A 235832-nucleotide genomic window follows, 5' to 3' on the forward strand; every position below is an offset into this window, starting at 1 on the left:
TTTCTGGACACATCTAGAGTTAATTAACTTCCTTATTTATTCAATGGTCACTTATTATTGAGTACTCACTATGAGCCAGGTATTGTTCTAGGCACTGGAGATAGAACAAAAAGAAACAAAAACCTCTGAATTCAGGGAGTTTACATTCTCGTGAAGGGAGAAGGATAATAAGCCAATATATAAGACAGACATATAATATGTGAGGTGTTATGGAGAAAAATAACTCAGGGAAGGGAAGGGGGCTGGGATTTTAAACGGGGTGGTCAGGGAAGGCGTAGTGGACAAGGTAAGGGTTAAACAGAAAGTCCAAAAGTGGGAAAAGTGGGAGCCAGGGGGCAACCTAGAAGGGAAGTATTCTAGATGAAGGACTCAGCAAGGGCAGAGGAGGGCGTGTTCCCAGCGTGTTTCAGGCACAGGAAGGAAGCCACTGTGACCATAGCAGAAAGTGTGTAGGAGGGGGAAAGGGGATCGACCTCAGAAGGCTGAAAGCGGCAGGGTTGAGGCCTGTAGGTTTTCTAAGGTTTTTTCTCTGATTAAGATTGGAAGCCAGTGGAGGTTTTGAGCACAGGAGGGACTGGAGCTTTAGGATCCCCGGGGCCGCTGTGTGGAAGACCACAGGAACAAGGGCAGAGTCAGAGAGACGGTTTAGGCAGCTGTCCTGCCTGTTACGAGATGCCAAGGCCTGGACTAGGAAGAGAGGTGGCGTCAAACCCAAAGGTACCAAGAGGGTACCAGCCCTCCTGATGGGGTCTCTCCTACCCTTCCAAGCTTACCTTGGTCCTTCCTGTGTCCCCGGCCCCAGGGACCACTGCTAGTCACATACAGGCGTCTAGTGAGTATCTGTTGACAATGAACAGATGAACGAACGACCCATCCCTTGATCATCATCGCCTGTTTTAACGATAGCCGTCTAGTCAGAGCTCAGTAAATGTTTACAGACAGAATACTGAACAATTCTGCAAAGCCCAGCTGGTTAGTCCTCTTCACAACTGAGGAAAATTGAGGCCAGGCTGGGAAAGTGTCCCCCCGGGTCCCTCTGCACAGCCTAGGCTAGAAGCTTCCTTCTGTTTCAGGAGGGTGAAGTCCTGGACACTGGGCGGAGAGACCCGGCCTTCAGGGTGACTCACAGAGATCTCTCAGAAGCTTCCCCCAAAACCTCCCCGCCCTGCGGTGGGGAAACCCCAGAAGATCACAAGTCCCAAGACCCAGGCTGGACGCGAGTCCTCAAAACGCCAGAGGGTCCTCCCACGCGCCTCCTCCCACCCTCGGACCATAGAGACGAAGGGACAGAGGGGTCACTCTCGCGAGGCCGAGGCCCCGCCCCCCTGCTTGCCCGCCGCCCGCCTGCGCCTCCAGCGGAAGCCGGAAGCAAAAGCGGGGCCTGCTAGCCTCAAGCTCCGAACTCGGTGGTCTCGAAGGCTCCGCAGGATTGGGGAGAAGATGGCGGAAGAGGAGTGAGTGGGATTTTCCGGGGCGGAGGAGGCGGCAGGGCTAGGCCCGGCGGGTGACAGCGAGCGCCTCAGGCCGCCCTCCGGCCCCGGAAGGCGGAGCTCCTTGTGCCGGTTGGCCAGGACTGGCCATGCCGGCACTGCGAGGAGGGCGGGAGGGACGGGCCTGGGCCCAGCGGGGCCCTCAGCCTCCCCGAGGTCGTCCCCTCGGGCTGGGGATCAGCGCAGGCTTCGAAAGCCGTCTTGTGGAAACCGCAACCCAGATTTCACTTTCCTAGTTTTCGGTCGTCTGATGATTACGGAGCGCTCCGCCGCCTCCTCCAGAAAGTCCGTGCACCCCGCACCCAATTTAGCCAGTCGCCTCCTCCGCTATGACGATCAGTTTTCGCGTCTGTCTCCTGCAGGGAGTTTCATTCATTCCTTAACTGTTGGCCATCCACTCTAGTTCAGGGCCTGGGCACATAGTCGTGCAGCCGACCAGGAGCCGCCCTCAGGGAGCTTCCGTTCTAGTGGGGAAAGAGGACCATAAATAGGCAAGATGAAGGAATGGAATAGTGTTAGGGTGGGGGAGTCTGCTCAGGAAGAAGTGACTGCCAGCTGAGACTTCAGTGACCAGAAGGAGGGATAGGAGAGGGAACAGCAAGCGCAGAAGGCCAGAAGCAAGAAAGGGCTTAGTGCCTTTGAAGGACAGGAAGAAAGGCAGGATGGCTGGATTGTAGACGGCCATCTCCATACCTGCAGGGCACAGACTATTGGCTATTATAGATGCCTTGTCTGTGTTTGTGGGATGACTGTGCAAAAGTTAACAACGAACCCCATGGTTGAAATTTGACTCCTTCAGCTGAAAATTTTACAGTTGTGTCTCTTGGCCAGGTGTTCATTTCATTTAGTCCTCTTATTTATTGAGCATCTGCTCTGTCCCAGACACTGAACGGGCAGTCCCAGCACAAAGCAAAAGAGGTGGTGTGGCCCAGTGATTTCAAGTTTGGTCTCAAAGTTTGATTCTGCCACTGACTGAGATATTGGCCAAGTCATGCAGCCTCTCTGAGCCTCAGTTATTCATGGCTAGGAAAGGGAAAGTCATAGTACCCACTTAGGGCATGTTGTGCCTATTCAATGAAAGGGTGTATGTTACCTAGTATCTGGAATGAAGCAGTAGCCAATAAACATTAGCTGTTAGAATTGCAATGATTATTGTATTAATATTGCACCAGTTTGCAGCCCTGATAGGATGTGAGGAGACAGCTGTGAGGAACATAAATGATGAGGTGGAGGGGGGTGTTACAGAAGAGGTTACATTTGAGCCTTTTGAAATCTGAGAAGGATTTTGTAAGGTAGGGTGGAGCCTTCCAATCAGATCAAGAATTGGGCCAATTCAGGTGTCTTCTTCAACTTACAGATAATAATCTCAGGAAAAGAGTGTAACCTGGGGAAATAAAGGCACCAAGTAAATAACCTTGGACCTTGGAATGTGATGAGACTCCAGTTCACCTCCCTTTAAATCCCCCGTTAAGTGCCAAGGAGCAGGCAGCGTTTTGCTTCCACACCAGCGCTGACTCTGCCTTGTTCCTGTCCTCTAGGGGCCTGTGTTGAGAAGCACCTGAGGCCACCGGCACCCTCCTGTTGCAGCAGGCAGGAATTTTCTTAATCAGTTTCAAAAGCCTGCCTGTTGGTTGCGAGACTTGGGACTCTCGTAAACCTCTGTGCCAGGTTCTCTTGCTCATTTGTGTGTGTGTGTTGATAGGTCAGGGCCCTTTTCCCTTGATCTAATTCTGCTTTTTGTGTCCTCCAACAGGTTCCCCAATACAACTCATGAAGGTTTCAATGTCACCCTCCACACTACCCTGGTTGTCACTACGAGACTGGTGCTACCGACCCCTGCCAAGCCCATCCTCCCCGTGCAGACGGGGGAGCAGGCTCAGCAGGAGGAGCAGTCAAACGGCATGACCATCTTCTTCAGCCTCCTTGTCCTAGGTGAATGTGGAGACCCCGTAGTCGGCCATCCTGGGAGTCTGAGTCTGGGTGCACTGTCTGTGTGGTTAACCCCATTTAAACCACTCTTTGTCAGGTCTTCCTCCCATTTGGTTCTCACGTCAAACACTGAGGGACAACCATCAGTTCGTAACATCATAACAGTGTACTCCTTTTGCTTTATAAAATCATAGAGCTTAGCAATTCTGAAGTTCCCTTTATGTAATGTTTTAGACATCCGTTGGAAGAAAGAATTAAATAATTTTGACCTAGAAAGAAACGTAAATATCTTCTAGCGTAGTGAATTTCAAACTCTGCCCATGAGAGTCTGTGTGTGACTGTGTGTCTGCGTGTAGGTGGTGGCAGCAGTAGGTAGGGGGAGTCAATGGGAGGGCACCCAGCTTTCTGATCAGAGCAGCATTTTGCCTCATATCTATTAGATTTTCATGTAAACTTTTATGTAAAAGTTTTGCTGCTGAGTAAAAGATCAGATACCCTTGCCCTGGCATGCTCTTTTCCTTAACCTCTGTCCTTCCCACTAACCATAGTCATGACTTTTGCCACATCTGTGCACCACCTGTGCTGTTATTTATTTATGCAATATTTTTCTTTAAATGGATTCACTTGTCTCAAACTTAAAATCTCATTTTGTTCAACCTCCTCCTTTAACAGGTGAGGAAACTTAGGCCCAGAGAGGGTAAGCAATTGACATACCTGGTTTTGGGGACGCTAGAGGCTGATATTCAGGTTGCCAGACATTGGTCAAGAAATTTAGGTAAAAAGCAATAACTTAGATGCCTCCCAGAGACTACAGACAGTTGACAACTGTTTTAGACAAAGAAAACCCAGTTGAAACTGCAAGCCACTTTGGGTTAGCTAAGGAAGCAATAGCTTAGCATTTGACCCAAGTCCACAGTCTTAGTTGAAAGGTGAAGTTGGCACGTTTACATTTTCTGCTCTTTAATGATACGTGACATATTTCCAATTAGATCTTTTCAGAGGAGTGAAAGGTGCAGAGAGCGGGAGCTGAGGGAGGGGGAAAAAAAGGTGCGGAGTATTTCTCTGATGTCTGTTAGGACTGGTTTTTTTTTTTTGAGGAAGAGTATAACTTCTTTCATATTTATATTCAGACTTTGTTAATGGTCAAATAATTTTAATAATAGAGTAATTTTATTTAAAATTCCTGGACTCATCCTTGTCTCTTATAGATTTTTAAAAACTGTAATACTGAAAAAGTACACAAACTACAAGTGTACGATTTCCCATATAGATTTCATATGCCCAGGTAATTTTTACACTGTAAATGTAGTTGAATTCTGTTTCTAAGAGATTACTTCAACAGTCAGGGACTCCTGTTTTGTTTTCATTTTCTTTTGTTAGAGTAGTTGAATACAAAGAAGAAAAGAAATTCTTTTCTTGATCAAGAAGTCTTTAGTACCTGGATTCTTAATCCTGAAAGGGTGTTATTAGTCTGTTTACATGTTGTCAGCTTGATATATTAGAGAATATAAAAGACAGGCCTGGACAAAACTTGTGTAATCACTTTTTTCACTGGAGGGTAAAAAGAATAAGTAAGACTTTCAAAGTAATTTTCAGGGTGTGGAATATTTAAGATTAGCCTATGCCAGAGACTACAAAACAGGTTTTTATAATCTAGGCAAAATCCTGCCCAGTGTTAATATGTCTTTGGGGCCAGAAAGGGCTGAACTGTAATTAATAGTGCTGTATATTTCTCTTGGATTGTCTTCTCTTCAAACAGATCATAAAGCTAGACTCTGGAGTCACACGAATGTCAGGTGGATTCCGTTTTCACCAAATCAGATCATTGGCGGTTTATGAGTCAGCATCTCCACTTTTTAAGTGTGGGTCAGCATACGTTAGCAGAATGGAATGCTTTCTTTTTAAGTAAATTTGAAGGCATTTTTTCTCTCCTGTATATTATCAACAAGATATTATGTATATTGTATATTTATTCTTGATTAAGTGTCCAAACAATGTAAATCTGATAAAGTAAAAAAAAAAAGTGTTACTACGTAACTTGGTAACTCACTAAATGCATGAAGTCTAGAGAATTGAGGGGAATTAGTCTGTAGTTTATTCCAGACTGCAGGAACTCCTAACCTGGAATGCATTTACCACTTTTGTTTCCTGGTTTAGTCAAGTCAAATGAAATTGTAAGTTCTGTGTCCTATAAGCGTGTCAAAGGATTACAGTGTGTTCCCCTTTGTTGAGAAGGGATGCTAGATTCTGTAGTTACTTTTGACTTTTAAAAGCTTGAAATTAGTTGACTTACACTTAACCCTTGCTGAACTTTGACTCTGCAGAAACAATGGTGAGTCCTTGTTAACTGACATCCACTAGAGTTAACAATTAGCATCATTTGATGCATACATTTTGTGGGCCATTAAATTTAATGGCGTTATTAAAATTGACATGTCTATGTTTTAATATAGTTTCCATAATTAATACTTCAGTCATGAAAAATTGGAAGCAAATTAACTTGTGGCATACACACCCTCTATACCATACAGAAGTTTTTGTCCCTTCTTGCTGTTTTTTCCCAAGTGTACTTAAAAACATGTACTTGTGTGTATCTATACATAGGTACGTTCATAAGCACGTGCACACGCACGGGCACGTATAGCTTGAAGTTTCTTTCAATATAAATGGGGTCCTATAGCTTGCTTTTTCATCCAGCAGAATGTCTTTGAGATCTTTCCATGTTACTGTTTTTTGTATCTGCCTCATCTTTTTTTTTTTTTAAAGGATATGTATGTGGTTAAATAAATATAGCATAAAACTTATCATTTTAACCATTTTAAAGTGTACAATTCGGTGGCATTTAGTACATTCACAGTGTTGTGCAGCCATCACCACTATCTAGTCCCAGAACATTTTCATCACCCCAAAAGGAAACCTAGACTCATGAAAAGCAGTCACTCTGCCTTCTCCCCTGCCCCCAGTCTCTGGTAAGCACTATTCTGCTTTCTGTCCCTGGGTATTTGCCTATTCAGAATATTTCATACCAGCGGAGTCATACAGTATGTGCCCGTTTATGTCTGGCTTCTTTCACTTAGCATAATGTCTTCAGGGTTCGTCCATGTTGTAACGTGTTAGAATTGCATTCGTTTTCATAGCTGAATGATATTCCATTGTATGGATACACCACATTATGTTTATCTGTTATTCAGTTGATGGTCATTTGGGTGATTTCCATCTTTTGGCTATTGTGAGTAGTACTGCTGTGAACACTTGTGTACAGGTTAAAAAGAACAAGGTCTGAAAAGACAGCCCACCGAATGGGAGAAAATATTTGTAAACCATGTATCTGATAAGGGTCTAGTATCCAGAATATATAAAGAACACTTACAACTCAACAACAAAAAGACTAACAACACAGTTTGAGAATGGGCAAAGGACCTAAATAGACATTTCTCCAAAGATATACAAATGGCCAATAAGCACATGAAAAGATGAAAACTTTATGTGGACATACATTTTTATTTCTCTTGGACACATACTTGGAGGTGGAATTGCTGGGTTAAATGGTTACTCTCTGGATAGCTTTCTCAGGAACTGCCAAACTTTCCCACAGAGTCTGCACCATTTTACATTCCCACCAGCAATGCACAAGGGTTCCAGTTTCTCTACATCCTTGCCGATACTGGTTATTTTCCCCTTTGTCTTGTTTTGTTTCTTAGTTATAGCCATCTTAGTGGATGTGAAGTTGTACCTCATTGTGGTTTTGATTTGCATTTTTCTAATGAGTAAAGATTTTGAGCATCTTTTCATGTGCTTATTGGTCATTTGTATATCTTTGGAGAAATGTCTGTTTAGGTCCTTTGCCCATTCTCAAACTGTGTTGTTAGTCTTTTTGTTGTTGAGTTCTAAGTGTTCTTTATATATTCTGGATAGTAGACCCTTATCAGATACATGGTTTACAAATATTTTCTCCCATTCGGTGGGCTGTCTTTTCAGACCTCATTCTTTTTAATGGTGAAGACTCTTCCCTGGTGTTGAGCCTTATGTTTAGCTCTCTCTGTTGATAGACAGTTTTCCCCTCTGCTCTTAAAGGTGCACATAGTTGTTTGACTTATGAGAATAAACTTTTTAAATTAATTTTTTCATCCAGCTTGGTGCTAAGAAAGTGCAGACATGCCTCAACGCCCTAGATCTATTTCTGTCTGCTTGTGTGCTCGTCCCCTGCCCTTTTAGACAGTAGGCATGCCCGTTGGTCGCATGTTGTGCTTATGCACTGGAACTTTCTTCTTGCTGTTAGTATTTAATATAGGATTTTTCTAACTAGGTTAAATATTTATAATAAAATAACACCACAGATTGATAGTTTAGAGCGCAGAATGAAAGGAGGACAAAATTTCTATATTTACAACTGTTTCCTGTCTCTGGCCACCTGGTGCTTTTTGGTAGGACTAAAGATAGCTAATTTGTCAAGGCAGGCTCTGAAGGTGGCCAGTTAGCAGCCATGCCGATTGTTTAAACATTTCCTTTTACAGAAAAAAAGTAACAAAATTATTTTTGGTATTATGAAGATAATACTGTGGTTGATGAGGTGCTGTGCCACCTAGGTGCCTAATAAAAGAAAGACGTGCAGACTAGCATTTGGACCATGAAATTACATGTGGGAATTATTTATGTGAAAGTAGGCTTTTTTCTTTTCTTTTTTTGGTCCAGAAATACTCATTCCTTTGAAATAGTTTTACATGTTTTTGTTTCCTTTCTTTTCTTTCATGACACTCCCCTTGTGAAGAAAGTCAGACATCCTTCCTGCTTTGGAGATGGGCGAATGAGGGTAGCCGAGAGGGAGATGGTGGGTGCTCAGGATTAAGGACACAGGGTTGGAATCAGGCTCAACCCTGCAGCACCTGCCAGTGATGTGACCTCTTTAAGCCTCAGTTTTCTGTCTATAGTCAAAGTAGATAATAGTGATAACACCTAGTTCCAGGGGGTAGGAGGTGGTGGGGGTTAGGTGAGACGGCGCTTGGGAAGTGCTCAGTGAAGTGTCTGGCTCGGAGGGAGCCCTCAGCCAGTGGGAGCCCCAGGACCCAGCTGAGGAGCAGGAGCCCCATCTTTAGGTCTTTGATGTTCTTATCACCAAACCAAAGTATTTACTTTGTCCTGTTTATAAAACACCCTCACTTTATGTTAAAAGAGAACCAGTCACATGGTGGCGAAATACTTCATGTCAGCATATTCTGTTGTGGTTATATTGGCATAAAAGTGATTGATTTCATTGACCCCCTCCTCTCCATTTAGAGTTTTCCAGTTGATGATTGCTTCAAAAAAGTTGAAGACCATTTCTTAGAATCAGGGAAATTTGGGTAGTTTTAAATGGTCATGTAAGGTTTAGCAGCTTAGGGAAAAATTAGATGTCTATTGCTCTTTCAGTAACCACTGGAAAATAAACTCGTTCAGGCATGCACAGAAGTGTGGAGAAAATGTTACAAACACTGTGAGTCTCCCTCCAGGTTGAGAAATAAGAGATTGAAAATACAGTTGAAGTCTACTGTGTCACTGTCAGTTCTCCATTTCACTGGCGGCCCCCTAGAAATAACGTTGCCTCAAACTTGGTGTTTATCATTTAAAATTGTGCTGTTTTAACAATGTCTTATTTTTTCCCACAGCTATCTGCATCATACTGGTGCATTTACTGATCCGATACAGATTACATTTCTTGCCAGAGAGCGTTGCTGTGGTTTCTTTAGGTAAGTGCTTATTGGTGATCCTAAAATAAAAGCAGTAACGATAATTACCGTTTTTGGAGTGTCTCCCTAGTGCTAGGAATCACGAGATGCAGTACGTACCTGATCTCATTGCATCCTCACTGCAGCCCGCCCTGAGGGTGTTATGATCCCCTTTAACAGATGAGGACACTGTGGCTCAGAGCAGGGTGATGACCTCCTAAAGGTCACGTAGAAGCCCCTCTGTGCAACTCGAAGTCCTTTTCTGTTTCTCCCAGAACCGCCCTCGGGGTGCGTTGACCTCTGCTACTAGTCTCGGCCTGCACCAGCTCAACTGAGGCGAGTATTGACCCTTAATTCTTAGAGCCACTGAACTTTACAGCCAGAAGGGGTTCTCACTTTACAGTTTAAGAAGGAGAAATGGCTCACCTTAATGTCAGAGTCAGATCTGAAGTCTTCAGAGAGCATTCTGTTCTCTCACATTTCTCTTGTTTCCTATGGCAATTAACCGTTAAGGTAATTAGCCTGTATTTAGAGAGAGTGAATTGCTGTAGTAACAGGTGTGAGTTCACATGCAGGTTCACTGAAGTGGTTCGTGAAGGAAGAAGCAGGAACCTTACTTTTCGGTAATTATTAAAATCAAGACTCAAGTGTGGGTGGGGGTGCTTAAGGCATAGTAAATACAGTTTTACTAAGGTCAGCTAAAGCCTTCATCAGTTTCTTATATTGTAATTAGTTTTACTAGTTTCCACTTGCCTACTGATGATATTTAATTTTTTCTCATCACCACTGATACTTTGTAAGTTAATTTTCTTTACCTTATAGATCTTGTTTAATATGCTTACAAGTTCTTTCACAGTATGGTGGTGGTTGAGGTTAGCTTTGGAAATGAGCATTCTTCCCTAGCCCCGACTGCATTCCTGCTGCCCTGCTTCCGTCCCCCCTCTATTCTACCTGCACTTCACAGCACTGCTCAGCTCCAGCTTCCTGCCTCTGAGCGTTCACGTTGCCATCTCATTTGAGCCTCATAAGCCCCGGGTGATGCCATGTTTTAAGGAAGAGGCAACACTGGATAGTATTGATCTTCAATCAAGAGTTGGAAACCAGTTTTACTCAAAGCGTTCCTGTTTTCTATTTAGCGGGCTCTTCATCAGCACATCCTGGTGGATAGATTCTAACAACCTCAGCTAATGAGATAGCCTTGGAGCTCTAAGACTGGGAGAATCATTCATTAACATTCCTTTTCTGCTATTAGGCATGTTGAAAATAACATAATATCTGATACCTATTATTCTGGGGCATTCAGTAAAGACTTAAAAAAACCACTCCAAGGAATTTACAGTTTTGCGGTCAGTTTTCTTAATTTCTTAAGAATAAGAACTATAACTGGTGTGTATTTAAGTATTGCACACATGGGCCAGCCTGGTGGCACAGTGGTTATGTGCACACGTTCTGCTTTGGCGGCCCAGGGTTGGCCAGTTTGGATCCTGGGTGCAGACGTGGCACCGCTCGTCAAGCCATGCTGTGGTAGACGTCCCACGTATAAAGTAGAGGAAGATGGGCACGGATGTTAGCTCAGGGCCAGTCTTCCTCAGGAAAAAAAAAAAGAGGAGGACTGGCAGATGTTAGCTCAGGGCTAATCTTCCTTGGGGGAAAAAAGTATTGCACACAGAAATTGAAATGATTGTTCTCATAACTTGGTCTTCACTGTCTCTTGAATGTTTGAGTAACTGCAGGTCAGTGAGCAATAGGCTTGTATTAGGACTTGTAGCAGACATTGTTGATTGCCTACCAAGGGCCATTTCCCCCTTCTTCCTTGAAAATAGAACCCTAATTTTGATCAGTTGTCTTGCCACAGTGTTCTCAAGAAAGATGGGACCTTCCGAGTCAAGACTGGTCTTTGTCGTCATGATAGTTCCACTCTTCTTTGCCAATGGTTGGTTGAGAGAGGTGGGGCAGCAAGGCAGAGTGAAGCCAGTTCTGGCCAGTGAGGCCAAGGGGAGGTGTCCTGGGGTGGTGAGTTTTGGAAAATATTTTCCTCTATGATAAGAAGAGAAATTTCCCCTTCCTTCATGCTGTTAGTTGAGGATGTGATGCCTGGAGCACTGGTAGCTATCTTGCAATCACTGTGGCTCCAAGACAAAAGCCAGAATGCTAAGGATCGCCGCAGGGACCTGTGCGAAGCCTGGATTCTTGACTGCGTGGTTGTTTTGTCGATTGACAGTACTGGAGCTCCCTGTCTCAGAGCTGCCTGCTGTATGAGATCATAAACATCTACTGTTTAAGCCGTTTTTAGTCAGGGGTTCTTTTACGTGTAACTAAAGACATCTTAACTGATACAGGACTCTTCATTCAAGGGACAAAATCAGTTCGAATTGATTCAAAGAAAACAGATTGGTGGGGGTGGAGTTGCACACCCGTTGGCTCATGGAACTGAAGAAGCTCCAGCTGGTGCTTGCTTCAGACTGAAGCGAGTCTCCCGACTCAGTTTTGCTCCATTTCTCAACAGTGCTTCCCTTTGTTTTGGCTTCCCGCAGGCAGGCTCTCTCCACGTGGCAAGCCTTTACAGCTTCAGGCTCACTGTCCTTACAGTAGCAAGCACAGTGGGAAAGGTGGCCTCCTCTTCTCCCTGGTTCCGCCAGAAGTTGTGGGATGAACTCTGACCACGTGGCCACCCCAGAACTGGGCATGGGGTGGAGTGATGCTGAGGGTCAGCTAAGGTTCTCCATCCGTGAGGTTCAGTTCTTCATTGATGTTGCAGAAAAACTGTAGCCTGTACAGCTGGGTCTTGGGAGGGGTGATGGAAGGTCTTGCTTTCCACACTTACTTGCTAACTCAGGTGATTGCAATGCTAAGAGCACTTCCAGAGAGAGTGCTGGGCCCCCGAAAGTATTAGATTAGAAGACATTTGGTTAGAATTTAGAAATGCTGACAAAGCTATCAAAATAGTTCTATATTTCATAAAGCTATGTAAATTAAGGAAAAATTTTTCTCCTATTGGAGCAAAGTGTAACAAAATACTGAGATATCTACCATTTCAAGAATTTCCAACTTTTGTGCCAAAAAAGAATCTAAATGAAGCTGCCCGAGAAAATGGAGTTTTCATTCTTTTAGGGATAAATTTTCCTAGCCTTCCTCTTCTAGCCAGAAGTTATTTTTTAGTCTTCAGTCATTTAGAGACATTGTTAGCATTTTGAGTTGTAGTGAAGCATTCAGAGTTCTTAAGAAATTGTTGATATAGGAAAGGACCATCTGCCCTCAAAAAGCACATTTCCCTTCTATTTTATTGTATTGTCAAATGAATCTCAAGACTTTTTTCATTCTTTTTTTTGAGGAAGATTAGCCCTGATCTAACATCGACTGCCAATCCTCCTCTTTTTTTTTTGCTGAGGAAAATTGGCCCTGAGCTAACATCCGTGCCCATCTTCCTCTACTTTATATGCGGGATGCCTGCCACAGCATGGCTTGACAAGAGGTGCATAGGTCCGCACCTGGCATCTGAATTGGCAAACCCTGGGCCACCAAAGTGGAACATGCAGACTTAACCACTGTGCCAGCAAGCCGGCCCTTTTTCGTTCTTTATAAGGGTGTAGTATCAACATGAAGCTCTAAAGATAGTTCCTTGGCCCTTGCTCATAGCTTTCAGATACTTTCTATGCTTATGGAATTCTGTAGTTTGTAGCCTTTTTTAAAAAAATAATTTTTTTGCACAGATATATGGAAAAAGAAAAATCCTTTTCATTGACATCTTCAGCTATTTTTAACATGGTTCATTCTCTTCCAAACCATGTGTAGACATACACATATCAATTAAATGACTTTACTTGGTTTGAGTTTATATCATTTTTTGTGTTCTTTCCTTTTTACTCTTCTTTCTCTGCATAGTTAAGTTCACATATTTGTTTTTATTAGCCTTATAGTGCTGATTCACTCTTTATAGATTTTGGGCTGAAATTTGTAAGGAATGAAAATGAAGTAATTGTACTGCCCACTCTCCTCTGTTGTATATAGCAAAAACAAGAGGTTTTTTCCACAGTTGTACTTTATCTTAGAGCGAGGAAAGGCCAGAATGGGGTTTTAAGTAAGGGCTGGAAATTTGATTTTCAAATGCCAAGGTTTAGCCTGAATATTGCTGATGGTTAGAAAAATGATGTTTTGACTTTTAACTAGATTCGATTGAATCATTGAATAAATAGGACACACAAAAGTGCTCCCGTGTCGTAGCCTTCCTAACTATGTTTGTGCTTTTAGCTGTTAATTCCTTCTTGTATTGACTAAAGGATTTTAATTTTTTTAAGATTAGTGCTCTTTTTGTCGATGGGAGTTTTGAGTGGAAGATGAAAAATCACTCAGTTCCTGAGTTGTTGACTAAAGATAATTCTAGAAGAAGCAGATCCAGCAATTATATTCTAATTGTACTTAAGTTCTAAAAAAATTTTTTAAAGAAAACTTAAAGGGAGAATCCTAACTGTGACTGTGATCGTTTTCATTGCTTTGTAGACTATTAGCATCCACTGCCGACACAGCTTAAGATGTCCCATGGCTAACCCTCGCCCTGGATCTTAGGTGCTTTGATTTCTGTTAGAGAAGAAATAGGTGTTCATCTGTTGGTATTAGAGTAGCTGTCTTAGAGGCAGAGGCCAAAATGGGTTATCAGATTGACAAAATGATCACCTCAGACTCTACGGATTTTCCAGGCTGTCGCGTTCCAAGGAAGAGTGCCCGCACAGACTCTTAGCCTCCGTGTGTCTGGAAACAGATCAGAGGTGACAGTTTATTCCAGGAACGTCTTGTTACTGTTTCGCTGCTATTAACTAAATATGTGCTCTGTGTGTGACAGTTTCCTGCTCTGCCCGGGGGCTTGCTTTGGCTTTTCTGGTATTGTGATCATCTTCTCTCGGCTTAGCATTTTATCATCTTTAGTTTGTATTTTATACTTTAATCTTCCAGCTATGCCAGAATAGTCAGGTAGTCAATTTTAAAAGAATGGTTGTTAAAAAATTACATTCTGAAACTTCCTGTATTTGGGCCGATTTCTATAAATTTCCTCTTCCACCACATAAATATTCTCCTCTGCGGATTAGAAAGCAGTAACATTCCTCTGAAAAAGTAGCTGCTTTAGAAACAAAACACATAAACAGCCTTTCCCCAGAAAACCGACAGCCAGCCAACCCTGAGCTGCTGGTCCCCATCTTACTGGGCAGGTTTGCTGTCTTTGAGAGTATCTGCTTTAGGTAGCAGAATGAAGGACCGAGTTTTCAATTCAATTACCTTATTAGGTAGTGTAACTTGATTCTATAATTACAGCTAACAAAATGTGCCAACGGTATTTTCAAAAAAATCATTTGTGATTAAAAAAGTATTACATAAGTAATTATATTCCTTTTTGCCCCATTCTAAGGTAGCAAACCTGTCTCCTCATGATGATCAGGGTCAGTCATCCCTGTCAGTATGGTAGCCTGTTTCTAGGCCTGCTGGTCTGTTGGCATAAAGAGCGCAAAGTGACTGGGCGGCAGCCATTGTAACTCTTATTATGTGAACCCTGGGGGAAATGTCCCCTTCTGGGAGCAAGGACCTTTCAAGCCACTGAGCCTGCAGTTTCAGGCTAAAGAAGCCGAAATTCCCCAAGTAAGAATCCCCACTCCCAGATGAGTCCCCGAGAGTGATGTTGAGTGGGGCCACTGCTGATTCTACCCATTGTGTGCTGTACCCGTGCTCACTGGTTGGGGACATACCACCTTCTAATGGCCATTAGTTTAAGGAGTGTACTGTATCCTAGTGGAGAGCTCCACTCCTCACAGGATGTCATCTCCAACCTGGTGCCTCAGCTCCATCTTTAAGAGGCCATCTTACCACTCTGGCTGGCTGGCAGCTTCTGGATCGTGTGGTTTATGGTGTAGGACCATGTGGAGTCCACGGTCACATGCCCACTGCTGCACCTCCTTTGCCATAACATAAGTCTCTTTTGGTTTGACACATTGTTATGCAGCATCCCACTTTGGTGGGTTAGACACTCATGGGCCCTTGCACGGTGGTGCTAGCCGAAAGACATAGGGCCAGTGTACATGTCAGTTTCAGTCAGAATGAATTCCCTCCCTTTCCAGGATGAAAGGAGTCTCTGTAATCAAGTTGCCATCATGTAGCTGGCTGGGCTTCTCGAGAGATGGTACCATATCAGGTGATGAGTGTTGGTCTCTGTGGTTGCCTAGTCATACAGTCAACAGTGACAGTAGCTAGAGCAGCTTGGGTGAGAGGCCATTCATGCTGTTGGGCCGTTGTGTAGCAGCCATCATGACTACTGTGTTCATGAGCCCATTGCACAAATACTGAAGTGGCCATGAATCATCCATGAACCAAGCTTGGGTTTTTTTCTCTTCTGGCAGCTGTTTATAAAGAACTTCCAGTGAGGCCATAGGTAGGAGCTGAGGGGCGGGTGTTGATGTGACAGCTATAGATGACGTGGAGGTCTGGGCCACCCACTCTTGCAGCACACTTGTGCCCTCTAGAGCCGCGCAAGCCTGATTTCTGATGTAACACTTGATCTTAAAACCGATTACTGCGGGGCCCCCCTGGCCTTATAACTTGGTGGGTATGGCAACCCAGCTTATGAAGGACAACTCTGGCCACGTGGGCACTTGATGTCCCATGCTCAGATGCTCTGTCTCTCTCAGGGCCCAGCAGCATGCCAGGAGCTGTTTGCATTTTTTACTTAGGAGTTTTTTGAATGGTGTATGGTTCTCTGCTGCAAATATCATGATCTTGCTCCAACTGAGCTGTGCTGAGCAACCCTCCTGTTGGGGCTTGCCGGAGACGTCACACAGCATCCCTTTCTACCACAGGTACTTCCAGTACCATGGGGGCTGCCAGATCCCGTAGCAAAAGCAGCAGAGCTGCTTAACTACAGTTGGATGTGCTGCAGGGCCCTTTCTTCTGGGCCTCGTTCAAAACTATCAGCCTCCCACAAACTAAGTAAACAAGTGGAAGTAGTTTTCTCAAGTGTAGAATATATTGCCTCCAAAACCCGGAGGAGGCCTACCACGCAGTGTTTCTTTCTTAGTGGTAGGAGGTGGAAGGTGCAGATCTCATCCTTTACTTGGAGGGAGTGTCCTGGCGTGCTCTAGACCACTTGACCCCTAAAAACTTCATGGATGAGCAGGCCTCTGAGACTTTCTCTCCTCTGAAGCATGTGTGTCTTACCAAGACATCTACTTGCCACTTCATGTCATGTCAGATGGGCATGATGTCAGCAGTGTAGTGGACCAGTGTATTATCCTGTGGAATGTCCATATGATCTAGGTCCTTCGGGACTATATTATGACAGAAAGGAGTAGTTAACACAAGCACTCGCCTCATTTGAGGCTTCTGTGTAATCTTGAAACAGCCTAGGAGCTCTGTGTTCCAGCAGGATGGTGAAGGCCACTTCTGCAGGCCCAGGGGGTGCAGAATCTGAAAGTTGAAGGTACTCGTGTGCGTCTCCCTGAGATAACCCCATCCCGTGTCTCAGAGTCCCGCTTCTTCCTTATCAGGGCCCTGATAGCAGAAGGCAGAGATTTCCCTTCTTGAGTTCAGCTTTCTCTGAAGATCTGCCACTCCTGCGGTTGAGTCCTGTGCCTGATCTTCAGCTCTGGGAGCCCTCCAGCTGCAGGAGATGAGGGTCTGTTTAAATGCTACCAAGGAGGCCCTCTGACTCTCACCCTTTGCTTTAAGTTGGTGATTGGCTGAGCCTGTCATTTTCTCTTTTCAAAGCATCAATGGCGTTAAGCAACAACCACACAATTCCCCTGTTCTTATAGTTATTATTTCCCCCATACCTCTGACGTCAGAGGTATTGCCCTACCGGCGTCCCCACCCAATCCCCCACAAGTGAAAGCCGTAGCAATGGCACTGGTACCCCAGGTGAGGGACTGTCACTACCTGCGCCCAGGGCTGGGGTCCTCACTGTGGGCCAGCTGCTGAGTCATCCAACTCCAGAACACCATCTTTCCAGTTTGCTTCTTGTGACCACTCCACTCCCGGAACCAGCTGTCGTAGGTCGGCTCCCTAAAAGCAGAGTCTGAGACAGGGGTTTAGGGACATGCAATTTATGGAGAGGTGCTCTTTGAGAATAAATCTAAAGGAAGTAAACCAGACTAGGGAAGGCGAGAGAGGCAAACATCGGGTGTGATCTCAGGGTAAGCCTAGCCTGAGCCGCAGGAGGAGGGCTCTGGGGTAAGAACTCACAACATGGTTGTCTCTCCTTAAAGCGAGGGGGCTGGACTTCTGTACTCCCTGTCAGCTAGTCATTGGCTCCTAGCTGGTGAGGGTGGGCACAACTTCGGTGATGAGGTGCCTCTTAGCAGCTAAGGGCGGATTTCTGGAGAAGGGGACAGGTGCGAGCACTTGGCCGCCAACACGTGCAGCAGCTCACACAGATGGACCTAGTGAAGGGACGGGGCAGCCTCGCAGCATCTACCACAGAAGGCAGCCGGTAAGCTCTTTACAAAATTTAAAATGCCTGTACCGTTGACCCAGCAATCCCCTGTTCAAGAATTTTTCCTAGGCGTACCCTCACATATGTAGAATGACGTATTTACTAAGATGGGAATGGCAGTGATAGCAAACCTGGAAAACACCTGAGTGCTATGCTAGAGGACATACTGATGGATGGCACCTTACTACAGTGGAATACACTGCAGCCATTGACAAAACAAAAGGTGTGGGGGAGCTCTAGATGCTTTGACACGGAATGGTTTCCAAGATAGAGTGGTAAGTTAAAAAAATCAGAAGAATGCATGCTTAATACCATTTGTCTTAAAAATCATTTTATATGTACATATATGATGGTAAACGCACAGATACTCTCAGAAGAAACATATGTGTAACCAAGAAACTGGTAACACTGGTGGCCTCTGGGAAGAAAAGGAAACAAGGATGGGAGAGAGACTTAAGTTTTCACTGAATACTCTTTTGTACTTTTTTTTTTATTGTGGTAACATTGGTTTATAGCATTATATAAATTTCAGGTGTACATCATTATAGGTTGATTTCTGTGTAGATTCCATCATGTTCACCACCCAAAGACTAATTACAATCCGTCGCAACACATGTGTGCCTTATCACCCCTTTCACCCTTCTTCCTCCCCGCTTCCCCTCTGGTGACCACCAATCCAGTCTCTGTCTCTCTGTGTTTGTCGTTGTTGTATCTTCTATTTACGAGAGAGAGCATACAGTATTTGACTTTCTCCCTCTGACTTATTTTGCTTAGCATAATACTCTCAAGGTTCATCCATATTGTGGCAAATGGCAAGATTTCATCTTTTTTTTTTTTTAAAGATTTTTTTATTTTTTACTTTTCCTCCCCAAAGCCCCCCAGTACATAGTTGTATATTCCTCGTTGTGGGTCCCTCCAGCTGTGGCATGTGGGATGCTGCCTCAGCGTGGTCTAATGAGCAGTGCCATGTCCGCACCCAGGATTCGAACCAACGAAACACTGGGCCGCCTGCAGCAGAGCGCACGAACTTAACCACTCGGCCATGGGGCCAGCCCCAAGATTTCATCTTTTTTATGGCTGAGTAGTATTCCTCTTTGGTACCTTTTTAGTTTTGTACTATATGCATCTATTAGATAATCAAATAAAAATAATTCATTGTTAGAATTATTCTGGGTCTGCTGTTTACTACATAAGTGATGTTGGGCCTTAGGCTTGTTTCCTTACTGTAAAATGCAGGTGACGATGCCTTCACTTCATAGGACTACAGGTATTAAACTGGGTAAGCCATAGAAATCACTTAGAATAATGCCTCCCTGCTAAGTAACCTATAACTGTTAGTTGCTGCTATTAATATTATCATCACTTGCTACTTTGTACGGTAATTGTACTAAATTAATGTAAAATTGCTAATTTGCGCTAATTAAAATAATGCTAAGTTGAGCTAAAATAATGTATATTTTGTACATTAGCACAGTGCCTGGTGAGTGTATGTGTGTTTAACACAGTGCAAATAAATAAATAAATATATGTGTGCATATATATAAATATTTTTAAAGACATTAGGATCATGTTCTACATACTGTTTTGTAACCTGTTCTTCTTATTACATCTTAAGTGTTTGTCCTGTAACATAAATTATTGGGAACGCTCATATTTCACAGTGATAATGGTGGACCAGCAGTGCGCTCTGGGAGAGAGATGAGCATTAGCAGTTGGTCGCAGTGGTGCAGGTGGAGTGTGGCAGTGCAGTCTCCTGTGTCTTTAGCATCATTAGGTGGTAGAATGCACCCAAGAACGAGCAGTCCAGTGTCACTTGCTGGCCCTGAGCTGTGGGACAGGCTACTTAAATTCGCTGAGCCTTCCTACCGGCAACATTCTCTTGAGGATTAGAAATAATTTAAAGTGACAAATCCTGGAAGAAGGAGCTGAACAAATGATTAATTGCTCACAATGTTTTGAATGAGTCCAGTGGTGTCCATAATGAGGTGTGCGCGCAAAGATCCATTGGGGTCAAAAGAAAATGTTAGAACTTGCATTTCTATTTATTTTTAATCTCTTTTATAACCTGTATTTTTTGTTTATATTTTAAAATATATTAATACAGTAGCACCTTTTTATAATGATAAATAAAAATTTGCAATGCTCAGTTTCTTTTAACTGATAGGAGTATACAGGTTATTTTCATCTGCTGGCCAGTTGTGTGGTATAAATTAATTTCTCCTGTAGAGTAGATTGCTTTGACCTAACTTTGAACCTTTATCTCAGAAGGTAAGGGAGTAGTTTGCCAATTTAGTGCTGCACCATAGTTCTGGGACATCTCAAAAGGACTGCTCAAGGAATGATAATAATAGTAGAAGTAGTAGTAATCATCTCACGTATTTTTCAAAGCTTTCTAGTAACTCATAAATCATAACATGGACAAACTTAGGCAATAGAATAATTACTGATTTTCAAACGTTACTGCTTCGTATGTAATGACAAAAGCGTTAATCTTGGTAAAGTTTGGTGTACATTTACAAGGGAAACAGAAAGTTGAGGTTTTAGTAGAGCAGAAAAACACTAGCTTTAAAAGTGAAATCTGAAACCATGAAGAGAGGCTCACCTTCCCTAGTGATCAGGAATGGTTACTGAATGCAGACTGCCCATGCAAAGTAGAACCTTAACAGTGCCATTTCTTGCCCCTGACATTGGCGGAAATGTTGAGGTCTGGTGACTCCCCAGGGTTGGTGAGGCTGTGGGGACGCCCCGGTGCGGCGCGGGTGTGAATTGGCACAGCCGGTTTGGAGGACAGTTTGGCAATGTTTTCAGAGATAAAAATGCTCATGCCATTCACTGTCCCTTGATCTGCCCTAGGGACACACTCTTTCACAAAGAGGCACGTACAGGCGTGTTCATTGCAGCACTGCTGTTAGCAGCCACCAGTTGGAGACAGCCATCACTGGGGGAATGGTTAAAAAAACTGTGACTTTTAAAAAGTTTTAAATGTAATTCACATACCATAGACTTCACAGTTTTAAAGTGTACAATTTAGTGCGTTTTAGTGTATTCACAGGGTTGTGCAGCCATCACCACCAATTCTAGAACATTTTCATCACCCCAAAAAGAAGCCTCATCCCCTTAACTATCACCCCCAAACCCCTCCTTTCCAGCCCCAGGCAACCATTTCTGTCTCTATAGATTTGCCTTTTCTAGATCTTTCCTACAAATGGGTCATAAAATATGTGTCTTTTGTGTCTGGCTTCTTTCACTTAGTATGCTTTCAAGATTCATCCACATTGCAGCATGTGTCAGTGCTTCAGTCCTTTTTATTGCTGGGTAATAGTCCATCGTGTGGATAGACCACATTCTGTTTATCCATTTCTCAGTTGATGGGCATTTGGGTTGTTTCTGCCTTTGGGCTATCATGAATGATGCTGTTAGTGAACATCGGTGGCTAAGGTTCTGTATGAACATACGTTTTCAGTTCTCTCGGGTGGAATTGCTCGGTCACGTGGTAACTCTATTTTATTTTTTGAGGAATTGCCAAACTGTTTTCCCACAGCGACTACACTGTTTTACATTCCTACTAGCAATGTATGAGGATTCCAGTTTCTCTATATCCTTGCCAACACTTGGTTTCCATGTTTTATTATTATAGCCATTCTAGTGGGTGTGAAGAGGTATCTCATTGTGGTTTTGATTTGCATTTCTGTAATGACTAATGATGTTGAGCATCTTTTCATGTGCTTGTTGGCCATTTGTATATCCTCTTTGGAGAAATATCTATTCAGGCTGTGGCATTTTTATGCCATGCTGTAGAACTATTTAAAGGATCGAGGCAGCTCTATGTGTGATAATCCCTGACTCGATCTCCAAGACATAACAGTGAGCAAAATAGCAAGTAGTAGAATGACACATTACAGTTCCATAAATTTTGTATAGATACACACAGGTGTGTGCTGTGTGTATCTACACACCCCCACACCCAGTACTGTGTGGTTACATATAAATATGTGAGAGGATAGAGAAGGGTGTGATAGAATTTTCCCCAAACTTTTCAAGAAGGCTGGTTACCTTGGGGCGGGGAGAGAGAGTGAGGATGGGAATGGGAGTGGCATCTCACCAAAAGGGACTGTTGTCTTATTTATAACATTTTACAAAGTATTCATGAACAATTTGGTTAATAAAAAGTTGCGTAAAAACTCCTTAAACTGTATACACAATTTGAAGGGAGAAGGAAAGAGAAGCCTTTGGGAACTGGAGCTGGAGAGGGGTCAGAGTCAGTGCTTTCGTGCCGCCTGGCGAGTGGGTATGCAGCTTCTGTTCTGAAAACCTGGTCATTGACTCCCCTCGTGGCTCAGCTCTGTTTTCTCTTGTTCTCTTTTTCAAAGTAATTTTACTATTGTTTAATAGTATATGATAATTCAAATAGTATAGAGGTTTATAAAATTAGAATTAACTTGTCTCCTCTCTTTGCCTCAACCCTCCTCCTACAACAGTTAGCTTTAGTGCAGCTGCTTTTCCTAATACTGAAGTTCTGTGTTCCAGTATAATCTCCTCACTCCCACCCCAAGGTGTGTTTCCTCCGCTTCCTGTTGTTGATGGGGAAAGCGCCTTCCTCTGTAGGGAGAAGGGAGTCTCTGCGTTGAAGTGTCTGCGACAGTGGTCTTCAGGCTGGCTTTGTATCGCCCCTGCCAGAGGTCCTGACTTAGCGGGGGCTGCAGTTCTGCTTAGGTGTCAAGCTCCCGTGGTGATTCTGAAGAGCCAGCAGGGTTAAGAATCATTTCCCTAGAAAGTAAGAGAGCAGTCATAAATTGTACCCGTGATGCTGCTTCGAGAATTATTTTTGGTGGGCACTTTGAGAGAGTGATGAACCTGTCAGCTTTGTGGAAACATGCCTGAACTTAGATGGTCTGTTATGTTCCAGGAATTTCACACAATTTTTGCTTTAGGTTATTTTCGGCATTGGGGTTTTATCTCTAACTAAATACATAGAGCTGCCATCGAGGCTGAGAAAGTGATCTTGGACTGTGTTTTGAAAATGGTAGGAATAAGCGGTACAGGGCAATCTTAGCTTGTAAGCTTTCTTACAAAATGGGGGGACATAGCTCAAATGACAGGCATTAGTCCTCTGTGCCAAGCAGACTGTCCTTTGGTCTTGCTTTCTGAAGCTTCTCCCCTCTGGATTTTTGTAGACTTCATTACAGTATGTTTGCCTGCGATGCAGGTGAGAAGTTCCTGTGACTCATCAAACTTCACACTAATTTTTTCTTGTGTTTTCAGACAAAAAACTTGCAGAAATCCATAAAAGGCATTTAGAGACATAATAATATTCAATTTCTCTAGAATAATAAACCTGAGTGATCTTTCTCATGTCTTAAACTTATGTTAAGCTTTACGTTTTCTCTTCTAGGTATTCTCATGGGAGCCGTTATAAAAATTATAGAGTTTAAAAAACTGGCAAATTGGAAGGTAGGTTTGCCAACTGTTCATTTTTTAACATAATTACAATTTTTATCGGTTGTTCTTAATTTTAGTAACACTGATAGTTATGGTGGCTTTCTTATCATTACTGTCAGTGAAGTTTATGTTGTCCCATTAATTTTTTAATATTCTATTAGATTGGTGTTGATATCTTTACATGTAAGTTTTTTGAAAAAGCATAAATCTCATACTGTTTCAAGTTAACATGGGAGCACTCTGTGTCATGTTTTGCTATTTATTTGCATCTTTATAATCTTAGCTAATCTGCTGCATAGGGAGGAAAGGCTCTAATTAGCATTAAACATTAAACAATGTTTATTGCTCCCAATTCCGTTCTGACAGCTGAGGATAATAAAATGTGTTTGTCCAGTGCTGTGGAGCTTACAGAATGCCGTGTAAATGGTGTCGCATGTTGTCCTTATGACAGCTGCGCAATGTACACTGGGTCTCATCGTCACCTCGCTTTGACGGATGAAGAAAGTGAGGCTCAGAGAAGTTGGGACATGTCCAACGCCACAGAAGTAGAAAATGGCTGAGCTGAGTCATGTGTCCAGACCCTCTGGCCTGACGTATTCTGTATTTTCTTTGCCGTGCCCTGCTGTCCTCAGTTTGTGGATGTCCATACCCTTGTGTTTACACAATGGTCCTTAGAGCCTGAGCGTCTTCTTGTGGTATGAGGACTAATGTGACATTTGTAAACTTGAACATCCGTATTGAGCAGAGAGATTGTGTGTACAAAATTGACTTTGTGGAGGGAAATAAGGTCCATTTCAAAGTATTAAAGAATTGTATGATTAAAATTTTTCGTATTTGGGCCTCTCCTACTTTGCTGCAGCTCCTCGGTGCTAGGATTAATTTACCTGGTAAACTGTACAGTGTAAAATTTTCAAAAAAATCCACGTAGTTTGACCTAAATCACACTTTGAAACTGTTATAAATAATCTTCAGGAAATGTTGCATGTCTTAAATGAATTCTCAAGATGTCTGTTGAGCTCCTAATCTAGAACTCCCCTCGGCTGGGGCCAGGCATCCCCCTGCAGCACATTGTGAATGACGTCTCCACCTTCCTGCAGCTTGTTAAATTCAGCTCCCGTCCAGTGGCTCATCCTGGGTCGGGGGCTGCAGACTGGAACCCTCGCTCTACTCCCGGATATAGCCTGATGTGTAGATATCACCCGCTAACACATTTTGTTTGATTTGATTTAAAATCAATTGATCAAAATTGGAATTGATTCAAAAACAATAAAAAATATTTAGTTTGATTTAAAATTTTTATTAATCTATATAAAATTCTGGAAATTTCACATAAAAATCTGAACTTCTACCTTCTCTTGAAAAAAACAGAAGCTCTCGTAACAGCAGGCCCACATTCTGCCTGGCAGAGATGGGAGGCACTGAGCCGCAGCTGCTCCCCTGGCGACGCTGGTGACCCCTGCTCTCAGTACAGGAGGGGAGCTTATCTTTTACTTTAGTTTTATATGCTTCAGTGTTACTGAATTTATTTTTCAACAGATGTTACTTTTCAAGTTAAAATATAGTAATGTATTTAATAGTATAGACAAGCGACTCAAAGTTGGGTGATGAATGTAATTAAGTGCTTAAAGAGCCGTCCAGGCAACCAGTGCTTGACGCTGAAAGGGCGAGGTTTCTAGGCTGGGGTAGTCAGGGGAGGCTTCCTGGAGGAACAGGTGTTTGTGGGAAGCAGGACACCTGTATGGAAACTGGGTGCTGCAGGGAGCAGGGGGATAGGAAAAACAGTGAAGGAGCCTGGTGTTTTCTTTCCATGAGTTCTATTTTCAAACTGTCTCCCCAGGCCTGCCTTCTACCTGCCTTCATATACTTAGCATATTTCTTTAAATGAACTTGCTTTTTTGTTTATGTACATTTTTTTTTTTTTTTTTTTAAAGATTTTATTTTTTCCTTTTTCTCCCCAAAGCCCCCCCGGTACATAGTTGTATATTCTTCGTTGTGGGTCCTTCTAGTTGTGGTATGTGGGACGCTGCCTCAGCGTGGTTGATGAGCAGTGTCATGTCCGCGCCCAGGATTCGAACCAACGAAACACTGGGCCGCCTGCAGCAGAGCGCGCGAACTTAACCACTCGGCCACGGGGCCAGCCCCTGTTTATGTACATTTTTTGTAGCCATTTTTTAAAAGTCTTTTGTGCTACAAATACATAACATAAAATTTATCATTTTAGCCACTTTTAAGCGTACAATTCAGTGGCATTAAATACATTCAGTGTTGTCTAATCATTAGCACTGTCTCTTTCCAGAACTTTTTCATCATCCCTAACGGAAACTTCCCGTTAAACAAACCTCCCCATCCTCCCCTCCTCACTTTCCAGTCTACTTTCTATCTTTTTTAGTATTTTCTATCTTTTTTCAGTAGCCCCTCTTCTACTTTCTGTCTCTATGACTTTACCTGTTCTAAGCACTTCATATAAGTGAACTCATACAATATTTGTCCTTTTGTGTCTGGCTTATTTTACTTAGTGTGGTGTTTTCAAGGTTCATCCTCATTGTAGCATGTGTCAGAATTTCCTTCCTTTCCATGGCTGAAGAATACTCCATTGTAGGTATATACTACACTTTGTTTATCCACTCCTCTGTTGATGGACCCTGGGGTTGTTTCCACCTTTTGGCTATTGTGAATAATGCTGCTGTGAACATTGGTATACCGTATACATTTATTTTAAAGGAAACGTCGTAATACTGTTTCAGGTGGGAAACCAATATTGTTTTTTGGGGTTTTTTTTGAGGAAGATTAGCCCTGAGCTAACTGCTGCCAATCCTCCTCTTTTTTTGCTGAGGAAGACTGGCCCTGAGCTAACATCCCTGCCCATCTTCCTCTACTTTATATGTGGGATGCCTGCCACAGCATGGCTTTTGCCAAGCAGTGCCATGTCCGTACCCAGGATCCAAACCAGCGAACCCCAGGCCGCTGAGAAGCGGAACATGCGAACTTAACTGCTGCACCATTGGACCGGCCCCTCAATATTGTTTCTATAAATAAATATGATAAAAACAAAGTGGTACAGATGCCTGCTGAAACCTCTCGGGTCAGGCCTGTTCTGTCAGAAAGGGAGGTCAGCACAGTGGAGAGACGCTTTACACATGTGGCACCAGACTGAGGTGTCTTTGACTTAATTGGGATTGAAAAAGAGTCAGAAGGGGCTGACTCTCCCAGTCTGTGGGTCAGCAGTATTTGACACACCCTGCTCAAGTACCACCTAGAATGGTACTTGAGAGATGTTGCTGAACGGAACCTGGGACCTTTCTGTAATGCTAGTCACAGTAAGGTAATGTATGCATTTCCTGTGGCTTCTGTAACAAATGACCATGAACTGGGTGGCTGAAAACAACAGAGATCGATTCTGTCATCGTTCTAGAGGCCAGAAATCTGAAATCAAGGTGTTGGCTGGGCGTGCTCCCTCCAGGGAGCGAATCCAGGCTGTCGGGGAGAATCCTCATTGCTTCTTCCAGCTTGGGTGGTCCCAGGCGTCCCGTGGCTGTGGCAGCATCACTGCTATCTCTGCCTCAGTCTGTCTTCACATGGACTTCTTCTCTGTGTCTCTGTGTCCTTTTCTGTCTCTTAAAAGGACACTCTCATTGAGTTTAGTGCCCGCCCTAATCCAGTATATGATCTCATCTGGTTTCTTCCCTTAATTACATCTGCGAAGACCCTGTTTACAAATAAGGTCACATTTTGAGGTTCTAGGTGGACCTGAATTGGAGCTGCAGGACATTGCAACCTACTGCAGGTGGGTTCTTCTTTCTCCCAGAGGAGTTTAGTCTCTGAAACTCCAAAAGGATGTACAGTGCCCCCACTGCACAGATCCTGAGAATAGATGGCCCCACAAAACGCAGAGATTGGCCCTTTTCTTTTCACATGGTCCCAGTCTGAGTCATGAGTTTGTTGTACAGATAGTTATTTTAAGACTGCATAAGGCATTTTCAGACCGCATCATTTGCTTCTATTTTGAGCCTTTTTTGAATGTTATTTTGGTCTGTATGGTAACAGCTGTACATTTGTAAGAATACATTTAGTCATTTCTTTGAACAGGGATTTTGACAAAAAATCAAACTGTCAAGATTGTGGCCTAGAAATTTTCATGTGGAAAAGGGCCTCATTTTGTGGTATTTAGTAGACTGTGTATTACATGTAGTCATTTTGGGTTTGACGACCAATATATATTTTCCTTAAATCCACCAATAATTAGATATATTAATATAGAAAATTAAATTCTTATTTCAGCTCCCCAAAGATGGCCATATTCTGGAAATACCTTTCATAATGGTACTTAATGTTTGAAAGTACCAGAAGCATGGCAGGGGGCTCACTTTGTTTATAGCTATGTCCCAAGTCGCATGGACAGTGAGGTGGGGACTGTTTCATTACAGTCAGATTTGGGAAAATGGCGAGTTGTCTGTGACGGGCAGGGAAGAGGGAGGGCCACGTGCAACATGTGTGGGTTTGCCCTTCCTGTCAGTGGGTTGTTTGAGGGCTCCCCGTTATCTCCTTCCCAGAGGACTCCAATTCAAGGACTTGTTTTTGAAAGTGTTTTATTTGAAGTGAAATGTTTTCTATATTAATGTTAATTTTCTTTCCTTAGTAAAGAATAAAAGCGTACTACTGTCTGTCTGGAAGCAGTTCATTCTATTTCTTTTGCTGATCACCCTCTAAAATCACTTGTCCCGCATTTTTAAATACAGGGGGATTTTTTTGGTTTGTTTTTCTTTTTAAATACAGGGGGATTTTTTGGTTTGTTTTTCTTTTTCGGTCTCTCCTCCTGCTTGGTTTAATTATCAGGTCATCATTTAAACGTATGTTTCCACTGGGCCAGGCCCTGAGAGAATTATTACTTTGGCTCTTGAATGATGGATTTATTTCTTAATTACACAAATTCCATGTCTCTGAAAATACCCACTTTACATTTACAGGAAGAAGAAATGTTTCGTCCAAATATGTTTTTCCTCCTGTTGCTTCCGCCTATTATATTTGAGTCAGGATATTCATTACACAAGGTGAGACTCAGACACACATTAGTGTTCTTGGTCTGGATGGCTTCCCATGTTTGTAAGGCATGTTCCTTCAAAGCGGGGCTGTTAATTTGGCAGCGGAGGCTCTGTGTGAACATCTTGGGGGGTGTGGTAGAAGCTGCCCTGTGCTGCCTGAGGGGAGCAAACGTGGTTTCAAGCAGTGCGGCTTATTAAGCTCGTGTTTTTCGTAGAGGAGTACTTTGCTTAGGAAGTTGGCCAAAGTGATGTTAAGTGGTGCACGGACAACACTTTGACTCCTCTTACTGAACACAGACTGACACATGTTAAGAAAACAGACTATGTCCTGGGGCAACGGGGACATGTGCCCCAGACGTATGAATTCTCTCGGCTCACCACATGGGGCCTTTCTCCCTTCTTAGGCCTGTCCGTCCTTCAGTGTCTCCCCTCTCAGTGCCCTTCCCTCGGCCTCAGCTCCCAGCTGATGTTCCCCTGATCCCCAAGCCTCAATCTCTTCCCTCCCTCTCCCTGGCCCAGCTTCTCCTTCCCAGGCTGGGGTCCTATCCTTTCCTCTAGTCTTCCAGCTCCTTCTGGCCCATTCTTGGCCCCCCAGCTCGGCCTTGGAGAGCAGCGTCTCTGGCCCCTGCCGAGTTCCCTTCTTTGCCCTGGCATTCCTGGTCTCTGTCCTCCCACTTCCACTGGGACTCTGTCTGCTTGGGCAGGAGCTTCTTACTTTTAAGCCAGTTTATGTGCGTGCATGGGTTTTTTCCTTGTCTATGAGTTTTCTTTAAATATAAATACATTTGTTTTAAAATAAAAAGGTGACTCAACTTAAAATACAAGTAATACAACGGTATTTAATACTGTTGTGTTAATAGTAATTTAATAATACATTATTTTGTGAATGTGATAAAAATGTTGAAGGTTGGAAGGAGTAAGATTAGGCCTGCCCTTGGAGAGAGGAAAGAGCGTGAACTTTGGAGCCCGAGAGCCCTGGGTCTAATCATGCGCTGCCTCCTGTGGGTTCCTTTTGAGTAGGTAGAAATTAAAAACAAAAGGCAAAACCCCAAAAACCCTACCTCCCAGCTTGTTTTGACGTTTACACTAGATGAAAGAATGTATGCAAAGTACCGCCCACCACATTAAATAAATGGTAGCACTTCTTGTTATTAATATTATTGTATTATTATTAATAGCAACTTATTAAACTTGAGAATTAAATTTGTCAAGAGAATTTTCATAAAAAACATACATATTAAATTTTTAATTTTCCACCTGGGTACTAAAGCAAAAATATCCTAAGATGTTCAGTCTAGAGTTTTTAAAAAGTTATTATTTTATTGTACTATCCCCCAAAAAAGGTGAAAAGGAAGTTTAATGTAAAAAAAACTTCCCAAATCTTATAAACCATTACTGACATCAGATAGTTGTTAAAAAGAAAACAAGCGAGAAGGAATGGAAAGTCAATGTCTTTTACTCCTTCATTTTGTAAGCAAATCTTAAAAGAGCTTTGAGCAGATTATGAACATATTTCAAAACAAAGCTAAGGGTATTGATTTGATTTGGACTTTAAAACATGACACTTTGATTGTTATATTAAAGCATGTAAAGTTTTTATTTTCTAATTTTTTGGAGGGAGGGGAAATAAACTTGTTCAAAATTTGAGGAAAATAATAATTTCTTAGAAATACATTTCTTTAAAGATGGCCTTCCCGCAGAAAATGTGACAATTTATGTGAAAGGGACCAATAAGAGGTGGAAATTTGAATTCAGAGACTTCTGTCCACTTCCTACCCTCCCCCAAAGAAGACAGGCGGTCGACTTTGAATGTTTTATTTTAATAGTGATGTGCTGCATAAGAATGTTGTGGTCAACAATGGACCGCATATACAATGGTGGTCCCATAAGATCAGTACCATGTAGCCTACCTGTGTAGTAGGCTGCACCATCTAGGTTTTGTAAGTGATGTTTGCACGACGACAAAATCACCTAAGAACACATTTTTCAAAATATATCCCCATTGTTAAGTGATGCATGACTATGTTGTTGTATTTGCTGATGTAAATTTGGAGTTGGGATAAAAATTTCAATAAGATTATCATCAGTTGATATACATTAGGTGGGCATCTATTTTCCTTAAATTGTTAATATCGTATAGAGAATAGAACATTAATTATGTCAGAAAAACAGGTAAATTTGCTTTATGTGCAAAAGGAAGTTCTTGTAGTGTGGTAACTTGAATTTGGGTAAATTTTCAATATCCAGATTAATATTAACCAACTACATAGATTAGATCAGAATTAGATTCTTATAAACAGACGAAGGCTTAATCTGTTTTTAAATAGCAAAATAAAGTAGCTCTCTGCAAAGAGAGACTCATAGATGAAAGCCTTTTATTTAGAAAAAACAATTCAGTGTATTTGCCTTGAGTTATTTTAAAGTTCTTTGTGTGCTAAAGATTAATATGCCAAACAAAGTAATTGACTGTCAGATTTGGGGCAGCCAAATCAAAATTGCAACAAATGAAGCAGAGAAGCTTCCTGAAGGAGATAGGCTTAGTGGAGCTGTCACTGCTGAGCTGAGGACGCTCTTTTGAAGTGAGCTTTAAAGCATCAGTTCCTGTTGTCTCTGGCTTGACCATTTCTGAGCAAAAAGATGAGATTCCTTGTCCACACCCACAATCAGACATCATTAAGGTTGCTGGGTGTTGTTTCTAAGTGGAGTCCACAGGAGCCTAATAAATAACATAATTTTCTTAATTTTATGGAAATTCAAAAGATAATACCATGCTACTTGGATTCAAATATTTTCCTTTAAATGCTGTGAAGTATGGATGAAAATATATTTTATCTGTCATTTGATGATGATACTGATAGAGTGAAATAAAATTGTTTAAAAGACCTGGATAGCAAGAGGGAGTTTCTGATAGTATTACCTATTATCTTGACATTCTTTGTAATGATATGCCTTTTCTTAATTAAAGGAAAAATGATATTGTGTAAACTTTGGCCTTTGATCAGACATGAAGCAGAGTTAATTTCTTCAGTACCTATTCATTAGGCATCTTCCGGCCGACAGGCATTGTCAGTGACTGTTGTACAAAAACAGATGTGGCCATTTCCCTGTTGAGCCTGCAGCCTAGTGGGAAAGACAGACGTCAGTCAGATAGTTACCTAAATAAATGTAAAACTTCAGCCATGTCAAGTGCTACCAGGAGAGGGTCGTTGTGCTTTGAGAGCATAAAGTAGGATCTGACCTGGCTCAGGGATCAGAGAAGGCGTCCCTCAGGAAAAGTCAAAATGTCCTGAGATCTTAGGGTGATTAGAGTTCACCAGGCAAAGAGGAGGGAAGAGTGGTCCAAGCCCAGGAGCACAAAGTGTGCACAGAACAAAAAGCCATCTGTGTGACTGGACCAGAGGACATGGCGAGTTAGAGGCCGTCACAGGCTAAACCATCCAGGTTCTGGTTGGGTTTTAGCTGCATTTCGAGTGCAGGTTGGGGTCAGAGTGAAGGCAGCACAGTCAGATTTGTCTTTTGCAAAGATCATTCTGGAAGCCCTTGGAGAGTGGGGGGCAAGGGGTCAGGAATGGTTGAGACTGGTTAGAAGCTATTGCAGTGGTACAGGGTAGAGATGATGGCAGCTTGGACAAGGGCAGTGGAGAGGGGGATGGAGAGAAGCTGGGAGATGTGAGTGACGTGGGGGGGTGAAAGCCAGAGGACGTGGGTCTGCCGTCAGATGTGGAGGTGAGGGAAGACTCCCAGGCTTCCAGCTTGCCAAACGGGGTGGGTGACGGTCCTCTTTGCATAAAATCAAGCGTGTGAGGAGGGCAGGTGTCAGGGTCTGCCCCTCCACTGCCTGAACCAGCCTTTCTAATCATTTCTCTCATTTCTGTTCTTTCAAACAGGGTAACTTCTTTCAAAATATTGGTTCCATCACCCTATTTGCTGTTTTTGGTACAGCAATTTCTGCTTTTGTAGTAGGTGGAGGAATTTATTTTCTGGGTCAGGTAAGAAAAACATCTTTGAAAAACTTTGAAAATCTTACATTCTTAGAGCTAGTGCAGGGAGGTGGGGTGGGGACTCCTCATGGGGCCTGGGTTTTACGCTCAAGATAGAAGCTCTGCGGGAAGGAAATCCAGATACGAGGCACGGTAAAGGCATGCTGACGTTGTTTCTAAGTGTCTCAGAGAGCTTTGGTGTCTGGAACTGAGTGAATCTTTTTCATAATCCCCAAAAGCATTTCATCTTATTTGCAAACCAATATTGTCTTAAGTTGGAATACCTAAAAGTAAAGCGGTAAAAAACAAAAAAAAAAACAAAAGAAAAAAAGAAAAACAAAAAAAAAGTAAAGCAGTAAAGCTCTTCAACTTGTAACAGTATCAGTTGTGTTGTCAGATAGACTGAATCAGAGTTAAATGCTGCTTTTTTAATAAAAATTTGCATTTTAAAAGTCAGAAATGATCCTGAATGTGTTCACTCAATTCTAAGCCGTCCACCTGTAGAGTCATATACTCTGAATTTTCTACCATTGCTAAACTAATTTCCAGTGTGATCAATTGGGTGTTTTATAGTTTGAGTTCAAATTAATTTGAGTTTATTTAAGCCAAACCTACCTAGGAAGGTAATACCTGTAGTTGTGCGTTATGCACGTCTATGCATGTGGCAGTTCTTTTCCTTTGGTGTTAGCTGCAGAAGGTTTTCCTGCCCCGATTCTGTAAACTAAGACTGAGTTTCGGGCAGATTCCTCCTTTGTATGTCAGAAGTCTTTTCTTCTTCGGATAGCTGTAGAGCAAAGCCCATTCCATCTGATGTCACCTTTAGCTGCCTCAGGAGCACCAGAATAAATCTGCCTGTCATGCACCCTTCCTTGCTTAGCTTCTAGTGTCAAATGGGAAAACTTTAGAGAAGGAAACTGTAGTTAATTTGGCTTGAAAAATGTGGCATTCTTTTCCATACTTTTGTTGTATGATGATCAAGTGCACGCTTAAACTAAAACTTAGGAGTTTCCCCTATTTTTCGAGTGGTTTGGGGATTGAAGATTAATGTCCTTGTTTGTTTGTAATAAAGCAGTAGTGGACATTTTAATCTTCTTGGCTGTTCTCCAGGGGTTTTTTTTGTGTCTGTGTGTTTGTGTGTTTTATTTTACAGGCTGATGTAATCTCTAAACTCAACATGACAGACAGGTAAAGCTTTCCTACCATAACACCCGTGTGACCGCTTTTCTCGGGGAAGTTCTCTCCTCATTGATTCCTGGGCGTGATTCTTCTTTGTCCTGTCTCTCTTTTTGTTTTGCTGATGATTTCTGTTGTAGAATCTGTTCTGAATTAATTTGTGCCTCTAAAGTGAATGAAAATTATGTTAAGGAATTTTGAAGATCTCTAATCAGAGCACTGCCAATTGAAAGGACTGGTTTAGTTAAGCTTTAGAGGGAATAACTCTGGTCACTTAACTAGCCCCGCCTACACCACAGGCTGCACCAGTGTCCTTTTATTATTGAGTTGTCTCCAGCTAATTTCTGAGTCTTTTCAGTGGCCATAATGATGAGTTAATTTCTCGCTAGATTAGGGACGGAGGGAGGAGTGAGGTATGAATCTTTCCTCTAAGCTTCCCATCAAGCCTGAGGTGGGGCTGGCTGGGTGGAGGAAGCAGGCAGGGCCTAGGGCTCTATCGTGGATGTTCTCCGTCTGAAGCTACTCCAGTGAGTCCTCAGAGCTGCCATCTAGGAGCCAGTCCAGGAGTTTCCATAATCGGCTTAGCGAGAATAACCTAGGCAGCTGTCTCTGGGAAGGTACCAGATCTAGAGCTGAAAAAGTGCACAGGCAGACGTGGCCTGGTTTCCCTCTGTGAGGAGTGCAGCAAGTCTGCCGTCTTGCTCTGTTTCTACATCCACCATCAGTGCTTGCTTCTGTCCTGTGGTGTGGCTGGGGAGCTGGCCTCCCATTGGGCCAGCCAGAGCTTTCAGCCTTTAGCAGCAACTTGGGGACCAGAAACTTGGAGCCCTTTTCATGGGAAATGTGCCTCTGATAACCTCTGGACTGCTTTGAGGACAATCTCATTCCCCTCTTCCCTGAGGACATAAATTTCAGAGCTTTTGTTGCAAGATAGCCTTGATGTATAAACAAGTAGCAAAAGTCACATTCCTATTCCATGAGGAGCTGGAAATTAAGTAGAACTGATGCCCTGCGTTTTGTAGGTAGTCACATGCTGCATAGCATTTCAGTTAACGACGGACTGTGCACACGACAGTGGTCCCCTAAGGTTAGTACCGTATAGCCTAGGTGTGTAGTAGGCTATACCATCTAGGTTTGTGTAAGTGCACTATGATGTTGAAATCGCTTAATGACACGTTTCTCAGAATGTATCCCATCATTAAGCGGCACATGACTGTATTTTGCAAGTGAAAAAAAATGCCCAAAACACAGCCTTCATTGTAAAGGAATGTCAGCCTTCAAGCCTTCAGCCTATTTGGGGGCAGCTGGTTAGAGATACAGAAAATGCTTGATAAATTTCTTGTGAAATTGAATTGAACCTGTGGTTGGGATGTTCACAGGGAGAGGAGTCAAAGAATTTCCCCTTGGACGAGCAGACGAAGAACCGAGTAGAGTTTTCTCTCTCTACCTGCAGACATTTCCCTTCCTGTTAGAAAGTGCCTGTCCCACAGAAGGGGACCCACAGTGGGGGACTGCTCTGGAGAAAATTAGCCAGCAGTTGCAAACCCACACAACTGCAGGGCCTGGCAGAGCGCTTAACAAAGGGAAGCTGGCCAGATGTGTGTCCAGAGGTGGGGACAGTGGGGAGCCAGAGAGCACACCCTGTCTGAAGGGACAGCTACTTGTCAGCTCCACCTAGTAATTACCATTATGGGCCCAGAGTTACTAGGTGTTTAAGAAATTCTTTTCAAAAGAGGCCAAGTTTCTAGATTTTAATAGGGAATTTTCTAGTTTTCAGATAGTGACAATTTATTCAACTTTTCAAAACACCATGCAGATCAAACATGAGACACATAGGCCTCTGCGCTTATAGGAAACATAAAAATAACTTTGTTGCACAGGTTTTATTTTGGTGATATTTTTGCTGGAGAGAGATTTACTCATAGACACGCCCTGAATTGTTTCACTGTCCCAGTCTATTTCCTTTTTGTTTTCTTGGTGTTGCTATCTTTTGAGATAATGGAATAAAGAAAAGACATTTTTAAGTTAAACTTCTAGTGTCTGGCCTTTTAAAGAATTGGGTCATGAAGGTGCAAAGTGGAGCAACTGATGGCATGGTGGAATGACCCCTTGGATTCAGAGCTCTCGATGATTCAGTCAGTGCATGTCTCAGACTTTTCATATTCACTGTCAGAAATACTCTGCCCCAACTTAGATTCCCAGCCAAAGCTAAATGTGTTACATGATTTATGCAAAGCATTTCCCTCCAACTTTTTATTGTGACAGTTTCAAACATACAGAAAAGGTGAGGCATCGTACAGTGGACGCCCCTGTGACCACCACCTCCTTTCTACAATTACCTTTTCACTGTATTTGCTTTAACACAGCTCTTTCCATCTCTCCCTCCCTCTATCTGTTCATCATCTTCTGGTTCCTGTTCTCTGATTTCCAGTTCAGGATGCCACGGGGACTTTGACAAAGAACATTAGGCAGACCTCTTTCAGTGCAACTGAAACCTAACACAAACTAGTTTTAGCAAGAAAGAAGTTTGTTAGTTCATCGAACTGAAGTGTCCCCGGGGTGATGGCTTCTGGTATGACAGCCTCCAGGGGCCCACAATGGCAGGATTCTCTCCTCTCACTGTCGCAGCTCAGGTCTTCCCTGATTCGTTTCCTCCTCGGGCATGCTCACTTCGTGTGGCAGCACTGATGGCTCTTAGTTCACCTCACCCTCGCTTCAGCCATCCCTGACAAAAGGGCCACCTCACTCCTGATGACCTGGTAAATGCCTGTTGATGGCCCTCATTGACCGAGCTTGGGTCCTCTGCTCACTTCTAGAGCCCCACGCAACCCCATGGATGGAGAGAGGGGGAGGTGCGGCTCCCCAAAGGAAAATTGGGGTGCCGTTACCAAAACCAGGGGAGTGAGTGTGGAGCAGAGAGAACTGTGGCTGTCCATTCTGCTGCACTGGACGTGAGAATGGAGGGAGGGGCCAGCTGAGCCACACACAGTCAGCACACAACACACCAAAGGCTCCCAGCTTCGCCTCCCTTGCCTCTCCCTCCCTTTCAGGACACACTTTTTAGGTGTTCTTCCTTCGAGGCCCCCTTGATGTTGCCATGGGTGATGAGAGTGGGAATAAAAGAAGAGGAGAGAGAAGAAGCTCTGTGTCTGGGTTGTAGCACAAGAGCCTCAAGGCCAGCTGCCAACAGGACAGGGCCTTCCAGGTCGACAGCCATTTAGTGCCGTTACCTTTCCTTCCCTCCCCCGTCCCTCCCTCCTGCCTGTCTTCCACAGATATCTCTGGGCCATCCCAGTCCAGATCCTGGGAATACACCCATGGCTAAAACAGTGCCCACCCCCTTGGCACTCACAGTGAGGGCAAGAGGCAGGTAACGTCACAGCTCATAGGGCATGTGACAACCTCTATGAGGATGGGGAAAGTCTGGGAACTGGTCTAAGCTAAGACCATCCTTTGGGGTCTGATCCTCAGCTTCGGGTTTGGAGGCTGCCCCTGAGGTGAGCAGGCTCTCTGCATGAATTTACATTAAGCAAACTCACAGGGAGCTGCCATGGAAACCAGTGTGCCAGATTACTGATTTACGGAGAGAACTGTTGACTGGCAAGGTAGCCAGGTATGTGCTCTGCCGGCACGCCTCTCCCTGAGCCTGGGGTCAAATGAGCATCGAGGGCTGCAGGTGATGACAGAGGGGACCAAGCATGCTCCCGTCGCCAGGCCAAGTGGCACCCTCTCCCCTCCCAGACTGCAGGCTTGATACGGGCCAGAAACAGAGGCGGATAGTCTCTGGCTTATGTCCCCACGCAGACCTGTCCCCTTGGGGCTCCGTGTTCTGTCATGTGTTGTGGAAGAGGGCAGACCTAACCATTCTGCTGAAGTAGAAAGAAAGTGCCAGGCATAGCAGTTGGAAGGAATAGAAGGCTTGCAAGAATGCTGAGGGGGAAAGAAGACAAATGGGATGAGAGACAAATCACCCAGACTCCTTAGGTGGCCCACAGGCCCACAGGGGATGAGGCCCTGCCTCCCCACCAGCCTCTAATGTCTCCCATTTGCCCTCACCGCACTACTGCCACACTCACCTTTTTGTTTCTCAGGCAACCAAGCTTGCTCCCACCTCAGAGGTAGCTTGCTGTTGCCACTGCCCCCGGATCTTGGCCTGGCCGCCGGCTTCTTGTCATGTAGGTCCTTGTTCAGGTGTGTCCTCTCTTCCTGACCACCCACTCTAAGTGGCCCCTACCCCGCCCACAAGGTTACTCTTTCTCTTGTCACCCTAATTTCCTGGGTAATGCTTGCCATTTTCAAAATTGGTCTTAGTCTCTGGATATTGCTATATCAAGTGTAGTTGTTAGGAGCACCGACTCTGAGCCAAATGGCCTGCGGTTGAATCCTGGCTCTGCTACTTGTTAGCTGTCTGACCTTGGACAAGTTACTTAACCTCATTGTCCCTCAGTTTTGCCTGTGTAATCGGGGCACTAGTAGTACCATCTCATACGGTTGCTGTGTGGATTGTCGGGTACTCTCTAAAGTGCTTAGCAGAGTGCCTGGGACATGGTAAGTGGTAAGTGCCACATTAATGTTTGCTATTATTGTTTGCCGCAGTGCCTGAAACATGTTAGGCAATTACTACCTGTTTGTTGGAGGTAATGAGACCTCCGTGGGTGTTGTCAGTGAGAGCCGTGGCCTGGGGAGGCAGCGCTGGCGCTGGTCTCTGCCACCCAAGCCGCCCATGCCTTGAACCACACTGGAGTTGCTTCTGGCTTTGGTACTTTCTTACACGTTGCAAATCTGGAATGGAGGCTGAGCTCAGTCACAGATAGTGGCTAGGGGCAAAGCAGAGGTCAGACCCAGGAGCTCATGGGCCATGTGGGGAAGGCCCCTGGGCCATCATGGTTCCAGCTGCTCTGACTAAAAACCTTGGGAAGTGTGTAATGTATTTAAGCAAAAGTCTTCCATCCATCATTGGTCAAAAGAAAGTCTCGGTACTTACAGTGGAAAACCGGGCCATTGCTAACAACTCCTTTTAGAGTGGGCCTTTCACTGCTCTACCCACAGAGTCAATTAGCAGATATTGTAAGTAGAAAAAGATACACCATCTTCTGTAGTTGCTTCAGCTACCGTGTGTCCTATTATGTTATATCAAATACAGTCCTTGGCTTTAATGTTTTCCTGTGGGGACCAAGCGATAAGCATTACAGAACACCCCTTCCTTTTGTCGTCTTTACAGTTTTGCGTTTGGCTCCCTAATTTCTGCTGTTGATCCCGTAGCTACTATTGCTATTTTCAATGCACTTCATGTGGACCCAGTGCTCAACATGCTGGTTTTTGGAGAGAGTATTCTCAACGATGCAGTCTCCATTGTCCTGACCAAGTAAGTGTGCTTTCTTCAAGTGGTGGAACTAAAGGTCCCTGTGACAAAGGGACAAATATTTCCATGCAGCTGCCTTTACGGTTGCTTGTCCTCTGGGTAATTGGGTCACCTGCTTCTCCATCTCTCCGTTTTGACAAGGCTTGACATGCCCCAAGAATATCATCAAGGCCCGGGGGTGATTAGGAGAGGAGAGTCCACCTTTTATGAGCTGCCTTTAAGCAGTGGTTTTGAGCCCAGCTTCTCATCAGTGTCACTGGGGATGCTAATGAAATGTCGTATTCCCAGGCCCACCCTCAGAGCTTCTGATTCAGTTGGTCTGGGGTGAGTCCCAAGAACTTAGGTTTTTACTAAGTTCCCCAGATGATGATGGAGCAGCCACTCGAGGGATCAGTGTCGGGGCAGCATTGTTGCAGATGAAAGCACTAGACAGAGGTCCCGCTCTCCCACTCAGGAGCTGTTGCATGTCACCTTTGTTTTCACAGCTGTAAAATAAGGTAGTGATACTAACAGGCCTCCCACCTTGAGATGCCATTGTGTGAAAGCTACTTGGAAACTGCTCATCTTTTCCAAATGTGCATTGGTATTACTGCCTAGTTGAGAGGATCTGAAAAATTAAAGATGACTCATAAAATATCAAGAGGTCATTGGGAGGGGCCGGCCCCGTGGCCGAGTGGGTAAGTTCACGTGCTCCACTTCGGCAGCCCAGGCTTTCACTGGTTGGGATCCCGGGCGTGGGCCTAGTACCACTCATCGAGCCATGCTGAGGTGGCATCCCACATGGAACCAGAAGGACCTACAACTAGAATATACAGCTATGTACTGGGGGGCTTTGGAAAGAAGAAGGAAGAAAAAAGAAGATTGGCAACAGATGTTAGCTCAGGTGCCAGTCCTTTAAAAACAGTCATTGGGAAAATGGAATGAATTTAAGATAATCTCAAATGCATTTATCTGCTGCAGGCGTGTTCCCTCAAACTCTGCGTTTTGTGCTGTTCATTAGCTTATGTGGGCAGGAGACCCAAACAGTTTTGCCAAAGAACAGAGAAGGCATAGACAGTCAAAGCAGTTGGAGAAAAGATCCTGGATAGTGTATCCGAGATGAGCTAAGAGAATTTTAGGGGCCAATCTGTGTTCTGTTAGAGAACAGAATTTCCGCTATCTGAATACTGACTTGTTTCCTTTTTGTGGAGTTTCTTGCTAAGCATAACCACTCCATGGTAGGTAGCATTTTCTTAACAGACTTCATTCAGAATTCTTGTGTTGGCCTAAAACAACAGTTTATGGTGGAAAGAGCCCAGGGTTTGGAGTCAGGCAGACTTGGCTTCAAGTCCTGCTGATGCCACTCATAGCTGTGTGATCCTGTGCCAGCTCCTTCACGGCTCTGAGCCACAGGCTTCTCAGCAGTAAAGTGAGGGTGAGAATACATCTGCCTCGGATTGGATTTGAGGGTTGAAGAGTTACATGTGATGCTGTGTGGAAAGCATCTGACATCAGTTAACACGACAGCCTTTCCTCTTCTGCTTCCGCCCCTGGTTATTGTTTCACTCTGTTTGCCATTTTTATCCTAATTTTACAGAAAGAATTTACCAAATGCTGCTTAATTGCAAGAGATGCTCAGCAGACAAACAAAACAAAACAAACTGTAAAATTTTTATTACTCAAAAAGTAATACGTATATTCTTCATATAAAATTTAGAAAACACAAGCAAAAAAGAAAGAAAAATTACATGGACTGGTACTACTCAGAGATAATTATGGTTAACAATTTGGTAGAAGTATACGTATATTTTATTTAGATGGGCTTGTATGCCATATACTGTATTGTGACTTTTCCATTGGACAGAGTTTGTAAACTAATCTTCTATAACGTCATTTTACTGGTTACAGAGTGTTCCTTTCTATGGATTTACTGTGACCTATTTAACCAGCTCCCTATTTTTGACTTTTTCATGTTTCTCTTGGCAAAAGTTTCTATAACTCTATTAGGAAATTATCAGACACCATGCTGTAAGACCTTTAAGAAATCTGATGGCAATATTTTTTCTTATTTGAGATCTACTCTGAAAGCTTCTTAGCTTTCTGGTTTTGACTTTTGTCTCATGTCCTGGCTGCACGTATTGAACATTTGTGATAAAGAATTTTACTGAAATTGGAGATGACATCATGTGTTATTTTTCTACATTAGGATCTAAACTCAACTTCTTTGTCTCTAATTTATTTGTTTATTTTTTAATCTGTTAGAAGTAGGATCTTTTCTGAGCTTTTCCAGGTCTCTTTGCCACAAAAAGGCCAAAGATTATATAAGATTTTCTTTTTAAGATGAGAAGTGATGGCATCATTATAAGTAGCCAAAAGTTCTTCCTGGAAAAGTGCTTTTGAAGGCCAAGATCACCTATGATGACAGTTCCTCAAATTGGATCTGTGGACCACAGGCATCTGTAGTGTCCGGCCTCCGCCTCCGACAGGCTAGGGTGGCAGTCACTGACCTGAGCCACATCCAGCCTCACTGACTCTCTAGACGTGCTAAAGGCTGGTCGCCCGCCATCAGCATTTGGTGAGGGGCCTCTGTGTGCCAGATGCTACTCGGAGACCAGTTGTACTTGAGCTCAGTCCAAGGTGGGAGAAAGATGCTCAGAGAGAAGTGAACACAGTGCCTTGGGTATGAAGGCAAAACAACCACTGTGAAGGGTTTGAGGAAGCTTTCTCAGACAAGGTGTCATTTTCAGAGAGAAGAGGGAGAGAGGGGGCATGGTAAGCCTGCCTTTTTTTTTTTTGGCGGTACAGGAGGGGGCTATTATCAGCTTTTTTTGGTTATAAGGTAGAATCATGTCTTGTTTTTAAGGGGTATACTTCATAAATGACCATTTTTTAATGTTTCCACTTTCATAAATGCCAGAAAGCTAAGTATCTTCTGTTTCTTCATTAACTTTAAGTTATTTTTATCTTTGATTTGTTACTATGACAGTTTATTCTCATAATTGCTGTAGAGGAAATCTTTTATTCTCTCCAGCTATAGCTTAAGCTCGTGAAATGGATCCTAAAGAAGCACTGTCATTTATTCTTTAAGGTATAAGAACCATGACTTGAAAAAATAAAACGTGGACAGTTACCAGACCTGAAAGAGTCTGAATTCTACTTTCATTTATCCCGAGTTCAGAAACCGTTGGCCTCACCCTGGGTCTGCTATTAATCTGTGGTGTGACCTCCCCCAGGTAGTCACTCTCTTTGGGCCTCAGCCTCCCCTGTGTAAAAAGAAAGCAGTGACACCAATGTTGTACCAGCTGTGGCAGTGGGGTGGGGGCAGGACACCATGCACGTGGCCCACAGATCCATTTGGGAACTGTAGGTGATCTTAGTCTTCAGACGCACTTTCCCAATAAGAACCTTGTTGGCTCCGGCGCTCCCCAAGGTGAGCTGTTAACCTGTGACCTGCTGGGAAGGAAAGGGCATGGGGGAGATTGCACATTCAGGTGAGTCTGGAAAACTTTTGCGTGAAAAGCGCTTTCTTTTTTGCAGGACATCTCAGAACCTTTATTATGTTGTATTGTGCTGTGAATGGCCATGAAAGGTTTCCTAAGGTTATTTGATCAAGCTATCCTTTTATCGGAGATTATCCTGCCTTAAAATCATACCAGTTTGTGAAACGCTGATTAAAAATGAAACTGAGGGGCCAGCCCAGTGGCACAGTGGTTAAGTTTGCATGCTCTGCTTCAGCAGCCGGGAGTTCAGATCTCAGGAGCAGACCTACCCACTGTTTATCAAGCCATGCTGTGGCAGGTGTCCCACATATAAAACAGATGTTAGCTCAGGGCCAATCTTCCTCAGCAAAAAGAGGAGGATTGGCAGCAGATGTTAGCTTAGGGGTAAATCTTCCTCAAAAAAAAAAAAATAAAGCTGAATATTACTCTTAAGTATTCTTTGTTTCGTTTACTGATTCAGCAAAAATTGATTGTGACCTTTGTGTGCTGGGCTCTGCCTCAGGCCCTGGACATATGGCAGTGAACAAGGTGGACACAGGCCTGGGCCTCATGGAAGGAGGCGTTAGTTTTCACGTGCTGTGGTGGAGAAAGCAGGCACAGGAGAGCCTGTAAATGAGCTGACCTGTGGAAAGGGTCAGGGCAGGTGTCCCTGAGGAAATAACACTGAGCTTGGGTTCTGAGGAACAAACCAGGGAGCTAGCTGGAGCCAGGGAAGAATGAAAGATGACCTACAGGGAGGTGCCAGGGACAATGAGGCCTGCTCTGAATGAGGAGGAGATGGGACGGAGAGGTATGGCGCGGGGGGGGGGGGGGGGGCCAGGTCTGCTGAGGAGACTGGGTTTCCTCCTTAAAAAGCAGCAGGGAGCTGTTGGGTTTTGAACAGGCCAGTAACCTGATCAGATGTGTATTTGAAAGGTCATTCAGGCCCCTGAGGAGAGAGTGGGTTGGTCCTTAGGAAGACAAGGACACAGCTATAGAGATCTGTGAGGCATTAGCCCTAGGACAGAGGATAGTACAGGAGGGAGGGAGGGATTGAGAGAGAGCCCAAAGGGAGAATCAGCAGGGGGAGGATATTTAATGAGAATGACTCCATCTTAATGTATAATGGTTTTCTTTTCCATTTGGGGGTAAAACCGACAATTTAATTTAATGGCTTCTGACATTTTACTTTGTTGTGTTATAGTAAAAGGAAAGTTCTTTCAGTTCTTGCCCCTAATGCCTCCTAAATCCACCCTCTTGGCCTGTATCCAATGGCATTTCTTCTCTAGCCAATTCCATTCTCATCTGACTTCCTGCCATAGCCTCAATTTCAGGTTTTATCACAGGAATCCCGCCCTGTCCTGAAAACACCCCCATGACTCCCCAGGGCCGTCAGGACTCCCTAGCTTGGTTCATCAAAAGCCTTTCCCAGGCCCTGCACTGCCTGCTGCGCCTGCCTTATCTCTTGCCGCTGTCTTCCCCAGCCGCCCCTCCCCCCATTCACGTGTTTTGTCTGTACTGACTTATGTAGTTGAATGCTCCATAATCTGCCACCTATTCTTGGGTCCCTGCCTCTGCACATGCTGTTCCGTCTGCTGGGGTGCTTTCCCTCATTTCTTCACCTGGTTAACTCTTCTTTATCCTAAATCTGAACCCAGCCCACTTGTTATCATGAACCTTCCTTGACCCCCAGCAGTCTGTTAGACGCCCACCCTGTGTTTCTGCAGCCCCTCGCCCTTACCTGCGATGGCCATGAGCTCCCATCTTGTTTTTCTCCCTCATTAGACTGTAGAGCTCCTCGAGGGCGGGACTTTGAACCCCCAGAAACTAACATGGTGCCTGGAGCAAAGTAGGTGAACAAATAAATGTTTGACTAACTGATTGAACGATGGATGGGTGAATGAGGGAATAAACAAGAAATAAGTTTTTAAGTTCCAACTTAGTTTCTAATAACTTTGTCTATAACATTTTAACTTCTTTCCGTTTTTCTTTTATTTCCTAGCACAGCTGAAGGTTTAACAAGAAAAAATGTGTCAGATGTCAGTGGGTGGCAAACATTTTTACAAGCCCTTGGCTACTTCCTCAAAATGTTCTTTGGCTCAGCAGCACTCGGCACCCTCACTGGCTTAATCTCTGCATTAATATCCTTTTAATATGATGAACACGCGTGGCTGAGAAGATTATTCTTAATTACATCCATCTCTAGCCATTTTCTCCAGTTCCTTAATAAGAGGCCAATTTTAGTCTAAGGTGGTGTTTGAAGAAGGATTTTTATGCTTAGTTTTGGTTTGAGGAGCACTTTAATTTAAACTCAAGGATTTTTTAATTTAGCATATGAAATTTAGGATGTCACTTTTCAAAGCTTAAAAAACACGTACAACTCTTGGATATCAGATGTGATTTTGGAGGCTTCTCAGTTCCCAGAGTATGATAACCACATTCAGATGAATTTCATTTTCCTCTGTCTCACTTTTCACTTTCAGAAAATTGGAAGTTAATTTCCTTTGAAAATGTCAAATTGAGAAAATCTCTACCCCCCTGCAATGTGTTTATCTGGAAGGATCAGAAAAGAGACTTTCAAAGTGAGCTCCGTGGAAGTTATTTGCGCTGATTTTGTTACTTAACAACCCATAAGCCTTTCCAGCCAGAGAAGGAAACAGACATGTTCAGGCCAATGACACCTTTATTGCTATAGAAAATACGTCCTGTTTAAAATAGGAACAGGCACCAGACCATTTGTGTGCCTAAGCCTGCATCGCAGGGCGATGGCCACCTGGCCTCCTCCACGAGCAGTCTATCTCCCAGATGGCTGGAAAGCCTCTTTCCCTGTGACACGCACGTTTGTCTACCATCCTGTTGAATTTTCCCATCAGCTCCTTTGTCCAGAAGTCTGAAGGCTCTACTGAGTCGGCTGACAGCTTCTCATATTGTACCAATAAACAGAATGGAAAAGAAGACTCTTTCCTCTTCAGTATTTTCCTCTATATTTATCTTTTTCTTTAAAAAAAGGGGGAAAAACCATTTATTGTAATGTAGCTGAGTAAATGGGTGCTGTGAGCTCCAGCATAGGCATGTGAACAATATTTGAATACATAGAAGACTCTCCTTTCACAGGAGCATCAGTTTAGACATCTCCAGGAATAGGAAAGAAGGTCCTTCAGTGGGACATTGAACCTCAGAGTTCTGGAAACCCCGTTAGTGATCTCATCTCATGTCCTCGGAGGAGTGACGCGGCCCTGGAAGGGCCTGGTGTGTGCGCTGTCCCCATCTGTCTGCAGCCCAGCTGTGCCCCAGCTCTCAGCCGTCCAAGTCAGCATTTTCAAATGTCGACTTAGGTTGATTTTAATTTTCCACTACCATTTGTCTCAGGGATTTACATTTCTTAGTGATTTGTCAGATTCTGTTTCTTGAAACAAGAGTCTCCATGCAAAAAAATCCGTAATGACAAATGTTCCCCGTTACCTTGGGATGTTCAGAACCTTTTGTGTCCGTTGTCTAGTATGTTTGGAAGGCGGCAGTTTGTGACTTCTCTAGATGCCCCCTCAGCTGTCCCTTGGTTCTTTTTCCTTGACAACTGTGATTTACGTGCTGAAGCATATTGACTTGAGGAAAACGCCCTCCTTGGAGTTTGGCATGATGATCATTTTTGCTTATCTTCCGTATGGGCTCGCGGAAGGAATCTCACTCTCGGGTAAGTGACGGAGAGCAGTGAAATGCTGGGGTCGATGGCACGTTGTCCTGCCTGGTGAAAGAGGTTGTGTGAGTTAGGTCACTTTCAATCACAAGAGTCGGTCACAACTTAGAAGAACTTAAGTAATAAAGGAGATTTACCAGCTCTCTAGGGATGCGCTGGGATTTCGACCTGGCTGGGTCCAGGGCCTCAGTATTGTCACAGTCACATTTGCTCTGTACCCAGCATCCCGTAGCAGAGATCAAAATCTCTCTTCCAGTGTTCCCTCTTTCCCAAAGAAAGAAGGCCTTCACTCAAAGGCGGGGAGACAGCCCAGGGCCGGCAGTCGCTCGGCCCATCCCTGGGCCCTGGCATTCTTTCACTATAGTTTTGCCTTTTCCAGAATATAAATGTCATATGAATGAAATCATGTAGTAGGTAGTCTTTTGTGTTTCATTTCTTTCAGTTATCATAACGTTCTTGAGAGATGGCACGTTTTTGCTGTATCAGTAGTTTATACGTTCTTACTCAGCCACGTTTATCCATTCACCGTTTGAAGGATGTTTGGGTTTTTCCAGATTTTGGCTGTGAATATTTACATATGTTTTCATTTATCCTGGATAAACACCTGGGAGTAAGGTTGCTGGGTCATATAGGAAGTTGTGTGCTTTACTGTATTAGAAACTGCCAAGTGTTTTGCAAAGTGATTGGATCGTGCACATTCCCACCAGAATGTGTGAGAGAGTTCCAGCGACTTCGCATCTTCACCGACATCTATTTTAATTTTAAGAAGTTTGGCCGTTTTGATAGGTGTGTGGCAATTGGATTTTGATGTGGCGTGGTCTGGTTCTCTTTGGATTCTGCTTGGGGGGCGTTGAGCTTCTTGGGTTTATGGTTGATGTAAGTTTATAGCTTTCCTGCAGACATTTTTACCCATTTCTTGAAATACATTTTTCTGTCCTCCCCTGTCCTTTCTTGTTGGGACTCCAGTTATAATAGCTTTGCCCTTTTTTTAATCTTTTTTCCCCTATGCCTTTTCTTTTGCCATGCTCAATCTCCTGTTAATCCCGACCAGTGTATTTTTCATTTCAGATATTGTATTATTCATCTACAGAAGTTCCCTTTGGGTCTTTTTTTTTTTTTTAAGATTTTATTTTTCCTTTTTCTCCCCAAAGCCCCCTGGTACATAGTTGTATATTTTTAGTTGTGGGTCCTTCTAGTTATGGCATGTGGGATGCCGCCTCAGCATGGCCTGAGGAGCGGTGCCATGTCCGCGCCCAGGATCCGAACCAGCGAAACCCGGGGCCACTGAAGCAGAGCGCGAGAACTTAACCACTCGGCCACGGGGCCGGCCCCTGGGTCATTTTTATGTCTTCCATTTCTCCTCCTCTTCGTGTTCATGATTATCTCTGCATTCTTGAGCATATGGAACATATTTGTAGTAGCTATTTTAATGTCTTTGTTTGCTAATTCCATCATCTGTCAGTCCTAGGTCTGCTTCTGTCAATTAATTTTTCTTCCTTTCGTAAGTCCTATTTTCCTGCTCTTTGCTTGCCTATTAATTTTTGATTGGATGCCAGTCATTGTGAACTGCATTGTGTTGTTGAATACTAAATTTTATTGTATTCCTTCATAGGGTTCTGGACTTTCTTCTGGCATGTATCTAAATTCCTTGGAATCAGTTTAATCCTTTGAGATCTGCTTTAAACTTTGTCAGGGCAGGTCCAGAGCAGCACTCAGCACCGAGGCAGCACCCTTCTGAGGACCCCGCCTCATGTCTCATCTGGTATGAGGCCCTTCCACTCTGGCTGATGGGAACACAAACTATTCCCAGCCCTGTGTCCACCTTGGGAATTGTTCAGCCTTCTCCTTTTTTTTTTTTTTTAATTTCCTCGGCATCACTGGCTTTTAAACATTTTGTTTTTTTTTTTTTTTAAAGATTTTATTTTTTTCCTTTTTATCCCCAAAGCCCCCCGGTACATAGTTGTATATTCTTCGTTATGGGTCCTTCTAGTTGTGGCATGTGGGACGCTGCCTCAGCGTGGTTTGATGAGCGGTGCCATGTCCACACCCAGGATTCGAACCAATGAAACACTGGGCCGCCTGCAGCGGAGCGCGTGAACTTAACCACTCGGCCACGGGGCCAGCCCCCAGCCTTCTCCTTTTTAGCTTCTTTCCCCAGCCTCTTGGAATCTCACCCCACTCAAGTACAGATCAGTGTTGGCCCAAGCTTCCAGGGGACTCTGCTGCAGCTCTCCAGAGGCCCTTCTGTGCGGCTCCTCCTCCCAGGTGCTCTAGCTGCTTTGGCCTCGCCCATCTCTCATCTTCTGCTCTTCTCACCAAGACTGAGACTGCTGGGCTCAGTTTGGGGTTCCCCTCCCTGAGCCTCAGCGTGGAAACTACGTCCAGGCAGTAAGCTGGGCCAGGGCCTGGGGCAGGAGTGGCCATCTTGTTTGTTTCCCTTCTGCCAAGAGTCACAGTCCTACCGTGCCTGGTGCCCAACGTCAGGAAACAGTTTTGTCTCGTATCTGTTATCAGATTTCTAGTTGTTTGTGGCAGGACAGCAGTTTGTGAGGCTGTTATTTCTTCATGGGCAGAGTGGAAGTCCCCGGTGGGTTTTAATGATTCCATTGAACAGAATTCTCCCCACAGATCACTATCCGGAATCAAAGGAGGGTACTCTGTGAGCAGATCTTGCCCGGAGGAAGCAGAGAGGACTCTGGCCATTTTCACTGGAGAACTCTTTGTAAACCTCAGGGTTTTGTTTGTTTTTAATCCTAAACCAATTCTCTTGGATAATGTCATCCCATTATCTGCCATCAGGTTTCCTCTCTTATCTTTCCTGAATTTGGGCACTTATATAAACATTACCTGTGAGTCATTTGGCTCTGGCCTTCCATCATTTTGGAATTTGTGATTAAAACAAGGGAGTGTTTTTCTTGTCTTTTCTTCAGAGACGCAGTGTTTTCTGTTTCTAGGAGTTTCGTTTCCTTAGGGACCTCTGCTGCACATGTTACTGGGCCAAAGAGAGCGTATGCAGCCCTAGGACACCCCCCGCCTCTGGTGATGGGCTCGGCTCTGCCCACGCTCTGCCTTTGGGATATTTGTCACACAGGGTTTTCAGAGAAGGGTAGGATAGCACTGGTGTGTTGTGAGGACCCTCCAAATCCCCCTGTAAGAGGACACACGGGAAAGGTGCTGTTTGTGCCGTCATCTCCATCCTTTCTGTGCTCTGCTCTTCCTGACCGTCACAAAGGACTGAATGAGTGGTTACCAGGACCACTGAGCAGGACATTCTCTCCTTACGAATCATTTACCTAAATCACGCGTTTAGAACAGCTGTTAAGAACTGGACAGACCTGGGTTTGAATTCCAGCTCCACCTCTCAGCAGCTGTGTAACCTCAGACAACAGACTTAACCACACTGAGCATCCACTTCCTCGTCGTGAACTAAACATAATAAAAGTGTGTGGCTGTGGTGAGGATTAAAGGGAACCGGTGCAAGGAAGAGCCCTGACGGGCATCAATGTATGTTAGTGCTAAGGTTGCCACATGTCCTGGTTGGCCCTGATACCCCCAGTTTTCCCCTTTTGTCCCAACATGACAAATTAATAACACCCCCTTTCACTCCCAAAAGTGTCCTGGTTTCAACAGCAAATTAAATAGTCTCCCTAATTATTACTAGGTAAGCATTAGCTATTCTCAGAATCTTTGTTGTAATTCTATCAGTGTTAACTTTTTCTCTTGTTCATTCAAGCCAGTTTTGAGGGTCACTTTGCCCTCTGGCTCTGAAGATAAAGACTCAAAGACAATAGACCCCATCCTTGCCAGTTGAGCCAACTCTGGGCTGAGGGAGGGGGAGTGGGGCAGAGCACCGCTGTCGAGGTGAGTCAGAGGATGGCACTTTTAGCTTTGAAGGAGGAGTTTGCAAAATTGATCAGAACACAATACTTTCTGTAAAATCTTGGGAAAATGTTGGCCAAAGATGGAATGTATCGTCCAGCACTCCTGCGCACAGGCTTCCATCCAGGGAATTCCTTTGCAGCACTGCCTGTGAGAGAAAAACTGGACGTGACTAACGTTCGTCAGTAACAGGAAAGATCTCATATGTTTGGTCCATTCTCACCTGAAATACTGTGCAGCCACTAGAAAACAAATTTGACCTGTTTGTACTGCCATGAAGAGAACTCCAAGATACATTGTTCAATTTTAAGAATGAAAGTTGAAAAACCCTTCATTCCTCCACTCAGTAAATATTTATTAAATGCCTACCCTGTGTGAGAACCATCCTTAGGATAGGCTACAGTAGTAAACAAGACGAGATCAGGTCCTGCCTGCCTGTGGCAGAAAGACAAGGAGCAAGTAAGCAGACATGTACAGTCCTTTCAGGTAATGAGAAGTGATATGAAGGAAGAAATCAGAGTGATGGGCTAGAGGGCGGCCCAGCGGCAGAAGTGCCGGGCTTGGGAAGAGCTCCCTGAAGGGGTGGTGCTGGAGCTGAGACCTGTGAGCTGAAAAGGAGCCAGCCCTGAGGGTCTGGGGGAGGTGTGTTCCACAGCGAGAGCAGCAGGTGCTGAAAGTCAGGGGTAGGCCTGGGGGAGTTTGGAACTCCCGGGGAAGAGCAGGAAGACCAGTGTGGCTGGGGCAGAGGGCAAGACCTGGCCCACAGGGCTCTGTGGGCCTGGGACGGAGTTGGAGTTCTGTTATACCTGCAAAGGCAAGTGTCAGAGGCCTTTTTAAAAAATCACCGTGCTGGTAATGCATGCCCTATCTGTAATATGATCCTGTTTGTTACTTTTGAAGATAGGTAAACTTTATAATGGCCTAGTAAAAGAATTGGTGATCTGCACATTGAACTGTTAATAGTGGTTACCTCCGGGCAGGCAGTGTGATGGAGGTTCTCTTGTTTGACTCAATACCTCTGAGTCTGGATGTTTTATAGCCAAATATGTTGATTATTGGGTAATTAACAAAACTGGCTGTGGTTTGACTCAGTCTTCAAGAAGTATATCATATTTTACCCACAGTAAGATACAATACAGTGGAAAGTATACCTTGTTACCCTTTGAGCTTCTGCCTTTTGGACTTGGATCCCTTTACTCTATTCCTTTATTACATTTAAAACAATGGATTTAACTGAGACTAGGAATGGATCTCCTCCCTCCTCCCTCCCCTCTTTTCTTTCTTCCTTCCAAGAGGCTAAGTTTGCTGCACTATTACCTACTTCCTTAAATGATTTGCCTTGTTTTTTTGCTCAGGAAGATTGGCCCTGAGCTAACATCTGTGCCAATCTTCCTCTATTTTACGTGGGATGCCACCACAGCATGGCTTGATGAGTGGTGCATAGGTTTGTGCCCAGGATCCAAACCCTCGAACCCTGGGCCACTGAAGCAGAGCACATGAACCCAACCACTACGCTACAGGGTCGGCCCCATGATTTGCCTTCTGAAAGAAGGAAATGTCTCAGGAATTCTTCCTTGCAGGGCATGTTTTTAAATACCCATGCCTTCTATCTCTAGGATGTTACCCTGTTAGTGTTGTCTCAGCCTGTGCCAGTGGCAGCTGCAGAGGATGAGGTGGTCTGGGTGGTGGTGAAGTCTCTGTTGCTTAGAGGGGGCACATAGGGCAGACACTTGAGCTGTCCCTTGGGCTTTTGCACCCGCTGCTATCACTGACTCTTTCTTTTAGCCCCCAGAACTTGAGAGATGCCCTGACTCCAGACGAACCCAGGGTAAAAGTGGTGGCTAGCTGTTCACTCGTGCATTGGCCAGAGGGCCCATTTTCATATGGTCCAAATTTTGCCCCCAGATGGGGTTTATTTATACACAAAATTTTTAAACATTTGAATTAGTTGCTGTCGTTTAGTTGGGAGATTTCTCGTAAGACACAGATTTCTGGCGTCTCTCAAAAAATCAGAAGGAAGCCTGGTCAGCGCTAGGCCCCCGTCCGGAGCTGCCGTCAGCCCTCTGTAGATGGTCTTGTGCCTTCTTTGCCCACGTGACGCTCACCCACTTATTTTTATTGTCTGGCCCCCGAGGAGCTTGAGTTTCCAACCACTGGCCTAGTGCGCCAGACTCAACTGGCAGCCAAGCCCCTTCTGCGCTGGGCCTGTCCCCTTGTTGAAGAGCCTGAGGCGCACGGCCCGGGGACAGGCGAGCCCCCTGGGGCTCTGGCCGTGGGCTCTCCTGATGTTCAGCCCCAGGGGACTTCCCCTTTCCACTCTCAGATGTGACTTCCCAGAGCGTTTGGCTCTCCGCAGCGGTTATTTGATGTCAGACCGTGGGCTGTGACAGCATCTCTCTGTGGGTGGAAGGCGTTCGTGTCACAGCTTAAACAGGGATCAAGCTCCTCAGGGGTTGACTTTCGCTTCAAGGTTAGAACTGCAAAGTCTCAGCTGTGCCAGTGAATTGATAACCCTCCTCAAAGCAGACTGGTGAACAAAGCCTTTGAACTCCCAGAAGCCAGAACCCTAGCGCTGGACTGCAAGTAAAGGGGAGAGCCTTTCGATCTGTTCTCTGAACACTGGCCTGGGTCCCTGCCCTCCGCCCCAGCCTCAATGGCCGAGGTTGAGCTCCAGCCCCGGGGACTAGCCTCTCCCCTTCGGTTTCACCTCGTGTGGCCTTTTCGGCCTCAGCGCCCTGTGTTTCGGTGCAGGGTCAGGAAGGGCAGGCTCTTTGAGTGGTCGGTGCAGGAACAGCCTGAGAAAAGCCAGTGAATGGAGGGAACCCCGGCGGTTTGTCTCGTGTGTGTTTTTCCTAGCAGAGCAGTGGTTCAGAGCAACTCTCGAGCTCGAGTCTTCTCAGCACTGTAAAGTAGCCAGTGGAGGAGTTTCCTGACCCCTCCTTTCCCTTCTCCAGTCTTGTCAGGTGTGGCTGGGGCAGCATTGCTGGAATTTCCGTCTAGCCGCCTTCGTGGGGAAAATGAAAGAGCACAGGCGTTTGCTCTTTCCTAAGAGAGAAAATGTTGCGCTGTTGCTGTCTCTCAGCAGATGCCTATTGGGCACCACAAGTAGTAGGGTTTGCCTGTATTTTGTAGGATATTGTTTATAGAGCAAGCTAACCAGGTGAAATGTTTCCGATACAATTCTACGATTTTCATCCTTTTATAAATGGAACCTTAGCCAGTGATCCCTGTTTCTACACAATGGCCGAAGCAAGTTAAATGTTTGCTTATGAAGTTTGACTTGCAATTCATTTATCTTGGCAGCGTATTTCATGACTCTGTAAAAATCTCAGCTTCCTCACGTGAAATAGAGACCCCTTTTCTGCTGTCCAGGCAGGGAGACACTGAGAGGAAGCCCATGCAGAGGGCTTCGGGAATGATGCAGGGCAGGGGACGAAAGTTGAGACTTGAATCCTGAGTAAACAACAGAAGTTGTAGACTCTCTCATGGAGAACCTTAAAGAAGAGATACGTGACTTTTTAAATAACACATGTCTCTTTTTGTAAGGGTAATTTATGGTGATTATGGGAAAATTCAAAATCGAGGAAAAGTGTAAAAGAGTAAGTCAAAATCCACCTGTTCTCCACACCCACATTCTTATGTTTCCTTTCCCCACGAGTGGTTCGCCTGCCCCCCTTATATCCGTGGATGGCGGTGACAGATCACGCCTGTTTCGTCCTGGCCCTGGGATGGGGACTTTATGTGGCTTATCTTCATTACCCTCCTGACAGTTCCATGAGTGGGTACTTTTAGTCCCACTGTACGGATGAGAAAACTGACGCTTAAAGAGGGGGAGAAACTTGGCCCAAGGTCACCCAGCCAGTAATGAAGCTGCCAGAGAGAAGGGGCCCTGAGCATTTCTCTGCAGCCTCTGGGAGGCCTCAGGTATTATTTTCCTCTCCTTTTTCTTTTCCTTTTTCTTAAACACCTAATACTCCAGGGTCTTATACTCTAGAGCACCTAATGCTCCAGGGACTTGGAGGAAGTGCAGGATAACTGTTTGTGTATCACGTAGCAGGTGCTTTCTGCTCTGTTCATGTCTGTGCCCTTTGCCCCTTTGTCTCTCTAGGCATCATGGCCATCCTGTTCTCGGGCATCGTGATGTCTCACTACACACACCATAACCTGTCCCCGGTCACCCAGATCCTCATGCAGCAGACCCTGCGGACCGTGGCCTTCTTGTGTGGTGAGTTCCCCTCCGTGCAGCTCCTCGCAGGCCACCCAGAGCAAGTGCTTCTCCCTCGCCCTGCTGTGGGCATCGGTTGAGATTTTCTGGCAGAAGAGGCGGCAGAGTTCCTCAGAGCCGAAACTGCGCTCCCTTAGACTTTGTTTGTTACTTTGGCTTTCAAATTCCATCAAGTAAACCTAACAAATGGAACATTTGATGCCTACAATTTTAAGACCAAAAGTAAGAGAACTACTAATTCTGAACATTTTGGAGACTCATGCATTTTTTATGTATTAAAGTGAGATTTCCAAAAATGTATTCGTTGGAACTGATATTGATGAGAGTTAGATGAAAAAAAGACTCCAGAGTCAAAAAAGAGTTTGGAAAATCCTGGGGTAAATGGTTTTACAAGCCTGTGAATTACAGCCTTCAGCTCACGTGCGTCCTGAGTTTCTAAGAGGGGTGTGGCCACAGCATCTCTCACGCCTGCCCGCAGAACAAGGGCATCTTGAAGGACAGCACTTGGGGAGATTCTGCATTGGAGGTGTCATTGTTGGGCTGGGGTCCACCATGGTGACTGCTTCTTTTAAGCAGTTTCAGTTTGAACTCTTGCTCCCCCACCTGCCTCCCCCCTATTTTATACCTGGGAGTGAAGGAACCACTCTCATACTGTCCCTTTACGCTGGCCAGGTGGCAGTGCCCTAGCTGTCATCATCGGCATCTCTCATGGCTTGTCAGTGGGGCTTGTCTCCTTTTGAAGCACTAGTTCCCCACTCTCACGTGCTAGGAGGCAGGGGCAGGTCATGCAGACTTCATTCCGCAGATGAGGAGGCTCAGGTGCCAAGAGGTCAAATGACTTGCCCACAGTCTCATGGCTGAGAAGTGAGTCTGGAAGCCAGGTCTGTCTCTGCCTGGTCCAGTGGGTATTTTTTCCACAGCTCCCCTCTCAGAAAGTCATAGCTAAAGGCTCTGACCCTCACTCTCACAGTTAAAGGAGTGTAAAGCAAAACGTCTGTCAAATTCTGTTTTGTACCCATCAGACTGGCAAATCTTAAGTTTGCTAATGCCCACTTCTGGCACGGCTGTATGGAAACGGGCCCTGTTGATGGGTGTCCATCGATGCTGTCTTTTTGGAGAGTCATTCCAGCATCAGTCTGAGTTTAAAAGGCATATGCTCTCTGACCCAGCGATTCCAACATCAGAGTGTAGCCTGTGTACAGGCTGAATTGTTTGTCGTAGCTTGTGATAGCAGAAATAGAAACAGTCTAAATATCCATCCACATTAACCATGACATGTCCATATAATAGAATTTTTCTGCCAGGGAAAAGTATAACATAGATCTGAATATGTTCTAAATGAGCCCATTTGGAAAGATCACAAAAATATTTACTAGGTAAGAAAAAAATTGAAGGAGGAGAAGGGTGACTGTCCTGTCCAGCTCGTGGACGGGTTTTAAAACGATACATGTTTGAAGGAAAAACATTGCTGAAATACTTGAGAACAGCCTCGCTGTCTTATGATGTTCAACTATTTTAAACTGCAGTCTTTGTCTCCCTGGTTACTAGCTGGGCTGGGGACGCCACAGGGTAAGCATGGGGCCTAGCGCTGGAAATTTATAAGGTGCTGTTTCTCAGGATACACAAGCGACTGCTTGTGCAGCGAGAGTAAACATCAGACTCTGACTTGTGGAGCGGAGCCAAGAGCTGGAAATGTCTCTCTTCCTGCCAGTCCTGCAGGGTGTAAGCCATCTTCCAAACCTTGTGGCGGCATTAAATATGTGAAGTCAATCATTTGGCTTTGTCCGCTCTGGTGAGGAAGTTAACAAAGGGCCCCTTCACACCAGTGATGTGGGTCTGCAGCCATTTGCTCTGAATTTTTGCCACGTTGCCACAGTTGGGATCCTTGCTAATCACAGTCTTCAGCAAATGGACAGATTCATATATTTATCATCTTCCTGGGTGGGAGAGCATTTATGTGCATGAGTATTTGACTGTTGACTCATTAAATTGGGAGATTCTGAACAGCAAGCACGTGTTGCTGTGTGATAGAAAAGAAGGAGAGAGTGAAAATGATGTAATCTACGCAGAATTCGAAATATATTACGATGTACACCTGAAACTTACATAATGTTATAATCCAGTGTTACTGCAATAAAAAAAATTAAAGAAAAGAATGAGAGAGTCGAAGTACAAGTTTCACCAAGGTATTGGTTGCAGGATTTTCCAGAAAAATAAGCAAAATGTATATTGGATTCTGACTGACTTCTGAATGTTTGCTTGCTTAACAATTTAGCACTATATTAGAAGAAAATAGTTGGGGCTGAATAATCCATTCTTTGGTTTGTTTCAGAAACATGTGTGTTTGCATTTCTTGGCCTGTCCATTTTTAGTTTCCCTCACAAGTTTGAAATTTCCTTTGTCATCTGGTGCATAGTAAGTATTTTCCTTGTTTTTTATTTAATTACTTATTTGTGGATCAATAACCATGTGTTGTGGATTCATTTATGTAACTGTTAACTGTTGAAAGTCAACAGCTACATAGACACTCTTCTGTTTAAAGTTTCTTTTGTCAAAAGATCACAAACATACAATAAAGGAAAAAGGGATGGAATTAAGTGAATGAATATCCCTGGAAAAGGATTCTGGCTTCTTTTAAAGTTTTCAATGGCCTTGAATGTTACGGTCTTTTTCACAATGCACACGTCTATGTGTTTTGTGTTAGGTGGTAAAAGCAGATTTCAGAATTGAGTGTGTAATTGGTCACAATCATGTCAAAGCTTTATGCGTAGAAAAAAGAAAATACAGCCAAGTGTTCACAGTGGTTGCAGAACTGGGGATGATTTCTTTCTTTCTTTTTCTTTTTCTTTTGGATAATTTATAATACATATACTTACTTCTTACTGTGGTTTTCTGCAAATGTGTCCATTTTTAAGCGTGACCTTGGACACTTGATTAAAGTAAAGATACCAGGCCCTTTCCCACCCTGGAGGTTCCTCCAGAGGTGTCATCCCAGGTGACTTTCACCATCAACGTTTGGAAAACTGTTATAATTGGACTGGGGATGGCAGTAGGGGATAAATGAAAATACGCCTTTTAAAAAGGAAAATAGAAATTTAGTCGTTTGCTGTAGAATCAAATCCTTTTGGGGAATCTGGGGGGTGGGGTGGAATAAACATTTAAAAGAAGGGTTCAGCTCCCTCAGGCATCTGACCAAAGTGAAATGAATGGCTTCTAACTTTGGGCATTTAGCCTAGTGTCCCGCGATCCCTTGTCTATGTTCCTCCTTGTGTCTCTATTCCCTCAGCGTGAGCTCCTCTCCTGTAGGCCCTCCTGCTGATTCATACTCTGAGCCCTAATTTGATCTTTGTTGTCTTTTTAGATCCTCTATTAATTTAAGGCACTTAAGAAGCGCACCTTATTGTTGTTGAATTACCGTAATTCATGTTCAGTTAACTTTTATTACCCACTTCACTTAATAAAACACAGCTATTGAGAGGCAGCCTTCTTTTTTTTTTAGCACAGTCACCCACCATGTACAAACCAGTGAGGTCCACCTGTTTGGCATATGGGGAAACTGAGAGAGAAGATAAGGAAGCCTAAGGGAAAAGATGTTTCTCCTTGCAGTCTAGGTGCTTCCACCTCTCAGTGAGCAAGAGCACGTTGCTTTTGTCACTGTTATCTATCCTCCAGACTTAGGTTTTAGGACAAGAGAACAGCAGTGAGTCTTTTCAGAAAGTGTAGTAGTCTGTAGTGTGGTCACTGGCTGACGGGGGCCACGTTTGGTCAAACCTGAAATACAAGTGCAGGAAGGGAGGATTGGATTTCAGGGGGTAAGACAGGGAGGCGACCGTCTCAGCTGTGGGTTGGGAGGAAAAGGGAAGTGAGAAGATGCCCTGGGGTGGTAACTCAGTTTCCCCTGAGCAGCTAGTCAGGCTAGCCCGGTGCTCCTGGAGGCGGCCTGTGCTCTGCAGGTGGGTTACCTTCGAGTCACTCAGTGGTCAAGGGCTTGGGCTGTGGGGGCTTGGCCCCACCACTCCCTGCCTGGGTCAGCTTGCACCAGTTATGTGGCCCCTCTTTGTGTCCATTCCCCGGTCTCTAAAGTAGAGACAGTAATACCTCCATAAGACTGTGGCAGGGACCTGAATTGAACAAGGTAATGCATATAAAGTGCCTCACGCATTGTCTGGCATATAAATGTTGGTGATTGGGAGCCATCCTTGTTAACTTAACCATCCAAGGCACACAGTCCAAAGCCCACTCATTTCATGCTTGTTAAAGGAAGAAACTCGGAGCCTACAGAATGCATGTGTGTCTATTAATCCTTTCAAGTTGATTATGGTGAGAAGCAAGATGAAAAGAATGAAAGTAAATTAATAAGTCGTTCTACGTATCCACTTAGATGAGATTTGAACTTTACATAAAGCAGTGTTTTGTTAAGACCGCAGTGCCTTTGGAGATGGTTAAGAACCAAAAGCCGTGGCAAGCACCGCCTTTTAGAACCTACCTACACATTCCTTTTGCTCAGAGAGCAGCATTTATGAGCACGGGAGGCCCTGCTCAGTCTTCCCTCCTTTCCCTGAGCAGTGGGCCCCCCCGGAGAGGCAGGAACGCCTTGTCTGTCCCTCTAGAGCGGGCCCAGTGAGAATGATTAGTGCAGGCCTGTCGCACGGTGGCGCACCATCAGAGCAGTTAGTGCCCTTAAATTAGCCTCTGGGTACTTCTGCACAGCCTCTTGGCATTCGGTTTGGTTCTCCTGTCATTACTAAAGCCGTCGTTGATACTTGCTAGTCCTGTTTCGGACTGCAGAACCGTAACATACACGGCTTTGTCCTCCCAGACACGCAGAAACTGGCCACCATGGCAGCACACCCGCTGGGCCTCTGACTGGCATTGTGTTATTCACATCTTTTATGACCGAGGGGAACACTGCACTTACGATGGGTGTGTTTCAAGGTCTAGGTTAGCTTTGACAAGCTTCAACTTGAAAAGCCAGAGGTTTCTGTCTAAAACTTAGTGTGTTGGGGCCGGCCCCGTGGCCGAGTGGTTAAGTTCGCGTGCTCCGCTGCGGCAGCCCAGGGTTTCGACGGTTCGAATCCTGGCTGCGGACGTGGCACCACTCATCAGGCCATGCTGAGACTGCATCTCACATGCCACAACTAGAAGGAGCCACAACCAAAAATATGCAACTATGTACCAGGGGGCTTTGAGGAGAAAAAGGAAAAATGAAATCTTTAAAACTTAGTCTGTTGCTATTAACAGGTGCTTGTACTGTTTGGCAGAGCGGTGAACATTTTCCCTCTTTCCTACCTCCTGAATTTCTTCCGTGATCATAAAATCACACCGAAGATGATGTTCATCATGTGGTTTAGTGGTAAGTCCAGCCTTGGATGGACAGCGGAGGGAAGCTACCGCTTATAAAGGCACACGCCACGCAGACGACATGTGGCTCTCTGCTGGAGCCCTCTGAGCAGTGTGCCTCACGAGCCGGAAATCATGCAAGCTCACATTTAACAGGCGCCCGCTGTACTCCAGGCCCCACACAGACAGTACCCACACGCCTGTGGAACGGGGGCTCCATGACCGCTTTGCTGCTGGGGGAGCACAGGCGGCAGGCCAGAGGGCTTGCTTTTGATCTGCACCCCTACCCCCGGTCTTTCCTCGCCCAGGGCAAGGTGCACAGGGGCACCTCTCACCTGTCTGCTTTCTAGGCTGAAGTCATAAGGGCTCAAAATCAGAAAGATTAAAGTTTACACTTTTGTGTACTACAGGCTCGAATTGGATATTTTTTTCATTCAGTCACACTAAGTTCTGATAGTTTATTTGAACATTTCGTTTGATGTTCAATCATATTCCTCTACTTTTTAAAGGATGGAAGTAATTTTATAAATCTTTGGCTCCTAAAGAACTGGGTCTTTAGGCATCTTTAAATTTATTTTTGAGCAATACATCCAGTTCTTTGTGCTTTCTTATTTAAATATTACAATTAAAATACTTCTGTGTGGGTCAGGGTAGAGCAACATGCTTTATAAGCTGTTTCCTGTCCGGTAGCATGCCTGTACATTTCTCAGATTTCTTTTCTCTTTCAAAGGCTTTGTTTAAAGTATATTTGTATATGTGTGAGATACATACATATGTATGTTCATATAGTGAGAGTAACCTTTTTTCTCAATCTTTTTTGCCAATGAGGAAGAAAATTTTTGTCAAGTAGTTGATCCAAAGTCTTGAAAATCTAAGAAATGTATCAGGTATTTTATAAAGTCATGTGAGGGGCCGGCCCCGTGGCCAAGTGGTTAAGTTTGCACACTCTGCTTCAGCGGCCCAGGGTTTCGCTGGTTCTAATCCTGGGTGCGGACATGGCATCGCTCATCAAGCCATGCTGAGGTGGCGTCCTACATGCCACAACTAGAAGGACCCACAACTAAAAATACACAACTATGTACTGGGGGGCTGTGGGGAGAAAAAGAAAAAATTAAAATCTTTAAAGTTATGTGAGCTGTTTGGGAGGGGGGCGTGACGAGAGACCTCCATGGGGAAGCGGGCGGGGCGTTTTCGACTGTGAAGGCTGTGGTCCGGGTGCTCTCTCCCAGGCCGTCCCTCGCCCTCCCCCGTCCATCCCCTCCTGCACCCTCCCTCCGTGGATTCCTGCCTCTCCTTCCTGGATCAGCAGCCTCTGTCTCTACTGGCTCCTCCCCTCATCATTTAAACAGTCGAAGATTCTCCTCTTTCCCAGCAAAAAACCAAAACTTCAGCCAAAATCCCTACCCCACATCCCCTCCAGCTGCTTCCCCCTCTCCTCTCCTCATGGCCAGACCTCTTTGAAGTGGGTTGTCCTCACCCATTTTCTCTACGTCTTCACCTCCTGTCCACAGGCTGGACTGGACCTTGCTCAGGTCCCCAGCCACCTCCTGCAGCCAGAGCTGGTGGGCAGTGGTCAGCCCTTGTTCCGCCCATCTGCTCAGCTGGGCTCCTTCCTCCTGCCCACCTGCCTTCTCACTGGAGACTCTCTCCCCCTCTTCCCTGGGCCTCTGAGGCATGCTCCTGGTTCCCCTCCTTTCCCATCAGGGTCTTCTCGGCTCCTGTCCGGTTCCCCCTCCTCCTCTGCTGACCCTTCAAGTCCTGGCTTCCTCGGGACTTGACCCCAGACCCACTTCTGCTGTTGTGTTGTCACAAGCCCAGCTGTCCTGTGGCCTCGACTCCACCTAGTTCCCACCTTCCCAAAGCTGTTCCCTTTCCTCTAAGATCCAGACTCCCATGTCTGAATCCTCTTCGCATGTCGTGGAGGCGTCGCACTCTCGTTGTCTTGGACTGCACTTGCCCTCCTGCCTGACCTGCTCCCTCCGCAGAAGGCAGCAGTGTGCGCTGTTACAGAGGTGTGGCTGGCTCTTAGTGTTCGCCGTGTGCACATGCTGTTCTGGGCCCAGGCATTTCGTCCTTGCGTCACTGAATGGCAGGTCCTGTTTCTAGTCCCTCCTGACAGGTTGAGCGGTTGATTTGAGTCACTTGCCCCAGCCTGGGAGGCCAGGGGAAATTAGGGGGCCAGGAGATGAACCCAGGTCCAGACTCGAGACACCGGGCCCAGACCACTGCATGGCACAGCCTCCTAGGACTGCCTGCCCACTGAAGACTTGGGCATCCTCTGTGCCCTTTCCTTCCTTGGTCATCCCCCCTTCCGCTCACCCCTGTGACCTGTCGCCCTGCCCCGCCTCCTTCTCCTGGCACGCACCATATCACAAGTCCTCTTGGTGTCTCTCCTCCCTGTCACTCTGAGAACCCCCCCGAGGGCGGGGCAGGACTGCCTGATCCCCTCTATATGGCACTAGGCGAGCCAGGAAGTTTCTTAGAGAGAAAGTGCTTTTCCCCAGCTCAGTCCAGCAGCAGCCTCACAGGGGACCAAGATAGGAAGTAAGGAAGAGGCCATGATGCGGTTCCCAGCAGCCTCTGGCCACCCCCAGAGCAGCCCCCAGCCTGTGAGTGCTGCCCAGAGCTACTCAGGGGCAGCATCTTCAGATCCACGGGGCTCTGGACAGCCCGCATTCTGTGCCGTTGCCTGTGTGCTGCTGTGGGGCCCTGGAGGACGCTTCCTTCCCTCAGTCTCGGTTCCGCCTCTGTATATTGTGGAGACTAATAGGACCTGCTCCACGGGTTTCCTGTGAAGAGCCAGGGGCTGCGTGCGCACACAGGGAGGGCTTGGTCTGCACTAGCCGTCACATTTCTCAAATGTGAGCATTGGGCTTGATAGGTCCTCCCACGCACACCCCCAGTGCTCCGTACCTGCACAGGACACCTCATTTGATGTGTTCAACCATCCTGTGAGGTGGGGACGGGGGTGAGCTTCTGCCTGGGCCCCACTTCTCTGCAGCCTGCTGTTCTCACAGCCCAGAGCCTCATAGGATGTTTGCACTCTCCAGGGGCTCTGTTACAATGGGCAACTGCCCGTGCTGCTGGCCTCGCCCAGATCCCCAGAGGACCGGGCCTGCGGTGCCACTGCCTCCTCCCTCCACCTCCACTCTCACTTTCTTCACTGTCCCCCAGGCCTGCGGGGAGCCATCCCCTACGCCCTGAGCCTGCACCTGGACCTGGAGCCCATGGAGAAGCGGCAGCTCATTGGCACCACCACAATCATCATCGTGCTCTTCACCATCCTGCTGCTGGGTGGCAGCACCATGCCCCTCATCCGCCTCATGGACATCGAGGATGCCAAGGCGCGCCGCAAGAACAAGAAGGATGTCAACCTCAGCAAGACGGAGAAGATGGTGAGTGCCAGGTGGCCCTGGGTGGGAGCAGAGGGTTCGTTCCCACCTACTGCCGGGAAATGGGGAAATGAGACTCGATTTGAGGATACTTAGGACCTGCGCGCGCACACATGCGTGCACACATGCACATGCCAGTTGCACAACTTGAGAAAGAGGTTGAACTCGAGTGCCAAAGCATAGCTCTTTGGGGTCAGTTGTCTGCCAGCCTCATGGCCTGGTGAAGCCGTGGAGGGCATGTGGACCCGTGTCAGCCTCGCCCAGCAGCACTTCTCTGCTGCCAGTAGCCGCACCACCCCATCAGGGCCCGGGCCTGGAAGGTTTCAGAATCCCATCATTCCCCACCATGTCCTGAAAGCCGCCGGTTAGGGCCTGGGGAGAGGATGCTGCTGACGGTGGCTTTGAGGCCATGAGAGAGGACAGATGAAGGCATGATTTGGGGCTGGAGGCGCCCAGGCCCAGCTGCAGTGAGCCTCAGGCCCCAAAACCCCTGCCCACCTGTGCCTCCTCCAAGCCACCCTCCTGCCCCGGCAGCTGCGCCTGCCAGCGGCCCCGTCTGAGGCAGCTGTGGTCGTGCCTGCCTTGCCCTGTGTTCACCTCAGGCCCCTGTGCTGAGCCAGGCTCTCTGACAGAGCAGAGGCTGCCATGGTCTCTTGTCCCACCCTCCTGCACCCCCCACACACACTTCTAGAAACGCGTCTTTTTCTAGTTCCCTTATCCTAGGCCGCCGGTAACTTTAATCAGTCATGGAAGGCACAGAAATCCTCAACCAGGAGACGGAAGGGGCCGGGCCCACTTCTCACACCGCACAGTCCCGGGCTGCTGAGCGTGGCCTCCAGGTGGCGCCGGCCTCTCGGGCAGGGCCATGCGCTGGGAGGAGCCCTTCAGGGCCTTGGCTGGGCTGCTCAGCAGAGCTTCCGTCCCTCCCAGCAGCCCCTCTCCCCACACCTGCCAACTTTCTTGTCTGTCTGTCATGAAAGCTCTAGCATAGGTCTCAAACCTCTTACTTTTTTTAAGATTTTATTTTTCCTTTTTATCCTCAAAGCCCCCTGGTACATAGTTGTATACTTTAGTTGTGGGTCCTTCTAGTTGTGGCATGTGGGATGCCGCCTCAGCGTGGCCTGATGAGTGGTGCCATGTCGGTGCCCAGGATGCAAACCGGTGAAACCCTGGGCCACCAAAGCGGAGCGTGGGAACTTAACCACTCGGCCACGGGGCCGGCCCCTCAAACCTTAAAAGAGGGTGTCAGAATCAGAGGACGGCTCCGGGGGCTTACAGGTATGGGCAGGGCCGGAAAGAATTTGCGTTGCTTACAAGCTGCTGGTCCCGCAGCCACACTTGGCAGGCAGAGCTCTGGGGAGCCAGGATGTTAGCTCAGAGAAGAACAGCTGTTCTTGGGGAACGTTTTCCATGTGCAGGCACCCTCAGGTCGCCCTGATAAGCTGCCAGAAGCCTCCTGCCCATGAGAGTACTGAGGCACAGAGAGGCCAGTCACATTGCTGCGGGCGCACAGATCCCAGAGCCCATACCCTTCACCACCACACTCTCCATCAGCGCTCCACAAGGTGGGGTCCCCGGACCGGCAGCATCCCTGGGAACTTGTTAGAAATGCAAGTTCTTGGGCCCCACCCCAGACCTGCTGAATCAGGAACTCCGGGTGGGCCTTGTGGGCCAGTATTTTGTGGATCACAAGCCCTCCAGGTGATTCTGATGCAGGCCAGTGTGTGAGAACCACTGCTCCATGGCACCCAAATGCCTTCGTCCGCTCAGTCTCTCTCCTCCTCCACCTACACCGCGCGCGGGCGGGCGGAGGCCAAGTGACTCTGGATTCAGAGCCACTCCGCTGGCGGAGCCGCAAAGGCTGCATTCAACTCCTGTTTGGTGGTCCCTGCAGAGGGGAGGGCTGTTCTGGGCCTGGGGCCTGGAGCGGGGCTGGTGGCGATCTGATGAACCTGAGACCCACTGGCCCTCCTGACCAGCTACCCCAGCTGGTCGGCTGCTGGTTCTCTTCATCCCTCTCTGGTTCCGGCCTGGATGGTCCCCCTCCCCCCCTGCACTGACTTGACTGCCCAGAACCGAACCATAGTGAGGGCCGCCGCAGGCACAGACGGCCAAAGGGGCCTCCTGTCCTGTTCGCTCGTGAGGCACCAGCCGGAACAGCACGTCCCGGTCCTGGTGCGCAGGGGAATCACCTGAAGAGTTCAAACACCCAGCCGCAGGCCCGGCCCAGCCCTGAACTTCTCATTTATTCACAATTCAGGTCTATTCCTGGGTATCTGCCATGTTTTTACAAACCTTCCTGCCTCCCTCCCGGGAGGCCCTGTGCTGCCTGCAGACCCCCTGCACTGATTTGAAGGCGCACTTAGGACTGGGGACACCAGTGGCCAGGGCAGTGGGCAGCAGCTAGGTAGGCTGGGTGGTGTGGGGGCTTCCGGGAAGCTGCCAGCTGCCCACCCACTGCCCGCCTCCCCTCCCCCTGCAGGGCAACACCGTGGAGTCGGAGCACCTGTCTGAGCTCACCGAGGAGGAGTACGAGGCCCACTACGTCAGGCGGCAGGACCTGAAAGGCTTCCTGTGGCTGGACGCCAAGTACCTGAACCCCTTCTTCACGCGCCGGCTGACGCAGGAGGTGGGGCCTGGCCAGCACCACACAGCCAGGGGTCTCTCGCCTTCCTCCCTCGGACGTGCAGTGGCCCAGAGCGGGGTGGGCAGGGCAGGGCAGGGAAGGCCCACGTGCTCCGTCTGGGGGAGGGGCAGCCAAGCCACTGCGTCTGCTTAGCTTTCTCTCCGGCAGGGGCGCGGCTGCATGTGCTGTGGCGTCAGCACCTGCTCTTTGTCCTTTTCTGCCATCTTTAGTGCAAGTTTAATAATAGACTTGTGAGCACAGTTTGCTTTTCCTGGATGATAGACCCGGGGCACTGATCAGCTCCCCAATCTGAGTGAGGAATTTCAGACATGCTGGGCCTCAGGCAGTGGTCCAAGGCTCAGGGCTCTCTTTCCATCCCTCCAGGCACGGCTGGCCTCCGGGTTACAGTGAGTGACACAGTCTCACAGAGACCAGCTTGGACCTGCTTTGCTAAAACTGTCATCCTGCCCCATGCAGGCTTTCAGGGTAGAGGTGGCGTTCTTCTGGCTGCTGCCTCCCCTTGTTTCTGAGCCCCGTTTTCTCTCCTTTGGGGATTGCTGTCAGCATGTGAGCTCTTTCTGTGAGCCAGGCGTGACAACAAACATTTTTCATGATTGCTTCATTTCATTCTCCCAAGAACCCATGCAGTAGATGCAGCTGTTATCTCACTTGACAGCTGGAGACTGAGGCCCAGAGAGGTGAAGTCACCCCTGAGGTCACACAGCCTTGGCAAATACATGGCAAAGCCGGGAGCAGAGCCTGACTATGTCTGATTCCAGAGGCCACATTTGTTAACGTCACACCATCCTGCCTCTTCCTCCTGTTTCTGAGTGACGCCTCCTGTTAGCTCCACCCCACCAAGAAAAATCCCAGCTTGAGTTTTAGTTAGTTTACACTTTGAAGTCGTCTGTGGCCATGCACCCTGCCTCCCATCTCCCCCACAAGTTAACAGAGCAGCTCCCCATCCCTTCCTCGGCTCTGACCCACACCCACACCCACACCCACACCCACTGACGAGGGCTTGGTTGTGTCTCCTGCCCCAGGACCTCCACCACGGGCGCATCCAGATGAAAACCCTCACCAACAAGTGGTACGAGGAGGTGCGCCAGGGCCCCTCTGGCTCCGAGGACGACGAGCAGGAGCTGCTGTGACTGAGCAGGTGCTGTGGCTTCTGGACAGGCAGGGCCTCCCAGCGGCTCCCAGGACGGACACCCAGCCAGGGCCCCGGAGGCGCATGCTTTTGGCCTCTGGGGTCGATGAGGCGAGGTGAGGCCGAGGCTGCTGTCTTCTTGCCGCGGAACTCCGGGGCCTTTGGAGCCGGCGGCTGCTGCTGAGACGCGATGCATCGCCTCCCGGTCCTCTGCTCTCGGTTGCTCCTCCGCCCAAGATTGGAAGGACCTCTGTCCAGGTAGCCGTTTCCTTCCGCCCCTCCAGCCAGGGCCAACAGGCACCCGCCATCATCATTGTGAGAGGAGAAGGCCTGCTGTGACCCGTGTGCTCGGGAGCACTGCTGTGCGCTTCCTGCCGTTTGCAGCTGCCGCCTTCACCACGGCCCAGTGTCTGCAGAGCAGGCGAGGGGCTGGCCGCCTGTCCCTTTGCATCATCAGGGTGCCTCCGGCCTCAGCAGCAACAGCTCTGACCTAAGTGGCTGGCTCAGAAATCTTGAGAACTGCACACTCCTCTTTGTGATGTTGCTTGCACTCCGAGAAGGAAATACCGAGTGATCTTTTCTTCTTGACCTCCGCCGGGCACCTCGCAGGCGGTCTCCCGGGCCAGAATACTGTGAGTGTTTACACTGGTCTGGAGCCCAGGGCGCAGGCCCTGCTCTGGAGCACCTTGGAAGCTGCATCCCTGCGCTTGGGGGATGAAGGAGCCTATCCTGTGGGGTCAGAGTGCCCTCTAAAGGGAAAAACTAGAGGTGCAGCGTTTACACGGGCCTGCAGCCACTGTCTGAGCCCAGCGTAAATTCGTGGACTTTTACAAAGGGGGAGGGTGAAGCAGGTGCCTCCCTCACCTCGATCCCCTGCTCGGTGGTCCTTGTTTGTCCGGGGGCCCCTTTTCCTGGGCTTTGTGGGGTCTGCACACCGTGTACCTGCTGCCACCCTCACTGCCGATCAGCATTTCCTCCCTTTCCCTCTCCCAGTTCCCTAGTGTCTTGGGTCCCATCTGTCCCCCATACCAGGGTCCCAGCTCACCAGGGCAGCTGTGCCCCATGCTCCTCCCCTGCCACCCCTCCCCAGGACCCCAGTGGCTCCAGAGCCTCGCCTGCAGTCCCTAGTCAGCCACTGCCAGCCCAGGACTTGTTCACAGAGTGCTTGCACGTGGTTTTTCTCTCACCCGCACACCTCGCCGCATCCCCATGGTCCTGGCCCCCGGCCCTCTCAGGGCAAGGCGCTGCCAATCATGTTCCGAGGAAGCAGAGTTACTGACTCGCGCTGCCCTCCTCACTTGCGCTTTAACAAGCCTCGTAGCTGCTTGCCTTTGCCCAGCCGCCAGCTGTTGGCGGTTCCCTTATGTGGCTCAGGGTCCCCACTGGCGCCTTAGCACATGGCACCCCCTGGGGTAGTTTGATTCATCACTGCATGTCCTTGGTCCTCTGTGGTGGACCCTGGGCTGGCAGCAAGAACGATTCCACCTCTTCGCCTCAGGGAGCGTGGCTCTGGATGCCAGCAAGGACTGACTTGGGACGCCCTGGACATGCCCAGCGTGTAGGCCAGGCCCCTGCCTCCTCCTCCCTTTCCCAGAAGAGTAAGTGTGAGGCCAGTCAGGCAGGAAGCACGCACTTTCCTTTTGATGCGTGGAAAGTAAATTTGAACTTGACAGAGCTCAAACATGAGCCTATTTCTTTCTGTAATCTCCCACCTTAACCCCATAATTTGAGCCAAACAGGATTGTTTTACTGTTCCTCACCTCCCCACTGCAGGAGTCATGCCATCATAACTCTGGTCTCCGTCATTTCCTGTTTCCCTTTGATGGAAAAGTAAGAGAAGTGGTCAAAGAGGGAGGGGACCTTTGTCTACCCCTGGGCGGAGGGGGCAGGGGTCTGAGACCAGGTGGTTCTCTCATTCCTCAACTTGCAACTGTCTCATGATTTGCTCTCTCCCCTGAAATTCAGGGGTTGATCTCAGAGGTCTAAGGTATAAGTTGAATTGTAAACTCAATAGCTTGCCAGAAAAAAAATTTTTTTGGCTGTGAGTTCATAGATTGAGCAGTGAAAACAGGATCTTCTCAGTTCACGCTGCCCCTTGTCACCAGGTCCCTCCTGGCCTCCCCTGTTAGCTGAGACCCGAGGTGGACACTGTGGTAGAGAAGCAGTGGGGGCACCTTTCCTGGCAGGAGCCAGCACCGGGCTGGATCCCCTCGAGCTTCTTCTGCCCCCCGCTGGCCGTGGGAGGGGCGGGCAGCCTGGGAGCACTCCCCCCCCCCCCCCCCTGGGACCAGCCTCTGTCCTCCAGCCGCCTCCGTCTAGTCGCCTCTGGAACAGGCAGAAGCCCACAGGGATAGATCTTTCTGGTGGATTTTTTCTTAATGTCTGCCTGAGAATCAAAAATTGCTGCTGTCTACCTCTAGCATACCTAATAATTCTGTTATTTGGGCATAAATGCCTAGAAGATAAAAACAAAAAAACAGCATAACTGTAACTTCCCGCATGTTTACTTTCTTTTAGGCCTAGGCCGCCGGCCAGGAGAGTCAGCACGTCGGGAAGGGCTCACCTCAGAGTGAGGCGAAGGCCTTGGGGGGCCGGCTGGTTAGCCGGTGAACTCAGAAGACACGCCTGTCCCGGCAGCCAGCCCACGCCCCAAGGCGCCCCACAGTCCTGTTGTTGTAGGACCCCTGGGAACAACCACGCCCCGAGGTTTGGGGTGCTAGGCCTGACAGGGAAAGGAGCTGGCCTTTCCTGGGTCCCCAGAGGTTAAGTTTGGGCTGGGCCAGGTGGCTCACTTCTCTAGTCTGGTGCTCAGACACTCAGCCCAGGGCCAGACCCACAGCCCTCCCACCCCCAGAACAGCCACCTTTCCACAGTGGGAATGCTGGCCAGGCCCCAGCTGACATGAGGCCACGAGACAGGGTCTGACCCACAATGCTGGCGGCCCCTGAGCACCCCAGGCCGGCCCGGGGGGCCCGGATTTGCCTGTGGATTCCTTTGTTTGCAGTGAAATGTGGACAGATGGGTGAGTGGGGATCCTTCTCTCCAGGACCCACGTCAGAGGTGCCATCACAAGACTTGGCCTCAGGACGTCCCAGGTCCACATGCCCACAGGGGCCCACACATGTGGCCTCAGCAGGTGGCCACAGCCAGGATCCCCCTTCTGCTGTGGTGGGGGGAGTGAGGTAGGGCTGGGTGGTGGCCGGCGTCTCAGCCGTCATTGCCATCAAAGATGCAGGCCTGGCCTGGGGTGGATCTGCTCTTAGAGCTGGTCCCTGACTCTCAGCAGCCGTGATCCGCCATTGACGAGGACTTTAAATGTGAAAAAGAGCAGGGTCCCCTGATCCTTCCCCGTGCCCTCCGGAGTGCAGGCCTGGGCTTCTCCCGCTGGTTGGTGGGTAGGAAACCACATAGGACCAGTAGGAGGCGGTTCACCAGGAACCCAGTCTCCGAAGCCCCAGGCGGTGTGTTTTCAGTGAAAACACCACAGAGTCAAGGCCTCAAGAGAACTGGCAGCCACACTCCCTTCCACTTAGGCTCCTGCACTTCTCACACAAGTGGGTTAGATATGCAGGGACTTCTGTTGTCATTGGCCATGTTACAAAAGCAGGGAGACTTTCTAATGTCCCCTGGCCCGCCCCATGTTCTCCCTGAAAGAAAAAAGCCTTGGCCTTTCCTCGCGGAGAGACGGTCTTCTCCCAGGCTGCTCAGCGTGAGCCCACCTGGCACAGGGTGACAGTGCAGTGCGTGAGCGCAGCCGCAGGGATGTGCAGAGGGGTGGTCAAGAGAAAGGTCCCTTGTCAGCCTTGTGGGCCTGTGCTCCCGGGAGGGGAGCCTGACGAGCCTGTCAGCGTCCTGGCGCCCCCTTCTCGTGGCCCCCTGCTCTAAGGCACCGCCGAGGCCGGGGAGCACCCTCACCACCTCGCTGCGGGGTCCCGGCTTCCCCACGGCTTCAGTGTTGTCGCCAGTATGGCTCCTGCAAAGCTTGATTTGTTCTCGGGCTTACTCTGAATCTTGTATTTTTGTGAGTAGTTTTCTTTGTAAAAATGAAAGATTTTTAAGTCCTGCTTTTTGATTCAAGGACCATTGGGAAGGTCGGGCTTGTTCTGTTCTCCCCCGAGTCCGCTGTGAGCGACGCTCGCTCCATCTGGTGCCGGGACACGACTTGCTGCTCTTCTGGACGGGCTCCTGAGTGGGCAGGGGAAGAGCGTCAGAGGTCGGGACCGGTGGCTGCCGTGCAGGAGCCCCTGCTTCGTCTCACCGGACTCTTGAAAGAATCCAGAAATGGATGGAACTCAGTAATTTAGTCACTGGATACTTGCCTGGAAATAAAAATGAATGCTGCTGAACCAGAGACGGTTTCTGTGTTTTCGTTCGGTGGCTTTGTGGACACACGGGTCACACTCCTAGACTCAGCTCCGTGTCACTGCCTCCCCGACTCTCCGGACCAGCAGCCCACGTGGCCAGCGAAGCGCAGTGGTCAGTGGGTGGGAGTGTGGGCTCTGGCTCAGGCAGGCCTGGGCCTCCTTCCCGCCCCTACCCTCGGGAGCAGCACGGGAGGCTGCGCAGAGGCTCAGCGCAGGCCCAGCCTGCACACGGCCCCCGGCTGCCTCCTCACAGGCCTGGGGACCCATCTTCCCCGGGCTGGCGGGCTGCTGGTCTCCTGCCTCCCGAGATCGCAGCTCGCCCCTGCGGGGCCTTTGCCTGACTGTGCACCAGGAGCCCGCGGGTCTGCCCTCCAGGCTCTGAATCCGCACAGCCGCAGGAGTCTGATGGAAGGAGGTGGGGCTGTCTGTGGGACGTCTTGAGCGTCAGTTTATTTACGCCCCATCGTACTTCCAAAAGGCGTCCACAGCTGCATGTTCAACAGGGCAAACAAAAAAAGACATGTCAAGTAAGTCGACACCAGGCAGGAGAACGTGTCCTGACCCCAGACCCCGGCCTTCCGGCAGGGAGGCAAGAACTAGGCCTCTTCGTTCCTCCTGGCCCTGCACTGTGCCCTCATCCTGCCCCCAGCCAGAGAAGGAACCAGGGAGAGTCAGTCACACTTAGGACCCACCTGCACCTGGGCTGCCAGAGCGCGCACCCAAGTGCCTGCCGGGAGCCGGGTGGGGCCGGGCTGTCAGCCCCTTTCCCACCTGATAGACCTGGGCTCAGAGAATGATTTCTCTACCAGAACAAAACTGTGCAAGTGTGGTGACAGGTGGCACTGGAGTGATGGGGACTCTGGCAAACATAAAGCAGAGTCTTCTCAGACCACAGCTGCCTGCAGGGGAGGCTGGGAGATGGCGTGGGGCTGAGCAGAGCATCAGCCTGGACAAAACAGAGTGCTGGAAAGAAAGGGAGAAGGGGTCCCAAGGCACACTGCCACTGGAGCACCTGGGCATTCCTCCTTCACATGTCAACCTTTTCCTCCACTCCCAGAAAGCACGCTTAGGGTGGAGGGGAGCAAGCCAGGGAGGAAGTACTTTCCCTAGAGGCCAGGAAGCTGGGGAGAGGGCCCCGCACCCCAATATGTTAGAACAAAAAGAATCCTGATACAGCTTCACGAAGCGAGACCGCAGATGCCAAAACAATAGACACAGTGTTAGCCTCTAAAAATTAAATTAACGCTGTGTGTCTCTATCGGAAAACATCGGGAACGACAGATGCCAAGTTTTAACTTGGGTTCTCTCTAAGTGGAAGGATTGTGGGTAACTTAAAAAAATCTCACTGTTTGTACATGTTTCTATTTCTGTCATAAAGAACATTTATTCCATAATAAGGGGCACACGGCATGTTATCTGCACTTTTCAAAGTGCGATTAGCAACGGCACCAGACCCAGGGAGCAGGTGCTCCAGGGAGAAAGGTGGCGCCGTGCAGGCCACTCGGGAAGCAGGAAGTCTCCTCAGCCGTCATCCTCGTCATGCTCGGCTGAGAGGTCACCTGGAAGGGCGTCCGGCCACACCTAGGGAAGTGGGGACCACACCCAGCCTGCTCCTGTGGTGGGGCCACCAGAGAGCTAAGACTGGTTCGTAACATTTTCAAACGGCTGAAAAAAATTCAGAAGAATATTTCATGATGTGAAAATTTATGAAATTCAAATTTCAATGTCCATAAAGTTTGGAATTTTTTAATAAAAAATGTATGGAAATTTGTTTGCTCTCTTGTTATATAGGTACCAACGTATTTTTTGTCTCTTGGCTCTCAAAGCCTAAAATATTCCCTATCTGGCCATTTACAGAAAACGCTGCCCGCCCCGCCCTACAGAAATTCTTACACACTCGTGCACCAGGGCACACCCACGAGAATCTCTGTAAGAGCAAATGATGGGGACGAGCTAAGTCTTTCCCACTAGGAACAGGGACAACAGGTCCCGTGAGGTGAGGACACGCGCCGTACGCGGTGAGGATGAGGAATGAAACTGGAGTGACCCGTCAGCGCGGACAAACCTCAACACGCTGCGAGGAGGGGAAGCAGGTTGCAGAGGAACACAGGGGAAGACGTCCATGTGACCCACGCAAAAGAGGGCTGGCGACTACGGTGCTCAGGGATGTGGCCGGGTGTCAGCACGGGACCCAGGGCTCCCGGGGCGGGGGGGGGGGGGAGGAACTGCATTCGAACCCCAGTACCCGCCCCCCTGCACCTGTGTCCCTGGCCTTTCCCTCCGAACAGCGAATGTGTGTGCGAACCTGCAGGGCCCGCTCTGTGGTAACTGAGCCGCTCGCTCTCCCGGGGCCGTCCCAGGCCAGGACGCCTTCCGACCAGTCAGGATTAGGCCTAGTCACGGGTGACAAAATCAAAATGAGTACTGGCTCCCCTGGAGTCCTGGAGAACCAGGATTCTCGGCATGGGAAAAGAAAGAGAAATGAAGTTCAGTAAAAACCCTGCTGGTCCTGAATTTTAATTTAAAGTATGAACTTTAAAGTATGAACTTAGGATGTATTTTGTTTTTGAAAAAATATAATCCTGTTCCTAGCTCTACCCATTGAAAGGACCTAGAAACAACAACCAACCCAGTGGAGTGAGACCCCTGGCTCTCAGACTGTGGCTCCAAATGTCAGCTCACAGTAAAAGGACCCCGCGTTCTTTGGGGAAATGCCTAATTCCAGGACTTGGGCAGGAAATGCACAAGATGAACCTGGGGCGCTGGAAGCAATCAAAGATTTCAGGGTCACGTGAGAAGGGCTCAGGAGGGAGCTTGAGGAGGTTCCTACTGGCCAAAGACAGGAAAGTGAGTGTCAGTAACATTAATATGCAATGGATTGAAATACTTAAAATTTACTGAAATCAGTGAGTTCATAATGATACTTTTTAAAAATCAGTCACTATTGGGGAGATTCGAAGGCATCAACTCATTATTCTGAATAAAAATAAAGGGAAAGAATGAAGCACTTATCCTGCCTTTCTTAAACAGTACCACTGGTAGTCAAAGAGTAGATCAGAAATGTTTCTTTTTGACTTTCTAAAAAAAATAATCATAGGGGCTGGCTGGGTTGCATAGTGTTTAAGTTCACGTGCTCTGCTTCGGTGGTCCAGGGTTCATAGGTTCAGATCCTAGGCACGGACCTACATATCCCTGTGACCAAGCCATGCTGTGGCAGCGTCCCACATACAAAACAGAGGAAGATTGGCACAGATGTAAGCTCAGCAACAATCTTCCTCAAGCAAAAAAAAAGAGGACAATTGGCACAGACGTTAGCTCAGGGACAATCTTCCTCAAGCAAAAGAAGGAAGATTGGCACAGACATTAGCTCAGTGACAATCTTCCTCAAGTAAAAAGAGGAAAACTGGCAACTGATGTTAGCTCAGGGCCAATCTTCCTCACCAAAAAAATAAAAAATAAATCATAGATTTACAGGAAGTTGCCAAAAAATAGTACAGAAAGGTCCCACGTACCCTGCACCCAGTTGCCCCCAGTGGTAACATCTTGCATAACTACAGAACAATATTACAACCAGGAAATGGACATTGACACAATCCATAGACCTTGTCCAGATTACTCCAGTTTTACATGCACTCCTGTGTGTGTTTAGTTTTATGCAATTTTATCACTGATATAGATTCACACTGCCACAGGGAGGTTTCTTTTTATAGAAGTATTCCAGCTGCCAAACAAAGAACAAATATAGTTGTCCCTTGGTCTCTACGGGGGATTGGTTCCAAGATGCTGCACGGATGCCAAAAGCCGTGGATGCTCCAGGGCCTCATGTAAAATGGTGCAGTGCTTGCGTGTAACCTTCGTGCATCTTCCCGTGTACTTTAAATCATCTCTAGTTTACTTATAATACCTAGCACAATGTAAATGCTGTGTAAATAGTCGTTATCCTGCACTGCTTAGGGAATAATGACAGGAAAACAGTCTGTACACGTTCAGTACAGATGCAGCCATCGTGGGCCTTTCGATCTGTGGTTGGCTGAATGCGTGGACGCAGAACCTGCAGATACAGAGAGGCTGACTGGACCAGAATTAGAATAACTCCATTTTGCAAGCACCAATGAAATAATGGATCTCAGGACTAAGTAACAGCCTTAAGGGCTCTTAACATCCCTAAGAGAGAGAACTCGATATCACGTGCCTCCTGACGAAAGAAGACAACATCGATGAAGCATTCTCACTCAAAAAATCAAACCCAAGTCTGAGCCGGCCTCAGAAGTTGACTACCACGTGATGCAGCACATTAACAGAACGAAGGACAAACACCACACGATCGTCTCAGTGCAGAAAAGCACTTGACAAAATTCAACACACTTTCATGATCAAAACACACAACAAACTAGGAATAGAAGGAGAGACTACCTCAACATAAGAAAGGCCACATGTGAAAACACATGTGCCACAGCTAACATCATACTCAACGGTGAAAGACTGGAAGCTTTTCCTCTAAGATCAGGAACAAGGCAAGGAGGCCCACTCTCACCACTTCTGTTCAACATAGAACTGGAAGTCCTAGCCAGAGCAATTAGGCAAGAAAAAGAAATAAAGTGCATCCAGGGGCCGGCCCAGTGACATAGTGATTAAGTTCCCACATTCCACTTCAGTGGCCCATGGTTCATGGGTTTGGATCCCAGGCACCAACCTACTCACCGCTCATCAAGCCACGCTGTGGAGGCATCCCACATACCAAAAAAACAGAGGAAGACTGCCACAGATGTTAGCTCAGAGCCAATCTTCCTCACCAAAAAAAGAGAAAAAGAAAAATGCATCCAAATTGGAAAGAAAGAAGTAAAATTATATCTGTTCTCAAATGACAATCGTATATGTATAAAACCCTAAAGATTCAAAAAAAAAAACCTGTTAGAACTAATAAATGAATTCAGCCAAGTTGCAGGATACAAAATCAACACACAAAAATCAGTTGCTTTCTATACACAAACAATGAACAATCTGGAAAAGAAATTACAAAACAATTCCATTTACAATAGCATCAAAAATAATAAAATATTTAAGAATAAACTTAACTAAGGAGGCAAAAGATTTGTACACTAAAAACTATAAAACATTGCTGAAAGAAAGTAAAGAAGACACAAACGGAAAGACATCATGTGCTCACAGGTTCAAAGACTTAATATTGTTTAAATGTCCATACTACCCAAAGCAATCTACTGATTCAATGCAATCCCTGTCAAAATCCCAGTGGCATTTTTGCAGAAATAGAAAAAAAAAATACTAAAATTTATATGGCATCTCAAGTGACCCTGAATAGCCAAAACAATCTTGAAAAAGAACAATGTTAGAGGGCTCCCACTTCCTGATTTTAGAACACATTACATTCAAAGCTACAGTATTCAAAATAATGTGGTAGTGGCATAAAGATAGACAATACAGACCAACAGAACAGAAGAGAGCGCCCAGAAATAAATCCTCACTTATGCCATCAAATGATCCTTCAACAACGGGGGCCAGGGCCACCCAATGGGGAAAGGACAGTCTCAACAAATGGTATTGGGAGAGCTGGACATGCACATGCAAGAGAATGACGTTAGCCCTTACCTTACACCATACACAAAACTTAACATGGATTAAATGTCTAAATCTAAGACCTAAAACTATAAAAGTCCTAGAAGAAAACATACGGAAAAGTTTCATGGGACTGGATCTGGGAATAATTTCTTGGATATGACACCAAGAGCAAGAGCAGACAAACGGGACCACAGCAAACTCTAAAACTTCCGCACATCGAAAGGATGCCCCTTCGCTGCTGGGGCAGCCTCACCCTCGCCCCCCAGGTCGCTGCCCCTCTGGGAAAGTCCTCAAGCCAGTTTCCCATCCCTCCACCTGCCTTAGCCTCAACCAGGGGCTCCCCAAAGTCGTCAGCTACCTGGAGGCCGCCCCAGGGAGCCCTGGACTGGAGATTCTCCAGGCACAGGGCCTTCTCGGAAACAAGGCTCTCCCCACGATGGAATTTCAGTTTCTCTTTCCTTCTTGGCACAGGTCTGGACTCACCTTGCTCAGTGGCTGGCCCCACCCCCTCATGCCTTTTCAGTCAAAGTGAAGATTGCAACTTCCATTTGCCTTTTCACTTTACACACATCACCTGGGACTGCCCAGGGAGCCTGGCTAAAAGCAGAGCCATGAGGCCAGAGGAGCAGTTGAGATCCGACCATGACTACAGCTTGGGTTCTGGTGCTCATGACCGTGGTGCTGGGCTTGGCCACAGCTGGCCCTGTCCCCACTTCCAAGCCCACCACAACCTGGAGGGGCTGCCACATGGGCAGGTTCCAATCTCTGTCGCCACGGGAGCTGGAAGCCTTTAAGAAAGCCAAGGATGCCTTGGAAGAGTCGCTCCTGCAGAACGACTGGAGCTGCAGCTCTCGCCTCTTCCCCATGACCAGAGACCTGAGGCTGCTGCAGGTGTGGGAGCGCCCGGTGGCCCTGGAGGCTGAGCTACACCTGACGCTGAAGGTCCTGAGGACTGCGGCTGATGCGTCCCTGGGCGTCGTCCTGGACCAGCCCCTTCACACGCTGCGCCACATCCACTCCAGGCTCCGGGCCTGTGTCCCGGCTCAGCCCACAGCAGGCCCCAGACCCCGGAGCCGCCTCCACCACTGGCTGCACCGGCTCCAGGAGGCCACGAAGAAGGAGTCCCAAGGCTGCCTTGAGGCCTCCGTCACATTCAACCTCTTCCGCCTCCTCACACGGGACCTGAAATGTGTTGCCAGCGGAGACCTGTGCGTCTGAGGACCTGGACCCACCGCCGCCCGTCTGGAACCCAGACCTTATTTATGAACTAACCCATCCCCGCCTTAAGTTATTTCCCCTCCCCCCTTATTTATGGAGCTTCGACTCTGACTCAGACCCCTAAGAATTGTTTATTTTTCTACTTTTGTATAATCTGTGCAAATAAACAGTAGGAACTGTAAAGAAAGAAGAGCCAAATACCAGTTTTCGGGAGATCGGAGAACAGAGGAGCATGTTAATAACAGCAGGGCTGCAATCAGCGAAACTGAGACTGGCAAATGCTGAGGGACGAATAGCCCAGCTTCCTCAACAAACACATTTCAAGGAAAGAGAGACAGGGCCCTACGCTCTGCCCGGCAGTCTGTAAAGGCCATTTACAGGCCTGTCCACGAACTGCGGCGTGCGGGCCTTATTTGCGCCCTGATGCAACCAAACTGTTCTAAACATACAGGTTCATAAGACAACTGGACATGGGGACAATGACTGGGTATTTGTCACTATTAAAGAATTGTTATAAAAATTTAGATGTGCTCATGCTATTGTGTTTCAAAAGTCCTTGTCTTTTAGATACACATACTGAAATGTTCACAGATGAAACAGGTGTCTGCAGTTTGCTTCAAAGGAACTGGGGGGCGGGGGGTTGGCCAGGTAGAGGAAAGCAGGTGGCCACAAGTTGCTAACTGTTGAACCATGGAAGCTGGGTTCAATATACATGAGCGTTCATTATACCAGCCTCACTTCTTTTGTAAATAAAAGGGCTTTTTAAATGAGCAAAGAGAGAGCCTGTGGTTTACGCAAGATAATCCTTTCTCCCTCTCATATAAAAACTCTGCAGGTAAGCGGGCAGGCCAGGCGTGATCGCGGCTTCCGAAGCATCAGGGACCATGCCCCTCCCAGCTGCCGCCCCACCCTCCCCTTCACTTGGCTTCCAACTCGGTCTCCCAAGGCTGCTCCACTCCAGCCAGCACAGCCAGTCCAGCGGGAAGGAGGGTCCGGGTGGGAAGAGGGACAAACTCCTTTCTTTGAAGGACATGTCTCAGAAGCCACACACGGCACTCTTCCATCCCAGGGCCCAGACGCAGTCACATGACTGTGCCTGGCTGCAGGAGAGGCAGTCTTGACAGCCATATGTCTACAAATCAGGGCTTCTCTTACCCAGGGAGGAAGGGCGAGCAGAGATCGGGGTTCCATTCACAATGTTTGCCATATTCTCATCTGAGATTGGCAATCAGGCTCGTGGGGTACCACAGATCGGTGCTCGGAGCTGGCAGCAGAGCTAATGCTGTACAGCTGGTGGGCCTGAGGGGCTTAAATGCTTGTTATCTACATATACAAATTAAGCATCTGCTCAGAATCTGCTCCGCTTCGGATGCAGGGCCTAGTGGCTGCCTCTGCTCTCCCAGGCTGGGTGTCATCTCCAGGAAGCTGCTGTTCCTGGCAGCCAGGATGGTGGGGCCATTTCCTATGCTGTAGCTAAAAGCAAACCCAGCACCTGGGCCTGGGTCTGGCCCAAAGCCTGGATATTTGTCCAGCCAGTGCGGGAAAAGGAGAAGCCTGTTCCGTCTCTTCCCCAACAGCTGAACCACCTCGTGGGCCCTGCCCAGCAGCGGTCAGCACCGTGGTGCTAGGGCCAGGATGTCCCAAACCACAGCCGCTCTTACCCACCCTTAAGATTTTGGCCATGTCCTTTGCTTTTACGTCAACTCTATTAAAAACACCTTAAATTGACTTTTAAAGTAATCTGTCATTGCTGTAGATGGAAAAGCAGTGTGGCTGCCCTAAATAGAAGGTAACTGAAAACCTGGCTAAGATTCTGCCAGAGGTGAGCCCGACGTCTGCTTTCTCATTGTTACAGGCAAGGTAGCATTAAACTGACTGCCTCTTTGAGGCGTTTAAGTGAATCTAAAGAATGAAAAATGGACCTTTTTCTCATAATGTCCTTCAATGTTATTTAATGCCTGTCAATCACCACCAACAATCATTTCTCCTGGAAACGTGGGAAACACAGGTGAACTCTGCACACCTCAGTCTCCCCATCTGTAAGACGGGGATCATAACAGCACCTGTCTCCCTGGAGGACCGACACCAGACGAGATCACGCACGTGAAGTCTGAGCGGACGAGCCGCCAGGCTCATAGTACAGGCACTCAGAAGCTGGCTGTTATTATTCCTGTTCCATGGAGGAGAAAATGTGAGCCCTGTCATTAAAGAACTAAATAAGGCTTGAGCAAAAAACCCCCAAACCCGAGCAAACTTCAAAGCAGCAAGGAGAGGGGACATAAAACCCCAAACACTTCATTTAACAATGGAAGACACTTTATTACTTTTTTAAAATCATCTCTCAACATTTCAACTCTTGGTAGAAATCAAATGTAAAACATCTGCATTTTTAAATTAGCACATATTTAACTATCTTAATCACAGCAACCTCACACGAGAAGATACACACCAGGAAGGAGCAGGGTCACAGCGTTTCCTATTCCAGTCCACGAACACAGTATCTCCATGGTGAAACGCACCCTGGACTGTCTCTCCCAGGACAAGCGAGTGGCTCCTGCTTTTGTCTGCCGTGTCAGTTACGTGGCATCACAGGTGGTTAAAGAGTGACTGTAGTGCTGGAGCGATCTGGAAACGGAAAGCTAGAGCTCTCGGGAGTGGGTGGCACTGACACTTCTGAAACGTGAAAAGGAAGAACAGCGAAGACAGATGCCCCAGAACGGGCTTGGTCTTAGCAGGGAGGTTGGCTGAAATCCGGCTGTATATACATGTTGAATATCTACATGTGATCCACTAGATATATAAAAAAGAGCCAGAGAAGACTGAAAACCTTAAAATCACTCAACTGAGTTGGAAGGACATCAGCAAATTCACAGTGGCCTCAGGACTCAGCCAGATTTAAATTTGCTCAAGAGCTGAATACCTCCTTCTACCAGAAAACCCACTGCATGTAAATTCCTGTGACATTCCATACAGCACAAACACTTATGGCTAAAATCGATTATTAGTTCACAAGGAAGCGGCTTTATTTTCAAACTCTTGCCCCACTCCTGCTCTGCACCCCAAAAGGAAAATCCAGGGGTCAGTAATTCACAAGAGGAGATTAAGGGGCCTTCGGCTTTGGAAGCTTAGGCTCGGCTGAGAATCCCAGGGGACACGTCTCAGGGGCGCACGCCGACTCCCGCCCACTCTTAGTGCAAAAAGATCGCAAACATTGCAGAGTCCTGGAAACAGGTGAAGAGAAGAGGACTGAGATAGAGGGGTGGCAGGAATCCCAAATGATTCTCCTTCTGAAACGGGACTCCAGAAGAAGTGTGGAGTGCCAGGTTCACACTCAGCAAGTGGCAAAGGCCGGGCTGCAGATCTGCACGGAGGTTCCTGAATCGTCACTAGGCTACCAGACCTGTCGGCCCGCGCTAACCCCCTAGAACCCACTGGAGGTAGGTGTATAGAAACTTATTGTAGGGAAGACAGTGGCTCTCCACCACCTCAGGGACATCGGCTCTGCTCCTCTGCCCCCACACTCTCTGCTCTACCCTTGGGCTGTGGCCAGTGGAGGATACCACAGGGATGGGCTTGAGGCCCTCCCTTGGAAGACTAAAGAACCCGGGGCATTTTTATAAACAGCTACATAATTAATGTTTTAACCACTTTGAAACACACGGCAAGTTGAATATTTATTTAAAAATAAATCTCAAAAATATCTATTTACAGTACAGGAAGAGGGGAATGTGCAAATGACAGAAAGGGGAGACGACAGTCCTGCTGCAGAAGGGCCACACGTCAACACGCTGGAGCAAAGTGCCAAACACCACGGGCTGGACTGCACTGTGGTGGCAACAGGAGGACATTCAGCTAACACTGGGCTCAGTTCACCTGTGAGACCTGGGTGGGGGAGCGAGGGGCGGGGAGGTCAGGTGGGGGTCCTTGTGTCCGGGAAGGGGGAGGCGAAGGGATGAGCCACTGAAGAGGCCCAGTGTGGCCGGAGGGCTCATTTCACAAGCCAACAGGCCTCTAGCTCGCCACTCCAGGGGGGCATTTGGAGGTGACCTGGAGGGCCCTTCCTAGTCCCCGTTGGCTTTGTGCTGGGAGTGGCAGGCATGGCAAGAGTCCCAGAGATAGAAATTCTCTTTAAAAGAAAACCCAAACAACAGACTAGGGAGTGGAGAGATCAGCAAAAATTAATCTGAACGGAAGTGCCACCCTCTCCCTTGTCAGGAGACAAAGCAGCCACCAGCTGAAACACACGAGTCGCTAAGTGAACTCCACACGGTGCGGCCGGCCCCACGAGCCCCTGGCCCCCACGTGGTCAAGTGCAGGTCTCTGCTTCGAGATAACGCACGAACACGTCTTCCCCGGAAGCCAGACGGGTGAGCGGCGTAGCCCTTGGAGCAGGGAGGGGCGCGCCGAGCCTATCTGTACACGAGGTGGGGGAGCTGGGCGGACTTGTAGTTCAGCTGGTTGTTGGGCACGAACTTGTGCAGCTCGCTCTTTTTGCAGCAGGGGTCATAATGGTAGGCGCTGAGGCAGGCGTCGCAGGAGACTTTTGAACACTGGGTGCAGGTGTTGGTGGCACCGGGGCGGTTACAGAAGCCACAGCGGGAGGTGGCTGTGGGGGAGGGCTTGGGTTTGGAGTGGAGGTGTGGCAGCCGCTCGAGGCCCTGAGTCTGGCCTGCATACCTCTCCCGCAGGGACGGCCCGTGGGCCAGGCTGTCGTGGGCGGAGGCCTTGCTGGGAAAGGGGCCAGGTTTGGAGGCCGGGGGACAGGCGAGCAGGCTGTCACAGCGCTGGCAGAGGGAGGAGCTGCAGGACAGACCGCAGTTTTGGCACTTGGAGAGGGCAGACTCTTTGGCAGGGGGCGAGCGCTTGTGGTAGAGGGGATGGGCATCGTTTCTGAGCAGCCACACGTCCGGCCGCAGGGCGTCCTGCCTCCGGTACGTGCTCCGAGGTTCTGAGTCTGTGTACAGATCTACGTCATCCTGAGCGGAGAAGTATGTGCCACGCAGCAGGCCAAGGCCATTGTTGGAGGAGGGGGAAGGAAGGTCATCCGGGCTGCCGTGGGGGGAAGTGGACATGGTCAGGAGCGAGGGGGACGGACGGATGATCTCATCCTTGAGGTCGTCCCCCAAGTCTGCTGCCACAGGCTCCTTGCGCAGGCTCAGCGAGGCCTTGAGGGGCGGCTTCCGGCTCTCCCAGTAGCTGTCGTAGGTATCTACCGACCTCGAGGGCTTGGTCACGCGGGGCTTGTAGTAGTCCTTGGCCGCCCGCTCACTGGCTGACTTCTGGAGCGCCACACGGGCCATGGAGGCTGTTAGGTGCTCCCGGCCCTCGGCGCGCCGCCGCAGGGCATCGGAGCAGCCACGCACGTCCTCTGCGCTGCTCTTGCGCTCGCTCACCACGTCCAGCTCAGAGTAGCCCTTATCCTTGACTTGTGAGTGGATTTCCAGCATCTGCTCACACTCCACCTTGGCCAGAAAGAGTTCGAAGGAGACCATCTTCACCTGGAGGGTCTCCCCCAGCTCTCGGAGCTTGTACGCGGTCCCCAGCTCAGGCACGTAGCCCATGTAGTTCAGGATTGCTCGGATGTCCTCTTCCAGTAAGGTCGACTTGACATAGTAAACGAAGGGGCCCGTGTAGGTCTAGGAGAAGGAAGAGGGCAGAGAAAGAGAGGCAGCATTTTCCCTCTGGACACAGACGGAGACTGCGTCAAAGCCAGGACGGCCAATCTGAACAGGAGCGCGGGGGAGAGGCGGGGGAGGGGCAGGAGTCCGCTTCGGTGCCCCACTGCGGCGGGCAGAGGCCAAGGCCGCCAGCAGCTCGGCTCACCGGCGCGAGGGAGCTCACACACCACTCCTTCCTCAAGTGCAGGAACAAGGCCACTGACTTCTCCATGGGGCAGCGGCCCCGCTCCATACAACAAGGGGATGGGGCAAACGCGGGGGAAGCAAGGGCATCGGATCGGGGGCAGAACATCCAAGGAGCAACGAGAATGCTCCTTTCTGGTGTTTCTACGTAGGTGCGAAGAGTATACCAGGCTGAAGGGCCCGATCAGGTGACACTCTCCTGAGCCATCACTGTCTTTGGAGTGACTGAGGATTCTCTCTCTCAAATTCACCCTCCTCCCTCCTTCTGTTACCGCTTTGTCCAAAGCGTCTCTCTGGGTACCCGGACATGGCGGCAGCCTCCTAATGTCTCCCCGCCCTACTCCTGCCCCTCTACAATCTATTTCCCGTAAGACAGCCAGAAGGATTCTTTTCAAATGTAACCCTGATCCCAGCACTGCCTGGCCTCCCTGCCCACTTGGAATAAAGCCAAGCCCTCCGCCCCGGCTTCAAGGTCCTGCACAAGCGGGGTGCTGCCTACCTTTCCAACCTCACAGCTTCAGACATGCGCTGCGGGGCAGGGAGCCAGTTACGAGTGACACTGGACGACAGGCACAGTGGGGACCTGGGGGGTAATTCTGGTTGTTCTCTCAAAGGCAGTGGAGAGAGTGGGAGGGTCTGGGGGCAGAGGAGGGATGTGATCAGATGGGCACAAGCCCTCTCAAGACGGACTGGAAGCGGGGAGAAGGGAGAAGGGAGACCAGAGCGGAGGGCCCGTCCCTAGACCTTACCTTGATGCTTCTGAACTCCTTCTTCCACGGGTAGAGGAAGAGGTTGACGCCCACCGTCTCGAGCACGCTGAAGGCAGACTGCAAAGCCCGCAGGCTGGAGGAGCTCAGCGAGCGCAGGGAGCTCTCCACCACCTCATAGAACTGGATCAGCCGGAATCGATAGAAGGGATCCAGCTTGTGCGCGCTGAGCAGGGTCGAGGCTGCCGCCCGCAGGTACTCCTCACTGCCGGGCCGCTGCTTGCTGGGGGTGGTGTCCACTTGGCCCTCATGGAACTGCACGTACTTCCGAAATAAGTCATCCTTGTATTTCGTATCCATTGAACTGGGCTTCTCCATCGGATTCAGGGACGGGGGCTACCTTATCTCCTCCATGGCATCTGGGTTGGAGTCAGGGACATGACTAAAAGCACTGACATGTTGCTCGCCTGGACCAGCGGAGTGCTCTGGAAGGGGAAGAACCAGGAGTGTGTCATTCCTCGCAATAGTCCACACACCAGCTTGTGGCTGCTGAGGCAGGATAAGCAGCAGCACTGGCCTGAGCTACATGGGCACCACCAGCCCAGGGCCCCTTTCTGCTCATTCATTCGGCACATTTGCTGAACACATACTACGTGAGGTTGCAGTGGAAACAAGACAGACAAGGCCCTTGACCTTGTGGAGCTCACCAATGAAAAATATGATTAGGGGCACCTACCCTGGTTTTTTGGTGAGAAGGAGGAGTTTTAAAAAGCCCCTGAGGCAGTAACGGTTAGACCTGAAGGATGAGGAGCTTCCCAGGCAAAGAGGGGGGCGAGGGTGTACCCCAGAAGCAGCGGCACGGACGAAGGCCCCGGGCTAACACTGCCAGTGCTCACCCTGTGCCAGGCACTGACACATGCTCGCCGGCCGTCTTCTTAAACAACCCCGGGAGATAGGTACCATTGTTGTCCCCATTTTACAGATGTAAAAACTGAGACATACAGACGGTAAGAAACTTGCCCAAAGTTACAGAACTGTTAAGAGGCAGAGCTGAGATCAGAGCTGTGGCAGTCGGGCTCCAAAGTCCGTGCCCTTCACCACCACACCCTGCTTTCCTGAGGCAGGAAGGAGACTGGCATGTGAACAGAGAGAAGCCAAGTGTGGCTGCGGCAGCAGAGAGGAGGGGAGTGACAAGAGATGGAGCCGCAGGCTTAAGCAGGAGCCTGTTCTCCAAGGCCTCAAAGAGCACATTAAGAATTTTACATTTTATTCAAAGAACCATAGGAAGCGCCTGAGGAGTTCAAAGCACGGGAAAGAGGGACACATCACATCGACAGTTTTAAAGAGAGACCATGCTGGCTGCTGGCCCCTGGAGAGGGCTTTCATCCGCCTTCACAGGCCTGCATTCCCCTTTACCTTAAGAGCAGTTTATGGCCCCACTGGGAGAGAAGAGGACGTTCTGAGCTGGGACACACTGGATTTATACACTCTTGCTGTCTGCCTGGCCACTTGTTAGGAGCATGTGTACAGCTGCAGCAATATTCGTGGCGCCCACAATGCTGGCAGCAAACCTGGATTCATCGAGGGATACTGCCAGGCCCGGGGGAGGCCACACAGCAGGGGTTGCACACAGATTCCGAAGCCAGACGGCCCGGTGTCAATCCTGGGTCTGCTGCTCTAGGTCACTTGGGCAAATTCCTCAACCTCTCTGGGCCTCAGTTTTCTCCTCTGAAAAAGGAGGTGAACAATGGGACCTAGAGTCCAGAGCTGGTGGGAGGATTATGTGCCATCAGTATAGAAAGCTCTGCACAGATGCCGGCTCAAAGTAAGCCCTTGACACTTACAAGCAGCCATTCCCGGGGCCTGAAGGTGTGCCACCCGCCATGATGCCAAGCATCCTCGAGGGGGTCAGATCCGAGCAGGACAAATGTCTCCAACAGGTGGTGGATGTGCGTGTTCGCACTCGCCTGTCCTGCCAGTGCTGACCAGGCTCCATGGGCGCAGGCCTCGGGCCTGAACACAGCAACTAACCTAAGCACGGCGATTCACACGCCTGCTGTCTGAGCCGGGGAGGCTCTGCCGGCTGTGGGGGATGGCAAGGGACCCGGAAGAAGCGGCAGTGGGATGGGAGGGACACATGGAGTCCTCTCGCAGATCTGAGTTCAGCTCAGGGAGTCCTAAGAGCCCAAAGCCTGGCAACCATCATCAGGTCAATGAAACCATCCCTGTCTCCACAAGCACCCGTCTGGCTTCTCCAGAGTTTTGGGGAGCCTCTCGGGGGTCTTAACTGTGAGGTGAGGGGTGAGATGTGCAGGAGACCTAGGGACACGGAGAGGCCACCGTCTCCCACCTATGGCCCTGCAGGCAGCCCAGTGCTTCAGGAACCACAGAACAAGTGCGCCTGGGGGCACACGAGGCAGATGCCAGCCCACTTAGGATCAACTTCTACCTCTGGACCAAGGTCAAAGGCTCCGCGTGGTCAGCGGCCGCTCACCCCCCACAGTAGTCTGCCCCCTCCCTTCCCTTCCCCCACACGGACCTTTCTGTCTGTTCCTCAAACACGTCAAGCTCCTTTCTATCTCAGGACCTTTGTCCATTGCTGTCTTTTGCATGCTCTTCCTCTGGTTCTTCCCAGAGCTGCTCACTCTCATCATTCAGGCCTCAAGCTCAAATGTCACCCCTCAGAGGCCCTCCCACCTCCCCCGTCCCTTGTGACCCCCTTATCCTGGGATAATCACCACTGGAAATTATCGACTTTATTTACTTCTTTACCCGCTTCCTCTCTTGGTATCCTCCTGTCACCCCCAGAGCTCCACAGCAGCAAGGACCACATCTGTTTTGTTCACCACGATGCCTAACACAGAGCCTGGCACACAGATGAAATGAATGATGCAAAGGCTGTAAGCATTCACGATGCCACTCCTTTAGTTTCTCACTTAGTTGTCCCAAGAATCCTGGGAGATCAGCTGGAGAGAGAAGGAACAGAGGCTCCAGGACTGACATGACGTAAGTAGCTCGGGGCTAGGAAAAGGCGGACTAGAGATGCAGGCCTGGCAGGCCTGGCCTCTGGCTTCCTCCTGAGTCCCTCCCACCCCCTAGGATTCCTGAGTTCAACAGGCATTTATGAAGCGCCAACCTTGCCCAAGGCCCTGTGCTAGGCTGCAGTGGGGGGATTTGGGGTGGGGAAGGGGCAGCAGGGGAAGCAGTTAAGACATAGCCTTGCCCTCAATTCCAGTTGAAAGAGCTTATCGTCTAGTATCAAAGTACGTATGTTCTCTCAAAAAACAGAACTGTATTGCAACCTGAGAGAACCATCACTGTCCCTGGTAACAGAAACCCATATGCACTGACCATTTTTTATTTATCTAAGAGAAGCTTTCATCGTGCCTCTGGCCCCAGGGACTGTTTTTTGGCACGGCTGAGGACAATTTAAATAGGGGGACAGCAAGCCTCCTAAACACTGCTGTGACTTTTCCCCAAGGAAGTCAGCTTTGAGCCCACAGAGGCTAATTTTTTTTTTACAATGTCAGCCACCCTCGAGCTCTGCGTCTGCTGCTCTGTAATCACGCCACAGTCCACACCTTTGTTTGTTGCTGGCAAACAATAAACAAGGCAAAGGGACCCAAATAGCCCAGCTGGTGTTCAAAATCTTCAAATCAAGGATGGGAAACGCATCCAAGAAGAATCTTGAACCAAGCTAGGTAGGCGAGGAAAAAGGTGGAAGAAAATGAATGCTAAAAGATAATTAAAGAGAAGGAAACGAACAATTACTGAGGTCCTACTATGTGCTGAGCATTGGGCTTTCTGCTTTAACTGCATCATCCTGTTTAACCCTCACAACAATGAGGAAACCAAGGCCCGGCCGTTAAACAAGCTGCCCATCAGAGCTTCAGAGAGGCCCAGTGGAATCTGAACCTGGGTTGGCAGGTCCTGAGGCCCCAGCTTCTTCCCATTTATCTCACTTACTTATTGTTACAATTAGCACCGTGCACCAAGAGATTAGTACCTGAAGGCCCTCTGCTAAGTGCTTGACGAAAATCAATAAAACCCACGACAGCCCCAAGGTTACAGAAGAGGAAACTGAGGCTCAGAGAGGCGAAGTCCCTTGTCCCAAATTACAAAGCTAGGAAGAAGTGGATCTGAGATCCGAACCTAGGTCTGCTGCCAAAACCCTGCCTCAAGCTCTGAGCCACGCTGCTTTTAAGCAAAGCCATCCTGTGGCATCGTCTGCTGGACAGCTCTACTTGAAAGGGCCCTAGGGCAGGGCGAGCAGAGCTGAGTTCTAAAAATTCCGATAGTAGCAAAATTCACATCTTCCCACACAGAACCAGGCTGGAAGAACCACCATCTCTTTATGATGTAAGCTCAAAGGCCAAGGGAAGAGGCTGGCCAGAGACCGGCCAGCGATGAAGCAGCTGACATCATCCCTCCCGAATACATTTTCTGAGAATACGGGCTGCACTGTAGCTGGCCGTAGCTGGTATCTTTTCTGAGCACAGAGCCGGTAATTTATTCCCGGTATTCTGCAAGAACAACAAAAAACACACTCTCTGCAAAAACAGCGTGGTTACAGGAGACCAAGACAGCGCAGTGACAGGAGCCGATAATTTCTCCATGCAACCCGAGGATTGGAACACCAAGACGTGCCAGTCTGGCAGAAAAAAAAAAAATGGCACTGTGAGCATCTCTAACAGAGTCAGGCGGGTGCCCAGAGCCAACAGGCCTGGTCAGCACTTCCTGCACCCACAATCTGGGCCCCCTCCGAACAGCAAATCAATGAAGGGAGAGAGACGGCTGTCAGGGAGATGGTGGTTCTCTGTTATTTTTGAAACATCTCAAAAGACAGCCGTATCTGTTTAAAACCCCACTGAACGGCACTGAAATGATTCTGGGTAGCAAAGCACTGGCTTGGCTTTTCCTCAGCTGGCCCATTCAAGCAGAAACGTTCCCCCAGCAGCATCCAAAGGCCCCCCTCCCTGCACAGGCAGAAGCTATTTTGGTCCGGGCACTGCCCCAGTCCACAGCGGACAGATCCCTGGTTCAGCTTCCTCCGGCTCCAAGTTCCCTGGCCTCCACAGGGCAGCAAGGGGAGAACAGCTCCACCCGCCACCTCCGCAGCCCACTCCTGCTCTCATTTCGAGCCCGAGGCCCCCTGAGACACATCCAAAGCACCTTCCACTGGCTGGGAAACACCGGAGGGTCCCCACATCCCAACCAGATCCCAGAGAAATTTACAGAGGCGTTCCAAATCCCTGAAAATAACCTCAGCGTGCCGAAAGCAGGCTTGCCCGGTGGCAGCTGCCTCTCCGAGGAGCTCTGAAGGAAGCAGCCTCCCCGCCCTGCAGGCGACAGAAGCTGGCGGCTGCTTTTCCCCGCCTGGTCACTCCTCCTGCCTGGGAGCGCCACCGCAGTTGCGAAAAACAGCTTCGTCCCAAACTCGGGCCCTCCCCACGGGTTTGTGAATGAATTCCCCGCAGCGATCATTTACTGGACGCCTGCTGTATGCCCGAGGCCGAGCTTCGCACGCATACCCCCCCACCCCCACCGAGGCGCTCGCAGGCAGGTTCACTCCATGTAACTCATCAGGCAACTGAGGCTCAGAAGACCAAGTGACTTGTCCAAGGTCACACCGCCAGTACAAACCCGGGCCTGCTGCCGGAGACCGGGGGCCACGGCGCGGCAACCGCCTGGGAGCGGGATGTCCTGCTGAGCGAGTCGCCGAAAGGGGGTGTTCCTCCTGAGCCGCCCCGGGCCGCCCGCGGCCGTTCCCGAAGCCTGCGAGGCCGCCCCCGGGGCCGTGGGGGTCCCGAGCCAAGCTGGGCCGCCGGGCGCCCAAGAGGCGGCCCCGCCCGTCGCCCCCGCCGCCGCGAGGGGCCCCCGAGCCCGGGCCGGCCGAGCCCCGCCGAGTCGGGCGCTCCTCCGCCCGGGAAGCCCCGGAGGCCGTTTCCGCCCGCGGCCGCCTCGCACTCACCCCGACCCCGCCGCCGAGGACCCCGGTCGAGCGAAGCAGGAGGAGCCGCGGCGCCGCCGGAGCCGGGCCCGCCCGGGCTCTGCCGCTCCGGCCGGCTACAGGGCACCGCGACCAGGACCCCGGGCCCGCCGCGACCCGGAAGCACTCAGCCACGGCGTGACGTCCCGCGGAGGCGGGTCCAGAGGGGGGCCGGGCCGCGGCTGCGCGCTGGGCCCGGGCGAGGCCGAGGCCCCCGGGCGGCGGCGGAGGTGGCGGGGCCCGACAAGCGAGCCCAGGAGCCGCCGAACTCCGCTCTGGGGCCCCGAGGGCCGCGGCCGCGGCGGGGGCTCGGACCCGGAAGCAAACGGACCGGAAGTGACGCGCGCCGCGGCCCCAGGACGGCGGCTGGCCGGGTTGTCATGGGAACCGGTCTGAGCCCGGCGGCTGAGGCTCCGAGCTGTGAGCGCAGCCCGCGGACCGCGGCTTCCGCCGCCCGGACTTGCCCCCCGTCCAGGTGACCGCGAGCTGCGCTCCCGACCGCGCCTGAGCTGACGGCTGGACCCCTCGCCCCATTTTACGGACGGAAATACCGAGAGCAAGTGAGATGCGCGGGATCACGCGAGACTGAATCCCGCCTTGGGAGCATTGTTGACGTTACAGGCTGTCGTTAAGACCGGGGCCCCAACTTTGCCTTTGCCACTTCCTAGCTGCGTGACACGGGGCAAATTACTTAACCTCTCTGAGCCTCAGCTTTTTCACCTGTAAAATGGAATAATTGTACCGCTTCGTGGGATTCATGTGAGAATTAATATATAGAAACCAGTTATTACAGTAGTTGGCGTATAGTAAAGATCTAAATACGTTTTGTTTTTTTAAGTAGTTAAGTCAAAGAAAATGACCGGTCTCTGCCCTCAACTTCCCTTGGGGAAAACGATGCCAAAATATTGCCTCCTAGCCTTGTGACTTTTCACCAGGCACCTGCAGTACCTGCGTGGTCTACACTGACGTCAATCCTGGTAGCTTGTCATTTCACTTCGTGGATTTGTCTATACTCCCACCCACCACGTTGACTCTGGGCTCCCCGAGGACTCGGCTTTTGTGGGTCACCACTCACTGAATCCCTAGTGTTTGCAAAGTGCCTGGCACGTACTCAAGACTGTGTTGAACACGTTTGCGATTGAACCGTTCATTCTCTCTCTCTAACTTACTCCAGCCACTTATTCAAGACTCAGAGCCCACCCCATGCCAAGTTCTCTTCCTCCACGTGCTCTTGGCTCCCTGCACTTAGCGTGCTCTTCCACCCTTCTGCCTCTGAGCCTCTATATGCTCTTCCCTCAGTGTGAATGTTCTTCCCCTCACCTCCTTCCTTGCTTTCTTGACTTCCAGCCCCAGCTCAGTCCTCACATCCTTTCTGAAGCGTTCTCTGATTCCTCCAGGCAAAGATCCACCTTCCTCTGGTTCCCCAACACTGTCTTTCATAATTTTATCTGAGCTCTTACTGCAGTGGATTATATGTATTTTTAAACCTGACACCCCCACAAGACCTGGCGCTCCTTACTCCTCTGTGTTTCCCCTGAGCTCTGCACATGTCTGATCAGGAGGCGCCCAACAGATGTTCCTTGGCTGCAGGACTCTTTGTCTCAGCCTTGGTGTCCCCAGCTGAAGCCGGGGGGTCTTGTCTCAGGAGGGAATGACATCGTACCTGGGGAAGCATTTGGAGAAGGAGCAGCCTGCTGTTCCTGCAGCAGCAGTGACTATATTTATCTGGTGCTGTCCTAGCACCGCACAAGGTCTTTGTGCACTTCAGCCTTTATCAGCTCAGGTTTAAGCTCCTCTCTTAATCACCTGCAAGGGAATGGTGTTTACAGGGATTCCAGCTGAGAAAAACTGGCCCACCTGAATTGTCTGCCTTTGCAGCAACTCACAACTGACCTTTGGAAACTGTTGTGGGACTGCATGAGACTGCTAATAAGTCCCTTGCAGCTCCGTGGTTCTGTGACAGCCAAAAGGGAAACAGAGTTTGCAGAAGGCTTTACCAGTAGGAAACCCTGGTCATCGAGACTCGGTGACATTTCATATCAGAAAAGACCCAAAGTCTCCGAAGAGAGTCGTGTGTCTCATCTTTTAGACGAGGTTGAAGGCCTGAGATTCCTCTGCTTGGTAACGTGGAACCGCAGGAGCATCTCTCCAGATTTTATTACATAATGATTCGCAGGTTATGTAACAGTCATGACAATGATCAGGCACCTCTACTTGCTAAGAGCCAACAACACGAACAATCTACCTACTTCTTTCTATTTTTTAGGCGTTTTTCTCATCACAAAAGTAGCACATGAATTCCAACGATGCAGACGTGTGTAGAACGAAAAATGAAAAAGAAAAGCAACCCTAGGACCCAGCAGTTTGATTTCTTGGAATCTACTAGAGAAACCAGCGTACATGCACCAAGAAACCTGTTGCGTCGTTGTTTGTAATGCAAAATCAAAACCAGAACCATGCTAAATGTCCGTCAGTAGGGGAGTGGTGTGTCCGTGCTGGTGACTAGGGTGTGTCACTGAAAAGGATGATGGAAGCCTGTGTAGCTCTGCAGGACGTGCCCTGAAATGGAAACCGTATTGTCTAAGGGTGTGTATAAGTGTATAAAGTCAGCGGGGGACAGTAATGCAAATATCGATCATGTGTTTTTTAAATCTTGTCACAAATACATATTATGTGATTTTTATTAATATATTTCTCTCCCAGAAGTCAGTAAGCTCCATGAGGACATAACTATCTGTTTTGCTCACAATTATATCACTACTGTCTGCCATAGATACACTTCCCACACACAAACGGGAGTCCAACAGTGTTTCTGAACAAAGTTTTTATTAAATGCCAGGATTTATGTTAGATTTAAGGGGCGTAACTGTGAGCAAGACAGACACAGCGCCTGCCCTCAAGGAGCGCGCAGTCGCCTTATCAGAAAGAATAAAACAGGAGTAGGATGAACTAAATACCCGTAATTCCGGGATAGAAGGTGGTAAATGTTATGAGAGCGGCATAGAGCTTAAAGAATGGAGACGTGACCTCCGACAGGGCGAACTGGGGACAGCCCCACGGAGGAGGTGGCGTTGGAGCTGGGCTCTGAGTGAGCTGGGCACTTGAGGATGTCCAGCTTTCCTTCCAGCTGGAGGGAAGAAAAGAATCAAAAGCAAGGAGTGGAAATTGAGACTCAGCTGCCTACAAGCATGTAAGGTGGGTGCAACTAGGTGCTTGAGTACCAGTCTCATACTAGATAGTACTGGGCACAGTGGTAATGTAGCCTAACGTAACGATGATTCAGTCAACAATGGACTGCATAGATGACAGTGGTCCCCTAAGATTAGTGCCATCTAGCCTAGGTGTGGTAGGCTAGACCCTCTAGGTTAGTGTGCGTGCACCCTCTGACGTTCACACAACAAAGAAACTGCCCAATGGCGCGTTTCTCAGAACGTGTCCCCGTGGTTACGTGGTGTATGACCGTACCTGGCTCACAGTAGGCATTCAATAAGTACTTTAGTGAGAAAACAAATACTGTTGAACCCCCACCCTGCTAATTGTTGCCAGTTTCCTGGCTGATTGTGATCTGATATCCAGGTTTCTGAAGAGGAGTTAGAAGTCCAGATTTGTAAGTGAAATTTCTCAGTTATAAACACTCTGTGTAAATAGACTTCCTGGTTCTGTGTGCCAAGAGAGCCTACAAGAAATGACACCCCTAGAGCAACAAGCACCTAGCACCCAGATCTTACTTCCTAACTGCCATTCTCCACTAAAAGGAACCAAGTGTTCTTGGAGAAATCACTGAGTCTCGGGGCTGGGGCAAGGAACGTGAGCCTGGAACGTCTTATTGAGCCAGAAAGTAAGGAAATGTCAAACGAATGATGGGACTTGTTAAAAGACACAAAAGCCAGGTTGAGGGGTTCCTACTGGCTGAATCTGGGACAATCTGAACATTAAAGTAAATAATGATATTAACAAATTATAATTCCTTAGGGGGGAAAAAAGAAGAAACCATGATCCCATACTGATATTAAACATAAAATACGGTGTTTGCCAGAGGAATGCGTCTGAGGGCTGTGTGTGGCCCTGTGTGCCAGGTCTGACCCTTGCACTAAGGAGGAGCAAGGAACAATGAGTAGTTCATCTGGTTAGAGATATGAGTGCACAAGACAAGCTAGGAAATCGGGGTGATGCAAGATCAGCCTGGTCTTTGAGGATCTTGAATGTCACTCCAAGAGTCCGGATTTGACCCTGTGGGCACCTGGGAGCCACTGAAGGTCTGTGAGCAGGAGAGATGGTGATCACAGTCCTGGCTCTGCAGAGCAGGTATTTGGGGCATGGATGCAACAGGGTATGGTAGACAGGAAATCAGGATTTAAGGTCATTAGAAACATGGCACAGTGAACAGAAATGACCCTGCAGCCAATAGCCCTGGCTTCCAGTCCCTGGCACAGCATTTGGTAGCCTCACAGTTTGGGCAAGTCATTCACTCTCAGCCCCTCCAGGAGGCTGGACTCTGGAGCCAGAATGTGTGGGTTCAGCTGCGCTACTTACTATGTATGATCTTGGGCAAATTAACCTCACTTCTCTGTGCCTCAGTTTCTTCATCTGTGAGATGAGAAAGATAACAGTAGTGCCTGCTTCCATATGGGTTGTGAGATAGTCCACGTGAGCACTTGGCATAGTAAGTGCCCATTAAGCGTGAGCTATTGTATCAACGCTTTTTATTAAATAGGATAATGCGTGGGAAGAACTTGACCCAAAGCCTGGAAGAGAGTCAGCCTGCAGGCGGTGTTGTCCATGATGAGGGTCATTGCTGTGCAACGCGAATGTGCCGGGAGCTGGCAATTCTGTCTGCTGCTCAAAGCTCAGCATTCATTCTGACCTCCCACAGGTGGAGGCAGCGCTGGGGGAGGTTCGTAGCCCGAAGAGGCATGCCTGGAAATGAAGCTGGCACAGTGAGCTTCTTCACTATCAGTAAGAGGCTTGCTTCCCCCTTTTTCTCTAAATATAAACCCAACTGTCAATTGCTTCACAGTCTTCATGTCTGCCGCAGGAGCCACCCACAAGTCCAAAGGTTACCGGGCTGGCTGAGGGCTGGTCCTTAGCGTGATCCGCCCAGCCCAGCCCCGCTCCCTGGAGACACAGGTCATGGGGTTGGATGTGCACCACTCAGCTCCTCCTCTGGTGATTCTGAATTGCTCCTGAAAACAGTAACTCAGAGGTTGGGAGCTCCCGATATGTACTTTACTGGTCTCTTAAAGAATTGGGTTTCAAAGCCTGTGCACTGAAACCGACCGTCTCTGCCCTTCCCTTGAAGTAGGCCAGGGAAAGCCACAAACAGGTTGTCTTTGTTCCATGGCAACGTCCTCCCAAGGCAGGAGGGCAAAGTAAACTCTGAAGCCAAAAGGCCTGAGTTCAGATCCCAGCTCTGCCACTTTCCAGCTGTGTGACTTTGGACAAGCTATCTGACCCCTGCAGACCTCGGTTTCCTTATCGGTAAGATGAGATTAATAGGAGTAAGTACCCCAAGGATGCTGAGAGATTGAATGAGCTCAGACAGGGCGCCAGCGGACAGTGAGCAGTGGAGACAAGCCAGCTATGAGTATTCTTAACTCAGAGTCACGGAGCCTGCCAGGCTGGGGTGCACAGTCGGCCTCAGACGATGGGGAAGGTGACTGGGCTTGATGCCGTTCTGGTCAATCCTGGGCACCTTGCGTTTGTGCTGCTCCCAAGAATAGACTTTTATAACATGCAGAATATATAAAGAACTCCTACAACTCAAGAACAACAGGACAACCCAATTTAAAAATGGGCAGAGGACTTGAATAGATATTTCTCCAGAGGAGATATACAAGCAGCCAATAAGCACATGGAAAAGTACTCAACATCATCAGCCATTAGGTAAGTGCAAATCAAAGTCACAGATGCAGAATCACACCTATTAGTGGCTATAATTTAAAAAAAGGGAAAATAACAAGTGTTCACAAGGATCTTGAGAAATCGGAAACCTGTGCCTTGCCGATTGGAATGTAAGGTCGTGCAGCTGCTATGGAGAGAAGTTCGGTGCTGCCTTGAAAAGTGAAACATAATTACCATATGGCCTAGCAATTCTAGTCCTAGGCATCTACCCGAAAGGATTGAGAACAGAGACTGGAACAGAAGGCCATACACCAGCGTTCACAGCAGCAGCATTCACAACAGCCGAAAGGTGGAAACAACCCAAGCGGCCATCAACAGAGGAATGGATAAACAAGGTGTGGTATATCCATACGATGGAATATTATTTGCCCATAAAAAAGGAATGAAGTTCTGAGACATGCCTCCACATGGATGAACCTTGAAAACATTAGGCTAAGTGAAAGAAGCCAGTAACGAAAGGGCAAATGTTATATGATTCCGTGTATATAAAATGCCTGTAATAGGAAAATTCAAAGAGATGGAAAGTAGATTAGAAGTGACCAGGGCTGGAGAGAGGGGAGAATGGGGAGTTACTGCTTAGTAGGTGCAGAGTTTCTGTTTGGGGTGATGAAAAATTCTGGAAACTGGTGATGCTTGCCCACATTGTGAACGTAATTAATGCTTCTGACTTAGTAACTTCAAATGGTCAAAATGGCAAATTTTAGGTTATGTATATATTACCACAAATTAAAAACTTTTAAAAAAGAAAAATACAATATTCCTGCATTTCACTAGAAAGCAGAAAGGAAACAAATAGAGGGAAATCAGAGAGAGAAGAGTTTGACTGGGGTGGTTAGTCCACCCGCTTGAGGGCTGAGCTTCTCAACAAACGACCTGATGTGTCACTGATTGATTGAGTCATTTGCTCGTTCAATATTTATTGTCACCTATGTGCCAGGCACCAGGCTAGGCAGTCAGAGGAGATAAGATCCAGGCTGTGGGGGTGCTTACATGCTAACGGTGGGGAGAGAGACAGAAAACAGTGGACAAAGAAATGAACAAAACCATTTCAGATTTTGATACAGGCTGGGAAGGAAATAAATCAGGTCATGTGATGGAGCATGCTGGGAAGGTGACTTCAGATAGGTGCTTCAGGAAGAGCCCTCTAAAGTGGTGGCTGTTTACCTGAGACTCATAAAAAGCCATGCAGGTAACCAGGGGAAGGCATGCCAGGGAGAAGGAACCGTAGGTGCAAAGGCCCCGAGGCAGGAATGAACTGGGTGTGCTTGGGGTAAACAAACAGGGCTGTTGTAGCTGGAGTGTGGTGGTCAGGCAGGAGACTGGCATCAGAGGGAAGCAGGCAGCATATCAAGGAGGGCCTGTCGGAGGATGAGGATGGAAGCAGGGAGGCCAGCGAGGAGGCTCCTACAACAATCCGGGTGGGCCATGATGGTGGCTTGGATCAGACCCTGGGCCTTGGTCAGTGAGCTGTGGCCTGGGTACTTGAACAACATGGCGTGAGGCTGGAGCCCCACTTGCCTCCAAAGGAGCTGCGGACACGGAAGCCTTAATGGGGCCTCCTGAGCACAAACTGCCAGCAGTGGATGCAGGTCATTTGTGGACGCCCAGTCCCAGCCCGCCTTCCTCTGATAATAGCATCTCAGTTTTGCTCTGGGAAGCCACCCTTGGCCAAAGCTCCATTGGCTACAGGCCTGTGATTTCTTTCCCTCAACGTCCCCCAGTCCAAGGAAGGAGCATATGGCTCACCCTGAGCCAATCAGATGCTTCGCAGGGAGTCTGACTACAGAGCAGGTTACGCAGAAGTTGGAAGGAGTTGGAAGGAGTGGATTCCTCCAGCTGAGAATGCCCCACTACCAGTCCCTCTCAAGTCTGGAGTTTTAGCTTTTCTTCCATTTTGCTAAAGTTCGCTGGAGTCAGTCTCTGCTGCCTACAGCCAAAGTACGTGGCTGGAAACAAAGATTGCTACTGAAACCAAGTGCTACAGGCGATTAGAGCAACTCCATGTTTTCTCAGCATTATACAGCAGATAACTTACAGTTTTCCAAATAGGAAAATGTACATGCAAGAAGGTTATAAAACAGTGGGCTCCAATCTTTTCAGTCATGTAGCCCATCAGTACAAAATTTGAGTATGTTCCCACAACATACATAGTAAATAATCACAGGGCCGGCCCAGTGGCGCAGCAGTTAAGTGCGCACGTTCCTCTTTGGCAGCCCGGGGTTTGCCAGTTCAGATCCCGGGTGCGGACATGGCACCGCTTGACAAGCCATGCTGTGGTAGGCGTCCCACATATAAAGTAGAAGAAGATGGGCACAGATGTTAGCTCAGGGCCAGTCTTCCTCAGCAAAAAGAGGAGGATTGGTGGCAGATGTTAGCTCAGGGTTAATCTTCCTAAAAATAAATAAATAAATAAATAATCACAATGCTTATTTTTGTGGACCTTAAGAAACATTCACACAAAGAAAGATTAAAAAGTACAGTCTACTGTGCACTTCAAAATTATTAAGGTCTTGAGGCACTCCCCATATGTAGTGGTTAAGTTCAACATGCTGTGCTTTGGCGGCCTGGGGTTCACAGGTTCAGATCCTGGGTGCAGACCTACACCACGTCAGCCATGCTGTGGTGGCAACCCACATACAAAGTGGAGAAAGATTGGCACAGATGTTAACTCAGGGCTAATCTTCCTCAAGCAAAAAGGGGGGAAGATTGGCAACAGATGTTAGCAAATCTTCCTCATCAAAAAATAATAATAATAATATTAAACCCTTGAAAGATAAAAGGAGATTGATGAACTGTTCCAGGTTAACAGAGTTTAAAGAGACTTGACAACCAAATGCAATATGCTATCCTGGATGGACCCTCGAACTAGGGGGAAAAAGTTAAAAAAATAGAGACATTTATTTCTATTTACATAAAGATTATTGAGACAATTGGTAAAACATGAATAAGGTCTATAGATTAGTTAATACTGTTATGTCAATGTTAACTTCTTTTTGATAATTTTACTGTGGTTTTATAAAAGAATGTCTTTATTCTTAGGAAATACACACTGAAGTATTTAGAAATAAAGGGCATCATGTCTACAACTTACTCTCAAATGTCTCAGGAAAAAGAGCATACATATGGATGTATGTGTATATATATGAAAGCCAGCCATACGTGTGTATGTGTGTGTGTATATACATAGAGAGAGAGACAGAATAATACAGCAAATGTGATAAAATTGGGGAATCTGGTTGAAGGGACTTCTGGGAGTTCTTTAAACCATTTTTGCAACTTTTCTGTAGGTCTAAAATTATTTCAAAATAAAAACTTACAAAAAGAATAGCCTAAATAGGGGCTGGGCCAGTGGCATAGTGGTTAAGTTCACACACTGCACTTGGCTGGCCCAGATCCCAAGCATGGACCTACACACCACTCATCAAGCCATGCTGTGGTGGCGTCCCACATACAAAATAGAGGAAGGTTGGCAGAGAGGCTAGCTCAGGACCAATCTTCCTCACCAAAAAAAAAAAAAAAGAAAGAATAGCCTAAATATAATATTTTATCTGATTTCTTAATGATACAAAAACTTTATTGTGCTAACAAAAAAATATTATTAGTAAAATATTTTGGGGCTGGCCTGGTGGTGCAGCGGTTAAGTGCACATGTTCTGCTTTGACAGCCCAGGGTTCGCTGGTTCAAATCCCAGGTGTGGACATGGCACCGCTTGGCAAGCCATGCTGTGGTAGGTGTCCCACATATAAAGTAGAGGAAGATGGGCACGGATGTTAGCTCAGGGTCAGTCTTCCTCAGCAAAAAAAGGAGGATTGGCAGCAGATATTAGCTCAGGGCTAATCTGCCTCAAGAAAACTATATTTTTTTATGAGTTTTATGAGAGGAATGTGATTAAAAATATTTCATTATTCTTTTTTAAATCTTGGTTCACATGTTTTGTGATATGGCCAATTGGGAATTTGTTCTTCAGTTTATTCTGATTTTAACCTCTTGGCTTTTGAAAAAAATTTTAACCTGGAGAAAAGATCCAAGAATAATACAATGAACTTCGGTACACTCTTCATGCAGACTCCTGGATGTTAATATTTAGCCGTGTTTCCCTCTCTGTCTCTCTTTACACGCCTGCTACTGTTGAGAATAAGTTGTGGACGGAGTTAGGTTACCCTGAGTGCTTACGTGCATTGCATGAAAACAAACATATTTACTCAAATAACCACCACGCAATTATTAAAATAGGCAATTTAACATTGAAACAATACTATTTTCTAATATACAGCCCATATTCAAATTTGCCAGTTGTCCCAATAATATTTATTTTGCTACTTGCTTTTTAATGGCACTTGTAGCTGGAAAGTTTCCTTAAAAACATACACAGATCCACATGGAAGCAGGAACCTCTGCCTGGGCTTTCCAAATCAGGGGGTGCTTTTTCTTTTTTTTAATCCCATCCACCAGTTGGAGAGGTTTGTGTTTTTGCTGTGGATGTTGGGGGCTTTGTTGTTGTTACCGTTTGATGTTTGCTATGTTATTTTTAAAATTTGTTTTTAAAGATTGTCCCTGAGCTAACATCTATTGCCAATCTTCCTTTTTGTTCTTTTCTTTTTTTTTTTCTTCTCCCCAAAGCCCCCCATACGTAGTTGTATATTCTAGTTGTGGGTCCTTCTAGTTGTGGCATGTGGGACGCCACCTCAGCATGGCTCGATGAGCGGTGCCATGTCCGCACCCAGGATCCGAACCAGCGACACCCTGGGCTGCCGAAGCAGAGTGTGCGAACTGAACCACTCAGCCACAGGGCCGGCCTCTGCTATGTTATTTTTAATGTAATTATGCTGCAGAGGCAAATAGGTGATTACAAACATCATCTGAAAAAGACACCTTTTTTCCCTTAAAGTAAATAATTAAAAAAATTTAATAATAGTGGATAAATTTTATTAAGTGCTTAATATTTGCTAGCCTTCATAGTAATTCTTTACATGCATTATTTTTTGTCTTTTAATTTTTATTTTAAGTTATAATTTGCATACAGTGAAACGCACCGATCTTATGAGTCACAATTCAGTGAGTTTGGACAAATGCATACACCATCCCTATTAAAATACGGAACATTTCCAAACCCCCAGAAAGTTCCCTCATGCCCTTTCCAGTCCAGTCCACACCCAGAGGCAATCGCCGTTCTTATTTCTTTCACCATGATTAGTTTTGTCTGGGATTTCATATAAATACAATCCTACATGCTGTGAATTTTGCGGTCCAGCTACTTTCACTCAGCATAATGACTTTGGGACTCAGCCACATCATAAGTCTCATGTGTTGCAGTTTGTTCCTTTTCGTTGCTTAGTAGTATTCCATTGTATGACGACCCCACACCCTGTTTATTCATTCACATGCTGATATACTTTTGCAGTGTTTCCAGTTTAGAGCATTTTGAAGATTCTTGTACAAGCCACTATGAACATTCTCGTCTAAATCTTTTTATGAACATATATTTACATATGTCTTGGGTAAAGTTTGTGAATTTTACCTAAATTTTTTCTTGAGTGAAATTGGGGTCACAGAATGGACTTTTTATTTATTTATCTTTAAATTTTTTATTTTTTTTAAGATTGGCACCTGAGCTAACAACGGTTGCCAATCTTCTTTTTTTTTTCCTGCTTTTTTCTCCCCAAATCCCCCAGTACGTAGTTGTATATTTTAGTTGTGGGTCCTTCTAGTTGTGGTATGTGGGACGCCGCCTCAGCGTGGCCTAATGAGCGGTGCCATGTCCATGCCCAGGATCCGAACCCTGGGCCGCGACAGTGCAGCACAGGAACTTAACCACTCGGCCACGGGGCCGGCCCCCAGAATGGACTTTTTGATAAATGGTGTTGGAACAACTGTGTAGCCATCGGGAAAAACTAACACTGGCTCCACACCTCCCACCAGGTGCAAAAATTAATTCAAGATGGATCATGGGTCTAAACATAAAACCATAAAAATTCTCAATGAACATGCTGGAGAATATCTTTGCAACCTTGGGTAGACAAAGGTTTTTTAGGACAGAAAGCCCTAACAATAAAAGGGAAAAACAATAGATTAGACTTGATGAAAATTAAAAATTTTGGCTCATCAAAAGACATGGTTAAATTTGCTTCAAAATAATGCAAGTGATGGGTGAAGGGAAGAATTGATGAGGGCATAGAACGAATAAGACTAGTCATGAGTGGATAACTATGAAAGCTGGGTGAAAGGTACATGTAAATTCGTCATTCCACTCACTTTTATATATGTTTAAAATTTTCCGTAATAAAAAGTTTTACAATGTGGCATATCAAAAAAAAAAAGGATATGAACAGACATTTTTTCAAAGAAGATATACAGAAGGCAACAGGCACATGAAAAGATGTTCAATGTCACTAATTATCAGGGAAATGCAAATCAAAACTACACTTAGATAACACCTTACACCCATTAGAATGGCTATAATCACCAAGACAAAAAATAACAAATGTTGGAAAGGTTGTGGAGAAAAGGGAACCCTCATACACTGCTGGTGGGAATGCAAACTGAGCAGCCACTATGAAAAATAGTATGGAGATTTCTCAAAAAATTAAAAATAGAAATACCATATGACCCAGCTATCCCACTATTGGGTATTTATCCAAAGAACTTGAAATCAACAATCCAAAGAGACTCATGCAGCCCTATGTTCACTGCAGCATTATTCACAATAGCCAAGACGTGGAAGCAACCCAAGTGCCCACTGAGTGATGAACGGATAAAGAAGATGCGGTATGTATACAATGGAATACTACTCAGCCATAAAAAAAGACAAAATTGTCCCATTCTCAACCACATAGATGGACCTTGAGGGTATTATGTTAAGCAAAATAAGACAAACACTCCATGATTTCACTCATTTGTGGAAGATAAACTTACGGACAAAGAGAACAGATTAGTGGTTACCGGGGGGAAGGGGCTGAGGGGTGGGCACAAGAGGTGAAGGGGCACATTTATATGGTGACTGACAAATAGTAATGTACAACTGAAATTTCCCAATATTAGAAACTACTATGACCACAATTTTTTTTTAAAAAAAAGACAGAACTAAGAAAATGAATAGGCAAGCCACAGACTGGGAAAAAATACTTGTAATACATATGTCTGATAAAAGATTTGTATCCAGAATTTACAAGACATCTTAAAACTTGGTGCAGTTTTAAGTGTTAAGCTTTAAGTAGCTTTAAAGTATTTAAAGCTCAAAATTGCACTGACTTAGGAATCACTTATAAAGAACTCCTACAATGAAGGACAGAAAAGACAACCCAATAAAAATGAACAAAAGAACAGACACTCTCCAAAGGAGAACATACAAATGGTCAATCAGCAAATGAAAGAGCGCTCGACATCACTCCTCATTATGAAAGCTAAAACCACAAGGCTACCACTACACACCCACCAGCATGCCTAAAATCCAGACGGCTGACAACCCCATGCCGGTGTGCACGTGGAGCGGTTCACATTGTTAGTGGCAGTGGAAAATATTTGGAAAATGGCTTGCTTTGGCAGTTTCTAGTAAATTTAAATACACACTTGCCAAATGCCCTGACCCAGCAATTCTGCTTCTGTATGGATGCTTAGCTTTTCAAAGTCTTGCTAACTACGACAGCTTCATTCTATCATTGGCCAACGTCTCAAGTCACAATATACCCATGGAGTGGCGCTTATCACTGATGACGGTGGATTTAAATCCCTATTTCAATCAGTCTTCTTGATAATATTCATTGTTTGGTTCTAGTTCATGTCAGATCTTACTGCATCATCATTGTTTTCACCTCCTTATGTGGCTGATCCCTGATATAACATAAACTGTAAAATGCTGTGTGAAAACATTGAGCTGGTGGAGTGACTGATAAACCGCAACTTTCTGGAAGCAGCATTTTTTTGTGGTCATCCCCCTGTGTCTTTCCTGCTTATATCCAAATCATTCACTGCCATAGCCCCAACACCTGTTGGGAGGCCTGGCACACACATGTTATTGGTTGAATGGATATTTACACGCCAGTGTCACTCATGTTAAAACTCCTTGCGATCTAAGACTATGTCCTTTTTGATTTTTTTCTTCCAGGCTAAGTACAGTAAGCCACAATGAGCAGGGGTGGTAAATGCTTGAGGAACAGGAAAGAATAAGAGAGGCAGCGTTCACCTTGCCGGCCAGGTGAGTCTGTGAGGGACTCTTCTGCCCCCTAGTGGCGCAGGTGGGAATTCCTCCTGGCTTGCTCTCCTACCAGTTTGGCAATCTTGAAGAACCGGCTGAAATTGGGATGAAATGATCGGCCCATAGATTGATAAACTTAGTAATACATCCTGGTATAAATTCTCCCTGCTTTAGAGAAGTATAGTAATAAATTTTACATGTGACCTGAGGCTACACAATAGGGCTCTGAGGGTTATACGATTTGAGGGCTGAGGTCATGTCTAATTCATCTCAACTATTCTCCCACAGGGCCTGGTGCACCACTGTTTAATTTCTACTTAAAAAGTGAGGCAGGAACTTGGTAGAGAAGTTTAGGCAATACAAGGGGAAAGAGAATGACAAGTTGGTCTTCCTCCAGGCCCACAGCCCACCACCGAGGCCCCAGGCCCCCAGTTACCCTTTCTGATAATAGGCCCTGGTACCAGACTCCCGGGAATCCTTCCAGTAGGGTGGTCCACTCATCCTGCTGTGCCCAGGACTTTGCCAGCTTTAGCCATGAAAGCCGCGCACCCTGAGAAACCCCACAGCGCCAGGCAAACGGGACAGTTGGTCCGCCTACCTTCCAGAGACATCTATTCATCACACAGAAACATATACATATACTAACTGCGTTACTCAGCATTTGGTGTTATTTTCATTAAAAGTACATTTTGAAGATCATTTCATATCAGCTGTATATTCACTTAAGTATTTATGGAGTTACCTACCCTGCACTAGGCACTGTTTTATTTTTATTTATTTGTTTTTTTTTTTTTTTTGAGGAAGATTAGCCCTGAGCTAACTACTGCCAGTCCTCCTCTTTTTTGCTGAGGAAGCCTGGCCCTGAGCTAACATCGTGCCCATCTTCCTCTACTTTATTCGTGGGATGCCTACCACAGCATGGCGTGTCAAGCAGTGCCATGTCCACACCCGGGATTCGAACTGGTGAACCCTGGGCTGCCGAGAAGCAGAACGTGCAAATTTAACCGCTGCGCCACTGGGCCGGCCCTCTCTGAAAATTAGGCACTGTTTTAGAAGCTGAAGATACAGTAGTAAACAAGATGGACAAATTCCTGTCCTCGGGGAGTTGACATAGCAGTAATGACATCTATTGTATTTATTCAACACTTTGCCACTGTGACCAAGGCTGTCCCAGGCACCTGTGTGTGCGTGTCTTTCCCACATGCGTGAGCAGGTCCATAGCAGCACCGTCCACAGAACTTTCTTCGATGATGGAAATGTTCTATTTCTGTTGTGTCCAATACATGGCCACTAGCACACGTGACTACTGAGCACTAGAAATATGTCCAGTGAAACCGAGGAATTAAATTTTTGGTTGCGTTTTTTTAATTTATTTATGTTTTTGGTTTTTTTCTGCTTTTTCTCCTCAAATCCCCCCAGTATATGGTTGTATTTTTCTAGTCGTGGGTCCTTCTAGTTGTGGCATGTGGGATGCCACCTCAGCATGGCCTGATGAGCAGTGCTAGGTCCACGCCCAGGATCCAAACCAGCGAAACCCTGTGCCACCGAAGCGGAGTGCGAGAACTTAACCACTTGGTCATGGGGCCAGCCCTATGATTTATTTAAATTTAAATAGCCACAGTATTGGATGGTACAGGTCTATGGGATAAAGTCCTGAAAATAGAAATATATATATATTATACACTATACACACACACACACACACACACACACAAAATGGAATACTACTCAACCACAAAAAAGACAAAATCGTGCCATTTGCAACAACATGGATGGACCTTGAGGGTATTATGTTAAGTGAAATAAGCCAGACAGAGAAAGATAAACACTATATGATTTCAGTCTATGTGGAAGAAAAACAAACACATGGACAAAGAGAACAGATTAGTGGTTACTAGAGGGGAAGGGGTGCGGGGAGGGTGAAAGGGGTAAAGGGGCACATGTGTGTATGGTGACAGATAAAAACTAGACTATTGATGTTGAACGTGATGCAGTCTATACAGAAACTCAGGGGCTGGCCCCATGGCCGAGTGGTTAAGTTCACGCGCTACGCTGCAGGAGGCCCAGTGTTTCGTTGGTTCCAATCCTGGGCGCGGACATGGCACTGCTCATCAAACCACGCTGAGGCGGCATCCCACATGCCACAACTAGAAGGACCCACAAAGAAGAATATACAACTATGTACTGGGGGGCTTTGGGGAGAAAAAGGAAAAAATTTAAAAAATTAATAAAAAGAAACTCATATATAATCATGTACACCTGAAATTACACAATGTTATAAACCAATATGACCTAATAAAATAATTTTTTAAAAAGGTAATTTAATCTCTCCGTGCTTCGATTTGCATAGCCGTAAAACGGGGATAATAACAGACCTAAGTCATAGGTTGCTGTGAGGACGTAGTCATGTAAAGGGCTTAGAAAAATAAGCACCAAAAAAGTTCACTAGTAATATTATTTCAATTCTGTCCTCTTGTCTTTCTGACTAAGTGTATAAGCTCGTGGAAGGTTCATTTCAAGGGCCCAAACTGGAGGCACTCATGGGATTTGAAGCTCCCTGGCCACACACACAGGGTCTGGCAGCAGCTGCAAGGCCGATGAAAGGTTTGTACATACCCACAGCACACCTCTGCCCCCACCAGGGCACCTCCATCCCTGGAGGGGAGACAGCGCACGTCTGGCTGGCAGGAGCTCAGATGCATGGGTCCTGGCACAGGGACAGGGAAAAGAAACGGCAAAGTGTAAGCATCAGCCCTCTTGGGCTGCTGCCTACGTGCCAGGTTATTCGTTGGTGCAAAGATGCCCACGTGGATAGCTAAAAATAATCCTGCTGCCACCACCACCAGGTCAAGCAAAATCAGTCCAGGGAACTGAGAACGGGACAAGGGAGGCACAAGTTTGCATTCAATTAACCTGGCTTAACAAACACCATTTATTTCTCCTCTGTAGACTCCTTATTGTGAGCCCTTGGTGGCCTCTCAGGATGGAGGTTTAATTGACCATTGAATTCTCTGGTTAAAAGAACCATGTAGAATTTTAGCAGAGCTGCCTTTTAAAAAGATGAGTCTTGTGTTAAATGGGCTGTTTACAAGAGCTGGTTTGGTGCAGTGAAAGTGGAGACAGTTGGGATTCAAAACATCTGGGTTCTAGGCCCACCCCTTTCTTGTGAAACTGAGGTTTAGTCGAGCTGTTCGAGCCTCAGCTTCCGACTGCTCTGAGCAGGAGCTGGACCTCATCACCAGGAGACGCGTGAGCACGACGTTACCCAATGTTCCCTCACGGAGGACGACGCTGCCCATTCCTTCTGCTTCCACTGGGAAGTCTCAGTGTGGTGACAGCTTGTCTTCAACGCCTCTCCAATAATGGCTCATCTGCCTTTCCAGCGCCAACAGTACCCAGCATGAATTAATAGTATTGTTTTCGGGGTCGGCCCTGTGGCGCAGCAGTTAAGTTCCCGTGTTCCACTTCGCCGGCCTAGTGCTCACGGGTTCAGATCCCAGTATGGACCTGTGCACCGCTTGTCAACCCCAGGCTGTGGTAGGCGTCCCACATATAAAGTAGAGGAAGATGGGCACAGATGTTAGCTCAGGGCCAGGCTTCCTCAGCAAAAAGAGGAGGATTAGCAGCAGGTGTTAGCTCAGGGCTGATCTTCCTCAAAAAAATAAATAGTATTGCTTTGTTTCCAGTGTATTTTTGCAGTGCCCTTCTAAAATAAGTGATGCTGATTTTCTGTTAGTACCTCGGGAGTGATATAAGATCTCCCTTTAAAACCTGTTTGCTTAAGCTTAAAGACAGAGCAAGTCGATTTGAAGAGAAATATTAAGTAATAGTGCATAATATTAAGTAACAGTAATAAAGATTTAAATATGGGAAACAGTGGCCGAAGGACAGAGCCCATTCTAATTCTGCCAGGCTCGGGATCTGGCTTCCACATTTTCCAGATTTCCTTCGGCCTAGCCAGTAGCCCCGCCCCCAGCCGGGCGCTCCTCCCACGAGCCCCGGCCCCGCGCGCCCCGCCCCTCGCGCGCACGCGTCGCCCCGGCCCCGCCCCTCGCGCGCACGCGACACCCCCGCCCCGCCCCCCGCGCTCCTCCTCCTCGGCCGCGGCTGCGCCCTGCTCCGCGACGGCAAGATGGCGGCGCAAATGCAGGAGGCGGCGGCGGGTGCTCCGCTGGCGGGACCCGCGGCGGAGGCCGACCCCCTGGGCCGCTTCACGTGTCCCGTGTGCTTGGAGGTGTACGAGAAGCCGGTGCAAGTGCCCTGCGGACACGTGTAAGCGCGGTCGGGCCTGGTCGGGGGGCGCGGGGCTGAGAGGGAGCGGGGCGGAGGGGCGAGGCCCGGCGGGGAGGGGCCCGGCGCGGGAGCGAGAGGACCGGCCTGACGCGGCGTCCCCGCGGGGCCGTCCGGGCTCCGGAGGCCCGCGGAAGGCGGCCGCCCCGGGCTGGCGTCGAGCGCCTGCGGTGTCCCGGGCGGCCTGTCAGGCCCCTTCCCCCGCGTGGCGGCGGGCTGCCGTCTGCCGCGGAGAGCCGCGGGCCCCTCTGGGGGTCTGCATCCCCTGAGGTCGGGGGCGTGCGGCGGCACGCGTCCGGCGCTCCGGGTAGTCTAACGGGCGCTGGAGTTGGAGAACGCCGGCGGGCCTGGAGGGACAAAAGGGAAGTCCGGGGAGGACCTGAGCGGCCCGCCCGGGACTGTGGTCGCGGCTGGAGCGGGCGGATCGGGGGTGTAGCCTTCCTGCTTGCTGCGGACGAGGTGTGCGTCGTGCCCTTTGAGGGGACGCCTTCGCGGCCTGCGTCTTGCGGGTGGGCCGGCCGCGACGACTAAGGAGATGGGGGTGAACGCGTCCGGCACAGGTCCTGGGCCGGCGTGGGTGCTCTGAGCTTGGCCGGATTGGAGTCTAAGCCTCGCTCCATGGGACACACACACACACCTGAGTTGAGGGAACTGTGGAAAGTCGCCGCCTGCTTCTTGCCGCTTGGAGTCGGCTTTCGCTCTTTGGCCTCGCTCAGTGCTTATCGTGGTATCGCCTTGGCATTGGCCTTTGGACCCCTTTTACTGGTCACTGGGCGGTACAGGCACCTGTTGGGCCTCCCGGGCATTATTTCTGCAGCAGTCCCGCAGGGGAAGGGGGTTGGCAGACGTCTTGCAGGCCAGGGAACTACGGCTGGTTTAGGCCGGGCCCACCCTGGTCTCACTCCTCCCAGGTGGACTGCACGCATCTGTTTGCCAGCCCAGAGAACACTTGGCACCTTGGCAAGGGCTCCTAGGCGCACTGACTGCTTTTTTGCGTCTTCAAGTACACCGAGCTCTTTCTGGCCTCAGGCTGTTCCTGCTCGCAGTTCAGTTAGCCTGGAACTCTTCCCCCCCATCTGCACCTCCCGCGCCCCTACCCCAGATCCTTCTCAGACTCAAGTCCCAGTTTAAGTGACCTCCCTATCACCATCCCCGTTTACGTTCTCTCTCTGCTTCTCTCCTGGGGCTTCCTCCTTCCTTGCTCAGAGCAAAACTTAGGGATCATGAGGGCAGCGGCCGTATCTGTTTTGCCCCTCTCTATATCCCCAGTGCCCAGCACAGTTTCTGAGCATCCATCTTCCCATCTTATAGTCAACCCACTAAAATATTTGTGTGCCCGCCTCGTGCCAAAATCGTGGGGCGTAGTAAGAAACACCTCTGCCCTCAGAGTTCACAAGCCAGTGGATTGATGAGAAGTAAGTACTAACAGATGTTCCAACTACTGTGAAAATTCATTGTGTGGTGGGAGGGTGTTTTAAGGGTCAAACCGGGGCGGGGTGTGTGATCAGGTAATGGGTGAATGAACCAAGATGTCAGTGAGGGAAGCAAACTTGGTGAGAGTGGAAGTGAGTCTAGTTAGCTTTCTCATTGAGTCCTCTTTTCCTTGGATCAGCCCTCCTTATTACATTTAGCTAATCTTGGATTAATTCAGTGGGTTTCATTTACAGTCAACATTTTTAAAGAGACTTGACCCAGCACAATTTACCAACCGAAGAGCAAGAAAATTTGAGGTTTCCTTGAGCCAGGCGAACCTTTCCTAGGTCAGAGGTCAAGGGGCAGTACTAGGATTCAAACCTTGGCTTTTTGCTATACTCACCATACTAGTTGCGCTTGTTCATTAGTTCACTGCTGATTGAAGACAGATGGATGCACCTGTGAGGGCAGCGCAGGTCTCCCTTAGCTCCAGCCAGGTGCTTTTTGCTCTGCCCAGGTGATTTTTGCTAACATTTGTGCTTGAAAACTTGAACATCACTGAAGCTGTGGCTGGGGTATAGGGTTTTTAGAAAATATTTCAAGCCCTGAATGACTGTAACCTTCTCCAATCTAGTGGAATACAGCTGGAGAAGGGCAGGTGGCTGGGTGCCCAAGAGAAGGGACTTTCTCCATAGCACAGTAGCAGGAAAGGTTGCATCTAGAAGGCTGAACTAGAAAAAGGCCCGTTACGGAAATGGAAACTGAAAGCCAGCCCAAGATGTAAGGACCGTTTCAAAGCAGGCTCCTTGTTGGGCATGACTCAGGCACAGAGTGGCCCACAAATGTTTGATTGATGAGCTGTATCTGGGTGTGTGCCTGAAGGGAGGCTGCGAGTTACTTTTATCTGCAAGCTGGGTTTGGTTTTGTTATGCTCTCTGGGACCCTCTGTGCTCTCTTGAGTTTATCTTGTGATCTGCCCTTGAGAAGAAGTACAGTAAGTGATAGCCACAAGGCCTGTCTGCTTCGCCAACCTCATCGCCTACCGTCTACCCTCTCGCTGTGGTCTCCATGATGACCCCGACAGCCTTCCTTTCTGCCTTTCCGACCCCCCTTTGCACTTGGTGTCATCTCTGCGTGGAACTCTTTGCATCCAGGTCTGTGTGGTTCTCTCCTTGAAGTTAGGTCTCAGCTCAGATATCACCTCCTTGAAGAAGCTTCCTATGATCGACAAAGAGAGCTCATCTCTTTGCTTCGCTTCATTTCCTTCCTATACTTCATCACTATCTGAAATTCACACTTGTGTTTTTCTCCACCCTTGAGTATGCACACCATGAGGACAGAGGCTTTGTTTAGCTCACTGCTGTGCCCTGAGTGGTGAGTCAGTAGAACCCCACCTTCTCCCAGCCTGGTCTAGAATTTTGCCTAGCAGCATTACCATCTAGCTTAATGACAAAGAGGAATAAAATTCTTAGAAACCCTAAAAAACTGTCAAATGTGCAGATTACCTCTGATTGTGTCTCCTGAATTCTTCCTGGCAGATTTGGTTATCCTGCCGTCAGTCTGTCCGGGTGGGTATGCGGCCGGGCTCTTCCCATGCCTTGTTATCCCTTCTTTCTGTGCACCTTATCCCAGCAGCACCACCTGCCCAGGCTTCAGGAGAGAACTCAGTCGTCCCTGACTTTCCTTCTTTTCTTCTCCAAATTCAGTAAGTGCTCAAGTCCTGCGGAGGCCGCCTCAGAACCATTTCCTGAATTTGTTTCTGTCGCCTCAGTCAGGCCCTCACAATCCCTTGCCTTTAGCCATCTGTTTGGTTTCTACTTCAAGTCTCTTCTCATCTTTCCTCACCTAAAAAAATAATTAAAAGCCCACAACTCTCTTGTCCATGATCACCCCAGAGCCATTTTCCTAAAACTTGGCTTTGGTCTCGTTGATACCTTGCTTTGAACATCTGGGGCCCTGCTGCTTATGAGGAAAAGTGTTACACTTCTTCCTCAGATGCATCATGAATTTTTGAGTCTGAGGGCCTGGAATGGTTTTCATTTCCTCTGCCAGCTGACCTCTTTCTTTTAAGGCTCTTTTGTGGATGCTGCCTCTAGTCTTAGCAGCCTAGTTGCTCATGTCTTTGTGTTCCCATTCTGCTTTGCATTCACTTCTAATGGTAGCATCTCCTGTTTGCGGTGCATTTCACGTGTGCTGGACATTGTATTTGTGGGCTGCTGTACATATTCCATCCTTCCTACAATCCTAGAGGTATGTGCTACCATCTCCATTTCACAGAGGAGAAACCGAGATTTAGGAAACCCCACCGAGACCCATCAGTGGCAAAGGCGAAGGTTGGAAGGCTGCACCATGACACCTTTCAGTGTGTGTCATGGCACTTCGTGTTTGTTTCTCTTGCTGGGCCTGTGTGCTCTTTGCCCGGCAACCCCCGGTGCTGTTTTTCTGGCCTAGGAGGACTCAGTATTTGAATTGGGGGTAGGGAGCAAGATGTTTTTAATCCATTATTCATTGCTGTCTTTTGAAAAGTGTATCCATTTTTGTTGTCTTGTCTCCACAATGCATGATGCAGGTTCTCTGTATGTCTTGTTCTAGCTTTTGCTCTGCATGCCTGCAGGAATGTCTGAAGCCGAAGAAGCCTGTCTGTGGGGTGTGTCGCAGCCCTCTGGCGCCTGGCGTCCCAGCCGTGGAGCTCGAGCGGCAGATTGAGAGCACAGAGACTTCTTGCCATGGCTGCCGTAAAAATGTATGTGGAAGTAAAACGAAGAGTCAGTGTCTTTGTGATGAGCGGGGGTAAAACGTCAAGCTGTTGCCACGTTGTTTCTGAAGTGAGAGCATGACTAGGTGACTAACAGCATGTGTGCATGCCAGTTATCTGTGGCAATGGCTGTGCTGTTTCGTTTTGGTAAACTTATTGGGGTTTTTTTTTAAGAATTGGTTTAGGATATTACATATGTTAACTTTGAAAGCCATAGAAATCAGTTAGCCCAGGTTTTTCCTATAAAACACCCCCATCTTTCCAAAGCATTATGCACAATTTTAATTAGAATATAATGACAATGATATTTCTTAATTGTTTAAAATATAAAATGAAGTCAATGACACAAAGTTATCTGCTGCAATGAGTTAGAGGGGGAATTTTATGATCTATCTCATTTAGGTACAAAATTTAATTGTTTGCCTTTTTAGCACTTGATAGGGAGGACTGATGATACAAAGGTCAATATGAAGTCATTTGATTATAATAGCAATATCTAACATTTGACATGCCTCCATGCTCTTTTGTATAATCATGTTAGAGTCAAGTATATTTACTTTAATGCCTGTTATAACTGCAGAGAAGAAATACTATTGTCTTATTTTCCAAGAGATATACGTAGCCTAATTGGCTTTAAAATTATTATGATTGTTAATTCCAGGCAATACAAAAATATAAAATAATGTAGGCTTGTTCCCCACTCCAGAGGTTACCTCTTTAAAAGTGGTTCAATTTAGAAGGCTGCAAAACATTTTCTGCCCTTTGACAAACACAGATGTAGGATTTTTACAAACACAAATGTAGGATTTCTTACGAAACAGGATGTATCATACTGTAATATATATTTATACAACTTCTTTTCACTTAGTGACTTATTGGACAGCCTTGCATGTCAGTTTCATTACTTTAACACCTTAATATGGGAGCCAAAGAGCGGATACACCTTAGCACCTCCTTCCTTTCAGAGCGGATTCGTGCTGGGGTGGACAGTGGCTGCAGTTCTGAATAGGGCCATTTCCCATCCCTTCTAATTGTGAGCTCTTTGATTGACAGCTTGAAGTTAGTTCTTTAGCTGGAAGTAAGACAGAAAGAAGCATCAGGGAAAGCCAGAGCTCAAATGTTGAAACTTTTTGTTTTTTTCTTGCAGTTTTCTTTAACTTGGAAACTCAAGATACTAAAATAAATTTCCTGTTACCTTCATCTTTCTTTATGTGTGCATCATGGGTTTTTTGACTTTTTTCTGTATACTTTTCATTTCCTCCATTTTAAAGATTAGCAATTGTATCATATTATACCTCCAGGTATATTATACTTCCAAAAATGTTTATCTTCCCTTTACCTCCCCCTTTTATTCATTCCTTACACTTTTCTTTCTTTTTAGAACACCTGTGATGAAGCACTATTCTCTGGGTTTTCTTTTCTCTTTCCTTCTTTCGAAGACTAGATTTTATGGGAGAAATGGAATTCAGATTTCAGGTTTTTTTAAGATCATTTATCATGGTCTGGCAGTTTGTACTTTTAACTAGGATTACTAGCCTTTGTCCTTTTTACGTAAACGATCCTGTTTCTCTGCTGCACATAATGGAATGTGGTTCTTGGCTTGCTGTGAGGAGACTAATTTAAGTGCTAGTGTGGAAAACTCGGAAACTTCACTGGGTTTGGGATGTGTCTGTGAGCAGAGAGCACGTTGTGAAGGAAACACGCCTCCAGGAGAGTCACTTTAGAGTGGAAGCAGGTCACCTAGTTTGATCAAGTGAAACGTCATTGTTGGTATTCACAGAAACCCTTCAGCCACCTGAGCACAGCCGGGAGTCTGGGGGTGTTTGCCAGGGTGTTGTGGGTCTAGTGGTCTTCTTGCCCTTGCTTTGGGACTGTGGTGGACCTGGTACAGGGTCCTGACTAACCTGTGGGCTCTGATTCTTCCGTCTAAGTTCTTCCTATCCAAGATCCGGGCCCACGTGGCTACTTGTTCCAAATACCAGAATTACATCATGGAAGGTGTGAAGGCCACCACCAAGGATGCGTCCCTTCAGCCAAGGTAAATGACTCAGTCACTCCCTTAGGTGGAGGCCATCTTTTGCTACAAAGACATTGGCCACTTTGCATGTCCAAGGGTCTAGTTGTACGAGTTTTGGAAGGTGGAGGTGTAATTGTTACGCTGGCTAAGGCTGATGTCAGTTTTTGTTGGGGGGTGTAGAGAAGGACTGTCTGATGTTCATTTCAAATACTAGCCATGCTGTGTTTTCAGAAGAGTTGACTTGATTCTAAAGTGATCATCAGAATCGCTGTCCTAACACGTCTGGTAACTTTGCTCCTTTTTGGGGCTACAGTGGTTGAAGTTGTGTGGAAAGGTGCTCACAGAGCGGTTTCTTTTTTTTTCCTGCCTTTCATCTTCCAGGAATGTCCCAAACCGTTATACCTTTCCTTGCCCTTACTGTCCTGAAAAGAACTTTGATCAAGAAGGACTTGTGGAACACTGCAAGTTGTCCCATAGCACGGATACCAAATCTGTGGTAAGAGTAACTTTTTTTTTTTTTTTTTTTACTTTTTATGGAAAAAAAGTCAAACTTACAGAAAAATTACAGAATCAGTAGAGTGAACTGCTATGTACTGTTTACCTAGATTCACAGATTAATAGCACTTTACTGTATTTGCTTAACCATACTCTCTATATACATATTTTTTGCTAACCATTCAAGAGTAAGTTACAGATTTCATGACCCTTTGCCCCTGAATATTTCAGCTTATATCTCCTAAGAGTAGTTTACATTCTTGCAAAACCACATTTTTTGTGTTTAATTGTCACACTCAGGAAACATAACATTGATAGAATCTAATAGCTAATGTGGAATTGATGTTTAAATTTTAACCATTGTAGTGTCCTTCATAGCAGTCTTCCCCTGCCCCACATCCTGGGTCTGTGTATTACATTTCGTTGTCATGTCTCTTTGGTCCTCAGCCTTTCTTTGTCTTTCATGACCTTGACATTTTTTTTTGCTGAGAAATATTCGTGCTGAGTAACACCTGTTGCCAATCTTCCCTTTTCTTTTCTTTTTATTCCCCCCACCCTAAAGCCCCAGTGCGTGGTTGTAGATTCTAGTTGTAGGTCCTTCTAGTTCTTCTATGCGAGCCACCGCCACCGTGTGGCTACTGACAGACAAGCAGTGAGGTTCCATGCCCAGGATGAAAACCTGGGCTGCTGAAGGGGAGCACCCCTAACTTTAACCACTAGGCCGTCGGGGCTGGCTCGTGACCTTGACGTTTTTAGCGAGGACAGGCCAGTTGTTTTGTGGAGTGTCCTTGCATCTGAGTTTGTCTGTTTCTTCATGATTAGATACTGGGATGCTCTGTAAGCAGCGTGTCCTCCAGGTGCCACGTTAAGGGTCATATGAAGTCTTTTGGCCCTGTTTTTGGTAACGTTAACTTGGATCCCTTGGTGTCCACGTGTAGTTTCTTTTTTGAAAAAAGTGTTTGGGGGCCGGCCCAGTGGTCGAGTGGTTAAGTTCGTGCACTCTGCTTCAGTGGCCCAGGGTTTCGCTGGTTCAAATTCTAGGCATGGACGTGGCACCGCTCATCAAGCCTGAGGCGGCGTCCCGCATCCCACAACCCACAACTAGAAGGACCCACAACTAAAAATACACAGCTATGCACCAGGGGGCTTTGGGGAGAAAAAGGAAAAATAAAAATGTTAAAAAAAAAAAAATGTTTGAATTTGGTCTGTGTCAGCAGAGCTCCCCTCCGCTTCCTTCCCTCTTGATGTCATTAACAGACTAGGTCTTAACCCAGCTTCCATGCAGGTTTCCTTCAGTTTTCCCATTTGTCTCAGACTGCTTCCCTTGAACCGTATACCTAGTTTTCTGGGCAGCCTTCAGCTCCATTGCTCTAAGAGGTTGTATGCAGACTTCAGACTTTGCGTGAGGTTTTGCTGGAATTAGGCCTGGTAGTATTCTTTATTTCTCTCTCCTAAATCTTAAGGTATAGCTGGCCTATTCGAAAATACCTTGAATCTTCTCTTGACTTTTTGAACTCTTTGCCAAGACCAAATTTTGGTCACTATAGCCACTGTAACACTGGGCTCCCTGGGCTCTGAATGCTGAGCTGCTGCAGCGTCCACAGACGAGTCCCCTCTGTCTGCTTTCCCCAACTCCCCACGCTAAGGGCCTGGGCCGGCGGGGCCTGTTGTGGGCCTCCTTATCAGCCGGACGGTGTGCTCCTAGGCACGCAGGCTCTTCAGGTTCTTCTGGGCACTCGGTTTGCCTTCAGTTCCTGGTGTAAACTGTCCCCATCCTTTCCACAGATCACCCTGAATCCTGCTTTTAGCCGAGTTCAAAGTATCAGGTCTGCGTTCCTCTCTTCTCTCTTCCTTATTCTTTCTCAAGAGCTGTCTGATCTACATCTGAGGTCAGAGACTGGCAGCCTATGGGATATCTCTGGCCCATACATCTTTTAGTTTCCCTAGCCTTTAAAAATCAGAAGATTTCTCCGTCCTTTTTTTTTCTTCTTTTTGATGAGGAAGATTGGCCCTGAGCTAACATCTGTTGCCACTCTTCCTCGTTTTGCTTGAGGAGATTGTTGCTGAGGTAATAACAACAATTGCTGTGGCAGTCTTCCTCTGTTTTTTTGTGTGTGGGATGCTACCACAGCATGGCTTGGTGAGTGTGGGTCTGTGCCCAGGATCTGAGCCCACGAACCTCTGGCCCATGAAGTGGAGTATGTGAACTTAACCACTATGCCCCCGGGCTGGCCCAGATTTCTCAGTCTTGATACTCTACTTTGGAGAAATTAGAAGTTCTGACAAGCATCATGAATGTTGCTTTTTTTGTCCCTCTTTTTATGGAAATGACCATGTAGTCTACACACTGTAATAACCAATGTTTTGGGCATCTGCTCCATATCAGTACATGTAAATCTGCTTCTTTTTTAATGAGCTTCACAGTTTGCCCTTACTTGACTGTGCCATGATTTAACTGGTCCGTTATTGAGGAGCATCAGGTTAGTCCCAGACACTATCAGGACATTGGATTCAGGACTGGATATAAAATGCTACTAAAGAATTATTGTATTTGTATTTGTAAAGGGAAATACCTGTTTTTAGGACTGTACTGAAATAGTTGGGTCTTATTTTAGAATGCTTCCCTTTTTTGCTGAAATAAGTATGCCAGACTTAAATCTAGGTGTTGGGGATAACGGATGATTCATCAAACTATTAGCTACTTTTTTGTAGTTTTGAAGTTTTAAAAGGCTGCCATGAATTTTAACATGTCTTTGCCTAAGTTTATATATCTATAAAATAAAGTCTTAGATGTGGATTAATTTGGTCAAAGCTTAAGCGCACTCATGGTTTTGATAGATACTGCTAAACTATTCTGCAGTTTCTGGTCCTGCAAGCTAGTTTTCTCCATTTCCCCCTTCGGCTTCCTGAAATCCCTCTGATTATTTTGTCTGTGGCAGAGCCTCTCTTCCTGCAGCCCTGGCCCTATCTTCTGTCTCCCCTCCTTCTGCAGAGCTCCCTAACTGTTAGTGTCTCAGCCCTTCCCTTTGGGGGCACCTCCTCCTCAGGCTCTGGTCCTGACCTGTGCTCCAGCTGCCTGGCGCCAGCTGCCTGCCTACCTCTTCCACCCGGCGTCCTCTGCCCTTTGTTCACAAGAGTGATCTTTTTCCAGCCCCCTTTGTCACCCTGTCTTCCTTGTAAATAGTGAGGGTTCATCTCCAAGCGAGACCATTTATGTCTACTGCTTCCCCCTGCCCCAGCTCCTCTCTGCCCATCTCTGAATTTTCCATTCCAGCCAGGCTGATTTTCTGGCCATTTGCCTATAAGGCTGTCTCCGTGCTTCTGCCTCTCTTCTGGAACACCTTTCACGTTCTTTGTCTTTCTAAATACCTCCCAGTCTTCAAAGCCCAAATCAGCCTCTTGTATGAGGACTTTTCAGCTTGAGCTCCCTCATCTGGGCATTTACTTTGTAAAAATAGCACATAAGGCTAGTTTTACTTCCTTGGAACCTTGCTCATCTGTCATTTCCTTGGTTTTCTTTGTGCTTTTGGATCATTTTCTGTGCTGGGTTGGAAGCCGTAACCTAGACCCCCACTGGGCTGACACGTTGTTCTGACCACAGCAGAGGATCAGATAAGGGTGGTACCATGGCTTAAGCCTTTACCCACCCTGCGTGTCGTTTCACTTGAGTAGGAGACTGGCGGTGTTTTCTGGGATGTGAGTGTGCCCATGAAGGAGTGACCAGGCCCTGGACTAGTGTGTCAGGAAAGCTGTCCTGGAAGAAAGGAGGCCAGACACAGGCCACAGAGGGCTAACGTCAGCTCAGACATCAGGTGCCTAAGACCACGCTTCTTTGTTGAAAGGTCTGTCCAATATGTGCCTCGATGCCCTGGGGAGACCCCAACTATCGGAGCGCCAACTTCATAGAGCACATCCAGCGCCGGCACCAGTTTTCTTACGACACTTTTGTGGTGAGTTTGGAGCCCAGGCTCTGCTCCCTCTCCTGAGGGAGCAGCGCGCCTACCCCTCTTCTCTAACCTGGAGAACTGTGGGCCCTGTTGTTGAGTCTTTGACATGACGACTTGCTAGAACGGCGGCTGTGCGGGGTGCACCCCAGAGCCTTCGGGGTGTGGTGGTTAAGAAGATGAACTGGTCAGTCATTAGACTGAGACAGAGCGAAAGCTTGCTCCTGTTTGTTTTTTCCAAAATTTTTGCCCACACTCCTTTGTTATATGTAGTTTCTATCTGTTAGAGAACCTGCTTTGGGATCCTTAAGCTCAGGTCCCCACAGGGAGCAGACAGGTAATGGAAATGGTCCTCATAAGGATTTGCAGGCTGCACGGTGTATGGCTCATGTTATGCTGCCATCAACTCCAGCCGATTGTGGTCATGGGGAGATACAGGCCCTATGTTACTATTCCCTCCACCCTCTCCAACCCCAAGATGCTGGAAATGCAGAATTTCATATGAAGTGTCACATATTTGTTTTGTTTTTTGTTTTTTGTTTTTTTTAAGATTTTATTTTTCCTTTTTCTCCCCAAAGCCCCCCGGTACATAGTTGTATATTCTTCGTTGTGGGTCCTTCTAGTTGTGGCATGTGGGATGCTGCCTCAGCGTGGTTTGATGAGCAGTGCCATGTCCGCGCCCAGGATTCGAACCAACGAAACACTGGGCCGCCTGCAGCGGAGCGCGCGAACTTAACCACTCGGCCACGGGGCCAGCCCCCACATATTTGTTTTTTAAAGTACTTTAGGTCAAACAAAACACATCCACTAGCCAAGTGTGGCCATCAGGTTTGTGTCCTTTCCCTAGAGCCGAGTGGTTTTGACGGGGCACACTCTTGTCTTAGCATTATAGTGATAGATAAATGTGGCCAACGGCTTGAAGTAAACCTGTTTTTATTTGCACATATAGGTGTGAAGGTAGGATTTTAGAGCAGTATTCAGTCTCAGTGGCTGTATTTCAGGACCTGAGATGGAAAGTGTGACTCTTTCCTGAGTTGCCATAAAGAGTATTTATTCTCTGTCTAACAGAGTGTCTGAAACTCAGACTTCAGAATGACAGTCCTTGTTGTTAATGCTGTAAGGATGGATGAGATTCCCAGGTAGTGCCCAAATAGATGGTGTTGCCTCACTGAACTAAAAAGACTAGTTTCCCTACAGTGCGCTCCAAGTTTGCGCACCTGGTCCGAGCCAGGCTCCATTCGGGTGTCTCTGGTCCTCACCATCCCTGTCTGATGGAGCCATCGTTAGTTCCATCGTGAGGATGAGGCAGCAGAGCACGGACAGATCAGGCAATTTCCCAACGTTACCTGGCCGGCATCGCCAACCATGGAGCTGGGAGCTGGCCCCTGGCAGCCCTCTCCAGAGCCCCCCACTCGGCTGGCCCTGCTCCTCCTCCTGAAAGTGAGTCTTTGCAGCTGCGGACCGTTGCTGAGGCTGAGTGTCTGTGTTCTGCCCTTAGGATTACGATGTGGACGAAGAGGACATGATGAACCAGGTGTTGCAGCGCTCCATCATAGATCAGTGAGCAGCCTCTGCCGTCCGCTCGTGCTCCAGGGCTTCCGTTACATGTTGGCGTGAAGCGTGTGACTCTCACACCTTCAGTGTACAGCAGACCTGGAAGTGAGTGTGGTATTAGATAGGGTCACTTCCAACAGGGAGCAGGTCCCCAGATCAGAGCCCTCCTCTCCTTTGGGCTCTTCTCCTGTTAACCCTGTTTGTCATGTCTGGTCGTTTATGGCTCCTCCTCTGATAGAGAACCCAGCTTCTCCACCTGTCCTTGTTTCACACTTGTTCCTCCCGCCCGGTGTTCATCTCTCAGGTCCTCTCAGCCAGCCAGGACCTTTTTGGGTCGTGAATAGCACAAATGAGACAAGCGTCTCCTCTCCTTGTCCCTGAGGGGTGTGGGCTCTGGCAGTGGTGCCTCTGGTCAGCAGTGGGGCTCCGTCTGTGCTGGTGAAGTTCCTGGGAGCTGCTCCTTGGCAGCAGCTGCCAAAAGCCAGAGTTCCCTGCTGGGGACCATTTGAAAAGGCAGATTGGGGTGATTGTTTTGGGTTTAGCATGGTCCGATGCTGGAAGTTTTGATTAGTGATATTTTCCTACCACTCCTGCACACCCTTAGAATTAACTGGTTCAGTCTTAAATGCCTGCATGGTGCCTTTCTAGGATAAGGTGTAACCATATATTTTTAGTGAAAATAAATGTTTCTAGGTTAGAAAGGTTAAACTCCATTTATCCATAAGTGAGGGAGAAGGGTCGGCTTTGAGAGGTGGGAGGGCCATAGCTTTCTGGTTCAAATTTTCTGACTAATGAGGTATTTTTCAAGTGACTGGGTCATTTTTACCTCTCTGTTTGGGAGCTGCTTACATTCTTGTCCTTGAAGCACGAAAAGGAGTCCTCAGATGAAGAAGGAAGAGGTTCGGGGGTTCCAGTGGATTCTAGTTCTTTTATTTGGTAACTTAGCTTAAACTGAACGTTGCTTTTCTATCACGAGTGGTTTCCTTATGAAACTGGTTTCAGCTTGTCAATCAGTGTATGAAAACCTGCCTTCTAAAGCAGAGAGAGGCTGCAGGACACCCAGCGTCACAGCTTGCTGTCTCTTCTGACGAGACACACTGTTCAGAAGCCACCTCACGTCTCCTGGCAGCACTTGTTAATAGAAGCTGTCTGCCGGAAACTTGCTTTGGTAACAGCTCGCGAAGCTTGAGGGTCAGCATGTTTCATGAATTTTAATAAATACAAAGCTAAGTGCTGTCAGTCTAATCTGAGGGGCAGAACCTCTCAGCCACCAAAAGGCGTCTGGGTTTAAGTTTGTTTTTCATGTCAGACCTCTCTAGTCTGAATATGGAAGTTTTTTCTGGTCAGTGACTGAGGTTGCAAGTGAAAGAGGGCTTTAGGCCTGAGCACTGCTGCTGTGGGCCCTTCCCACCTGCCAGTAAGAGCTGCTGATGCCTGGTAACCAGCAAAGATGGGGCCCTTCTGGGGCAGAATAATTTTTTCTAATGTGCTGTTGCTTGAGAGGGCCCACATGTCAATGGTCAGCTTCTTTACTGTATTTTCTAGAAAAAGTTCACTCAGACCTCCCTGAATTGAGATCATCTCGGTCTAAGTTTAGAGGGAAATTTGGCAAAACCTTCATTTGAGGAAACTGATGAGAGCATGTCCGTCTCGCTGGTGGTACCAAGAAACTGATTTCCTTGTATTAAGTGCACTTCATGTATTTCTAATAAGATGACTTTCCAGAAAGTGAAATTTGTTATGTTCTGGCTTTTAAAAGGTGAAATATAAATAAATTTCATAATTTATCCAGCTGGTAAGCTATAAGGCCTGTTTTCATTAGCCACTGCTTGCTGAAGTTGGCCTGGGGAGCCTCCCGGAGGTAGTTGTGTGCTGAGGGGAAGCTATTCTCTCCCAAGTGCATCCCGCCTGGCTCTGCTCTCAGCTCTGACACTGCATCTGCTGGGCCTCCCCGGGCCCCTCCTCTCTGGAAAGTGCACACGACCCAACTTCTCACAGTTGGGAGCTCCCGTGACGTGGGAAGTGGCCGCTCCACGAAACAAGGCTTTGGACACATGGCTTCAGCTCTGTGCAGATGACGCAGCAGTACCCTGTGACACTTGGAGAAAGGTTCCCCATTAAGATCTGAGGTCATGGCTGTGTCTAAGTCTGCGCTGTCCCACTGGCTGTGGGACGTCTGGCGGATACTTACCCTTTCTGAACCTGTGTCCCTATGATCAAATGGGGATAATTGTCTGGCTTCTAGTTTCTTTATGAAGTAGGTGGTATTTACTAATTATTAAATAGCTAGCATTTATTAATCCCTTGCTTATCAGTTTGTAATTATGTATTTGATTAATATGTGCCTAGCACAGTGCTAGCACATAATAGGTTCTTAGTAAATCCATATATGCCTGAATATAAGGAAATCGTTCATTTTTCTAATAAGGAAATTGAAAAACGTTTTTGGCCAAATTGAATGTAAGAGCTTTCTTTGCACCATTGCAGATGAAATACTCAAGTGTATACTTATTTTTAATTACTTATACGTTTAGAACAAATGTAGAAATACTGCTTTCGTCTAGTCATACATTTCGAAGAACAGCTGCCTCTTAATGATGTTGGGATTCGAGAAGCAACGTGTGCCAAACCCTGGCACAGTGCCTGCCGCATTGTGGGTACTCGCTGTGGTGTTCAGCCACTGGGCTCATCTTCTGGGCTTCTCCATTCCGATCCTGATCTCAACCATGGGAACGTTAAACTTAATGTGGCCAAGACTGAGCCCTGCATCTCCACTTTGCTCTACCCATGCCTCGCCCTCTTCTGAATTGTTCCCTCATGCTGTGGACAGCACCAGTAACTACCCGAGCTGGGAACCCACCTGTCCTCTTCCCCCCCATTTATACAGGTCACCTTTGCCTAAGCGTCAGTTAAGTCCTGGACTTGGGTTACACGTCAGGAAGTTGAAATTTGTGTTTCCTTAAGGTCTAACATTGCCCTCAGGGGCTGTCTTTGAAATCCCTTGTCATCCAAAACAGGGCAAGAAAAGGACATTTGAACTGAGACCTGAATGAAATGAGAGGACAAGCCTGCTGACCATGTTGGGGAAGAGCATTCCCTGCATAGGAACCAAGTTCAGGCGCTAAGGTGGGAGCCCGTGTGTTACACTTAGGGCACTGCAGTGCTGGGGAGGCCCGGGAGCAGGACCGAAGGAGATGGAGTGCCAGCGAGGGGTGTGGAGGGCAGACCCTGCAGCCTCGGAGGGCATGGCCTGGACTTGGGCTTTTCTCTAGGGGAAGCGGGAGCATGGAGCGTTCTGAGTGCCATGATCCGGCTTAGGTTTAAATAGGATCCTTGTGGCTAGACGTGGAGAAGGAACTGTAGGGGGAAAGAGTGGGAGCAGAGACCAGAGGCGGCTGCAGGAAATCAGGCGAGAGAGTGCCGGGCTGAGACCGGGAGCAGCAGGGCGGGTGCTGAAGCGGTCTGATTCCGTCTCAGGTATTTTTTTAAAGGTGAGGTGTGAAAACAAGAAGAGCCAAGAACGGCACCAAGGTTTGGGGCCTGGATGGGCGAGTGGATGGAGGTGTCTTTCTGAACTGGAGGAAGACTCCAAGAGGAGCAGATGCGGGGATCAGGGATGTTTTAGGAATGGGTGCTTTGAGCTTGGGATGAGCCTTGAGTTCCAGCGTCAGATCCAGAAAGTGCCAGCTGTCAAGCAGCTCGGGGAGAGAGAATAGGATGTGCCTGGAACAGCGGTTCAATAAAACTCACTCTGAGGACGCCACATACTCTTGTCAAATTTTGAAATGTATGACTAGACAAAATATTTCTACATTTGTTTTAAATATATAAGTAAGTAAAAATAAGTAGACATTTGAGTATTTCATCTGCAATGGTAAAAGCTCTCAATTCACTTTGGCCAAAAACCTTTTTTAATTACCTTGTCAGAAAAATGGACAACTTCCTTATATTCAGGCGTATGTGGTATTTACTAATCATGTGTTATGTGCCAGAACTGTGCTTGGCACTAGGGAGTCCCACATTAATCACATATTTAGTTATAAACCAATAAGTGTTCATACTAAGGGATTAATAAAGGTGGCTATTTAATAAAGAGTAAATGCCTCCTACTTTATATGGAAGCCAGAAGCCCAAAGGCTTACGGTGGCATCTAGACCTTTTGTCCTTTCGCCGTCTGTGCCTTGCCCCTCCCTCTCCTGCGACTTTACTGTCGCCTGCTCCTGGCTCTTCCTGAACCGCGTTGGAGCCAGAGCAGCTGCTCCCACCTGTACCTACTGGCCTGTAGCTCTCCTCCATGTTCATAGCCGGACATCTTAAGCTAATTGTCCTCGCACACTGCCTCAATTTCTCTTCGTTCCCAATTTTACTCCTCAAACTGCTCCAGCCTGCCCTCTGCACCCTCCCCCTCAGCACTGAAACTGAGCTCGTCACTAAAGACAAGACAGGCGTGTCTCTAAACCCAGCAGCTCCATCTTCAACATATTTAGTGCTTTTCACCCCTCCCTCCTTTGAGGAGCAGTTGCTTCTGTTGGCTTTTCTATTACGACACCATCCTGGTTTCTCTTCCCATTTCTCTACCATATTCCTGTTGCATTTCCTTGGCAGCTGCCACCTCCTCGTTCCCTTCCCGCAGCTGTTGGAATTCTTCAAGGTTCTGCCCTAGGCTCCTCCTGCTCACCCTACAACCCTCTCCCTGGGCAGACTCAGCCACTCATCGTTCTTCCTTGGCTTTCATTACCATCTGTGTGCCGATGGGCCCAGGTCCTCAGTTCTAGACCAGACAGCTCTCTGGAACTCCCGGCCCATGGAGCCAGCTTCCTCATAGACCTGTCCACCGCACGACTGAAAGCCATTGTAAGTTCTGCATGGCTCAAACTGAACTCCTCTTACTACCCATACCTTGTACTCGCTTCTTTTGCCCCCCAGGTAGTACCACCATCCTTCCAGTTGCTCAAGAATTCACCTGACATCATCTTTAACTCCTTTGTCCACCTCAACACCCATATGACCAAATTGTATTAATTTTAGCCCCGATATGACACATTTGTGTTTTCTCACCATCCCACCACCACCAGCATCTCAAAACCCACCATGGTCTCAGCTGAATTATTGCCGCAACTTTCCTTCTGGCCTCTCTCCAGGGCTTTGTAGCCAACGTCCAGTCTACCTTCCACTGAACAGCCAGAAGGATCATACCCTTTAAAACCTTTCAAAGGCTCCAGTTCCCCTCATGTAAACTCACAGCGCCTTGCCGTGGCCCAGTGTGCCCTGCCCACTGCTGCCTCCCCACCTGCCCTCCTAACACTCGCTTCTGCACTGAGCTCCAAGCTCACGTGACTTCTTTCTGCACCTCGAGTGGGTCATGTCCCCCACTGTCCCTCTGAAATATCTAGTGCCCCCTACTCCCTGTCTTTGCCTCCCAATTTGGATGTCTAGATGGAATTTCGTGTCTGATGTTCCTGTAGAAACTTCTAGTACTGATCAGGGCATTTGTTAAACTCATAGATAAATACCCCTACTAGACTATAAGTTCCCTGAGGTCAGGATTCTTATCTTGTTTACATCTGTAACCACATTGCCCAATATTCTAGTTGCCAGACAAAATACAGGACACCCAGTTATAGTGAATTTCAAAGAACAAATAACTTTTTAGTATAAATATGTACCAAATATTGCATGAGAGTGTAATTTGCCCAAGTCAGGAAGTGAATGCCAGGAATAGTCATACAAGAAATTTTTTGTCTTTTGAGGCCAGCCCCGTGGGGTATTGGTTGACTTCAGCATGCTCTGTTTCAGCAGCCCAGTTTGCAGGTTCGGATCCCGGGCACAGACCTACACCACTCAGCCATACTGTAGCGGCAACCCACATACAAAGTAGAGGAAGGTTGGCACAGAGGTTAGCTCAGGACTAGTCTTCCTCAAGCAAAAAACGAGGAAGACTAGCAACAGATATTAGCTCAGGGCCAATCTTCCTCAGCAAAAAGGAAAAAAAGTCTTTGTTGACATTTACATGTAACTGGGAGTCTTGTATTTTTATTGGTTAAGTTGGGAAACCCTGCTCAATATGTACTAGCAGAATACACGTTCTGAACATCGGCTATGTACCAGGCAACTCACACCTTCTGCTTAAATTATTATTTGTGCAGTTACTTGTTTTAATGTTTCTCTCCCATGCTCTTAAGGGCAAAGATTATGCCTGTTTTGTGCACCACTGCCCTCCATACTTTACCCCACGTAGACTCAATAGATATTCCTAGAATTGAAAGGGAACTGAAAGGGGCCCTTTTACAATGGTGCTGCCTTTCCGTGGCAATCTCCAGCTGGAATCAGGGGCCTGCACAGTGATAAGGAAACCTGAAGGGGGCGGTGTCTCCTCAGGCTCCGGCTGCCTGCTGTCCATCACTACTCCTGACGCTCAGGCGGGTCCTCAAACTCCAAGCCTGGGAGGTGGGGCTTGCCCGACAGAGGGGCAAGACTCAGGCAGGCAGGCGAGATGCCAGGTGGGCACTTGACCCGCCCAGGCCCTCGACGAGGCCTCTGGGTGCTCTTGCCTTCATTCCTCTCTTGTCCTCTGGCCTTCTACGGTGTCTGCTGAATGTCCCGTGTGAGGCTCAGGTGACAAGGATGACAAGAATGACACGGATGGTGATCATTCTCCTCCCCGGTTCCTCACACAGTCTCTGCCCTCAAACAGTCTTGGTTCAGTCCTCCGTCCTGTAGCTCCTGAGAGGAGATCAAAGCAGGCATTCAGGTTACTCCGGGAAAAGTCCATCTCATTGAATCCTCTTAACCAGCCCTCGGGAGGGGCACCAGTGGCATTCCCTTACACAGATGAGGGAGTGGAGGCCAGAGAGGGTGAGAAATTTGTCCAAGCCATAGAGGTGTGATTAGACACACCCCATCCAGCTGGTCCCCAGCGCACTGCACAGTCCCCTATTCCCAGCATCCACACTGCTGTGTGACCTTGGACAAGTTATTCTCATTTCTGTGCCTTGGTTTGCTCATCTGTAAAATGGGTTTAATAAAAGTGTCTTCCTCATAGAGTTGTAGGAATCTAGTGAAACGATGCATGTAAAGAATGGCCTGGCACAAAATAAGTGCTTCATAAATGTGAGCTACCAATGTCACTACTGTGTTTCTCATGTGATCCTGAGCCGCCCACTTCCCGGCCTCACCCACGCAGCCAGCAGCGCGATGTTTGATGACTACACACTGCTGTTAAGTCAGCTGTTTCCCAAACTCGGCCTGAAGATGTGAATTACCTGGAGGCACTTGCTACAAAATCGATTCTCGGGCGCCTCCCTGGAGATTCTGATTGGTAGGTGAGGGTGGGGCCTGGGAATCTGTATCTTTTTAATAGCCTCAGGTAAAATGCATCCTTAGGCTAGTTTAGGAAATCCTTGTTTAAGGTAAGACGGTGGGAGTTACAAAGCACCTGTCTTAGCTGGGGCGGGGCAGCCACTCGGCTGACAGTTGGAGGCAGGTGCACAAGCTCAGTCCTTGCAGGTCGCCAGACTAGTGATGCCTTCTCTGGCTATAGAAGTCATCTAGACTATTTGGTCTCAGGTAACCTCCCCACAAACTATCTACGAAGGGAAAATTAGTAACTTTGTAGTGGAGAAACCTAGCAGACACCTTCCCCAAGTGACCAAAGTCAGTGTCACTGAGAATGGGGCAAACCGTGAGTGACTGGGGACGCACTGAGGGTGCAGCAGCACTTCGGTTCCCGGCAGAAAGATGTCTCCCCTGAGTCCAGTCATAAGGGGACCTCAGGCAGGTCACCCAGATTGAGGGACGTCGACAGAACAGCCCAGACTCCTCCAAAATGTCAAGGTCAGATTGAAGGAGACTGCAGAGGCATGACAACTGACCACAAGGCTGCGGATCCCGCACTGGATCCTTGAGGGGCGGGGCGCTGCCGTAAAGGATGTTTTTGGGCCAGATGCTAATATTTGCATATGGGCTGGAATTGGCCATAGTGTTTCATCACAGTTGGAGTTCCTGATTCTGACAGTTACACCACAGTTACGTATGAGGATGTCCTCGTTCTTAGAAGACATGCATGAAAGAGGCTGAAAGTAAAGGACACCTTGTCTCCAATTTACTCTCAAATGGTTCAGAAAAAAATAGTGTATGCCTGTTTATAAATATAGACAGATAGGATAAAGCAAATAGGCACCATCTGAACAATTATAATGCTTATTGCTTAAAAAAAAAAAAGGGGGGGGGGCTCGCCCCGTGGCCGAGTGGTTAAGTTCGTGCGCTCCGCTGCAGGCGGCCCAGTGTTTCGTTGGTTCGAATCCTGGGCGCAGACATGGCACTGCTCATCAAACCATGCTGAGGCAGCGTCCCACATGCCACAACTAGAAGGACCCACAACTAAGAATATACAACTATGTACTGGGGGGCTTTGGGGAGAAAAGGAAAAAAAATCTTAAAAAAATAAAAAAATAAAAAATAAATAAAATAAGGGCAGAAAAATATGAAGAAGAAAGGGGAAGCCAGTCCTCTTCCCACCTCACAGCCTGATGACCATTTCTGTCAACAGTGGATACTCACACGTCCTCAGGTTGCCATATTTTTGGTTGAAACTTAAAAGGGGAAACACTTTCCTTCCTATCTGTAACCTGCGTCTTTCACTCCATGACATATCCATCAACATCTTTCCATGTCAATACGATGTTATTTTTAACAGCTGCGTGATGCTCCGGCTGAGGATGGACTGTACTGTATTTATCATTGGGTGTTCAGGTTGTTTCCAGTTCGACTCTGTTATAGACAGTGCCAGAGTGAGCATCTTACAGATACATCTTTGCCTGCTTATCTGAGTATTTTATATGCAGAGCTGCTGGGTCAAATGGAGAGAAGTTGGGAGACAAATAGGAAGAAAGACTGAGACAGACAGGCAGAGTCTGGGGGGACAGACATACCCAAGGAGAGACAGTAAGAGAGAGAGTCAGAAAGATACGCAGAGAGACAGAATGAGGGAAAGAGGTGGAGAGAGACAAGGAGAGCAGGGGGAGGGAGAGCGAGGGAGAGACAAGCTTGCTGCTCTCCAGGGAGACGTGGAGGGAACTTGTCTGAGGGCCCAGCAGCCTGCCAGGGAATCCAAGCCAAGAAGTGACTAAGCAACTTTGAGGAACACACCCTACAGATAGAATTGTGGATGAGGTCAGAGTCCAGTGCAAGGATTTTCATGGCACTATTGTTCCTGAAAAGCAAAAGATGAGAAGCAACCTAATTGCCCATCAACAGGGGACTGGGTGTAGATTGTGCTGCAGATGCCGATAGGAGCCCATCTCCCAGCAGGGCTGCAGAGTCAGCACATGGAAGCGCAGGAGGCCCAGTGACACCGGAACTTCTGTTAAAGTCAAGTCTGCCCCATGCGTTGTTAGACTAAATGCTTATTTGGCGTTTATCTGAACTTCCAATTTAATTGGGCATCTGTATTTTATCCGGCAAGCCTATCTCCAAGATGAGTGAGAACAGCATAGAGGACGTGTGTGTGTCCATGTGCCCACGAGGAGGGCTTCTGAGGTGGCTCTCGAGGCTCCAGCTCCTGACCTGGGTGGTGGTTGTAGCTGAGAGGAAGGGACTTACAGGGTCACACAACACGGGGGTAGGGCTAGGCTGGACCCCAGCTTTGTGCTCTGTGGCAATTTGTGTATATGTCTTAAAAGTGTTAATGTGTTAAATAAAAATATTTAAAAAAACAGACACGATTTTCTAAACTCTGTTTGAACTTTTCTGATGTAGAAACACACTGATAGCCTCAAAAATTCTGAGGGGCCTGGGGCTCTCAGTCCGGAGCCTCCGCCTTCCTGAACTGCTTTCACATCCTGGACACTCATCTGCCCCTGGGTGTCTTAATCCTGGTGGTCGCTGCCACCTCGAATGTCCTCTCCCTTCCTTTCTCCTCCCACCTGCCGGTCCTTGTGACCTCAGCCTGGACTCACCCTGGGTCCCTCGGGGCTAGTGAGTTGCCTGTTACGGCTCCTCCTCCCTCACCTGTGGGCTCCACGGGCGTAGGGACCCTGTCTGTGCCCGTGGCTTATCACAGTATCCTGGCCCACCAGGCCAGGTACTATCCACCGCTCACTTGCTGTGACGTGGACCTGTTAGTACCTCACCTGTCTGTCTGAGCCTCAGTTTCTTTATCTGTAAAATGGGGCGGATAACCTTGCCTGCCACTTGGGGCTTGCTGTAGGGATCAAATGGGCCAATGTGACAGAGACAGGAAAGGGAGATGACATTAGCATCTCTGCGCTGATGTCTGAACTAAGGCCAGCTCCAGGAGATCTGGGGAAGGACATTCTGGGCGGAGGGAGCAGCAAAGACAAAGGCCCTTCTGTGGGAAGAGCCCGCATGAAAAACTGAAGAGCAGGGCTGGAGGGGAGGTGCATGGGAGAGGGTGGGAGGAGATAAGCCCCAGGTTAGGTAGCATCCTGTGGGCCACCAGCAGGGTCTGGATTTTCTTGGGAGTCTGAAACTAAGAGTTACCTTTGACCTAGAAAGCAGTTTGTTCTCACCTTCCCCTCCTTGGCAATATCTCCCACCCTCAGGGGTTCAGAGAAGCACAAAGGTCTCGAGGTGTGAAAGGTTGGGTGCAGGTGGGAGGGAGACGAGACCCCTGGGGCTTTTCCTGGAGACAGGTTCAGCCTTCTACCAGGAAGGAGCAGATAACGGCACTATCACTCCAGTTGAGGGCGAGGCTGCCTGGAGAATTAGTGCGTGAGATAGTCTGAGAGAGAGTACGTGCTGGGGAAGATGCACTCTGCACTGCATCAAGATCCCAAGGACCTGTCTCAAGCCAGGAGCGCAGGAGTGGGCCCCCAAGTGTAATGCTGGCCCGGCGGGTGGCAGGTGCGGCGCGGCATGGCTTCTGGGCCCCCTCAGCCCACTCACACCCACTAATCACCCTCAAGGCCTGGACAGCTGCCTTTTCACCCCCTGATCACCTTGCCCCCTCAGTCCGCGATAAACTGGGATCGCTGGGATCGCTCGTCATCCTACTTCCTACCCCCGTTGCACAGAGGAAGAAGCCGAGCCTCAGAGGCAGTCAATATCTGCCTTGGTTTTGTGGTTGGGTTTTTTCATGAAAAAGCATTTTATTTGAAACAGTGACACACGCATCTGAAATAAGACAGTCATATCCTTCAAGTTTGGAGAAAGTCTCCTTCCCATCCCTGTCTGCTCCCTTCAGAAGTTACCAGATTCTTGGGTCTCCTTTCACAGTCTGGGCCCACATAGAGGATATTGTTTTATTTACTTACTTCTGCACAAAAGGCAGCCTATTAGATATGCTGTTCACCTGAATTTTTTTGTCTTAACAGCCTATCAATTCATTCTGCTAATATTTGTTGAGCACCTGCTAGAGATCAGGCCCATTCTGGGTGCTTAGGTCACAGCGGTGAGCACGACAGACGGTTCCCGCCCGGGTGCAGCTGTCTAGAGCAGAGAGTGAACGTTCAGCTTCACTCAACAGGGCCTCAATAGCCAGGATATCATGTAGGTTCTCATAGAGCAAGAGAAAACAAATTTCTGCAAGTGTTTGGTTAACAAAATTCAAAATATAATAATATTTAAATACAATTTTTTCGTTAAGACAAGTCTATGAATGAGAAGAAGGGAATTCTCTTTTGAAGATTAATATTTCACTCTGAGATTCCAAGTCAGTGTTCCTTACCCTCAAGTCAATTGCAAATGCTCGTCTGTAAACGCCGTTCTCGGCTCGAGGGCCGTGTAAAACAGACCTCAGATTGGCCTGGGCCCACGGCTACAGTTTGCCAGCCTCTGGTCTGAAGGGCAGTCAGCAAAGTAAGGAAAACACCACATCAGACTGTGGCGGGTGCTGGCAAGGCAAGTCACAGGAACATCACGTGCCGCGTCGCTGAGGCTGGAGCACGCCTGGTGGGTCCCTGGCGGCTGGAGCCTCCATGGGGAGGAGAGCGCCGAGGGGCCCAGGGGCCCGAGCCTGCAGCGCCTCACAGGGCGCTGGAGACTTCCGCTTTTCCTCTGAGAGAGAGGGGCGCCGTGCAGGGTTTGTGTCCACACAGACAGGCTTCGACATCTTAACAGCTGCAGAATATTCCATTGATTGGACTGTTAGATCTTCCACAGTTCTTCTCTGGTGGACAACCCTACCTATTAAACATTAATGAGGTTAATACTTGCAAACAATAAAAATAAATTTAAGACATGGAAAAGGGCATGTGGTAAAGACTCCCCCTCCCTCCCTGCCCAGCAGCCACCCAGATCCCCTCCTCAGAGACAACCACCATTGCCAGTTTCTAGGGTCCCCCTGAAGAAATGGTTTCCACGTCTCAAACAAACACCTGTAGATCGCTCCCTCTTTATATGCAAACCGTGTCCTGCGCGCTGCTTTTTGCCACTCAATGTCTTAATATGATTCCACATCCGTTACACTGAGGGCTTTCTCCTCCTTGACAGGTGGGTAAAATGACTGCCCTGAAATGTGTTAACTGGGCCCCACGTGGACTGCAGGAGCATCGAATACCAGCTTGGGATGCTGGAGGGACACCCATGTGGACGACGCTCCTGCACAGAGCCTGGCACCGAGGCAGGTGCTCAGCACATGGGAGCCCCCAACTCTGGGCCACGCCCTACAGCCTCTTGGACCCAGAAACTTCCCCTGAAAACCGGCCATTTGTATCCCCGACGCCTCCCTCCACAGAGGGCCCCCTGCTCAGGCCCAGGCCTGAATCACTGTTTGTTTGCAGGCAGGTGTGAGACATTCAAGAGGTTTTGTTGTTTAAATCAAGGATAAGGGTGGAGGGTGAGCCTGACTCATTCACTGACCTTTCCAGAGACAATGTCTCCTTCCCTGTCAGGATCAAGCCCCTGCTCTGATTAATCCACTCACTGATTAATGATCTAATCAGCAGGGGCCAGTTAGCTTAATATACAAAGAGCTCTTAGCAAGTAAGAAGTTCATCAACTCGTGACCAAAGGAATCAGGGATAGTTCAGAACACAGAGAAACAAGGGGTTTGGGAGCGTGTAGCACATGCTCGCCCACTCCTGTGAAATGCAGACTGTGACTAGGAGAGCTCGCTTTCCCTTATCAGACGGGCAGAGATAAAAAGTGAGACACGCCCCTGCCTCCGCCAGGTTTGAGAAGGGGCCCCACTTCCCTGCTGGGGGAAGTATAATTTAGTTTCACCTTTTGGGAGGACATTTGGACAAATGCATCAACATTTTACACAACATACCTTTGACCCGAAGTGCAAAGGTGTGTGTCCTAGACATTCGTTGACATTGCCACCTAGTTTGTAGAAGGAAAAAATTGTGGTCTAACCTAAATGCCTGTCACGAGTCCCCTTGTTGATAAGCTGCGTGACGTTGGTATCCTCCGTACAGCGAAGAAGCCTGCAGGACTGTGACAGGTTAAGGGAGCTGCGCGTTAACGATCCGGAACAGTTTTCAGACTCTGGATATTGTTACCTTGGAGGAAGAAGCGAGCTGTTGGCAGCGTGAATCTCCCGTTTGTGTTACATAAAGAAGGGGTGCACATATTAATGGACACGTATATACATATCCCCTGGCCTCTATAGAGACCGTCTCTGGAAGGTCGTACAAGACACCGGTAAAAACAGCTGCCTTTGGGGGTGGAAATGGAGATCCAGCCTTTGCGGATGGAGGGAGGCTTGCTGTTTTGGTTGGTTGGTCGTAAATCACACTTTTTAGCTCTTGCTTTTACTTTTAGTGGGCGACGGACACGCATGGAAAATGCAAGCCTCTATTCAGATTTGCCTTCCTCCCAGAGGCCCTTCCTGGTCCCTTTGGATATTCCCAAACTGCTCCCCAGGGCCGTGGGACCAGCTCTCGCTCCCAGCAGAGGCGTGCGCGCCGCGGCCGCAGGGAGGGCCTCGGCCAGCAGAGGGCGCCCGGGGACCGCGCCGCGGGGTCCGCCGCTGCCCAGCCGCAGAGGCCGCCCGCTTCCGGGAGGACCCGACGCCTCAGCCTCACAGCGCCGCCTCGCCCTCCCCTGCAGGGCGGCCCGCGGCGCACCTCCGGGAGGGCGGGGCGAGGGCGGGCCTGGAGGAGGGACCGCGGGGGCCACTCAATCAGAAGGGAGGGGACCGCCCAGAGCTGAGCAAGGCCCCGCCCCCGCCTCCCACCCGCTCGGGGCGCAGGTGCCGGGGGACCCAAGGCGGATGGAAAGCTGGAGGCGCGGGCGACGGTGCTGCGAGCACTAAGGACCTCTGGACTCTACCCATCGCCGCATCTCCAGGGGATGGGAGTCTTTGCAGTTGAGGAAACTGAGGCTCAGAGAGGCTGGGTAACTCGCCCAGGCTGACCCAGCAGGAGGTAGAGCTGGTAATCAGTCACTTACCAAGTACTAGACTGCGCCCTGACTAAGTGCTTTGAAGAAAACTGAATAGGGTGATGGGATAGAAAGTGGTGCCGGGGCGGTGCCCGGTGCTGGTTTGCCTAGGGCGATCACGGAAGGCTCCCTTGAGGAGGTGTCTTAAATTTTGTTTTGTGTTAAATATCTCATTCATACCAAAAGTGTTTAACTGGTCTATGTACAGTTTAGAGACTAATAATACAGATCTTTCTGTGCTTAAGAAACAGAACATTACCAAGAACTCTCGAAGCCCCTCCTCCTCCAGCTAACTACTCTCCAGAATTTTGTATTAAACATTTCCTTGCTTTTCTTTATAGTTTCCCACCTCCATATACAGCCCCTAACCAATATAGGGTTGACTTTGCCTGCTTTTGAACCTTATGTAAATCCAGCTAACTATGCACTTGTTTGACTTGGTTCTTTCGCTCAACATTACGTCTTTGAGATCTGTCCTTGTGGTCGTGTGGAGCTGCAGTCCCTTTTTATTGCTGTGTAATATTCCCTCATGGGATTGTACCGTGGTTTATTGATCCATGCGGGTTGTTTCCAGTTTTTTGCTATTAGGAACAAGACTGCAATGAACATTCTCTAGTTTCTTCTGGGTTTAGGGCTGGGTAGCAGTTCTCAACGTTGGCTGCTCATTAGAATCAATCACCTGGGGGGTTTTTCAAAATGCTAATCCTGGAAGCCCCCACCCAGACTAATTACATCAGAACGTCTGTGGGGGTGGGGTCTAGGCTCGGGTGTTCCCCAGGGCAAACTAGTCTCGCCAGGGCTGAGAGCCTTTGGGATGTGGCAGGCCTGGGAGGAGAATGGCTGGGAGGAGGAGAGTCACCTGTTACCAGCTGAGACCAATCTTCTCCAGGGTGGCTGTGCCCATTGACACTCCCGCCAGCATGGGACAAAGTCACATCCTCATCAACACTTGATATTGACCAAATTTTAACTTTCCGTCCTTCTGAGGGGTGTGAAATGGCGTCTCACTGTGGTTTTCATTTGCATTTCTCTCATTACTAATGAGGCTGAGCAGTTGGTGAAGTTAGTGCTGAAACAGACTGAAAAAGAGCCAGCCAGGTGAAGACACGGGGGAAGAGAGATTTAGGGGGAGGGAGGATGACGAGCAGGTGCCAAGGTCCTGTGCTGGGGGCGAGGGCTGGGATGGGGAGGAACAGAAAGAGGTGGGTGGGGGATCACTGAGCAGGGGGAGGGCGGAGAATGGCCAAGACAAGGTCAGCAGAGGTCAGATGAGCAGGGCGGAGGGCGGTGGGGAGGACTTTGGCTTTTCCTCTGGGTGACACAGGAACGTGGGAGGGTTTGAGCAGAGGGACACGATCTTACTCCTCCTCCTGCTGTGTGTGGACGATCATGATTGGCACCGAAGAGACTTAGGAGGGGGGTGTATTCTTCATCGTGACTCTGTGTCACCTGTCTCCCCCACCCCACCCTGGACTCCCCAACTGGAACAAGGGGAAGGATGACTCTTTAGTTCACAGCTGTCATCCCCAGCACCCAGGGAGCCTAGCAGACAATGGCCCCTGCCCTCACTCTAGGTGGTGAGCGGAGGGACTCACAGGTTTTCACAGTCCTTGCTTCACAGGTGGAAACGAGTTGGGTGGGACCTGTGGATTTATTTCTGGGCCCCCACCCCCACCCCAGGCCTGGCTTGGCCCTGTCTGGAGCAGGTGGGCTCACAGGAGAGCTGGGTGTGAGGGTCCAGCTGTCGCTCCTCTGAGCCCACCCCACATTGGATCAGTCAGTGCCCCCCGTGGAGCCCAGTGTTGGGTCCTTTAGACACAAGATTGATGACCCCAGGCAGGTGAGGAGACGCCCTCAGTCACACCCCCTTCCCTACTTCTTTCTCCCACCTGCCCAGAGTGAGCTCTCAATGAAACTAAACAGGTCCCTCCTCAGCTGAAAATCCCTCCTTGGCTCCCCAGTGCCCTTGGGGTAAAGTCCAAACTCCGCCAGGCCCTGGAGGCCGGCGCTTCTGACCCTCCCGGCCTGCCCACCCCACCCCCATCCCTGGGAGCTGCTCTCAAGGCCCTGCACAGTTACTGATCCTTACCTGGGGCCTTTCCCCTCCCGATTTCTACACTTCCTCTGGAGGTCGCCCCCCTCGCCCCCTGGCAGGTGACCCGCCTCTTGACGGTCACAGCACCCTGCGGCCTCCCCCATCAGAGCACACTGCCCTTTGCATTGTAATTGCCTGTTTACTTCGTCTGTCTCCCCCACCGGACGGTGAGCTGTCCTTGGGTAGGGACCCCGAGTGTTTTTTCAGGACTGTATCCCCAGCCCCGGGGACAGTCCCTGGCACGTGGTGGGCGCTCAGCAAACATCTGCTACGTGCAGGAACGAATGCGTTTTGCTAGGTGATGGCAGATCGCTCTGCAAAAGGCCACGGCATTTCACACCGTCCGCAGCCGAGCGCAGGTGTCCCTTTCCTCGCACCCTCCCCCGAACTGTGCATCGCCCCTGGTCAATCCCACGCTCTGCGAAGCGCCCGCCGAGCCGAGGAAATTTCCGTCCCCTCCCAAGCCCGCGGCGGAGGCGGCTTCGGAACCTCAGGTGCCCAGACCCGCGGCGCACGGCGCCAGGGGGCGCCAGAGGCGGGCGACCGTGCCTCGCGGGGCGGGCGGCGCGCGGGATCCCGCAGGGGGTTCCGCCGCGCCTGGGGCTCCCTGCGCCCGGCGTCCCGGCCCCGGCAGCCCGCCGCAGGGGCATCGGGGCAGCGCCCGAGCCAGCCCCCTTGCGGCCCCCACCCGGCTCCCCGCGCCACGCGGCGCGAGCCCCGCCAGCCCCCTGCGCACCTGCTCGGGGCGTGGCCTCCGGCGAAAGAGCGCCTCGATTGGCGCGGGGGTGACAAGGGGCGTGGCCTCACAGGCCCCGCCCCCCTCGCGGTTGGAGTACTTAAGCGAGTCGGCGCCGCGTCTCCACTCAAAGCGCAGCGGCGCGGCCTCGCGGGTGGAGTGTCCCGCGACCCCAGCGCGACCCGGCGACTTCGGCTGCTTCGGCCACCATGCCGCGCTCTTTCCTCGTCAGGAAGTCTGCCTGCTCGCGCCGGAGGCCCAACTACAGCGAGCTGCACGACTCCTCCCCGGGTGCGTGGTGAGCTGCCGGCGGTCTGCGGGGACCGGCGAAGGCTGCGTGGGGGGCGCTCTGAGCGAGGGGGCCTTGGGGACCAAGTCGAGGGACCAGAAGCGAGGGAAGGCCTCGGCGTGAGGCATTGTGGGGGAGCTCCGGGGAGCCCGGGCAGGTGGATGCGGGCGGTTGGGGGGCTTTAGGGGACGGGGGTCCTGAGCTCAGGGGCCCCTCGGCCACCGGGAGGCGGGGAGCCCGAGGGTGGAGCGGGGAGAGGAGGCGGCTCGCGCCGGGGCCGGGCCTGCGGGGCTGGAGAGTCCGGAGTCCAGGGGATTTGGGGGAAGAGGTGGGAGCAGGGCTGTGCGGAGGAGGGGGCCGGGCTGGGGTGGGCCTTGAGAGCTGCGAGGTGGGGGCCTGGGGGGCTGGGGGCTGGCCTCAGCCTCGGGACGTTGGGATCTCGGGAGGAAGGAGACCGGAGAATAAGGCCTTGAGTTGGGGCTGGGCGGGGAGGCAAGATCTGGAGGTTGAGGTGGGAGAGCCAGATGACCTGGGTGAGGAGGGGGCTTTTCCAGGGCAGGAACTATCTGTCCTCATCACAGTTATTTTATTCGTCTAATAACATGAGTGCCAGCCCCACTCACCCCCTCGCCGCCATCTGGCTAATGTTTGTTGACTGACTGGCTGATCGAATGCCTGACCTTGCCGTTTTCTTTGTCTCCCCTCAGAGTTCACCTTCCAGCAGCCCTACGACCAGGCTCACCTGCTGGCGGCCATCCCACCTCCCGAGGTCCTCAACCCCACGGCCTCACTGCCCACGCTCATCTGGGACTCGCTGCTGGCACCCCAGGCCCAGGCGATTGGCTGGGCTTCTCTCCTGCCCCAGGAGATGCCCAAGGCTGTCGTCGAGCTGACCTCCCTGTCGGACGAGGACAGTGGGAAGGGCTCCCAGCCCCCCAGCCCGCCCTCGCCGACTCCTTCGTCCTTCTCCTCCACCTCGGCCTCATCCCTGGAGGCTGAGGGTTTTGCTGCCTTCCCGGGCTTGGGCCAGTTGCCCAAGCAGCTGGCCGGGCTCTCGGTGGCCAAGGACCCCCAGTCCCGCAAGGCCTTCAACTGCAAATACTGCAACAAGGAGTACGTCAGCCTGGGCGCCCTCAAGATGCACATCCGCAGCCACACGCTGCCCTGCGTCTGCGGCACCTGCGGGAAGGCCTTCTCCCGGCCCTGGCTGCTGCAGGGCCACGTCCGCACCCACACCGGTGAGTGTCCCGTGGCCGGGGCCCCCTCGCCACCCCGCCTTCCCACCAGCTCCTGGGGGACTGGCCGTGCTGTTCTTTCCAGGTTGTGGAAACTGAGGCCTGAGCTTCCTGATCTCCAGCTGGAGAGTCGCGAGGCCTGCTCTGACATGTTCAGACGCTCGCTCGCTCGTCAGCTGAGCAGACGGGCCCAGTCGGTAGCTTCTCGAGTGCCTCTGCGGCTCCGGCTGAGCCAGATGGGCTGGAGGTAGAGAGGGGCAGCGGCGGCCGGCCCCTTGCTGTGGGGGCCGGTGTGAGGGGCCACGCTGCTCGCCCCGCCCCAGCCCCAGGCAGGCAGGATGCTGGCAGACCCCTCGCCTGGCTCCGAGCCCTGCTTTGATAAATTCCCCTTGGGCTGATGTTTTACCTCTCCGAGGCTCAGTTTCCTCATCTGTAAAATGAACATAAGAACACATTGTGGGGTTTCCCTGCCGGTCAAATGAAAGCAAGCGCCTGGGATGGTGCTTGGTACGTAAGTATGCACGAGAGTGGTGGCTGGTACTTGTTCTGCTTTCAGGCTGTGTGACCTTGGGCAAGGAGTTTAACTTCTCTGAGCCTCGGGATTATGATATCCTAGTCATATGGGGTGGCTTAGGATTGCATTTTATAGGGTGGCTGTCAGGATTCAGCGGCTCCTTAATCACTGTATAATAGTTTATTATTGTGGCTTTCTCGGATCTGCTCTCCGCGCCCGCCGTGGAGTGAGTGAACTCGCTCCTATCGTGCAGGCCCAGAAAGTGCAGTTCTGTCTTGGTGTTTCCAAAACACGATCCTAAATGCGTGGACACTTGTGAAATGGAGCTGTCTCGATCCTTTAGCTTTCTGGAGATGGAAGAGGCGGCCTCTCCATCTTGTAGAACTTGCACGGGGAAGCCGCCGAGGCCGGGGCTGCTCTGTGGAGAGTGACGCTCGAGGCAGAGGGTTCAGGGGTCGTGACTGTTGGCTTTGGGGTCAAGCTGGCCGGGTGGGGCAGACTCAGTGCTGGCATTTCCAGGCGAGTGGCTGACCTCTGGGTCACGAGGGCGGTGGGGGCTCTGGGGGCCTGGCATTTTACAGGCCTTGTTGGTGTTATTAGGGGTCCTACAAGGTGGCCCTGGCACCCTGCGCAGTCTTGGTCCCTGGTTCCCGTGTCGCATACTTTGTGCACAAAGAGCCCTGGTTTGGACGTGTGAAGGTCCAACTGCCCAGCTGGGCCCTGGCCCTGCCGCTCGGAGGGCCCTATTTGGGGGCGTGGGAGCCCTCAGGGTGCTCCCCTGGCCCCCAGCCTTTCTCCCCTCCCATTGGGACATTATTTTCATGTAAAGGCACGGCCAGACACACAAAGCCTGTTGAAATGCGCCCTGGCCATCCGCATTGACTCCCATTGTGCCCTTAATGGTGGCCGGGGGCGGGGCGGCAGGGGAGCAGGTGCACGGGGCGCGGGGCCGGCACCTGTTCCGCCGCAGCTGCTGGCCCTCCTCGAGTCAGGCCCCTCTAATCCGGGAGGATCGCGTGTACGGCGCCCCCCTCAGCGGCCTTTGTCCCCGCCGGCCTGGTGCCCATTTCACACTCGCCAGGAGCTCCGCAAAGATGTCTTGGGGGTGGGACCCGCAGGGTGGATCTGTGCCTCCTACTTGCCCACAGACCTGCCCCGTCCCGTTCTGGGGGCCTTCCTCCTGCTCTGCTCGGGGTCCTGTCTAAGCACGGGTGACACCGGGTAACGAGGCACGTGTGCAGGGCCTACCTCCCCCATGCAAGCACAGTAAACCCCCAGCGGCCCAGGAAGGGGTGCCATCACAACCACCACCTTACAGAGGAGGACACTGAGGCACAGAGAAGGAAGTGGCTTTCCCGGGCCACAGCTCCTAAGGCTGGAGCCAGGAGGCGAGGGCGGGGCCCTGGGCAGTGCAGGCCTCCATCCCCTTTCCCAGACCTACAGTCAGCCCTTCGCTCGCTCTCCAGGGAGTGTGTGCACACAACTGCCCCTGGACCGCGGAGAATGCAGCCGGCAGGCCCTCGTGCCTGGTGGGCAGAGGGGCCCACGACGGCCGAGCGGATGGCTCAGGTGCCCCTTCCCCAGGCCTCCACCCAGGTTCCCCTGTCTGCATTGTGGCCTGTCTCCTTGTGTCCCTGCCCCCGAGATTGAGCCCAGGAATGGAAGGTCCCCAGGCAGCCTCAGGCGTCTCCTTCTGGACCCTCCCAGTGCCCAGCCAGTGCCGCAGGCACCCAGCAGGACAGTTCCTTCATTGCCTGCTGAATTCCAGCCCTGGGACTTAGGAGGGGGCCACGGCCTGGGGGCAGGTCAGGCTGGGAGCCGAGGAGAGGGAATCATGGTTTCTGGAAAGGAACGTTCGGTGTTCTAGAATGGCGCTTGGCACTGGTGGGAGCTTGATAAGTATTTGTTTAATGAGTTACTATTTTTAGTTGGGAAATGCTGCACCCCCAAGAAGAAACAAGACACAGTGCTGTCAGTGTTTTTGGACCCTGAACTAGATCCTCTTGGTTGGGCAGGAGTTATGAAAAATTGGTGAACAGCGTTATCTGGTTGTGATTGAGGGCTCAGGCTTCTCTGAGGCCTTTAAAAAAAAACCCAAAAACAACTGACTTATTCACGGTACAAGCACTTATTGAGCACTTACTGTGTACCCAGCCCTGTGCGCGAGATTCTTCCAGCACAGCAAGTGGGCTGAGGGCCACCTGCCTGGAGGGGTTTTAAGTCATAGGGTCAGAGGATTCTGTAGCCTCTTGGGGGTTCCAGGCCCTGGGCTGGAGGCTCGGAATGGATTCAGGGGAGGCCCTTGCCTCATGGGAGTCAGTCGGATTGGGGCACAGACGAGGAGACTGAAGTTCCCCTGAGTGTGTGTGATGGGGAGGCGCCTGGAGGAGGGGCCTGACCTGCTGGCAGTTGGGGGACCTTTAAGGCTGCCTCCTAAGCTTTGTCCCAGACCAAGTAGATCCAGACACGACACTATGGAGCGCCCGCCGCAGCCCCTACCCTGTGCGGGGGGCTGAGATCCAGGGCTCTGCAGTCGGGTGCATGGTCCTTCCTGGGTGACTCTGTGTATGCCGCTTAACCCCTCTGTGCCCCAGTCTCACCCTCTGGAAACTGAGGACGAGGATGGGACTCAGTGAGATGAGTATAGGCCACCCCTCCCTGTCCTGGCAGTGAGATGAGTATAGACCACCCCTCCCTGTCCTGGCAGAAAGTCCGTGTGCAGCAGACACAGTCGCCCCCACTGTCATCACGGTTGTCTGCTGAGTGCTTCCCGCCGGCCCCCAACCCCTGTGAGTGCGGGGTGATGGCCATTTTACAGATGAGCAAATGGAGGCCCAGAGAAGCCCCCGACTTGCTCAGGGTCACACGGTGGGAGGCGGCACAGCTCCCGATGGCATCCAGGCCTTAGGACGCTGGCCGGGGCCTGGTTTTCCTGGATTGGGGTCCTGGTGGGGCTGAGCTGGGCTCTGACGGCTGGCAGGGGGAGGGGGTTCAGTGGCCGTCAGCTGTTCTCCCCGTGACTCGGTCTCCCCCACCCGCCCCGCTGCCTCTCTGCAGGCGAGAAGCCCTTCTCTTGCTCGCACTGCAGCCGTGCCTTCGCCGACCGCTCCAACCTGCGTGCGCACCTGCAGACCCACTCGGACGTCAAGAAGTACCACTGCAAGGCCTGCGCCCGCACCTTCTCCCGCATGTCGCTGCTCCACAAGCACCAGGAGGCCGGCTGCTCTGGGGGCCCCCGCTGACCGCAGGCTCCTCCCGCTGCTCCTCCCCGGGCAGCGCCCCGACCGACCCACCGCCGAGGGCTCCCCGCCACCTTCCCTCCGCTGCGCCCGCCCCACAGGGCCCGGCCGTCTCCAGCGCTCTGCTCGGGGCCGCGTGGTTCTGCGAGGCCTTTCGTGGCCGTTTCCGTGGACGGCCGCCGGTGGGCACTGGGCTTGTGCAGCGGAGACCCTCCTGGCAGCCGCCGCTCCGGGGCTTCTGGAGTTGGCCTGTCTGTCGGTTTGTGTGTCCGAAGCTATTTGGATGCAGCTGCTTTGAGCTCCAGGACAAAAGCCAGCAGACTGATGGGGAGCTCCCACCCCACTCAGGGGACCCCTGCCCCGGAACCCTCAGGCCACCCCTCCAGGAGGTGTGACTAACTATGCAATAATCGCCCCCAGGTGCACCCGCGCGGCCTGAGGCAGTAACGGACACAAGGACATGTCTAGACCCCAGGATGCCCCCCGGCCTGGGCAGCTATTTCGAACTCCCGTTTGTCATGGTGGCACCTGTTTCACGGGCAATTTAACAATGTCTCAAAAGGGACTGTGAGTAATTGCCATCACTTGTCCAGGCCCGAGCGGGGCACTTCGGCCCCACCGATGTATCTCCCAGAACTATTTTCAGGCCCGACAGGTGGGCCTGGGAGGAAGATGTTTACATTTTTAAAGGTACACTGGTATTTATATTTTGAGCAACATTTTGTACTAAGGAAACGTTTTGTATAGTTATATGTACAGTTTATTGATATTCAATAAAGCGGTTAATTTATATATAAAAAAGTGTACTTGGTTTTATAGAGGAGTGAGGAAGGAGGGGCAGGCATTCCTGGAGCTCAGATATTCCTGACACAGCCTTAAATCTTGTCCTTTTTTTTTTTTTTTTTTGAGGAAGATTAGCCCTGAGCTAACATCTGCCACCAATCCTCCTCTTTTTGCTCAGGAAGACTGGCCCTGAGCTACCATCGGTGCCCATCTTCCTCCACTTTGTATGTAGGACCCCTGCCACACCATAGCTTGCTAAGCGGTGCACCCGGGACCTGAACTGGCGAAGCCCACACCGCTGAAGTGGAGCCTGTGAACTTAACTGCCATGCCGCTAGGCCGGCCCCAAATTTTGTGTTAAACATCACGTGACTTTGGACTTCTGGGTTTGACTGTCAGGGGCCTTGTTTGTGCAGATGGTTTTCCTCTGAGCCTGAGCGTCCTGTCCGATGAGGTTGGGAAACACCTGGGGGCCTGTGAGCCACAGGGGTGTGTGCAGGTCCCGAGCACTCCACGTCGTGGCCCCTGTTTGTTCTCTCGTTCTCCCGTTTTGAAGCTGAGCGGGCCCAGAGCGAGGGGCCAGTTCCCTGGGTCTCATGAGCTGGACAGGCTTCCAGGCTCTGCCCCAGCCCTGCAGGCTTTTTGAGGAGGGATCCGCTGCCCCTCCCAGGGAGGGGGTGGAAGGCAATGAGCAAGGAGGGGACAGAGGATGTCCTTCCTGTTTCCAAGGGCTCTGGGCCCCGCTCCGGCCTCCCTGTCCGACCCACACCTCTGTCTGGCCGCTGGGTACCAAATGGCCTTTGATGCAAGGAAATTGGCTGGCTGGAGCCAGGAGGGTGAGAAGCCAGGCCAAAGGGCTAGGGGTCATTCAGCTTCCTGCTTGAGGACAGGACGGGAAGATGGTCAGCTTGCGTCCTGGGCTGGGATAATTCATTCCCGGTTGGCTGTCGTGGTGACCTCACCTCTGGGGCCCTCCTGGGGCCAGGAGAAAATGAGTGTCCTTTTTGAACACAAAAGGTGCTGAAGGTGCCAGTTTCCTGCGGAGGGAGCTGAGCGGTGGTGCAGGCGTCCTGGAGCCCCGGAGCCCCAGCGTCAGGCCGGGGGTGGGGGGGGTCTCATGTTCCAAGGGAGAGATGATTCTTTCTTCTAAACAGGAAATGGTGACCCGCAGGCCGGGAGCAGCCCTTAATGACTTGCAGCTTTCCTCCCAAAAGAAAAAAAAAGTTCTCTAACAATCGCCAAATTGTAGCCGGCCTCCCTGAAGGGAAGTTGAGGGGGTTGGGGGTTGGGCACCAATTTGCTGAAGGCCTACTGTGTCCCACATCCCTGGGCTGTCATTTACGTCATCACACAGTAGGTGCTGACATTGATGCTGCAGGAATAAACGACTTCACGCACACATGGAAACCCCTGGCCCACATTTGAAATTGGAGGTAACAGGCTCCCAACCTCCTGGGGGTCAGGTATGCCTGTGGCAAGGCCCCTGACCCCGAGGGCTTGGAGCAGGCTGGCCTCACTCGGACCCGCAGTCTCTGCCTCTGAAATAGGGTGACGAAGTAGGAAGAGGAAGGCAGTGTCCTCCTCCCCAGAGACTGTAAAGGGGCGTCCACGCGGTGGGTTTTGATGAGTGTCGTGTGTGCCAGGCCCTGTCCTCGGCCCTGGGGTTAGAGCCGGGGACACACACGCCGTCCCTGCGCTCACGGAACTTGTGTTCTAGCGGGGGAGACAGAAAACAAACAAGTGGTTAAATAAACAAGGTGCTTTCCTACAGTGACGATGCCAAGATGGCCTCGCGGCTGGGGAGCGGGTGCTGGAGCGCGGCGGGCGGGGCTCCCTGGATCAGGCAGCGGCTGGAGGGCCCTGACTGCCGAGCCCGAGCCCGAGGAGGAGAAGGTTCCAGTCTCAGCAGGGAGCGGCAAGTGCAGAGGCTTCGAGGAAGCCGCAATGAGCGAGACAGCGCGCTGAGGGTCCGGGGAGACAGGCTGGGAAAGGAGGGCCGGCCGGACCCCAGGGCGCGTGCGGTGGCAGGAGTGGGGGTCCAGCCCTGGGCCAGCTGAGCCGGGCTGTCCGGCTGCTGGTGGGGACGGAGCTGGCCGGTCAGTGGAGGAGAGAAGCGGGAGCTGCGGGCCCAGCCCCGAGGCCCGGGTAGGAGGCCACTGCGGACGGGGGTTTGAGAGGCGCTGTGCTGGGCACCCCCACGCCTCGGGGAGTGCGAGTTATTCAGGGTTATGAAAAGGGGGTGTTGGGCCCCGGTGGCCAGGGTGGGATGGAGATAAAAGAACAAGGACAGTCCCCATGTTTCCATGCGCGATGGCCCCCATGGAGCACATGGCGAAGTGATAATAGCGCCCTGCAGCTCCCGCGGCTGCGCGTGCGGGGCGACGGGGACCCAGGCTGCTCTCCGTCCTCGTGTTTGCGAGCGGAAACCCTGGAAGGATTTACAAGAGAGTCACGAGAGCAGTTCCCCAGGGAGTCGCAGGAGGCGAAGCAGGGTGGACGGCCACGGGAGGGAGGAGACACGGAGGTCGTTTTTTTAGATTTTCCAAAAACTTTGTATTTGGAAGTAATTTTAACTTGACAGGAAAGTTGCAAGGAAAGCGCAGTGGACTGGCGTCTTTCGTTCCGATTCTTCATGGTGTGAGCGCGCCCTCATCTTTGCTTCTGCGCGCTCTGTGCGCACGCACCCGCGGTGCTGGCCGCGGAGCCTCCGAGCGCAGGCGGTGGACTGTGCCCTTTATCCCAGCCTGTGTTTCCGAGGGGCCGGAGCATTCTCACGACCACAGTGCGATGGCCAGAATCAGGAACTGTGGCGCTGGTGCAATGCTGCTCCCGAATCCACAGTCATGACGTGGTTTCTCCCCTGTCCCAGTGACGTCCGCACAGCACTCAGGGGTGGGAGTGGGGACAGGCCCGGAGCACGCGGTGCATTTACTGGTCCTGTCTCTTTAGTTTCTTTTTTCCTGGAACAGCTCCTTTCTTGGTCTTTCACGACTGATGTTTTTGAAGAGTTCAGGTCAGCTGTTTTGCAGAATGTCACCCAATTTTTGGACTTTCCTGATGCTTTCTCATGATTAAATTTGGGTGGCGCCCTTTGGGCAGGACCACAGAACCGCGTTGTCTTTCCTAGTGCAAGGGATCAGAGGCGCGTGAGGTCAGCTTGTCCCATTCCTGGTGAAGTCAACTTTGACCACTTGATGAAGGTGGTGTCTGCCAGCTTTCGACTGGATAAAGTTCCTCTTGTCCCCCTTTTGTACTTAATCCGTATCTTGCGGGGAGACATTCCGAGACCACGTGAATATCCTGTTACTCCCCAAACCTCCACCCACAGGTTCTAGCCTCGCTGGTGATTTTCGCCTAAATCAATTATTCCCATGATGGTTGCCAACGGATGATTTTCGAGCTCCATCGTTCCTCCTGTTTTTGCTGGTTGGCTCTCTGCTGTCGGGGAGAGGCGTCCCTCCTCTGTGTGGGCCGCAGCCTGGCGCAGTGGGGCCGGGAGAGATGGGGTGGGGAGCAGCCGGGTCGGGCCGGGCCATTGTGTCCTGCTCTAGGCTTTCCCTTAGGTCCCATCGTGGGAATAAACTGGCTGTAAAGCCACTCTCCGTGCAAGTGTCCAGGCAGGCAGGACGGGCCAGGGCCACCTCTGGGCACATCTGGGCCCCATTAGTGACCCGGCAGCTACTCATGGTGCCTCTGGAGCTGGGCTGAGGGTACTCTGGCCGGCAGGGACCTGGGTCCTCCTTGTTCCTCTTTGCTTCCAAATTGTCCATTTCACACATTATGGGAATTTATTCTTTCATTGAAAAAAAAAAATAAAAGATTAGATGTGAGGCTCAAGTGATGTGTGATCAACACGCCCATTCCGCTGCCTTCACTGTCCCCAGTGTGACACTGGGAAGAGCTTACTTTACATCTTTCTAGATTAAAAAAATAACCATATATATTTACGTGCACACAAGGCTCCGGTCTCACTCACAGAAACAGCCCACGTCCTCACCTCACCCGCAGGCGCCCGCACGGTCCAGCCCCATCACCTCCGCCCCACCCGTCCCCCAATCCTCACTCCCTCCAGCCACACGGGCCCTCAGCCACCCCAGGGCCTTTGCACTTGCTGTGCATCTGCCAGGAAGACTTGGCCCCCAGAGAGCCACATGGCTGCCTTCCCCCACCGCCCCTCGCCTCTTTGTGTTCCAGTCCCCTCCCCTGTTGTTTTTTCCTCCATTGCATTTGTCACCATCTGACAAGCCATATATTTCGCTCTTCACAGTTTCTCTGTTGACTGTTTCCCCCACCAGGATGTCAGCTCTGTGCGAGTGGAAATTTCGTCTGCTTTGTTTGCTGTCCGATCCCAGGTGCCTCACGCCTCGCATGCAAGAGGTGCACACTTAACAAAACTTTGCTGAGCCGGCCCGGTGGCACAGCAGTTAAGTGCGCATGTTCCACTTCAGTGGCCCGGGGTTCACCGGTTTGGATCCCGGGTGCGGACATGGCACTGCTTGACACGCCATGCTGTGGTAGGTGTCCCACGTATAAAGTGGAGGAAGATGGGCATGGATGTTAGCTCAGGGCCAGTCTTCCTCAGCAAAAAGAGGAGGATTGGCAGCAGTTAGCTCAGGGCTAATCTTCCTCAAAAAGAGTAAAATAAAATGAAAATAAAAAATAAAGCTTTGCTGAATGAATGATGAATGAATATACGTGCCCCTAGGAGATACAGTGTGGACACCACTCTCGAGGAGCACTTTCTATGTGCCAGGCACTGTGCTGAGCACCCCACATAGACTAATTCATTAAACCTTCACAACCGCCTCCAGAAAGAGGAAACCTAAACACAGAGAGGTTAAGTAACTTGCCCAGGGTCACACAGCCAGTAAGTGGTAGAGCCGGGATTCAATTTACTGTTGTCATTTTGTTCTTTCTACCATTGGGATGGGTGTAATTAACACGTTTAATGTTCAGGGAGCCGGCCCCATGGCTGAGTGGTTAAGTTCGTGCGCTCCACTTCGGCAGCCCAGGGTTTCACTGTTTCAGATCCTGGGCACGGACATGGCACTGCTCATCAAGCCCCGCTGAGGCGGCGTCCCACATGCCACAACCAGAAGGACCCACAACTAAAAAAATATACGACTATGTACCTGGGGGCTTTGGGGAGAATAAGGGGGAAAATAAAAATCTTTAAAAAAAATAAAACTTTTAACGTTGAAGTAGAACGGAGTCTGAGCCTACCTGCTACGCTCGCCTGCCTAGAATCTCTCCATAGACGGGCCCGTTTTGTCCTTTAATCAGTCCTCCAGAAGCCCCACACATTCTTCTCCAGCTGGCGAGGCAACCCAAGGTGTGTGTAGCTATGGGGTGGGGGTGGACGGGGAGAAGAGAGCTCAGTGCCCCGCGGGTCCGGGGTGGGGTGGGGACCAGGAGAGGCTTCCAGACTCGGTGCTCAGCGCCGGGAGGGCAGCACCACCCACCTGGCAGGACTTCCCTCGGCGCCCTGGGCCTGGGACCCACTCTGGGTGCCCTCAGCCAGGTGATATAATAGTTTCCAAGGGCTGCCATAAAAAATTACCATGAATTGGCTTAAAACAACGGGAGTGTGTTCTCTCCCAGCCCTGGAGGCCAGGAGTGCGAAAGCCAGCGTCCACAGGCCGTGCCCCCGAGGGCCTCAGGGCATCCTTCCTGGCCTCTTCCAGCTTTCCCGGCTCCTGCTAATCTTGGCGTTCCCGGGCCTGCGGCTGCAGGGCTCCAGTCTCCACCCCATCTTCACGTGGCCTCCTTCTGTGTCGTTTTCTCTCTCTGTGCCCTCTCCTCTTCTTATAAGGACACCACTCATCGGATTTAGAGCCCACTCTAATCCAGTTTGACCTCATTTTAGTTTAATTTTGTCTACAAAGACCCTGTCTCCAAATAAGGCCACATGTGCAGGTTCTGGGCGTTGGGACTTGTACTTATTTTTGGGGCACACAATTTAACCCAGGTGGCTACAGCTGAGGGTGTGGCAAGTCTTTTTCAGGGCCTGGAATGGATCTGGGAGCTTTTTATTATTCACCCATCAAACCCTGTGGGAGAGGCAGGAAGCAGACCCGAGGGCAGACCCTTAGGAGGAGACTTGGGGAGGTGGCCTTTGCCCCTGTGGTTCCCGGAAGGGAAGGGAGGGGCTTTACGCAAAAGTTCCTGTGCCCCCTGATCCCAGAGGCTACAGTGTGAGGAGGTGCGGGGTGGCTGAGAGCAGGAGGGAGCCATGCAGGCCTGGGGAGAGTCTGGGTTTCTTCTGAGCGCGCTGGGGAGCTGCGAGAGGGCTTGAGCAATGAGGGGCAGGAGTGCATTTGCTCTGTGAGCAGATCCCGTGGGCGGCCATGTGGAGAGCAAGGCTGGCAGCAGAGAGCGGCTGCCAGGCCCCTGCCCTCCTGGTGAGGGGTGAGGCGGAGGGAGGGAGCAGCCGAGAGAGATTTGGGAAGTCTGGCGATCCCCGGATGTGGAGTGAGGGAGGGGCAGGACAAGGCCTTGCCTGAAGTTTTCAGCATCTGGGGGAAATAGAGACCCAGTGAGGCAAAGAGCAACCAGTGAGGCAATTAATAATCGTAACGATAAACAGTTCATGACGGTTCACTACCTGTTTTATAAAGATCATCTGATTTAATAATCCTCACAACAACCCCAGAAAACGTGTAAGAGCTGGTCCTACAGTGGTTCAGAGCTCGAATTCTGGAGCCAGACTGCCTGGGTTCACACCTCTCCTCCATTGCTTACCTGCTGTGTGACCTAGAGTGAGTTGCTCAACCTCTCTGTGTCCATTTCCTCATCTGAAGAACAGCCCCTCCTTCCCAGAGCTGTTGTGCGGATTCAATGAGTGAATACTTATAAATGGCTTGGCCTGGGGCCTGGCACAGAGTAAAACCTCAGCAAACAGTGGCTATTATGATGCCCATTTTACAGACAGGGGAATCAAGGCTCCAAAAGAGGAGAGAACTTTCTGAACGTCAAACAGAGGATAATCCTAATGTCTCTGGCTCTTTATGCCTTTATGTCTCCTGGCCCTAGACTGGTCTGGGGGCCTGAGCTGGCCTGCTGACTCCTAGGCTCTGGCGTCCTGTGTCCCCTGGAGCCTTGAGCAGCCAGGTGCCCAGGGCCCAGGGGAGCTGGAAGAGTCTCCATGAAGTCTTGTGTCCCCACCCCTCTGTGGGGACAAGCTGGAAGGGCCTCAGGTGAGGGGAGCCGGTGCTCGCAAACCCAGCTCGATTTAGCTGGTGCTATGACCTGAAAGAAACGCTTTAGTGAGAGCTGAAAACTCAGCACAAGGAAGAAGGAACCCCACGTGTCACTCAGGGGGGTGCTCGCGGTGGGGATCCCCCAAAGAAACCCATCTTTACCCCAGGGAAATGACCTGGGGCTGGCAGGGGGCTTTCCTAAGGACCTTCGTCGTTTCCTTGTGGTGCAAGTGTCACCAGCGCCTTGCTCTGCGACCCAGGATGACTCCCTGCCCTCTCTGGGCCTTACTTTGCACGTCAGTAAAGCGTGTTCAACCTCTGACCCGAGAATAAAATAAAAGGTACATGTTCCGCTCAGCACTTGTCAGAAGCGCAGAGCACCGTGAATAACCTACATGCCCAGCACGAGGGGACTGCATGCGGGCACTGGGCTCCTTGCCTTCTCCAGAACTTTGCAGCTGTTATAAATGGCGATACAATCTTCCAAATACATGTGTATGTAGCACCTGAACAGAGAAAGAAAAAGGCCTGGCCCAGGAAAAGCCCTCTAAAAGCTTCTGGAATGATGACATGAATGAATGAGTGAGTGGTCAGTACTCAGTGAATATTTGTTGACAGGAAGGAGGGGAGAGAGAGGAAGAAAAAAAAAGAAACAGGAAGGATCTGGAAGGCATGCGGCCACTGTTCACGGTGATTTTCTCTGGGGTAGACGGGTGCTGGTGAGGACGAGGGCATTTCATTCTGTGTAATTTTGACCGTTTCCACTTCTGTATTATCATTGCTTTCCCCAGCGAGCATCTCTCGGTTTACAATGCAGCAAAACTATTTTCACGGGTGAACTAGACGCTCGCCTGTGGACTTGCAAAGGTACTGACGTGTGCCGGCAGGGGAAGGCAGCAGCGCCCAGAGCAGCCTGAGGAAATAGCAGGGGCCCAGGGGCGTAAAAATTTACCTCCATCTTTATCCATTTTTGCTTCACGGGGGAGAAATGCGTGCCGGGGTCCATGGTGGTTCCGTCCAGATGGGAGTGTTGCTGGGGTTTTCATCCTCTTCTTTGTAGGTGTCCAAATTTTCTATAATGACCTTGTGTTTTTCTTTCTAAACAGAAACGCACGCACAGACACACACATACGCACACTCACTGAAGAACAACGTTCAAGACTTGCCAAAGTCCCGGGGCGACGGATGTCGCACTTGGCGATCACGGCCACCCTGTCTCTTTTTCGAGGGCTGAGGGGTGATGTCTGGGTGCCATTCGGTGCCCACCCTGGGCTGAGTCTGTCCTTGGCCCCTGTGTCCACGGGCTGGAGTGGGGCTGTCACTCACGGAGAGCGTGACTATTTACCACGCAGGCTGTTCCCTGGCTGTGAGTTGGTCCCCACAGAGTGACGGGGCGGAGACTGAGATCAGAGAGCAGAGGGGACTTTCCCAAGGACACACAGCTGTGAGGTAATTGGTGGCACCAGGATTTTCTTTTAATGGCTTTATTGAGATGTACTTCACAAACCATACAACTCATCCATTGAAAGGGCGCAAGTCAGTAGTTTTTAGTATTTGCACAAGGTTGTGCAACTATCTAATTCCAGAACATTTCATCACCGGAAAAGAAACCCCGTACCCATTAGCAGCCACTCCCCTCACCCTTGGCAATCACGCATCTGTTTTCTGTCTCCGTGGACCGGCCTGCTCTGGATGTTTCATGTGAGTGTGGAGTTATGCAAACGCGTCACACAGGTCCTCATGGGCCGTTTTGTGACTGGCTTCTTTCACTGAGTGGCACGTTTTCGCGCTTCGTCCATGTGGCAGCTCGTGGCAGCCCTCAGTCTTCTGACGGCCCAGTAATGCTCCGCTGAGCGACAGCCCACCGTTGTCCAGCCACTCCTCAGCTGATGGACACGAGGGTTGTTTCCACTCCTGGGCGCCGATAAGGGCGCTGCTGCGCACATTCCCGCCGGGCTTCCGTGGGGACCACAGGCAGCCGACGAGAGAGCTCCAGCCACACTGCGTCCTTGCCAGCACTTTGCCGTGATTGGGTTTTCATTTTGCGTTTTAGCCATTTCAGTAGGTAAGCGTGCGTAACAGTTTTCTTAAGATGTATTGACACACAATAAACGCCATATGTAAAGAACAACTTTTGATAAGTTTTTATTTCTCTTGGGAAATAAAGGAGTGGAACTTTGGGGCCCTGGGGTAACTCTGTTTAGGCACCAGGATTTGAACCAGGGTCTGCCCTGCCCCAGGGCCGGAGTGGCTTCTGCTTGGGGGTCACTGCCTTGGACAGGAGAGGCCGAGGGGACCCCATGGGCCTCAGCCCCCCCTCTCCATCTGGGTCTCTTCTCTGGGCAGAGAGCAGGTCTGCTCCAGCCGTGAGCTCCTGCAGCTGGAGCTTGGGCTTGTCTGCATTTGGCACACGTGCACTGAGCCCCTGCCGTATGCCAGGCCCCGCTCCAGGCACCGGTGATGCAGCCGGCGGACAGACAGGCAAGTCCCTGTTCTCAGGGAGGGAGGGAGCGAGGGAGGTGGCCTGGAAAGTGTGCGGCGTGCCAGGGAGAGCAGGAGAGGACTAGCTTGGTCAGGGGTGGGGGGGCATTTGGATAGGCTTCCCAGAGATAGTGAAGGAGTAGGAGTCAGCCAGGCACAGAGAACTTGAGTGGGAGGAGGAAGTTGGAGGCAAGTGCAAAGGCCCTGAGGTGGGAATGTGCTTGGCCTGTTCAAGAAGTGGCAAGGAGGTCAGTGTGGCTGGAGGGAAGAGAGGCAGGAGATGGGGTGGGAGAGGTGGGAGATGGGGTAGGAGGCGGGGTGGGAGGCAGGGTGGGAGGTAGCGGGGGAGGGGGGTAGGCAGGGTGGGCAGGGGCCTGCCTGCAGGGCGCGGTGGGCCAGGTGTTTGGATTTTACTCTAAGCCAAGGGAAGCTGCCAGGGGATTTCACGGGGAGGAGTGACTTCCCTCTGGCCCATGAGGGAACTAGACGAGGGGACAGAAAGGAAGTGGGAGACAGGAGAGGAGGCACCTGCAGGCCGTGGCTTCCGCTGGAGCGCGGGCGGAGGAAGAACGGGGGGAGCGTCCTGTGCTGGGCTGGGCCGGGTGGAGGGGCTGCAGGGGCGGGCGAGGCAGAGGAGGGGCTCGGCGCTCAGGGCTGTGGGCTTGAGCCGTGGAAAGGGGTGGTGGGAGGTGTTGCCAAGTGACAAAACTGGGCCCTCGGGAGAGGAGCTGGCCAGGAAGACGGGGACACGCATTTCTTTAGAATTCTCTTCTCACTGGACCCCCCCCCCCCCCACCGGCCATCTCCACCAGGCCTCCCCGCCTTCCTGTGCAGTCCAGACTCCGGGCCTGAGTCCTGACCTCATACCAGCAACGGAACAGACAGACCCCTAGATTCTGCATCCCCACCCCCGTCCCCCGCCTGACGACTGGGAGCTCTGGGAGCTGCAGGCCCAGCATCTGGCACGGTGCCTGGCGCATGGCAGACACTCAACAAACATTTGTTGAGGGGCCTGCCTGGTGGCGCAGCAGTTAAGGTCGCACCTTCCACTTGGGTGGCCCAGGGTTCGCCAGTTCGGATCCCAGGTGCAGACATGGCACCGCTTGGCAAGCCATGCTGTGGTAGGCATCCCACATAGAAAGTAGAGGAAGATGGGCATGGATGTTAGCTCAGGGCCAGGCTTCCTCAGCAAAAAAGAGGATTGGCAGTAGTTAGCTCAGGGCTAATCTTCCTCAAACAAACAAACAAACATACATTTGTTGAATTAATTACAGAAGACTGTGGACAACCTTGGTGGAGAATGTGGTACTAGGGAGCCATAGGGGAGTTTGGAGGAAGGGAGGGCTGAGTTCTGTCCCTCACTCTCTCCTTCTTCACCGGGCCTGTGGGAGGGCAGAGGCTCTCCAGGTCAGGATCTGGGCCAACGTGAAGCAACGGGTTCTGGAGCCCAGGAACGAAGGACATCATCACCACAGCCCTCGGAGAGGCAAACGCTGTTACTACCACATCCCCTTCTAAAGACGAGGAGACTCAAGTCTCAGAGGGAGGAGGCTCAAGGTTGCCCCCAAGCGACAATGGCTAAGCGGGATTCGAACCCAGGCCTGTCTGGCTGCACAGTCCTTCACTAACCTTCTGTCCTCACTAAAGGCTTTTTAGAAAAATTAAAAGTAGGGCCCCAAAGGGCAGAGGATTCCTCTAGGTAGGGGCCCTTCCAGAGCATCTCAAGCATGAACAGAGATGTGTGTTAGCGTCTGTGCGTGGTAGCCTCTGCAGAGGAGGCCTGGCCGGGCAGCAGCCTGACTTGTCAGTTTTTCATCCCGAACTCTTTGGATTTTTAAAAAACTTTTAACGAAAGTATAACAATTGTACAGAGATGCACACATCAGAAGGGTTCAGCTCAATGCCCTTTTTCAACATCAACCTGCCTGTGGACCCGCAGTCGCGTAAGAAATAGAACATTCCAGTCCGACAGAAGCCAGCCTCTTTTACTCAGCCAATGTCTGTGAGATTCACTCACAGAGTTGAGCATGTCAATAATTTATCCCTTCTCTGTGCTGAGTAGTATTCCACTGTGTGCATATTCCACAGTTTGTCTATTTACTCAGCAGCTGACAACTCTTGAGTTGTTTCCACTTTTTTTGCAATTACGAATAAAGCTGCTATAGGCCCTTGCATGGAGATTTTTGTGTGAACATAAGTTTTCATTTCTTGTGGCTAACTACCTAAGAGTTGGATTGTTGAGGTTGTAACACTTGATACAAAATTGCAAACTGGTGCCATTTTGCATTCCCACCAGAAATGTATGAGAAAGTTCCAGTTACTCCACAACTTTGTCAACACTTGGCATTCTCAGTTTTTATTTTAGCCATCCTAAGAGGTGAGTAGTGGTATCGTGTGTGTGTGTGTGTGTAACAGCTTTCTCCAGATATAACTGACATGCAATAAACTGCCACATATAAAGGTCAACATTTGATAAGTTTTGACACATACATACACCTGTGACACTAACACAATTCTGATAGTGAAAATATCCACATCCCCAAAGTTTCTGTATGCCTCTTCTTTGAAATCCCCTCCTTCCCTCCTCACTCACCCTCCCCCCGTCCCCAGGCAACCAATGACCTGCTCTCTGTCACTATAGATCAGTCTGCATTTTCTAGAAATCCTATAAATGGAATCACATGGTCTCTCCTCCCTCTTGGTCTGGCTTCTTTCACTCTGCACAGTTACTTTGAGATTCATCCGTTTGCAGTGCGTGTCAGTGGTCTGCTCCTTTTTACTGCTGAGCGGTACTCCAGTGTGTGGACGTGCCAGTGTGTGGACAGACCGCTCACCTCTCATGGCCATTTGGATTGTTTCTAGTTTGGGACCATTACAAATAAAACTGCCGTAAACATTCAGGGACAAGTCGCCATGTGGGCGTGTGTTCCCATTTCTCTTGGGTAAAGAGCTAGGAATGCAATTGCCAGATTGTATGATAAGGACATGCTTAACATTTGCAGAAATCATCGAGCTCGTTTCCATAGCAGCTGCACCCCTGTGCCTTCAACCAGGAGGGCACGGGGGTCCCGGTCCCTGCACATTCTCATCAACCCTTGGGATGGCCCGCTGATAAAATTTTAGCCATTCTGTTGGGTGTTCAGTGGTGTCTCATTGTGGTATTTTTGTGCATGTGTGTGAGGCAGATTGTCGCTGAGCTAACTTCCGTGCCCATCTTCCTCTATTTTATGTGGGTTGCCGCCACAGCGTGGCTTGATGAGCGGTGCTAGGTCCACCCCGGGATCCGAACCTGTGAACCCCAGGCCACTGAAGCAGAGCGCGTGACCTTACCACTGTGCCACGGGGCCGGCCCTCATTGTGGTTTTAGCTGGTATTTCCCTAATAACTGATGATGTTGAACACCTTTCCATACACTTATTTCCAATCCATAAACCTTAATTACCGAAGATGTACGGTATTCAAGTCTTTTGTCCGTTTTTTAACGGATTTCTTTTCTTCTTATGGTTGTGAGGGTTCCTTTTGTCCTCTGGAGCCAGCTTCTTTCTCAGACGTGTTTCGCAGTTTCTCCCTAGTCTGTGGGGCTTCTTTTCCGATCGCACCCTTTGCCCACTCCTCTACTGAGCTAACCGAGCCTCAATTTCCGGCTACAGACTCCACCTGAACCAGCTCAGGAGGCTGCAGCTGGGGCTGTAGAAGAGGGAGCCCGTCTCCTCAAGGCGCGCGCGGAGTCTCCCTCTGCCCTTCCCGCTCCTCACACGGCCTCTGCTTTCTCACTGACCTAGCGGTTTTCACGTGTAACCTGCTAGAAACGCGGGCTGGCGGTTTTATTGCTGTCATGTCCATCGCCGTGGCTGTCTCCGTGTGGTTAGAGTGCAAATGTTGGGGCTCATACCCCAGCTCTGCCACTCCCTGGCTGCATGACCCTGGGCGAGGGACTTGCGTCTGTCTCCCAGTTTCCCCGTCGTCCGGTGCTCAACGTGAGGGTTGACTAGGTGACTGCACCTACAGTGCTCAGCACAGAGTAAAGGCTGCAAGACGCTTCGGTATTATGTTGATTGCTTTACACAGAGACGAGCCCCCGGGAGGACTCCCACCACTCAGGAGTGCAGGGTGGGCACTGATCTGAAATTCTCCCTCCCTCTTGTCCCTCCCTGCTGCCCTGGCCTCACCCATGTGCTAAAAGATGGGGACTCAGACCTGGCCTTGCCCATGTCACATCATCATACTACGTCATTATGAGTGCACAAGACCCTGGTTCAAATCCCAGCCTGGCTACCGACCTGCTGAGAGACCCTGGGTAAGGCTCTTAACCTCTCTGAGCCTCAATTTCCTCAGCTGGAAAAGGGGAATTCTACAGATTCCTGGACTGGCAGAGTGGTTGCGAGGAAGGGAAAGGAATAATGCATGAGAGGCATCTACAGTAGATGATTAAGAAATGCTAGCTAAGCATGCTCCTGCCTCAGGGCCTTTGTACATGCTCTTTCTTCTGCCTGGAACACCCTTCCTTTAGAGGTCCACAGGACTCCAACCTTCAGAGACCTTCCCTGAGCATCCTATGAACCATCTCATGCCCTCCCCACCCCCTTCCCCTCCAATTCCCTCCCCTGCTTTATTCCCCCACAGCACTCACCACCATCTGACACTTATTTGAGGTGTTTATTGGCCCAAGTCTGGCTCCCCCACTGGAATGTCAGCCTGGGAGGGGAAGGAGTTTTGCTCCGTCTCTTGAACCCCGCCTGGCACACGGTAGGTGCTCTACAGAGAGCCGGGCAGACTCATGACAATGCCCCCCACCCCCACCCCCGCCCCGTGTGACCGTGGACAATTCACTGCAAACGCCCCCCCCCCCCCCCAACGCTTCTCTCCTGCAAAACCGGGCTCAGCGAAGCCTTTCCCACCTTGAGTCTGCGGGGGGGTCGCAGAGACGCGCTGGTCTGGAGCTCTCTTGGCACTTTTACTGGGCTCAATAAATGCCGGCTGGCTTTTCTGCCTTGTTTTCTAAAATGGATGTTTATGCATGTGGAGTCCTCGAGGCCGCGTCCCGGGAAGGGGCCCTTTCTGCCAGGAGCCGGCGGGGCCTGGCGGGCGCAGCCCCCGCCCTCGCAGCCGCCGGGCGCCCCTCCAGCCGCCGGCCCCTCCCGCCGGCCCCCAGCGAGACGAATGCGGCACACGGCGGCCTTTATGGGGCCCGCAGACAGCGCGTCGCCAGGCTAACCCTGCGTGGAAAATTCGGAGGTGGAAGGCAAGGCGCCTTAATGAGGGGGCCGCCAGCAGCGGCGGCGGCGAGGGCGGAGGGGCCGCCGGCCGGGCCGGAAACGTGAGCCGTGCTCCGCAGGCCGCCGCCACCCCCGCGCATCCCCGGGCCCTGGACCACGCACCGCCGGACCCTGGACCGCGCATCCCTGGACCCGGACCGCGCATCCCCCGGGCCCTGGACCCCGCATCCCCGGACCCTGGACCGTGCGTCCCCCGGGGCCAGGACCACGGGACCTGGGCAGGTGGAGGAGCAGGAAGGCCGTGCTGCCCAGCTCTGCTCCTTACTCCCCCATTGTCCCTCCCTCCAGGAACCCTGCTTCTCCGTGCCTCGACTTCCTCCTCCATACAATGGCCCCTGCCCTGGGGTGGGGGGGGTGCGGCGGGGCGGGAGGATTAAGTGAGTTCGTATGTGCAGTGGTGCCCAGCACATGGGAAGCCTACAAAGCTAGTCATTTATGGATGCTTTTAGCATGATTTCATCAGCCACAAGTTGAGGCTGAGAGATCCCGGAGGCGGCAGTGCATTCGGATTTCGGGGCTGCTCCCCACGGCCTGTGGTGAGACCTGAGCCAGGCTTGAAATCCGAGCCGTCCCTGGAGACCATCAGGTCAAGGCTGTGGGCCCAGGGGCTGGAGGGGGGCAGAGCTGAGCGCGGGTCCCTCGCTGCCGTGGTGAGGCTTGAGGCAGCCAAGGTGTCCTCTGAACCTCAGTTTTGTCATCTGCCAAGTGGGCCAGGCACTGTGCCAAGTGCTCTGCAGAAAGCGGGGAGCAAGACCCCCAGCTGCTAGACTCCTGGGCTTCCACTGCAGTGGGGGTGTGGGGGGAGCCCCCTGAAAGGGGGAAGCAGGTATTTATGGGAGGACTCAGGCTCAAGGAAAGTCGAGCTCAAGGCAGCCCGCCCACGGTCTTTGCACTGCTTCACCCACCACTGGGAACACTGTTCCTTACCCGGTACCACCACAGCTCTTTCCAGCACTTTCTGCGGCCTCTGCTCAAGGGCACCTCCTTCGAGAGGTCTTCCCAGACTGCTATCTAAACCCATGCCCACCTGGCCTTTCTCTTGGGCCTCAGCCCTCATTTCTTTCTCTTCATCATATCAGGTACCTTTTGGTTCCAGTGTGTCTCATCTGCGTCCTCCACCTGCCTCTGTGCTCGATGAGGAGGGGCCTTTGCTCACAGCTGTGGCCTCTGCTCCCAGTCTGGCACACAATAGGTGCTCAATAAACGACTGAGGAATGCATGAATGAATGGACGGAGCCAGGCAGTGGAGGACAAAGTCAGCCTCCCCTGTTTTTCTGGTGACCCTGTTTCTGGCTTGTAGGGCACAGGTTCCCTGAGCTACAGACAGGCTGACAGAGGGTCAGGTGGATAGAGGAACGGGACACAGGGCCCAGGTCCCACCAGCCGTTCCCCCCTCCTGGGGCCCCGCAGAGGGAAGGTGCCACAGCAGCCCCAGCAGGGCAGGCGGCCTGGGAGCCAGGCCTTCTCGGCCTGTGGTTGCCTCCGTGAGAAATCTCACACGTTGTAAACTCAGCTCGGCTCCCTTCTGGCTGGGGCAGCCGGCTGGATCCGCCCTGGGCTGGCCGGAAGGTTCCCAGGGCCCCCAGGCTGGATGGTGTGTGTATGGCGGGGCCTCCCGGAACCTGGGATCGTCTTCCTGGGGGCACAGCATGGGCCCTAGGTTTCCACAGACAGGACAGCATACAGCCGAAGGCTGAGGCAGCCTGGGTTCAAATCTCGGCTCAGCCGTTCGGAGCTGTGTGACCCTGGGCCAGCCGCCCAGCCTCTCCGTGGCCCTCCGTGGCATGAGAAGGTGCAGAAACAGTAGACGTGCGAAATGACTCAGGACCTGCCCTAGCTCAGGGGCTCCCGTCTGCTCTTGTGCCCAGGACTCCTTTTACGTTTCACATTTTAGATTTAGGACCCCTTTTAGACTTAAATTTATAAATTAAAATGTAGAGGATCTTAAAGACCCAATTATATTGAACTAGATTTATTAAAATATTTCATAGGCAAATGTTGGATACGGTGACAGCTGTGCTCTTTGTTAACGCATCCACGACGAGACCCGGGGGGGTCCTAACACTTGGGTAAGGGATAAACGCCGTTTCTGCGACACTGTACAGGGACGCAGAAGTGCCTGTGATTTTGGGGTGATGAAGCCGCGTCCGCCCGTGAGGGAAGGCAGGCCAGGTTTCAGGGGGAGGCTGGGGAATGCCAGGATGTGCCCTCTTCCCCAGTCCAGGGGCGGGGCCCTGGAGGTGGCAGTGGGTGACGAGGTCTCTCTGGGGGTTCCAGGTACCAGGGGCCACAGTGAGTCGGGGGGACACCCTCGGGTGTTCTGGGAGAAAGTCCGGTCTGGGGCCGAATTTGGCAGGCTCTGGGGAACCTTGGGCAGTGACCGCCTCCTGCTCTTGGCCGCTAGGATGGAGGGGGGATGGGGCAGGGCGGCGGCAGAGGCCCCAGGCTTGGGGGGTGGGAGATGCGAGGGGAGGCGTGGGGCTCTGAGGGGGGTGGCCGCCCTGTGCCTGGTGGCCTCTCTGGGACCTGGGCGTGTAAGTTGCTGTTTTGCATTTGTCATCTGAGTCGGGGTGTGGGGGTGTGGGGGTGCGTATGTGTGTGGGGGCACGTTCTGGGAGGGTGTGTGCACATCAGTGGGTGGGGGTGTCTGCTGTGATCGTGCGTGGGTATTTGTGAGTGGGTTTATTTGTGGCGTCCATTCTGGGAGTGGATTCCTGGGCTTTTGGGAGGCTTTGGAGGGGCTCCGGTGCGTGTGTGTGTGAGGGTTGGTGCGCTCTGGACTGTGTCCATGTTCGGGGTAGGGTCTCTGGTGTTATTCGGTGTGTGTGAGGATGTGGATGTATTTGGGGGTAGATAGAAGGGTGGACTGGGTGTACACACACATCAGGGCTGGTGGGGGGTGTCCGGTCTGTGTCTGTGTGAGCGTGTGTGGCCCTGTCACCACCGGCTCCAGGCCCGGCCACATAAACTTCACACCCCTGCGGGCGGGCCCCGTCGGCCCCGCGGTGGCTGCGTCAGGCAATGGGAAGCAGATGGGCCGGGATGGAGGCCATATGGGGCTGGGGGCGGGGGCGCATTCCTCCCTCCCAGAGCCGCCAGGAAGCCCCCTGCCTGCCGGCCCCCCATCAAGGCAGGAGCTGGAACTGACACAGTAACAAATGTCCTGCAGCCAGCGTGGAGCCGGGGGAGGTGGGGGAGGCGGCCCCTGCCCCACAGGGGAGAGAGACAGAGAGAGAGAGAGAGAGAGAGAGAGAGCGCGCGCGCGCGCGCGCGCGCGTGTGTGTGTGTGTGTGTGTGTGTGTGTGTGTGTGTCTGTTGGGGGGGTGTCCAGGAGATGCCGGCTGGGCGGACGGGAATACTGCCCTGAGAAGCCACAGCTCACCCCAGGGCTGTGCAAGCTTGGGCCCTGCACTCACCCACTCTGTGCCTGTTTCCCCAGCAGGGTCACAGCAGGGGGGCTGCTGGGGATGGGATACTAGGACCTTTGGCCCTACTTTGTTTCCCAATCAGAGTAGGACCCTCACTCCAGAAAGCTGGGCAGGTACCAACAATGTGACAATGACAGTAACGCAGCCAGGCTTGGTTGCGTGCAGGGCCCTGGATAAGAGTTAAGAGGTGGGCTCTGGAACCACACTGGCCTGTGTTTGAATCCCCACTCTGTCCCTTCCTAGCTGTGTGACCTCAGGTAAGTCACGTCTCTCTGTGCCTCAGTTGCTCTTCTGAGAGATGGAGGTAGTCATAATCACAGCCCCTCCGTCACTCTGGGCAGAGAGGAGATGGAGTGAGTTAATCCGGGTGAAGTCCCCACACAGCAGCCGTCCCACCTGCACAGCCCAGGCTGGGCCTGGAGTGCGCAGCATAGCTTTTCAGGAAGCGCTGTTTTGAGCGGCAGCTCCCAGGAGATTCTCGACACCCCCACGCGCCCTCCCCGGGCCTGGCTCCCGGGCTTAGGGCCATTTTGCAGGTGGGACCCAGAGAGCCAAGGCACTCAACCCCTGGGGTCACACAGGATATAAGGGGCAGAGCTGGGGTCAAACCCCAGCTTCCCGTCCCTAGAGCCCACTCTCCTGACCCCCTTTTGGGGGGCCCGGCACCCTCCACCCTTGCCCAGCCCCATCAGTGGGAGCCAGCCTTCCTCCATGCCCTGAGCGGACTCAGGCAGCGCCAGTCCAGACCCTGGCTCCCCACTCCCTGCTGTGTGACCCTGGGCAAGTGCCAGGACCTCTCGGAGCCTCAGGTGACCACCTCTCCCCCGAGGAGGTGTGGGCAGGGCTGTGGAGCCAGCTCTGGGAGGAGGAAATGGATGGGCTGTTCTTCTCGCTGCGTGTCCTGGAAATTGTCCGGTTGCTGTTCCTCTCCTGGAGGCTGAGAGGGGAGACGGGGGGCCCTGGAGCTGGGGCCAGCCCTGGGTGGCCTTGGCCCAGTCTGCTCAACTCCTTCTAGGCCTCCCCAAAGGGATGTTTCCCAAAGGGGGTCGTCAGAAGGCTGAACAGAATCGTGCAATAAAGTGGCGCATGCTAGATGTGTGTTAAACCCTCCTTCCCTGGGATTCTCGTCCCTCAGGGGCGCCTGGAGGGACATCTGGGGCTGGTTCCCCACCAGCACCCACTCCCGCCTCTGAGCCTCTGTCCAGGGGTTTGGGGCGGGGCCAGCTCCATCCCTGGGGTGGGGCATGTGACCAGCACTGGCCAGTCACAGCCCGGCATCCTCAGCCGACGAGCGGGGGCCTGCGAGGCGAGCTGGAGCCCAGGGAGCGGAGGCGGCCGATTGGCGGCAGCCTGCGAGGGCTTCGTCTTGCTCAGGGAGGGGCGGCAGCAGACATGAGAGAAGGCACGTCCTGATGCTGAGGTCTGAGCGGCTGGATGCAGCCAGGCCTGGTACTGCTTTGTGGGTGAGCAGCGCAGGCCAACTCCAGGGCTCACAGCCGGGAAGGGGCGGAGCGCGGATTTGAACCCAGGCCGGCTGGCGCCAGAGGTGGCCTGAACCTCGGGGCTCCACCGAGCCCTCTGGTGTCAGTCCCCGCCTCGCCTGGAATCCTCGCACGCAGCCTCGACTCTGAGCTCAGCTATTTCTAACCTCCCCGAGGGAGAGTGTTTCCTGCCTCTGGCAGAAAAGTCAGGGGACAAATGAGAGCCCTGTGGTCTGGCCCCAAGCTCAGTTTGGGCACGCTTGGGCCAGAGGAGGACTCGTTCCTTCTTTCCTTCTTCCTTTCTTCCTTTCTCTTTCTTCTTTCTTTCTCTCTCTCTCCCTTCCTCTGCCCCCCAATCTGAAATAAAGCATCCCTTACTCCAGCCCCCTCACACGTGGCTTCTGCTCTCACCTCCGCCTGGATGGCCCCCATCTCCGCCCCGCTCCAGGCCTAGTCGGCTGCATTAGGGCCCCACTGCAGCGACCACAGTGACACTTACTAGAATGAGACCCCAGGGCCCCGCGTGGACGGACATGTTTGCACATCGGGGGCGGGGCCGGTGGAGATTCCGAGGCAGGTGACCCGTGGGATGCTGCGTGAGGATGTCCTTTTAGGGCCTTGAAGACCAAGGTGATAAGCTGTGCCTTTTGTCGGGAGGGAGGTGGGGGCTGGGGTGCTGGACCCCTCTGCCTGGAAGGGACTGTGAATGGGGCTCTGGAGGAGGGGGTATTTGGTTCCACCTCAACTAGTTTTTCAAGCTGGGCAGGTGCCATCACTTCTCTGAGGCTTGGTTTACTCATCTGAGAAAAGGAGATTAAAAAGAAAAAGACTCAGTATGTGTTGAGCTGTTAGTGTATACCAGGCTCTGTGCTCAGCACTTTACATGGAGAAATGTGTGACATCCTCACAAGCCATTAGATGGGTACTGCTATGATTGTTAGTTTTTCAGAAAATAAAACTGAGGCTCAGAGTGGTTAAGTTATCTGCCCAAGGTCACACAGCTGGTAGGTGACAGAGCTGAGACTTGAAGCCAGGCAACTGGCCGCCAACCCTCTGCCCTTCCTAGTACTATTGAAAGTTTTAGCTTTGCTTGTTTTATTCACTGCTGTGCCCCCAGTGCCTGGTACATGGCAGGTCTCAATAAATATACGTTGAATGAATAAAGGGAGCGATCGCCCATGGAAGGGAGTGGACTCAGTTAATGGGTGCTCTGTAACTGCTCGTTCTCCCTAAATGGGGGGACGGTAAAGCCGGTGTTGATCCTCGGGGCAGAGCCTGGGGCCTCTCTCCGCGTTGCCAGCAGGGATGGTAACAGTCCTGCCACTTAGCGGCGTCACAATCGTTACATGAGGTGACGCGGGACACACCCAGCACCGCAGTGCCCGGTCCACGGTTTGATCGCCTTCCAGGCTCTCCCACACCCTGGCTTTCTGCTGGGACCCTGTCTCCCTCACAGGCCAAACAGGGCTGTGCCTGGTGCCAGGCACACGGAGGTGCTCAGGGGAGGCGGAGAGAGACAGGAGTGCTTGCTGGGCGTCCGGCTTTGCAAACCTTCATCCTCTGATCCACTTTGCCCCACAGCCAACACCAGAGAGGGGCCCAGGGGCTGGCCCAGAACACACCCCCCCAGAGATGTTTGTTGAATGACTGCACGACATGCGGAGCTGGCTGCGTTGGCAGTGTGTCTGGCAGGAGCCCCGCCCACCGCCCACTGTCTGCCAGCTCAGAGCTGAGCCTGGGCTTCCACATCTGCTGGCGCTGCCAGGAGTGAACGGGCCTCAGGGGAGGCGGTTCCCGGCTGTGGAGCCCGGGACTTGCGGGAAGCCTGCCCGGGGAGGGAGTTCTCCGGGAGGCTAAGCCGGGCTGAGTAACTCCTTGCCGGGCCCCTGTCCAGCGGCGGCGGCGGGCGTGGACCGTGGGCGCACCGCTCAGAGCTGAACCCAGAGCTCTGCCAGCTGTGGCTCTTGGGCCCCAGGCTCGGGCCCAGCATGAGGGGTGGCGTCCAGGAGGTGCCACTATCGGCTTGGACGGGTCACCTCACCTCTCTCAGCCTCAGTTTCCCCTTTGGCACCGTGGGAGGGCAGCCGTCCCCGCCTGATGAGGCTGCTCTGAGATTCAGAGGGGTCGTCCTGTGAAGCTGAGGTGGTTGCATTACCGTACGGGGGGCGGGAGCTGCCCGGGGGTGTGGACGGGCGGCCTCGGAGGCAACAGGCCGGAGGGCCTTGGCTGAGTCACTTCCCCCTGCAAGTCCCAGCTTCCCCCGGTGGCCTGAGCCTGAGGCAGAGCAGGAAGGTTCTCAGAGGCAGGAACTTCTGAACCACAAGTGAGAAAACAATGACAACCATAGTAATAAGGCCTGTAGCAAGGGAAGAAGTAGACGTCACGTGTTCATTGGTTCATTCCTTCAGCTGTTATGTGTTTGTTAGCTCCAGCATTCATTCAACAAACATTACTGGACGCATTTGATGCCAGGCTAAGATTGCCAGATTTAGCAAAAACAAAAACACGGTCAACAACAAAAACTCAGGCTACTCAGTGAAATTTGAATTTCAGATAAACAACATACGAATTTTGAGTGTAAGTAGGTCCCGTGTACTACGTATCCATGTAAGTGTGTCTGTGGGACCCTCTGGCAGGCCCCAGGGAGGCGTTTTGCTCCCACTGCCCCGTTTCTTCCTCACGCAGCCCTGTGAGCGAGAATTCTCACCCACGTTTACCCAGGAGGCAGCCGAGGTCCAGAGAAGTGCATCCACCTGCCCAGGGTCACTCAGGCTGCTGTCCTGACGGGGGCCGGGCCTCGAGGGCCAGGTGTGGCCCTTGGCGGAGCCCCACTGACGCGGTCGCTCCCTCAGCCCCTGCTCACTTCCTGGATGGCAGTTTCGGGAGCACGGAGCCAGCTTGGCTGCGGCCTGGCACTTTCCCCGGCCTAGTCCTCACCTGCTGGGGGAAGTCCCTGTGGGTCACCGGGGCTGGAGGCTGTCACAGCCAGGACGGGGCTGGAGAGCTGGGTGGGCAGAACCCCCAAAACATGTGGGCTGAGGGGGCGTGCAGAGGGAGCGAGCCAGATGGGGCTGAGGTCACCACCCTTGTCACCAAGCAGAGGCTTCCTGCGCCCGGGTGAGGCCTGCACCAGGAGTGCCCTGGAGTCACCCGTCTCCCCACCTGTGCGCCCTGGCGAAGTCTTGGCCTCTCTCTGGGCTGAGCCCCTCCTGTCTACAGAGAGGCCTCCATTCATTCACTCACTGCACGTTCGCTCCTTCATTGCGTTGTGCTTTGCTCCCACAGACATTTCTCGAGCTCCTCCTCGGTGCGGGCGCTGCTCTAGGCGTGGGGCATGGGGGTGAGGCCAGAAAACGAGGCAGGCAGAAGCCTTGCCCTCGTGGAGCTAATGGTTTCCCAGGGGAGACAGTGCTAGACACACAAAGAAGATCATTTTGAATGGGAAAGGCACCAGGATGGAAATAAAGCCGGGGGAGGTGACAGAGCGTGACTGCGGGTGGGCCCTTTGAGACAGGGCAGTCCAGGAGGGCATCCCTGAGGAGGTGACATTTGAGAAGAGGCCCAAATGGTGAGAAGCAGCTGGTCTGGGTAGATAAGGGGAAAGTGCTCCTGGCAAAGTGAACAGCAAGGGCAAAGGCCCCGGGGACATGAGCAAAAGCAGCCTGGGTGCTTGTGAGAGAAGGTATTGCTAGAAAGCAGCGACCAAGGGGGAGCCTGAGGGGCCACGGGGGTGAGGGGGGATCCCACGAGGCTGTGCAGGTCACAGTTAGCAATCCTCTTGGCTCCTCCCTTGTTTTGTTCAGACTTCTGCTCCCTGAGTCGCTTCCTCCAAGGAGCCTTCCATGATGACCCTCACTCGGCCTCTGTGCTATTTTTCACATAACAGTCATCACTGCGTGCGTCACAGCCCCTCTTTGTTGGGTGTGTGGGGATGTCTTGTCTTTCTTTCTCCACAATCACAATGTCAGCGGGCACAGTCACCTAGAGTTACCTATTGGCTGCCACATGGCATGGAAAGAGTGGTCACGAGGCCCCGAGCCTGGACGCCGTGGGTGGGAGGCGGGGAAATGGGTCCGCGGACCGTGGCCTGGAGTTCTGACTCCATTTCAGCCTCGCAGGCGGCTCTGGGCTCCGCCTCTCCCCCTGCTCCACGCGCGACGGTCACAGTGACGCTGGCTCTCCGGGTCCTCGCGGGCCACCGGGCCCCTGCGCACGGCTGCTTTTATCGTGGTAAATCACACGTAAATTCACCGTCTCGGAGGGGGCCGTCCGGCGGCGTTCAGTGCATTCGCCGTGCCGTGCGACCTTCACCACCACCGAGGTCCAGGCCGTTCCCGTCACTCCAGGAGGAAGCTCTGTGCCATTGAACCGTCCTGCCGTCCGCCCCCTCTGGCCTCTGGAGCCCACGGCCTCCTGTCCGCGCCCTTCCCAGGAGCGGAGTCAGACGCGGCCTCCGGCTGCCTTCGCTCGGATGGCCACGCGGCCACGTGTGGCATAACCTCCTTCCTTTTACGGATGTCGTACGGATGTGCCACATGTCGGTCCCTGCAGCCCTGATGGGCGTCGGTGTCTGCTTTTTGGCTGTCGTGAGCGGTGTTGCTGTGGACGTTTGAGCTCGGGTTGTCGTTGGAACGTCTGTTTTCAGTTCTGGACCTTCACCTGGGGGACGTGCCGGCTCGTGTGGTGACAAGGACCTGCCTTCCAAGCGCTTCCCCGTGTCCCTGACCTGGGGGACTTCTCACACCTGGCAAATGAGGGATCTGCATCGCCCCCTTTCTGCAGATGAGGAAACTGAGGCTCAGGGAGTGGAATCTGTGAGCCAAGGTCACACTGGTCAGAAGCAATGGTGTCGGGTCCATTGGGTTCCAAACCGCCTTGAACCCAAGCTGAAACGGGAGAGGAGGCCAGGGCTGTTTTTGGTCCAGGTGCAGCGGGAGCTGAGGAAAGAGGTGAAGGCCGGCGCTGCTCTGTCAGGCTCCAGTCGCCCTTGCTCCTTCCTGGCTGTGTGACTTTGGGCGAGCTGGTTCACCTCTCTGGGCCCCCGTTCCCCATTACATGGTGCTAAGGAGAGACACCCCCTCAAACGGTGGTTATAGGGTGAGATGGGAGGCCCGCCCCGCCGCTATCTTATGAATGCTGTTACCATGACTTTCCCAACAAGAGGGAGACATTTCTCCAGCCCTGAGGTCCCACGCTCTTGGTTCAGGTTAAGCTGGGGGGTCTCCTCCCCAGATCTCCTCTCCAGACCCCAGGGCTGGGAGGGCTGGGCAGCCCCGGTGTGGAGGCGGCGTCTACCTCGGAGTCCCGTGTCCACGCTGGCACTGAACATCTCGGGTGGGAGACAGTGCAGTTTTCCAGAAGTGCCTGGACACCGCCTCCTCAGAGAGAAAGCGGGCTGGGTCCACGGGTTCCCCAGAACCACACTGCATTCGGAGCCAGAAATGACAGCTGCGGCTGTGGGCGGCCTGCGGAGAACGAAACCTCCCTGGTCACGTAACTTCTAGCAGGGGAACGGGCCACGGAGGAGCCTCGAGCGCTCAGCGCGGGCTCTGGCATGGTGGCCCCCAAGCCCCGCTGCTCAGCTCGGCACAGACTCGGGCTTCCCACGTGGAAAGCCGCTGGAACATTCCTGAGTGCTTGCTGTGCGAACTGACTCATTCAACAGGCAAGACATCCCCGGAAGGGCTTACGAGCCCCACTGCACAGAGAGGGAAACTGAGGCCCAGAGAGGTGAAGACACTTGCCCAGGATTGAACAGCTACGCGGTGGCTGAGCTGGGGTTTGCACCCAGATGGCCAGGATCTGGACGGAGCCCGTACTCTGAACCACCAGGAGCCTCCCTCAGGGAACGCCGGGAAAATGTCCTTTCGTGTCCTGCAAAATTAAGTGACTGTGTCCGGCTGAGGTCACTGGCTGATGGGCAGGAGGTTGCTCACGGAGGAAATGGGGAGGGGGGCACCCCAGGAAGCGCCCTGTGTCCCATTTGCTGGGTATTTTCCTTCCCAGACTCTTGGTCATGTTGTTCCTCCGTGAGGGCCTGTGGGTTGGGGAGTTAGTGAGAGAAGGGAGACCCCAGCTCCAGGATCCAAGGCCGGATCCAGGGTCCCCCACCTGGGAGGTGCCTGGGGAAGTGTGTGGTCTGTCTACACTGGCGAAGGCTCAGCTCCACCCAGCCTGCTGCTCTAGACTCGCCCACAGGGCACCCCCACTGCCAGCACTGCATCCCCAGGGTGCCAGTTCTGCTGCATGACCTGGGCAAGTGTAACAGCCTCTCTGAACCTCAGTTTCCTGCCCTGGAAAGTGGGGACAACCCCTGCAGGCGGTTGGGAGGGTTACGCTGTGGGGCCGCTGCTCTTTTTCCCGCGGCTGCTGCCAGTAAGAATCCACGTGGAGGGTTGGCCCTGCCCAGGGAGGGGAGGACACCCTGGCCAGGCCTGAGTTGGACGGCAGGTAGGAGGGCCCACAGTCGGCCAAAGCTGGCTCCCGGCTGGCCGCCCGGACGGACGTGGGGGGAGGGAGGCCCTCGGCAGCCAGACTCCTGAGTCACAGTTTCCCGTTGTGCCAGCGCCAGGCGGGAAAGGCGAGAGGTGGGTGGAGGCGGGGGAGGGGAGGGAGGCTGGGCTGGGGGAGTGGGCAGAGAGCTGAGATCCCAGAGGGACAGACAGAAAACCGTCTGCCAGGAGCAGGTCAGGTATGAAGGGAATCCTGGGGGGTCAGGGGCTCCTTGCCCCTGCTGGGTTACAGGCAGCAAACTCAAGCCACCAAATTTCTCGGTCCCTTCCCTCCCGCCCCCACATACGCACACACTACACTCAGCTTCCTGACTTCTTTTGTTTCTTGAGTGTGTTGATCAGATTCCAGCCTCAGGGCCTTTGCACGGGCTATTTCCTCTGCCTCAAACACTTGAAGGGACTGGCTCTTTCTCAGTCTCAGGCTTCAGCTTGCATGTTGCCTCCTCGGAGAGGCTCTCCCTGACCACCTGAGCTTTAAAGTGTGCTCTTCCCACCCACCCCCCAATCCCTCGAGCTTGTCCACTCATTCCTTTATCTGCCCAGAATATGCTGACTGCCTCCTGTGGGCCAGGCCTGACTCTGGGCATGTGGGATAGAACAGTGAACAGAGCAGAGCACCTCCCTGCCCTCTTGGAGCTGCCATTCTCCCAAGGGAGACAGACAGACAGACAGGCACCAGTGACTATACAGTACAATGTGCTGAGGAGGGTCGGGGGAGAGTCAAGCCCGGGTGGGGGAATCAGGATGCCGGTGGGGAGGAGTCTGCATGTTGCAGGGGGGAAGGTGCCTCTCAGGAAGTGACGCCAGGGAAAGATTTGAAGGGAGTAGGGGAGGGGGCCATGTGAGCATCTGGGGAAAGAGGTTCAGGCAGAGGGAAGAGCAGGTGCAAAGGCCCTGAGGCAGGAATATGGCTGGCATAATGAAGGAGCAGCAAGGAGGCCAGTGTGGCTGGAGCAGAGTGTGTGAAGTGGGATGAGGTCAGCGAGGGAGCGGGGTGGCAGACCAAGCAGACCATGGTGAGAATTTGGCTTTTGTCCTGAGTGAGGTGGGAGCACCTGACGGGTCCTGAGCAGAGGGACAACAGAGGTGGTGAGACGTAGTCCGCTTCCAGGTAGACTTCAGGGGGAGAACGGACCGTGTCGCGATGGATCGGGGCGAGGGCTGGGGAGAGGCGGGCGCCAGGATAGCATTCACATTGGAACCAGGACCTCCTGACCCTCCCGGCAGACGGCAGCATCCCCGCCTCCCCCTGCCTGACCGGAGGCCGAGCCCTGGACCAGGACACGCCCCCCCGCCCCCCGACAAGTGCGCTGGTGCTTCCAAGGTCAGGCCCAAATCTGTGCCGGGCAGGGGGCAGCTTCGCGCCACTGAGCCTCCCCCACGCCGGCTGCCTGGGGGGACCCTAGTCTTCCCTCCTGCCCGTTCGAACCAGCAGGTGAGCCGGGGCCGTGGTCAGTCCGGGAGGGGCTGGGGGGTGGGGGGCAGCCGGGCCTTTTCAGAGCCATGTGGCCGGGGCGGGCCGGCTGGGGCTGAGGGGGAACGTGAAGCAGCAGCCACCAGTGGGGGGAGCAGCAGCCTGTGGGCAGCCCGGCCCCCACCCCCACGCAGACCGAGTGTCTCATCCCTCTGGCCGTGGTCTCCCACCCCAGCAGCATCGGGCCCCTGGGATCCTGTCCAGAGCCGTGGCCAGTGACTCAGCAGGAATCACCCCAGACAGGAGCCAGGCCCCGGTGCCCAGACCAGAAACCACCCCTGACCCGGCGGCTGCACAGGAACAGGGGCCCAGCAGGCGGAAGAGCCCTCCGACCAGCTGGCGGAGGGAGGCAGCCTGGGAAGGCCCCGGCCAGATGTCCCGAAGGCGCTGCTGGGACGGGGTCCGAGTTTTAGGAGGGAGTTCTCGCTGCTCCCACAGTTCCGTTGGGGCCTTGAGGGTCAGCCTGGCTTTGCTGGGTTGCACTGGGCTGTCATAGTGCATCCTGTCCATTCCATCTTCCTGATTCTGTCCTTGTGTGTGTTCCCATCTCTTCTAGGGCCTTCCATTCCTTTCTATTTGTGTTTATTTATTCTTCTCTTTTTTTTTTTTTTGATGAGGAAGATTGGCCCTGAGCTAACACCTGTGCCAATCTTCCTCTGTTTTATGTGGGATGCTGCCACAGCATGGCTTGATGGGTGGTGCTAGGTCTGTGCCTGGGATCTGAACCTGTGAACCCTGGGCCACCAAAGTGGAGTGCACGAACTTAACTGCTATGCCACCAGGCCAGCCCTATTTATTTATTCATTTAACAGATATTTATTAAGTACCTACTATGTGCCAGGCAGTGTTCTAGGTGCTGGAGCTGCACCTTTGAATAAAGCAAGGTCCCGGCCCTGGGAGTTCACAGGGAGAGTAGCAACAAACAAAACTCTGCAGTGGCGAGAGAGCATGGAGAGCTGAGCTGCAGGGCAGATCACGGAGGGAGCTGAACGGGGAGGGAGTGGGGTCAGGAATGGCTTCACTGAGAAGGTGACATTGAGCAGAGACCTGAAGGAGGTGAGGGAGGGAGCCATGCAGTTATCTGAGCGTCTGGAAGAGCATTTCAGGCAAAGGGAACAGCAGTGCAAAGGTCCTGAGGCAGGAATATGCCTGGTGTGTTCAAGGAATAGCCAGGAGGCCAGTGTGGCTGGAGCAGATAAGTGAGAGGACAGTAGGAAAGATGGGGTGGGAGGACAAGTCTGCATTTTGAACCATTTAAGGATTTCCGAGAATATTTTTTACCTTTCCATCAGATTTAGCATCAAACCCGACCACCTGAGATGGATATTCTAGTCCGAATCTTCACTGTTTAGGGCCTGATCTGGCCAAATGGTCTTCCACTGCCTTCCGGACCTGGGCCAGATGCAAGGGAGCCTGGGAGGGTTCATTCATTCCCTCGTTCCTTCATTCGTGTATTCATTCATTCCCCAGCACTTACTGAGCTGGAGCAGTGAGGAGCGAGACAGACACGGTCTCTGCCCACGGGGAGCGCAGATGTCCAACAGCGAAAGCCGGACAGAGGGTCCCAGTCAGCGAGCCCGCGGCCCGGGTGACCAAGCCAGGAACCCTGGCTGCTCTCGGGGAGGACACGGCTGCAGGCCAGCACTAATGCTGAGGGCCGCCCTTTGCTGAGCCGTTAGTGGGATTAACTTGTTCGTCCTCAGAACAGCTGCTACGGTCCCCATTTCACAGATGGGGAAACCGAGGCACGGGGAAGCAGAGGGCAGGATGCGCAGAGCTGGCTTTGTCCTGCGTGGCTGGCTCTGGCCCTGCCCTCTCAGCGCGTCCCACCTGGGCTGGTTGTCAGGTGTGGAAATAGGGTCTTATGGTCCAGTGTATCCTACTGTTAGGTGTGGAAAAAAAGTTTAACTGATAAATTGTAGTGTCGCCTGCTGGAGGGGCGGAGGGCAAGCAAGGAGGTGCGTGAGCAGACGGCGGGCTGGGCCCCGACCCAGGAGGGCCTTGTGGGGCATCAGGACTCCTGGGGGAGAAATGGGGGACAGAGACCCCACGGTGCTGGTGGGAGCATGGGCTGGCTGAACGGAGGGGATGCGTGAGTGTGTGTCTGTGTGTGACGTTGTGTGTCCCTGTGTGTCCATCTGTGCATCTGCGCGTGTGTCTGACTTGGGGCTGTTTGTGCTCCTGTATGTGTAGGCGCCCGTGGGTGCGTGGCATGTGTGTGTGTTGTGTCTGGGATTCCGTGTGCGTGTATGCGTGCAGGTCCAGGTGTGTCCTGTGTCTGCTTTATTGTCAGGTGTTTGCACGCACGTGTTGAGTGCTGTGTGTCTGCAGGTTGTGTGCATATGAGTGTGGTGTGGGAGTCTGTTCCTGTGATTGTCGCTTGGTCTGTGACAAGCGTCTGGGCTCCCGTGGGTGCCGGGTGTGGACAGGCCCCTCCCTGCAGACACACCCAGACCAGCACCAACACCCCCATCACAGCAGCCGGGTCTGGGGGGCGTGAGTGACCCCAGGGCGGGGGTGCAGGCCCGGCCGCAAGCCCGCTCCACATCGTGCGGCCCCAGCGCAGCAGAGGCGGCGTCAGCGCAGAACGGGGTGGGGGCTCAGCCCGCCAGCCTTTCCTCGGCCTCGCAGGCTCCGGGCGTCAGAGTGGGGGGACTGTGGACGGTCCCAGGAGTGGGGGGTATTTGAGCAACAGGGTGCCGCAGGGAGCTTTGGCCTCCTTGGGCCCCAGGTGGACCTGGTTCGTGCACACGCACAGTGGGGTCAACTGCATGCACCTACCTCACGCCAGAGCACAGGAGGAGACAGCGTGCTCGCGTGTGTGCACAGATGACACACACGTGTGTGGAAGGACAGCTGTCTGCTCAAGGGACGTGTGGGCACAGGCAGACACGTGTGTGTAGGGACACAGATGCGTGTGCAGGGACAGATGCATAGACACGCGAGTGCACAGCTAGATATGTGTGTACACGTACGGACACGCGATTGTCCTCCGCAGGCTCCAGAACACCCCCTGAGCACATGTGCCCCACTGCATACAGACACACATGCGCGTGTGCAGGGCCGAGTCCACCACCCGCACAGGCACACGGGGCCTTGGGGAGCCCTGAGGACGACGTGTGCCACACACTCACTATCAGCCGTCAAATGGGAAGAGCGGTAATTATACCGAGAGCAACATTCTGTGAGAGTGTGTGTGTGTGTGTGTGTGGAGTCAGCACGAGCCCAGGAGCCAGGAGGCCTGGCTCTGAATCCGCATGCTGGGGGCCCTGGGCCATGTGCCGTCCCTCTCTGTGCCCGTCCCCTCATCCCCGAGGACGGGAGGGGCGAACACATGCCGAGACTTGGCTTTACCTCGGATAGTCAGTGACTCTTACCCGTCTGGCACCAGCCTAGGCCCATTTCACAGATGAGAAAACTGGGCCCAGAGGAGGTGAGGCCCTGGTCCACGACCACACAGCCAGGAAACGGCAGGTCCAAGATTCGAGGCCCCCGGGAGTCCTCAGTGCCCACAAACACACGCACGTCTGCCAAGTGTGCATGCTGGCCTCACAGGTCCGCTTGCGGGACGCCCAGGGCTATACACACACTCACACGCGGGGCCCTGGGAAGGCCAGAGGGCACGTTCCCGCCTGGCCAGGCCTCCAGGGGCTGCTTTTGGGAGCTCAGACCCTTCTTCCCCCGAGCCCTGCCTTAAATGCCACCATTTGTCCTTCTTTCCCCTGCTTTAAGTGAGGGTCAGACGACGCCAGTGCTGACAGACGCTAGTCAGATACTGAAATGAGCAAACGGTGGGGCAGTAGGGATTGGTGGGGACTGTGGGGCGTGGGCTCTGTCGTCGTGCGGGAAAGCGGGCCCACTGCCCTGGAAGAACGGAAAGTCCAGATTTTAATGGAAATCCGTGGGCAAGGAAGTCCAGTTGTTCCAACCCTGAGGGGCCAACATAACTCCTCTGTCCCCCTGCGGGTCTGGGTGGGTCTGAGGGCCCGCAGCTTCTGTTCTCTGCCTATTGGCTGCAGCAGAGGCTGGGAGCTTGCTGTGCGCCCCAGAGAAGTCCCGGGCCTCTCTGTGTTCAGTTTCCCCAGCCCAGGCTGGGCAGAGGACACAGAGGGTGGAGAGCTGGTTCTGCCCAGCGGGGAGAGCCGGCCGGGACGGGTGGAGCTGGCCGGCCTGCAGAAGCCATTCCTCCCGCCCGCCTCCACCCGGCCGTCTCCTGGCGTCTGCCGGGCCCTTAATGGAGAAAACATCCTGCCAGCGCCTCAGCCCCCTCCGTCCCCAGTCGGGCGCCAGCGCCAGACGAGTGGCTCTGGGCCCCAGTGGGTGGAAGGGCCAGTGTCAGCGTCAACCTAGAGCCCCAGAGCGAAGCCGGTCCCCTCAGCCCAGGGTCATTCTGGAGGGCTTCTTGGAGGAGGGGGAGGTCTGGAAGCAGCTCTGCGGCTGCTGGCCTGGAAGTCAGGACACCTGGACTCAAACTAGACCCCCACAAGGGGAGTGACCATGTCATCTCCATTACTGTGTGTCCCCAACTCCCAGATCGGAGCCTGGTGCACAGTAGGCACTCCATAAATTTTTGTAAAATGGAAGAATAGAAAACAATACCCTTAGGGAGCATTTTCCATGTGCTAAGAACTGTGAACAAACCCATGAGGTAGGTGTTCTTATTATCTCCCATTTTAAATATGAGGAAACAGGCACAGAAAAGTTAAGTAATTCGCCCATGGTCACACAGCAAGCAACTGACAACCCAGGGTTCAAACCCAGGACTGTCTGCCAAGCTTGGGGCACATCACTTCTTTTTTTTTTTTAAGATTTTATTTTTCCTTTTTCTCCCCAAAGTGCCCCCCAGTACACAGTTGTGTATTTTTGGTTGTGAGTCCTTCTAGTTGTGGCATGTGGGATGCCGCCTCAGCGTGGCCTGATGAGCGGTGCCATGTCCGCGCCCAGCATTCGAACTGGCATAACCCTGGGCCGCTGAAGCGGAGCACACGAACTTAACCACTCGGCCACGGGGCCGGCCCCACATTACTTCTTGATGGTTCAGCATCTGTTGCTCCCACCGGGCCTCGAGGCCGCAAGAGCAGAGCTTGTCTGTTTTGACACCTCCTCACCTATTTTGGCCTGGCATACAGTAGGTGCCCAATAAGTTTGTGGAATAAATTACAAAGGCCCTGTCTCTGAGTCTTCAGACAAGCGCTGCCCTCTGAGCCCTGGTTTCCTCATCTGTGCAACGGGCACACTCTCAGTATCAACCTCACGGGTCGTTGTGACAGGGAAATGAATGCAGCGGGTGGTGAGCGGCATCGTGACTGAGTAGACAAAGTTCCAGAGTCGGCCAGAGCTGGCCTCAATTCCAAGCTGCCCACCTTCTCAGCTGTGTGACCTTGCACAAGTCCCTTGCCCTCTCTGAACCTCAGTTTCCTCATCTGGGTGATGGGGCAGCTTGAATGCTGGGAAGCTGGGTTCATTCAGGCCCCTGCCCGGAGGAGTGGTGACTGGCCTGGAGCCCCCGCCCAGGATCTCAGAGGCACTGGGGCTTTTGAGGAGGTGACCACTGGCACGGCCACTGAGACTGTCCGCTCACCCCGGCAGGCTGGCTCTCTGGGCCTGCACTGGGCTAAGAACCTTCCAGCAAGAGCAGGGACAGGGCCTGAGCTCCCAGGTCCAGCCACTCCGCAGGTCTGAGCTCCCGGTGGGCAAAGCCACGCCCTTCCCACCCCGAAGGAAGAAGGTGGGGCCTTTAAACCCAGCACCTGCTGAGTGCCAGGCCCATCCTCAGAACCCTGGACGCCAGCCCTGGGAGTGAGGGAGCAGGGCTGGGCCCACCTTACAGACAGAGAAACTGAGGCTCCCAGAGGGGCAGCGCCTCACCCAAGATCACAGAACCTAGCTCCTCCAGGCCAGGCTCCTCCCTGTGCCTGACCCTTCTTAGGTTAGGAGGAGAGGGAGGGGAAAGAAGGGACCCCCAGAGCAGGACGGGGTCCCACGACCGTGCCGTCGGCGGGAACAGAAGTTCCCACCCTCTTAAAGGCCTGGGGTCTTGGTGCAACAAAGGGAGCAGCTCAGCCCGGTTTCAGATGAGAAAACAGAGGCCCCTCCTCCATGCCCCCGCCAGTGGGCCCCCCATCTCAGACACCCGGACGCCCGCCGCTCGGGGCCTTTGGGTTCGTGATCCCGCTGCCGCGATGCACTTTCCAGCCCACAGCCCCCTCCCCAGGGCACCCCGCAGCCCGGATCCCCTCTGCCGTCCCCTCCACCTTGTCGCTCTTGTCACGTCTGGACAGTCGCGCTGGTCCCTTCCTTTGCTCGTTTAGCCTCCGCCCCCGCACTGGACAGTCAGCCCCTGAGGTGTCTGTCTCGTTCTGCTCTATCCCCGGACCCAGCATAGCGATTGGCAAATCTGTTATCTGCAGAACCATGTTTTGGACGAATCTGGGCCTGACTAAACGCCGGGGGCACAGACGGTTTTCAGCAAATGCCATAGTGACGTTGACGGTCTAAGGAGGAACAGGGTGGAGGGAAAGGAAAAAAGCACAAACTTGGGTTCCAGTCCTGTTTGCTGTGTGACCTGGGGCAAGTGCCCTGCCCTCTCTTGTCTCTGGGCCTCCATCGCTCCAGCTAGAATAAAGGTGACTACAGTGACTGCCTCCAAGGTTGCCGGGAAGCCCAGTGCACTGGGTGAAAACCGGAACCAGCCCGCCCCCAGCAGGTGCCCACATGCCCCCGCCGCCCCCTTGCCCTGCACCCCAGGGTTCCCCAGCTGGCCAATGGTGTCTATGCAGGAGGATGAAAACCCCCACCGGTTGCTCCCTCCCCAGGCCCGAGCAGTGGGCACAGCTGCCTCAGGTCACAGGGCGCAGGCAGGGCGCCGAGGGGGAGGGCCGGCGTCCGGGGTCAGTGAGGACGCACGGTTCACTGTGGCCTTGTGGGGGTACTCACAGGGCCTGAAGGAGGGTGAGGCGGCGGGCAGTGTGGGAGCAGGTGCCGCTGCCAGCCCTTGGCATTGCGGGGAGTGCCCCATACACATTGTGGCACCAGCCGGGCTGTCACACACCTGTCCCCTGCTGCTTCTCGTCAGGAGCCGTCCCAGGCATGAGCCAGGCCCGGGGCGAGGTGGGGAGGGATTGCGAGGGGTGAGGGGCCTGGGGGGCAGAGGGACCTGGGATAGAGTCCCAGCCCTGCTCCTTCAGGCTGGGGACACGGGGCGGGCGTGGCACTCCTCTGGACCTCAGTGTCCTGTCCACAGCGCGGGGCTGAGACTCCGCTCTGCCTGCAGGCCTGTGCCTGCAAATCTTCCAGGACGTGTGGGGGGTGGGGGGCTCTGAGACACTCTTTGGGGCCTCTGGCTGCTCACGGCTCGCCCCTTAAAAGAGGTTATCATTGTTTCACTCAAGAAGCATTTACTGGGCACCTACTGTGTGCAGAACCGTGCTGGGTGCTGGGGACACAGGAGTTGGGGGACAGATGAGGTCCCTGTCCTGGGGATACCGCCAACGAAGAATTAAATTAATTCTTAAGGCCGTGCTAGTGGCTGCTGGGGCCGCTTTGGATGGGGACCCCGGAGCCTCTCTGAGGGGGTAACATGGAGGGACCCGGAGTGCAGTGGCTCGGGGCGGTGGTGGGCCAGGCGATGGGAGGCCGGCGGTGGCGCTGCAAGGAGGCCCCCGAAAGGGGCTGCGTTCCCAGGGCGGAGGCCAAGGGGCAGGGCAGGGGCCAGGCCGCAGGAAATGGGGCCGAGACCCCGGCTGGCAGCCTCCCCCGGGACGGCTAATATCCCGAGTGCCGGTGACGAGACGCAGTCCCGGGCGGCAGGGGCGGCCCGGCCCGTAAACAGCCGTGGCTCGTAAAGCTGATCAAAGGCCGGGCCTGGCCATGGCCACTTCCTGCTTGCCGGAGCCCGCTGGTAGGAAGGGCCTCTCGGCCTCCGGGACTTGCTCTGGGGTCGCTCTGGGGCCAGGGACCGTCCCTGGGCCTGTCCCCTCCTCAGTTTCTCCCCGTCTCACAGGAGGGCTGATGGGAACCTCCAGAGGGCCGGGCTCACTCTCTGTCTTGACAACAGCGTGGCCTCTGGAACCGCAAGGGCGGGGGTTCGAATCCCAGTCCTGCCGCTCGGTGACTTCGGAGGGTGACCCCCACGCGGTCCTCGGCTCTCGGTCATAAGACAGAATGAGGAGGCTGGAGCCCATTCCCCAGGTTCTTCTGCCCTAGGACATGCCTGGCACTGGCAGGGGCACAGGCCCAAGGACAGAAGCCCAGTGCACATTTGTGCCTCACAGCTGGAGGACCCTCCCTGGTGCCTTAGTTTCCCCAAGTCTCTTCAGGGTCTGAGGCTTATGTTGCCCCCAGCGTAGAACTGGCAGGTGGCTTCCTTCCTACTCACACTTGGGACTCCCCCCCTCTCCAGGGAGGGCCTGAGGCAGTGGTGGTAACTCTGCTGTGTGACCTGGGGCAAGTTGCTGTGTCTCTGAGCTGCCAGCTTCAACTGCCTCCATGGTCCCAGCTTGCCGAGAAGGCTCTGGGCTGGGATCCGTGAGCCGGGCTCTGGGGAGGAGTGAGGACTACCCACAGAAGGCCTGGCCCCGGGAGCACCTGCTTCCTGCCTGGAAGGACAGAGCCGCCTCACCCCTGCCCCAGGCCTGTTCCTCCTTCCCACGCTGCCCCGGACTGGCCCTCCGCGAGTTCCTGAGAGACAGGGTGCAGTCCTGCCTCCCTGTCCCGCCGCCCGGTTCGGGCCTGCCCTTCCTCACCAGGGAGAGAGGGCGACAACCGGGAGGCCACGCTCTCCGGGACGCCACCTCGTTCACTGAACCGCATCACCCCACCTTCTCCCGCTGCTGCCTGCCCCGTGACCCCTTTTCCTGTCCCTCCGTCCCCGACTTCAGCCCGTGTCCCAGTGCTGCCTCTTTTACAGACTAGGAACGTGAGGGGTGGAGAGGTCCCTGGGGGGGTCCCGAGTCCAAGGAAGCCGGGACGTCGTCCCCAGAGGCCACGGGGATCTTCCCAAAGGCCAGCCTCGCCCTCACCCCTAGCTTGGGGTAAGAACGACTCCGGCGATGGAGCACCTGCCATGTGCACTGTCCCCACAGTTTACAGAGGAGAAAGCTGGGCTTCAGAGGGGGGCAGCCACCTGCCTGAGGTCACACAAAACAGGAGGTGGCAGAGCTGTGTCTGACCTGGGCCCGTGACTACAGAGCGGGAGACTGAGAACCCCCGAGGGGAAGGGCCTTCCCGAGGCCACAGAAGCCCTGCTGGGCCGGAAGCTCTGGAACCCCAGGGGGAGCCTTCCCACGGCCCCGGGTGCAGGGGGACTGCCTGGCATTTCCTGTTTGTTTGGGCAGGACCCGGGGCAGGACCCCAGGAGGGGGATGCAGGAGGCTTCTCAGGGTCCCTCCCCACTCGCAGGAAGCAACCTGGACCGAGGGGCCAGGCGCCCTGCCCCCAGGGGCCAGAGAGGCACAGAGGCTGAGAGCCGGTGTCCTGGGTGCCAGGCCTCCTCGCCCTGGTTGTCTGTGTTCTGGCTCCTGTCCCCTCGCCCCCCCCAACCTCTGCCTCCTTGGGGGTCCCCATCCTTATCACCCAATGAACAGACTCCGCAAAAGTCCCAGGCGCTCGGGAGCCCGAGGCTGTGATCTTGGCCCGTCGCTTCCCTGTCTGAGCCTCAGTTTCCTCCTCCGTCAATGGAGTCATTGTGAGGGTGAACCAGGACTGCCAGCTCAGCTCCGCGGGAGCTCTGCCACCCTGGGGAGGGAGTCATCAGGCTCCTGACCCGACCTGACCTGGGGTTTCCGGGACAGGGAACTGAGGCTGAGAGGTCAGGGGACCCGTGTGAGGGCACAGCCAGCGGAGCCCTCTCCACTGCCATCTCCTGGGAGGCGGCTACGTGGTGCCGGGAAGGCACATTATGGTGTCAGACACCCTGAGTTCAAACCCCGGCCCTGCCACACCTGGCTGTGTGGCCTTAGGCAGGTCACTCTCTCTCTCTGAGGCTCAGTTTTCTCTTCTGCAAAATGGGGAGAAAACTGATCTGATGGCCGGACAAAATGAGCTAGTGAATCATGTCAGCCACCGATGGCAGAGCCTGGCCCCCAGGACTGCAGTTCACAGGAGGTCGTCTTCCCGGAGGGGATGCTGGGCTTGGCTTCCTTGGCCCCATTCGTTGGGGGCAGGGCCCCGGCTGGAAGGGTCGAGAGTCCAGCTGGGGCTGCCGGGAGAGTGAGGAGCAGTCGCTGACCTGGAGCTCTGTGTAAAGCAGACCCGGCTGGTCTGCGTCTCGCCCCTCCCTGGGGCCGCGTGCGCGGCCCCTGTGCTGCGTGTGCTCTGGGCATCTGGCCCCGAGGACCCCCACGCCCGCGCTCACCAGTGCTTCTCCAACCACGCCCGCCCGCGCTGCTCTTCCACGCTCCAAACTCACTCCAGCCCCACAGCCTTTGCACCTACAGGTCTCTCTCCAGATCCCGTTCTCCCCACATTTTCCCTTCTTTAACAGAAATTTTATTTTTATCATTAGAATCTAAAACAGGACCTAGAATATTTAGGCATTTAATAAATATTTGTCCCATGAATAAATAAATGACTTTTCATTTTGATCTGATATAAGAGTCTCTGGTTTTTAATAGGCTGATTCAACCCATTCACATTTATTGTTTAAATGGCTACGTCTGGTCTTGTGTCATCCTGTATTCTATTTTCTGTTGACTGGTTGACTGATTGAATGAATGAATGAATGAATGAATGAAGCAGAGTAAATTCTAGGTTGCTGGGGAGGGGGGCTGGAGATTGGGGCTCCTCTAGGCTGTCCTGGGCCATCCAGGCAGGAAGAACATGGGACTGCCCCCGACCACTCACTCTTGCGATTATTTATTCCTCGGCCCTTGGCCCCGAGACGAAGGCCACCTCCAGTCTCTCCCAGGTGTCCCTCACCCTTCTCTCCCGCCCCCACCTCCCCACAGGAAGTGCTGGGTTTATGATTCTGGTTCTGGAGCCATATTTACATTCCCATCCCAGGTCCCCCATTGCTGGTGGCGTGGCCTTGACTTACCTCCCTGAGTCTTCCTTTCCTCGCGTGTGACACGGGGCCCCTGGTACGAGCTTCCTGCACGATGACTGTTGACAGGAGTGAAGGAAACCCTTGGGTCCAGGCCTGCACACAGCAACTGGCTGGGAGTGAGTGTCGGTCAGCCTGAGATTTTATTATTGCCCTTATCTTTGTACCTCAGTTTCCTTCGATTGTAAATGAGGCCACTTGTCATTTCCTTCTGGGCCCCTCAGGATCCCACCTCGAAGTCTGGAGGTGGAGAAGAGTCCAGTCCACCCTCTCATGGCCTTCTCCCGCAGCTGAGGGAGGGCCATGTATGTGGGCCCCAGGGGGTCCGCAGAGGCCTGACCTGCCGCCAGGAGGTGGGAGAGGAGTCTACACAGAAGCATAAGGAGCGTTTCATTCCCTCCCCGCGGCCACACCAGCATCCACCCCACCACGCAGATGGGCAACTGAGACTCACGGCTCGTTTCATCCACAGACACGCCCTGAGCACCTACTGCGTGCAGGCCATGCTGGGTGCTCCCCCATAGGGCTCACAGCCCTGCACAGGGAAGGGAAAACTGCCACCCTGCAGGATTTAAACCAAGTGATTTGCCCAGCCCCTAAAAGGCTCCCAGAGAACCTTCCAGCATCCCTGCCTGGGTGGGGCACCAATCCCTCTTCACAAAGGAGAAAGTGAGAGGAGACGAGCGTCCCGTGCGGAGCCACCGGCGTCCGCGGGGTGTGGCGGCCTTCCTGGCTTTGCCCAGCTGGTGCCCCTGCCGGGAACATCCCTTCTCGCAGTCGCTGCGGGTCCTTCTCGCTCGCTCGTGCCCGGGCACCGCAGGGCGTCACTTCCTCAGGGACCCTTCCGGGCCGGGAGGGTGAGATCAGGCCCTGACGCTACTGGCTCGTGCCCCAGGGGTTCCTCTTTTGTCTCGTGTGTCCCCGTCAACCCTCGGCCTCATGCTTCCCCGAGAGGCGCAGGCTCGGCCCTCGACCCGGCTTGGACAATTGATGAGGGGACGAGCCAGCAGGGTCACCTCCGGGGAGATGCCCCAGCCCCCGCAGGTCAGCCATTCTATGGCAAGTGCGCGGCCAGGAGCCATCTCCCTGGAACTTTCTGCAGCAGCAGTTCCACACTTTGTTGCTGGGATGGCTGTGTACTGACCGGCATGCTCTCTAGAGCGTGGGCTCTGTGGGGACAGCAGCCCCTGCCTGCTTCCTTCAGTGTTGTGTCCCCAGCACCCAGCACAGGGCCTGGCCCCTAGTAGGCGCTTGCTAACTACCTGCGGAAGGAAGGAAGGAAGGGAGGAAGGGAGGAAGGGAGGCCGGGGGAGGGTCTCGGCTCCTCTGTGCAGTTTGCCAGCCGTCTGTCTGGCACAGGCTCACTGAAGCCACTGGCTCCCTGGCCCTGGGGGGAGAGTGGGGACGCACACAGACTCGGTTCCACTCTCCCCAGGACTTCTGTGCGCTGCAGACAGCCGGGATGTCGGGTGGTGAGAAGCTCCGAGGAAAGACAGAGTTGGAGGGCTGCCGGGAGGAGGCGTGCACTGGCAGAGGCAGGGGCAGGCCCGGGTTACACCCCCCTCCCCGCCCCGCCCCAGCGGGTAGATGCCAGGGTTGTTGAAACTGCGGGCAGCCCCAGTTGCCAAACACCACCACAGCTGCGTCACTGAGAGCCAGGAGGGCGGGGCGGGGCCCCATGCCCCAGCTGGCTTGAGCTCCGAGTCAGACAGAGCCAGGTCAAAGGCCAGCCCATGTGCACCGTTAGTCACTGCACATAACGTGGCTACACGGCTCCTTGCTCTTAGGGACTATTTTTGATTTGCTAAAATTGTTCAGAAATGGCGCATGAGCATCCATGTTCCCACCTCCTAAAGAGAGAGAAAATGAGGCAGAGACTGTGGAAGGCCCCGGAGCATCCCCCGCCCTCCCTCCAGGGCTGACGTCATCCTGGATTTGACATCCGTGAGCCCTGTGTGTGGTTTCATAAAGCTGCTTTCCTGGGTTTACCTCTGCGTGTCCCTGGGCACGTCAGTTACCCTCTCTGGGCCTTGGTTTCCTCCTCTGTACGATGGGGATGCTAATATTCCCTCCTCAGAGGACTGGTGAGAATTAAGTGAGCCCCTCTGTGTAAAGTGCTTAGATGAGGGCCTGGCGCATAGTAAGCTCTTTATTGTTATTGAACAACAGAACAGGGGCAGACAGACATTGCGGTGTCAAGAATATGACCTTCTAAGCAAGCTCTCTTGCAGGGCTGCCAGGAGTCACACCAGTGGCTGGCGGCAGAGTGGCGTCACCGAGGTGCCCAGGAGTTAATTCTGGTTCATTCCGTTCCACTTCCTGTTGAGTTTGCCTCCCCATCAGCTCCAAAATACCAGGGTCCAGGCCTGGCTTGTTCTCTGCTGTCACCCCAGCCCCAGCCAGGGTTTGGAGACGCCCGGGATGGGCTCATGGAGTGAACAAACTCGGCTCAGTTTCCTCCTCTGTAGGATGGGTCTTGCAGGCTGTAGGAAGGGGAAAGTGCCTGGTGCACACAGTAGGTGTGTTATAAACTCTTCTTTGTTTCCTCCTCTCCCGGCTGTACCCCCGTCTCTCCCCGGGGCAGCCATCGTGCCGACAGATCCGGGCTCCCCACTGACTCATTCGTTCACCCATACATTCACACACTCGTCCGTGCATTCAACACATCTTTTTGAGCACCTACTGTGCGCCAGTCTCTGCTCTAGGCTCTGGGGATACCGAAATGAATAAAACAGGCAAAAATCTCCATCTTCCTGGAGCTGACGTTCTGTCAGGGGAGACAGCCATGCGACAACGGTGTGATCCAAGCTGAGATTCACGGGGGCTGGGCGGGGGGCCAGAGGAGGCACCTGCCTGGCCCAGTCCGGGGGTTTGGGGCTGGCTGGGAGCTCAGACCGGAAGGATGAGAAGGAGAAGTCAGCCAGATGAAGGGTGGGAGGGCGGCCGGCCAGGGTTTCCCTGGAAACCCGCCCAGGATGTGGTTGCTGAGGAGGCTTCCTCCCCCCTCCCAGGGGACTGGATCAGGCGTCAGCGGCCCCAGGACAGCTGGGAAGTGGCCCTCGGCCTGCCCACCCCTCTGACTGGCCAGACCCTTCTGGGAATGGACACCCCCCCCCCAAACCGCCTACTTCCGCTGACCCTGTGCGACGTGACGTCCCAGTGGGCTGTTCACGGCACAGTGGGCACCAGCCCGGGGTGCACACAATCCAGTGGTGCATGCCCGGGGCCTCCTCAAGTCCACCGGGACCCATCCAGACAGCAGAACATTCCAGAGCCTCGGGAGAGACAGGATGGTGCCGCGGTTCAGAGCCTGACGGCCTGGGCTTGAATCCTGACTCTGCCAGTCAGGCTGTGTGGCACCGGGCATGTGCTTTGCCGCTCTGTGCCTCCGTTTCCCCATCTATAAAATGAGGATGATAAGAAGAACAGAACCTCCTAATCGGATCACTTCACACCTGTGATTAATTAATTAATCCGTGTGAAGCACTTGGAGCTGTGCCAGCATTCAGTGAGACCTGGAAACCTTTGCCGCTGCGGTTATTATTAACATCAGGATTGTTAGCAGGAGAAGCGGTGGAAACACGGATTAATCCGAGGGAGGGCAAAGGGCGGGGCCGCAGAGAGTGCAGTGGGCGCCACTTGTGGAGAAAGGCAAGAAGACCAACTGGATAATAAGAGTGTAGACGCCATCTCAGGAGATCAAGACACTGGCAACACGGACCAGCCTGGGGGCGGGGCGGGGGGGACGGGACGGGATGGGGACAGGGATGGGGAGGGGAGGGACACGTCCTTTTCCGCTAACCCCTCTACCCTCTCCGTGCTGAGTTGCGTGTGTGTGTTTCTGCTGTGCACTTGTGTGTATATTCAGAACCAAATGTGCCAGAAAGCAATTCTGCAAGCGCTTCCTCGGGAAGGCCCCGCCCCCCCGTCAGACCCCCCCCCCTTCCCCCAGTCCACCTCCTCCCCCCAGCCCCCCCCACCCCAGCTCCTCCGCCCCCGCAGCCCGGCCTGTGTGTGGCCCAGGCCCCGCCGCTGGTTTGCAGAGCTCCAGGCCTTGGAGCAGGGCTGAGCTAGAGTACCCTGCAAGAAAGGGGGCTCCTCGGAGACCCCCAAGCGGCCGCGCCTCCGAGCGGCGCGGGGTGTGGGGGCTGGGGGGGCCTGGCGGCCGACTGATGAGAACTCCAAATGCTCCCCTGGCCGGGCCGCTAATCGCTTCCAGATTGGCCGGGTCAGGGCCAGGGCCGGCGCCGCCTGGCTCCATAAACAGCCCGTCGCTCCAGATGGCGGCTGGCTCCAGCCTGGCGAGCAGGTTCACGGGGGACCGGGGGGTGGCAGCAGGTGGAGGACCCCCGCCTCCCTCGCTGGGGCAGAGAGGCCCCCCACCAGCCGCCTCGGCTGCCGCTCCTCCGCGCTGCCCTGTGTCAGGGACACTGGGCCAGAGTGGGTGTGGGGGGGGGGTGAACCCATTGCTTAGAGGAGAGAAACTGAGGCTCAGCAGGGCCAAGGGGTGGTTCAAGGTTGGTGGGAGACAGAGATGTGAGGAGGGGGCTCCTGAGGGTTGACACTGGGTTTGCTTCATCCCTGTGACTCCTGCACACAGTGGGGGCGCAGTAAAGACCCAGCAAAGAGAGGGAGGGAAGAGATGGAGGGAGGGAGGCATCGTTGTCTCCTGTGTTCAAATTCAGGCTCTGGCTTTTACTCCCTGAACAAATAAATTGTTTTTGCTCTCTGTGCCTCAGTGTCCTCATCTGTAAAATGGGCATGGTTAGAGCACAGACCTTGTGGGGTTGCTGGAAGAGGCGGTGCTGTGGCTCAGGTGAGCTGCTAGATGGTGTGCAGGCCACATCCCTGCAGGTGCTCCGTTCCCCCTCTCCCTCTCCCTGATGTCCTGCCTCTCCTCCCACCTGAGTGCACATGGCCTCCTCCAGGAAGCCACCCTGACTGCCCCTCAGGCCTCTGCCTCTGTGCCAGGCCTGTGCCCCTCCCACAGCCCCTCTCACCGAGGCTCCCAGGGCCCCGGCAGGACTGGTATCCGCGCCACTGCCCCTCAAGGACGAAGAAATAGAGGGTCAGGAAGGACCTTGCCCTTGTCCCCCCCCACGCCCCTGCAAATGAAGAAATGGGGGGTCGCGGAGGCAGCAGGAGGTGCTGAGACCCCCGCCAGGGAAAGGCAGAGCCGGGTGCACCTGGAACCGTGTCTCTGGGGCACGCGGCACCTGGTCTAAAGTCAGGAGACCTGGCCGCTCCCACCTCTGTCCGCCACCCCCCAACTCCGGGCACAGGAGGCGAGGCCCCAGGCCAGCTGCCCCGGGCCGCTCCTGGGTCATGATAGGACAGGGGCATGGCGCCCTAGCCCGAGCGCCTGCTCCCACGCCATCCGGGAGTCCGCGGTGGCCCTGGATGTCCCTCGGGTGGCTGGGCAGTTGCCCCGTCGCAGGGGAGCAGGGGAGCAGGCTGCGGGCCGAAGCCGGCCCTCTGCTCTCAGGGGTTTCCTGTGGACCATCCCTTCCTGCTCAGCTGAGCAAGGTGGCAGGTCCTGACAGCTGAGCCCCCGTTTTTCACTGTCTTGACCCTTGGGCCGGGCTCGGGACTCCCTCACTACAGCCTTGTTGAATGAATGACTGAGGAGCCATGACGTGAGCACTTTGGGCCAGACTCTCTTCCAAGCAATTAACTTATGGTGACGAATTTAATATTCACACAACCCGCTGGGGGAGGGGCTGTTCTTCCCATTTTACAGATGAGGAAATGGAGGCTCAGAGAGGTTGAGTGCTTCCCCCAAGGTCACACAGCTGGAGCTGGGATTTGAACCCAGCTCCAGAGCACACACTCTTGACCACATGGACCCCCTCCCAGGGCAGTAGGAAGCCTGAAACGAATTCGGTGCCTGGCACATACATAGTAGGTGCTTTTCCGTCCCCCTCCTACCTCGCCCCGTGCTTGGATTCAGACTACGGCTCAGCCTCGAGGTCAGGGCCCGTTCCGCCCTGTCCCAGGAGGAACGTTCCTGGTGGCCTCAGCCCGGGTCCGAGAAGAAAGGCGGCCTTGTGGCGGAAGGTGAGCCGCCGGGTGGGCGCGGGCTGTTTACCCAGGCCGGCGTGCGGCTCGGGGTGGCGCCGCTGTCAGCCGCGCCGGCCGCCCCGGGCCTGTGCTGGCCTCCAGATGTGAGCTGGCTCCAGCCGGCCGGGCCCCCCTGCACAGTGGGGCTTTATCAAAAGCGGCTGCGGGGAGGCCGCGAGGCCGCCTGGCTCCAGCCGCTGGCTCCGGGCCGCCCGGCTCGCGTGCCCGGGTCTCCCTCTGCTCCGCAGCCGGCCCCTCGGCTCCCCCGGCCTCTGGGGCCCGGACGAGGGGCGCAGCTCCCTTCTCCGGAAACCCGAGCCCCAGGCGCGATCGCGAGGGCTGACAGTGCCAGGCGACTTCTCTTTAATTTATTTCTCGACGTCCCCGAAGGGAAGGGAACCCACGCAGAGAAAAAGTGCAGAACTCGCCAGACTCAGGGGCTGCTGGGTGAGCGGCGACGGGGGACGCTGGTGGGGAGGACAAACGGCAGCGGGGACGGCGATCCTTGAGCGGCAGGGTCCGTGGGGCTCCGTTGTCGCCATAATACTGTCTGTCGTGGGTGCCGTGGTGGTGAGGTGGTGCTTTGTATCAGCTCTGTTGGCCTGAACTGTTTTGTATCGATAAATAATCAGCACTCGAGGGAAAAAGGGAAAAACCAGGACTTCCTCCTGCTCCTGACTCTCAGCCCTGCCCGTTAAGAGTGTCCTCACTGCTTCCCAGGATTATCTGAGAACCCACAGACAAATCTAGATCTCTCCTCCTTCCTATTTTGTCTCTGTTTCACAAAGAGTTATCAAAAGACACGCTGTTTGGTAGCTGGCTGTTTTCACTTAACCTGCCCGGGCCCTCCCGGCGGCCTCTCTCCTTTTCACAGCTGTGTACTATTCCACCGGCCAAGGCATGCGGCTTCTCCCCCCGGCTCCCCGTGATGGACGTGCAGGCTGCTGCCCGTGTTCACGCCCGCAGACCATGCAGAGGTGGTCACCCTCTGCGTGTCTCTGGGGACGCAGACAAGCACTTTCCAGAAGGTCACCTCCTAGACGTGAAACTGCAGGGCAGGCACAGTCACTCCTCCGGGAGCCGTGCTGATTTGCGCCCCCTGAAGTGTGTCCTTGTATTGTCCCACCAGCAATGCAGCCGCACACGAGGAAACTGAGGCACGGAGTTAGGGGCTGTTCTACAGGGCGAGCGGGAACAGCTTCCCGTGCGTCTCTCCTGAAAACAAGCCCTCAACCCCCTTCTTGGTTTTGTTTCTTTGATTGCAAAAGAGAAACATGGCCTTGGAGAGACGTTAGAAAATCCAGAAAATCGTGCAGCTGGGAAATAAGGCCTGTCCCTCCCCCACCACCTCCACCTCCCTGGCTGGACCGTCCCTGTCCCCTCCTCTCTGTCTCCCGCTTCCAGCCTCGCTCCCCGCCAGGCTCTCCCCAAAGGCTAACAGGGCGATTCTGCCCGCCCCCAGGGCACCTGGGGCAATGTCTGGGGACGTTTCAGGCTGTCACAGCTGGCAGAGGGGGGAGCCAGCACCAGCATCTGGTCGGGGGCGCCCCGGGGTGCTGCCACGCATCTCACAGGGCCCAGGCGGCCCCACAACAGAGCCCTCGGCCCGGTGTCGACGTGTTGGCCCCGAGTCCCGCCCAGCGTCCTGTGCTTAGCCCCCCTCGGCCCCCCCCCAGGGAGCAGGGGAGTCCTCCCCGTGGCCCCAGGGGTGCAGGACGCCCCCATCGCCTCCCGCCCTACCTCCCCGCCTGGCTGGGGCCCCGCCAGCACCTCCCTCTTCCTTGGACCCAAAGGCGGCCTCCCACCCTCTGCTTGTCCCAGATGCTCTCTGAACCCTTCGGCCCCCTTTCTCCCTGGCATGTCTTCCTGATTTGTGTGTCAGTCTCCCTGCCGGACACAAGCCCCATGAGGGGAGGGAGGGACAGTCTGTCTTGTCACCGCTGCGCTGGCACACAGCAGGTACTCAGTTAATGCTAATGGACTGACCAGGGGCCCCCAAGGTCCTGATGTCTGGGCGGCAAATGGAACAGAAGACCTGGATGTGGAAAGTTGGTCACTGGAACAGTGGGTCCCCAAGGCCGTGGGCTGGAATTTCCCACATCCCTGCAGCCTCCTGGGCCACCTGTCAGGTCCCACCCTGACTGCACCAGGGCTCCCCTCCCCAGGGACAGCAGCAAAGATGGAGGGGACCCCACGGCGACTCCCCAACCCCCGCCAGCATTTATGGAGCACTGACTGCATGCCCCACTCTGGACTGGGCAGCATAGAGATTATACCTTAGTGAGTGGTGGAACCAGGGGTGGTGACTTAGTCATCTCCTTGTCCCCAGGGCCTAGCACCGGCCACTCACTTAGTCAGACATTTACGGAGCGCCTACTGTGTGCCAGCTACTGTGCTCAGTGCATCGACCTGCTGAGAGAGAGAATTTCCAGACAGCGCATTTAGGCAGGGGGGACGTCAGTGCGCTTTTCTGTCGATGCTTTTAATTAAAATTTTTTTTTCTGCAGAAAGCATTCTTTGTGTAAATAAGTGGAAAAAAGAATTCTCAAGTAAGAACAAATACAACCCAACCACCTCCCGAGGCTGGGAGGAGGGTTAGGGACCTTGGGAGCCCAGAGCGGCACCTGTGGGGGCTGGGGATGCTTCCCAGGAGGGGGTGAGTTCTGAGCTGAGACCCCAGGACATGTGGGTGGGAGGAAGGACCCTGCGGAGGCCCCACGGCCCTGGGGAGGCAGCCGGGAGGTCCGATGGTCTGGCCCCCAGCCCGGCGGGAAGCCGGGCCTCCTGCGGCGTGTCCCTGAGCACAGTGCTTCTCGTGGTGCTCGCTGCGGCCTCGTTTCTGTAACTATCTGTGTCTGTCTCTCCCTGGCCCACCCCTGGCCTGGATCCCCACGAGGCCAGAGCCACCCCGGCTCACTCGTCACCTGTCCCAGGGCCTGGAGCCCATGGGAAGTGCTTAGAGTGGGTTGACGAGTGTCCCCCCAAATTCACGTCCACCGTAAAGCTCGGGATGCGCTCGTCTGTGGAATGGGGGCTTTGCAGATGTTATTAGTTAAGGATTTTGAGATCATCCTGGATTGGGGGGGCCCTAAATCCAACTACTGGTGTCCCTAAAAGGAGAGGACACGGAGACACACAGAAGAAGGCCACGTGAAGGGGCTGGAGTGACGTGTCGACAAGCCAAGGAAGCCCGAAACCCCGGGAGCCCCAGAGCTGGAACAGGAGGCACAGGCTCTCTCCGGCAGCCTCCAGGGGGGCCTGGGGCTGCTGTCAATTCCATTTTGGAATTCTCCAGAGCCGTGGGAGAATAAATTTCTCTTGTTTTAAGCCACCAAGTTCGTGGCAATTTGTTCCAGCAGCGACAGGACGTGCGTACAGATTTCACTCATACGGATGGACGAGGGAGGGAAGGAGCGACAGAGCAGTCTGCCCCGGTGGCCGTCCAGGCCTGGTCGTGTGTGGCGAGGCGACCGGCCTCGTGCCCTCTGGCTGCGTCTGCATCCTGGGGCGCCTGCTCCGGCCGGGGGCCCGGCAGCTGGAGGCTGTCCAGCCAGCGAGGCGGGGTGTGGGGAGCTGCTGGGGTTGTCCACTGAGGCAACAGGGAAATCAGTTCTGTAGATGTCACCCCATCCCCAGAAGCCCAAGTCCACGCCCAGCTTGGACGCCCCCGGGCCTGACACCCTTCAGACAAGCTGCAGCCAGGGCTTGTCCCCAGTCCTGGCTGCTCCCCACAACGCTCACCCCAGTGTTTCCCATCGCCGTCAGTTAGAGCCCAGAGCCCAGGCCCTTGGGAGGGAAGTTCTCCGCATCATCTGCCCTCAGTCCCTCCTGCTGTGGCCTCTGGAGGTCAAGAGGCCACAGGATGCAGGGGAAGGAGCCTGAAACCCCCCTTGCTGCTGAGTGATGAGTGAGGGGCTGCTCCTCTCTAAGCCTCAGTTTCCCCACCTGTAATTGGGGGAGAGACACCCAGCTTCGCAGAAGCTCTTGTGGTGAGTGGGTGAGATGAAGCCGGTCGGGCCGGCAGAGCACCAACCGGCCTGTGGGCTCGCTGAGAGGAGGGGGCCGGGGTCCCGCTTTCTGGGACGCAGCCCTGCATCCTGAAGGCGGGTTAGACTTTCCCGGCCTCAGGTCCTTTCAAGGCTGCGACCCCTGCCCCGTGTCCTGTCCAGTGACCCCACAAGGCCACCCCCACCCCCAAGGGGCTCCGTATCTTTAGAAGGACCAAAGCTTGGATTTCATGCCCGTAAAATGCCTGAAATCAAAGCAGCGCTTGCGAATCCGAGGTTTTTGAAGCCAGCTCAGCGCAGGAGGGGGCCCCCTCCCGGCGCCTCGGCCTCCCCAGCACTGGGGCAGGGCTGGGCCGCGTTCTGGAACTCAGACCCGGAAGGTGCCTGGTGGCGCCAAGTGCCCAGTTATCTGAACAGAACTGTGGTGGACGCGGTGACCCCCACACAGCCCGTGCAGATCTGGCCCCGCTGGCTGGCTGGGGTCTCCTCCCCAGGCCTGGCTCAGGGCCGCCACCCGGTCCCTGCTCTGTCAGGCTGAAGTGCCAGGTATTTACGCCTTCATGGGCAGCGCTGGCCTTGGGTGAACGTCGCAGGGTCAGCCTAGTGGGTCTGGTCCTGGGCCGGGCTGAGCAGGGGGTTGGAGCATCGGCCCTGCGGCCAGGTTCTTCGGGGGACGGGGGTGCCCAGGGCTCTGAGTTGTGGCCCATGTTCAGGCCAAGGGGACCAAGGTCACGGACTGGCAAGCTGGCCCAGGTCAGCCAGCATCACCGGCCTCTCCCACCACCTTGGGGCCTCTGGGAGGGATGGGGTCCGTGGGGCACCGGGAGCTGCAGGGCCCAGCGGATTCCAGCGCACTATCATTTAGGTCTCAATGTTTTCTTCCGTAAGATGGGTTTGACTGATAGGTGCTGCCTTGTAGGGCTGGGGACACATTTCCGCAATGCGCCCAGCATGCAGAAGGTGCTCCATGAGGCTCGACTGCTGTTCTCAGTCCCTGCACCACCTCACTCCCGCCCAGGGGGCTCAGGCACTCCTGGGTTCAGATCCCAGCTCTGCTGGGTCACCCTAGGCTAGTGACTTAACCTGTCTGAGCCCCACTGACCTCATCTGTAAAATGGGGGCACCAGCAACACCGCGGGATGGTTGGGAAGAAAAGCAAGCTTGTGGGTGTGACGTATTTCACACATCTGAATTCATTCAGTCGGCCCTGGATAAACCGACCTTGCCAGGCTGTAAGTAGCAGTTGATTGTCTTGGGGGGATGGGGGGCGGGGAGTCAGGGCAGTGTGACCGGTTTGAGACCACCCACACTGGTCAGAGCTGAATCTCACTTTGTGGCTCAGAGCTGCGTGATCTTGGGCCAGTGACTCAGCCTCTCTGGGTCTCCGTTTTATCCTGTTAACATCAGAAGACCCCAAGTCATGCAGCAGAGGGTGGAGTGGGACCTAGAGTGCCGCCCTGGCTGTGCTCTGTGCTGTGCGCCCGTGCAAGGCTGCACCCCCCCAGGAGAAGCGGAGGGTGCCAACGGCTCCCAGGTTTCCTGCTCAGGCGGCTGGGCCTGCAGGAGGGGGGTCTGGTCCTAAGTTGAAAGCCACAAGCAGCAGAGGCTTTATGGGCCCCTTTCTGTGTCCATCCAACCCGCCCTTGGGGAGCTCAGACTCTGTTTCCACGCTGGCCGCTCTGGCGTCGGTCCCCAGCCCAGCTCTCGGCTCAGCTCTGGACCCGCCAGCCTTTCTGATCCTTCCGTCTGGGGGTTCCGCAGGCACAGGGTGTAACGCACTCGCACCCGGCACGGCCCCAAACCAGCTCCTCCCAGGCCTTCCCCGGGGCAGGAAAGGGCGCTCGGGCCTCCTGGGCTCAGGTGGGAACCTGGGCCCAGCTCCGCCCCGCCCCTCCCCCCACAGTCGCATGAGGAGGTCCCGCGGGCCCCACTGGCCGCACGGTCTGCGTTTCGCTGCCTCGAAGAGGCCACAGAGTGTGATTTGAGAAACCGTGCATCCTGGAACTAGCGAAATGCGGGATCCAGTGTCCGACGGCTTCTTGCTGGCTCTCCTGAGAATGCCTGGGGCAGCCCCATCCTCCCCCACCCCCCGGTCCATCTGTCACCTCCCTGGTCCCCTCTTCCACCCTTGCCCCTTGGCCTGCTCTCCACACGCAGCAGGAGGGACTCCGTGCAAGCCTGAGTCACAGCCTGTCGTTCCTCTGCACAGCTCCTGTCTCCCCCGGAGAAACAGGCAAGTCCTTGCAAGGCCCGTGTGGCCTGTCTCTTGTCTCCAGACCTCAGCGCCCCCTCCACCTCGTTCACTCTGCTGCAGCCACACCAGCCTCCTGGCTGTTTCTCCAACAAATCAGGCACATGCTCCTGCCTCAGGGCCTTTGCACTGGCATTTCTTCCCCCAGCTGTCCACAGGACTCACTCCCTTACCTTCTTCTGGTCTTTGTTCAAATGCCTCCTTCTCAAACATCAGGCTTCCCCAGCCCCACTCCTATCAGCCCCACCCCCTACCCCCCTCCACTGCCCATCGTCACCCCCAGAATGTCCATTTCAGGAGGGCAGCTGTTTCTGTTTGGTTCCCCGCTGCATCCCCCAGGCCTAGGGCAGTGCCCGCACATAGTAGGTGCTCATTAAATACGTGTCGCCTGAATGAATCTGGAAATGTGGGTGCTGACACGTCCCTGGGTTAACCAGGAGCCTCTAGGGAGCCCCAAGATTTGGAATCTCGCTGTAAACTGTAGAGTGCAACACCCCCTGGCCGCCAGGGCGGGGTCAGCATGTTCTCAGCTGGAGTCTGCGGGGAAGGGGCAGCCGAGGGTCCTGGGTGTTTCCGGTCAGCTTCCTAGAGCTGGCGCTGGCCAGGGGCCAGGGCAAGGGGGGAGGCAGGGGGCTTCTGGCCCTGCAGGCCTCTGACCACTGGGTCAAGTTTGTGGAGCCGAGGGGCAGGGAGGCAGAGCGGACAGCGTGGCCGGAAGTGGCTGGCCCAGTCTTCTGGCCTGAATTATCTGGGAAGAAAAATAATCACATGCCAAGAAGCCCGCGGCTTGGGCGCCGGAGCCGCTGCAGCGCGGGCGGTGGGAGGTGGGTGGGGGGACCGGCAGGGCCTGGGCAGGTGGCGGCCCTGCCTGCGGCTCAGAGAGGTCAAATCATCAGTCAGAGGGACCCAGAAGGGCGAGGATTGGACCAGGCTGGGAGAGGGGCCCCGACTGCACAGGGCTGGGGCGTGGCAGCCAGGGCACAGCTCCCGGGGAGGGGGGACCATGTGCTCTGCTGGGGCGCAGCTCAGGAACACCCTGGAGCTGGCTGAGCCACCACTTCAGCCAGGAAGTGTCCACTCCCGTCGCCCAGACCCTGGGGGGTGGGGCATCAGGTCAACAGAGGGGGCTGCTGACGCTACAAGCCACAGATGGAACCTGGGAGACCTGGCGGCCCTGCTAGGATGGGCCCGAGGGCCTGACCTTGAGAGGATGAGTGATGGTAACATAGTGAGAATCAGAGCTCACACTGTGTTTCCGACACTCTCTCGTGCTGTCTCATTTAGCCCTCTCATCACCCATGAGGAGCTCACGATCATTCTTCCCATCACAGCGGTCCTCCAGGGCCTGAGGGGCCTGCCTCCGTCTCATCCATCTCACTCTTACCGCAACATCTTGCACACTCTGTTCCAGCCACACAGCCCTCCTTGTTGTTCCACCATCCCACCAGGTTCATGCCTGCCTCAGGGTCTTTGCACCCGCTGTTCCCTCTGACAATTCTTTCTCCACTCAGCACTCAGCTCAGATGTCACCTCTTTAGAGGTCTTCTCTGACCACCCATTTAAGCAGCCCCCCAGCCTTCTCCTGTCCATCACATCAGCTCCCTGTGCTGTTTTTATTACACTGATCCAGTTGTGAAATTATCTTGTTTCTTCATTATTTCTGTCCTCACTGGCTCTGCGCCTGGACCGATGGCAGTGTGAGAGCAGGAGGTTTTTCTGCCCTGTCCACCTCTGCATTCCCAGTGCCTGGCACAGAGGGGGCTCCCACAATGTTTGTTGAATGAGCAACAGTCAGCCAGACAGACAGATATGTCCACTCTCTGTACCAATCGTGACTAGCCGTGCCACCAGGCCACCTTCCGGGAGAGCTCTCATTCCTCCAGGTTGGCCTCTAGCCCAGGCTGGCAGCAGGGCGGGGGCTCCTGGGCCCCAGATTGAGGCCTTCCTCTGAGGAGGTGCTGATGGCGCTGAGGCCAACTCGGCTCCCCTCTCCACCCCTCGCCGTTGGCCATGCCGCGTGGACCCGAGCCAGTTTCCAGGCCACAGAGAAGGGGGCTCAGGCCAGACTGGGGGAGTCTGGGGCAGTGCAGGGACAGTTCCAGCCAGAGGCAGGACTGGAAGATCATTCCTGGCTGGGCTGTGTATGCAGGGAGAGGCCTGGGATCAAGTCGAGGGAAAGAGGCAGCAGTCACTGGGCTCTGCAAAGCCTGCAGCTGCTCCTTTATTTGTTCCTTCCTTCCTTCATCAGGTGTCGCCTACCCTGTGCCCAGCGCAGGGTCTGGCATAGCACGTCCATGCGTCCATTTATCCATCTGCTCAGAGTGCCTGCTCTGCGCCAGGCGCTGTGGACTTTTAATGAGACCATGTGACGTGTGTCTTCGCACCCCAGGGCCTTTGCTCTTGCTGTTCCCTTCATGTGGAACTGTCCACCCTGCCAGGTTCTGGGCATGGCAGGTCCTCTGCACCCTTGCGGTCACCTCAGAGAGGTTCTCCTTTCCCAGTGCTGCCTGCCCATTCGGTTCCTTTACTGGGGACGTGCTTCATGCTTCAAAAAGGACGTGAATTCCCTCTGTCTACTGTCCGTCTCCCCCACTCCAATGTCAGCTCCACCAAGGCCGGGGTTGGTTGGTTTGTTTCCTGCTGTGTCCCCAGCACCGGGGTCAGCACAGAGAAAGCACTCAATAAGTGTTTGTTGAATGACTGAACAACTGAGTGAATGAACCAATGTCTGAAAGCTTTACTGGGAAAGCTCAGGGATGGGGTGGCTCCTAACCCAGGTGGAGAAGGTGGCCTGGGAACTGAGGCTGCGGGAGGGGCAGCGCTCCGGCAGGTGGAGGATGCGGGGAGACGGTTTTGTCTCAAAACGCCCTCCCCGGAGTGGGGGGGCTAAGACGTAGCTCAGAGGTGGCCACTGTGCTTAAAAATGAAGCCACCATGAAAATTGAGATTAGGGCATCCCGACGTCTGGCTTCTCTCTCGAAAAATCAGAAAACGTGGCCGTGCTGAGCCGCATTCCGGAGGGAACGGCCGGCGGTTCTCCGGGTCTCAGCGTCCCCGTCAGGCCCTTGAAGCGCTTGAGTTTGCGACCCCCGCAGCCAGAGGCCGCCCTGGCGTCGCGGCGGGACCCCAGCATGCCCACCCCCGGACGCGTGACCGTGGGCGCGTTCTTCTTGGTCCTCAGTAAAAACTAACACAAAAAGGGGCTGTAGCTCTGGGGCCCAGGGGGAGAGCTCCTGGGGGGGCGCGCCCTCCCGCAGGGTCCCCCTGCACCAAAGGCGCACACCGAGAGCCCGAGAGCCCGGCCCCGAGGCCACAGCTGTCGCCACGATCCCCGTCCCCGTCCCATCGGTGTCCCCGTCCCCATCGCCGTCCCCGTCCCCGTCCCGTCCCCCATCCCGGGCCTCGGTGCACAGCGCGCGGGCGCCCCCTGCCGGCCGCGGGGACCCTCCCCATCACTGCCCGGGCCCGGGGCTGGAGTAACCCGTGCGCTCCTCGGACCGTCCTGACTGTGGTCCAGGCGCCGCTCCCCGCGCCGGCGGCACAGCCCTGAACACGCCAGACGAGGCGGCCCGCCGCCTGCGCCCGTCCCGGCACGGGAGGAAGGAATAGCGGAGCCGAGGAATCAGACCGTCAGGACTCGTGCTTGCCAGGAACGAGGAGGACGGAGACGGGCTGGACGGCTGCTTCAGCTGCGGCCTCTCCCGCAGGCACACAGGAGCTGCCGTCGGTGATGGGGAGCCAGCCACGCAGAGAGGAGAGGGAAGCGCATCCTAGGCCGGGCGGACAGGATCCCTCCGGCTGTGTGTGCGGCGTGGCCTACGGCTGAGGACGAAGCCGAGAGCCCAGGGGGGTGACAGTGACTTGGGCTAGGAAGGGAGTTGGGGACGTGAGAGCCGGCTTTTGGAAGCAAGAGGCTTCTAAGGTATGGACTTAGCGTGCCCACTTATTGGCCTGAGGCTGGAGTCTGCGCTTTTCAAAGCACCACCTGGGGGCAGGAGACCTCCTTATCTCCTGTGTCCACATCAGAACACACACCGCGTCACCCAGCAAGCTACCACGGGTGTCAGAACGCTGCTCTGCCGGCTACATGCCGGCCTTCAACCCTGCTCACCCACGGGACTCCCAGGTGGACAGGCCTCGAAGGGGGTACTGAAGATGTCCCCACTGACCACAAAGGCAGGGGTTCTGACCTGAGCTTCTTGTACAAGGCCCTTGGCGGCTGATGCAGGTGGACCCATCGGTCAGCCCCGCGGAACTATACAAGAGCCATTTGTTTATGCTTCAAATGACCGTCTCAGATAGCGGGGACTCCTTACGTAAGGCACTCTTACAAATCAGTAGGAAAAAGTAACAAAAGTGACGCAGTTGAGAGGGAAAAAACATGGCTTTTCAACTTGAGAAAAGACACTCAGCCTTACACATGAGAACACACATGAAAACTAGGAAACAGCACGTTCAGCTCCAAGACGGGCAAAGAACGACAACAGGCAAAGGGAGGGGACAAACCCGACCTTCAGCGTGGGTGGCAGCGTAAGTGGATCCTTTTTTTGATGGGAAACTTGAAAATGACAAAGTCAAGAATGCCCACGTCCCTGGATGGAGCAGCCCACGCCCAGGACTTTATTCCATGGATGCACGCACACGCACGCACACACGCTGAGGCTGGCGAGCAGCAGCAAGACGTCAGAAGCCACCTCAGTGTCCAACAGGAAGGCCTGGTCACCTGGGTGGTGGCGCACTGCGGGCTGGGTGCCCAGCAGCCATTTAAGGGTGCAGGGCAGCTCCTTAGGCGCTGCTCTGTGGGGACCTCGAGAGGTGCTGTCAGGGAGGAGAGCAAAGTGGAGGCCACACTCCCAGTTATGCTTAAAAAAAGGTGGGAAGGAAAGGAACAGGGAGTGGCATGGGCTTGCGCGTGGGGCTCAGTCTCGGAGGGACCCATGGCCGGTGCTTGCCTCGAGAGGACAGGGCAGAGGGAGGGAGCGCCCGCGTCCACGCTAGTCCCTTTCTGCCACGTGAAGTCCTTTCCAGGTTCATGCAATCTCTATTTAGTAAAAATAAAAAGAGGGTCTCCGGCCCAGCTGTGCCCACCACAGTGTGAGGGACAGGTCAATCAGAACAGGGGCTGTGATGTCGTCCCTGTCCACCGCCAGCGTGGCCACCACCTCCGTCCTTAACACAATACGCCCTGCTTCTCACCAACCCTAAAGTGGACCCGCTTTCACAGGCTGACGTTCTGGAATCGGGCCGCTCCTTCCCATCAAGAGCGTCTCATACTTGCATGTGGCAGCAGCTTTCTTGGAGGGACGTAAACCAGCGGTCCGTCTCACGGCGGACGGTGTCTCACACTCAGCGCAACTCGGGCTGTTTCCTACGGGTCTGGACCTGTGCCACAGGTGGCTGCCCGTGCTCAGAGGACCCACAGCACGTCCCTGGGCAGAGCTTCCAGGACCACAAGCCTCCCAGAGGTCAAAGGCCACCAGGCTGCAATCTTGGGAGTGCTGCTCAGGACAGAGCCTTAGGTAGGGAGGTCTCAGTGTGGCCTGCGAGTTGAGGACACTTGGTTCCACACAAGGAATGAAGTTGGTCAGCTGACACAGCAGTGTCGGGGACTTCACGTAACAATCTGCAGTCACAGCTTTGCTTGGAAATCAGGACGGTCTGGCGTTCCCTGAGCCCATGTCCCTCGCACTGAGTAGCACCTCATACTGTCCCGTCATCAGACACATGCTGGACCCCAAAGCTGTGCCAGCACCTTTCTGGTCACAGCGATGGGACCAGCACAGCAGGAAGGTCGGCTGTGGCACTAAGATCTTCCTTCTCCCAAGGCCACCTTCAGCCTACGTGCGACAGCTCTAAAAAGAACAGCAGGTGACCTCACGTAATCCCTGCAAGGAAGCCCGAGGCCCGTCCGTTACAGTCCCTACGCTCCGAGCTGCGGGCTGCCCACCGCCCACCCCCGGCACCTTACTCCTCGGACTGGAGGACCTGCCTTCTCCAGCTGCCCTGCTTCTCGGGGTTTCCTCCTCTGCAGAACACAGGGAGGATGTCCCAAGTGCCGGGGCCGAGTCCCTCACTGGCTTCTGTGACGAGGGTGTGAGGTGGAGCAGGCACGGGCCAGGAAAGGGGACAGGACTGTGTCCACTCACGCCCCTGGGGGTAAGGGCGAAAGGGCGAGGCCAAGCAGGGTCCGGCCGGCAGCCAGGGCGGAGAGAGGAGCAGACGAGCGGCGGGCGCTGAGCCGTCTGCCTGACACCATCACACTGCTGCGTCACAACTAAATGTGGCAGTGCATCCATGGCGCCCCACCCAGGAACGTCCTCGGCAGAGGGCAGCTCAAGGGACCTGCCCTCACCCCAAGATCATGGTCAGAGGTCACAGGGCAGCGGAGCCCATCACTGGCTTACTGATGGCCAAAGGGTGCTTCCCTCTTGACCTTGTCCGCTCACCATGGGGACCTCCCTGCAGCCCCGCGCCTGGCAGCTCTCCTCAGTGAAAGGGAGCAGTGCCAGTACCTTCTCTCAGGCTAGACCTGGAACCTCCCAGGAGCCAGGGACCCAAGGCAGGTCACCCAGGGAGGCCACCAGGCCAAAGCGGCCTCTCTCCGAAGCTCGGGCGAGCGCTTCTCCCCTGCCTTGAGCTGAGGCCTAAGCTCCTGCCCTCAACTCCAGGCCACCTGCGAGCCCACCAGCAACACCTGTGGAACATCCTCACCCGGACCAGACTGTCGTCACAAGAAGGTGCTAGCTGCGCGCAGCCCACTAAGGCAAAGGGCACACTGTGGGCCTTCAGACGGGGCTCGCTCTCTCTGGAGGCCACTCAGACAGAAGAGCTGTCGCCTTCAGACTTAGCCCTGAATTTGCCTTGGGGTTTTCCAGCAGGATTTTGAAATCATTTTAGGCGCTCCCTGCCTTTCTCCCTTGGGAGAGATGACTGAGGGCGCAGAGCCGCAATGTCCCTGGCCCGATCCCTTCCAGGGGAGCTGGAAGCGGCAGCTCCTTCCAGAGGGTTCATGAGGACCTTCTGGCAAAAAGTCAGGCAGGGCTTTCTGGGGGGTGGGCTGTTAGAACCACCTGGCTCTTTCCAGGCAGCCAGGTTCTGACATCCGAGCTGGCCCCAGCAGCCCAAGGGGACGGCCTGGCTCCTGCCACAGGACACCAAGGTCATGCCTGTTGGCAGTTGGGCCCACAGCAGGAAGTTCAAATCCTGGGTAAAAACAGGCACAGCCTTCCCACTCCCCACACAGTAGATGGCAAACTGTCACTCATCAGATCAAAATTCTCGTCTCGAATACCAGAAATACATGTGAAAATCCTCCCCGCCGCCCCCAACAGACTAAATCCCGCCAAAAAATAGGTGCTAGTGGCGACTTAACAGCTAGAGTCCCACAAAGCTACTTCAATCAAAGGAAGGACCTCCCCTCCCCCGCTAGTCTTCTAGGACGGGCTGGCAAACTCCGGTCACGGGCCACGGGCTGACTGCGGCCCACCGCCCGCCCCGCACAGCTCCTCAGGTGAACGACGGTTCGTGCCGGCAAACATCTGCAGCTCACGGGCTAACAGGCAACGCCAACTTTGAATCCCAACTAAGCAAAACGTTTGCTATCCCCTAAAAAAAGGATTCCATTCTCATTAGTAGGGCTGCACCATTACAAAAAATTATACTCAATTATTATAATTTGAATTTTACCATTAAAAAAATTTGTAGAAATTTGTTTTCTGTTAAATAAATATTTACATAATACCTTTGATTTTGCCTCTTGGCCCACAAAGCCCAAATATTTACTAACTTAGGCCCCCTGTAGAAAAAGTTTGCCAATCCCTGTTTTAGGGTGTCAGTCTGAATCCCAAAGCACCAAAACATTAAATTTCTTTTTTTTTTTGAGGAAGATTAGCCCTGAGCTAACTGCTGCCAATCCTCCTCTTTTTGCTGAGGGAGACTGGCCCTGAGGTAACATCCGTGCCTATCTTCCTCCACTCTACACGTGGGACGCCTACCACAGCATGGTGTGCCAAGCAGTGCCACGTCCGCACCCGGGATCAGAACCGGCGAACCCCCGGCCGCTGAGAAGTGGAACATGCGCACTTAACTGCTGTGCCACCAGGCCGGCCCCTAAATTTGTTTCTAAATAAATTATATGTCAAGAGGAAGAAGAGCACAGCTTCTTAAATATTAATGCACACTTTTTTTTATTATATTAAAATCAGGCAATGGTCTGACAATAAAAAGGCTCCTTATGGAATACTGTTATGTGAAACTTTACTCACAGGATGGTAAATCCTTGGAGCTAAGGTTTTCCCCAGAAAAAGATGAATGGAAACATCAACTGCCTTTCGGACTTGATAGCTGCTGCTTCAAAAGGTGGTTTTACACGAACACTAAATTAAAAGAAAACCTTTAGAACACAATGAATTGCTTTTATTTCGGTATGCATCCACATCTCAGCATTTAGTGGTCCTGAACAGAAAAGTGGAAAAACGCAGCAATTTGCCAGGAAGTCACGCCCGCCAACGTTGGGGCTCTGCCTTGCACACCGAGCTCTTTCTTAATCCCCGCTGAGGACCGTGAGAAGCGGCAGCACCACAACCAAAGTATGCACCGAATTCAAGGTTCTTTTTGTTCCAGTTGTCAGATTCCACACTAGACCCAAGTGGATTGCAAGGATGACCAAACGAGAGCCCTGTTTAAACTTCTTCCATTTTTAAAAGCAAAAGCAATTACAGGCAAAGAAACAATTCATTCAGAGGGACCGTGTGTGCCTACAAGCGTCTTCTGTGGCCCCTCTCCAAGTTCAACCACCAAGGACTTGGAGAGTCGGCAGGTCTGAGCAACCCCGGTGACTGTTCTTTTCACCTTAGCAAAACCTGAGCTAAAAAAACGCATCCGCTGATGACAGCAGAGGGCGGCAGGGCTGAGGACCCAATATTCATTTCCCAGCTGGGGGAGAGTAAGTAAATGTGGTTCCGAACTAAAGAAGGGAGGCCAGAGGCTTTCCAACCTCACCTGATGGCTTCTGGCCAAAGCAAGGAAGTGTCACGGAAAGTGCTGGGTGGGTACGGTGAGAAAAGGGACTTGAGGAGGAGGAAGGAAAAAGCAGCGCCCCTCGATAAAGGTGGGGGGAGAAGATATGGGGAAAGCCCGGCATTCCTTACCAAACGCCCATTTCAGAGGGGAGCAGAGGGGGTTACAATCTATGCTTCGGCCAAGGGTGGTAGTGGAGAGTGGGGAAAGGACCACAGCTCGGAACGGGGGCGTCATTTAAGACTTAAAAAAAGAAACCAGGGGTGCAGACGAGCACCCACGCCCAGCAGGAGTCCCACAGGCTGTGACCTGACACCTTCACACCTGCTCTAGCCAGCCGCCCGAGCTGGAGGGCTGTTGCAGGGGGTGGGGGAGGCGGGGGTGGGGGTGGGGGCAGAGGCCCAGGCCGTGGAGGCAGCAGCAAGGTGATTGTGTGACATGTCTTTTCACAGTTGAGTTAGATGTGCCCACCGGCGATGATGGGAACCAATTTAAATACACTTTCCTGATCCCAGAAGTTCAACTACGTGGACAGTGGTTACGCTTGACAGGATGATTTGTTATAGCACAACTTATATATTTCAAATGGACAAAAAATTAGTATCATTTACAGTATCTTAAGATAAATTGCCTTTGAATGGGAGCTTCCTTTCCAGTACTTTGAGGTCTACAAGACGTATCTAGAAAATTTACTACTGTGGAAAATGAAGACTGCTTAAATCGAACGGGGGGAGGGCCTGCGGTTTCTCTGTGATTAATTGCTGTAACACTGTCCTTCTGGTGGCTGGGGCAGCTTCATATTTTCTTTAGACATCATCAGGCGCCGGAGCTCCTGCAGGACAACTTTGATGCTATAGGAATTCTGCCACTTCGCTAGCACTGATATGGCTCTTGGGTCCACCTACAAAAGGGCAAACAAAACCCAAATTACTGCCAGGCTCTCAAACAAAAGAACAGCTGTAGGCTGGAGTTCAGCTACAGAACAAACTGGAGTAAAACGCGTTTTTCAAGTTGAACATGCGACCTCACAATGGCGTCTGACACATGGAATACCTGCATGATTCCCTCCCTCTGGTTGGTCCGTTTTTCCCCTTCTGTGTCCAAACCCCTCACTGTTTAAGAGAAGGAATTTATGGATAAGTAAAGCCACCTTCAGAGAAGTGGCCCTGACACTTGGCGAGCTTCAACCCAACCGGCTCTAAAAACAATGCCCTGCTCCCGGGCCAGCTGCTGCCTCTGCTCAGGGCCTGTCCTTTCTTGACTCTACACCCAGGGACGGATGAGCGAGATGTGCAGGGCGGAAGGGAGAGCAGAGGCAACAGGTGGCCCAGACCCAAGCTACAGTGACAAGGGCCTGCCTGCCTCACTGTCACACTCTCTCAAGTTAGTGCAGCATTCCCCAAAAGAAATCCCCAAGCTGTGGGTCGAGTGGGTTCAGGACTTTAGGTGGAGCTCAGACACAACACTAAACACTGAACACACAGGAACAGGCTTATCTCTTTGCAGTTTTCTTTCAAATCTTCTGAATACCTCAAAACAAAGGCGATGCCCCGCGATGCCAGCGTGCAATGCCCTGTACCACTGCGGGTCTCCCCTCCGAGCGAGAGCAGGTCTCAAAGGCTCGGGCCTCTGGCAAGCGACAGGTGAGGAGGAATTTAGTAACTTGGCTTTGTTTTGTACTATCTATTGTTGCCATCGCTGCCGTCCTGAATGACAAGTGAGACTCATTTCCATTCATGGTAGTGAAAATGGTAGTAAAAGTAAGTTAAAAAAGCAAGGCCATTAAAGGAAAAAACTATTCTGTACCAGTGGTCCACAAGGAAGGCCCATGAGGTAAAAGTATGACCCTGGGCAGGTTCTTTCACCTCTGTGCCTCAGTTTCCTCATCTCTACCTCATGGGTGTCTATCAGGAGGACTGAATGAGCTCACAGCTCAGAGTGACTGGCCCAGAGTAAGTGCTGTAAGAGCGACGGTTAAACACAACCGAGCAGAGGCCTCCAGCCCGAGTCCACACACACTCGCACTGCAGTGTATTCCATCGTCAAGCAAGCAAGGAACACACGGGATCAGGCCCAAAGGGTTAGGTAACGCATAAAGCATTTCTCAAGCCCGAGGAGCAAGTAGGGGCAGAAAAAACAACTTACCACTCCATTAGAACTATTAACTCCATTCATATTAATTTTTGTTACAAATCTTACAAAGGGGGGTGCTTCTGGGTATTTAGGTCCACATTCTATTTTAAGGCTGTATATTCGGTTTTCATAAATTGTCTGGAAAAAAAGGGTACAGACATGTCAGGCAATTAGAAACAAAGAATTCAAAAAGGCAGAACTTCAGAAATCCTATTTATTCCTGTGCACGTGCTCCATTACACAAAGTCTACCTGTTATTTGCTGGGTTAGCACTAACTAGTCCCTACACTAGTCTGCATGAATTCTCGCCTCGTGGGAATCAAAAGAAGACAGAAAACTTAAGCTAAGATCGCTGCAGTTTTAAGCTCGTATGTTCAGTCCCATCCGACGGACTTGTTTTTGTGTTAACTTCTCTCCATGGCAAACCTGTCCCGCACTCCGGGGAAGGCGTGTAAGGGGCCTTCTTCCCTCTGGAAGGCCACAGCACATGTCTGCTCATGCCAGCATCATCACCCGGTGCATGAAATGCCACTATGGGAACAGGCAGGCGACTCTCTAGGGAACTTGCAAATGCAGCACAAGGTGGGGTGGGGCGCCGACAGGAGAGCTGCCTGCCCCTCATCTCCACTTGGGGTTGTGCACTGCACGAGAGACCTCAGCTGGAAGGCACCAGCCTCCTCGCCGTCCGAGAGGCCGCCAGCATTCCGCGTGCGCGGTGGGGACCAAGGACGCCAGGCCCGCAGAGAGAACCGCAGCCCTTCTTCAAACGCCACCACGCTTCTGCTGAGAAACATGGCAAAGTCCAGCCACCCCCGCCAGGGAGCAAAATGTGCTGCCTTTGCCAGGCTGTTCCTTCTGCCTAGAGTGTCCCGCCCACCCCTCCGCTACCACACAACCTTTAAGACCCCATTCAAACACCAGACAGGACAGAAGGCTAGTCTGTAGTTTTCTGTCCTATATGACGTCACGTTGTTATCACTTGCATCTGAAGACCACACCAAAGGGTGACATCTCCCCATCATACTGGCCCCCTAGAAGGCAGGTGCCACCCTCCTACGGGTCCCCCTCGCAGGCACCCGTGTCCCTTCCTCAGTGCAGGATGCACGAGTAAGAGTTCCTGAGTAAACAGCGACATCTAGCGGTCTTTGGGGGGAATAAATCACAGACTGTGATTTAAATCCTTGAAACATTTTGTCTAAATACTCGCCTGCCCCTAATAAAAAACGCTGGGACATATTTTAAGATTCAGAAGGCATTCATACTATACCCACAGAAACCTTTCACATCCACTTAACAGAGACCCCAAACTATAAAAAACAATTCAATTCTGGATTTCCACCGAGCCTCAACCTGCTCCTCTTCCCTCCTTCCCTAGGAAGCAGACCGCCACCTAGCCGCTAGTTCAAGCAGAAACAGCCGCCAGCCACAAGCCCCTTCTCGCACCCCCTGCCGATGAAAAAGTCCCAGCTTCAATCTCCAAGAGGTCCTACACCCGCCCCTTCCCTCCACCCCCAAACCGCACCTCAGTCACCCTGGCCCCTGCTCTCTCTAGCTCCACGACAGTCCGTTCTCCACACAGCGGCCTGACGGCCCTTTAACACTGGAAACTGTCCTGCCGGCTGAGCCCCTCCAAGGGCTTCCCGGTGACCTGGGCAGGAAGTTCCTTCAAGTTCCCGGGCTGGACCCAGCGCACCCCTGCCGTTCTCTGCTTTTACTCTTCTCCCCCCCCGACCCAGCCCCTCTGGCCTCCTTCCTACCTGCAAAGGTGCCAAGATCCCTCTACCGGGGGCCCCACGCCAGCCGCCCCCTGCGTCCTCAGCGGCTCGAGTGCTCTCTCTTATGAGTCCTCCTGGCCCCTCATCTGAAGACTGACACCCTGCCTGGCGTCAGACCTCCCTCAGCAAACACGGACCACGGAGGCAGGACTGGTATGCAAACGTTTGTTGACCAATGAGCGCTGCGCTTCATGCTTACATACAATGAACATCTTTGTGCGGTTAAGGAGTTTCCTCAGAGAAAACAAATTCACTGAGTAAACATAACAAGTAGGAAGCAAACAGGGGGCACGATTTCCAGATTCGTGGGAAACAGCAGCCGAGGCCCATCCTCAGCACCCAGCGCGGTCTCCAGCAGCACCCTCGCCCTAAGTGTCTGCTGACCGCGTGGATCCCAGACCCGCCTCTGGCTGTGTCCTGCACTCACACTTGGGGCGGCCGTCACACAATCCAAAGGCAGGATTTCTTACACAGAAACGTCCCTGGGGGCATGGGCTTGTGGTAATCACCCAAATCAGTCTTTTAAAATATCGGATACCACATTTCGGAGGCTCTGACGTACCAATTTATTCATCTGCTGGCAGGTTTTGCGGCTTACCAGAGTTGATAAAATCTCACGATCATTCTGTCAACAACAGCATCGAAATGGTTACGAAGCTGCGCGGCTAACAGATTTGATAACTGAAATCCTAACATTGCTCTTGACACTATGAAGTCTAACTTAGAAATACCCATGCTATGACTAACTTCTTAGAAAGAATAAAATAAATATTGAATTTCTGACCACTAACGTTCAACTGCCAATTTCACCAGAACACAGTAAAAAAATGCCTCAGGTCATGAGAACAGAGACACCTGAAGGGTCATCAAAAAGCCCAAAGGAAGCCGTTCATAGAAAACAGGGTTCTGGTTTGCTTCTTTTGTTTTGTTTACGAATGCTCCAGGGAGCTGCTGAAAAGGTTTCAAGAAGAGGAAGGGAAATGTGCCTGACGGAGACTTGCTGGAACATTCTGTCTCTCTGAAGAACACAGCTCTTAAGATTCAATATTTGATCACGAAACAAACACTTTCCTCTTTTTTGACGTGGCTTGAACTTCATGGGGTGATTGGCAGCGCCCATCAAAACGTGAACCAGGCGTGCTCAGACCAGCGAGACCGTCTTTAGGAATTTCCTATGGATGGAGTACCTGTGCACAAACACGTCAGCAGTGTCCGCAAAGCAGAAAGAACTGTAAACAATCTAAGTGTCCACCTGCAAGGGACTAAACAAATATGGCATATTCAAATAATCAGGTACTTTGTAGCCTTTTCAAAAGCTGCGGTCCAGACACACACAGACTGCCAAAACACAGCTCTTGGTTGAGCCAGTGAGTTGCAGAATATGGACAACCTATAAACGCAGACAGACACTTCCCTGCGACTCGGCTGTACGTACGTGCACACAGGCCACTTCATCCAATAGGTACTACAGGCCCAGAGTGTAGAGATGACAATCTTTTCCTGGGTCTGAAATATATACGAGATAATGCCAGCCTAATCATGAAGAAAACCATCAAATTCCAGTAGAGAGACATTCTACAAAATACCTAACTAGTACACTCCTCAAAACCGTCCAAGGCAACAAAAACAAGAAAAACCTGAAATTGTCACAGCCACAAGGAGCCCAGGACATGACGACAAAATATAATGTGGTATCTTGGATAGGGTTCTGAAACAGAAAATAGACAGAAATAGACTTATGAGTAAAAACTAGGAACACCTGAATAAACGATGAACTATAGTTAATAACAATGTATCACTATTGGTTCACGGTTGTGACCAATGTACTATACTAATATGTTAACAATGGGGGGAGTTGTATACGGGAACTTTCTATACTACCTTTACAACTTTTCTGTAAATCTAAAAGTAGCATAAAACTTATTTAAAAGGGGCCAGCCCAGTAGCGCAGAGTTAAGTGCACAGATTCCACTTTGGTGGCCCGGGGTTCCCTGGTTCGGATCCCGGGTGCGGACATGGCACCGCTTGGCAAGCCATGCTGTGGCAGGCGTCCCACATATAGAGTAGAGGAAGATGGGCACGGATGTTAGTTCAGGGCCACTCTTCCTCAGCAAAAAGAGGAGGATTGGCGGCAGATGTTAGTTCAGGGCTCATCTTCCTCACACACAAAAAAAAATTTTATTTAAAAAATGAGATATGAGAAAAGGAAAAAGGTACTGACTACAAAAATATGCAAAGAAAATTACAAAATCTAAAATAATATATAAAAAGGTGACAGGTCAACTAGTTGACTGATACTCTATGCAAATCTTATGTAATTATATAAAAATTATATTTAAAAATTATATAAAAATTACTTTTAATGTACAGTGTGGGCATATGCTGTGTCAGAAACAAGGGCGGGCCCTCTAAAAAGTGAGACTGTGTGGAGCCTGAGAAGATCTTAGTGACTGAGGATGAAGACAGGTAGGTAAATGACAGAAAGAGGTGTGAAAGGAGACGCACCAAACTGCTGCTCAGAGGCAACGTGGAGAGGAAGGTAGGGATGAGCCAGGAAAAAAGACACCACGCTAGGTATTTTAACAGAGAATTGAGTATACGGAGCTGGTGAGACAGGGGTCACTGGACTGAAAAAAGCTTTACAAAGGGAACCTGCGCTAGTGCAGAGGTAGTAACTGCAGGGAGAGGGGGTGACCCTTAAGGCCGGGGGAGCGAAGGGAACAAGCCAGTTTGTTAGCCCCAGAGGCTCAGAGAAATGTCTCCCGAGCGGCACTCAGACCTCTGAGGAGGGGGCGCTGCAAAGGCAGTTCTGGGAGTGGCCCCAAACGGAGGCTGGAACCCACTGATGACAGGATGAAGGGTCACTTCCAAAGTGGCGCAGACAGAACAAGAGGCAAACAGGAAGGAGCAAGTCCCTTCTCCGTGCCTTTCAGGCTCCTTCCTGTGTCCCTGAGTGGAGGAACCTCACAGGAAGCCGCTGCCGAAGGAAGTGCGGAGTGCCAGCCTCAGCAGCCAAGGCAGAGCAGAGAAAGGTGGGCCTGGAGCTCACTAAGCAGCAGCTGCACTCACCTCTCTAGACAGCGACAAGACACAACTTTCCTTTGTACAGAACTCCCCTCTTCCCCCCAGTCACGGTATCCTTCTGGGTGAGCCACAGGACCCATCTCGCAGCAGGATCAATTACTCGTTTCTCTAATTCAATCCTGGTGCCACCTGAATAGTCTACAACCCAAAGACTAAGGCGCTAACTGCACAATCCTAACATAAAATAAGAGGAGGAGACCCTTGCTCCTCCCACTTGCTGTCTGTTCCCGCCAGCTCACCCCAGCAGGAGCTCCTCACCTGGGCAGCAGGAGCAGCTTCCGGTCTCTGAGGGCTCCCCAGCCAGGCTGCCCCAGCCCCACGGGGCCAGCAGCAGAGGGGACCTCCCTCCAGGTGCTGGGTTCTGGTGCCCCAGCCCCGGGGGTGGTTCCCGTTTCCTGGAGTGTTAGCTTTGTGTTCCCACAGTGTGCCTTCAGTCCACCTATCTGATCAACTTCCTACATTAAATTCTCTCTGCTCAAATACCTGGTGTGGTTTCTCCTTTCCTGACCGACACAGAGAGTTAAGGGAACGAAGCGAACTTCTTACTCTGCCTACTCTGCATTGTTTGAAAATTTTTATGAGAATACATTCATATATTAGACATGTAACTTAAAGCTTCTAAAAAAGAGACAGGTCACTATGCACTCATATGGAAAGATGTCCACCCTCTGTTAAACTGCAAAAGATGAAGCTGCAAAACATTATGCATAGCAAGGTCCCATTTTTATTAAAAGGATATGTATATATGTCTGCATACCTACAGCAAAAGCCAGTAGAAACACCCCACACGCCAAGTGACCAGTTTTCATCCTGTGGGGAGTATAATAAAACAGGGCAAGGATCCTTTCCTTCTATTTCACACTCCTGTAATTATGCTCCGTTCTTAAGAAAGCATTCAGTCCTTTTAGATAGTATGTGTATTAACACACACCCAGGCTCTAACCCCCACATAAAAACACGATCTGGGGATCACAGAGGCACAACTGCTGCTCGACCAGGGCAATTCTGCACAACCCACCCCCCACCCACCTGCTGAGGAGCAGTGGGAATCAGGCAACACCCGGAGACAGCTAAGGCTGTCACAAGTAGGGGAGGGAGGGGCTACAGGCATCTAGCGAGCAGACACCAGGGCTGCTGCTAAACATCCTATAATGCACAGGACGGCCCCACAATGAAGAGCGACTCAGCCCAAAACGTCACTAGTGTCGAGGCTCAGAAACTCTGCTCTACACCCTGGCTACCGGGAACCCCTCTGTGGGCGGGGAAGAAATACTCCCCACCTAACGCTGTGGACAGCTGGACATTTGCTAGAATTTTGCAAGGGGTACTCAGATGGGAAGCTTTACTTCTAGGTTTGGAAGACTTGATTTCCTTTAAAAAGAAAACTATTCAAACAATAAATACACTCGAAGCACACTCGAAGAGTACAAAAAGGTTGTAAAAAGTAAGTCTCCTTTCTACCCTGGCCCCAGTCAGCCAAATCCCTTTTGAAGAAGGCAACCACTGTCACTAGCTTCTTTTATGCTCTGCCAAAAGTATTCTAAGCACGCAGAAGCACGAGTGCATGCATGGCCTCTTCCTCTCCCCCTCCCCGACCCCAAGCGGCAGCATATTCTGTACACCGCTTTGTACCTCACCTCTTCACTTAAGCATCATGGTGATCATTCCATTTCAGCACACACAAATCTGTCTCTCTCTTTTCAACAGCTAAACAGGACATAATATGGTCCACTGAAAGACAATGAGGTGCTCCCAATATTTTGCTACAACTGAAAATGCTGCAGGAAATTTTGTACATATAAGCTTTTGGGCAATACATTCAAGAAAAGCTCAGTAAATTACTAGCAGAATTGCTGGGTCATAATGGTATATACCTTTAAAATTTTGATGGAGGATTTCCTTTTGGGTAATACAGTAACAAAAATGTAACAGGGAGCTGAGTCACTCAAGCGCTCCATGTAGACGCTTTAATGACAGTGTTATGTCCCAGAGGCACAGCATATACCTTGCAGCTATTCATAAACTAGGTCGGTCACAGGAAGCACCCAGAAGAAGTCAGTTCCTTTTATGACTTTGCTTTTAACCTTGGGGAGCCAGGGCAATCAAGACTATAGGGTAAAAAAGACAGATCATCACAAGCATGGGTGAGGGTGTGGAGAGACTGGACCCTCGCACCGTGCTGGGGGAGGCACAATGGTGCGGCTACTTTGGACAACAGTTTGGCAGTTCTTTAACATGCTAAACATAGAGTGACCATATGATTCAATAATTCCACTTCTGGGTATATATCTAAGAGAACTGAAAAAACAAGTCCACACAAAAATGTGTATAGCATGTTTGCTATGAATAATAGCACTATTCATAATAGGCAAAAAGTGGAAAAAATCCAAATGCCCATCAACTAATTAATGGATAAACAAAATATGGTATATCCACATAATGGACTATTATTCCGCCATAGGAAAGAGTGAACTACTGATCAAGCGCTATAACATGGATGAACCTTGAAGACACTAAGTAAAAGCTAGTCACAAAAGACCACATATTGTATCATTCCATTTATAGGAAACGTCCAGAACAGGCAAATTCATAGAGACAGAAAGCAAATTAGTAATTGTCAAGGGTGAGGGGTAGAGGTCAGAAGGGTCAGACTGCCAATGGGTGTGAAGTTTCTTCTGGGGGTAATGAAAACATTTTGAAATTAATGATTGTTGTACAATTCTGAATAAAAAAAATCACTGACCTGTAGACTTTAAGAGTGTATTCCACAGTAAGTGAATTCTATGGTATGTGAATTATATTTCAATAAACCTGTTATTAAAAAAAAAGGATGTATGGAAAGTACCTTGCATACTCTAGCTACTCATTGAAAGTAGCCTTCTTTGGAAAGCGATAAACTGAAACTCAGGGTAATCTAACGTGTTTCAGGTGGAATAGAATTTTTCAAGAGAACTCAGCGGTTCATTTTATCTGTTCGTTTATTCAAGTGTGTAGTTCAGTGGTATTCAGTGTGTTCACAACGCTGTGCCATGGTTCATTCCTAATTTGTTAGAACCTGAAAATCAGTCTTTTGATTAACAAATCTATTAACTGCTACTCCATCCTGAGTCATTTCCAGGAGCTCTGGAGAGTAAGGAGGAGGGAAGAATAGTTCTCCTCCTTAAGAAACCTAAGCCACTCTGGGGAAGAGAAGAAACGCAGTGAAGGAGGTCATCACCACATGACTTTCAGAGACAGCAAGAAAAACGATCCCTGGGAACAAGCTTTCCAGAGCAGCTTCTCCCCAGTATTTTACAGATACAGGAAATCCTGGCTTTCAGGGATTAAAAAAAGATCTAGAAATGAGTAAAAACAGATTGAATATATTTTTAAAAATCCAAAAAACAAAACTACAGGGTCACAAAAATGACTCAGGAAGTAACATTAAATGGCAAAGCCAGTCGTTCACCATGAGCGTTCATGACAGTCTAACATGAACGACAGACCGTCTAACAATGAGCACGATGCCACGTCCTACGTGTCCTCCTACCTCGGACCTTGCTTGCAGTGAAAAGAGTGAATGAACTTCACCATCCTTAAGCACAAGCAGACACAGCAAAGTTCCCCTACGTTCAGGATAATCTCTGATTGCTTGTCTCAAGTAAGAGTCGCATTATGGGAATCTACTTCTTCACTCCTACATCAAATTACTACTTAACACTCTGGAAAATTCTATAATGGGAACAGCTGAAAACAAAATATAACCAGGAGGGCGAGAACGTAGCACAGTTGGCTAGGAGCAGAGGCCCTGGAGTCAGAGCTGGTGTGGGAATTACCAGCGATGGGACTTTGGGCAGGTAACTTCACTTCTCTGAGTCTGTTCCCTCATCTGTAAATGCAGTGCAACCACAGAGCAGTAGCACGTAACAACGGGTTCTCCTGAGAATTAAATTACATTGGGGGTGGGGGTTACTATGTGCCATAAAAAAAGGTGATCTGGCATTACGAAGACTGGGAACTCTCACAAATCATAAAGCCCTAAAAAGAGAGGTCACTTTCCCCATCCCCATTGTCTTCATCTTCTTTGCAAAGGTCTCCGGGCCTAACAGTGCCTGGAACAGACCAGAGCGGATCAGGCAGGCGGTCATGCTCTGTTGAATGGCCCGATGGATTAGGCTGCAGATGCACGGCAGAACTGGGGAACAATGAATGAAAACCACAACCGTGAAGGCATTCCAAAGTTCATGTGGACTCTGTCTCCAGGAACGTTGGCTTTATCTGGAGCCTTGTTGTTTCATAAGCCCAAGAGTGTTCTAAACTACACCTGAGGGTACAATTACCTCAAACCTCACTGTCTACATTGTCATGTAAATTCACACTAGGAATCTAAACAGGTTTTTGCTTACCATTTAGAGGGATTAAACAGCATCAGAGGAGGTTCAAATATATAAACTGAAACTGGTCAAAAAAGAATAGCCACATTTCAGAAAATATACCATTGGTGAGCTTTTTCCGTGATAAGGCTAATATTTTTTAAAAGGAGGCACAGTGAATTTAAGACATTGACATTTATAGCCGTAGCTCGACGCTTACTCTTGGAGGCCCAATTATCATCCCTGTCCATCTTGTAAGTGTCATGTCTTCGTCATCTTCTAGACCCCAGCTAACTGTGCCATCTCCTACTCCTTTCTGGCCTTCTTCGAGTTCTTCCAACAGTCGGAAATTGCGAGGGACTTTTACTCCTAAAATAAATGGAAAGAAATTCAAGATACTAGCAACTCCAGGGGAACCTGTAAGCCTAGAGCTAGCTGCTCATTATCACTACCTGGGAATAATGATGCTAACATGCAAAAAATTGCTGATATCTCCTGTACCTCAAACTTGCTGTTTACAAAGCTATCTGTATCAACACGCACAACCAGAAGGGCGGGCACACAGTTCTGTCACAAGTGAATGATGACTAAAGCAGGGCTAGACAACCAAGCCGAGACAGACTCCCCCCCCATCCCACGGCTTTGACAAATTTCTTAAAGGGTTCACATGTCGAATAATTTGGGTCCACCAGTTTATGATGAAAACCATCAATATCAAGTGCTAACAAAAGTGTCTTGGAAGAACAGAGGCTACTTCTTTTGTTTTGTTCTTATTACACATTTCTGAGGCTAGGGTATGCTAATTTGTTGGAGTGACTCTCAAACTACCTTAGGAAGAACAGCCGCCCAGGCAGTATTAAATTATAACAACGGTGTCCTCTTGATCAACTAAGTCAATGAAGGTGAATTTACAATTATTTAAGCCATAGTTTCTCTCTTAACTTGTGCAAAAGATCAAAGAGGGCAGCCAGCTCTCTGATTTACTTGTTTCCAAATATCCCAAAGCCTGGTGAGTAGCTCACGGAAGCAAGCACACAAAGATATCTCACAGGTTGGAGCCAGTACACCCGACTTCAGGCCGAGGCCTGAGCTGGGTCTGGACGTCTTCCAGAATGGAGCTGGGCCCTGGGGCCAGAGGGCGGAGAGGCTGTGGGGGGCAGGGGACCGACTGCCTCCCACCCAGCACCTGGGCACAGAGCAGCACTCCTAAGGCTGCTCTCCGACCCAATCCTGCCGGCCTCTCCCTCCTTCTCCCTCTTTCCCTGGCATTTGGACTATTTCCTTTGGAAATATCTCAGGATCTAGACAAGTTACAAGCTTTCTCTGCCTTAAGTGTTGAGCTGCCAAATGGCCAGATTCTCAGAGGCAAGCAGTATTCAACATATGACTGTGAAGACAGACCCACGGGAGGGGCTCGAGACAGCGGGAGAGGCCCTGTTCGCAGTATATCTCAGTACTTCCCAAAGCGTGAGGCAGACGCTACTATTAGTTCCATTGCAATAAATAGCTGAGCATCTTCTACATGTCAGGTACTTCTACATGTCACTGCAGAATAAGCAGGGAACAGAACAATGCCTGCCCTCACGGGGCTTACCTTCTAGTGGGAAATACATATTGACAAAATAGGCAAACTGTGCAGTGTGACAGCTGGTGGTGGCCTGCAGCAGAGAGTAATGGGGGAGAGGCGGCACAATCTTAAACAGGTAGTCAAGGAAAGCCTCACAGCAATCAGGCGTCACGACAGGAGACCTGAAGAGGGCGGAGCCTGACTTGCGGACAGTGAGTGGAGCATCCCGGGCTGAGGAACAGCAAGTGCAAAGCCCCTGAAGTAGGGCCTTGCCCAGCGTGTCAGAGAACAGCAAAGACGCCAATTTAGCTAAAACCAAGTCTGCGAGATGGAAGCGCAGCAGGAAACTCGGGACTCCAACTGTTACCGAGTGACACGAAGAGCCACCAGAGTTCTGAGCAGAGGAGTGACGGGACCTAACTTGTTTTTATTTTTTTATTTTTATTTATTCATTTTCTTTTTTTGAGGAAGATTAGCCCAGAGCTAATATCTGCCGCCAATCCTCCTCTTTTTTGCTGAGGAAGACTGGCCCTGAGCTAACATCCTTGCTCATCTTCCTCTACTTTATATGTGGGACGCCTGCCACAGCATGGCTTGCCAAGCAGTGCCATGTCCGCCCCTGGGATCCGAACCAGTGAAGCCCGGGCCACCAAAGTGGAACGTGCAAACTTAACTGCTGCACCACCGGACCGGCCCCTTGACTTGTTTTTAACAAGCTCCCTCTGACTGCTGTGGGAAGAATATGGTGAAGGAGCTAGAGCAGAAACAGCTGGGAGACTACTGCAACAACCCTATCAAGACATAATCCTGGCTTGGACCAAGGTGACAGCAGTGCGGGTGGTGAGAAGCAACACAACCCTAGATATTTGAGAGGTCTGAGCTGGTAAGATGCGCTGTGAGGAGCCTGGGAAATGTGTGAGGAGGCCGCCATGGCGCTCACGCTTCTGGCCTGAGCCACCGGAAGGATGGAGTTGCTAGCGGCGCATTTGATGATCGCAGGCGGTACATGGCGGACGCTGTACTGTACAGTCATGGATTTAAGAACAACTTATTTGGGGCAAGTAATATTATACTAACTTCCCATTTACGACGATTGTACAAGTTTCCTTTCAAAATAAATATAAGTCAGTTGATTGAAGAAAAATATTAAATAGCACAGACAGTACTTGAAAGAAAGCAGCAAACACCTGAAAGCACATTTGAATGGTTCATTTGGAAAACACTGGCCTTTTTCATTCACAGAATAGCCAACTGGATTATTCAGTTATACTGGATTAAGTCTCCTCCAGCAAACACAAAACTGAAGGATGTCTGTGACATTATAAGCAAAAAGCCAGACAATACAATGTCTTGTTCAGAAAGAGTTAAATCTAAATCTTTAATAATCTAACTAATTTGGCTTAGGGGAAAAAAAATCACTGTGCATTACTATTGCTATTACTACTGGTTAATTTATAAGCCTGCACTAGTAAAAAATGACTACCCTAAGAGCACAGAATCAGTGAAAGGAAGACCGACAAGTATCTGATGTGCTTGTTCACAGATGGCATAATGGGCTGCACTGTATCCCCTCAAACCCGTATGTTGAAGCCCTAATTCCCAGCACCCCAGGATACAACTATATATGGAAAGAGGGCCTGTAAAGAGGGGATTAAGTTAAAATGAGGCCCTTGGGTGGGCCCTGATCCAAGCGGACTGGTGTCCTTATGTGGAAATTCAGACACACAGAGACAGCAGGAAAGCAGCATGCATGGGGGAAGGACCATGCAAGGACACGGTGAGAAGGAGCCGCCTGCAAGCCAAGGGGAAAGGCCTAGAAGAAACCAAACCTGCCGACACCTTGAGCTTGGACTTCCAGTCTCCAGAACTGTAAGCAAGTACATTTCTGTGAAGCCACCCAGTCTGTAGTATATTGTTATGGCGGCCCTAGTGAGCCAATACAGATACTAAGTGACATCTGAAGAAACTTAAGAAAATTGGAAAGGGTAGAGACCAAGACGGTAACAGTGGCTATCTCTGGATGCAGGGATTATGGGTGATCCCCTCCTCTCTCCCTTTGCCTATATTTTGATTTCATTTACCATGATCTCATGTTATTTGCATAAAAAACAAAACAACTTAGGAATCTTGTCAACCACACTGTAGGCAAGGGCCTACCTCTGGGCCTTTGCACTTGCTATTCCCTCTGCCTGGAACATTCTTCCCCCAGACATCCATCAGTCATGCTCTCTCACCTTCTTCAGGTCTTCAGTTCTATGACACTGACTGCAACAAGGATCAAGGATTCTCTAAGACTGGGAGTCTTAGAAAGGTATTCCCTAAGTGACTAACTTTAAGTGGCCCATGTTCTTTAATGTTACCAAAACTTGTTCAAGTCAAACGAACATGGCAAAGCACCGCAGCTCCCATCATTACTCAACGGAAGTCACACGTGTGACCTCTACTCCGAGTTGCTGTTTTCAACAAGATAAAAAATGTGCTACTTTCTTGCGTCAGATACTTAAGTCAGGCTGGACTAAGTACTTCTGGTATGACTATTCCTCTCGTAAACTTTAGCAAAGAACATCCTTGTGGCTAGAAGGGTTACCTCTTCCTCTAACAGCCAGATCTGATTAAGAAATCCTAATCCACGTATCACAAGCTCCTTGCTATTGGTTTCACAACAGGGAGTGAATTCAAGTTCTATCTGAGGCTTGATTTTTACTTGTGAAGCAGGGGAATATTCTGTTAGTAGAGAATCCTACACTTCCCACAGACATTTCCACTGGATCAGACACGCAATTACCGAAAAACAGTGTGCAAAGCCCACACACACCACTGCACAAAACAGCAGGCAGCTCCGTCAGCCTCACCGTGTCTAGGTTAGCATGTCCAACAGTACCTGAGCTCCAGAGGGCAAAGTCAGCTTTTTGTTGTTTTTGCAGTAGTGACATTATAGGGTGATTCAATGACAAAATAGGCATCAGAAACAGTTTAATCAATGAAAAATTTTGGATTGGCCAATATCTATTAGGCAGTCTAGAAATATTCCGAGCAAGAGGTGGAATATACACATAAATATCAGAATAACTGTGCTATATACCGATTAATTACAATAAGCATTTATTCTATTTGAACAGCAGTTTTCAGACTTTTTTGGTCTCAAGACCCCTTTACATTATTGAAAATTACTGAAGATTTCAAAGAGCCTTTGTTTATGTACATTACAGCTACTGATATTTACCGAATTAGAAATTAAAACAAATTTTAAAAATATTTAATTCATTTAATACTAACCACAATAAACTATTACCTGTTAAGACAGATAACATACCTTATGAGATAACTATATTTTCCAAAGAACAAAAGAAAAATAGTGAGAAGAGTGGTACGGCTTTGCATATTTCTTTAATGTCTGGCTTAAAACAACTGGCAGTGTTCAGAACTGAGGTGAGCTGGAGAACACACGTCCTGTCTAAAGGGGACAGTCACGCCTTTGCTCTGGCCAAATGTCTCTAGGTCAGATTCTGCTTCTGGACCACCACTTTGCAACATCTAGTGTCACCTAATTGTTCTCAAAAATCCATGAGCCCTAACATCCTAGGTTTAGCTCAGGCTGGCTTAAACCCCGTCTTTCGTCAGAAAGGGCAGTAAAGATTGATAAATGTTGGGCTAATCTAGCGTTGGGCAGTTAAGTACTCTGTTAACCTTTACTTAGCTAAATCTTGAAGAATTTAAGTCCACAAATTGGATAGCTTCTAAAGGAAACTGTTACTTTTTAATTCACTTTTTCTAAGCCATAACTTTATTTTCACTCAAAAATTGATTAAAAGTCAACTTTAGGGAACAACAATACCTCAGAGAAATCAGGAATTACAAAAAATTTACAAATCATGGAGTGGTTCACTTAGCTTTTTCTGGTAATTAAACAGAAGTGGCTAATCAACACCCGGTTAGCTGACATACTGCATTCTCCTAGGTCAGGGTCCACTCTGGGCTCACCATGTTTAATGTAAAACTGAGCTCACTCTGCACTTACATGCAAAAACCCCACACATTTCAGGACTGCAACTAAAAAAGAAATTTGCTAAGCTTTTTACCTGCTTGTCAAAATTTTCCTGTACATAAATTCGGCAGTAACATACATGTACACACACATCTTCTTTCAGCACCAGAATTATCCAACACTTATCCAAGACCATGCTAGACCTTGTAGGGGCTATAAAAGAAACAAAAATAGAGGCCTCCCAATCAGAGTATAAAGTCTCACTATAGAAACTAGATATACACATACAGTTTCATGAAACAGGGGCTGGCCCAGTGGTGTGGTGGTGAAGTTCACATGCTCTACTTCAGTGGCCCAGGGTTTGTGGGTTCAGATTCTGGGCATGGACCTATACACTGCTCATCAAGCCATGCTGTGGCTCATCAAGCCACATGCAAAATAGAGGAGGGTTGGCACAGGTGTTAGCTCAGGGACAATCTTCCTCAAGTAAAAAGAGGAGGACTGGCAACAGATGTTAGCTCAGGGTCAATCTTCCTCACCGAAAAAAAAAAAAAGTTTAATAAAATAAAACAGTATCAAAACATATGAAAGAAATATAATCTATCATAGGACAATGTTTCTTAACCGTTGACGGGGTCATAGATCCCTCTGAATTTGATGAAAGTTATAGAGGAGGGGCCATGTTGCTAAGAGGAAGTGGACTTTATCCTGTGGGTAATTAGTGGGGAGCTGCAAAAGTCTCTGAGTAGGGAAAGAGATGAGGCAAATCTCCTGGGTAACGTCCAGGATGGGATGGAAGGACTGGAGGCCACGTTTGGATGTGCTACTAACACGTGGGGATCCACAGCGAGGAGCACTTGCCTAGAGCAAATGCCCTAAGGGGACATGTCATCGGACTTCTGATAGGCATAGATGATGGGAAACAGAAGGAAGCTAAGAGATTTGAGGCAGCACATATTAATCTGCATGACTATGGTGGTAGTTCCCATTTTTACAATGTGACACAAAAACAACTGGCCTTTACATGGTAGGCTTTAGACAAATATTTGTTGAAAACTCAAAAAATTGAGCAAAGGATAAAAAGGTATGCGTACTCCACTTGATAAAGATAAGCACAAAGTCAATCCGTGCTTCCCTGTGTGTGCTCACACACATGATCTTCAGATGCCACAGACAGAGAGTCACAAACAAGGACAGCTGGTCTACCAGGCTGTTTTAAAAAGGCTGGTCAGAGTAATGGCTAAGACACCTCCCACAAATAAGAATCAGAGTATGCTTCAGGGAAAATTCTGTAATCTCTCAGCAGAGGGCTCAGAGCACAGGCCTGGGATCAAGTCCTCGCTCTGCAACTCCCTAGCAATCTACTGTGTGACAGCGCAAGGTGCCCCGAGCCTCAGCAAAACAGGGACCCCAACACCGTCTCTGTAGATGGCAAGGAGGAATCGATGAGGCAGACCCTGTAAGGCACCTGGTGTAACAGCTAGCACAGGGCACTGAGGCACCTTCATCAGCACATTGTATTAGCCATCATGAAATAAGAAACAAAACCCTTCACTTGACCCCATACCCCCCCAGCCACCATCTTGTCTCTGTCCCTTCCTAGGAAACCTCAAAAGGGCTGTCCAGACGCGTCGCCTGCAGTTCCCCACCCTACCTGCACCTGCTCCAACCAGGCTTCCCACCCAGTCACTCACAAAACTGCCCCCGGAGGCAGCCCTCTCCTCAGCCCCGGAGCTCTGAGCCTGAGCAGCACCTCGTCTCTCCCTCCTCCCTCCCCGATGCTGGCCTCGCCTCCCTGATTCCCACACACTGGCTGCCGGCCTCAGGGCACGGCCCCCAGACTGCGTTTCTGTCCACTCTACTCCCCAAGTGATTTTACGCAGACCAAGGAAGTGCTGACTCTCCAATGTACATTTTCAATTAACAGCCTCCCAGACCTCTCTATTCAGATGCCAAATAGGCCTCTCCAACTTAAAACCCTTCCAACCAGAACTCCCTTGCACTCCTCAAAAGAAAAAACTACCCACTCCTCCACCTCAGTATATGGCACGAACATTTACCAGATTGCTCTGGCCAAAAATCTTGGAGTCATGATATGAAATCTTTCCCTTACACCCCATATCCAACCCATTTCCAAAGAGATCTCAGATACGACCATTTGCACCATCTCCACTCCGGCCGCCTCAGCTTCCTCAGTGGTTTCTTAGTGCACGTGGTCTCTACCCACAGCCTGTTGGTCGGTGAGCCTTTCAAGGTATGTTAGAGCCCGTCGCCCCCTACTCAAAGCCCTCGCCGGCCTCCCCCTGTAAGCAGCACCCGTCTACCTCCTCAGCTCGCCTACAGAGCCCCACCTGCCTCTCCCACAGCAGTTCCTACCACCCTCTGCTTGCTTCTTCACCCTCTGCCAGCCACCGCACCCATCTTTAAGTTCCTCAGCAGGCAGCCGACCTTCTGCCCTCGCACTCGCCGTTCCCTCACCCTCGAATTCTGTCCGGAGCTGTGAAGGGCTGGCTGCCTCCCTTAGTTCTCATCTAAGGTCTAACTTCCCATCCCCTTATCTTGCTTTATTTTTCTTCACTGCACTCATCACCACTTGACATTTTACGTTTACTCATTTCCACTTCATTAGTTGTTTACTGTCTGTCCCTCCCATCTGAACACAAGCTCCACGAGAGTAAGACTTCATCTGTTCTGTTCACTGCTGAATTTCCAACAACTCAAAGAGTCCTTTGCCAAAGTGAGCACTCAAATGCTTGCTGAATGGACGAATGGGTGGCTGGGTGTCAGCTGGGGATGGTATTTCAGAATGAATAATGCTCCATGTCACAAAATTCTAACAGGTTTATTTCTGAAAATATAGCAGGAGAACATGCACAGCACTATTACAAGGGAGTCTAATATTATAAAGGCTATCAGAGGGGCTTAGCATGGATTTTAAACAGCCCAAGACAAGTCATACATTAAATTCTGAATATAATGATCTTAAGAAGAAATATGAATCTTAACTCAGAAGCCAGGCAGTCTTCAGAGGTCTCCTCAGAGCCCCCCCTCCCCCATATACCTTCACTCTCACATAACGTCTGTGCTGTATTTTTTACTTTCTTTAAATTTTCTTTTCTTTCTTTTTTATTGTCTGACTCACTCTCTGAGCTTCTCAAGTTAGAGCTGTGACTCACTCAGCCCTGCTTCCCAGAATCTGGTCCGCCGTCTGGCATCTAATGACACTCAATACAGGCTCCCTGATTGAAGCAATGGCAGTCTCTCTGCCTCTCCTACTGTAAACTCTAATGTGGTCTACTGTGACCAAGATACTGGGGACCGATACCAAATAACTGAGCCACCTAAGGCTTTTTATTTTGAGATAATTAAAATTTCATTTTTTTTAAATGAAGTGTAATCAAGACTTTTAGGGAAACTTACTTTCTTCTTAAAATGAGGGAAACCTGGTTGTGCACCCAAACCACACAAGTCAAGGATTCTTCACTACAAAGTGAGCCGATGCACAAAATACATACACGAAAGCAAGTTACCGACATTCCAAACCCTTTAGAAGTTGCACATAAAGTTAGTACATCAATATTTTCTACAAAGCAGGAGCGTTTAACTCCAAGTGGCCTGACCACACCCTAGTTCTAGGCCTTCAGGGGCTGTCCAGGGACACAGATCCAAACGCTGGTCAAGTTCAGAGGCCTGCAGACCCTGAGAGCGCATCTGTCCTAAGTGAGGACGTCATCCCATCCCAAATGGAGAGGACAAGCTCGAAGTCGTGGCAGGTTAATTCAGACATAAGATTTCAGTGAATACGTTAACAAACTAAATCCACATATGCCCCCAGACAGAAGCTAACAGATCAGAAAGATTCAAGAATGCTAACATGTGTTTTATTCCTACAGCACTTGAATCCATTAAATCAACCTAAATCTTAAGAGTCCTAATATTTCTGTGTGAATCTGACCCCTAAAAGGCAGCTTCAAATGACAATGTAACGGATGTCAAAATGGACTCTGGTTAATCTTAATAAAGTGTAACTATTAAGAAGTTACCTATGCAAATGTTAAGATAACTTCACCAAGGTGCTAAAATATCACAGTAATCCAAGACTTTTTAAAAGAAAACATCTGTTCCTGTTACTTCAGAATTCTTCTTTCCAGAAGGATTTTTCCTGGATCTGTGTCAGTATAAAAAGTCAGCCAGTTATTCTCTTGGCTAAATATAAACTGAAAAGTCAGCAGCTGCAGGACATTACACAGAAAATACGACAACCAGGTTGAAAAGGCATAAATACTTGATAGGGTTTTACACCATGTAATAGTAAAACATTTAATGCAGTCATTTGAAACACAGCAACATACTAAAATATTTGTGGTACAAAAAGGATTTTGAAGCCCTTTAAAACATCAACATCTTTTAGGAAAATCATGGCCACAGAGCAGTAGCTCTGACAGCATGCCAATCTCAGGAAACCCTGGTCTGGCCTGGGTCTTGAGTTAAAATGGCAGAGCCTCACAGGCGGCTCCTGAACGCTGCTAATTAAAACTGGTTTGGGTGCCCATCCAAGGGAGGCAGTGAGCTGGGGGCCTGCTGCTGCTCCTATTTCGGAAAATAACGAGGCCTGGAAGGTGATGCACCTAGATTCAACGTTCCTGAAAAGGGGCCCTCAAGCCGGGGCAGTAACTCAGTCCTCAGCAACAGGCCAGTGCAGCCTGGCTGCCTAGTTAGTGCCTGCCCAGGGGAGCATATATTCTCTCCTCTACAGCAAAGGTTCTTTGAGTATGGCCCCCAGACCTGCGGCCCTGCAGGCAAATGCTAGAAACGTCAATTCTCAGGTGCATCCCAGAGCACTACCCTACACCACAGAGCTACTGAATCTGAAACTCCGAGGGGCCTGCAGCGGAACGAGCCCGCCAGGTGTTTCTGATGCACGCTAGTTGGAGAACCACCCATCTCGGGGAAGAAACAGAGGCAATCTATCATTCTTCACAGTCCAGACAATGTGACAACAAACAGCTGGTCACAAAAGGCAAGGCCCTGTGTTTCTCTGCTGCTAGGGTGGTGACAAGGTAAAGGTCAGATTTTCGCGGACGGGCGGAGACGAAGAATAGCACGCAGGAAGTATGTCAGGAGAGCCAGGGAAGGAGGGCAGCGTGAATTCTACGCTGAAGGCCTTCCAGAAATACCAACTATCAGGATGAGGGCTCGTCTTGAGGGGCTGAGCAGCCACTTTTGCCTCTGCCCTATCAGATGCACAGTTTATCCAAATACGTCAAATTTATCTATTTGCCTACGTCAAGGTGAGACCCTGGATTAATTCGTTGCAACATTTAATATTTATGAGGCACCTATTACATGTCAGGGACTATGCTGGGCGCTAGGGACTTAGAGAACAAGACAGAATCCTGCCCTAGTGGAAAGACACAGAAAATAGGAAAGACACAGAAAATAGGAAAGAAAATAAGAAAACTTCAGATAAGGCGAAGCACTTTAGAAGAGACGAGAAGAGAGACGTGATAACGACCGAGAAGACGGTACTGAATGTGGTGGTCAGCGATGGCCTTTCTGGAGAGCTGAGACCCGAAGAGTGAGCAGCAGTCTGTCACGTGAAGATCTAGGACAGAGGGTTCCTGAAAGGGGAAGAGCAAGAGGACACGTGTGTGTCATATCGCGCGAGGTCAAGGGCCAGCAGAGGGCCTTACGGGCCCCGGAAAAGAAACCGATGTCCTCCTAAGCGCAGTGGGAAGGGCCTGGTGCAGGGGAGGTGCAGTTTCCATTTCACGTCTGTAAGCGATCATTCTGCCTCCTCTACGGAGAATGGACTGGAAAAGGGCAGGGCTGGAGGCAGGCGGCTTTTGCAGTCTTCCAGGCAAGAGAAAGGCGGCCCTGGCTGGGCAGGAACGACAATAACGCCGATGGAGAGGAGGACCTGGCATCTATTCTGGGGTTTCACCTACCGGACTTGTGATGGGTGCATGTGAGGATGAGGAAAGAACCCTCCTTGACAGTCATTACTGTCTACCCATGAAAGAACCCATGAGCCGAGGCAGAGGCGTCAGCAGACCTGCCACTGCCTGAAGGAGCCTGAGATGCCTAGCTGGAGCAGAGGCAACAGGGCTGAAGAATGAAAACGTGGCCAAGAGCGGGTGTCCTGGAGCAGCAATGCCCTGGTTCTGTACCCTGGCTCTGCAGGTCACTGGCTCTGAGCCTCAGGCAAGTCAGTTTTGCTCTCCAGGCCTCAGTTTCTCACCTTCAAAATAGATACCTGCTTCAAAGGGTTGCTGTAAGAAATGAGATGACGTATTTAATACAGCGTCTAGCACAGAGTAAGGCCTAGAAGTCTAGCTTAAAAAGAAGTCTGAAGGGCTTGCACGTAAATGAAGACAAGGACCTACTATGCACATGACATGAGGGGGCGCCAAGCCCACTGAGTGTGAGTTACTGAGTACAAGGTATAAGCAAGAGCTGTTTAAAAACGGACTTCACTCTCGTCAGACAGCACGTTACCCAGAACGGGATCAATAGCAGCCAGGGATGCTACAAGAAGGGTCCCTGCTACAGTTGGCAGATGTTTCTCAGTAAAGCCCTTTCTCTCACCAAGATTAGACACTCTAAGACCTGGGAAGAGCATGTGCCCAAACGACGCCTTTCCATTTCCTTCCTAAGGTACTGGAGCAGGGTGGGGAGGGAACTGGAGTCAAAACCCCTGGGCTCTGGTCTGTCACCACTCCTCAGCCACCAGTCTCCCTCAGCAACAATGGGGGGGCGGGGGCCAACGCCTCTCCTGGCAGCTCGCCAGGTTGCGAAGAGTGTGGATGAGCTGACAACAGGTGAGTCAAAGCACTTGGAGAACTCTAAAGCATACACGTGAGGTAAGAGCATTAGTGTTAAAAGAGTCACTTCACCACGTGTGCTCTCTGGACTTCACTGCGCCTTTCAGAATTAAGCAGAGGACTCCTGACTCTACATTGTGTATTAGCCTTTCATCAAATTACTGCAGAGCTACACTGCAGGTGAAAGGCAGAGGGAGGGAGAAGAACGTGCTGGGGGAAAGAGGGTGGTTTTAACGTTACTGAGAAGGGGGAAATCACGGTCACCAGAAGGAGCTTTGGCAATCCCTAAGGAGAGCAGGAGCAGTGGCCCAACTAAGGGCCTCCCCCATGGCCGGAGCAGATGGCGGCTTCCTCCGCTGAGCACACGAGGCAGGCCTCTTGAACGCAGGGCCCAGGCTGTGCAAAAAGCACTTGGCTACAACCGGCACAAGAGGCTCACACGGTGAGACACATGGGAACCAGACCAGAGACCACAGGTTCTCACTGGCCACCTCCAGCTCTCAGGGGAACACCCATGAAGGGAGTGGAAGACTACTTAACCTCCATTGCCCGTACAGTTAAATTTCCACACGCCGAGGGCGTGGACGAGGCTACTCCAATGTATGCAAATTTAAAATCAGGCGCAGCCAGGGCTTCCCCTTCTGGCACTCGGTTTCTGGTTAACTGTCAGGGAAGCCTGTTGGGTGCTGGGTGAGAGGAAGGACCTGGCAGCCAAGGGCCACTGTTTGAGGAAGTCACCTGTCCCAGCACAGGCATCCTGAGAGATTAGTGGGCTTTTCACAGTTCCACCCTTTGGGATCTATGCAGAAATGACACGCTGCAGAACCAAGGTAGGTGGGGAGGTGTCGTAGCCAAGCGCTGAAAGCAGTAACCATAAAAAACTAAGTTCAGCCCTTACAGGAAGTCAAAGGCTTCACAGCTGTTTCCTGGCAACCAGGGACACAGATGAATCAAGAGGCTTGTTCTACACCTGACTAAGGAAGGCCTCAGGGCCCCGGACCACACCTGAAAGACTCTCAGGGTTAGAAAGCAGAGGCCTGCACACTCACTTTAGTTTAACCCAATTAAGGTCTTTCTGCTTCCATTCTTCACACTCTACATTCCTTTCCCTGCCTGGGGCACGGGTCCCATCTCGCCATGCCCCTCTATCTGAGAGTCTCATTCATTCCTTCAACAAGTATTTACTAAATGCCTACTTCATACCAGGCACTTGCTCAACGGCTTCCCTTCACACTGAAGACAATTCAAAGCCATATCCCTCCAACTGTCTCCTCAACAAGCTCCCTAAGTCCTTTACTTTATTCTTTGACATGCCAAGCTCGCCCGCCCTAGTGCCTTTGCACTCACTGTCTCCCCCTCCCCTGCCTGTGACACGCCTGTAACCCGTGTTGTAGGGCTGGCTCCTTCCATCATTTGCCTCAGTTCAAATGCCTCCCCCAGAGAAGCCTTCCCTGCCCACCTCTCCAGATGCCCTTTATCACATCACACAGTCTCCTTCAGAGCAGTCACTGCTGTCTGGCACCGTCTTAATTAGGTACTTCTTTAATGGCCTTCTCCTTGACTGGAACAGAAGCTCCTCAAGGACAGGAACTATGTCCACCTCATTCGCTATTCACAATGGGACATGGCAGGCCCTCAATAAGTAGCTACTGAATAAAGAAACAAAAGGGTTTGGGGAAGCCCATTTAACGGCGCCTCAAAGGCTGCTCCGCATCACGTGCACCATGGCGAGAGCTCCTGTGCGCCGCCAGCCAGCAGGTGGTGACGTTTTTCTGACCACCAGAGTATTTATGAAGCGCTCCTCAACTGGCAGGGCCTCGAGAGGTTAGAATTAAGTAGGTGTTAAACTGGATCGTAGGTAGCCAACCTCAAGTGACTGCCAGCAGGGCTGAGCTGCAATGCCACCATAATGCTGGCTGCTACGGACACACTGTACCCCCAGTTCACAGCAACCTGGCGGGGGTGTTCTTCTGCGGAGAAGTTCCCACGGCAGCCTGGCCTGACTCAGCCTCTCCTCTGACGGCGTCTCTGGCAGTATCCTGGCACAGGAATTGACTCAGCGCTGATCAGATGAAACCAAAATCTAGGAAAAGCATGTGTGGTCTCTGTCCTCCAGGAAGACCCCGCTGCTTTACGTGTAAAAGGCGGCCTGCGGTAGGTCACTTCAGCCCCGTCTCCTGCATCCAGCTCCCTCTACTCCCCACCCTGCCGCCGGTCAGACGAGGATGGCTCCTTGGGATACCAGAGGAGCAGCATCCTGGAAAGATGGACTCCCCTCACCCTGTCCACTTTGGGTCACCAACCCTCTCCTAACAGTGCTGCTGCTGCTGTGGCCTTAAACAGCTGGAGGATTTTGGTACCCACCTGGTGTCCCAGTTTACTTTCTCCATCAGAGGTCACCCACCATCACCCCATCTGGGAGGACCTGCTTGGCCAGCGTCACTGCCAGGCACCTCAGGGTACAGGCTCCTCACCAAAAGGGGGACACACAGTCCCCCCAAATCTTGCACTTCCAGAAACTGACTCTCTTGCCTCATCAGCCAGTCCGGGGGCCCTTCCTCAGCCTGCCTCCTCAAGAAGGCCACCTGAATCCGCCCTCCCCCCCACTGCCGCCCATACTCAATTGTAGAATGTTAACTCAAACAGACCCTCAGAGTCTGATTCTCTGGCCCATCTTAGGAGTGCAGAGCAGGGAATCCAACCTCAAGATAAATGCTGCCTCCCTGAACCCACAAGGGCCTGGAAGAACCACCCCCCCCCCCACCCTGGGCCCCGTCTGCAAAATGCAGCCCCCACTCCCATCCTGGAAAAAAGGGGGTGTGCTCAGCCTCCCCAAAGCCCACCCATGAGCTCTCATTTCACTTGTGCCTCTCCCCATGCCCATCCAGCCAATGGGGAACTCCCGAGCGAAGCCCACCATCTATCACCAACATCCAGAGGAGTGGCAGGCAACGCGGTCTCCGTAAGACAGACACTTCAGGGCAGGCGTCCCTCACCCAATAGAGGAGGAGACTTTTCTTCTCGAACAGAAATCTCTGAAACCTGACCTTTTCCCACTCCGCCCACCGCACAGGCCTTCCCTCGGTTGACCACCCCCCCCCCCCCGCCGTCCCCACCCCAGACACCTCCAAGGCTCCCAATTCACCTGTTCTTCCCCCAATATCGCGAGCTCCCGCCAAGTGCCTCAGTGAGAGCTTGCCCCCCAACATCTGTCTCCTCAAGCAGGTGCCCGGGAAGGACGGGGCCATTTCCCCACGGGCCGCTCCCACCACGTCCCTCCGGAAAAGGAGATGCTCTCCTCCTCGCTTACCCTGTGGAAAGGCCCTTAATCCCCCTAGAGCAGCCACCCCAAGCGTCCCCGTTTCCAATCAACATAGAGATCTCCTCAGCTAACCCCACCCCCGAAGCTAACGCTGGAGCTGTCCCCCTCACCAATGGGGGACCCCCTCAGTCACCCCTAGGACTCCGTTTCCTCCCCCTATCCATCCTGAGAGGCTTCTCTAAGTCCCCGCCAGACGGACATCCCATGGCTCACCGGCCCCCCAGCACCCCGTAAAGGGCTTCCGTCCGCTCTTGGGAACCTTCTCATCCTCCAGGGGACCCTCGATCTCCCCCAAAGAGCCGCCGGCAGGGCTCCTCGGCAGGGCCCCCGGGCTCGCCCCGCAGCGCCGAGGGGCCCGGCCCTTCCTCTCGGCGGGGCCCTCCCGCCGCCCGGGGCGCCTCGGGGCCTCGCCGCGCCGCCCACAGTCCCCCAGGCCCCCGCCCGTGCTTCCGGCCGCCGCCTGCTCCTCCTCCCCGCTCAGGTCGCCCGAGCCGCCGCGGCGCAGCCCAGCGGACAGAGGGGCGCGGAGACCCCGGCCCGCCGCACGGCCCTCTGCGGGTCCCCGGCCCCCGGCCCGAGCCCGCGCCCCCTCGGCTGGCCGGGCCCGGCGCCCCCGCTCACCCGAGCCCGTGGTGGCTGCCATCTTGCGTCGCTGTCGCTCGAAGGCCGGCCCCTTCTTCACCCCCCGCCCGGCCCCGGCCCCTTCTGCGCAGGCGCGCGCGCAGGCGCAGCCGCCGCCGCTGACGCCCGCCCGCGGACCGCGCGCCCCGCGGCCGGCAAGGGCGATCTCTGGGCGAAGGGAGAGGAAGTGTTTGTGTGCGCGAGGGCCCGGCAACCTGCAGGGCGCTCCGGCCCCGGGTGCGAGGGAGGGGCTGAGGGGCGTGGTGAGAAGGGCCGGGGTGGTGAAAGAAGAAGAAAAAGTTTTAAAAAAGCGCCTGTTTCGCTTCGGGCGTTTTCCTAAGTAGCTGGGTCTTCACAACATCTCTCCCAGCTCGGAATTAATGTGAAAAGTGAAGCTGAGAGGGGTTAAGTGATTTATCTAAACTCAGCTGTTAAATGGCTGAGTCAGAATTTGAACCCAGGCCAGATCGTCTTGCTTCCAGGGTCGATGCTCCCGGGCTAGAGGAGGCTTGTAGCTGGGCGGCTAAATGATTTGGGTGGCAGGGAAAACATTCACTCATTCATTCATTCATTCACGCATCAATCTATCTTTTCACCCAAATATTTAGTAAGCCCCTACTATGTGCCAGGCACTGTAAAGCAAGTCCCTGCTCTTATGGGCTTATATGCTAGTCGGAGACAGAGAGCAAGTAAACAAATAAATAGGATAGAACATAACTATGATATGATAGAGAGTAAACTGGGAAAGGGGCGGCACGGGGTGGTCAGGGAGGACCTTCTAAGGTGGTCACATTTCAAAGGAGACCTGAATGATGAGGAAGAAGTAGAGGGAACAGCATGTGCAAAGGCCCCGGGGACATATATTTGCAAATAAATGTTAAACCCAAGAAAAGACTTCTCTTTTATTATAAATGGTCTGAGAAGCTCTTATTTGGATGTAGAAACAGTTTGAGAGAGATGAAGGGACTGCTTCAAGGTCACACAGCTAAACACCAGCAGAGGAAGGACCAGGACTTCCAGGACAGAGGAACAAGGAAGCTGGAAGCCCTCACTCAGCACATCCAATTCATCCCCTTGTTCTGACAGCAATGCCTCCTAAGCATTTCTCAACTCCATCCACTTCTCCCACTTAAGGTAGGCTGCCCTTGTCTCCCACTTGGATGACCCCAGCAGCCTTCATTCTTGCCCCCATGGTCCCTTCTCTGTATGTCTGCTCAAAATGCTCTTCAGCTAAAACATTCAGTGGCTCCCCATTCCCTTGGGATAAAATACAGACTTTACAAATTGAACAGCCACAGAATTATCATCCAACAAGGACAATCATCAGATTGAAAGGGGGCCTAATATAATCTTGCCGGGACAACAAGCAGAAACCAAGACTCTCCAGGGCAAACGAGGATGGATGGCCACCGTACCCACAAGGCCCTGCACTTAGGGCCAGGACTAGTATGGGGTGCCAAATTTAAGAAGGCTTTACCCTCAGGTTCCAACCCTGTGAGTGAAAACTTGCACGCTGGGTACACCTCACTTTCCCCCTCCCTGGCTCTGCCTGCACCTCTGAAACTCGCTGTACCTCTCCAGCTTCCCTGGCCCTTTTCAAGGCCTCTGGAACACATGTCTTCTTCCTCCTCACGGCCTTTTTCTGTGCTCTTCCCACTCTTCAGTTCTCAGATCCCGCATGACCCCCCCCCCCCCCCCCTCCGGGAAGCTTTCCCTGATTTCTCCAACCAGGTAAAATCCAGCTGTAACTGACTCTCCAAGTGCCACGTGTGTCTCCGTCTCAGCACTGGCAACAGGTAATCATCTTGACGGTATTCCACATGTCACGTGATTCAAGTTTACCTTGAACACAGAAAATATTTGCCCTGGACTTTGGGTCACCGTAAAGTGTCAGGTAGCAAGTGGGAAGCATTTGGGTTCCTAAGGTGGACTCAACTCCGGAGTGGAATGTTCTGGGTTCCAGTCCTCCCTCACCCCTCACTGGGTGGTACGAGTCTAGGCGAGAGGACTGAACCTCTCCTGGCATCAGTTTCCCAGGGGATGATAGTATCAGCCTCATAGGGTTGCTATGGAGATGAAATGCTTTGATAAAACCGTTTGACACAGAGAAAGGAGGGGACGCCTGAAGAGCTGACATTTACCAAGCAATCATCATAATAATTTGACGGGCAACTCTTAGGAATATTCCCATTTTAGAGATGAGACTCAGAGCTACCAGGTGGGAGAGCGAGTATTAAAACACAAGCCCCTTATCTATGATGCTAATAAATGTTTCCTCGCATAGATTCCGTGGTTCTCCTAGGGAATTTCCGGCAAGCAAAACAGACAAAGCGAATTCCTACACAGAGCCTAGCAGGAGGAATAGTGGCATCGGCCCAGGGCATGCTGGTTATTATAGGCCCGCGGCGTCGCGGAGCCTGCTGGGAGTTGTAGTCCTCCCTGCGCTCAGGCTTTCTCGGAGAGGCTCCGCCCCCTCCCCAGCGGTCGCAGCCAGTCCCCAGAGCGGAGTTCCCCTGGCGCCTGCGCCCCATCGCTGCTCTGTGATTGAGCTGGTGGCTTCAGCTGAAGCGGCTAAGAGTCCTGCTTTATCGGATTGTTGGGAAGATTAAAAAGGTTAATGGAACTAAAGAATTTAGACGAGGGCTTGGCGCACAGCGAGTGCTATATATGTATTAGCTGTTGTTATTACGATTATTATTATTTAATCCTCAGTGACTCTTGCAAAGTAGCTATTATCATCTCCATTTGTCAGATGAGGAAACTGAGGCGCGGAGGAGTCAGATGGCTTTCCCAGGGTCACCCAACAAGGAAGGAGGAAAGTCAGGGTTGGAATGCAGCTCCCTTAACGCTGGGGCACCTGCTGTTTCCTCTGCGGTGAGGGAGGTGGAGCCTGGGAGATTTTAAGCAAAATGTGGGCGAGTTTGTATTTTTACAAAATGCAAACCCTCAAGGGTTGAACTGGGGGCACGAGACTGGAGGTGGGGAGTCCAGGAAAGAGGTGTGTGGGACACTGCTGACCTCCAGGCCAGTCGCCAGGGCATTCCGTGCTCACAGAAGCCTGGTTTTCAGGAGGCTAAAGGCCCAGTTTCCAGGTGTGAATCCCAGCCAGTCACAGGCACTGCCATTTCCTTTTGCCAGCAATTGGTCCAGTGATGTGCCTGTGACCTAGTTCTTTCAGGCCACTGAGTTGGGGAGGGGGGCACAATTGGAAAGTTTTCCTCCCCTGGTAATAGCTGAGAAGAAAACCTTTTTTGCTCCCTTTCTTCCATCCTATAATATGAGGTTGTGATGGTTGGAGCTGTGGCAATCAGAATGAGATCAAGAGGCACAAGCCTGAAGCCAGAAAGCTGACACATGGAAGATGCTAGCAGAGAAAAATGGAAAGAGCTAGGACCTGGATGATGTGGTTGAGCTGCTGAAGCTGCCTACCTACAGGCTCCTTAAGACATGAGATAATAAGTGTCTTTATTGCTTAAGCTGCTCTTAAAGGTAAAGTTTTGTTATCTACAGCCAAAAGTTTGTTATCTGTAGCCAAAACCTGATAGTAAGCTAGCACAGTGCCGCAGTCAAGAGATATACAGATGTGGACAGTTCCAGAGCATTCATTCAAAAATGCTGTTCTGGGGCTGGCCCGGTGGTGCAGCGGTTAAGTTTACACATTCCGCTTCTGTGGCCTGGAGTTCACTGGTTTGGATCCTGGGTGTGGACATGGCACTGCTTGGCAATCCATGCTGTGGCAGGCATCTCACATATAAAGTAGAGGAAGATGGGCAAGGATGTTAGCTCAGGGCCAGTCTTCCTCAGCAAAAAGAGGAGGATTGGCGGCAGATGCTAGCTCAGGGCTAATCTTCCTCAAAAAACAAAAAAACAAAAACTCTGTTCTGAACAAGGTGGGAAAGCATCCAGGCAGTTTTGGAATCTCTGAGATGTGAAAGGCATGAATAGTTTGAAAAAGGGTATTCAAAATGTAAAAAATGCAATATGCTTTACAGAACTCACAATGGTATTTTTTAGAGCCATACCTCTCAAACGCTTCTGTGCACACAAATCCTTAGGAATCTTGTTAAACTGCAGATCTGATTCC

General features: G+C 51.4%; 6 protein-coding genes and 3 long non-coding RNA genes across 21 annotated transcripts; 6 read left to right on the forward strand and 3 right to left on the reverse strand.

Annotated features, from left to right (window-relative positions):
- Positions 1 to 456: 456 nt before the first annotated feature.
- On the forward strand, positions 457 to 70696 carry SLC9A8 (solute carrier family 9 member A8). 5 transcript variants are annotated; one of them, XR_011531144.1, is made up of 17 exons: positions 457 to 1454; positions 3244 to 3422; positions 9062 to 9142; positions 22981 to 23039; positions 27992 to 28075; positions 31954 to 32055; positions 33197 to 33231; positions 38441 to 38584; positions 44042 to 44180; positions 45625 to 45730; positions 53721 to 53837; positions 56170 to 56252; positions 59079 to 59190; positions 62352 to 62572; positions 65052 to 65198; positions 66239 to 66977; positions 68863 to 70696. XR_011531144.1 is itself a non-coding variant. In XM_070589422.1 (16 exons), exons 1-16 carry the CDS (start codon positions 1441 to 1443, stop codon positions 66344 to 66346), a joined length of 1731 nt encoding a protein of 576 aa, XP_070445523.1. In that variant the 5' UTR covers positions 457 to 1440; the 3' UTR covers positions 66347 to 70696. The 5 variants fall into 5 exon arrangements, 3 of the variants coding, with proteins under 3 accessions (XP_070445523.1, XP_070445525.1, XP_070445524.1); XR_011531145.1 differs by having other exon boundaries at positions 70424 to 70696; XM_070589422.1 differs by having other exon boundaries at positions 66239 to 70696.
- Positions 70697 to 72067: 1371 nt separating this feature from the next.
- Positions 72068 to 76751, reverse strand: LOC139078265 (uncharacterized). Its single transcript, XR_011531146.1, has 3 exons — positions 76645 to 76751; positions 73015 to 73102; positions 72068 to 72374 (listed from the first exon to the last, which is right to left on the reverse strand). It is a non-coding gene; the product is annotated as an uncharacterized lncRNA (long non-coding RNA).
- Positions 76752 to 76877: 126 nt separating this feature from the next.
- LOC103546142 (interferon lambda-1-like) lies at positions 76878 to 77616 on the forward strand. Its single transcript, XM_008512581.2, has one exon. The coding sequence runs from the start codon at positions 76929 to 76931 to the stop codon at positions 77502 to 77504; it is 576 nt and encodes a 191-aa protein (XP_008510803.2). The 5' UTR covers positions 76878 to 76928; the 3' UTR covers positions 77505 to 77616.
- Positions 77617 to 79802: 2186 nt separating this feature from the next.
- Positions 79803 to 90638, reverse strand: SPATA2 (spermatogenesis associated 2). 4 transcript variants are annotated; one of them, XM_070589427.1, is made up of 4 exons: positions 89716 to 89926; positions 86845 to 87038; positions 84115 to 84557; positions 79803 to 83140 (listed from the first exon to the last, which is right to left on the reverse strand). In XM_070589427.1, exons 3-4 carry the CDS (start codon positions 84448 to 84450, stop codon positions 81914 to 81916), a joined length of 1563 nt encoding a protein of 520 aa, XP_070445528.1. In that variant the 5' UTR covers positions 84451 to 84557; positions 86845 to 87038; positions 89716 to 89926; the 3' UTR covers positions 79803 to 81913. The 4 variants fall into 4 exon arrangements, with proteins under 4 accessions (XP_070445528.1, XP_070445526.1, XP_070445527.1 ...); XM_070589425.1 differs by lacking the exons at positions 86845 to 87038; positions 89716 to 89926 and adding an exon at positions 90044 to 90638; XM_070589426.1 differs by lacking the exon at positions 86845 to 87038 and having other exon boundaries at positions 89716 to 89930.
- Positions 90639 to 108187: 17549 nt separating this feature from the next.
- On the forward strand, positions 108188 to 122412 carry RNF114 (ring finger protein 114). Its single transcript, XM_070589429.1, has 6 exons — positions 108188 to 108425; positions 112449 to 112599; positions 114543 to 114649; positions 115010 to 115124; positions 118966 to 119073; positions 120566 to 122412. The coding sequence occupies exons 1-6, from the start codon at positions 108286 to 108288 to the stop codon at positions 120629 to 120631; spliced, it is 687 nt and encodes a 228-aa protein (XP_070445530.1). The 5' UTR covers positions 108188 to 108285; the 3' UTR covers positions 120632 to 122412.
- Positions 122413 to 123620: 1208 nt separating this feature from the next.
- On the forward strand, positions 123621 to 124714 carry LOC139078266 (uncharacterized). Its single transcript, XR_011531147.1, has 2 exons — positions 123621 to 123747; positions 124099 to 124714. It is a non-coding gene; the product is annotated as an uncharacterized lncRNA (long non-coding RNA).
- A 13177-nt stretch (positions 124715 to 137891) lies between these two features.
- On the forward strand, positions 137892 to 143876 carry SNAI1 (snail family transcriptional repressor 1). Its single transcript, XM_070589430.1, has 3 exons — positions 137892 to 138089; positions 138795 to 139325; positions 142894 to 143876. Exons 1-3 carry the CDS (start codon positions 138008 to 138010, stop codon positions 143076 to 143078), a joined length of 798 nt encoding a protein of 265 aa, XP_070445531.1. The 5' UTR covers positions 137892 to 138007; the 3' UTR covers positions 143079 to 143876.
- Positions 143877 to 170302: 26426 nt separating this feature from the next.
- On the forward strand, positions 170303 to 173621 carry LOC139078267 (uncharacterized). 2 transcript variants are annotated; one of them, XR_011531149.1, is made up of 3 exons: positions 170303 to 170413; positions 171462 to 171669; positions 173179 to 173620. It is a non-coding gene; the product is annotated as an uncharacterized lncRNA (long non-coding RNA). The 2 variants fall into 2 exon arrangements; XR_011531148.1 differs by having other exon boundaries at positions 170340 to 170413; positions 171346 to 171669; positions 173179 to 173621.
- Positions 173622 to 203236: 29615 nt separating this feature from the next.
- Positions 203237 to 231921, reverse strand: UBE2V1 (ubiquitin conjugating enzyme E2 V1). 5 transcript variants are annotated; one of them, XM_070589439.1, is made up of 4 exons: positions 231749 to 231921; positions 215650 to 215798; positions 206231 to 206356; positions 203237 to 204986 (listed from the first exon to the last, which is right to left on the reverse strand). In XM_070589439.1, the coding sequence occupies exons 1-4, from the start codon at positions 231768 to 231770 to the stop codon at positions 204840 to 204842; spliced, it is 444 nt and encodes a 147-aa protein (XP_070445540.1). In that variant the 5' UTR covers positions 231771 to 231921; the 3' UTR covers positions 203237 to 204839. The 5 variants fall into 5 exon arrangements, with proteins under 5 accessions (XP_070445540.1, XP_070445539.1, XP_070445538.1 ...); XM_070589438.1 differs by lacking the exon at positions 231749 to 231921 and adding an exon at positions 231341 to 231520; XM_070589437.1 differs by lacking the exon at positions 206231 to 206356 and having other exon boundaries at positions 231749 to 231881.
- Between the last annotated feature and the right edge of the window lie 3911 nt (positions 231922 to 235832).

This window comes from Equus przewalskii, chromosome 21 (assembly GCF_037783145.1).
Source record: "Equus przewalskii isolate Varuska chromosome 21, EquPr2, whole genome shotgun sequence".
Classification (NCBI taxonomy): Eukaryota; Metazoa; Chordata; class Mammalia; order Perissodactyla; family Equidae; genus Equus; species Equus przewalskii.

Excerpts from the sequence above, each read along its gene's own strand:
- SLC9A8 (XM_070589422.1), top strand. Across the intron at positions 9,143-22,980 it reads CGTTGCTGTGGTTTCTTTAG|GTATTCTCATGGGAGCCGTT; the intron begins GTAAGTGCTTAT and ends TTTCTCTTCTAG. Across the intron at positions 62,573-65,051 it reads TCAGCAAGACGGAGAAGATG|GGCAACACCGTGGAGTCGGA; the intron begins GTGAGTGCCAGG and ends CTCCCCCTGCAG.
- LOC103546142 (XM_008512581.2), top strand. The coding sequence starts at position 76,929 with ATGACTACAGCTTGGGTTCTGGTGCTCATGACCGTGGTGCTGGGCTTG.
- SPATA2 (XM_070589425.1), bottom strand. The coding sequence starts at position 84,450 with ATGGAGAAGCCCAGTTCAATGGATACGAAATACAAGGATGACTTATTT. Across the intron at positions 83,141-84,114 it reads AGGAGTTCAGAAGCATCAAG|ACCTACACGGGCCCCTTCGT; the intron begins GTAAGGTCTAGG and ends TCCTTCTCCTAG.
- RNF114 (XM_070589429.1), top strand. The coding sequence starts at position 108,286 with ATGGCGGCGCAAATGCAGGAGGCGGCGGCGGGTGCTCCGCTGGCGGGA. Across the intron at positions 108,426-112,448 it reads CAAGTGCCCTGCGGACACGT|CTTTTGCTCTGCATGCCTGC; the intron begins GTAAGCGCGGTC and ends GTCTTGTTCTAG. Across the intron at positions 119,074-120,565 it reads TTTCTTACGACACTTTTGTG|GATTACGATGTGGACGAAGA; the intron begins GTGAGTTTGGAG and ends TTCTGCCCTTAG.
- SNAI1 (XM_070589430.1), top strand. The coding sequence starts at position 138,008 with ATGCCGCGCTCTTTCCTCGTCAGGAAGTCTGCCTGCTCGCGCCGGAGG. Across the intron at positions 138,090-138,794 it reads GCTGCACGACTCCTCCCCGG|AGTTCACCTTCCAGCAGCCC; the intron begins GTGCGTGGTGAG and ends GTCTCCCCTCAG. Across the intron at positions 139,326-142,893 it reads CCACGTCCGCACCCACACCG|GCGAGAAGCCCTTCTCTTGC; the intron begins GTGAGTGTCCCG and ends GCCTCTCTGCAG.
- UBE2V1 (XM_070589439.1), bottom strand. The coding sequence starts at position 231,770 with ATGGCAGCCACCACGGGCTCGG. Across the intron at positions 206,357-215,649 it reads TGATAATTGGGCCTCCAAGA|ACAATTTATGAAAACCGAAT; the intron begins GTAAGCGTCGAG and ends CTTTTTTTCCAG. Across the intron at positions 204,987-206,230 it reads TTAATAGTTCTAATGGAGTG|GTGGACCCAAGAGCCATATC; the intron begins GTAAGTTGTTTT and ends GCCCTTTTGTAG.